Consider the following 278,026-nt stretch of genomic DNA (forward strand, 5'->3'; position numbering starts at 1 on the left):
TTCCTTTCTTGTGTGCACCACACAGACACACACCAAAAAAAAAGCACCAGAGATGAAGTCATTACAATTATAGACCATCTCAAAGTTCCTTTTTTTTTTTTTTGGCATATCTAACACTTTGAGATATGGATAAGAAGTGAAGAAAATAGATTCATTTGTGCGTAGGTGGATTGCAATCTTCAGAATTTTCCACTTATTGATAGCTACTTTCTTCATTATTAGGCCAGAACAAAAAAAATATCTGCACACTTGGTATTTTACAATTTATTAAAATTTATTATGAGGCAATGTGAAACACTACACTTATCTTCATCTTCAGAATCAAAGACATTGCCATTATTAATTTAATACTAGTTGCATAGTAATTAGGCAAGCTGTCAAACTATGTGATTAAGCAGAATGCATGTTTTAATATTAATGGGTTTTTCAAATCTGTCTGTCTGTATATATATATAAACAAAAACCAAAGCTCTAGCTCATTCATCATAAGTTCTCTCACTTTAGGGCGATACAAACATTTTTTCTATTCATTACGTAAATGCATGGGACAACTTTTCACATTCAAAATGGCCAGGAATCAATTACCGGGTATCCCAAATCAATATTATTGTTGTTATTTTGTTCTAATAATTTTTGCAAAAGCTAATGTAAATATTTAGAAGTCCAAATAATTTCTTCCTTTTCTTGTTTTTCATTAACACTTAAATGACTTTTATGTTAAATGAAATGTATTATCATATGTCTACTTAAGTCTTAATAAGACTAAAATGTAGCATTAATACATAAAACACTGAACCATAACTTACAATTACAAAAACGCAACCTAATAAAATACTCAAAAATGCACATCTTTAATTCCATATGCTTGGACCGATTCATACAAGTACTATTACAGCATGAAGCAGGAAAGCCAACAACTTTAACTCTCTAATTAACACACAGGACTAGAATAACACAAGGATGTGCATAGGACTTTTTAAGTCTGTACTTTATAAAACTATGACAGTCTCTGCTTTATTGATCTTTAGAGAAAATGTGTTGTGATTAATAAAAGATCTGAATGTTGATTTTCAGATCTTTTTAATGCAGAGCATATATGGCTCCTTCTGTCTCGGAAGACAATAGATGCACTCAGATGAGTCACTGGTTTTGGTTTCGTCTTGAGACAGTAGTGACTAATCAAGCCAATTCTGGAGTGGCTGAGTTTGCATGTATATGCACCTGTTTTAGGGCAAGCTTTCTTTTTCTTTCTCTTGACTAAGGCAGCTTTGTTTCTTTTTCTCCCGTTAAGATTTGTACCAGCATGCACAGTCTGTCTCCATGCTGTCTGGTCTTGGGCTATCTCCTCCCACATACTTTCGTTGATGCCCGCGGTTCTCACTTACAGACATCTCTGTAGGTTAGTCTTGGGTGTCCCTTGGGTCTGACTTGCTCTGCAAGCTCAGCATATAGGATGTCTTTAGGGATTCTTACATCTGGCAGGCGGGTGACATGTCAGAGCCAGGGTAGTCTTCTCTGTGTCAGAAGAGCATAGATGCTGTGCATATTAACCAGTTTCAAAAAGTCCAAAGGCATTGTAGACTAATATTTGAGCAGAGCATTTAATTAACTAATTATAAAAGCTAATGCAAATTTTTTTTCCTAACCCTGAATTAGCTGTGCATTCCTTCACACATTTGATGTGAATTAAATAAATGAAGCTTAAATAAGAGGATTTTATTAGGACTAACTCTACATTTAGTTTTAGAACTGAGTGGTTGAAACTTTGTTAGAGCACTTAAGCTGGTCTGTTTGTGTGTGTCTATGGTTTGGATTGGGGAAGGGGAGTTTGTATAGTTAGTAATTCATACAAGTGCTTCTTCTTCTTGTGCCATTATAGCATGGAAAAGGGTTGCCTGAATCAGAATAATTAAGGACTTAGAAGAGTCTATAATTAACAGGCAATGCTAGAATAAAACATGAATGAGATTAAAGCATAATTGTCTTTCCTTTAGAAGGAATGTCTTATAAGACTAATTCATATCATGTGGGGGAGGGGAACTAAGAAGACCTTTTTTTCTATTTTCTTCAACAGCTGAGGGAGCTAAAAATACATTTTTTTATGTGTAAGGGTTGACTCTATTCTAAGGGCTGGGTCTAAAGTCTAGATCAAGAAATGATAATGAATCACTACTGGACTGTTTCAAGGGAGAAGATGATTTTGTAATTCTTATCTTCAACAAAATTGATGTCATGTTCTATGAGAGAAACAAAGCAAAGGTATTCATTCATAACTAAAATTTACTGTCAAACGTGTGGGGTAGGTGTTACAGTCAAAATAACATACATAATTATTTATACTGGATCACGCACAATTGTAGTATGCAGTTAACGCTTCATCTCCATAATTATTTTCCATGTTCTGACAGAATTGTTCATTTTTCACATTCGTACATTCTACCCAGTTAGGATTTTCAATAGCATTTTTTTTTGTAATCACAAAACATTACTTTTGGTATAGAATTATAGGAGAATGCATGCTCTTTTTATATAACACAAATTATAGTTTATAGATCAAAAATTAATTTAATTTAATGGAGGCAATTCAATGATGGTATCCTTAATTAGAAGAGAGAGAGTTAAAAATGTTAACACCTTTTTTGTGTGTGTGTATTATGGGAGTAGTCTCCCTTGATAATGTTTGCATTTTGGTTCAGCTTTATAAAAGCAGCTGCAAAAAGCTTATGCAACATGTTTTCTTTCTCAGTTACAAAACAAAAACTTAGATAAACTTCAAAGAATCATGAAGAATATTGTATTTCTCAAATTTTTCTGTACTACTGTTCAATTTACTATGGACTCCAGTTTTTACTTAGTAGAAAAAAAAATTGTTCAACTTTTCACCATTTTATTACAAATGGTCTTCAAGTTAATTTAGTAACTCAGATGTATTCCAGTTCATTCCTAAATACTTTTTAAAAACTTTTTAACTGGTCAAGTAGACTGAGGATCATCAGGGTCTGGTTTCATCTGATCTGACATTGATTTGCTTTTCAAGAGTGCCTTGATGAGGTCAAAGTCATCCACATCATCTGTGCCCTGATTGAGCAGGTCGTCATAACCCAGCCAGTCACTCAGGCTCTGCTCCAGGTGGAAAGGCTCAACCTGCCCCAGTGGATTCCCACATACTTCAGGCAATTGGTCAAAGTTCACATGTGGCTGGAGATGCTGTCTGACCACATCAACAAGCATGACCTCAGAGATCCTCTCAGCAAACAAAATATCACTTACTCTTATCTGTAACCAATACAAACATACACATGTACAACCAAATAAAAGATGACAGTGACTCTTTGTTTCTAAAGTAATTGACTGACACTTAAAGTAGTGAGTAATTATTGTGAGCTTTGAAAGTCCAATGATAAGTACAATATATAATACAGTTCTACTTGTGAAAAGTAATGGTATATAAAAGTATTAATCAATGAAATAAAACTGTCAGTAGGCTCTATATATGTTCATCAAGAATCTGTTAAAAAATTTGTTTTTGGTGATATGGATGTCATCATGGGTGAATAAAATTTTTGAAAAGTAATTTTACAAAATTCAATTAATTATATTTGTGGCATAATTAATCTTTTTTTTTAATTGCTCATTTTTCATTTTATACCATAGGCTACAGTCTAATATATTTTGTGGGCCTGTAGGGCAAGGGGTTATATGGGAGAAGGTTTTAGGTGCTCAAAAACACAAGTCCGCTCAGCTAGAGCCAGGATTCAAACTCAACCTCCCTGTGAGGTATAGAAGTTGTTCATGCCCCTCAGCCCCACATCCCATAAATCACAGGCAATGTTTTAATAGTCAATGAAACATGTCCCAGAAATGTAATGTTTAGATTGAAGTGCCCTTGGAAAGCTAACTCAGTCACCTCACAAAGAATAGAGTGAGCAATAAATGATGTAAGGTCAAGATTTCATATTTGCTTTCTGTGTTTGACATCATGACAACTAGCAATGACTCACCTCTAAAGGGATGTAACCTAACTTCTTTAAGTGAGCTACTCTCTGTACTTGGACCCCCAGCAGTTGTTTTGTGTTGGTGATGAAATGATCAGCACTTCTCAGAAGTAAGGCAAGCCTGGAAGATAAAGAGAAGTAAGAACAAAGAGCATCTATGCATGTGGGTTTATTTTGGTGACATGGCTCAGTCATCAGGGGTGAATACAATGGTTGAATTGTCATTTTACAAAATTCAATTCATTATTTTTGTTCAAATAAATCTTTTTTTTTTAAATTGCTTTTGCTCATTTTTCATGCTGTACCATTATGCTATGGTCCTTTCTATTTTGTGGGCCTGTAGGGTGAGGGGGCATGAGGGAGAAGGTTTCCCTGCTATCTTTTGATGCTTGAAAAATAGCATATATATATGCATGTTTATTGTATTTACTGATGAGAAGTAATAACTCAACTTTCATTAGAATTGTAAACAAATTACTTTATTGAACACTTTTTCCTTGTTTAAAAAGTCGAGTTGCAAGTCATTTTACATTGCACACAAAAAACAAAAAAAGAAAATATTTGAAAATAAAAAACAATTGACCAATAAGCATGTTTGTTGCTGTGAGAAAGATCTTGGTTTTCATCCTTGATCTATCATGATATTTTGATAGTAAGTTTTGAAGTTCACTTTTACAAATATAATTATGAACAGGAATTACAAAACATTGTTTGGAACAACAACCTTGACTAGGTGGATACAAAAAACTTAAACTCACATTGATGCCTCTCTTTTAAGCTGATTTTCATAGCTAAACATTTTTTTATATCACTCAAATTATTACATTTCAAATTCTCATTCAATTTAAACTGGACATTAAAAGTTTGCATCAAGAATAATAGTAATGTTTACTTAAATAAATAAGGGCTAAGTGAATCATATTCATAAAAACAAACATTGAAAAGAAGAGTGCTACACCACATGAACTCTAACATTGTTTATTCATTTCCAAATTATTATAGATTATGTTTTAAATAAGGCAAACATAATCTATAATTTGGCAATTGGGTAAGTCTAAGTCTAAATGAAGTTGCATCTAGTAAGTTGCTTGATTTAAGCTAATTCCACCCTTCTTTTAAATTAATTTTATAAGCCTTAGTAAATATAATTATTCTAAAAACATTTAATGCATTACCAAAAAAATCTAGTTCCTTATATAGTTTATAAAGTAAGTATTACTTGGGATAAATCTGACAGCCATCTCAGTTTTTACTTTGGATGTTCTCAATGAACAAAACAGCATTAAATCTATGCAAATGAGAGACACTTTCCCCTTCCCCCCCTGACATTCAAACACTTCTAAGTTAACAACTAGTAGCTACAGTATTAAACAAATGGAATTTTCATTTTCTAAAAACTTTTCTTCAATGTTACTTTCACATTTGAAACAAACTGGGGATCCTTTTTTGTTTGACTTACTTTTTAACAATCTTTTCACTGTTTTGAAGACCATCTGCCTGAGAGTAAATAAATTCCACAGGTGCACCTCTGTTGTCTAGGTTAATGGTATGACCTGATGATTAAAGTGGCACTGTAATGTTATTATTTTATTTTAGTATAAGAACTGAATCCTAGTCAGTTCACTCCAAAGTCTTTTACTTGCAAGGAACATAATCCCCCCCAAGACACTTAACCCTTTAGTGTTCTAGACTAACAATGTCGTCATTCCTTGATGGTCTGTGTATGTTTTGTCACCTTCATAAGGCATTTGTTCTATAGTCCTCTGCAAGCATAGAGTCACATCCAAAGAGAAAGTCTGCAGCATAGTCAAGGAGAATGAAAAGATGTTACATTGATGTAATCTTGTCTTCTGTAGCAATGATCATTAACATACTTGATTACAATTGAAATATTACCAACATATTCAGATATTGAAAGAATCACTTTTTTAGGTTACAAATAAGAACATGATGGAGCCTAAAAATTAGGATTTTTTGTGTGCTGATTTTGGATTTCAATTTAAAACCTAGTAGCACTAATGCCATGATAAAAACAAAGACTAGAAATAGATATGAAATAAAAACACTTCATATGTTAGCGTGATTAGGAGACAGTCAAGTTTGGTTCAATGAGAAGATATTAAAAAGTAAAGTTTCCTTTTCAGACTCTGCGATCTATGGGGCAGTCATCTGTTTCTATGGCCAACGGTTAACAAGCAGGGTGTTATGTGACCAGCGCAACAATCAACCGCCTTTACTTTCCCCAACTTAAGTCAGGTACCCATTACAGTTGGGTGGACTCAGGGGTGCCCTAAAAATCCAGAAATTCAAAATCCCAGTCTTCACCGAGATTTGAACCCAGGCTTGGAAGCCGAGCGCTTAACCACTCAGCCACTGTGCCCCCCTATGAGAAGTTATTGGACTTAGGTATTTGTTTAGAAATGACAGAGACCCTTTCTTTGACGAATTGAATGTTCTGAATTGTGATCACTCTTGATTGTATTGTTTCATTGTTAGCCTTTACCTGTGTTCAATTGTTCATTGGAAGTTTAGTTGTTACCTCAGATTAAACATAGTTTACTCAAGAGACAGTGAAGAGGTTTACAACACTTATTGTCAAAATTAGAATAGGAAAATAATTCTTTCAATTTGATTTTAATTTCTGTCATTTGTCATTTTCCCTTTGTGTGTTTGTTGAATTACTCAAAAGATGCCTGTGTCATGTTTTGGCATATTACATATGCTTTGAGTCTGTTCCACACAAGAAAACATCACAAGGTAAGCATTGAAAAAAAGACTATGTTTACTCAACTTCAACAATTGAATAAACTTTAATACAAAGAAGGTAAGAAACTGAATACTTCAATTTTATTTTTTACAAGATTTCCCAGTACTGTTTGAGTTATAATAAAATTATTAATTTTGTACTCTTGTACATTAAAATAAAACAAAGCTAATCTAAATATTATAATCTGCACCTTATAAACAAAATAAAAAAGAACTTACATCCATAAAATGGTAATGAATGATGAAACTTTGGACCAAACATTTGGTTTAAAGCAAACTTGACACTTTTCGCTGCATTTTTATAACTGTCTGTTAATGAAAAAAGTAGATCATCATTAACAAACACTAAGAAATCTACAAATTTATGTTTTCTAGAAATTTAGTGTATGAATATTTTCAAACTTATTGTAAAAAATAATATAAAAGTTAAAGGTGATCAGGCTTTGTACATTGTGATGAATGAAATATCTCAAATGGAAAGAGACAAATAAGTATTCTTCAACACTCTCAGAGTAGTTACAGCATTGTTGTCTTACATGTGAATTAGAAATGTATAAAAGTAAGTAAGTTTCCCTTTCTGACCTTGTAGTCTATAGGGCAGATGATATAAAGGTCATCTGTTTCTTTGGCCTACGGTTAACAAGGGTGTTATGTGACCAGCACAATGACCAACCGCATTTACTTTTTCCTAATTAATGTCAGGTACCCATTTAGAGTTGGGTGGTCTCAGAGGTGCCCAAAGATCCCGAAATTAAAAATCCCAGTCTTCATCAGGATTCGAACCCGGGACCCTGGTTCGGAAGTCAAGAGCTTTACCACTCAGCCAACGCGCCTCCTCAATTAGAAATGCAGGCTTCCTACAAATATTTTAATTTTCAAATAATGTTATCTAAGTTTATTCATTCAAGTTATAAAAGTTGAGCAACTTCTGAAACTTAGCAATCCAGAGGGTAAAAGTATGTGAAAGAATCACATATATTTCATTAGGACACAGTTAATTGGTCCCCTTCAGTCGTAACAACTATGATTCATCTCCTAGAATACTTTTTCATGTGACTTTGGAGCCCTATTTTGGAGAGACACTCCCATCCACATATATTGCAGGCTTTCGGTTTGGTAATATATGAGCCAACCTTCCAGAGTTGAGGCCCATGTTTTTTCACAGTCCATAGCTTTATTAGTTACTGTCTCTCTCCAACGAGTGCGGTCTAGGGGTATGTTGTGTATTTATGTTTCCTGTTGTGTGTTGTGAACTGATCTGTTCTAGTGTGTCAAAATGTCATGGTGTCCAGGTCAGCTTGTGTGAGTGTGTGTACTGTGTTATGTGAACTGTTTTGTCATTCTTGTTCAATAAAGCCTAGCTTCAAGACATGTCTTCCTGTAGTGTTTTATTAGGTCACTACAGGGTATGTCTTCCCAATGTTCAGTATCAATATTCACTGTTTTGAGGTCTCGTTAGATTTCATCCATGTAACGGAGGTGACCAGTTTTTCTTGAGTCAAATGCGAGTTGCCCATAGAGAATGACTTTGGGGATGCGATTGTCCTCCATCAGGCAAACATGAACAAGCCAGCGCAGGTGGCGTTGCCTGAGGACTGTAAAGATGCTGGGAAGATCTGTTCGCACAAGGATCTCAGTAATGCACTCTCTCTTCCCATGTGATTTGCAAGATCTTATGGAGGCAGCGCAAGTGGAATGAGTTTAGTTTTCTCTCTTGCTTTGCATAGAGCACAGTGAGAACATATTGACATCATGTCCCCTGTATAATTATCTAGAACTCTTTAAACCCAATAGACCATACTGTAAGAGGATGCTGTGTTTACAGTAGAAGTACTAATGTGGTACTATGTGTTAGGAAGTTACCATCAATTTTTTACATTAATAATCAGAACATAAAAATTCATTTTATAAATTTCTGACTTTCCTTCAGAAATGAAGTATTATATCCTATCTGAGAACTATTGTAAGATGGCAGCTGGAATGATTCAAACTCATCAGTCCAGCATGTTGACAGTGTGGAGCACATAGCACACAATCAGGCAGATATACAAAAACGAAGCTACTCTCTTTTTTTTTTTTTTTTTTTTTTTTTTTTAGTGAAAACCAGATATGTATATAAGTTGTTTTTTTTAATCTAGAAATATTTGAAACAAAAGTATTGATACTACAATATCCAAGACCTACAAAGGATATTGAATATTAACTCATTGACTGCGGTGTTTTGTTTTAAAAAAAATGCTACTTTTTTTTTAAAAATAAGAAAATGTTCCAAACATGGCTAAAACAAAAATTTATTGTTTAACTACCAATGATGCTATAGTAACATATTTGGTATCAAAGTAAAGGTAAATGAATGGAGAATGTGAAAATGTAAACATCTTTCTATTTAAATATAAGATACAAATTATAATCTAAATAATATGACACTCAGAAAAAAAAATGGATGCCAACTTTAGAACTTTTGAGACCTAAATTTAGATTTTGTTCTTGTATTACTGTTGAAACAGCATATTTAGACTATTTACAGCATTTTCAAAAAGAAATGTGATAAAACAGTCAATAAAAGATGATGAATCATTGATTATATTATTATTTTTACCTTGTTTTTTAGTCAGAAAAAAAGTGAAAATTATTGCGCTTTTCATTACTACCAATAACAATAGATACCAGTACTAAATCTATCAACCAAATGCACTCAAATATTATGTACATTTGAATCAATGGGATATAGATCTAGATTTGTCTTTTTTTTATTTGCATAGAACATCTTTCATTCTAATACTAGACCAGTGCAAGACATAGGCTAGCGAGAGATCAAAGCCTAAATCTCTAACTAGATGAAGGACAATAAAAATCCTAATTCATTTTACCTAAGATTTAGACATCGAATAGATCATTATTACTGTTCCTTTGTGATATTTTCAAAAAGAAATGTGATAAAATAGTCAATAAAAGATGATGAATCATTGATTATATTATTATTTTTACCTGGTTTTTTAGTCAGAAAAAAAAGTGAAAATTATTGCGCTTTTCATTACTACCAATAACAATAGATACCAGTACTAAATCTATCAACCAAATGCACTCAAATATTATGTACATTTGAATCAATGGGATATAGATCTAGATTTGTCTTCTTTTTATTTGCATAGAACATCTTTCATTCTAATACTAGACCAGTGCAAGACATAGGCTAGCGAGAGATCAAAGCCTAAATCTCTAACTAGATGAAGGACAATAAAAATCCTAATTCATTTTACCTAAGATTTAGACATCGAATAGATCATTATTACTGTTCCTTTGTGATAAATTATGGATTTAGAATAGTTTTATATTTTACTTTTATTTAGTAGTAAACCTTTTGGAGTGCAACTTGAACCAGTATACTCAGGCGAGTATAGTGATGGTGATGATTTTTACCAAAAAAACAATACTAAAAAAAATTGCTAGAAAATATACCAAGAAAAGGCCCAGCATGGTGGATGAATATTGGATTTAGATCTGCCATTTCTGTTGTTTTCATTTATCTAAGGGTTAGATCTATAGGAATCTACAAAGGTGTAAAGATAAAAGCATAGATCTAGTCAACCTTGATCTACATTCAAGACCTAGCCCTAGTCTAAGGCTAAGGCCTAAGCCTAAGCGTATAAGGCAATACTAGATCTAGATCTAAATCTAAATGCTAATTATGTCCAAGTCTGCTTCATCCTATGCTAAATTTGATCAAGATCTTCATTATTACAATTCATAGAAGTATAAATAAAACAATAATAAAGCTTCTTCAGTAGTAAACATTGTGGGTGTGTCTTGGACAAGCATAGCCATGATGTTGTAGATTTTTACAGATAAACAATACTAAAAAAAAAGAAAGAAAATGGGGAAAAAATGCCCACAGTGGATGATTATTTGATATAGATCTACCATTTCCTTTCTTTTTATTTACCAGAAGCTTAGAACTAAAGATATATCTAGATCTAGAGTCCAAGTCTAGAGATAAAAGCTTAGATCTAGTCAATCTCGATCTACAGACTACACCTAGCCTACTGACAATAATAGATTTAGATCTAAATACTAATAATATAGATATAATCATTATGAATACGCTAAATTTAGACCTACCTGAATCTAATCTAGATCAAATTCTTCATTATTACTATTTATTTGTGATAATTTTTAGAATAATTATAAAGTTTCTTCAGTAGTCAACATTGTGGGTGTGTCTTGGACTAGCGTAGTCATGGCGACGTTTTTTTACATTGTAAAAAAGTAATAAATAAATGTCTAAATAAAGCCAAAAGCTTCTAATTTCTATGTAAACAAAGGATGAAGAACTCTTTTATAAATTAAAAATAGTTCCACTGTTGTTAGTTAAAATTTTTAATTTAAAAATGCAACGAAACAAAGGTAGGGTAAGAACGTCTATGGGATAAACGTTCCGTGCGTTTAGGGCAGACAGACCGTCTATGGGATAGACGCTCCACACTCATTGAGTTAATGAAGCTTTTTTTTTTTTGTACTAAAGGTAGTAAGAGAATATATTTGTGTAAAAACCAGGCATATAAATCTTTTTTTTTTTCTTTATACATAAATAATTGGAATTTTTGTTCAATACCTTTCTCTTACAAAGGAATGACAACTTCTTTTTAAAACAGGAAATAATAGCTTTTGGGTAAATTTCCAAATTGTCAAATGTCAGCATTTACTGTGTCTATTTACAGCTGCTTTTTGCCAATGTTTGAATTTGAGGAAACTCAGCACTTAACAAAGAAAGTGACATAGAAAAAAACTTTACAAGCTCTACTGAAGTTTTCAAAAGCAATATATCTAAGACTACTCACCATGGTACATGAAATAAGTCCCTCTACTGTTTCTATTCAACAGCCAAGTTAAACATTTCTGAGGGTCATTGCTCATCTCCATCACAATGGCATGCTTCATCACTTTTAACCAGGTGCTGGCTATGGTTTTGTCTGGAGACTTCAACTCTAAAATACAAATGTTAATAGGTTGATAAAATGAGACATGAAGCTTGTTGAATTATTGATGTTTACCCATTGTTTCTTTTGGCTACCTCTTTACTTGTTTCTACTACTTTATTTTGTAGGAAGGTCTTAGCTAATGTTGTTAGCCTGTCTTTTTTTAAAGCCAATTACTAAAAATGTGATATAGCTTATTCAACCATTGGTAAAACTCTTTCATGTGTCTTAAGCTGTCTTAGTTTTTCCAAAAGATTTCATAATAGGAATTTAAAAGAATGAAATTCATGTCTATTAATACTACATAGTTTGGAGATATTCTGCATTAGCCATTAGGCATTTAAAAAATAGCATTGAAGAGAAATAGAACTATCACAATATGTTCCATTTTAGATTTCCTCAAGCTTCTCTAAACTTTTTAAGTTTCATTGTTCCCAAAAACACAAGCGCACTACTTATTTCATCCTACAGGCAATAAAACTGACTCATATTTGTGTATTTGTTCAATAATTTAAAATCTTATAAATATTTTAAATTTATGTTAAATATTTTAAATACATTTTTTTCATTGCTTTCATATTATATGGCAAATCTTTCATGCTTACAGTATGCTCAGTGTGCTATGGTCCTATCTTTTTTGCAGACGAATGGGAGAAGGGGTACCTGGGAATAGGTTACCATGATACCTTTAGGCACTCAGCAAACACAACTCGGCTCAAGTCGGGGTTCAAACTCGAGCCCCCATGATAGGTAGCCAAGTGACCTCTCAGTCACACATCCCAAATATTATAATTTGTATACTTTAATACAAATTATCAGACATTAAACAGGTTAAGTTAAGCCATAGCTGTTTAATTTTGATGTTGTGTATCCTAACAACCAGAATGTATTGTATCCCCTAACAACCAGAATGTATTGTATCAATCCCATTGTGGTCATGTATCACTCAACATGTTCTGATAAATGATTGAAATATGCTTTTACCCAAACTTTAATGACTGTGATTTACTATAGTAAAAAAAAGATATATCTTCATACTTACTAGAAACCTTAGCAAAGTAGTAATCGCTTGCCACACGCTGTGAGAAGTTTTTGGGTAAAATGTTGATAAAGGTGAAGGAGGCTAGAATCTCCAGCAGATGCGCCTCATTCAGGTGATCAAATCTGTCCCACAGACAACTCTCCACCTAGAGACAAGAGAAACAGAGACATAAGCTTAAATTATTTTCAAAAGTGTGAGGCCCTCTAAGCAACTGATATGTAAAGTTCACAAAAAAGTGTGTGTGGTGGTCAGTGACTTTACCCCAACCCTTATTGACCAGTGGTTAGTACACTGACCTTTACCCCAACCTTTACTGTCCGGTGGTCAGCACATTGATCTTTAGCACATCCCATACTTTCTTCAAGAAATGTCTAGAACCCATTACATGAGTAGTATCATCAATTTCAAGTTGAATCCTAGTGTACACTTTTTTCATCAGAAGTGTATTACAAGGCCACTCAATTAACAAAATTCTTATACATTTCTGAATAGTCATAGTGATGGCTCAAACAAGATCATTTGTTATAGAAGGCCTCACCACTGAGCTGCGACATCACAACATGTGGGCTGTGGAGACAAATAGCTCATTGCCAAGTTGTACAGGCATGTGACATGGTCTAAACTGCCCGCAGGTTGCAACGCTGCAAGTCAGCGTTCAGGCTTCCTACAATTGGTCTCGGCTCAAAGCACCTAACCCTTGTCAACACGACTATGCTAGATTCATAGAAAGATTAAAGAAGCTCACTAAGAGTAAATACCATTTTTAAAAAGGCTTCTGGTTGAGAAGGGAGGTAATTCAACTGTCCAAATGCTCTCAATACTGCATAAAGTTGAAGTGGTTCATAGGAGTATCCATAATGGGTAAAGTGGTTGGCTGCAGCATCCATGATAAGGGGGGAAAGATATCGACAATATCGACTATACTCAACGCACATGGCAATGACACTGGTCTGAACCTGAGAACCAAACAGCATAACAAGTGAGCATAAAAATAAATATTTTTTTTTATAAGTTGAAAGCTTCCTAATTCTAAAGAAATTAAACTCCTCGCAACTAATGTGATTTTAACTTTCATATTTTATAAGCTGACGATATTGTATGTCAAGAGTATGAATTAATAGTTATATGTTTTTCTTTCATTACAATTCATATTTATTGCTAGTCTAAACAGTCATAATTTGATTTCCTTTATAAATATGAAAAAAAAAAATGGAAGGTTATAACTGAGTCAGGTTTTTTGTATGCGAATAACTAAAAGCCCTCTCACAACAAGTGTTTATAAATATATCCCTACCAAAGTGTTTATCTTCTCTTGGTATAAACCGCTTTCATTTCACTTGAAACAATTTTTTATACACTTTTAAAGTAGGAAATGCAAATACATGTCTACATAAAACAGTAAAAGTTTTTATCCATTTGGGTTAAACCAAGGGCTTTGATATTTCTGTAAAAAGTCAATGCCCATTAAAAATTGTATTTAAAACTACTGTTGTTTTTTTTCCAGATTGTAATGTTCTTTAATATTGTAAGGAATGGGCCAGCAAAGAATTAAAGTATTGCTTAGTCCTATTTGTATTTGTCATTAGTAGTAGCATTTCAGAAAATAAAAAAAAAAACAACCATTAGAAAAATTCTTTTTACTTAAATGCTAAATTATATTTAAATCAAAGATTATACCTCAAAGCCAATTATTAATTTTTTAAAAATCTTCAAAGAAAAAACATTTGCACATCTGTTCCACTGGGTGTAAACTATAAACTAAGACTGGTTCTCTCCCTCTTATTTTCTTACCTGCAATCCTTTTAATTGAAGACATCTTTCTATAACTTTGAATAAATTCTCATCCACAAAGTTAAACTGAAGAAAGGTGTTAAGAAATGACAACATTAAGGGAGGTGTCATCTTATGGATATGTACATATGCCCAGCGACCTGAAACAATAGGATAAACATTCAAAAGATTGTACAAGTGACTAAAACAATAAACCATAGAACCCAGAGAGAAAAAATGAGATGTACTAGATATAAATCTGTTGTTGAGCAATTTGTAGAACAAAGTAGAACAAAAATAGCAATGCAAAAAGGGAATCTGTTGTTTTTTTTCCTGTTATTAAATCTTATGACACTAGATACAACAGAGAGCAAGAAGACAGCAAAGAAAAGAATGAATTAAGGAAGTGAGAACAAACTACTATAAGAAGGTCAAACAATTCATCAGACCACATCCCTAGCAAGAGTCTACAATATCAACCAACAACAACTTCCAGGGAAAATTAGAAGAGCTAAAGAGGAGTAAACTTAACTGGATACTAGGCAGTTTTGAACGAAGGTTCTCAGTTCAAATATATATATATATATATATATATATATATATGGAAGAAGGGAATTTTTTAATCAGAATTTTAGAACAAACTGCCAATTTTTTGGGCATGTAAAAGGTGATCGTCAGTTTCTGGCTTTATAACACCCTCATTGACTGTTGACATTGAAACACGTTGATTAAAAAATCATGTCTATTTTGCAGCTTGGTCTGAAATACAACATCACAACAAAGACATGAAATAAGATGCCTCTGTCCTATCATTTAGAAGAGGGAGAAAAAAAAGGAATAATGATGCTACTAATCCAGCAATGTCCATAATGCTACTTCATTCTTTCAGTTTTGATTTACTCACTAAGATTGATCATTATTGATGAGTTGTTGGTTCTCAAACGTAAAAGGTTTTTGAGGCTGATGGCTACACTGTCAGGTGTCAACTTGACCCAAAAGTGATTCAAAGGTTTCTCCAGAAAAGTCACCATGCTTCTGTAGCTAAATGGAAGTGCCTGAAGAGTTGATGGAAATGTTTCTTCATTGAGTTCTTTGTACCTGCACACAAAATAATGTTTTTTTAATTAATTATTTACACAGCACTGTTAGCAAACATATTGTAACCATGAAGAATTTTTTTTTAAATATAACAGACATAAAACAATACTAATGTTATAGACATACATTCATTATTTTATGTTTTTATTTTAAAAATGCTAAAAAGAAGAGAAAAATAAAGATTGTAAAGAAATCTGGGGACTTCCATGACAGTCCACAAAACTATTAGCATGCATGACTAGATTGACAATAAATGCTTAGGTCATAATGATCTTCTCTTTTGAAGTAATGCCTGTAATTCACAAGATAACACAGTTAAGGTGAATTTTGCAACCTATATTCAATAGTCTGTCTTCACCAAAGACACTTGGTCACAAATAACTATCATTATATTTATTATATTATTTAAGTCTATCTTTGTAAACATGGCACATACAAGCAGCAGCAGAATACAATTGTAATGGAAAGAAAATGAAGAAAGAATGAAGAAATAAAGGAAAGCTTCAATTATGACTCTGACCATTAGATCTTGGTTCATGTGTCTGATTGTGCATTGCCATGGGATTGAGAATGAGATTTTACTGATTTGAAACTTTTTGGGAACTGTACACTCTACTGATTTGAAACTTTTTGGGAACTGTACACTCTACTGATTTGAAACTTTTTGGGAACTGTACACTCTACTGATTTGAAACATTTTGAGAACTGTAAACTCTACTGATTTGAAACATTTTGGGAACTGTACACTCTACTGATATGAAACATTTTGGGAACTGTACACTCTACTGATTTGAAACATTTTGGGAACTGTATACTCTACTGATTTGAAACATTTTGGGAACTGTACACTCTACTGATTTGAAACATTTTGGGAACTGTATACTCTACTGATTTGAAACATTTTGGGAACTGTATACTCTACTGATGTGAAACATTTTGGGAAATGTACACTCTACTGATCTGAAACATTTTGGGAACTGTATGTATGCTCTACTGATTTAAAACATTTTGGAATCTAGATAGTCCTGTCTGATCTTGATATGTGTGACAATATTAGCAATGTTGCCACATCCTATATATGTGGTTTGAAAAACAATCTTTCTCACTGAGTGTAATTATTTTTTTCCCATCACGTTTTGATAAGGGTTGATTTTTTTAAGCTAACAAGATATTCAATGATCATCTTATTATATAAACATTTGAAAAAGTAAAACTAAAATTGACAAATTTTCTTACCTGGAGAATAAATGCACCCAAACATTATTGGAAAGTTCTTCACACTTAGCTTTGATCTCTTCACGTGCTTCTGGCCCTGTTCTAGCACAATATTTGTCAAAGTGTTCTTGCCTGAGTGTATCTTGGTCATCATTGCTTAAAAACCTGGAAGCATTTTCTGAAACTATGCTCATTGGTGGCAGCTTGGACCTAACAGTTGGTAGATAATCTTTAGATATCTTTTCAGTACCAGATTTTAAAATGCAGGCCAGAGTAAGAAGCTCTTCAATGGAGAACTGACCTTCCCCAAGTCGAATCTGCACTTCTGTGTTGACAGCATTAAGACAAGAGGGACTAAAGCCTTCTGCTGCTATGTAACAATCAACAAGGGATATAAGTGCTGTGTTAGCAAGAAGTCCAATGTCTTGCTCAACAGTATCGTACAGTTCACGCATGACAGCTGAACGTATGAAAGAATGAATTTGATTCCAGTCTGTATTTAGATGCTTTAGAATGTGAAGCCTCTGCAGGGCAAATGCTGCTGAGTACCCCCTCACTTTATCAGATGGCACTTCTAAAAGTCTGAATATATCATTGACAGAGGTACAACTCTGCAAAACATAACGAAAAGTGTTGTCAAACTCAGTTTCTTGGCAGACTTTCTCGCCAGTGTAAGAGTGTGATGTGAAAGGGAAAGAGTTGCGAGTGGCTCTTCGAATTAATATAGGCAGCTCTTCAATGTTAATACCATCTTGCACCAACATGGTAGACTCAGTGAGTACCTTAAAGGAACTGCTGTCTGTACTATAACATCTGTATTCTTTTCTATGGGAAACATGTCCTTTAAGTAGCAATGGTTGAGTTTTATACTGATGATTATAGTCAGAGTTAGTTAGAGTCTGGCAGCACAAAGCATTTAATGAACTAATAGCCTTTAAAGTTTCTTTTGGTTTGCAAAGTAATCTATGTGGATTTAAGGAAGACATCCTCCTAATATGAATGCTGAAAAAAAAAATCATAATATTTAACAAATCAAAACATTTTAACTTTAAAAAAAAAAAACAAGAATACTTCATTCTATCATACAATGGAATAAACAAGAACTCAATGTCAATCAGAATATCTGAAACACTTTTTATTAATATTCTATACATTTCTTTCATGGAAGAAAAAGTTTGCAAAAGTAATAAATATAAACCATAAATACTAAATCACAACCTAATAAAACACTCAGACACAAAGATAAAGGCAGATTCTTATTCCATATGCAAGGATGAATTCATTAAAGTGCTATTTCTTCCCCAATGCTTTTAGAGCTATAGATATATAGAACAGGTTGCCCGAAACAGCCAGAAAAAAAAAAAAAGTCTTATTTGCATTTAACTCTCCAATTTATCTTGCACAAATAGATTGACACACATAATTGTCTTCTTCTTTAACAATTTATTAGATAAGATGACAATAAATATAAATGGTAAATTAAACAATATATATGCTAAGATTCTAAAAGTCACAAAACTTAAATGGTATGGACACATTAGAACTTTCAAGACCCTTCAAAAAAAGGTAATGGCTAAGTACCAGAAGGAAACAAGAGAGGACTACAAAAGAGGAATGTATGACATTTTAAACTAAACTGGACTCTGATTTGATTTGATTTTTGGATTTGAGGCACATCGGCACAATTTAGGCCATGTCGTGCCTGCAGTCCCTCAAGGACTACTCTCTCTCTAAACAACAAGGGCCAGATTCTATACAGTCATATAATTAAAATCAAGGTCTATTCACAGTTAAAATAGTAAAGGTAGTAAAAATTTAAATATTTGGTAAAAATCTAATGTAAATAGTGCATGTTCACAAATTCAGAAATCAGATCTTCGTAGATAGCCCCACTTCCCGAATAAAGCCCAGTACCTTCCCAGGGTCGACATTATTAAATAGTGTTTTTAGATTAGTGGCTCTAAAATATTTCGCCCTGACATCCTGGTATCTGGGGCAATCAACGAGGATATGTTCCACGGTGAGGCGAGAGTCACAGTACTCGCAAAGTGGGGGCTCCTCTCTCTTCAGTACAAAAGAGTGCGTGATGTAGGTGTGGCCAATCCTAAGTCTGGACATGGTTGTGCTACCACGCCTTGTCAGACCCTTAGATGTGGGCCGCCACCTGACATCCGCCACAATCTGCCTGAGTTTACTGTGAGTCTCAGCCTCCCATCGGTTCTGCCACTCTCGATAGGTGGCAGAGGCAATACTTTGTCTCAGGTCCGAGTAGGGAATTTGGGTTCCTGACACCGCATGATTTAGGGCTCTCTTTGCTTCTCTGTCTGCGGCTTCGTTTCCCTCAATGCCAACATGGGAGGGGACCCAGATGAAGGTGACATCCCTACGGTCGGCTGTTATTAGGTCCAACAGCTTCAGGCTCTTATGTACCAATGGGATGTCAGTCTTCATCCGCCCCAAAGCTTGCAATGCAGATTTGGAGTCGGAGCAGATTATAAATTTACTCCTTTCTGATGCTTTTACGGCCATAAGTGCAAGCAATATTGCGTGCAATTCGGCCGTAAAGATGGAGCAGCCATCGGGGAGTCTACGGGAGATTGTTTTGCTCCGAAAGGAGCAGGCACACGCGACCTTTCCCTCCATTTTGGATCCGTCTGTGTAGATGGTGCCACAATCTCCGTAGCTCTCCTGCAGTTCCCTAAAGTGGACTTGTAGTATGCTTGGGTCTGTATTTTCTTTTTTGAAATTAAGGAGGGATAAATTTAATTTGGGTTTATTCATTAGCCAAGGAGGATTCTGAGGGGTTTGTATTTTAGAGATTTGGTCAATGGGTGGGGTTAAATTTTGGATGGGTTCTCTCATTCGAAGGCCCAACGGCTGTATGACGTTAGGCCTTCGATTGTATAATTCTACCTCTGTGGGGTTAAATATGGAGTCAAAAGCAGGGTTCGTGGGGTTGGATTTTAGCTTGACTATATACTGCATTGCAAGCTTTTTCATTCTTATATCCATGGGGAGTACTCCAGCCTCCACATGGAGACTTGGGATAGGTGATGTACGAAACGCGCCGAGACAGAGACGCAGGGCAGCATTTTGTATTGGTTCCAGTATTTTTAGGTACGACTTCCTTGCTGCTCCATATATTATGGATCCGTAGTCTAGCTTGGATCGAATTAGACTCCGATAGAGCAGCAGCAAGGTATCTCTGTCAGCTCCCCAGTCCGTATGGCTGAGTACTCTTAGTATGTTTAATGACTTTTGGCATTTCTTCTTAAGTTCCTTAATGTGGGGGAGAAAATTAAATTTGGAATCTAAGGTGAGGCCTAAAAATTTTGTAGTTTTCACGACAGGGATCTTCTTTTTGTGTATAAATAGTTTAGGGTCTGGGTGGAGTCCCCTTAGATTACAAAAATGCATACTAACTGTTTTGGAGTCTGAGAATTTGAAACCATTATAGTTTGCCCAACCCTGAATTTTGTTTAAACATAACTGTAATTTCCTTTCTAAGGTGTTCATGTTTTTCCCAAAAGTAAGAATGACAAAGTCATCAACATACAAAGAGCACTCTATGCCAGGGGACAGCACATTTATGATGCTATTTATTTTAATGTTGAACAGGGTGACTGACAGAATGCTGCCCTGGGGTACACCCATTTCCTGGTCATGAGTGTCAGAAGCGGAGTTGCCCACTCGAACCTGAAATTTTCGATCTTTCAGGAATTCCTCCACAAAACGGGGGAGGTGTCCCTTAAGCCCCATAAGCGCCAGGTCACGTAGAATGCCATGTTTCCAGGTTGTGTCATAGGCCTTTTCTATATCGAAGAATACAGCTACTAGATGTTCTCTTCTGAGTAATGCATTTCTAATATAAGCTTCCAGCCTTACCAGGTGGTCAGTTGTTGTCCGCCCCTGCCGGAATCCGCACTGGTAGTTTGAGATCACTTTATTCCTTTCCAGGTACCAGACCAGCCTACTGTTAATCATTCTTTCCATGGTTTTGCAGATGCAGCTTGTTAGTGCTATTGGTCGATAGTTAGCTGGGTCAGAGCCGTCTCTTCCCGGTTTAGGTATTGGTATAACTGTGGCTTTCCTCCAGCTGTTTGGGAAAGCGCCTGTTTGCCACACACAGTTATAGACCCCTAGCAGGACTGCCAATGAGGGTTCGGGAAGGTGCTTGAGGAACTGGTAATGGATTTCGTCTTCTCCAGGCGCTGTGTCATGTGACTTGTCCAGCGATTCCCTCAGTTCCTCAAGCGAGAACGGTTTGTTGTAGTCTTCATTGTTCTCTGACCTGAAATCAATGGGGTGTCTTTCCTCCCTGGTTTTGACTTTTTGGAACTCTGGCGTGTAGTGTGCAGTGGATGATTTTTCTGCTATTGAGGATGCAAGGCAGTCAGCTATTTTTCTGGGGGACGTGACAGTTCGTCCTTGGTTTTTCAAATGCCCTATTGCATTTGATTCTTTCCCTTTGATTCGCCTTACTGCCTTCCAAACCGCTCTAGCAGAAGTTTTGGCATCCAGACTGCCGACAAAACTTCTCCAGGAATTCCTTTTGGCTGACCGTATGGTTTGTCTAGCCTTTGCTCTAGCTATCCTGAATAGCTTTAGGTTTTCCTGGGAAGGATTCTTTATAAATGCAGCCAGTCGTTTTTTCCTATCACCAATAGCACTTTTGCAAGCTGTATCAAACCATGGTTTGCTAGGCCGTTTTGGATTTGCAGAGGTTAGGGGTACAACTTTCCTGGCTATACTTAGTAGCTTGCTAGCAAAGGTATCAGCTGGGTTCTGTTCATGGAGGATATTTTCTGTGATATCCTCAGAGCATCTTTTTTGGAATTGTTCCCAATCGGCCTTATTCAGTTTCCACCGCTGAGGTCGTCCCAATGAAGGGAGATTGTTAGTAATGATGATTGGGAAGTGATCACTTCCCCGTAGATCATTGCTAACTGACCATTTAAAATCGTCCAGAAGTCCGGGGACGCATACGGTGAGGTCAATGCATGTGAATGATCCAGTTCCTGGGTGCAAGTAGGTCGGTGATGCATCATTAAGTATGCATAAATCATGTTGGAGGAAGATATCCTCCAGCATACGACCTCTTGTGTCGGTATTGTTGGATCCCCACATGGTGTTATGGGCATTGAAATCCCCAAGGATTAAATAAGGCCGGGGGAGTTGTTTCAATAGGTCCTCCATGTCTGTTCGATTTAATGGAGCGCCTGGTGGTAGATACAGGCTGCAGCAAGTGATAACCTTGTGAAGGGTTATCCTAGCTGCTACGGCCTGTAGTGTGGTCTGTAGTTCTACCCTCTCATGGGGGATGCTATCCTTCACAAGGATACAGACTCCACCTGATGCTCTCTCTGCATCCTCAACATTCTTGGTGTAAGCACGGTAGCTTCGGAAGCTGATGCAATCTTTCAGAAATGTTTCCTGTAAGCAGACAGCTACAGGAGTCTCAGAGTCCATCAGTAGCTGCATTTCCTCGTAATTGGCCTTGAGGCCTCTACAATTCCACTGTACAATTCTGGAATCCATGGCTTATTCTAGATGACCTACTTGGAGCTATTTGGCCTTGGGGGGCCCCCGGAGGGGTTTCCCTTTATTCCAGTGACCTTGGTATTTTTATTCTTGGGTTTGGATGGAGAGGAGGACAACCCCCTTTTGGGGGAAGTCTTTCTCTCTGGAGAGGGGAGATCCCTCTGGTTAGAGCGGAGGTTATTTCCTCCTCTCTCACCTCGGGCATCCTCTCCGCTTTGATTTCTCCCCTTAGGGAGTTGGTCAACCTCTAACTCGGTAGAGGTTGGGGTGTCTGGCTGGGTTCTCTGAGGAGAACCTGTGTCAGACATGATGTCTCCGGGTTCTCCCGGAGTATTGGTTTTGACATGCTGCTCAGTCTCCATGCTCTCATCAGCGAGCACAGAGAACCTGTTCTTTAGCATGACAACAGGGCTTTCTTGTTTCTTCAGAGGTGTGTTCTTTGGCGGTGTTTTCTTCTCAGTTGGGGGAGGAGGAGGGGGTGGTGGGGTCAATGTGTCCGTCTGTGTGGCTATGGATCTTCCTTTCTTAGCAACAGCCTGGGCGTAGGTCTTTGTCAAGCCGAATTGGCCCTTGGGTAGGGCCAGTACAGCCGATTTCGCCTGGCTAAAGGTACATCCGTTTCTTGCCTTGTACTCCTGCACGGCAACCTCCTGTTTCCACACAGGGCAGTCCTTGGAGTAGGCTGAGTGGCCAGCTTGACAGTTTGGGCATTTGAACTGGGCTGTGCAGCCCTTGTCCTCATGACCCTCTCCAGCACATCTGGCACACACAGTGTTCCTCTTGCAGACTGCCGCGCCGTGTCCATAACCCTGGCACTTGAAGCACCTCATGGGGTTAGGTATGTAGGGCCTCACTGGAACTCGTAGGTATCCTGCCTTCACATACTCTGGCGGTGTCCTAGTTCCGAATGTGAGGATAATAGTGGCGGTTTTGACCTCCTCACCCTCCCTGCGCCTGGTAATGCGCCGGGCATGGGTGACTCCTTCAATGCCCTCCACTATTTCCTTCTCGGAACATTCCAGTAGGTCCCTAGAGCTGATTACACCTCTGCTGGTGTTCAGACTCTTGTGTGGCATGACTTCCACTTGGAGATCACAGAGTCTTCTGCATCTTAAAAGCCCATCAGAGTGTGTCTTGCTGTCTACTTCTACAAGGAGTTCCATTGTTTTGTGTAGCTTAGACACACTCTTGGGCTCTCCCACTACTGACTTGAGTCCCTTATAGATAATAAAAGGGCTCAACTTTGTCAGGCTTTTTCCCTCCTCTGTGCATCTAACCACCAGAAATGATGGCCAGGTGGCACAGCTTTTTGGGACCTCCTCTTTTTTATCGTCAATTCGACGTTTCTTGCCCAGACATAGGTCTGGGGCAAGTAGTTTTGTGTGTGTTTTTTTTTCCATATATATTTTGGTTAATTCGGCACCTGTGCTCCCCACCCGCAATCGAGTCCAACAAGGGGACGGGCCATTCGGATGTCCAGAATGAGCCCGCCAGGGCTACACAGGTGCTATACTCAGTCAGCTGCTACATCGGACATGTGTCCGATACAGCAGCTCCCTGATTGACCCTCCAGCCACCGCCCTCCAGCATAGGTCGACGACCTATGCTGGTAGCTCGGCATGACCAGCCGGTTGACCCAGAGCGGGCCATCTGGGTCTCAGGTCTAGGGGAACTTGGAGCCAAAGTATTGTGTTGTTGTGGTTTATCCTCAGATAGCCACCACTCAAACACCAGGATCTCTTTATCCCCCCTTACCCGTCGCAGTCCACGGCAAACGGACTGGTCTAGGACGTAGTGAGAATTTAAAGTTAAGGAGACAGTGTGATGATCAATGAAGGCAGACTTAGGAGAAGAGGAGGCAGACACAATGATAGAAAAGAAGTAGGGCACTTTTGAGCTCCAAAAGTGCTAAGGAAAGAGGAGCGCAGTTTAACGTCATGTCTCGGGACGATAAACTGGACTCTATTATTATACTTAAAAATATCCTGCGGTACAAAACATGGTGGAGAAAAAAAAAGAATGAAAACACCTTGCCTTCTCTACGAAATAAAAAACTTAAGTAAATTTTGATTTTGTGCATGTGACTGCTACATCAAGTGACCAAGGTCTCTCTTCATACAAATCTTACACAACTCAAAACAGTACAAAAGCATCAGAAAGATTGGGCCCAATTTTCACAAGTGCACTCAGCTGATTTTGTTGTTGTTGTTTTTTTAAAGACTAAATTTTTTAACCTATAAAATCTATGTCAATATGTACTTGTCATAAAAGAAAAATTTGGTGGAAAGTTCTTTTAACAAATTACAATGAAGATGTTTAGATCTAGAACTTAATTTTAGATCTAGAAATGTGAATTAACATTGTCATTTTAAAGTGGGTTTTTTTTGTCATTGACTCCTACTGCCTAGTTTAGTGTCTTAAGAAAAATTTCATTTAGTCAACACTTCATTAGAATGATGGGATCTAGATATATCTAGATAAATAAATTTGGCAAGAGAACAAAACTTACAACCACTATGTAAAAGAAAAAAGAGCAATAATTAAGAAAAAAGGACATCATTTCTGAAAGGGCAAAAGCAGTGCCAGATAATCCAAAATTTCCAACAAATTTTTCAACACTAAAAAATTAATAATTAGATTTTAGATCTAGTATATTGATCTAATATCTGGAAACTTCCTCATTCAAGAATCAATGTAGATCTATAAAACAACTCTCATATTTACATGTTTGATGTAAAAAAAATTTTGACTTATTAAATGTTATAGGTTTTAAATGTTATAACATATATAGTTTAAATAAAGTAGATATTATTATTATTAATATTATATAAATGCTATTTTTTAAATTAATTCTGGATCGATATCTAAATTATATCACAGATGCCTCTACTCAACTCTACTACCTCTAGAATCTAGATGCAATAATTATTATAAAGCAATATAAATTAATAATTTAATATTCAAATATCATTCATTATATTGCACTTGTCACACATTTTTGAGTTTATTCTAAATCTAAAATATCTAGATCTAGACTACAGACTACAGTTAGAGCCGCTGTGACTAGAGGTAAGTAAGAGTCTAATAATAAATTTGTAAATATTTTGTTTATTGTTATCAATGAGAAGGCCTTCTTTTTTTTTTTTTTGTAGACTCATCACTAAAGTAAAGACAAGTCAAATACTAGAATAATTTATTAAACTCAATTTGTATCGCTGCTGAGGGTGCTGTTAGTGTTAATAATGTTATTGTTAAAATCAACTGCTATGCTTCACTCATCACTGCAGTTTTTTGCACTGAATTAAATTCTCAGTAGAGTCAGTAATTCTGAATTGCAGTAAAAGTAATCTTAGTAATGCAGTTCATTTACTTCATAAGTACTGTCATTAGTGTCATAAGTCACTAATCATAAGTAAAAAGATGATAAGTAATTGAATATGATTTAGACTATAATGATTGACAATTATTTTAAAGGGAAACTCCGATGGTTTTGACAATTTTTGATAGAATATGTGTTTTGATAATATGATTCTTTTTTTTTTCTTTGCAATAATAACTTATTATTTGATGTTTTTCCGACATAATTTTCCTGCGCATCCAAAACAGTCAGACTTTCACCGGGTTTCTATGTGACGTCACAAATGTGTTTTTTAATAATCTATTTCACTTATTGTATAACAGGAGACCATACAGCAAAGTTTACATTCTCGTAAAAGAAATATATCTTGGTCTATGCAGTTAGATCTAGGACCTTGTAAGCAAAGAAAAAATGAGTATTAAAATTAGATTTACATGCTTGACTAACCATGGCAGTCTGTATTTTCTCGCCAGACCACTCAACACACAATAAGCACTATCGCTTGGTTGTCTTTTCATGAACGACTACACGTAGTCTCAACTAGCCTTACACTGACCTGTTTGTTCAAATCAGTCAAACACACGATCTATTTACTTCTTGGGACAGGCTTAGATGAAAGTGTTACTCTTGTTCTCGAGTTGATTATCCTAATGCTTTTAGATCTATCTGTACATGTATATAATATATATATATATAACTGTATCATAGCTCTGGACTAGGCCGTCACTAAGCCTAACAGCTACTGTAAGGATGAAGCGATACGATTGGTCAAATCTAGTTTCTCTTTCAGTATTGTTGAGGGAAGTGATGTATGAATAGTATGAACTAGCTTAAAACAAAATCTCAAAGAACCCCGTTTTTTTTAGATGTCAAGAATTTACTGACTAATTTATTAAATATAAATGTTTCTAAGCATTTAAATAAAAAATGGTAAAATGTTTACTATTACAACTTTTTACACAGAATTTAAATATGTCAGTAATAACTTAAATAAGTAACTCAAATTTGAAAAACCATCGGAGTTTCCCTTTAAATTTGATTTGATAGATGTCTAAAGTGACCAAAGTCTTTAGTCACTTTAGAAAATTAAAGTTAAACTTTAAGTTAAAGTCTCACTCTGAGTAGTCTGAGTCACAGTGAGTCTAACACTCTAACTCTTTTTAGTCTTAACTAGACTAGTACTAGTACTCACTAGATCTAGTTAAATCTAGTTAAATTTTAAATCTAGTAGTTGTACTTGTAACTTGTAGTTGTAGTTGAGAAGTAGTCATTACTCAGTGACTCAGTCAGTAAGTAACTCACTGAGTTTACTGAGACGACTGTCACTGAGTGAGTACTCTTAAGTTTAAGTTCATTCGTCCGGAGAATCGTTAAATCTAGATTTATATAGATCTAGACTCTATTTATTTTCTCATAATAACCTTTCTGCCTATTGACACTATTGTCAGACCAGCGACCTCATAATTAGATAAATAAACAAGGATGTTAACTTTGTTCTTTCACTGAAGACTTTTGTAATCGTTAGTAGAAAAGAGGTTATATATTTGCACACATGCCTATATAATATACACATGCACTTTATGGTTAGGGTTAGGGCAGAGACGCCTTATATATACTTGCCAAAAATGAAATGCGTATTCCCAGACCTGGAAATGCGTATTTTGAGGGACAAATGCGTATTTTCTTAAATATCAAGAAATATACTCAGGAAAGACTAAAACTAAATCATTCAAGCACACAACTAAGATAACATTCACGAAAGGCAGCAATCCAAAAGTTAACACTGCATAAAGTTACATAAGACATTTTGTACAAATGTGTCAAAATATATAGGCCTACATTGTAGTCTTTGTCATAGACTTTTCTAGACCAAGTTAGAATAATAAATTAATATAATCTTGTTAATTGGCAATGATCTTATGATCATAATGCCTCTTGTGTGCTTCACATTCCATAATAGCGGCAACAGAAAATTCATTCAAAATAATGGGAATTTTTGTTACAAGTGAAATTAGACTTAAACCAGATGTAATGGTTTGCTTAGCTCGATCAGTGACATCTTGTTTTATAAAATTAGTTTTGTTTATAGGAAATTTCCTTACAAGGTATCCAAACGCTGAACATATTTTATATCACTCAGATTTTCTTCTTCCAGAGCCTTTTTATTTTTGCAGAGTTAGCAATGAAAGCTTTGGCATCCTCTACAGTGCCCCTGATTTCATTATTTGAATTTAGTCCTTCATAAGTAAAGGAACCTAGCTGAACCAATATTTCTTCTATGAAAACCTCTGCCCTTCTCTAGAATAAATCTAGATCTGTAGGCAGCTTCATTAACAGTTGATGTTTTTTTTTTAATGTGCATAGGGATATTTAAAGGTCTTTTAACAATTCCACAGAATTGTAGGCTCTATCGTGGATGTGAAATGGCCTACTAGATCTAGATCTGTACAAAGTTGGCCAATTAACCCCTTTTTAAATTTTAGATTCCATATATGATAAGAAATTGCTGCTTTTGATTAGATTTAGATCCAGATCTAGTGACAGATATCTTGAGCCTACCACTTCTACTAGATTCTAAAGTGACTAGACCTAGACTCTACATCTAGTCAGTCGTCTACATTAGTAAATCTAAGTCTATTACACACGTACAAGATCATATCTAAAATTAGAATGTAGACTAGAATTAGATCTATATCTAAATCTACAACAATCTAGATATTATATTTAAATTACACAATTAAATCTAGATCTAAATTGTCTTTGTAAAGTCCGGGGCACTGTAGAGCAGCGGTTCTCAACCTTTTATGCTCTGCGACCCCTTTTTACAATCCCCCATTCTGCCGCGACCCCCCCCCCCACACACACACACACACACATACAGCAAAAGAAGAATAGACAATAACTATCCATATTATCGATGGTCTTAGGCATTAACCCTTGGCAAATCGTCAATCGACTCCCAAGGGGGTCGCGACCCACAGGTTGAGAACCCCTGCTGTAGAGGATGCCTTTTGACATTTTCTCAATATAATATGAATATAAATAACTGAAGCTCCTCCTGTGTGATCCAAGATGAACACAGTTACATTTCCTTTGTTGATGATGGCTTTAGAGTCCACAATGAACCACAATGAGTCTTTCCACAAAGACTATATACAGTTGAATTGACTGCTCTGTGCATACCATTCAACAATGACTTGAAGTACCAGGTAACAGTTGAACACAATATTATATAGTACAGCCGTGTTACTTCAAAAAAGAAGATAATTACGTTAATTAATGTGTCAATCTAGTCTTATCTTATACATTACATCAAAAAAGAAGATAGGCCTAACATTTGACCAAACATGAACAATGGTCAAAGTGAAACAGTTAAAATAAAAGCGTAGGCCCTAAAGGGGAAGCAGAGAAATTGAGAAATAAATTTTTAAAACATTACTCAATGAGATCATCAGCCAGTAAAAATTATTGCTCTCATGACGACAATGTACACATCCAAGAGCAGGCACTACGCCAGTTTTTCTTCAAGATCAAGCCAGGAAACACCAAAATATGATCACAAAGTCGCTATCAAGGATGAAGCTATCGTTCAATTACCAGATCCGGCATTAACAGGAAATAATGTTTAACTTATTTGATCGACCGAAACCAAAACAAAATGACACTAAGAAAACTTCTAATGATCTTGTCCTTCAAAAGCTTGGAATACAAACCGTTTGTAGTTAACTTACACTAAAGAAACCAGAGCCTTATAATGCGCTGTTAGGCATTTGCATAGCACAATGAAAAAACAATGCATTTGTTGAAGGTATGAAAGATAGACGTCATGTTCATCAAAGTTAGGATGCGCGGTGGCTGAGTGGTAAAGCGCTCGGCTCGGGGTTACCGGGTTCGAAGACAGGGATTTTTAATTTCGGGATTTTTAGAGTCCATCCAGCTCTGATCATCTGATGGGTACCAGACATCAGTTGAGGAAAAGTAAACGTTGTTCTGACCACATGACACCCTCGTTAACCGTGGGCCACAGAAATAGACATTTACATCATCTGCCCTATAGATCGCAAGGTCTAAAAGGGGTACTTTTTTTTACTTTTAATTCATCAAAATGATAGAAGAGTATAAAAATTCAGATAGCTGACGTAAAAAATGTTGCTTTTTAAAATCAGATCCACACCCGATGAAGTCAGGAGAAATGTAACGGAACGCATTGTTCATGTTTTTAAAATTGTCGGGGAATATTCAATAGGGTTTGTTGCTGAACATAAAAATTATATATGTGTCAGACGCGAATTGCCCAATTTTCAGTAAAAGAAATTACAAAAGTCATTTCTCTATAGAAGAAGTTTCGAAGGCTATATAAAATACAACCACAGACCTACATATACTACAATAAATATAGGTTTTTGATTGCTAGTTACGATTTTTTTAGGTAGGTGCTGTTTTACTATTACATACCAAGTATTAGAGTTTAGAAAAACCCAGGTTTGTTTCTTGTGCAACGCTATTAGCTAACACCTCATATCATCTCTCCATTAGTATATTTAGATCTATAATCTAATTCTATGTACACACACACATATACGCACATCACACACAGAGACAGCGAAAAACTAAATCCCCCTCCCTTGAAAAAAAATCCTGGCTACGCCCATGGTTCACATGGAAGTTATTCAAGTTATTTCAAGTTTTATTCGTTAAGATATGATACGCCTTCAGCCGGTTTAGTTGTCTACCAGCAGTTTGGTGCTATAAGTCAATGACCATCAACAAGAGTAAGGTACTATTTATAATTGTTTAAATGTTCCACTTGATCCGAGAATGGGTGTGAGAGAATCTACGTGTTAAAGTATCTAAAAATACGGCTTTACATATTTATCCGTATATGTAAATTCTGAAGGATTAATTTCCCTTGTTCGTATCTTATCTTATGTTATCTTATCTTATCTTATATAATACAGACGTTACTTCAAAAAAAGAAGATGATTACGTCCTAAGCGTCATGCATTTAGTCATTCATATTAACCAATGACCTAAATTCTGCCAAGTCACTGGTTTTCCTGGCTAGCTCAGGCAACCCATTCCATGCTCTAATAGCACTAGGGAAGTAGGAGTATTTGTATAAATTTGTCCTAGCAATATGGACTAGGAATGTGCCTTTATCTTTGTGTCTTTCTGAGTATTTTATTAAATTTTGTTTTTGTATTTGAAGATTATGGTTCAGTGTTTTATGTATAATTGACTACTTTGTTATTATTTTTTATTGATTCAAGTCTTGTCTATGCGAATGAATAATTGTGGAAGTTTCAACTTGATCCGAGAAAGGGTGTGGGAGAAATAACGTGTACAAACTTTTACCAGACAAACAGAAAGATAAACTGAGTTAATATAAGCTTTTCAAAAATATAAATTAAATAAAAGAAAAAGTTCGACGTAAATCAATTATAATACCACAATAGGTTTCAAAGAAAGTGTGCAGTATTTTTTATTTAACTGTCTAAATGGAAAAACAATTAGCTAACGTAATTAGTGACGTCAATATGTTTTTCTTACATCGACATCTTGAAACGCAGAACTCATCAATAAGCATTACCTTTGAAAGAATACAAATGTAGCAAATTTAATAGGACTATATATGTTCGCCCCCTACTAGCCATGAGGGTTGCATCAGGACTTCATCTGGTTTCATTAACTGAGCCCAGACGTTCATCCCCCCAAATGGAGTCCATGTGTTTGACCATTTCAGGCCCCCTAATGTTTGCCACTTATTGGCCCGCACTAGGGCTTCATCTGGGCCTTCTGATTGCGCCCGCACCATAAGGGCCGTTAGAAGAGATCGAAATGAAACAAGACTAGAAGCTGTGATGTTGCTTGTTCAGGCTTGAGGTCAACTATAGATGACTGTTGATTTCAACCAATTACTCTGCAAGCGTTTGAGTTTTATTGTTCGGGTGTATTCAGTGTAGTTGATCAACAATACAGAATAAAGAAGACATCAGTTTTAACAAGTAAAGAGATGTAGTCAACGCTGATGAACAATTTATCCTATGTTTATTCTAAGAAAAGGCCACAGTAAAAGTCTCTGTCAACTAAACACGTCGTTACCCTAGAGGATTCTATCGCTAACTGATTTTCCGGTCTCTAGCCCCAAATATCCCAAACGTCACTAGTCCCGTTCAATATGCGTCTTCTATGGTGCGTCGCTAAATAATTAATCTATAAATCAGGTGTCTAACAATGCACTCATTATTTCATTTTTCACATGTATGGCATGCTTTTAGATTGATATGATGACAGGGGCGTAGCTAGGAATTTGCCATCATTTGGGGGCCCTGGGGACTTGATCTTTTTGGGGGCCCCTGCATTTTGCGTAATATTTACCTAGTATTTAATGTTAAAAAATCATTTGGGGGCCCGGGGGGATTTTTCACATTCTCCCCCCACCTCCCCACTCCAACTATGCCACTGTAAGACGAGTGCATTTTTTGTCAAGCTTCGAAGGATCGGCGGGACCTCCACAAAATCTCGCCAAGGGCCCGACGCTTACTTAACTCCGGTCGTGTGATAGGTTATATTTATTAGATATTTAGTAATTTATTTTAGGCTATATATTTTCCACATTACGTATATGATCCTCTAAAATAGTGATTCCCAAAGTGGTCTATATAGACCCCAGGGATCTACGAAGACTTCCAAGGGGTCAACGAAAGTGTAAAAAATAAATTTGGGGGTCTATGAGATGTCCACGGGGGTCTACGATAATAGAATTCATATAAGCAGGTCGTGACTTTTATTTTTCATATTCCATTAATGTAATTATTTCATACACTTATACATGATTTGTCTTTAGTCAATTCTTTAAATATTTATCCTGCTATTCAACAGAAAAAAATTGTTGTATTAAATTTCTATGTTTATATAAATAGCTTTATTTTGTCTACATGTCACTAATGTTTAACAAAATGAAATGTAGAATGTACACCTTGATTATTTAAAGTTGGGATTCATTTTTTCCTTGTCAAACAAGTGGTTGCCTAAGTGCCTTCTTATGACAATATGAAACCAATTATGCAGGAGTTTTATTTGATACGATGACACTCTGAGATAAAGTTCAGAATAGACCCACAAACACAAAATCTCTCTTCAACATCATATAGAGGAGATAATGGTTTGTGAGGGTCTTACAATATCTCTTTCATCATCATAATCTCTTTACTTACAGCCAAATACAGAAAGCACTATAGAAAAAAACATTGATCTTACCAGCCGTTAAAGTTATTTTGAAAACTGTTTTACACAAACCAACATCTAATATTACTAAAATAATTTCTTAAAGCAATAATACACTTCACAAGGCACATTTGTCGTATGGGTTATAAGATTAAAAACTTCTTTTGTAATTTTTTGCCAACGAGTTAAACAGTTTGGGATCAGCGGCGTCACAGGCTCTGACAGGGTGGAGCGCCCCGTGATGCAAATTGCCGGCTTATGATTTTTCCTCAGGGTTGACTCCCGAATCCTTTTCCGTGATTGGATATAGCTGCAAGGCAGCAGAGGTTTGAATTCAGAGTTTTGCTTCTCCTAGGTGGGTAGCCAACCATAACTAAGGAGCCCCTCCTGTCCGAAGCTTACTGGTTTAGGCGACAGTTACTCACCTTCGCCCCCTTCTCCTGTTAGTGAAAGCAGTTTCTTGGACCCAATATTAGAGCCACATGTGAAAGATCAAGAAATACTGCTCTTCGCGAAAACATTTTACAATGATACTTAAGGCTATTTAATTAATTAATTAGTATTTAATGTTTGAAGGACTACTTCATAGAACAACAAATTCCTATATGAAACATAAAATACGTAGCAACCTGCAAAAATAAAAGCATTTCCAGTGTCGTTGGTGATTCCAGTAATAAATATTCATTGTTATTTTAATTGGTTTTAATTTGAATTTTATCTATAGTTTATATCTATAGTTCTATGTTTATCTATAGTCTAATTTATAGATCTCTATAACATACAATGTAGCTTTAAATTATTTTGTTCATTCCTTGACTCACTATAGTTAGAAATTAGTTTTTACAAAATTGGAGTTGTTGAATTTACACACAAAAAAAATAAATAAAATGCAAGCTATGAAAGGGGGTCCACCGAAAACCAGAAAACATGGCAAGGTGTCTACGAGACAAAAAAGTTTGGGAACCACTGCTCTAAAAGCAGGATAAGCAAATTATCCTTCTGCTTGAGTCGTCAGTTTGTACATGATTTGCATCAGGAGAAAAATTATTAAATAAGAGAGTGACGACCCTTCCCTTAAAAAAAAAAGTTATTTCCCTTAACTAGAACTGTTGAACTGATAATAAATACAATAGCGCCCAGAAACAAAGAGCTTAGCATGTAATCACTCTAACACGATTTGTGCATTGGTTCTAGTCATCAGGGTTATCTAACTTGTAATTATTGTCACATTGCTGTTTGCTCAGTTTGGGCACGGCGACAACAAAAAAGAAGCGAGTCTCGGTAGGCTACCAGGAACTTGCAAGTACATGTCAGTAGTTGTATTGAATTCGTTAAATGATGAACTAGAGCTCTGACCAAGTAAGCCTTTCACATTTGTGTCTTTACTTATTGCATTGTATATCGTTTAAAAAAAAAATAAAAAAATATTAGACTTAGAGATTTTCATCCTAATATTTTATTGGTGTATCCGTTCTTCTTATAATAGGATTATTATTTCGGGAATAAAATGATAACGCCAAAGTCTGACGAAGGAGAAATAAAACTTAAATCGCTTACCATCAGTCAACGGTTTTTCTGCGTTCCAAAGCTACTGTTGAAAACAGGATAAAGTCTGCGAAAGAGATCTCAAATCATACTCCGGCATTTTCTGTGTTGATGAGAAAAATATTTAGGTCAAAGCTGGGTTTGTGTAGCCAAATGAAATTCTGCTTTCTTCTTTAATCCACGAACTTATTTTGCAAAAAAAAAAAAAAAAGAAAAGAAAAAAGAAACTTTTGACATAAGAAATAAATCTGTACTGTGTAGCAATCTCCCTTAGCTTAACTGTCAATAAATTTAGACAACAGTGACTACAGAAAAGGGACTAGATAATCTTCGACCAACTAAAATAATTGGTCGAATAGTGGCTTTGGCTGCTTGGCATTACATAAGAAGTTTTCAACTCCATTAACAGACTCTCTAATTATGCATTTCAATTATAAGTGCTTATAAAATGTGCTTTTCAATCGATTAATTGACATTCAGTAATAACACAGTTGAGTGACGTCGAAAATCAAATTGTAAATAATGCATCGCTAACTGTTTTGTTGAAGTTGTTTAGAATAGAAACACTTGACTGTCACTGGCCAGCTTGGGAGTGCCTAGTAGGTATAAAAGGTACAATTGTACTCCAGCAGAGACGTCAACAGAGAGCGTTTGTGTCAGATGTGAGTAGAATTCATGAACATGACAAGACTTTCTGTTTAGATGTCACTATATTTCACTTTCATTGTTACTAAACGTGTTCTGATATAGTTTTGTCTGCTATCGGTTTTAGCCAACTTAATATAATTTTTAACAGTACCTTGCTGGCATGACCTATGAGGCTGATGGTGCGGTAGTTTTGACAGAGTTGTAAGTTGCCTTTCTTTGGAAGGGTGATGATGAGCGATTGTGTCCAGGTTTTGGGTCATTCTCCCGATTGTCATGTCATGTTGCAAATCATAAAAAGTGCATTTATCATGATTTTACCTACCGCCGGAGGCAGATTTTCCCTTTTTCAGGGTTTTACTGCTGATGCTACTTCCGAGCGAAGAACCGGATAGTCATCTATGTTTGATACTGCCGGGATATTTAATATCTCTGTATCTCCTAAGATTTCAAAGTTATATAACTCTGAACAGTATTCTGTCCATCTTTTATCACACCTTTTTCCTCAGTTAAGCATCTATTGTTTTTGTTTTGTATTGTGTTAGTTCTTTCATACTTTGAGGTAGTGAGGTCCTTTACTAGTTGGTACGCTTTTTACTGTCATTCCTGTTAAGTCTTTGTTGAATTTCTGGACACGTATTCTCTATCCATTATGGAGAGCGATGGGCGCCTCCATGCAAGTATCTAGCCCTCGTTACACCAAATGAGATCATGACCGTAAATAAATCTATACCGGCTCGGCCGTCGCCCGGGTCTTAGGACTCTCTGAAATGCGCTGGAAAAACATAGGTGAAACAACCACAGAAGAGGGCCATAAACTGGACTACAGTGGACTGCAAGATGTTCACGAACAAGGAGTAGGATTTCTTGTACACAGGAACTACAGCAAATGTGTTGTGAACTGTTATTCCTTATGAAGCCGACTCAATCTCCATACGTTTAAAGGCATCACCCTTCAAAACCACCATCATTCAAGCATACGCTCCTACATCAACATACGACGACGAGGCAGTAGAAGAGTTTTATGTGCAATTACAGGAAGTGGTTAATAAGGCCCCGAAAAAGGGCATCCTTGATGTACGAGGAGACTCAAATGCCAATTAGGAATCGACTCTTACAAACCTGGAATTTTCTAATACAAAATCTAAATTTCGAAATTATTCTTATCCCTACCCCGCAATAGTTAGGTCCGGCCCTGCTTCCAAGCTACTACAGTATGCTCAGTGCGCTCTGATCCGATCTATTTTGTGGACATGAGAAGAAGTGGTGTCTAGAACACAGGATAATGCATATAGGTTTATATTTGTGGACATGTGAAGAAGTGGTGTCTAGAACACAGGATAATGCATATAGGTTTATACTTGTGGACATGTGAAGAAGTGGTGTCTAGAACACAGGATAATGCATATAGGTTTATAGTTGTGGACTTGTGTTTCCAATTGTCATTACGGTATGCTATGGCCGAGTGATTGTAAAAGGATCACAAGTAGTAATTAATTTAATTTTCAATAAATTTACGGCGATATAATTTTGAATAATGTTGATGATTTGAAAGCTACCTAATCCTATTTATACAAAAAAAAAAATCAGTAATATCCAAGTATAATTTATTATCCTGGTATTTTATATTTAGTAAATGTGGGGCTTATAAGTTTAAATTGTAGGCTAGATATGGTAGGCCTTTGATTATTACATTATTCTTATGGTTTGGTAATTAAAGTTAAATATTGATTTAAAAAAAAAGGCTATCGCATACTCTACTTTTAGAGAAACATTGGTTATTTGCACGATAAATCTTCCATTCTAAACATTATAAAGGACACTATGGTTAAAGTACATTGTTGTAAACTAAAGAAAATAACATGCAAAATATAACAAAGTCCTTTTTTAAAGAAACAAAGGGAAGTACTTCGCTCTAAATATATATATATATATATATATATATCAATAATATACAAGTTATTTCCCTTATTCAATATTAAACAAAATAATTAATTACCAATATTTAATTGACTAATTGAGTATTTTTGTTTATTGATTCAAGTTTTGTTGGTGCAATAAGTATATATATATATATATATATATATATACATATATATATATATATATATATATATCAATAATATACAAGTTATTTCCCTTATTCGATATTAAACAAAATAATTAATTACCAATATTTAATTGACTAATTGAGTATTTTTGTTTATTGATTCAAGTTTTGTTGGTGCAATAAGTATTTGTTTAAAGTATCAAGCTGATCGGAAAATGCGTGAGGGAGAAATAGCGTTGACAATTATTTAAGGGGACTAAACCCAACAAATATAAGGCAAAAACAAAAAAAAATGAATTGCCAATAAGTAGTTTCCCTTTCAGACCTTGCAATCTATAGGGCAGATGATGTGAATGTCATCTGTCTCTGTGGCCCAGAATTTTAACGAGGGTCTCTTTCTCTAACTAATGTTAGGTACCCATTAGAGATTGATAGACTCAGAGGTGCCCTAAAGATCCTGAAATTCAAAATCTTAGCCTTTGCCGAGATTCAAACCCAGTACCTTGGTTCTGAAGCCTAGCGCTTTACCAATCAGCCACCGCGCCTTCTGTCTATAGGTAGGCGTAAAATGAGAAAATGAGAGAAAATATGTCTTAATTTCCAATGAAAGAGATTGAAAATGAAACCTTAGCGTTATAAATACACCATCATCACATCTGTCGCTTGACTTTCCTCGTTGGGATGTTGTGACAGTTCGAGTTACCAAATCCTTCCACTTGAGCTTGAGCCCACGAGTTCAAATCCGTGTCGTTGACCTTTTTTTTAAATAAAAGTGATCACCCAGATACCCCCTTCTTTCTCCCCCCCCCCCCCCCGCCCTTTCACCCCGTTCCTACTGGTACAGACAAGGGATCATAGCGTATTGAGATCATTTGGTAACAATATTTGTTATTTGTAACCGCACACATTTATTATTAGTTTATATCTATTACATATTTAATCAGATGACTGATCCAAACTAATTGATACAACTACGCTTAATATAAGCTTTGTTTTTAAAATGTTTTTCTTGTTTTCTCTTTTGTTGCTCGTCCATCTTCCGTATGTTTGACCCTAGGTATTTAAATAATTCAACTTCTAATATTTGGCCATTCAACTGTATGCAACATCTCCTACTATCTCCACCACAAACTAGTTTTTTTTTTTTTTTGTATACTGCCAAATAAAATGATAAATAGTGTTAAGTTTGCTAGAGGATAATTATTTAAAAGAACAAAGTCGTGTAAGAAATTCTTTGAAAAAATCCTAACAGTTACATAAAGTGCTAAACATCATTAAGTTAACACAAAGCGCAAGCATGTCTCATGTAAACTCTACTTTTATGTATACTTTCCAATTTCTATTTTTCGCTTCCACTCTCCCCCAAAGCTGTATACTTTATCAAGAGGCAAGACTCTGGCCCAAAAACCCTCCTAGAGAAGAAAAACTATACGGAGAACTGCCTGATCTGGAAACCATTGCGCGGTTCATCTCAGAAAAAGATTTACTAATTTGAACTCTCGAAGATGTAAAATAAAATAAAAAAAAAACAAGAAAGAGTTAAAAGCTGCTTATTGGGTTCTGGAAAAAGTAGGGTGGTCTTGATTTTCGCGAAACTGTCAGCGAGGTTAATGAAGGGTCGAGTTAATAAAGCGACGGGTTGAAGTTCAATCCTCACTCTGGCCTTTGTTTTTTCAATTCAATCTGATCAGATCCGAGACTTCAATAAGTTTTCCGAAATACCTGTTAAATTAATGAATATTTAATTGTTTTAGTTCTTACAAATTAAACTTCATTAAAGCTGAGTTAATCCTTGTGTATTTTGTTTGTTGTACGTCACAGATTGATAAAGGTGAACATTGAGAGGCTGTGGACATAGAGTCAAAGAGATTCAACTGCAAACTTCCTCATCGATATCAATGCTATTCGTGCCAAATCTTGACAAACTATTCACATCAATGTCACGATTAGATCTCAATGTTGAAAGCGTCTGTGATGTTTGGGAAAAAAATATTAGAGGTTACAGCAACAACAAGATTAGTCGTTCTTTGTATCATCGTTGGAGTATTTGTAGAGATTTCCTTGTTTCCTGTTTAGTGAGCACAAAAAACACGTAAATATAAAAAAAAAACACATCAAAAGTAGATTTTAAACATGGAAAAACAATCATTGAAAGTGATTCAGGAAGTCCTCTCAAAAAGACTCACTATCTACATCAGTGAGAAGGAACGACGACTCGCTGAAATTTGCGTGGACTTAACACTTTCTTTTATTACCGCCCTTCTCGGTACTGTCAACAACCTGGTGGTTATGGTGGTCCTGGCCAAGCAAGGGTTCAAGGACAGTGTGAGCATTTCTATGACTACGGTGGCGTTCTGGGATTTCATCAAATGCTTTGGCGGGACACTGCAAAGGATGTCCGGGCTGCTGGCCCTTATCGACCCCGCCATGGCCCAAAGCTGGGCCAACATCGGCGTTGTGGTGTTTAATTACCTCGTCTCATTTACCAGCTACGTCACAAGCGTCCTGGCCGCTTACGTGGCCATTGAGCGATGTTTGTGCGTCACAATTCCTTTTAGGGTGAAGAAGCTGCTGACTCCAAAAGTAGCCAGCGCTTTGTGCTTGGCCATCTCAGTGGTCGTCTTCGGCTGCTTCGCCGTCATGTACGGAGTCTACGACATCTACTGGGACTTCGACCCCGAGTTTAACGAGACCGTGGCCCACTACGACTTCAAAGACTTCTCCGTGAACAACACGTCTCTCTGGGAGTACTACAACATTTCTGGAGTCACCTGGCCTACGGTCAGCTTGATCATCATTATCATATGCACTGTGCTCATATCGCAGAGGCTGCAGCAAGCATCCATGTTCAGAAACAACCTTCGCAACAGCACCACCTCATCCTCTCTGGATCTGTCCAGCAACCCAGGCAAGAGGATCTCTCGAAGAGACGGTCAAGTGATTAAGATGCTCCTCGTTGTCATCGCCTTGTTCATCGTGACCCTGTCCCCCCGCGTGGCAGTGTACACCGCCAAGTACTTTGTCTACGACTTTTACTTTCTGCGGAGGTATCACAACCTTTTTTGCTTGGTGGCCTACATAGTCTACTTCTTCGATCTGCTGAATGGCGCCAGCAATTTCTTCATTTTTATGGTCATGAGTACGTCCTTCAGAAATACGATCAAGAGAATGTGCAATATAAGAATTGAAACAGAAGTGCGTCATCATACCGAGCTGAAGAGATTGCAGAGGAGACAAGAAAACTGTTACTAAATCTTGGTGCACTTTATCTTTCACTAAATAGTTCAATTATTCAATAGCGTAGAAAACCTTAGATGGCTAAAATGTTCAATGTTTATAATGTTTGTAAGACTAAGAGTAAGACTAAAATTAAGACAGAGACTGAGACTTAGGCTAAGACTGCTTTATTGATCCTTCTGGAAATTTGTTGTGATTACAAGGACTCTTTTCTCATATAAAAACAGCACAACAGAAACATTCACATAAATAGAACAGACACAACATAAAGAGTTCATTCAGTGACTACAAACAGACATTTTGATCCTTTTCATATTTCTTGATCAACGAGACGCATTTATAGAGTCTGACCGAGTGAGAAACGAAAGCGTTTTTTTGTACCGCTCGGTCTAGTCTTGATAGACAGAAGTCGTCCACTTCCACTTGACTTAATTATGATGGAAGGGGGGCTGTTCTCACTTTTAATAAATAGCTGGTCACCGCTGGAACATGTTTTGTTAAAGGCATGTACTACATTTTACCAAAACACTTTACATAATTTTAAGATCGGAGTAACTTTGAAACGTAAAGGATTCCGTACCGCTACATTTTCCTCTTCCGCAGCGTCCTGAAACTAAACATATTTATATGTATTCAATGTTGTCAATTTTAAAATATAATATTTAAAAAAAAAACTAAATTTATTTTTTTTTCTCTTCTCGTTAACCCTATACCATTGACTATATATGGTCACTAATATGGTGATCTAACAGAATGCAGGAGAGTCGCTGGCCGTCCACTTTTACGGTATACTGATGTATGCAAGTGCAACATGAAGCTCTTCAAAAATCGATTCTAACAACTGGGAAAAAGTGACACTGGATAGATCCACATGGAGAGCGAGCATAAAGGAAGGGTCACGGTTTGCAGATGCCATACACAACAGTAGTAGAAAGAAAGGTGAAAATGCAACGGCGCCTGGGGATTACAGATGGCAACCTTTTACCGCAGCTGTGTATCAAGGATTGGCCTCTTAAGTCACACAAGAAGTTGCAAAGGGAAAACATTCTCTCTCGAGACGTACAATTCCACACAGTTGGCAGAGAAAGCAAAAATAGAAAACATTTTTATAACCAGTTCAATATAATAACAAAACAATTTCATTTAAAATGTATTTGTATTTGTTGATTTTTTGTCTATGTAAATTGCAGTTGTAAATATATAATGGGTCGATACTTTTAAGACCACAAGTCTATTGTTTCTGAGATATGCTTGATATCGTCTCTTCAAACAACAGCACCCAAACATACATAAATAATACTTAAGCCTACAAAAGAAATGTATATCAACATAAACTACTGATAAAAGGTTAATTACTATATCAAGAATGTAGTATAATAATACATTTTAATAACTTTAATATTTTTTATTAGTACACTAAAAAGCAACAGAAAAGTTAACCTTTCACTGCAAGGTTGTGTCTTAGCCATATATTTATATTTCTATGTCCCTATGGATATAGGTCTGAGTGACTTTTTCACGGTAGTCTGTAACTAATCCTTTCTTAGGATGATGTTCTGTGGTTATCACACCATTAGAACCGTTCCAAGTTGCAGATTTAATGTTATCAAAACATAAAACCACTTTCTCCACCAGGATCTGTTTAACTTAGGACATCACTTTTTTTTTTTTTTAATTTGGTTACCCAGTGTCAATGCTAAGGGCATAAGTGGGGGCGAAGTAAAGCAACTTTCTCTATTTCCGCTCCATACTTATGATATATATGAAGGTCTGTGCCCCACGACCACGACTTGCTTGAAACTATACATTTCTATTGGCCCCACAATTCTTAGCTTTCCGAAGGCCTCCCCTGGAAGCAGGACTGGACACAATCCAGAAAGGTAATATACTTCATTATTAATTGATATTTTAAACAAATACTGTCAGTATGTGCTAAAGGATCCTTAAGAGTGCTATAGAGTTGCAGAGTTAGATTCTATCCTATAATGGGCTTTCGAAAAAAAAATTTTTGTGATCTCGTTAAAAAATTATTTGTGTGAATAGATACAAAGATTGATTTGTGTATGGAAAACGAAGACTCATTTTGTAGTAGAAATAAAGAATAATTTTGTTTGGGTAGAAATAAAGAGTCCTAAAAATGTCAACATTGCTATTTGTTTTCTATGACTCAAACTTTCCTTTAGAAAGCAATATACGTTTTTTTTTTTCAATAAAGCAGTAAAGGAAATTTAAATAACCCAGGAGACCAGGAAATGTTAATCATAAACACTTAGTATTATTAATTGTGTCATAGAACTAATTATACTATAGTGTCTAGATAATGCACAATCTTGTTACGAAACCATGGGTATTAATGGATAGTCTGATAATGTAGAAAATTAGTGTATATTTTTACAAAGCTTTTATTAACTCACTCTGTCATTCTGGTAAAAAAGTTTGTACACATCATTTCTCTCACACACATTCTTGGATAAAGTTGAAATTTTGCGCAAATATTTATTTTACCAGACAAAGCAAGAATCAATCAAAAAGAAATTAGTTTATTAACTATTGGTAATTAATTATTTTGCGTTTTATCAAACAAGGGAATGAAATTGTACTTAATAGATGTGGAGGTATAAGTTAAATTAGTCCTCGTTATTCTTTGTATAGAGAATAAGGTAACAATATCAATAGGTAACAATAAAACCTTTCAATCTTCATAAGCACCTCAGTGGCATAGTGGTTAGTGTATTGGTCTGAGCCTGAGGAGGCTTTAGCTCGAGTTCATATTCAAGTCGTGCAATTTGTAAAAAAAATGCATTTAAAAAGAGATCAGGGTAACATTGAGCAGTGACCCAGATACCCAATTCTTTTTCTCCCCCCTCCCACCCTTTCCCAACTGGTCCAGGCAAGTGATAGGATCACGAGAAAGCTAAAGCATGAAATTGCGTTGAACAAAAACTATTGGTAAAGATATGTTTAATCACACACATTTCTTATTGTAAGTCTCAATTCAGTACACATTTAATTTTACTACTGATCCAAACTAATCGATACAATTACACTTTGGTTTAAGCTTTATTTTTTTTAAGCATTATTACAATACCATTATTCAGATCACTACTTTATGTAACCCTGAAACTAAGTTGAGGGTGGGTGAAGGGTCTATCGAATGTTTCGAATAAGAAATGACAAGCAGAAGACTTGTCTAATAGTGTCAATAAGACTAGCACCTATGTGTTGTGTTTGCACGTGGGGAGGAGGAGGAGGAATGATACTCGAATGTTCGGGCTGGTACAATTCAATAGATACTAGCTGTCCATAGGAATGTATGGGGGAGAGTTAAAATTGATATTATTATATTGTTGTTAGTAAGAAAAGAATGGGAAGGGTCCATGGCAAAAGAAACAATTTATGGCCTGGTAACTAATCTACGGGCGTACCGGTGGGTAATAACACAAAAATAAAAAAGACATATCGTAGGTTTAATGGTGTCTTATTGACGCAGATGTAGCAAAATGTCCAGAAATAGATGTAAATAATGTTACCTTAAATGTGTTCATCTAATAAGAATTAAGTTAAAATGAAATACTTAGCATACCAACGCTAAAACAAAAACAATAAGGCGGACGTGACGTTATCTTTATATTCGTTTTATTTGAATGAATAAAGCATTTAAAATAAATTTCGACAATGCATTTTTTAGGGAAATTATCTAGATTTGAAATGAGTAAAAATTAATGTTCTATTTTTAAAAAAAACGTGTACATATTAATTATGAAGTATTAACGAAAATTAAATTTAAATTATTAAATCTATTAACTAGCAAAGTTCTTTCATTTGAATCATAGTGTCCAACTTAAGTGATAGCAATACGCAAAGCTAAATAATTAATTATGAAAACATGTTATAGATGGTGTTAAGCTAAATCTATGTCATAAGAGATTAGATCCCATTAACATGTAAGCTGGTTCAAATATCTATTGAAGTTTGTTTGTGAATCGAACTGGTACGCAGGAGAACTGGCTACAGCCTTCAGTTCGCTAACATTCAGGTTGTTTCCAATACCAATGGTGATAATGGCTGTCTTGTTGGTGTTCTTAAGGACGTTGGCTGCCGCAATAGCTGTATGAACAAGAACAAAGAAATCAAATCACTTAGCAAATGGTTACATTAGAAGCCGCGAGATAAATATAGTTCTTGTTATTGTTACATTGGCTACCGTAGCTAGGAATTTTTCACCATTTGGGGCCCGGGAGGCTTGACCTTTTTTACGGGCCCCTGCATTTTGACATTCGACATCATGACATGAGATAATGGAGTCATATTTAACATTTAATGTAAAAAAAAATTCTACCACTTTGAGGGACCTCCTCAAGTGGGTACAACTTAACACACTTACTTCTGGTCGTGTTGCGAGAAATACCATCAGTCATTAAAATAATGATATCAGGAGCGTCATCACGACCCCCAGCTGCAGTGCCAAACATGTTGAAACCATTAACGGCGCTGAGCGCTTTATCTGTGAAAGTACCTGGGGTATTTGGGTACTGGATACCAAGTAAGGTCTGTAAAAAAAAAACTACAATATTTAAGCAAATATTATTGATTATAGTGATTAAAAGAATAGTAACATTTTTATGTCTATTGGTAAGGTGACATTTGATTGCCGAGCCTCGATTTTTAAAAATTGAGCTTAAATTGAAGCTCCATAATATTTAAGACAGTCTGCACCCGGTGACACCCATACAGACACATAAAAAAATCTCTAAATATATACCCAAAGCTGCACACGCACATCCGCTGTGGTAATTTAGATCTATATATTTTATTTTAGGCTTTATAGTATTTTGTTATTTGTCGGTACAAATGTCTAAAAAGTTACCATGCGTGCTTACAAAGGGGGATGCAAAAGTGGTCTTTCAATTAAAATTTAAAAAATCAATTGTATTTGCATTGTGGTTATTTTATATTTTAGTATTAATCAGTTAAAAACGCTAATATTACCAAATTGGAAGAAATTAAATCATTAATTTAAGGGACATTGCTTCATCTTAACCTTTCTACCTTAGAAACAAGATCGATTCAAAAGGTTCTTTTAAAGAAAACATTTAAATGCCTCTTCTCTAACTTGATTCTATAATCTTTCTCCTTTCTACGGCAGAACGGACACATTTCTCCCGAATAACAAACCATCGTACTAGTGACCTATTTTTTTGCGTGAACAGAACAGGCCCACGTCTTGCTAAACACGAGGATGATCTTAGGGCAACACGAAGCGTTAGCAACAACTACGATTTAAAACGTTTGGAAGAAAAAAATTCGAAAGTTCTCCGCTAACGTGATTCTTATGGAATGATTGGCATCGGTCCAAATTCTCTCAATTGCTTAACATCGTTACGTTTACGACCTTTTGTGTAACAAAAACTAAAATGTTCACGGCAAGGCTTCTTGCTTAATGTGAAGATGATCTTCACTTCACTTCAAAACATACATGCAACATAAGTACCTCAAACATCCCTTGCATAATAGTATTGGCTAATGCTGACTCTTTCTTTATTACTCTTAATTCTGGCGACGTTTTTTTTTACTCGGATGAATATATTGCGCTCAGATTCCAAGAAAATAGTTCATTATCGGAAAGTCTACCTCCGTCATACCTTGACATTGACATGAGCTCTTCTTACTACGGGAAGAAAAAAAAAGGGCAGTACACGACAAAGAAATAATTTATGACGCTCAGAACGCAGACAAATGCTTGGCGGAGGGAACGGCTTGAATACTATTTCGTGCAGTGACATTACAATGTACCCATAGTTTGGGTTCAAGAATATGATAGTGCGTTCTTAAAATCCATAAATATGTGACAAAATTGAGTCGCGCTAAATATTCAGTACTTTTACCAAATGGTATACACATGTAATTATTTGTGCCAATAATGTCATTACATCTAGTGTCATTATATTTAATTCAGGAAAAACTTAGCCCCGGGTTGAAGATTATGATGGTGCCGTTCTGTAGTGTACTGAACTCAAGTCCTTTACATTCTACATTAGTAGTATAAATAGCCCCCCCCCCCCCGGAGCGTTTCGGAAAACAATCCAATCGCCTCCAGTCCTTTCTAGACGATAACATGTTTATGCAAAGGCTGACTTCTACCCGGACTGTTCACACCAGTACATACCGCAAAGGCTGACCGTTGCCCACCCCAACACTTTTCGGCCAGTTAATTCCTCTCCCCACCCCAATTAAAGGAAAAAAAAACACTTTGTCCTTCGTGAGCTACAAATAAAACTAAAGCATTGGTTTTTTTTCAATCCGTATATTATTCGAACATTGTCTTAAAAAACAAAACAAACTCACCTCTCTCATCAACGCTTTGTCTGTAAAATCCTTCAAATCAAATATTTTCTTTGGGGCTAGGTTGAAGATCAATGCTCCGAACCTGACATTGTAATGTCGATTGGTCAAAAAGTCGATTAAGTTGGCAGCTAAAGTAGTTTCGTTTAGCAATTTCTTGGGGCCAATGCTGGTGGAGGTATCGAGGACGAAGACAATGTCATTTTTACCTTTACATAGGTCAGGCGGTGGAGGGTACACTAAAGAGAACACAGAAAGTGCATGTTACCTAGCAACAAGAGTAGACAATTAGATTGAACTAGTGTAGAGCCAAAAAATCATATTGTTATTGTCACTCAATAAAATGTATCTTGTTCAACATAGAAAAGAAAATATTTCCATTATTGTATTTAAAAAAAACAATACCTCCTTTATAAAACTTATAGAGTGATTATTTATCTCTAACTAGCTAATGAATGTTAGATTGAAAAACGATGGAACATTTTTTTACTCGCCCCATTCCCTTCCTATTCCCCACTAGAAAGAATCCTTGTTAAGCGAATGTATAGATATACTAGACTTTATAATATTCCAATGATATGCCATTAGAGGTTGTACCGTTGTAACAATAACAATTTATTTTTTTCTTTTTACACTATTTCTATTCTAGTCAGAATTTAGGGGAACCTAGAACCAGAAAACAAAAACCTGGAACCAGTATGGACGCTGATATCAAAAACGGCTATTTTTTTTTTGGGGGGGGGGGGGGGTTCTATTCTATTTTAAGTTGTATAATGAAGGTATTGTTTTTGTGTTATGAATTTTTTTTTAATGTTTTTTTTTTTTACCCTTGGGAAAAGATAATCACGTTAATTCTAAGTAGGCCTATCTATCAGTGAGACAAACGAAGAATTCGGTGTCCTTTAATTATGTGCTTCACTTCCATTATATTTCTGTGAAAATATAACTGTATTATTGAACACATTCAAATAAATTTATATTGTCTTTACATTTAAAGCATCGTGTGTACTTTTGTGGCTGCAGTTTGTTGTGCTGAAGCATTTGATTTCATAAAGTGGATTTCTGTAGATTTATCTCGATTTCATGAAACTTGGAGTACTTTTGAAATATTGATTTCTATTGACCAGCAGTGCCAGCATCACAAATATAATAAATATACGTTTTGGACAATATACATTTTAAAGCTAAGTATCAATTTTCTAACACTCTTTAGTCACTAGTTACAATTAGCGAGACTGAAACTGCATTATACAGACAACTATAGCAAGTTAGTGGAATACTTAGCTTCAATATAGAATCTTTTAAACCATACACATTTCACATTGTACAAAAAATATCGAATATGATCTGTCAATATTAAAAAGACCGATTCATAAGTTTCTGTCTCTAAAACCTCTACAAAACAACACTAACAACAAACTAAATGTATCGAGTTACTTTAATGTACAACAACACAATGTAAGAAAAAAAAGGTAAATAATAAGTTACTGTTGCAACTGTTCACCATCTTGCTCCAAACAAAGATTGCATCATTTCCTGAAGCTTGAATAACATTTGCGGGGGACTTCTTGATTCATGCTTATTAATTCATAAGAAGTTGTTTCTTCAAGTTCATTGAGTGTTGTGTAATTGTTATGGATTGCATTAACTCAATCTTTGATATAGCTGAATAGCCAAAAGTCCAGTATCGTGAGGGCTGGAGATATGACCATTCCTTTGGTTCTCTATAACCAATCCACCGCTGTGGAAAATGTTGTTCAAGTCATTGTCGTGTTGAAATACTGAAATGAGGCGGGGCATCATCGTGTTGATACCAATGTTGATTCAATGTTAATTGTCATTTCGAATGATGGAGAAAAGACTTAAATTAAAACAATGACTTACTGCACTTTGTTCATTGTTTCACGACTGACACCGAAGGTTTGTTCTTACTGATGTTTTATGTTAGAGAGACGGAGACTTAGGAACACTAGCGTATCCAGAACTTTGGAGTGGGGGGGGGCGATTTTTTTTCCAAACCCTAACCCTAACGCCCAGTAAACCCTAACCCTATGCATAAACCTGTGTACAGAACACACACACACACACACACACACATATATATATATATATATATATATATATATATATATATATATATATATATATATATATATATATATATATATATATATATATGAGAATTTTAAAAAGCAGCATTTCTCAACCTTCGGCGAAAATCTGGGGCAACGCTATAAGGTTCCCTAGTGGGGTTCGGGGCAAAGCCCCGACGACAAAAGCGTTTTCTTGCATTCTTCACTGCAGAAACGCATTCTCCTGACATCTACAGCTCATCATTCATCAATAAAGTTCGGGGCGAAGCCCCGACGCCAAAAGCGTTTTCTTGCATTCTTCACTGCAGAAACGCATTCTCCTGACATCTACAGCTCATCATTCATCAATAAAGTTCGGGGCGAAGCCCCGACGCCAAAAGCGTTTTCTCGCATTCTTCACTGAAGAAAAGCATTCTCCTGACATCTACAGCTAATCATTCATCAATGAAGTTCGGGGCGAAGCCCCGACGACAAAAGCATTTCTTGTATTCTACACTGCAGAAACGCATTCTCCTGACATTTAAGGCTTATTATTCATCAATGAAGTTCGGGGCGAAGCCCCGACGACAAAAGCGTTTTCTTGCATTCTTCACTGCAGAAACGCATTCTCCTAGAATCTACAGCTCATCATTCATTAATGACGTTCGGGGCGAAGCCCCGACGACAAAAGCATTTTCTTCTATTCTTCATTACAGAAACGCATTCTCCTGACATCTACAGCTCATTATTCATCAATGGAGTTCGGGGCAAACGACAAAAAGGTTTTCTTGCATTCTTCACTGCAGAAACGCATTTTCCTGACATCTACAGCTCATCATTCATTAATGAAGTTCGGGGCGAAGCCCCGACGACAAAAGCGTTTTCTTGCATTCTTCACTGCAGAAACGCATTCTCCTGGCATCTACAGCTCATCATTCATTAATGAAGTTCGGGGCGAAGCCCCGACGACAAAAGCATTTTCTTCTATTCTTCACTACAGAAACGCATTTTCCTGACATCCACAGCTCATTATTCATCAATGGAGTTCGGGGCCGACGACAAAAAGGTTTTCTTGCATTCTTCACTGCAGAAACGCATTTTCCTGACATCTACAGCTCATCATTCATTAATGAAGTTCGGGGCGAAGCCCCGACGACAAAAGCGTTTTCTTGCATTCTTCACTGCAGAAACGCATTCTCCTGGCATCTACAGCTCATCATTCATTAATGAATTTCGGGGCGAAGCCCCGACGACAAAAGCATTTTCTTCTATTCTTCACTACAGAAACGCATTTTCCTGACATCCACAGCTCATTATTCATCAATGGAGTTCGGGGCGAAGCCCGAAAGGACAAAAGCGGTTTCTTGCATTCTTCACTGCAGAAACGCATTTTCCTGACATCTACAGCTCATTATTCATCAATGTAGTTCGGGGCGAAGCTCCGACGCCAAAAGCATTTTCTTGTATTCTACACTGCAGAAACGCATTCTCCTGACATTTAAGGCTTATTATTCATCAATGAAGTTCGGGGCGAAGCCCCGACGACAAAAGCGTTTTCTTGCATTCTTCACTGCAGAAACGCATTCTCCTGGAATCTACAGCTCATCATTCATTAATGACGTTCGGGGCGAAGCCCCGACGACAAAAGCATTTTCTTCTATTCTTCATTACAGAAACGCATTCTCCTGACATCTACAGCTCATTATTCATCAATGGAGTTCGGGGCAAACGACAAAAAGGTTTTCTTGCATTCTTCACTGCAGAAACGCATTTTCCTGACATCTACAGCTCATCATTCATTAATGAAGTTCGGGGCGAAGCCCCGACGACAAAAGCGTTTTCTTGCATTCTTCACTGCAGAAACGCATTCTCCTGGCATCTACAGCTCATCATTCATTAATGAAGTTCGGGGCGAAGCCCCGACGACAAAAGCATTTTCTTCTATTCTTCACTACAGAAACGCATTTTCCTGACATCCACAGCTCATTATTCATCAATGGAGTTCGGGGCCGACGACAAAAAGGTTTTCTTGCATTCTTCACTGCAGAAACGCATTTTCCTGACATCTACAGCTCATCATTCATTAATGAAGTTCGGGGCGAAGCCCCGACGACAAAAGCGTTTTCTTGCATTCTTCACTGCAGAAACGCATTCTCCTGGCATCTACAGCTCATCATTCATTAATGAATTTCGGGGCGAAGCCCCGACGACAAAAGCATTTTCTTCTATTCTTCACTACAGAAACGCATTTTCCTGACATCCACAGCTCATTATTCATCAATGGAGTTCGGGGCGAAGCCCGAAAGGACAAAAGCGGTTTCTTGCATTCTTCACTGCAGAAACGCATTTTCCTGACATCTACAGCTCATTATTCATCAATGTAGTTCGGGGCGAAGCTCCGACGCCAAAAGCGTTTTCTGGCATTTTTCACTGCAGAAACGCATTCTCCCGACCTAAAGCTCATTATTCATACTATTAAAAAAAAGGACCTTTTGAATAATATTGTACTTGATAGATATTCTAATATGAATTTATAGGCCCTTAATACATTGCAAATAAAACCGATTTGTTCCTTGAAAAGATAAGATACCCCACATATTTAGATTTTGGCTTTGAGGATCGACGCCGAAAAAAAATTATTCGATAAATAATATTCAATAACATTGTAGTATAAGTTGTGAGTTATAGTCCCAAATTTATTTAACTAGAAAAATATCCGATTGAGTAAAGGTTGGGAAAAGGCGACTATAAATGCATTTTTTTCGGTTTAGAACTCACCTCAATCATGATTCTTATACTGAAAAATTTCGTTTGAATTCTAGCTTTTCCAATGCAAAGTCTTTCTTAAAATAATTATGATAAATTCATGGGAAATTACATAAACTCTGGAAATGGGAGGGGCGGTAGAATGAAAACGATTAATCCTCGCTCCTTTAATAATTTCTGCTAAAGATTGCATTTGGCATTAAAAATATTAAAAAAAAAAGTAGGGCGACTCGATATAAGAATTTAATTTATAGTATATATAAATTATATTAGTGGCAGATTTTTTACATTTTGTAATTTCTAAGCTATAATACTAAAAGAAAAGTATTGGTTTGTCTGATGGGGGAAATGCAATTGCATATATCGCCCTTCCCACCTGGTGCAACCTTTTTTCATTTAAATTTACTAATGATAAAATTTGAGATTGGAGTATGGTACGACATAATATACAATGGGTTCACATATCAATACGTAGTTTATATTATATAGATATTCAACTAATTTTGTTCACAAACTATGATTCTCCATAAAAATAGGACCGCCCCCCCCCCACTCAGAGGGCTAGAGTGGGAAGGGCAATACATGCAATCGCCCTCCCCCCAACCCCACCGAATCGACCAAGATACCAGAAAGGGAGCGACATAATATAAAATTTATAGATTAATTCAACTAATTTTGTTCACAAACTATGATTTCTCCATAAAAGTAGGACCGCCCCCCCCCACTCAAATGGTTTAGGTGGGAAGGGCAGTAGAGGTATTCACCCCCAAACGGTAAACAGGGAACGACATAATATAAAGATCGGTTAAAATATCAATAACAAGTTTTAATCAAATAGATATTTAATTGATTCTGTTAGCAAGCTGTGATTTCTACAAATAAATTGGACCGCCCCCCCCACTCGAAAGTGTATGGGGGGGGCGGGATTGATACCATTGCCCCCTCCCTACCCCACCAAATCGGTCAACATACTAGAGGAGGGGGCGAAAAAATAAAAAAATTAGGTTGAAATATAAATAATTAGTATATATTATTAACATAAGTAATAAATTTGTATACCAATTGTGTGAATTCTATACTAAAATTCGTCCGCCCCCCCCCCCGAAGGGGGGGGGTCGGCCGAGTGGGGGGGGGCGATAGCCCCTACCGCCCCCCCCCCCCCTGGATCCGCCAGTGCTTAGGAATCGCAGCACATATTGATCCCAATATGTGATTGAGTGTAAATACAGAGGCTTTGGGTGGGTGATGCAACCACGTGACCATGGGTAGTGAATACACGTGCAGATAACTCTAACTACTTTAAATGCTCTTTTTGGGGGGAAATTGGTGGTGAGCTGGATGCTAGATCTTAGCTTGGGCCATGTGTGCTACTGGGCAGTTCTGCCAGGTCAGAGGTCTACGTTGAGTCGATGTCTATGTTTTCATGTTTCATTATATTTTCTCTCAACTTCTGCTCTCAATAACTTTTGGCCTCTGTGCTGGTATCTCATGTCTTGAATATTTATCATTGGAGCAGAAAATTAAACGCTTAGTGTTTTGTTGCTGCTTTTGATTTGAACATTTATTTTAAACGTGAATACAAGGTTACGAACTATTTTCCTTTAACGTCCATAATTTTATACGGACTGCTCAACGAAATGCAATGTAGGCGAAAGATCTTTATATAATTGTTGGATGGCTATTTTTTACCCGAGAAAGAAATATTTACCTGATTTAGGTGTAGAAGTAATTAACGGTGCTCTTGTTGTGGTTGTGGTTACTACCACTTCGCCTAAATTAAAGAAAATAGGAATGTTATATAACATTATGACTTTGAACAAATAATACGTACAAAAGCATACAAATACATCAAAATCAATACTCAATCAAACAATATGTTATGAAAATTATATTCTGTATCGATTGTCGTTTTTATGTTTACATGTGCTTTTAACTCGTGTGTAAGAATGTGTTCACGAAATGTGTGTTGTGCAGTCATTCAGTGTATTAAAGTCAAACTTAGCAGAAATGGTTTTCGACTGTGTTACCGTTATGTTCCTAACACAATGCTCAATAAATCTCAATTCAAAGTCTCTTTAGGTAAGGGAGGAAAACATTCGCTGCAACAATTTGTTTATGATTTGTGGTAATAGTAATAATAATAATAGTAAGGCTTGTCTTCGAGTCCTAAGAGTAATGAGGAATGCAGTATTTCCCGTGGCTACGCAGCCCCAGCTATGACCTACATATTTTTGCCACCACCAGGACAAGCATAACCATTGATGTGTGGTAATTCAATGAATAATTGCGCGCAGAGCCGGATTTAAGTAACTGGAGGCCCCAAGCAGGATTCTTGTGGAGTCCACTACCCTTTTTCGAAAAGTTTAAAAAAAAATACCTATTAATAATAATAATACTTACATCTAAAGGCAAGCCGTATTTTAGAAAAAAAAAAGATAGAGTATATATAATTGTAATCTTATTTTTTTCTTCTTTTTATATGCATATCTTAATTAATCTTTCAACAGATTGGCACAACACATGGTCAGTACCAGGTACCTATAAGAGCTAGGCGCCTTAAGGATCCCGAATGTAAAAATCCTAGTCTTCACCAGGATTCAATACCGGGAACTCAAGTTCGGAAGCCAAGTGCTTTATCACTCAGCCATCCTGTCTTCATTGTCTCTTTTACTCAGACATTAAAACTCTTGTGTACTTCAAGAAAAAAGTGTAACGATACAATCACTGAACACAGACATAATCACTGAACACCAATACAGCCATTAAACACAGAATAAATAACTGAACACAGATACAACCATTGAATTATATATACGATTATTGAAGAAATGTGCACTAACTGAACACTGATAAATACACTTAACATAAATACATTAGATTAAAGATACAATCACTAAGCAAAGATAAAATCACTGCACACAAATACACAAACATAATCACTAAAAAATACAATCATTTAACACAAATAAAATCATTGAACACATTCAATCGCTGATCACATAAACAATCAATGAAAACAGATACAATTACTGCACACATATTCGATCACTGAACACAGATACAATCATTAAACACATATGCAATCACTGAACACAGATACAATCACTAAACATATATTCAATAACTGATCACATATACAATCACTAAAAAGATACAATCATTTAACACAGATACAGTCACTGAACACAGATTCAATCATCGAACACAGATACAATCACTAAAAAGATACAATCATTTAACACAAATACAATTACTGAACACAGATACAATCATTAAACAAAGATACAATTACTAAACATAAGTAAACTGAACATCGATTAAAAATTCTTTATCCGAGCAAAATGATGGTCTTTTATTCTGATGTAATACTGTATGTTCCTAACCAAAACTGTTCTTACATGCTTTAAGAAACAGCTCCTGCTCAATGTTAGCTAGTCGACTGAAGTCTGTAACAGAGAAGACCATGGAATCTGCGCTGGCTATGTCTTGAAGCTCCTTATTTGACTGTTTCAGGCCAATACCCACAACCATCACTTTGATGTTCTTATCTTTTAGTTCTTTGGCAGCTTTTTTTGCTAAAATAAATGTTGGATTTGGCCAGAAAAAAGAAATTAAATGTAATATAAATACTCTGATTTATTACTAAAATATGAGTTGAAAATCATTTATTAAAAAAAATCACAGAGTTGTGTAATCACAAGTAATATAGGCCAGATACGCCCAAAAATTGGGCAGTAAATATTCAAGCCAGAGAGTCGCTTTGATTATCTAATTCTAAGGTAACAAAATAAAATGATGTAATACTGTTTAAAAAGATCATTTGGTGCTGTAATACTTAAAAAACAAAAAAAAAATAGCTTACATTAAGCGTAGTTGTATCAATCAGTTTGGATCAGTCAATATTTAAATGTGTAATAAATAGATCTAACTCGAGGGCTCAAACCAATACACTAAACACTGTGCCGACTGTGCCAGCCAAGTGTTTATGAAAATAGAAGGTTTTATATGTACCTATTGTTAGTTTCAAACTTTAAAACAGAAACCTATTTCTCTGTATAAAAGGGACTAATTCAGCGTATACTACCACATCAATAAGTACATTTTCTTTCCCTTGTTCAATGCAAAAGAAAGTAATTAATTACCAGATGCTTATTAACTAATTGATTTTTTAAATTGATTTTTTATTTGGTCATGTAAAATAATTGTGCAAAATTTAGACTTTATCCGACAATGGGTGTGTGTACAAACTTTTTACCAGTATACAATCAGAGTGAATTGATATATACCTTGTACAAATAAGCAACCTATTATCAATAATAAGATATCACAGGTGTCTTGAGGTGTCAGAATGTCGCAGTGATCTTAATTTTTAATATGTAAAGATGACTGAGGGCTACTATAGTGTTGTGTTGATAAGACAATGTTCTTTTAGTACTTGGTTTATTAAAGACTTTTATATCTGATCTTTATTAAACACTCAACGAACATCATGTGATGCCGAGGATTAATATAAATACTCTAAATATCTTTAGAAATACAAATGATGAAGATCCTTTAATTAAAAATACACAAACTTAAATTCAGGAACTAGGAATCACTCACAATATTCATAATGCACAGAGTTTCTAAAGAATTTCTGTCCAAGGCTTTTGCAAGAGAGGATTTGATTCTCTCAAGCCCTCACCCAAATGGAGTTTGATGATAATGATGACGATGATATTTCTGATACGCTTTCCAATTAGAGAGTTTCCAAAAGTTTCTGTTAAAATCAAAACGACCTCAAACTAAATTCTAACATCGCAGTCAAATAAAATACGACGAGATCCATTTCATTTTGTAAATTTTTGTTTTGGACCGTCCTTTATGCAAGTGGTGCTTACTTATGCTTAGGCTACAAAAGTAAGAAACCTTTCACCTAAGAAAAGGTTGTCAATGTATTGCATAAAAAAAGAATTAAAATACCCATTAGATTGCAACAAATAAATAAAAAATTGTGTCCCCTAATATGAACCACGAATATTGTGTCCCCAGGGGCGTAATTAGGGATTTGGGAACCCGGGGGGATTGACCTCATTGGGGGTCCCTTGCATTTTGACATTCGACATATGACATGAGATAATGTACGCAAAAATATATAAGCCCAAAATCAAATTGGTTCAGTATATCAGTAAACTTAACAAAAAAATAATCATTAAGACTCTTTTAATGAATAATACCGTAGTTTATTAGTTAAATAATGCACAAGTGACAAATCTCAATTGATATCGCTTCACGTCGTGCATTATGTGCAGCAAAGACATCTATAACATCATCTACATCGATACTTTCTAGTATTTGTAACTTCACTGACATTAAAGCCATAATAAGCCTTTGTGCTCCTGAGATAGTTTTTGATGAACTTGAGCTTTGAGAATGATCTCTCACATGACGTAATGGAAGTAGTCTGAGTTAGCGGTATTCGGAGGAGGTTGCAAGGTTTGAGCACACGTAATTACCATATAAAGCCTGTTTCCTCAATATGTCTATTGGTGATTATATTACTGGTTTGTTGATGAAAAGTGCTCGTGCTTCAATAACATCATTGAAATAGCGATTTGCCATTTATTTCATCATACAAACAGGAAAAGTAGCACAGTTTGTCATAAGCGTGTCTTCATCTAACAGGTGTCTTGATTAAAGAAGAAACCCAAAGGTATCCATTTTCTTTCCAGCCTTTGTAATCTGTCCTTCATCTCCATATGAAATCTGTCCAGCACTTTTGTCGCAACACATTTGAATTGCAGTTCTATTGACAGTCCTACATTAGAACTCAACTTCCCATCAAGTCTTTTCTTTCTTCTGGTTGTTTTGATTACAGGGAATCCATAGTATTCTCTACCTTCTTTTGCTTTTTCGATGGATTGGGTTTTTGTCAGTTTCTCATCATTTTGCAGAAAGCATGAAAGGGCAGCAGCTTCTTGCATGTGCAGTCCAGACTTTTGTAGTTTCTTCTAAACTATATTAATTGGGCGCAGAAGCTTTGACCAGAATTCCAGATAGGCAAAAAATTCTCAATTTTCCACTGCATGAAGAAGATTCTGTGCTAATATTATATGATATTAAGACATTGTTGATTGTTTATGTTTTGTGCGAAAACAAAAGGATTCAAAGCATACAAAAGTGGGAAAGATCCATATCTCGTTATGCTCGAGTATAGAAATACTCCGATAAGCGGACTGCCTCATTCACCATCACAACTGCTGATGAGTAGAAGACTCAGGGAATCATTCCAACTGATCACAAACTATTGAAACCATCGGTAGCTGAAAATGCAGAGACATTACTCAACGAACGACAGATGAAAAGCAAAGTGAAATACGATGCAAAAGCAAGACTACCTAAGATTACTCTGTCGGAGAGAAAGTGAGAGTTCGTCTAGGACAAACATGGTAGAAAGCATTTGTCATAAGAAAAAAAAAACATTCATCACCCAGATAATACATCATAAAGACAAACGATGGAAAAACCTATAGAAGAAATCAACGCTTTTTGAACAAGAGTTTCGATGAAGATATCTCTGGGTACTATGATACCGATGAAGACAATGAACAGCAAACTGTTGGAACAAACGAAACTGACAGTTATAGACCGACATCTAGAGAACTTGTGCCAGTGAAGACAACCAAAAGTGGACGAATTGTTAAAGTTCCTAGTAGATTTCACTCTTAAGAACTTAAAAAGGAAGGGTGTGCTAATATTATATGATATAACGTCATTGTTTGTTGTTTATGTTTTGTGCGAAAGCAAAAGGATTAGATGTAAATAAAAAGAGAGTTTCCATTGATTTGAGGAAAGATGAATAGAGGGGTAATAACTTGAGAGTGAAGTTTAATTCTGAAATTATAGACGCCAAACCCGAATAATGGACTATTCTAGCATTATTAAGAATAACTGTTCGATCTGTTATACTCGATTCTGTAAATTTTGCTTCAAAGTTAATTAGTGTAACCATAAAATACTCGCCATTTAGATCTATTATTAGTAAAGGTAACAAGATACATGGAATTCGCTGTATATCATGCAGTTTTATTCGTGGCAACATATTTTAAAATTGTAAAACTAACTTTAAAAAAAAAACTTTGATCTCTGTGTGAAAAAATTTTTTTTAAATGTCAACAAAGTCAACGTACTTGATAGACCTAGATCTAGGTTTAGTCTTTGTTATAAATTAAATCCATAAATGTTGAAAAAAAAAGACACCCGTTGACACAAATTTGTCAATCAAATATATTAATTTAAGTATTTACTAATAAATTTTGGACACCCATTTGGCCCCCCCCTCCCTAGGTGGGGGAACAGGGGGATCTTAAATTTCTCCTCCCTCCCCCGTTAGGTACGCCACTGTGTGTCCCCCAATATGAACCACATATGCCTATTTGAATTTGAGTTTCTCGTACACCTACGTGTGACATAAGTAACCACCATTGATGAAATCTTTGGAAATTCATGATTTTGACAGGCAAATAAATGGTATTAAAAAGACGTCATCGAGTATCGTATATGAATTCATTTAGAAATTTAATTTGAAAAATGCTTCAAAGAGAAGTCTTACGCAACTAAATTAAAACAAATTATGATTTTAAGAAAATGGAGAGCGAGAGAGCGATTCTAAACGAAATTATTTCTCAGTTATTTTTACAATTTTATAATTTCATGTCATTGCACTTGAAGCAACTATTATTTTTGGATTGTACATTATGATCTACTTTAGAAAATTAACATTCAAGTTATCCTTCATTTGCCTCAGCTTTCTTCTAAACACACTGACACATGTCTATCTATCTATCTATCTATCTATCTATCTATCTATCTATCTATCTATCTATCTATATATATATATATATATATATATATATATATATATATATTTATCTTCTATCTCTCTCTCTCTCTATATATATATATATGTATATGTATATATATATATATATATATATAGAGAGAGAGAGAGAGACAGATAGAAGATAAATATATATATATATATATATATATATATATATATATATATATATATATATATATATATATCTGTTTGTCTGTCTGTCTGTTTATCTATCTATCTATCTATCTATCTATCTATCTATCTATCTATCTATCTAACTATCTATCTATCTATCTATCTATATATATATATATATATATATATATATATATATATGTGGCATCTTTTCCCTTTGCAACTTCTTGTGTGACTATAAAGAGGCCAATCCTTGATACACAGCTGCGATTGCAGGTTGGGCACATGTGATTACCAGGCGCCGTTGCATTATCACCCTTCTTTCTGCTTTTGTAGTGTATGGCATCAGCAATCCGAGACTCTTCATTTATGCTCTCTCTCCATGTAGATCTATCCAGTGCTACTTTTTCCCAGCTGCTAGTGTCGATTTTGAAGAGCTTCATGTCGAGTTTGCATACATCCGTATAACGTAAAAGTGGGTGACCAGCGGCTCTCCTGCCTTCTATTAGATCGCCATGCAGAATGTCTTGTGGAAGTCGACCTACTGGCATTCTACGAACGTGGCCACGTCAGCCAAGGCGTCTGCTGCTGATAACACTTCTGCTCTTTGTAGCACTTCCTCATTGCCACCTCATTTTAAGGTCCGCCATAGGCATCGGAGGTGGAAGTCATTCAGCTTTTTTTCCTGCCATGAGTAAGTTGACCAAGTTTCACTTCCGTATAGCTGGTGCTCAAAACACAGGTCCGGTAGACTAGGGCTTTAGTATTGTTAGTCAGCAATATGTTGTCCCACTCTTTTCTGCAACCGTGACATGGTGGCCATTGCTTTGGCTATTCTGTTGTTAATGTCTTTATCCAGTAGAGTGTTGTTGGATATGATGGAGCCGAGATAGCAAAAGTGACCCACAATTTCTAGTGGTTGGCCATTAATGTTTACTTGAGGTGCAGTATTTGTGTTCTGAACTAGTATCTTAGTCTTGCTTTGACTAATGTTTAAGCCGAACTTCTGGCAAGCAGCAGATAGTTTGTCAACCAGGAGCTGAAGCTGAATATCAGAATAAGCCACAATAGTTGCATCATCAGCATACAGGAGTTCCCTGATAAGTATCTTCCTAACCTTGGTTTTAGCCCTCAGCCTTGATATATTAAATAGTTTTTCAGAGGATCTTGTATGGAGAAACACACCTTCGTTTATGTCGCTGTACGCATAATGTAGTATACAGGAGAAGAATATGCCAAACAGACTAGGTGCGAGCACACATCCCTGCTTGACACCACTGCAAACCTCAAAAGGTGCTGATTGGGCTCCATTGAATTTGACAGTACATTTCGTTTCCTCATGAAAGCACTCAATGAACTTCAGTAGTTTGGGAGGGCAACCTATTTTCCTTAGGAGTTTGAAAATGCCTCTTCTGCTGACCATGTCAAAGGCCTAAGTATGATCAACAAAAACGATTTAAAGGGGTCTGTCTCTCTCTCTCTCTCTGAATTTCTCCTGCAGTAGTCGTAGAGAGGATATTGTCAGGTGGGTTTAGTCGCTTAAGTAGGGTATGATATGATGGTCCCGTATCCCCAGCCTGAACAGAGTAACACAAGAACCTAAAGATAATGGCATGTAAAATACGAACATCGGATAACAGTTATTCAACTGAACAGTTAGTGAATAACAACAGTTATCAACATGAACAATATTTAATAATAATTAATTATAAGTTACCAACATATTTACATATACATCACTATCATTGAAGTCATCATTGAATTAATAATTAGTCTAATATCACGCCAATAAGTTTCCATAACACACCTTCACGCTCACACTCCATCTCGGCGCCCAACGTAACCTCAACTCCCTATACCTCAACAACAAGAGTTACTGCAAAACTCCAAGGGCGGAAAGGCGACACACTTTCCCATAGCCCAAAGCCTAACACCCCTTATACAAGGGGGAAACAAACAACCAGACCAGCTACCTAGCTCACAAAAGAAGCTCTCTCTCTTGCGGGAACTAAGGATGACGTAAACACACATACACACAATATTCTAGACAACAAACGCACTAAAAAGAAACTACTTCCTATACGCTAAAACACCAATATTAAATGTAAAGAAAACTTCAAGCGCGCACGACAGATATCATGTCTATAGTGGATCTACCACTCCTGAATCCACACTGAGACTGGGTAGACTCTAGAAGCTATCACTTGCAGCCTGGATAGTGCCACTCTAGCAAGGATTTTGCCAAATATACAGAGGAGAGATTGTTGCAGTCACTCCGATCCCCTTTGTTCTTGTATATTGTGACTATAGTTGCGTCACGCATGTCCTGTGGGACATGACCTGTTTCCCAAAAGCGACAGCAAGAGAATATAGAGTTCAGGGAGCAGGAGTGATTCGTTGACTTTAACTACTTCCGCTGGGATACCATCACTCCCTGGAGATTTTCTTTTTCCATGCAGTTAATTGCTTTTTTGAGGTCGCTAAGGCTCGGAAGCTCATCTAGGCATTCCAATACTGGAACATCTGGTAGAGAAGCCAGGGCGACATCGTCTACTGTATTCTGTGTGGCATAGACTTCAAGGTAGTGTTCTGTCCATCGTTCTAGCTGCTTGGTTTGATCTGTTATTTTTTCTCCAGATTTGGATAGAAGGGGGGCATGCTTAGACACTGTTGGACCCAGGGCCGCTTTAATGCCATCAAACAGAGCTTTACTACTTCCTGAGTAGAGTTCTGTTGCAGTTATCCCTCCAAAAGTTGTTAGCACATTGTCTAGCCATTTGTTTCGCCTCTTTATTAGCACTTTTGAAGGCTTGCAAAGATTTTGGACTAGGCTTTGTCTTGTGTGCGAGGTGTGCAGATCGCTTTTCCTCGAATCAAGGTTCCATATGTGCTAGATTTGTCTCAAACCAGTCTACATTTTTGTGTTTTTGAGTCCCAAAGGCGGTGATTGCTGACTGTAGATTACATCTCTTAGTTTCTCCCATCTGATAGAGATGTCTTCTTCATCACTCCACGAAAGGGATTGAACTGTTTAGGAGCTCGCCAAAGAGTGCAGACTTCTTTGGGTCACCTACATGGTTGACGTTGATTCGCCTAGTTCTAGGTTGAGTGAAAGTCTAAGCCTTCTAGAGAACCAGTTTGATCTTGCTTAGCACTAGTGAATAGTCTGAGTTGCAGTCCGCACTATGGTACGAAAAAAAGTACCAAAAGTACCAAAAAGTAAAGCAATAAGAGGTAATCATGTTTTCACGGAAAGTTGGCAATGGTCTTTGAGTTTGAACTGTGCATCTAGTGTCTGTATTTTCAAAACGTTGGCAAAGAGCTTCACTCGCCGTCACACATTCATCAAATCGCTCTTTCACGGCTCTAATACTAGTATAATGAGCACTCCAGTGAGTTGTTTATAGACCTTTTAATAATACTCCAGTATAATTAATTAGAAGTACCTCATCGAATGGTAAAAGCGGCGAAGAAAGAAAACATTTTTAAAAGAGTACATAAAATGTCATGCAAGAAGATGTTTCTGAATTTTGACCACATAGCTTAACTGAACAATGTACACATCCATTAAAATTGTGTTGCAATCCTTCGTGAATTCCAAATACTGTAGCTGCATTATCATATCCCTGAGCGCAACACTTTAATGTCAGGCCGATCTCTTTCCATGCATCGGTACCATCAGCTTTGGTTATATTGGAAGAGAAAATCCTGAAACATTTCTGTCATATGAACGATACCATTGCTAACATGGGCGTAGGCAGGATTTTTTTTCGGGGAGGGTTTTGGGGGGGATTCCCCCCCCCCCCGCGAAATATATATATATATATATATATATGTCTGTTGGAATGTGTGTACATAATTAATCTTTATTACATTCTGACCCTTTCGGATGACGTTTATTATTTATTGTAGACTCCCCGCCCTTGCTAGCAAGGGGGTCTGGGGGAGTTCGCAGCGCCCCCCCAGCGCGGGGCGAAGCCCCGCCGCCGAGCACTATTTCTGGTATTGAAAGCCAACAAAATGCATATTCTGAGGTATCTACAGTGCATTATCTTGCTATTAAAAAATTTTATTTCAAAAACCTAATGTGCTATTCTTACTGACTTAGACCCTCTCGGCGCATTTTCCGGCAAGCTGTTTCCGCAACTCTTATTTTGCGTAATTCATTTTGTCGGAAAACATGTCCCGCAAAACCTCATGCGACGCTCTGTCACAACCTTACTAAGGATTCGACTCCCAGTTCGGCATATGATTTCTTTGCTTTAGACCCGATCTCTATGACTGACTCCTAAAATCTGTCTTAGCCATCTTTGTTGAGACACATTTAATAATTTTCAATTTCGGCAGAAGACTATTCACACTTAATTAATGGAGCCCAAGCCACTGGTAGAAATTTGTAACCTTTCTTGACTACGCTCTTGGAATTACATGCCTGTATTTCGCTTTAGATTTTATATCGAAAAGGAAAGTTTTTTCGTCAAATCATCTGTTGAGGGGTTTTAAACTAAAAAATCTCTGGGTTTTTTTTTGTTTTGTTTTTAATTCAAAACCCCATTTAGCTACGATCATAGAATTTGGTGACTGTAGTTTGCTTTAAAATAATATTGAAGAGAGAGGTTTTCAACTCTAAACGCTCTGTAGGGGAATTTTAAACTCAAAACCATCTGGAGGGTTTTTCAACTTTAAAGAACAAGCCATCTGGAGGAGGGGGATTTAAGCTCAAAACCCCTTTGGCTACGCTCATAGATTTTATAGTGTGTAATTTGCTTTTTTTTTATATTGAAGAGGTCCTTTTTACCTCTAAACCCCAACTGGAAGGGGGAGGGGGGTTAAACTCAAAACCCCTTTGGCTACGCTCATAGAAGTTTGAGTGTGTAATTTGCTTTTTTGATATTGAAGATGGGGTTATCGTAAATTTTGGATGGGGTTTTAAAATCAAAATCTTCCTCAACTGTGCTGTTGGAATTTGGGATTGTTGTTTGCATTTTTTTTTTTGTTTTATAGAAGAGGGGGATTTAACTGCAAAAACCTCTGGTAGGGGGTTTAAAATTCAAAACCCCCTGTAGGGGGTTTTAAACTCAAAGCCCCCTGGTAGAGAGATTTGTATCTCAAAACCCCCTGATAGGGGTTTTTTAAATCTCAAAACCCCCTGATAGGAGTTTTTAAAATCTCAAAACCCCCTGGTAGGGGGATTTAATCTCAAAACCCCCTGGTAGAGGGTTTTTAACTCAAAACTGCCTCGGCTGTGCTGTGGTAAGTGATGATTTAGTATTAAAATCTCACCTAAAATAAACAAAATGAAAGCAAAAATCAGTCACTTAATTCCGTCCCCTGCGGGGGGGGGGGGGGGATTTCATTTCGGGGGGGGGGGGGTTTGAACCCCAAGAACCCCCCCCCCCCCCTGGCTACGCCCATGATTGCTAATGTTAAAATATCTTATAACTTGAGAGATCTATGTTAGGTGTGGTATGATACAAGATGCTACAGTATTTTGGATAACATGTCCTCAATTTCAATACAATTTTCTTTATTCAATAAAGAGTCATTTAAATTGTCTACGAAATGCCACATTTTCATTGCAATGAACATTGTGATGTCAAGCAGTCTGTGCAAGATGTTCCTCATTTTTTTCCTTTTTTACGTTGATGATAGCAATCACTTCCCTGTCAATTGTTTTTTTTTTTTTTGTAGTCCGGTTGTTAAAGATATCCAGATCTTTAAGCCTGATAAAGGTTCTTCAGTCGTCTTGTGGTTTTCTAATTTTTAACATGTCAAAACAACTAAAGCTATAAAATATATTGCTTTTGAATTTTTACCCATTATGCATACTTTTAGACAAAAAAATTCGTATAATTTTGAATCTATGACTGTCACATTTATTAAAGTGGTCTGTTATTTTTTGCTGTTGTTATTTTTCTTTTTGCAGAAGTGCATTTTTAACACGTGGGTGTCACCCCCTATTGGGTGTCATCCGCTGCGGCGCGCACCCTCCTGGTGACGCCACTGCCTAGAGGTTATACTTAATAACTTAGGAAACATACGTATGGCCAAATTTACCACTGGACGAACGTACCAGCTCACCTTTAACACTGATCAGTTGATCTTAACAACCTATTTCTAAGCTTTAGGTCACATGGGAACTCGTTATTGTGAGACTGTTATTGATGATATATCCTTGACTTTGTTAAGCTACACTCGCTACTGGGTGACATTAAAAGAGCACCCATAATGTACAAATGAAAAAAAAAAAGCTAGCTAGTCCTAATGCATTTTAATTAAGCATAAATTAAACTGTATGCCATTTTTAGCTTCAAATTTATAATCTTTTTCACTTGTAGCTTACAATAAATGTTTATTATTTCGTTGGTACCAGTGATCGTTCCTTCATTTTAACTCTACTTCTTTATTCCTAGCAAAGAGGAAATCTTACTTTTGTTTTTGTCGTTTGATTCTCCATCTGTAATGACGATGATGATGTCAGGGGCGTTCACTCTACCTCCGGCAGCTGGACTGAACATATCTTCTTTTAAAACATACTCAAGTGCCTTGTAAGTATAAGTACCATTGCTATTAGGATATTCGATGCTCGTGATTGCCTGGCATTGCAAAATGACAAACGATTTAATGTGAAATCAAAGGACTGAAAAGTGTTTTATTAAGTGAAATGATAAAGAAGAATGATCTGGTTGTTTTAAAATGATATTGAACAAACTCATAGGCGATCCTCACCTACTGGCGAATCAAGGGGGGGGGGCGGACGAATTTTAATAAAGGAATCACAAAATTTGTTTACGAATTTATTAGTTTTGTTAATAATATATACTAATTATTTATATTTCAACATATTTTTAGATTATTTCACCCCCGTCTAGAATGTTGACCGATTTCTTGGGATAGGGAGGTGGCGATGACATCAATCCCGCCCCCCCCCAAACAATAACTTTCGCGTGGGGGGGGGGGGCTGCAGTCCAATTTATTTGTAAAAATCACAGCTTGTAAACAGAATCAATTAAATATTTATATAATTAAATTTTTTATTGATATTTTAACCGACCTTTATATTATGTCGCTCCCCTGTTCGCTAATCGGGTGGGAGGGGGGGGGCGAATACATCTACTACCCTTCCCACCTAAACCCTATGAGTGGGGGGGTGCGGTCCTACTTTTGATTAGAAATCATAGTTTGTGAACAAAATTAGTTGAATATCCAGACTCCTAGCTGTCAAGAGAAAGGCTAGGTTAGTTTTTTTCGCCAAAGGTTGAGAAACACTGCTTTTTTTTAATCGTAATATATATATATATATATATATATATATATGTATATGTATATGCTGTGCGCGCGTTTATGCTTAGGGTTAGGATTTACTGGGCGTTAGGGTTAAGGTTTGGAAAAAAATTGCCCCCCCCCTCCAAAGTTCAGGATCCGCTAGTGCCCCACCTGATCGTCTATGGACAAGAAATATCCAAACCATTGTTTTGTTTTGAATGCCTAAATTAATAAAATTTCAAAAAATCATTTAGCGGTTCTTTTCACTCGAAAACAAATTAAACAACTTGTTATCGAAAATGCATTACACACCGGCTTCGCCCGCAATATATTGTTTATTTTTGCAATTTCATTAAAAGACCCACATTTTTAGCCCGTGATTCTAGTATCTGTTAAGACTCTTTTTTCTATACAAACTCAATAGCTTTAAACTAAACAAGAAGATCCTTGAGACTTTTTACGTCATTAAAAAAGCATAAAAAATTACACTCACAACATTACCACATTTAAAGGAACTTTTTGAACAAAAGTGCCTAAGAAAAATCGAAAAAATCTAAGAAGACAACGGCCACCAGCTCCATCAGAACTACCTCAGGTCGTCGCGAAGTGGGCGACTGCTGTCAATCAAAAAAGAACGGAGCGGTACAAAAACTCGTTCGTACCTCACTCGGTCAGACTCTATCACCGCCACTCATTGATCAGGGAACATGAAATGCACCAAGATACCTGTGTGTTGTCGCTGAATGAACTCTTTATGTTGTCTGCTGTATTTTAGTGTATTTTTCTGTTGTGTTGTCTTTATATGAAAAAAGAGTCCTTGTAATCACAACAAATTTCCGTAAGGATCAATAAAGCAGTCTTAGTCTTTGTCTTAGTTTAATTGGAACAGTCTTTCTCTCTCCTTCTTTCTTGCTCTCATTCTTTTTGTATCCTCCTCCTCTCTCTCTCTCTATTTTTCACGCTCTTGACTTTAATTGGAACTACTCTTACTTACTTTTCTTCCCCGAGAATTCTAGTCTAGTAGGCTACAACTTTTCTTCCTACCTCCCTCCCGGAACAATCAATTATTTCTATATGGGATCACTAACTTTCTTTGGCTACTTAATTTGATATCAAAATATTTATCATACTCTATATTTCAGCCGAACCCTCCTCCTCCTCCTGCTTTTTTTTTTTTGCACCTAACAGATCGTAACGCTCTCCTGCATAGTCGTGAGCCTTAAGTTTTCATTAATATTGAAATTAGTATATTCCTTATGACTTTAGTACGAAAGATCAAGTGATGCAAAATCTCTACGTTATTGGGTAAAACATGCATTTTGTAATAAAGTAAAATGGCGCAGTTTTTCTTAAGAGACATAACAAAAATTTCGTTAGTATTCTAAAGAAGCGTTTCCGTCTGGCATATCTTCTACGCCGACCACCTTTCAACTCACTCAGATTGCCTTTGCATACGTTCGTCCTCCATACGGGAAACGTACCATGACCAGCGTAACTGTCGGACTATCAGAAGTCCCTCTATACTGTCCATATCGGCGTTCGCAACAACATCGCTGTTTGTATTGCAGACTTCTGGTTTTTTTTTGTTTACAGTAAAACCAAACAAGCGGCAGCGTACGCAAATTTGTTGACCGCCAGTTGGAGATCATGTTTACTGTGAGCAAGTAAGGCGTAGAGAAGCTGTGTTATGACCATTTCCTTTGTTTTGGTATGGGACAGTAGACTTCGAAGATTGAACCCATTGTAATAATTCGCCAGCAAAATAAAATATTACCCTGCATAATAATGTTAATTATTCTAAGCTATCTAAACTGGGAATAGTTAGTCATTGGCTTTAAAAAAGAATTCATGGCCTGCCAGATTTTTAAATGACATCTATTTGTTTAACAAGTCACAATAGCTTTTAACAAGGGGTCAAACTTATTTCTTAATAGAAACTCTTATCGACTGTATTGGGAGGTTTGTGCATAAAGGTGAAGGGATTCGAGTCACCGATCAGCACATTGTAAGACCATCAAACATAAGAATACTCACAACTTCTGTCTAAACGTATAGGTTTTTATTTGAAAGAAAATACTTCTCTGTAACATTTTATGTATCATTCTTGACATAAGGTCAATATATATATATATATGCTGGGAAGACCCGTTCGTGCAAGGATCTCAGTTTGCACACTCTCTCTTGCCATTTGATTTTCAAGATCCCTCGAATGCAACGAAAGTGGAATAAGTTTAGTTTTCTCCCTTGCTTTGCGTAGGTAGTCCAAGACTCACTGTTGTACAGTAGCGAACTCAAAACGCATGCCTTGTAGACTTCAATTTTGGTCGCTGTAGTTAGCTTCTGGTTTTCCCAAACTCTTGGCCTGAGTCTAGCGAAGGTCGAAGCAGCCTTCCCTGTGCTTTTTTTTTATCTCCTCTTCCAGCTTTGCAGATTCAAGATAGTAGAACTCATTTACGGCATCTAGCTTGTTATCTTCAATGACGATGGAGGTTGTTGCTGTATCAGGTGGTCCCATAACATTTTTTTCGTGCTAATTGTTAGGTCATATTCTTTACAGGCCTGAGAGAAGCGGGACATTAGTGAATGAAGCTCTTGTTGTGAGTATGTCACTACCGCTGCATCATCAGCGAATAACACATTTCTTAGGAGGGTGGTTCTGATTTTAGTTTTAGCACTCAGTCTGGCAATATTTAGAATGTTTTCAGATTGATGCCTTCTGTGGATTTGTCAAACGCGTGGTGGATTAGCAGAAAAAAATTGTATTCTAAGAAGGTTAGGGCCAGGACACATCCTTGTTTAACTACTCTGTTTATACTGAAACTTTCGGAGCAAGCGCCATTGAACTGCACATCACCCATCCTATTTTGTTGAAAGGAGACAATTGCATTTAGCAGCTTGGGTGGACAGCCTATTATCTGTAAAACTAGACTAGATCGAAGACCTTAGTCTGGTCAATGAACACAACAATGAACACAACGTTTACAGGCATCCTTTGTTCTCTGCACTTTTCCTGAAGTTGGCGGATGAAGAAATTCATGTCAATTGTGGATCTCCCTGAGCGAAAGCCGCATTGTGATTCTGGATAGACCCGATCAACAAGCTTTTGTAGCCTGGGAAGTATCACTGGAGCTAAGACTTTGCCTACAATACTTAGGAGGGAAATTCCCCTCCAATTGTTGCAGTCGCTTCTGTCACCTTTTTTCTTGTACAGGGTGACAATCTTAGCATTCCACAAATCCTGTGGCACAGCATCTTCTTGTCAACATTTGCAGAGCAGTTCGTGTAGAGGTTGGCTAAATGTTGCGTTACACTGTTTCAGAAGATCTGGGGGGATACCATTGCATCCAGGGGCTTTGCCGGCAGCCATGTTGTCTATGGATTTGTTGAGTTCTGTTAGGGTGTGTACTTTGTCTAGTTCATTCATTGTGGGTAATTGGTTGATAGAGTTAAAGGTTGAGGCAGAGACTGAGCTTGTTGTGGTATAAAGTTTGGAGTAATGTTTGACCTATCTGTGCATTTGTTTGCTCTTGTCTGTGACGTGTGATAATTTCCCCAGTGGTTGATTTAAGAGGTGTTGACTTATTTTGGGAGGGTCCGAGAGCCTTTTTGATTCCTTCATAAATCTCTTTTGTATTGCCTACTTGAGCTGAATATTCCCAATGAGCTCTACCCAGTATTCATTGGCACAGATCCTTGCTGTCCTCTGCACAGCGGCTGTAGCTTCTTTCAGAGTTACCAGGTTGCATTGGGTAGGTTTCGCTTTGTATGTAGCAAGTACATCTCTCTTTGCACTGATGACAGGGGCTAGTATAGCTGACTTAAAGTCGAACCAATCATTTCATTTTGTAATTTGTCTTCCAAAGTTGTCCAGGGAAGCTTTTTTGTATAGTGTTCCCATTTTTCTGTTTCTGTATTTGCAGAAGCATTTTTGTAGTCGCGTTCAAAAGATTTTGCAAACTTTATCTGGAGATCAGGGTGGCACATCTTGCTAACATACAATAGAATATGTAACCACTAAACTAATTCTACCCGATTCAGACGCGTTAAACTGGTCTAATTTCCCTCCCCCCTGGAACTATTATTGAGGTCTTCTGGTGATCACAACACGCCTATTACAAGAGGTTTCGTTTAACATGAATATAACCCCACACTCAAGGTGCAAAACAAAGTTATTACACCAAATGTGCTTTGATAGTCACGCTTCAGTGTCACCCCTTTTCCCCAACTTGCTTTTTTTCACTTAACTTGACATGTCCTTTTTAATAGGATGGATAATGAACTGCAGATGTCAGGAGAATGCGTTTCAGCATTTAAGAATGCAAGAAAACGCTTGGCTTCTGGGGTCTGTACCAAACCCCGCTTAGGAGATTGCATCGTGTATATATATAGTGAGTATATTTAATTAGGGTTTACATGGGGTTAGGGTTTGTAAAATCGCCCCCCCCCCTTTTTTTTTTTTGTTCAAAGGTTCTGAATCCTCTAGTAGACTAAATGAAAGTATCAATATTCAGTGAGACTGAGGGAAAGTATCAATAATCATTGTAGAAAAAACCAAGGAATAGTATCGATATTTAATGCAATAGACCGAGCGAAACAGTATCAATATTCAGTACAGAGAGACCTTGGGAAAGAGTATAGATAATTGATTTTTCAGTATTGAGACTGAGGGAAAGATTATCAATATTCAATATAGACTAGAGAGAGTCCGGTGAAAAGAGTATCGATATTGAGTATAGAGAGACTGAGGTAAAAAGTGTAGATATTCGTTTTTATAGTGTTACAAAGGGTACCCCTCTAGTGTGACAAACTTGTCATCACAGTACAGCTAAATTTCCAAAATACTAGTTTAATTTCTGATGAAACTTTACGATACGTACATTATATTGTTTTTGAAAAATATATTTACCTTTTTCAATGAGTCTTTGTCCAAATGATCTTTCAAATCGAAGTTTTTCCTGACTATTTTGTCAAAATTCAAAAGACCCATGCGGACCTCAGTTGCGCTGATATTGTAGTTTGTGGTCAAATTGGCCACGAAATTCTTTTCATTTTCAAAATTATCAAATCCGACAGAGGAAGAGACGTCCAAGATGAAAATAATGTCTCCCATTTTAACATTGCAAGTCTCAGCCTGTGCTTTAATGGAGAATACGTTAAAACACAAAAATAACCTTTTCATTAAAGGGAAGGGACTAGTAACTTTATAAGTTTATGCTGGTCTTCAACATAAATTAGAATAAAGGAAAATGCTAGTATAAAATGTTTAGTGCCATTTTCAATGTCAAGAAAAAATAATTTGCTTGATGCATTGTATAATTTTTTACATTGATATAGAGCTAAAGAAATATACAATATTGCTTGTAGATACAACAAAACTATATCACTAAACTAGAATTTTCTATAATCTATGTGAGTAACAGACTCTTTTTATTTTAATTGGGGCCGCATTTAAATCTAGCACTCATTAGTTGTAAAGAGGAAGTCATCAGCATCATCAAGTAAGAGAATTATCTTTTTTTTAAACAAACCTTTTCATTTTACTCGCGCATTGCAATGTTTCCATTAAATCCCAACAATTCAAGTTCCACTCAGTATTGCCGAGTCACACCTCTTCTTCATTCAAACATGAAATAAAACTTTGTAGACACAAACTTGCAAGTTGCAATTTCTTGATAAAGCTTGCGACCTTCTACCAGATTCCTAGCACTGAATTTTTTTTGTTTTGAGGTGCCATTTTAAAACATTTAAGAAACACTGCTTTAGTACATGGCGCACTTTTTCTTATTCCCAAAAAAATTTATCACTGTGTCATATCCCGTTTTCCTGCGGGAGGTTTGGACTAGGAAGTAAATTATTTTCAACCTCGAAAGAACATCCGAAACATTTAAAACATAACGTTCAAAATTCTAAAAAAATCGTTAGAGCTTTTTTCTAAATACCCATCCACCTAGTATCCAGCTTCAAATTTTTAATACTTTTTAGACCCATGAGTTTGCAGATAATAAAAGGAACTTTTTAAAAACCTGTAAATATTAATAGAAATAACCTTTAAAGCTAAAATACGGGCGAATCGAGTGTAATATTTGAATGAATAACGGGGTAAACATGTTTGATTCTTATTGTTAAATATCAAAAGCTGTTACAAAAATGCATCTCACGCGTTAATGGGTTAAAAATATATTCTAAATATTATTTTACAATGTTTACCTTTTGTGGTAGTCGGTGCCTTTGTTGTAGTGGTCGATGCCTTTGTTGTAGTCGTCAGTTTCTGTTTTGTGGTAGTCGATGCCTTTGTTGTAGTAGTCAGTTTTTGTTTTGTGGTAGTTGGTGCCTTTGTTGTAGTCGTCAGTTTTTCTTTTGTGGTAGTCGGTGCTTTGCTTTTACTGCCTTTGGAGGATTTCGATCCTTTTTTAGACATTTGTCCTTGATAAAAATATTGAAACCCTTATTTATTATCATAGTAACTTATTCTTTATCGTAGTTACTTATTCTTTATCATAATAATTTTTACATTATCAGAATATCAACGAATCATACATACACTGTTGCTTCTTTCGGTTTATCTATAAACCTCGGGAAAATAAAAGTCATGTTCCAGAAGTCACCCAATAAAACCTACTTAGCCCAGAAGATCATCGTAAACGGACAGCCCCTTTACGTGGTAGACCACTCACATATCTAGGAAGTATAGAATCAAATGACTCCTCGCTTTCAAAGGAGGTTGATTACCGTCTGACCAGAGCCAATAGCGCTTTTGGACGCCTTCAGGCTAGAGTTTGGTGGAATAAATCGCTCCGCTTGCCTACAAAAATCAATGTATACCAAGCGGTGGTTCCCTCAACCCTTCTATATAGATCTGAGACATGGGTACTATACAGAAAGCAACCAAGACTACTTGAGAGCTTTCACCAAAGATGTTTGCGCTCCATCATGGACATACGGTGGCAAGACCGCACTACAAACAGCGATGTTCTTGCGAACGCCGGTATGGACAGTATAAGGGGAATACTTATGGTACGACAGTTACGCTGGGCAGGGCACGTATCCCGTATTTTGGTGCCTTTTGGTGAGCTTAAAAGTGGTCGACGCAACAGAGGTGTCCCACGGAAATGCTTTAAAGACCAGCTTAGGCGTCAACTTGCCTTAGGTGACATGGAAGAGAGCACCTGGTTGCATGCGGCCTCAGAACGAGACAGCTGGAGGTAACTAACAAAGGTCGCGCGATACACATTTGAGACCAAAAGAAAATCCGCTTCCGATGACAGAGGCAGACGGCAATAAGAAAATCTTTATCAACCTACGGCGGACAATAGTTATGCTTGCCCTGCATGTGGCAAAATATGTAGGTCACAGCTGCGGATGCGTAGTCACGGGAAATACTGCATTCCTCATTAATCTTCGGACTCGAAGACAAACTTTATTATTATTATTATAATTATTATCATAGTAACTTATCCTTTATCATAGTTACTTATTCATTATCATAGTAACTTATTCATTACAATAGTAACTTATTCTTTAGCATAGTAATTATTTCTTTATCAATGTAACTTATTCTTTATCATAATAACGCATACATATCATAGTATTTTATTCATTATCATAGTAACATAAATACTGCATTCCTCGTTAATCTTCGGACTCGAAGATAATCCTTATTTTTATCATAGTAGCTTATTCTTTAACATAGTGAGTTATTCTTTATCATCATATAAATTATTCATTTTCATAGTAACATATTCATTATCATAGTGCTGTATACTTTATCATATAACAAACGAAAATATTTTTAAAAATGATATGTCTTAAACTACGTTTTTAACTACCATACTATGTCACAGATGGCGAAGCAGGACGTTTTGGCGCCGCCGTTTTGGCGCCGCCGTTTTGGCGCGAAGGTCGTTTTGGCGCGAGCCGTTTTGGCGACGGGACGTTTTGGCGCGAAATACATTATGTACGTTTATTGTATTATTTCTTTTAAAAGAATTATTCATATCTATGTTTTGCATGAGTGTTTGTGTTAAGACATATTTTTCACGTACTAAATGTAAGTGTGTGTTTGTTTTTTACATCATTTTCTTTAATAAACATTTTGGCTTGTGTTTGTGTGTTTATTAAGAGGCACACTTTTATTTTCAAAAAAGTTTTTTAAGATATTACTTTAAAATTAAAAACAAAATGCAACGATGATAGACTAAAAATTGGTGCAATTATTTGTTTACATTAACATTGGTTTATTTAATGACTTTATGGTATCTCCAGCTATACATACCAAACACTTGCTAATAATAAGTAAAAATATAATACATGTACCATGTTTCTCAAAATACTTTAAGTTAAGTATACATAGACAGCATGGTTATTTGCCTAAGTCGCTGGAATTCAAGGGTTCATTAAAAAAAGCTACGTGCTTATTAAATTATCGTCAAATGATATCTCGCGCCAAAACGTCCCGTCGCCAAAACGGCTCGCGCCAAAACGTCCCGTCGCCAAAACGTCCCGGCGCCAAAACGGCGACGCCAAAACGGCGGCGCCAAAACGTCACGTACCGTGATTGGATCACCCTTGATAGTTATAATAAAATACCTTATATCTCTAACAGATTCAAAGTCAAAGTGTGTTTTGACTATCATTTCTTTATACCATTTATTAAAAGTAAAGATAACGTATTATCTAATTACCAAGAATTCGGGTTAATTATATATGTTTGGCACATTTTCCCCCTAATGACTGGTGTTTATTCAATGTAGCCTACACCCCTTTTATTGTTATTCAAAATAACTTCTTAATAATAATAAAAAAAAAAAAAACATTTAAAGCAAAATAGCAACAGGCACTAGTAGCGTTTCAATCTGTACATGATGGTCAACGATGCTCTTATAATTGTGCCTTTAGACTGCGGTATTCACGAGTTGGTTTTCTCAATTCAGGAGGAGATGGGAGATTTTTTTATTTCACAAATCTTAAGTCAGCACACTCTGTGTCTGAATTCCCTTATACGTTTTCTTTTCTCCCACTTCCCATTCTCGGATCAAGTTGACATTTTACACAATTATTCATAGTCGAAGACAATACATGAATCAATCAAAAGGTTAATCAATAGGGTTTGTTGGACTAGTCCGTTTTTTTCTTTGATTAAAAAGTATTGGACCGGAAGGCGCTTTTTCCCTATATATCTTTGTATTTTTCAGTTCTATTTTTAAATCAAACTGACATTATTATGCTATAATTTTAAGTGTACCTGATAGAGAAAAAAATTCTGCACAAAAATACGGGTAGTTGGGATATAACCCGATAGAGGCTATAAAAAGAAAAGACCTGAAACTAGCGCGTGAAACTACACATTTACAGTACTTTATTTGATGAGTATTTTACCCAAAATCTGTGTTGTTTTTTTAGGACTAGCTTATTTCATGTACCCGGCATTTTGCGATACACAATTTCATACACAAAATAATTGTTGAAAAAAATTGTAGTGATTTTAAACTTTAAATGATTACTTAAAAAGGTGTTACTCTAATCAATTTTGAATATTCTTTTGTTATGAATGTCACTGTTTATTTTGTGTCTGTTCTAGTTTCTTAAATTTTTCTTCAGTAAAGGGGTCGTTTTTCTCCTAATAGGTATACCTGATTTCTCCAAGCAGCCTTTGTAAAATATTGGTCCTAAATAATGCTATGTTTATAAACGAAAAATCACATGGCTGCATTATGTTAGTTCAATATATTTTATATTACTAGGTAACTATAAATAACCGCATAAATAGACGTAAGTTTAATTTTTTTTTTTCTGATAGATAAAGTCATATGGCAAATTTTGGTTTATATCCTAATTCTAAAAAGGAATAATAATAGAATTATACAGTAAAAATAATCACTAAGTTTTTCTTTTAATAGTTTTGAAAGTCTGAGTTTGTGTTTTTGCAGATGTACACAAGCTACACTATGAGTCAGTCCATCTCTTCTAATTGTTTAGAAATGAGTGTAAAAATGTAGGCTTCGATATTTTTAGCTTGAATTTAAGAAGTTACAAACTTCAAACAATTAATATATTGTCTCTTCTATAAAACTTTGTACTTAAAAAATAAATTTATCCAATGCTTGAAATCCTGCTTGTATACTTAGGCCCTATTTAAATCGATCCGGTATCAATGTATTAAGTAGCAATAACCCCGTAAAAAAAAAAATGAAAGAAGATTGAGATATACATATATTTTTGTGACGGTACGCACCGGTACGGGGTACCGGCACCTTTTTTCAATGTCGGGAAAAATGATTTCTTTTCTTGTAATTCAACGTTAATTGTTAATTTATTATTAGTTGAAAGTTAGGCAATCTATCACTGAGTACCGGAGCCTCTTTTTTATTTTTACAAAAAAAAAGCACTTTATATACTTTCAGCCGACATGCCGTATTATTAAAAACACCTCTATGTGAACTTCTCAATCATCTAGAGTCTTAGACAGTCATTATTTTAGACTAGATTTAAGTAGAGTCTAGACCTAGATTTAGTAGGCCTATTATTATAAAAAAAATAATCAGTCATTATAGACATCATTCGTAATTTTATTATTTGGTCTAGGCCTTGAAAAGTAAATCTATTAATAAACTGTAATAGATCTAAGTCTAAGTACTAACTTATTAAATAAGTCATTATAAGTAGAAGTATTATAATGAATATTGTATAGATCTAGATTGACTAGATTATAGATAGATCTCTAGTTTAGTAGATTAAGTATAGAGTATGCCTATATTAAACGTATTACAGTATTATTAGATCTATGATAATCTATGTCTTATGTCTATATCTAATAATCTAATAATTTAAAAACTTTAGTCTTTATTAATATCTAGACTTTTTTCTAATAAAAACTGACTATAGGCATAGCATAGGCTAGACTCGGCAATCTAGTCTCAAGATAGAATCTATACTATTACTAGATCTATTCGATTTATATATATAGATCTAGACTAGAATTAGATTATAGATCTAAATATACTAATGGAGAGATGATATGAGGTGTTAGCTAATAGCGTTGCACAAGAAACAAACCTGGGTTTATCTAAACTCTAATACTTGGTATGTAATAGTAAAACAGCACCTACCTAAATAAATCGTAACTAGCAATCATAAACCTATATTTATTGTAGTATATATAGGTCTGTGGTTGTATTTTATATAGCCTTCGTAACTTCTTCTATAGAGAAATGACTTTTGTAATTTCTTTTACTGAAAATTGGGCTATTCCTATTCGCGTCTGAAAAATATATAATTTTTATGTTCAGCAATAAACCCTATTAGTGGTAATTAAGAGATCTTGTTTTGTGTAGAAAATGCAGAGATAAACATTGAATTATTGAGAAATATAGCATATAGCAGTGATTAGCGTGTTTTGCAGTATATTAGCATTGTTTTTTAAAAAGTAATTTTGTATTTTACTTGTTTTGTTTTGTGCAACTGTGACCATTTCTGTTTATTTCTTTCTTGATAATGTTTCTTATTTTATTGTTGATCAAACAGAATCAACACACGCCGGAGATTATATGAATAATATGATAATACATTAAAGAAACATCTGTGTAGATTATATGAATAATATGATAATACATTAAAGAAACATCTGTGTAGATTATATGAATAATATGATAATACATTAAAGAAACATCTGTGTAGATTATATGAATAATATGATAATACATTAAAGAAACATCTGTGGAGATTATATTAATAATATGATAATACACTAAAGAAACATATGTGGAGATTATATTAATAATATGATAATACACTAAAGAAACATCTGTGTTCTCTTATAACTTCTGTAACTGACTTCTTCAAATTACACATATAAGTAGATTCTCAATTCAATAACACTTGGCTTCAATATTTTCATAAAATAAAAACTTAAAGATACAACAACAACTTAAACTAGTATAACTTCAACTAATGGACACGCAAGTGCTTAAACTTAAGACCGTTACTATAAAAAATTGTTACAATGTGAGGACCCCGACTAACTTTCCCCCAAGTTATGCTTTTCTCAATCGTACTTTCCAGAATAAATAGAAACTTCTCCACTAATTATTTTATTACCTGTGACCTTCTAGAAACTAACGTATGCTATTTTTTCCCCTTAACCTCTTTCTCTGATTGGATGACTATAATTAACTTGTTTACTCTGGTCATCTCTGACTTGACCTGGGCTTCTAGAAACTGATCGAAATAGGTCACAGTCTCGACTCGTGACAGCAACTCAAACTGGAACTTTAACTTTGTTATTTGATAATTATGATTGTATCAATTTCTGTTGACTTGTATTAATAGCAGCGGCGCAGCAAAGGTGGTATGGGAGGTGTAGGCTGCATCAAGCATCAACTTTGGAGAGGAATCTAATTTTTTCTCAGTATTAAAATCAGTTTTAGTTATACGGAGTCAATCTAAAAACCTTAAAATACTCACCTTGCTGTGTAAACAACTGCATAACTGACTGTAAGATTGGCTGTGGGACCAACTGCATAACTGACTGTAAGAATGGCTGTGGGACCAACTGAATAACTGACTATATGACTTACCTTATATGAATTAATGTAAGATTGGCTGTGGGACAACTGAATAACTTACTATATAACTGACTGTAAGATTGGCTGTGGGACCAACTGAATAACTGATTATATATCTGACTGTAAGATTGGCTGTGGGACCAACTGAATAACTGATTATATATCTGACTGTAAGATTGGCTGTGGGACCAACTGAATAACTGATTATATATCTGACTGTAAGATTGGCTGTGGGACCAACTGAATAACTGATTATATATCTGATTGTAAGATTGGCTGTGGGACCAACTGAATAACTGATTATATATCTGACTGTAAGATTGGCTGTGGGACAATTGAATAACCGACTATATGACGGACTGTATGACAGACTGTATGACCTACTTACCTTCAACCGCCGTTACTGCGAGGAACAAAAGAAACAAGAACATCAGCAGAGACTTGTCCATCTTGAAGATCTGCATTGAAAGCCCATTAAATAGTGTAAACCAATGTAAACACAATACATGCACTTATATTATTCATCAAATAGTTCAGTCTGAAAATGTTTTTAAAAAATGTAATCGCTAAGGTTAGTTAGAATTTATGATTGCTACAATATGTTATCATTCATGACTTGATCTTGCAATTAGTAAAGATTGGTTCATTTAGTAGTCTCAAAATTTAAGACATAATTTAAAACATAAGAATGTCTACATCCCAGATGCAACCAAAAGTAAAACAAATAATTCTGCAGAATGACTGGAGAAAGTGGAGAATAATTTTCAGGCATCGCCATCCTGTCTCCAGTCTTCTTATCTATTTCTTCTTGAAAAACTATTTTAGTGCTCCATTCAACTTGTGATTTTTTTTGTTACTCCCAACTAACATCTTTCACTATGTTGACTCTTCTCCTTCATCAAAGCACATTTTCTATTCCATATGCTAGGATAAATCGTACAAGTGCTCATTCTTTCTCATTACCATTTGAGCAAGAAATGAGTTGCCTGAATCAGCCAAGAAAGCCAATAACTTAGAAGAGTTTATGTCTCTAATTAACAAATTAACATGCACCATTGGATTAAGAAGTATACGTTTAGAACGTGATTCATTATCTGTTCCATTGAAAGAAAGGCTGTAATTATAAGATAGGATGAACTGTCCAAAATGTTAATAAAAATTGCAATGGTAAGCCTACTCTTTATAGCTAAGTTCTGATTGATAGGAACAAAATCTTCTCAGACCTGTTGATTAAAACAAACAGTCGTTTAAAAAAAAAAAGTTACTCACCCTCCTGAACCAAGACTTTGAATGGAACTTACATTAACCTCTGGCCTTGAAATTTATATAATAAGAGTTGACCATCTGGCGGGAATCAAGTGTAGACATTTATACCATGGCTCAAATGTCTCATTAACTTTCAGTGTAATTAATTGATTTTTGTTTTTAATGGCTAAAATATACAAAGAGTTACAATAGTTTGATATTAAACACAATCTATTAAAGTATTACTTATATCGGTAATCAAATGTTCAAACTAAAGGAAGGCTTAATTTTTTTACCTCGTCTTTTCGATTGAAAATTCATTTAGTTCTGTGCAATGCAAATTTATACTGTAAAATATTAAACAACTTGTATGTATTAATATCAGGGCTGGTAATACAGTGTATATTTTACAATTCCACAATTCAGGCTGCATATTCATAGAAACAAGTGGATCCTGGAAACTGATCTCGTAAATGGCTATAACGGTTTTCCGAGAAATTTGATAGTTGATGTAGATTCTATATCCTTGGGTAAAAAATCACTAAATAGTTGGCCACACAGGAGTAACTCTAGTTTGACCGTTATAATTTTAAAAAATTTAAATTTGACCAGAGTTTATTCTTGATCTTGAACAAACTATATATTTGGATATTTCCACGTGTAACCACAATTCTTTAAAGAGTTTAATAAATTAATGTTTAGGAACCTAATGCGCATCGTCTTCTAAGTCTAAATAAATATGCCTATTATTAAAATATTATAACGTCTAGGATATTTTATACATTCGCTTAACCAGTTTTTTTTTTCTGGGGGAGGGGAGGAGGAGTGGTGTAAAATTCTAAATTTATTTTAAAATCTAAAGTTCATTAGTTATTACAAACAAAGTAATCGCTCTGTTACCATCTGACGGGAATCACGTGTATGTATCAAGGTAGGAGCAAAGCTTCAACGATTTATTCATCAGTAACTCTGCTATTTACTGGTTAAAACAAATGTGTGTAGTGCCGCAGTAGTGCGGTGCTATTTGAATATGCTAGGATGCTGGTTCAAAGGAGAGAAGTCTTTGTTGAAAACTTTGCTTTACAGTCCGCTACTGAGTTTCATATGCAGGAAAACGTTCGTGCTGGGAATGGGAGTTTTCTATTGGAGAAAGCCAAAACAAAGTATGCAATGTCATTGTACTGAATACACAAGGGTCAAATTGGGTTGGGGGAGAGGCATTTTATTTAAACATATACAAGCAGTGTGTGTTGTGTCACAGTTGTGTGTGTGTTGTGTATATGTGTGTAAGGGGGGGGGCAGGCAGATGAGAAAACTACAAAAGATGAGCTTATGAAGTGTGTCCTTTCTCTATGTTAGGGGATTTCAACAGTAGTGCAGCACGGGTATCTGCTCGTATGCTACAAGATTTTTTGAACTTTTTCACATTAAATATTTTTGTTTGCTAATTTCGTTTCACTTTTCTCGCGCACCCCCCCCCCCCTTTGTGTTATGATATACCACCACGTTTTATGATATACCACCACGTTTTATGATATACCACCACGTTTTATGATATACCACCATGTTTTATGATATACCACCACGTTTTATGATATACCACCACGTTTTATGATATAGGGGAAGGTGGGTCTAGTTTTCACAATTTTCAAATTTTGATGTCTTAAACATATTTAGAATTCATTGATTCTCACCAAACTTAGCATGTTGTAACTTAAACATTCAGACAACAACTTGAGTAAATGAAATAAACTTTATCTCTTTATTTATCAGAGTTATACAACAGAAATGTGGATGTGTTGAGGTTGTGACATCTTGCCCCACGCCTGGTTAAGTTGACACAGGGCATGGGGTAAAATGTCACACATTAAAAAAATCGCCATATCTTGCTTTGTCTAAAAGAAATAACATATTTAGTCAATACTTTGTTCTTGTAGTAGTTTCCTTGACTTGTCGTCGTGAAAGAATTATATGTATGTGGAGATTCTTAAATGTTTTGGAGCTATCAAGGAAAGCTGTAGGTTTTTCTTCAAAATAATGTTGTTGTTTTTTTTCTATATAATATTTGTGAACTATCTGTTCACTTCTCCCTGCAATGCACCTCCAACCTTTCTAAATAGTAGGACTAGAGAACTTTTTTTCTAAACTAATCGTTGTGCTCAGAGGACAGATATTGTCTGTATTTTGATGCTGGCATAACCTTTGTAAACAACATTTTCTACGGAGAAAGTCGCAGAACACTATTTAGGTAGCATCCATAAAAAGGATCAATAAAACAAATAATTATTAATAAACAAATATTAATATTAAAATTTGTTTCAAAATACTTCATCTTCATTGGGGCAAATTGTCACAACTGTGACAAATTACCCCAACCTGACAACTTGCCCCACAACATGATAAGTTTTGTGCTAGTTGTCCGTCACGTTTATTTTTTTTTTTTAAATAGAGCGTTGTTGAAAATCAGATTTCATGTTGTTTCTTTTTAATAAATTGTTGCAAGAGATGACATTGCTTGCGAATAATTTGAATGTTTTGTCTGTTTGTCTGTTCAGTGAAAAAAAACAACAACTACAGAAAGCATCACGTCAACAAACTCACAACAAACTTCTGTGCGATCGGATTTTCAGAACGAAATAGTGGAGATTGGACTTGGTATAATCATCTTTGTAGGTTGTAGTATATATGTGCTTATCTTCGACCACGAAGAATTTAGAACGAAGCCAAAATCCAATTAACATTAATTATCCGGATCTCAGTGTAGAGAGAGGAAGAGTGTAACGTCCTGTTTCAAGTTCTTTGATTTCTTGAAAATCCAACGATATAAAGATGGTGTCATGCATTTAATATTCTTAAAGTCTGTTGACTATCTATCTACATGCATTGAATATTCAATAAGTCTGTTAATCATCTATCTACATGCATTAAATATCCGTACAGTCTGTTGATTATCTATCTACATGCATTGAAAATTCTCTAAGTCTGTTAACTATCTATCTATATGCATTAAATTTACTTTAAGTCTGTTATCTATCTATCTACTTACTATGACTTTAAAATGTGCATATTTTGTCAATGTCAACATATTTTATTTCGTCAGAATTAATTAACAATCAATATCTAGTTATTTGTTTCAACGACATGGAGTAACTTCAGGTGAAATGAAGCCAGGCGTGGACAGAAACGTTTAGTCGTCAGATGTTAAGATTTTTTTTACAACCTTATCTTTAAAACCACTAAACTTAATGTTGTTTTGATTTATTATATAGCAGTAACATCATTAAATTTTCTACTACAATAAAGGATGTTGAATATGATGATAAAGCTTGCTCTATAAGAAAGCATAACTGTAATTAGCTCTAGATCGAGTAGACCTATAAAATATATTTAGTCCAGTTGTATATTGAGGCCTATGGACAGACATCTCGAAGACACAGAAAGAGAAATGATCCATTGAGCCACTTGATAAAGACTCTGAAGTTGTTTTAGAAAATCAAATCAAATACTTGACAAATACAAAGACTTCCCTTTAAAGCACCTTTATCAGTTTAAAAAAAACATGAAACTACGGTTAATCTGTAACACTAAATGGGGAGAACAAACAAGTACGGTAAAAGTAAAATCGATAAAGTTGATCAAATAAATACTTCACAGTACAACATCTACTAGCTCTGAAGAACTTTATTAGTCAAATACCAAAACCTATTTAGTCTTTTCAATTATTCTCTGTGCACCTCTTATCCATTCCAACCAAAGAACTGAAGGAATGCTAAGTTTGCTCAGCAGGCAAGTGATCCTAGTTGGTCAATGTATTCCTAAGTAATCAAACATGATTGGCAGCAGATTTGTCATGGCTTAGCGCACAAAATGTTGTACCAACTTGTGTACTTCCTTGTAGCCACCCACAAACACAAGTTCTGTAACACGAGACTTGATCCTACTAAGTTCAGACTAGGTTATGTAATTTGAAGTTTTCATTTTAAACATTACCGGTACACAGCGATTCTCAAACTGTGGGGCACTCAAGAAGCGTCTGTAACAAGATCGATTCAATAGGCCTACGTTCTTCGCCAATGCGATTCTAGAGTCTACCCATTTTTTGTTACCTCAAAACGGTCAAATTTCATTTAGTAAAGTGCAGTGAATAGCAGATTGGATATTCTGATGATGTTTTTGTGAAAACAAAAGAGGCCCGTTACAAAACATCTGGTCAAAAGTTTGCAGCATTTTAAATTAGATTTAAAATTAAAACTCTAAATATTCTTTCTGGAAGTAAATTACTTATAGATTTTTACAGTACGCAAGATGAATTGTAGCCAGCACAACGACCAACAAGTATTTATTTTAGCCCCATAGAGGGATGATCCAATCAGAATGACAAGGTGACAAAATCCAGGCCATCTTTTTTTTTTACTCCGACCACTAATCCAGAGACTTAGCTAGCACTAGCCATACGATAACGTAATGGTCTCAATTACACCAGAGTTGATCAAACTACGGCCCGCGAGCCCTAAACGGCCATTGGCGTCGCTCTATCCGGCTCTCGATACTTCTGTTCGCATTGCATACTGAGGCTGTAGCAGTTCTGTTCTGTTAGAATCGAAGATCGATGGCCGTGATGTGGCCTGAGACAGGTTTCGGTATGCTTGCACCGTGACCTCCGTGACCCCAGGCCGTAAGACTGGTTCGTGACGTAGTAGGTCAGCGACCATTGTTTTTTATCGTAACCAGAGCCTGACTCCGTGTTAGCATTAGCGCTTAGGCGAAGTGTTGTAAAATGTAACACAACCAACGTGTAGTTGTTGTCCTCATTACTATAAACAGACGTATTATTAAACTAGACTAATTACTAGATCTAGACTTAGATCCTCATAACTATATGCAAGCTTGCGCTCCCAGAGCTATATTTTTATGTATTCTATTTTTTATAGGCTATTGCCAAATTTATTTTTTGTACTTCCGCTTTTTGTGTAGGTTAGAGTGGGGTGTATAAAAAAGTGATGCGCTGTTTTAAAACAGTTGAGTGGACAGTTGACCAGTGTACGGTCAGTACCGCATCTTTGTCTGTGTGACGAGAGGTCTTGGTGATCTTAAATGCTAGTAATTGTTTTCATTATTTTTGTTTCTGTACCTGGGACGGCCTGTAAGTGTATAACTATTTTATATTTTCTTTTACTAGATCTATTTCACACTGTGTGTAAATATGCTAGATATATTTTAATTTAGTTTTATTTTCTAGTTGACAGTTTATGTTTTGAGCATCTTAATTTAAAGATGACGGCGTCCATCAGTCCTGCTTTGAGTTTTCTAGATCTAATAGAATATATGATTTTATGTATTGCAGGCTATTATTACTGCTGTGTTACTGCTGCAATTACACTGCTGTTTTAAGCTGCTGCTGTAGATTTATTTTGTTTCTGTAGTGACTAGTGTAGTGTTGCCTTAGCCTTAGACTAGAGTTCTATTAGTTAGTTATAATTATAGTCTTTCTGTTCTTAGTGAATACTAATAGTAAAGTACTAAGGCTAAGAAATTCTTGTTTTAGTTTAGTTATGGGTTGTTTGTAGTAGTAGGATATTGTAGATCTAGACTAGTTTATTGTAGTGTGTTAAGTTAGTGTAGAATAGTGTAGATCTAGGTCTAGTGTAGTAGTTGTAGTGATTTAGTTAGATAGTTCATTTAGTTGGTTTGGTTAGTTTGTTAGTGTTTGTAGTGGTGTAAATTTAGAGGGTTTAGTTAGTTGCTGAGTTCAGTTGTAGTGTTTAGTGTATATATTATTTTATTATTGATTTATTTTTGTATATGTAAATAAAGTTTCGTTTTGTTTATTTATCCTAAACTAAAGTTTCGTTATCTTGTTTTCATTTAGTTTAGGTTAATATGTCTGGTTACTTAGGTGACTCTAGCCCTTTGGTCACCATACCGAGGTGCACAGATTGAGCCCACCCAGTAGCGCAAACATCTGCCTACTGTTAAATAATTTAATGTTGAGCAGAAGAGAAAAGGTCTTCACCCACTCGCGCCTGCCTGACCGGCTCACATTTTTGGTGTCAGAAGTGGGATCTGTGCTTGAATGACCAGACTTATATTTTTTTGGGGGGGATAGATTAGGTTTTCGTACGAATTTAGGCGGTGATAGGAAGTAGTGATAGTGATAGTTTAGTTTTCCTTTAGCGTTTGTTAGAGAGGTTAGTAGGCTTTATTTTGTTGAGTAGTTACGTAGATAAACAGCGAGGCAGCAGCAGCAGCAAGAATGCAGCCGTCTCAGACAGTAATTGTGGTGCCAAGAACAGAGTGGAACATTCGACGCTTCGATGGCGATGGCCCAGCCAGGGAAGTCGAAGGGTTCCTTCAAGGCATAGAGAGAGCCTGGAAGTCCCAGCACATACAGCAGCCAGATGAGAGGTGTGAGTTCCTGATTTCACATCTAGGTGAGGCAGTGAAGGCCAAACTTAGGTGTCACCCTCAGACGACAAGGGCATGTCCAGCCTGGTACAAGTTCTACGCTCCACTTATGGAGAAAGGCGGAGCATCAACTGCCTCATTGGGCAGCTGTTCAGAATAAGCCAGCACCCGAATGAGTCTGTCCGCAACAAGTGGAGGAGCTGATGATAACAAGCATCACAACAGAAATAACACAACATGAAAACAAATGTGTGGTGTTATAAAGCAATTTTATTTGCAGACAAAAGATACCACTTTAATGAGTTAAGTTTTTATTGCAATTGCTTAATGAACATATGGAGATTGTTTTGATAGTTTTGATGTAGTCGTAGACGGATTAGTGCTGTCGCATCACCGGCTAATTAATTAGCCATTGTTGTCTATGATGGAACCGGAAATTTCATAGACCTGGGTAGCGCCCCCCTCCCCGCCATCCTTAGTAATCCCCTTATTAGTTTTGTTGTATACTGTTTATATGTGTAAATATTTTATATTCTTAAGTTTCTTAAGTATTTTTATTAATTGTTGGAATAACTGCTTAATAATTTGGCAGTTTGTTTCAAATTTTATTGTACAAGAAGTCTGCGCCCTACCCAGCGCTGTCATGGCGCTTTGTCAAGCCTAAATCTAGATCTAGTTCGTTATTATTTTAGTTTTTCTTATGTTTGTTTATTTTTTTTTAATTGCAGACTATAATTCTTGCTGTGTAGTATAGTAGCCTCTAAATTGCTGCTGTCGCAGAAATGGACCTCATGATTCACCATTCGTAAACGTGATAATATTTATAAAACAACGAAAAAACCTGTCATGTGATAGCCATTATGTATTAAGTAATTTGTATAGACGAGATAGAGCACCACGTGGCTAAATGTTGTTTGCTTACGACTGGTGAATGAGGTCCATTGCTATCCGGTTTAGTAATAGCATAGTATGATGTAATTTAGTAAAGATAGATAGTTCAGTTGGTTTGGTTGGTAAAGATAGATAGTACAGATGGTTTGGTTGGTAAAGATAGATAGTACAGATGGTTTGGTTAGTAAAGATAGATAGTTCAGTTGGTTTGGTTGGTTAGTCACGTTAGTGCTTTGGCGTGTAGTAGTATAGATATAATATAGATATGGTAGTGTTTTTTAGTTATTTGGTTTATTTTTGTGTACACATATTTTTATTGATTCATTTTTTCTCATGTAAATAAAGTGTGTATATATATATAGGCCTATATGTTTGCTATATAAATTTAGTTGGTTGTTTTCTTTTAGTTAGCTAGATTAGTTAGTTTAGAGTTTAGTTAAGTCGTGCTGTCTGGTTGCTTAGGCGACTCTAGCACCCTTGGTTTCAGACTGAGGTGCACAGATTGGACCCACCAAGTAGTGCTACCATCTGCCTACTGTCTGAGATAAAAATTCTGTTTAGCAGAAAAAGCCCAGTGCCTCCTGACCTGCTAACATTACCAAAAAAAAACATTTATGTGTTGTTGCAGGCAAGAACAATGTCAGCATTAGAGTGTTTGGGCAGGGTTGGCCTTCGGCATAGGCGAGCTAGGCAGCCGACTAGAGCCTCCGATTATCTAAGGCCGGCCCTGGACATTCAGGGAAAGCAGACAAAACATTATCTTACAATGCATGAAGGCTACAGTCCTTTTTAAGTTTTTTTTTTGTTACTTTTAATAACTGGCATTTTTTTGTGTGGAAAGACAAGCTCCAATTTGATTCCCATTTCTGTAATTCTTCTAATTCTTTTTGTAAAATTTCAGAATCTTGTGTGTTTTTTTAGCGGCCCCCGAAAGGGCAAAAGACGTTATTAGTTTTGTGTGAAATGTGTGTCCGTCCCGTTTAGATCTCGTAAACTAGAAAAGGTAGTGAAAATCCGACATCATAACATTTTAGTCCATTCAAAGTTCTGATGCAATGCAAATCTAGTTTTTAAATCATTTATGCAAGCAGTTTTTTCATAAAAATACACCACTTTTACAACTATTCACTATTAATAGTAACAAACAATGGTGGCTCTTTAGTATGGGAGATGACTATTTGCCATATCTTTAACACATTTATGCAAACGGTTTTTGATTTTTTGTCAAAAAATTATTATTTGTTTTGCTAAGTTTTAAGTAAGTTCTGTCATGCTAACTACTGCATTTACACGAAAAAAAAAGTTTTCTTTTTTTAAAGAGAAAAAATCTATTTAGTATGCATGTAAGTTGGACAAACTATAAAACAACAATTTTTCATATTATCACGTGAACTGCAGCCACAAGTCCTGCATTGATTACCCTGAACTATAGGAATTTTTTTACGAAATGTTTTTTTTTTGTTTAAGAATTAGAAATAGACCATTTACAAAGCAATTAGATATTCATTATAAGACATCAGTTTGGCCACATTTAGGTTAGGTTCACAGTTAACTTCACATTCACCTATCCTTTGGGATGCTGGACCGCTGAGAACCACATAAGATCTGTCAACCCTCTTTCTCCATTCTTCTCTGTCATTTGTCTTTGATCAAATTTAATTCTGGTGTTCTTTCTGAAAATACTGATACCTGCCTTTTTACCTCCCTGGGTGGACCATTTCGGTTGCCGATTTTGAGTTTGTGTGGAATGTAACCTTGTTTATTATCATTATTGGTGTTGATTTGGAGCCATTTGTTATTAGAATTTGTTCTATTCCTATAAGAAATTTCTGAATCCATTTATGTAATGAACCATTAATGCCAAAGTATTTTAGTTTTTTTAAGCATGCTATGGTCGTGAACTTTGTCGAATGCCTCAGAAAAGTCAAAATTGCATTTATTTACTCACTATTAACTAATCCCTATAAAAATCAGCAATTAATTGAGTTTCACATGACCTATATTTCCTAAACCCTTGTTGGTATGGAGTGAGGGCTTATGTTTATCCAAGTAATTTATGATGCTGCTACATATTAGGTGTTCTATTATTTTACAAATGATACTGGAAAGTGATACTGTCTGTAGTTTCCCGGATCAGATGTTTATCCTTTTTTAAATAGGGGAGTGACATACGCTTCTTTCCAGTACCCTGACATGATTTAGTGATGCCAAGGAAAAGTATTTTGAACCATGGTGCTAGCTCGGGACATAGTTCTTTGCTCAATCTACCTGGAATACCATCAGGTCCAGTAGCTTTATTTGGTTTTATGCTAGCTAATAGTTTTTGGATCATTTTTCTTGTACATTATAATTCCCATGTTTTCTACTTGATTTAAATTTATTAATATGTCTTCTTTTGGGCTGAGAATGTTGATTGAAAACATTTATTAAGAATGTTAGCTTTCATTTTATTACCGTTATGTTTTAAGTTATCTTCGCCTTTTAATGGTACTACGTCCTCCTGTTGTTTCCATTTTCTTAAAATTTAATGTATGACCATACATTTGTTTTGTTATCTTCAGATATTTCTTTATTTATATATTCGCTCTGTAGCTGTCTGCTAACGTTTTGGGTTAGGTGTTTTATTTTAATGTAGGCTACTTTTATAGACTCTTTCTGCCTTAGTTTCTTTAAATTTTTTAAATAAGCTTTCTTTCTGTTTGCAAAGTTTCTTATTAAACCAGCATTTATTTACTTGTTGGATGAGTATTTAGTTGGTATTTGATTTTCTATAATGTTTATATATCTAATGTTCGTGTGCGGATCCCAATTTGGGCTTCAGCAAGTTATCCATGCCCGCTGCATCTTAGCATAGGTAGTAGGCTACTAAGAAAAATATATTCGCCAGAGTTTTTTGGACATATTTGTGTCAAGTTAGAACTACAGCGCTGACCTCCATATGAAAGAGATCTGTTATTTCTACATATGATAAAATTGTTACCAGCACACATTGGAAGCCTCTGAGACATTTTTGGCACTAGTCTTAAGGTTTTTACTGTTATTGATAGATATCAAAATACATGTGTCAGATGGCCAAAGGTAGATGTCATGTAACAGATGGCTAATGAGAGATGTCCTAAACTTAAGAAGACACTCAACAGAATGCTAAAGATAAGTGTCCTGAAATTCAGATGACGTGACTAAACGCTAAAACGAGAATAAATCCTAGTACAAACAACCCAATAAGGTTAGATAGAGAGAGAGGTGAGCACATCTCATTTCCCATCAACTTCAAATGGTTGTAAGGAGCCTCTTCGCCTCCTAGCCTGAAATACAGATATTAACGACTTCATGCCACAAGGATCGGTCAATGACAAGCATTTCACAGTCGTGGATGTCGATTTTAAAAGTAAAAGTTCCCCTTTTTGAACCTTGCTATCTATAGAGCAGATGATATAAAGGTCATCTGTTTCTGTGGCGCACGGCTGAGGGTGTCATATGAGCAGCACAACAATTAACTGCCTTTACTTTTTTTGCAATTAGCGTGTCAGGTGCTCATACATCAGATCACTACCCCCCACCCACCCCCCCACACCCCCCCCACCCCCCCACACACACACTCTTCATTTCTTCTGGGTGGACTCGTGCCATAAAGATCCGGAAATTAAAAATTAGTCTCAAAGCAATTCGAACTCAAAAGCCCTCGGTTCGGAAACCAAGCGTTTTACCACTCAGCCACCGCGCTTCCTACGCTGTTGATTTTAATTATTTTTAATCTTTATTAGTAAAATGTTTGTCAAATGTTTTACATGTTTCGGATGTTCCTTCAGAGTTGAAGATAATTTACTTCCTAGTCTATACCTGCCGGGGAATAGGAATGGGCAAGGTTTGAACCCGGGACCATCGACAAGTCCGAAGAACAGTCCAGCGCGCAAACCGCACGAACACACTAGAAGACAGACATATACCAAAAGACAGATTTATTATATACACAGATAAACACAAGAACAGATTCAGTAAGTAAGTAAGTAATTCTCAATGGGTCATATTTATAATAGATTTTTTGGCATGACTTTATAAAAGAAATTGTTAAAGTGATGAATATAGCGACATATTTAACATTATGCACAAAAAACATTTATATCATCTAAATACTAAATTGCAAGAATTAAATCAAGTTAAAACTAAATCAGTATAGATCCTGTCTCGTTTGATAGAGAAAGTAATATACAAGAATGGCTCCATTTTATGGACAGAAAGTGTACACATTTTTTTTCCACAGAAAGTGTACACATTTTATTGACAGAAAGTGTACACATTTTATTAGCCATCAAATTATGGGACACTAGAATAAAACAAAGCAAAAGATAGTCTACCCAACATATGTCTAGTATATAAACCTGTAAAAAAATTATAGTGAAAAATAAATTGGGTAAATAAGATTTTCATCAATCATCTGATATGGCATGTAAGCTTTACTATAAAATGTAATTTTTTCATATAATACTAATATTAATATTTTTGTGTAAAAGTCATTGTTTAACTACACAGCAAACACAAAAAAATACGAACTGTTTATGTATATTAAATTTAAAAAAAAAAAGGCAAGCATGGTATAATACATAGAAACTTATTTGTAAATCACACAATTACAGAAATTACTAAATTGTATCACAGTTCAAAAGCTCTCATCTAATCTGCTAAGCTAATGACATAATCTGATCTTGCATGTCTCCTCTGTAAATATGTGGATTCCCACCAAGACAATAACAGAAAAGGAAACCAAAAAACTTAATGAGACCAACAACATAATGTGCACAGCTAAATACAAAGCCTTTTCATTTTCTTTTAAGCCTTTAAAATAGTTTGGATTTGTCGCTTGTTGCACTTGCACTATACAGAAAGAAGAAGACAAATAAAAAACATTTTATATGTTTTGTTTAAAGACTGAAAATAGGTACAACTGTGCCAAGAGTAATAAATTGTACAGAGAAACATCTTCACATAAAATGAGTTAGAGATTGTAACAGGTTTTTTGTGATGTATAAGATTTATACAAAATAAAAATGACCTTAGTGACCTGTAGGGGTTGACATACTACCTGGCTGGACTATGAGTGTTATTAAGCAAGGTTTGTGAGAATCTGGTTGCTTATATTTGAATGAGTTAAATGTTATGAACCTCTAGACATAGAATCTATAAAAAAGGATGTAGTTATAATTTTAAAAAGTTTCTTGCTGTAGCTTAATGAGTGGGCAAACAAACAAGAAAATATGCAAAACATTTCTAGACAAAGACACTTGCCTCTTGCCGCTTTGTATGCCAGCCCAACCCTTCATTTCGACGATTTATCCCTAATCTTAAACACCAATAGATTTATAGAATTTTATCCAGTGCATGCTCTGATAGATAGGTATATAAGCTAATGTGTGTGTGTGTATTCTTTGTAACTTACAAATACATTTGTTAAAAAAAAAACAGTCCAGTTTTCTCTATTCATGCTTATAGAGTATTCGTTAAGTTGAGATATATCTTCTGAAAGATATATTGTACTTACAAGTCAGGAGTCTGTAAACTTTGCCGAGAGATGTCCTTAACTTTATTAGCGTTCGTTTTTTTAATGCAATACATGGAGACCAGCACAAGTAGACAGCAGACAACAGACAAGGGAATACCAATGGTCAGTCCCAGGGTTAGGCTTGTTTTGTCTGTTTCACTTGCGTCTAAAAATATATTTTAATTTAGAGTAAATTAAAAAAGGATTTCTAATTTACAATGCCAGTATCTTACTAGAGAAGTACATAACAAAGGCATTTTTAAAAACATTAGTTTCTTTGTAATCATATTTTATGCATATAAATTGAATTATAAAATTTTAAGCAAGAAATTTGATTATTGTTAATATTTCTACATTTGATTAGAATTTCTCTTAGTTAGGTGTGTGTGTGCATGTGTCGGATTGTACTGTTTCTAAATCTGAATGTTTAACCATTTTACTACAAACTATGATGCATACATATTTCAAAGATATAAAGGCAACACTAGGGACCACATTTTTAATGAGAAATAAAATTAAATTGAGAGTTTGCGTTATCACACAAGCTCAGAGGCAGCCCCTATCAAATTCCCCAATGGATTAGGAATATTTTAGCCATAGTCTTGTTTTCATCATTTAAAGTTGCCTAATAAAATCCTTTGCCATCATTTTTCACTTAAAAGCAAACAAGACAACACATCGTAAATGATTAGACTCTTATAATTCTAGAAAAAGAATTTGAAATAGAGCTCCCTTAACAGTATAGCTGCGTTAGCTGATCACCTAAGAACAGCATGGAACCTCCTAGATAGGTACCTCTCCCCAGCAGACAGACAGACCACAAAAACTAATAATGGCTTGTCCCCTCTCAGGGGCCGCTAAAAAAGATTAAATAGAATGAAGAAAAAAAAAAGGAATTGCACTGACTGATTGCAGTGATCCTCTGATACATATCGCTAAAGGGAACTAACTTCTAGTCTAGACCATACAGATGTCAAAAAGGACATCTTTCTGACCTTTAGAATTTGTTAGCAAGCTATTGCTTCACTGTTCTTTACCAAAAAATTTAACAGACCTGACAGCATATATTAAACAAAGAATAGCTCTAAGTAACTGTATATCTATCTATCAATAGAACAAGAAGACACACTACATTCAGAAGCTTCAGTTAGTAGGTAGCTATTAAGCTGTTAGTGTGGTCCCTTTTTTTATTATATTTAATTCATCATCTTCTCTCATAAAAAATCTGGCCCCTTATGCTGCCTTTAAATATGTCATACATTTGCATCGTGTAATTGTTTCAGCATCTAGTTTGATATTTGTGTTGATTGCAGGCTAGCAAATGAACTTACCTGTAAGAACCTTTTGACTGTAATAGAAATGTTGAAAAATAGTTTTTTAGTTTACTATGTGCAGAAATAAAAATGGAAGAGTTAACACTAATGATGATGGAATTCAAAATGTTTTTCTGGTCAAATATCATTTGCATCTTTATATTTATTAGGGCAGCATAAAAACATAACATAAATACAACACACCAATTTTAATTAAATTAGTAAAAAGCAAACAATTACATTTGATGCGCATAGTCTTATTTTTTTCAAATTTTGAACAACTATGCTTGTAGAACTTTAATCAAGAAATAAATTACTGCCTACATAGGCCTACATTAATGGTATCACAGGGATAAGTCTTCATGCATTTTTTTTTTCATAGATGAGATCATCTCATTTTTTTAGCATTGATCTAATTTTTCAAATAATTCTTTAAAATGTTGTTATTTCGCTCTCAGAATTGTTATGTTATTCAATTGAAAAGTGAAAAAAAAATTCCTATACATGTCTAAAGCAAATGAATACATTGTTTATTTGTAGTTGTTATTGGGTTATTCCAAAGGAAATAATGTCTTGCTTTTATTGGTTCCCAATGATCCTAAAATGTAAAGAGACATTGATATATAACACAAGGGTTTTGTAGTTATAACTCTATTAATTAAGACCATCTAGTGGTTAAGTGTAAAAAAAATTTAAATGCTTAACTTTACCGACAGATTGCAGTATTATTCTCAAGTATACATTCTTCTGTGTCGAGACATGGACTCATTAGTTTCTTGGCCTCACAAGTTGGAGCATTAACTGAAGAAATAGATCATTTAACATTTAAGCTTGTGTAGTAGAAGTAGGTAGTATTTTCTGATGAAATAGAGTTTGTTTGTTTGTAATTACAATTGATCAAGTTCTGCATATTTTGAGTGTCTGTCACCCAAGTTAAATAAACAATAATTAATTACTATTTCGTCAAAAACTTCATGTTCAAATTGTGGCTTAATAAGTAGAAGCAAGGACTTGTATGTAAAATTCCTTGTTCAGAATATAGGAATTTGGGTTTATATTTGAGTTTATATGATAGTTTAAGTTCAATTACTTAATTAGCTTGTTATTCTTTTAGTAACAAATTTTTGTGGAAAATTATTTTTTTCAATATACATCTTTTCTCTCAACATGATTTTAAGATACTTAATGACTTTCTGGATGAATGTGTGTATTCCACTACAAGAGACAAGACTGAAGGTAACAGAGTGAAAGATCACAATTATAAAAGTTAAAGCATGAGCAGAATCATATGAGCTCAAAGATAGCTGTGAAGTGCAAGCAACAATTTGAAAAGCTGATTACACTAAAGGTAAAGGTTGGTTGGGTCAGTCTTGTCTGGCTGTCCTCTCTGCTTTGTGGCCCAAAACACAGACACTGAAGACTTGACATAATAAGAGGCTTTTTTTTTTTCAACTCATAGTTGTCTTTTCAGCATTCCTTGAAGGAGTCTTTTGAGAATACCTTTATATCTCTTGTTTTGATTCCCTAAAGAATGCCTTCGATTTCACAGCCCACCCCCATAAAAGGTTGTATAGGAAGTTGACTGTCAGTTTATATGACCAGCAATTCATTGTTGGGGTCAATTTTGCTAAGGCATTGATAATGTTTAGCTGTTGGCATTGTGGATTGTAGTTTGGTGTGTGGTCAAACCAAACATTGCATTTTTCTAAGACAGTGATATAATTCAGTTGTGAGAATTTTACATGCTACAAATAATAATACATTTTTAAAAATTAGTTAGTTGAAAAATGTTTAGACCACAATGTTTGCTAATGTCATGATATTACTTTAGTTGAAGAAGATACTAACAATGACAATAAAATGATTATCTTTTGTCCTGTTTTCTTACCTATAGCTCCATCGACAGACAGTTTGGTAATGAAAACAACTGTGTTGTCCAAAATAAAAGTTTGTGTTACAATTGTTTTCAAAACAGTTGTAAAAATTGAATCTACTTCAGCACTGATCTGAATAATTACATCTGTTATCAAACTGCCTGTCCTAAAGACAAAAAAAACATTAACAACATTTTAGCAATCAACTAGCTATGAAAGAAAAACATCTACTGAGTTGCTATTCAATTTCTTAGTTTTAGTTTCTGTTGTCAGGAAAATATCTCTTGTTTGTTAGTTCATTAAAAATCAAAAAGAACTTTTTTTTAAAGGCTTAAGAATGAATCTATGAAACAAACTAAAACTATTGGCTCCACCTCAAATTGGTTGCATTGACATGCAGAGCTGACACCTTCTCCTCTTTCAGTTTCAGAGTCACCTGTTAGCAATGATGAAACAATCATAGCAATATTACGGTTTTAAACAATGCGATATGTATGTTGGTAAACTGATTGCACATTGGTCACTATATAATGAAAGCATAGATAAAACAAGCAAATTTGAAAGTTTGATTTTTTTAAAAAAAAAGGCAACTAAATAATTAATTTAGGAAAGTTACCCAGCACAAGGACTATTTAAAGTTCCCTCTGTTCCATCCAACATTAAATGAATGTAATAAAAAAAAAATTCCCCTTTATGTTTACTGATTTTTTTTAAGATTAGGCCTTTTAAAAGTAAAAGACTTTTAGGATATTTTAGCAGCCTATATAAATGAAAAAAGAATAGTTCACATTGGACTCTTACCTGTGTCTCTATATCTGACTTAAGACTCTGGTGATACCTACTAGTCTTATCCTCAACATTCTTCCCAGTAACATCCAAATTGAAGGTCATGCTGACATTGTATTGAGAAACTTCTGCAGATCATTGTATACAATTTTATTTAACTCTATTTTTGGTTTTGAAAGAATTAAAACATACACAAGTCACAAGTTGAGTACACTATTAAAAGTTTATGTCCAAACTTGCTTCTTACGAGAACAATGAGCTGTGTTTGTAGAGCTGATAGTAAATCCCTCTCTACAGGTACAATTAAAACTTCCTTCTAGGTTCAAACAGGTCTGTTCACATGGAGAGATCATGTCATTACATTCATTAATATCTGAAACATGTTCCAAAGTTAAAGTATTGGTAAATAAAACATAACAAAATATATTAGACTAAAAAAGTATTATATATAAATAAAGTAAAATATAAAATCAAAGGAAACATTATCAGTACAAAATATGAACAAAGAAAAACAAGTTGTTTATTGTACGGCATGACAGTTAAGTCACAAAATTTCACATGGTAAAAAATTATTTACATTTTGAGCTAATGTAAACAAAATTTTTTTTCATTTTGTTAAATAAAACTTCATAACAGAAGTATCAAATTATAATAACTCTTCTCTTGCGCCAATGATTATGGCATGCTGTTAAACACCTATGAAGGGGGATCGAGGTTCAACACCCGACTCAAGCAGAGTTGTGTTTACTGAGTGCCTAAAGACAGTATGGAAAACCTTCTTCCAGATACCCCCTCCCCCCACTGGTCCACAAATGACATTGGACCATAGCGCTCTAGCATGCTATAAGCACGAGAGTAGCACTATATAAAAGCTATGATTATTATTATTATCAACAGACTGTTTTGATGAAGAAAGAAAAAGCATTTGAGATCCAGCTGGTGACTTATTAGAGATTAGAGATTATCGATTAGAGTCTGAGCTGTGTGTAAATAAAAACCCTAATGGCTGAGAACTGGATTAGGGATCTGGAGTTACACAGGGAACGGTGTCAATGGTCTGTATTAAAGTTTGGCAGGAAAGGACTGGTGGAACTAAGAACAAGACTCCTTGTGTATTGAAGGCTGAAGTCACTGTCTGTGTTTTGTCATGATTAATAAACACACATGATGTTTAAGGGTTAACTCTCATTCAATTTTGTTCATTTAATATTCATTGAAATGTGATATTTATCAAAAACAAACAAAATATAATTGGGTATTTTTTGTATTGATCCAAGCTTTGTTAGGTACAATAATAATTGAATAATTGTTTAAATTATCAACTTGTTCGGAGAATGATTGATGGAGAAATAGCATAAAAAATAGCATTAACAATTATTTAAGTGGACTTAACCAAAAAAATTTAGCCACATTAGTTTCCCTTGTTGGTATCAAACAAAATAATTACCACATAATTACCAGTAATTAATTGACCAAGTTTTTTTATTGATTCATGTCTTGTCTATGCCAATGAAAAATTGTGCAAAATTTCAGCTTGATCCGAGAATGGGTGTGGGAGAAATAACGTGCACACAATTTCTACTAGACAAACTTGCAGATAGAATGAGTAGATATAAGCTTTGTAAAAAGGCTTTGCTGTATTTGTGTGAACATGCACATCTATAATAGTTTCAATGTTGATATGAAAATATAAAGTAATTAGTTAACATAAAAAAAGTTAATATATCACTTTGTATTTTAAGTACCTTCACAATTACAAGATGAGCACGTTCTCATAAATCCTTTGTTACATAAACACTGATAGCTTCCCTGTGTATTGAGACATATTTCATGCTTAGTAGTGTTACAGATGTTTGCAGCAAGATGGCATTCGTCAATGTCACTATCACATTTGGCTCCTTCCCATCCAATCTTACAGTAACATGCTCCTGTAGTTTTGTTACAGCTGACAGTGTTGACACTACATGGACACTTCTGACTGCAAGAGGAGCCAAAGAAACCTTCATCACATTCTGAAGGGACAGAGACATGAGACATGGTCATCCTTTGGAATAAATGAAATATAAGTGGTCTTAAAGATTTAAGAACTCTTATCTGAGCTCAATATTTGATAAACCTAAGTGAATCATCATCAAAATGTGGTCTCAAATCCTCTCTTGCAAATCCCTAAAAGGAAAACTAGTTGATCTGAGTAATGCATGCATGTAACCATGCAGATCAAGAACATGTGGCTTCCCAGATCTGTCAAGACAGAAATCAGCAAATCCGGGACTGTAAAAAAAAATATATATATATAATCTATAACAATGTTTGAGACAGAGGAGGAGACTGCATAGAATGTTCCTTCCAAGGTCCAACCTTGTACTGATCATCAGCTTTCTTTTTATATTTACAAATGATTGAATTTGCGATTCGAGTGTGTGTGACATAATTTACAAATGGGTAGAATGTCATAAATATTCTATAGATATTTGACTAATTTTTCTCTCAAACTATGATTTCTCCCCAAAAATTAAACTGCCTCCCCCACCCCAACTGATTCATGGAGGGAAGATATAATAAACAAGGTAAGTATATTTAAAAAAAAACAACTTATCTAACGGAAAGAACTTCTCACTTACAACTATATCTCTCAATAATGTAGAAGTTATTTCCCCTTTTTATTTATAAAAAAAAAAAAGCTTAAGTAAATTTTTTGATTCATGTTTTCTTAGAGACAATATATAGTTATTTAAAATTTCAACTTGATCCAAGAAATAATGTGTACAATTATCTAAGGGGAGAAAATTCTACATATTTAACTATATCTGTCAATACCAAAGGATTCATTTCCCTAGTAAAAAAAAATGTATTACCAGTGATTAATTGGCTGATTGTTTTTTTTTTTGTTCATGTATTGTCCTCACCAATGAATAATTGTGTAAAGTTTCAACTTGATGCAAGAATGGGTGTAGGAGAAATAACATGCTCAAACTTTTACCACAGACAGACATTATGTTGATATAAGCTTTGTACCAAATTAGTTTTAAAATAACTAGCATATATTATTAAGAAAAGCAAAATAATTGTACACACAAATTATCTAATTATTTGGTTGAGAAAGGGGGGATCGCCCCCTCCCATGAATCCGCCTGTATGAGGAAGTGTGATCAAGGCCCCTAATGTGCTAAGCTGATAGAAAAATGAACATGTTTACTCTCAATAGAATGCACCAAACTAGCCTGTATTTTTATTCTTTGAAAGGTTTGTCATTTATTTAGTTCTGAACTGTTGTATGAGACAAGCATAAACATATCCAGAAAATGAACGAAATATATAAGTGCAAAACACAAACTAATCAAATACTCAGAAAGACATAAAAATAAAGGTAAATTTCTTATTCCTTATGCTAGGATGAATTCTAAGTGCTCTTTTCTCACTAATGTCATTAGAGTATCAAAAGTGTTGAATGAATCAGCCAGTGACTCAGTAGCGTTTTGGTCTCTAATTAAAATGTACAACTAGATTTATACATGGATATTTGTAGGATAAAATTATCCTCTTATTTAAAGGAATATCTGAAAGACAAGTGATTTAAGGTCTTCTTTACCATTTGAGCTATTTAAAAAACAAAATTATGGCTAGTAATGAATATCATATTTAAAAATACCTTCACAAATGACGCTTGTGGAATTTCTATTGACATAACCATCATCACATACACATGTAAACCCTCCATCAGTGTTCCTGCAGTGTGAGTGTGTAGGACAAAGGGTCAAGTTTTGGCATTCATCCACATCTTGGTCACAAAGCTGACCAGTCCATCCAGCTTTACATTGACATTGACCAGAGACTTGATTACAATGTTTTGTGTTGATAGTTAGACAGTTACACACATTGTTACAGGACAAACCCCATCTACCTTCAACACAGTCTGAAAAATCATATAAGCAGTAAACAACAAATGTTTAGGTTAAAAAATATTTTGGATTGTTTTTTCCAATAAAAAAATGTCAATGAAAATAGCAATAAGAACTTTAAAATGTAACAAAAGGTACTAAGGAAAAAATATTTTAGAGTAGATATAACACTGAAACAATATGCATGTCATTAAATCTGAGACCTACCAGCACAAGTAATGCCATCCGATGCTAGTGATTGCCCAGATGAACAAACACACTCATAACTGGTGTTCTGTTTGATCTCAACACAACCAAAAGTACATGGACTTGACTTACAGAGGTCAATATCTAACAAAAGAAATTGACAATATTAATCTAAGAATAATTTCTTAGCATGTACCGGTACAACGCAAAGTACTTTGTGCTCAGTTTTATTGTAAAGAATATCAAATAAACCATACCATCACAATGTATGCCATCTAAATTTAAAACTGATCCCTTTGGACAGAAACATGTCTCTGTATTGTTGATGGTGGCACACAGAGAACTGCAGTTTAGGCTGACACAAGGCGTTGATGCTAAGGACATAGGTTGAAAAGGTAAACTTATTTGATTTTCTGCTATAATACCTGTATTATTTTCAGAATGGTTTTAAAAAAAAAAGAATGTACAAAAATAATCACCTTCACATGTGGTTCCATCTGAAAGTAGATGAAGGCCTTCTGGACAGGAGCACCTAAAGCTACCTTCAGTGTTGATACAAATTTGTTGACAGGTAGCTATTCCTAATGAACACTCATTAATATCTGAGGTTTAAAAATTCACACAGATAAGATTTAAAAAAAAACTGATGCTCATTTTTTTTGCCAGCAATAAAAAAACAAAAGTAGAAAAGAAAAAATTTTTTTATCATTAAGTCAAATAAAAAACCTATTTTAATCTTTAAAATTTTATTCTTGATGCTAAAAAGAAGATTTAACTTCCATCTTATAGCATAATTTTCTCACAAGGGTTACTGCCAATGAGACATGAAGATTTAACTTTTGTAATGATTTAAAGTGAAAACAGCAGAGAAACAGAAAGTCACTAACCAAACACTTTTGTTGAACATTGTATTAGCCAGTTTTTGACCTTTCACAGCACAATGTCTATGTTTTTGACCCCTCTAAACACCATCTTTTGCAAATTAAGAAACTTCTCCTTAGGTCACATACACTACCACAACAGTTGCAGTTGAGACAACCAATGTGTTACACAGTACCTGCTATTCTTCTTCTTGCATTGAGAAAGTTTTGAACAATCATGAATTTTCTTTTTTGGGTATTAACTACAGTTCACAATATTTGGTAAACTATCTCAGTGGAACTATTCTTTCTCACATAAACAACTAAGCAATATTGTCATTAGATTTTACCTGTACACATTTTACTTGAAGTATTATAAAAGTATCCAGAGTAACAAGAACATGTGTAGCTTCCTTCTAAGTTTGTACAAACTTGGGAGCAATCATTGGTGCTGGAGCTACTGCATTCATTGAAATCTACAAAGTGTTAAGTTTATGGGTGTTTTTAGCCTCTTGGAAAACAAACAATGCATTACATGGTTATAATTACAAAATATAGGAATGTGGAAATCTTTTTTAAAAATCTATAAGTTTTAGTGAAAAAAAAACAAATAAGTAATTTTTTTACAAATGTAATTTACAATTGCATGGGAGGAGAATAATATTGCAAAATAAAAAACAACAACAAATTAATTACAAAATAAAATAAAATGTGATATTAACCTTGACATGTATTGCTGACATTTTTATAACCATCCTGGCATACACACATTGCAGTGCCAGGTAGGTTGACACACTTCTCTTTAGCTGCACATCTTTTGCTGCCATCCTGACATTCATCAACATCTTGATTACACAAAGTTCCTGAAGGGATGTGATGGAGAGAGATGAATGCTTTATGTTTAAAATAATACCAAGAAGTTGTGGTCTAGATTATAATGTATCATGTGAATATTTTAGATCAAACATTTTTTTTTTCAATAAAACAAAAAACAAGAAGCAGAGACTGAAGAGATGATGAGATTACATATAGAAATAAAGTTTAGGTCTGTCATTGAAAGTGGCTCTAATTCTGGCCAAAAGTCAGAGATGAGAAGAGAGATTATATTTTCTAATCTTATATATTACAAATGTTACTTCAAAAAAGAAGATGGTTAAATCCTAAGCATTTCATGTGTCAATGTAGTCATGCATGTTATCAATGACTTAAACTCTGCCAAGTCATATTCCAAATAGTCCCAACCAAAGACTAAGGGAAGGTGAGGTGAAGCAAAAAAAAAAAAGTTAATTTTAAATAATATGAACATCTACTCTAACCTGTAAATCCACTTTTGCAGATGCAACCAGTTTTAGGATCACAGTGATCTGTACCTGTTCCACAAGAGCAGCTTTTAGAACATTCTACACCCCAAGTTCCTCCAGTGCAATCTGATATTGCAATAATAATTGGTAATATGTATAAAAAAAAAAAATAATTCTTTGTTGATTAGTCATTGAAATCAAATAAGAATAGAAGTCTATTTGGTTGCTGTTGTTAATTCCTATTAAATTAAGCTAATTACTTGTGCAAGTTCTCTTATTGTTGTCTAGTTTCGATCCAAGAGGACAGGTACAAGTATAGCTGCCATTGGTATTCATGCATCCATCTTTATAGGCGCATAGATTGAGGTTTTCTGAGTTGCATTCATTAATATCTGTGAATAGTGAACACAGAATAATTATAACCACAAATATAGTCAGAGAGAGACACAGTGGTTGAGTGGTAAAGCCCTTGGCTTCCAAACATAGGTGACACAGATGACCTTTATATCATCTTCCCCATAGATTGCAAGGTCTGAAAGGGTAACTATACTATTCACTTTCTATATAGTCAGACATTTATACATTGAAATCTTTCATATAAAAAGGCATAAAATAAATAGTGCATGTGATGAAAAGTGTTATGAGTTTGGAAAGGAATATACAATTATGGTCCATGCAATAATACTGATGTTTGAAAATACAATGTACAGTGAAGTTCAAATATAAATATATAAAAACATATACAAATATATACATATGTATTTTTGTTACTATTTTATTTGATCTTCAATACAATGGAAAAATCGAAATTGATTATTGATTTGGTAGGTACACATTTGTATAATTTTAGATTAAATAAACAATTTATATCAGTAGTATTGATCATGTTGAGGGAGGATGTTTTCCCTTTGCAACTTCTCATGTGCCAATTCTTGATACACAGCTGCAGTCACAGGTTGGGCAGATAGTTTAACAGCAGCATTGTGCAAGTTTGGGTATATCAATGTGCTTTCAGGTGTAACATGGTGTGTGTTGGGATGACTTATAATTGTTTCTCTACTACTTTCCAAATTATAAATATTTTTAACATATTTTTGGTAGTGGATACCATATCTTCTAACTACAGAATTCTAAATTGTTTAAAGTTGAAAATTAATTGATAACAAAGAATCTGATAAATACAAGCTGAGTAAAAAATATAAAATTAAAAGGAGAAACATTTAAATACAATACAACCTTCACATTGTCCTAGTCTGTTTACATTGAAACCTTGAGGACAGAAGCAGACAGTTGCGTTGCTAGAATCTATTCTACATCCATAGGAGCAGTTGATATTGTTTACATTGCAGTCTTCTTTGACTGTATGAACAGAGTGGGATAAATTAATTAGTTACCTTTCATCTTTATAAAAAGAACTTGTACCATACAAATAGGGTACAGCATTTGAAAAAAATAAATTTAGGTGCTAATGAGGTGATCTGTAATAGATAAAATAATATGCTTTTAAAGCATACTATAGTCTAAAAATTCCTTTTCCTGAGATATTTTGGCCGTGTGTACCTTTAAGGCAGTTCTTTCTGTTGTCAGCCAAGATGAACCCTGGATAACATTGACAATTGTAAGTTCCAGGTTTATTGTCACATATCTGTTCACAATTATTTACTGTCATAAGACACTCATCAATGTCTGAAAGGTTTAAATTTTTAAATAAAAGGTGAAAGTAGACAATACATAGGGAAGTATTGAAAATAAATGGCTGATACAAAAATTAAAAAACAAAACTTGTACCTTGGCAAATAGATTCTTTATTTCTTGCAAAGCCTGATTTACACTGGCAGCTGTAGCTACCAATATTATTAACACAATCTTCAAGACTGGGGTCACAGGTTATATTCCTAACATCTGTACATTCATTAATATCTGCATGCAGAAATTTTTTTATCATAAATGAAAGAAGTTATTTAGCAGAAGTTGAGATTTTTTAACCTGACTACTTTTGTAATGTCACATTTAAAAATTTTAAATATTCAAAGGCATCTTTACCTTTACATTGTCCATTCTCCAGCTTGTATCCACTAGGACATATACACTTGTAAGAACCAATGGTGTTTTCACAGAGATAGCCAGTGGGGCATGTGTCGGGTTGATCACACTCATTGACATCAATCTCACAGTTGACTCCTGTCCACTGTTTGTTACAGACACAACCTCTGACTGAGTCACATGATCCACGATTGTTACATTGGCAAATATTAGCACAGTTTTCTCCATAGTAAGGACTGGTGCAGGCTATAATAATAGGTGTAAAGTTAAAATAGTTTTCTACAGAGTAAGGATTGGTGAAGGGTATATTAACATTTTTATCATTGTCTAAAACTCACTTATAAGTGCTATTTAAATTGAAATATTGCACAAAAATAACCCTCCATTTTTTCAAAGATTTAAAGATGACTGTTTTCAAATATTTAGTAATTTAAAATTTAATAATTCTTTTTTCTAAACTTCAAGAATTTTAATTTAGGGTTAATTTTAAAATTAGAGCTAGAGAGGAGGTTCCTAGCAATGGAATTGAGATGCTACAGAAGAATCTTAGGTATCACATTAAAAGTCTGCATCACAAACCAAGAGATTAGAGACAGGGTTACTGCAGCGATTGGACCTCATGATGAACTGCTAATTATCGTAAAAAAATCTATGGCCATATTACAAGGTCTTCGGAGCTTGCAAGACCTTCCTTTAGGGAATAGTACCAGGAAAAAGAAGAAGAGGCAGACATAAAAGAATGGACGAGCCTGCCATTGAAAGAGGTTCTAACTAAGGCAAAAGAGAGAGAGGAATGGAGAAAGAAAATCTTGCTTGGTGCCCCAATGGTCTAACAGAATAAGGGATAGATAAAAGTAAGTTAAAGGCAATTTTAAAATAAAAACAAATTATGTTGAATTCAAAATGATTGAATGCCATATTATCAAAAGATGAAAATGAAAAATTCTACATCCTAATTTTAAATATTCCTATATTTAACTTCCTTTTGAACACTAAAGCTTCTTATAAATTTTATCATCATAATTATTATTAGATTAAAACTTAACATTATGAAATGGTAAGAGAGGAGACAAATGTGCCAAGCAAAAAGCTATAAAGACTTTTTATGAAACTTTTACTATAAGACACCAACACTATCAACTTACAGTCACAGGAAGTTTGATCCACAGCCAATTTATATCCAGCATAACATGAACATTGATAAGATCCATTTGTATTAACACAATTGTGGCTACATGGTTTAGTGCCATATTGACATTCATCTATATCTGATTAAAGATGCATTCAAAGAATGTACCAGACTTTAAGTTATAGATTAGCTTTAGGTCTAAATATTCATATTTTCTGTTAATAATAATTTAATAATACAGTGCTGTAAAAAAAAGGAATAATGTATGCTCAAGTCAATATGAGAACTTCACAGAAAAAAAAAGTTATAACTGCTAAGTATCTAAATAAGTTTTAAACAGATAGACCTTGGTGCTGTTCTTGGATGTGTTAAAGTATGTGATATACCTGAAGCAAGTTCACACCTTTGGTCTGTTGATATGTGATGTTGTGGGAGAGTTAGCTAGCTTAGTGGATTAGGAAGTGTGTGTTGCTGTTGGTTATCTAATATGGTTGAATAATACCTGTGTATGTTTTGTAAATTGGCCTTGTCGTTTATCTATTTCTTCTTGTATTTAAGAGTTTATCAACAGATCTATGTAATAAAATGGCGTACAAACCTTTTTTAAGTTTTGAGTTCAAAATGCTTCTCAACTATTACATTGAGTGCATGAAGTACAAGCTTTTAGAGAGATATATAGAGTGATTAGTTTTTCCCTTATACAAGTTCTTTCTAAACCTTTCTAGTAGAATAAAAATACAACTTTAAAAAAAATTTTTAGGTACCTTTACAGTTAGTTGAATCTTTAGGGTCTACTTCATACCCTATCCTACAGTTACAGTCAACTTGATCACCAATGGTCACTTGACAAACTTGTTGACATTTGTAACACAAATTTTTTTTATCCTCATCTGTAACCGATAAGTAAACAAAAAAAAAACATTAACTGTTGAATATTTTACTTTAAAAGTGAAAATCATAAAAACAAAAATCAGCTGTCCCATTACCTAGACTACAGGTGAGTCACATTACCTAAACTACAGGTGAGTCACATTACCTAGACTACAGGTGAGTCACATTACCTAGACTACAGGTGAGTCACATTACCTAGACTACAGGTCAGTCCATTGTCATCTAGAGTGTATCCTGAATAGCAAGAGCAAGTGTAATTCCCATTTTGATTGTTACATTTGTGTTGACATTTAGATGTCCTCTCTTCACATTCATTGATATCTACAGGTGGAAATTGAACAACAATAGTATTCAAAGTTTGAGATTCAACAAAATAGAACTAAAAAATTATTTTGAAGAATAATGTTGAATGTCTGAAAAACTATGAACCTTTGCATGAATGTCTGTCCACTTTGTCCAGTCTATAACCATCTGGACAGCTGCAAACATAAGATCCTTCAGTGTTGGTGCATTGGTTTTGACATGTGTGTGTATCATTACATTCATCTAGGTCTAAACATAAACAAAGTGATTATGAAAAGAAAAAAATTTTTAGATTTAAAATAAAGCATTCAAAATGCATTACTTTACCATATTTTTTTAAAAATTATTAAAGAGTAGATAAGCAAAAGCAAAAAAAAATAAAAAATTTGGCCATTTTCATCTGTTAACATACCAGCACAAGTTCCCATCCATTCAGTATAACCAGTTGGACATGGACCACACTGATATCCCACAGAATTGTTTCCTTGCTGTAGAGCTGTCAGGTCTGTGCATGTTTGTCCTTTAAAACATGGATTTAGTTGACAACCATCTAATTCAGAATCACAATATTTTCCTGGTAGAAATGTTAAAATGTCAGTCTTCAGTAGGTAAATGGGCTACATCTTAGGGAAAAATGCTGATAAGTTTAACAGAATAAACAAACTGTAGAAATAAATTAAGCAATTGTGTTTGTTGTTTTTTTAATAAAAGGCACTGTTGTTTAGTTGTTGTTAGTTTTTTGTTGATTTTTTTTAGATATTGTTATAAACCTGGTGGTGACACAGATGGAGGAAGTACTGTGTGTATGTTTTTAGCCAATGCAGATTGCTCCAGGTCAGCACTAGACAAGCGGTCCATTGTGACTAGTGACAGTAAACACCAGTTCAAGAAGGATCTGTGTTGTAAATAGTAGGCATGCAAGTCATGTTGAATGTAGTCATGTGATCAACCAAAATGGTCAAGCGATGTTCCATCCGGTTCTAGAAGGCCTGTAGGGACCCTATATAAGAGTGAATGTGTTAGATTCAGGTGACTTTATGTTACCTTGCAATGTCACCAGTACGAGGCAAAGTTGGTCCAAAACAGAGGCAAGGTTTTTGTAGTCAGTATTATGTTGTTGCCAATTGTGATGTATTTGATATTAAACTGTTATGTTACTTTGGAGCCCTGAGTTGTCAAGTTCTTTGAGTTGGTTGTATTGTGTGGTGCAGTTTGCAGAGAGCCTGGATAGTGAGAAACTTTACAATATTAATGAGGGAAACATTGGTTAGGCTCCTGTGTCTCAAAAGTTAGCAAACTGCTGAATTAGAAATTACCTGTGTATGATGGAAGACAGTGACATGCTTTTATTTGAAACCAGCCGTTCTCAAACTCTTCCGAGATAGAACTCTCATAATTACAAGCACCATTGCCATTGCATGATGGACAGATTGTGATGGGAATGTATACAAACTGAGAATAACTTCCCTTGGAATCCTTAGCCCTTATTCTAAATATTCAAAAAATAATAATTAAATATTAAATCTAGATTTTAAAAAATGTCTAGCAATTGGAGAACTTAATGCAACTATGCACTCTGTTTATACATACATTAAAATATATACCATAAATTACACATGATTAATAATTGAAATAGCATATTAACAATAATAGATGGTATGTTAGCAAAATAGATCTAGAAAGAAAACTTCTGGAACAATTTAAATAATAAAAATGAGTTAATTAAGACAAACTTTATATTGTCGAAAATTTTCTTAATCATTGTTTATTGAAAATTGCAAGTAATCATTATTAGAAAATTCTCAAACAAATACTTTTATGTATTATTGTTAGTTTAATTTTTTTTTCTTTCCTTAAGTGTTTCTAAATTTATAAATTTTAGTAATTGTGTTATTCTTATCAAATATGAATATACATTTGTTATAAATCTCACTGCTCTAATTTGTATTTGTTCTAGATTCTTTATGTTTTCTTGAATAAAGGGATTCCAAAAAGAAGATGTATATTCTAATATTGGCCTAACTAAGGTTAAATAGCATTTTAGTATTAAGTTCCTATTTGATTTGTAAAAATTTCTTTTAATAAACCCTTATGTATGTTTTAATTTTTTAATACTTTCATCAACATGGGGATTTCATTATAACGTTTAATTTAACACCTAGATAATTTGAGGTTTTAGTTTATTTTTTATCAGAATAAAAAACATGCTTATGTGTTAATTAACCTGGCTAAAAAACAAAACAATAAAAAGATATCAAAACATACTCTCATTTACAGTGCAATACAAAAATAAATGACTAAAAAAATTATATTAGATTATTATATTAGATTTCCAGTCAGAAATAGTGTACTGAAATTTAGAATCTAACTTGACATTGTTTAGGTCAGTTGAAAGAAGAGAATGACAGGAAGTATTAAGAATTAAAAAGCAGTGATGCATTTTTAGTTTGATGAATATTAAGTTCATTTATCTAAAAGTAAAGCATTTTTTTCATTCTTTTCCTTAATAATAGTTACAGCAGTACCAAATCTTTTGGTGAGAAAGCTTCTAAAAATCTAGTAAAATATACTGAGAGTTTTAATATTAATAATATAGCCTAAGAAAGAGCAGTTTTGCAGGGCTTAGTATCTAAGCCACACGAGCAGGCCAGGTGCTAGACTTAGTTGTCAGAGGCTATCTGAGACACATGCCTTTACGAGTATTTTATAGACAATGGGAACCTATGACCATAGACACCCGCTGGCCATGGCAACCTTTGAAACCTGGCAACCCCGACGAGACAGGTGAAAGGGTGAAGGCGGACACCTGGCGCCACAAAACCAGGAACTTCGGGCAGATGGAGCTCGTAAACCTAGTAAGGCAATTCATCTAGGAGAGGGGTAATCTGACTTTAAACCACTGCTGCCCTGCGGTAATAGGGCTTTAGGAAACAACCTTTTGGAAAAATCAGGAGTGAAGCCCCTTAGGCGTTGGGAGTATCAACTATGAAATTCCCTCCGGCAGCTTCTGCAACTGAGTTGGTGCCAAATATAATGCAAAGCATTCCTTTAGATCACATCAGCAAGGTCGAGAGAGGGATCATGACGCATGGGTCACCCATGACCTCTTTATCTAAGGCCCAGGAATGCACCGCAGAGAGGAAACTCTAGTGTTGCTGTGAAGTGGTTAAAAGCAAAGCCAGTGACTCATCTAGGCGCATGAATTGTCTTCCGAGACAGAAGGAGCCATAATATAGCCTACATATTTTTTATTGATTAATACCTGTAAGTAAACACGTATAAAAATCAAAGTAATAATAAGAGCTCTGCCTTAAAAATATCATTGAGATGGTGTTATCTACTCAGGAAATAGCAAAGCTCTGTTTGATGGCATTAAAGCGGCCCTGGGTCCAACAGTGTCTAAGCCTAAGCCCCCTTCTATCCAAATCTGGAGAAAAAATTACAGATCAAACCAAGCAGCTAGAATGATGGACAGAACACTACCTCGATGTCTATGCCACACAGAATACAGTAGACGATGTCGCCCTGGCTTCTCTACCAGATCTTCCAGTACTGGAATGCCTAGATGAGCTTCCGAGCCTTAGTGACCACAAAAAAGCAATTAACTGCATGAAAAATAGAAAATCTCCAGGGAGTGATGGTATCCCAGTGGAAGTAGTTAAAGTCAACGAATCACTTCTGCTCCCTGAACTCTATATTCTCTTCTGTCGCTGTTGGGAAACAGGTCATGTCCCACAGGACATGTGTGACGCAACTATAGTCACAATATACAAGAACAAAGGGATCGGAGTGACTGCAACAATTATAGGGGTATCTCTGTCCTCAGTATAGTGGGCAAAATCTTTGCTAGAGTGGCACTATCCAGACTGCAAGTGATAGCTTCTAGAGTCTACCCAGAGTCTCAGTGTGGATTCAGGAGTGGTAGATCGACTATAGACATGATATCTTCTCTACGACTACTGCAGGAAAAATTCAGAGAGAGAAATAGACCCCTTTACATCATTTTTTGTTGATCTGACTAAAGCCTTTGACATGGTCAGCAGAAGTGGCCTTTTCAAACTCCTGAGGAAAATAGGTTGCCCTCCCAAACTACTGAAGTTCATTGAGTGCTTTCAAGAGGAGACTAAACGTACTATCAAATTCAATTCAATTCAAATTCACCTTTTGAGGTTTGCAGTGGTGTCAAGCAGGGATGTGTGCCAGCACCTACTCTGTTTGGCATATTCTTCTCCTGTCTACTGCATTATGCGTACAACAACATAAACGAAGGTGTGTTTCTCCATACAAGATCCTCTGGAAAACTATTTAATGTATCAAGGCTGCGGGCAAAAACCAAGGTTAGGAAGCTACTCATCAGGGAACTCCTGTATGCTGATATTCAGCTACAGTCCCTGGTTGACAAACTATCTGCTTCTTGCCAGAAGTTCGGCTTAAACATCAGTCAAAGTAAGACTAAGATACTTGTCCAAAACACAAACACTGCACCTCAAGTAAGCATTAATGGCCAACCACTAGAAATTGTTGATCAATTTTGTTACCTTCGCTCCATCATATCCAACAACACTCTACTGGATAAAGACATAAACAACAGGATAGCCAAGGCAATGGCCACCATGTCACGGTTACAGAAAAGAGTCTGGGACAACATATTGCCTACTAACAGTACTAAAGCCCTAGTCTACCGGACCTGTGTGTTGAGCACCTTGCTATACGGAAGTGAAACATGGTCAACCTACTCATGGCAGGAAAAAAAGCTGAATATCTTCCACCTCCAATGCCTGTGACAGGTGGGGAAATGTGACGTGTGTTTGGCACGTTTTATGTCTAGGGGATGATTATTTTTGAAAGCAATCACACCCCCACTTATCAGCATATGAATCGGGAGCAGACACGCAACGAGACAAAGCAATGAAAGATAGATACAAAAGTTAAAATAAAGAATATTTATTTACATAAATATACATATAAGAATAAAAAGGGGGAGGGTTTGCATCTATCTCTAGTATATTCTATGTTTAATCATCACTCTTGCACATAATAAGAGAGTATGTCACTTTGTCCTCTGACTTAGCTGGTTGTCCTGTTGATGTCGCAGCTGGCTGGGTCCTGGCTTGAGGTTCTGCAGCTGGAGGTGGCGCTCTAGCGGATAGAGGGACGCCGGCGATATAGCTCTTGTGGAGTCTCAGTCCCAAGTTCTAGTATCTGTAGTGGGCACAGTATGGCGGGTGGCCGGATACCGTGGGCACAAGGTTACTGCGGGCAGAGCTGATCTGCCGTGGGCAGTGTGAGTAACAGGATATGTCCAGTGAGTTGCAGAGGGTTGGCGTAGCTATGACGTCTCGCACAGATCTGACTCTATAGGGACGTCGCGCCTAATAGCTTGACAGGTGGGCTGTCGAATAGGCGGGCAATGCCGATAGCGCCAAGTGGTAGAGTTGAGTAGATCTCAGTGGGTAAGTGCGGTGCTGAATAGCACTAAGCACATATGCAGGTAAATAGATCGTTGATACAATAGCTAGGCAATAGGTGATTCTCGATGGCAAATACAGTGCTGAATAGCACTAAGCATCTAAATAGGCAATAGGCAAATAGGCAATAGGCAGACACCTGAGGGAGGCTGCGGATAAATAAAGACAAGTTAGGACATGTCTCTCATACATCTTATCGATGCCCTCGACTGAGGTGCATTCGTCAGATTGGTAAAATTGCTTTTGAGCACAAAAGGGGAGATGATGACAAATGGGATTTGGAATACCAGATGGCTGATAGTAGCAATATAAAAATGTACATAAGAGGGAAAGTAATAATATAAAAATGTACATAGAAGGGGAAATAATAGTCTCAAATAAACAACACAGGTGGATAGAGAAAGAAAAAGGGGGGGGGGTTGAATTGGGCGGTGGTCAGCGACCCAGATGATTGTTTACATATGACCGTGGGTCGAGAACAATGGAGCGTGCTTGAATGTCCCTTCAAGCGGCGCAACTCTCCTTAGAGTAAAATGAGTAAAGGGGAGATAATTCATATATCTTCTCTAAACGCAGTATCAGTGCGCTAGTAAAATTATCACGGTTGTCAGCCGAGATAAAGAAAATAAAATAAGATGTACAAGTATATACATGGTTGCATCAACTATCAATCGAGCAACATAGCATTAATAGATTAATGCAATACTAAAATACATACATAGCACATGTTTATGTTTTCTACTTACGCCAGTGAGAAGTACACAATGCACTAATTAAATATAAATGAACTAAGCAAAATACACATGATAAAATCCAATGGAAATATACACAGCGTAATTAAGATGGAACTTGTGATTAAGTTCGGCTTACCACCAGGTATTCCTCAAGGATAAAGAATAAGTGATATAGTCCAGACTCGATAGCTCAGCTCGAATGAGAAAGAGAGGGTCTGACTTTATTTAATCTACTTATATATGCCTGGGAAATGTGGGCGGACACAGGAAACGTCCTAGGCTAAGAATTAGCTTACACGTGGGTGAAGTCCGACAAGCGACGCACCTTGGTGTATCACGCGGTATGTTGACCAGGGTCATCTCTTAGATCAAAGAGAGACGTGAGAGAAGGGGGGGGGGGAGAAGGATTAGCTAGCATTCAAACCAAGGTGGTGTCAACCGCGACCGTCCTTCAGACATCCGGCGGCCAAGACAAAAGAGATTGTGTGTTTACCTTTCCCCGATCAAGGGCAGATAAATGGAAGGACGCGCTTAAGCTATCTTCAATGTGGTCAACTAAGTCTAGCCTGGAGCGGAAAAGGTGGCGCGGGTGAAGAAATCAGGGGTAGGATGGGGAAATAATTAAAATAAATTAAATAAATAAGGAAAAATAATAATTAATGCTGTGATAAATTTGAGTGACTCTGACAGCAAGTTTTTGACTTGTCACATACGCCGCCGCCAAGATGGATCTATCGCAGAAAGATCCATAAAGTGCGAGCAGACTGATGTCACTCTAACTTTAAGATCAGTTGTTATCACAGCATTAGAAAAAAATTCTGGAGAAATAAGGGGTAGCCATGCCAGGAGGAGAGTCTGTCCAAGTCTGTCCGTGGTCTACTTTCCGTCCCTGAATATGTAGTCACCTGGGTGAAACCTTTGGGGTTGCTTGGGAGAGTAGATTGGGCGATTGGGTGAGTAATCATTCCTTCCTGGGGCGGATTGGGGAGTGTGATTGGGGCTTAGGCGGGGTGCCCAAGGCACGTGTGCACGTTGGGGGCTTACCTCCGAAGCCGCTGTGAGGCGCTTCTTCACGAGAGTAAGTGGTCAGCTTACCTCGGTATCGTCTGACACGATCAATGTCAGGGAAGAGTGGCCTGATAAAGAATGTGGAGTTCTGCCGGAGAACGTCCCCACGAGTGCGATAATTCGGCTTACACCGTGGCTTCCTGACACAGTCAATGCCAGGGGAGGGTTGATTTCGCATGGTGGCTGAGGAGCCATAGTGAGAAGTGTTTTCACGAGCGCGATGGTTCGGCTTACCTCGTGACTTCCTGACACTATCAATGCCAGGGTGAGGTTGATTCGGAATGGTGGCTGAGAAGCCATGAAGAGGAGTGAGTCCACGAGAGCAAGGGTTCATCTTACCTCGGGGCATTCTGACACTGTCAATGTCAGAGGAATGTTGCTTAATTTTGGCTGAGTAGCCTGGGTCAAGTAGACCCTCACGAGCGCGGGTATACGACTTAACTCGTGACTTCCTAGCAGTGTCAATGCCAGGGCAGTGTGGTTTGAGCTTCGCTGATGAGTCGGGACTAGGCGTGTCAGTGTGGCGACCAGGGCTTCCAACCAGCTGGTTGCGGCCACGTTTCTGCTTCGTCGATCTACCGACGGGCAGAGAGAAGTATGGCTTATGGACTACTCCAAGAGGGACATATTTGGAGCCTAGAATGAAGTCATACACTGGCGTGTCCATGACGGCTGCGTCAATGGTGCCATGTACGTACTTGCATTCCACGTGGACCCTAGCAATAGGAAGAACCTTTGGAGGAATCTCACGGTCAAGGGACTGAATCGTCACAGTTCTATCTGTGAGATCAGCTGGATCAACCAGTGTTTTGCAGATAACTGAGCTTACCGCACAGCCTGTGTCTAATAGTGACCGGACGTACCGCCCGTTAACCAGAATGGTCTCTATCCCGGGGGAAGACGAGACAGGGTGAGGGAGTGCCGGTAGGACTTCCGTTTTCGTAGGGCCAAGGGCAGTGTGTTCAGGGGCCACAGTCAGTGTTGATATGACGTATGGGTCGCCCGCTGTTCTATCAGTGCGTGTTTGCTGATTAGACACAGAGGGTTTGGGGACCGCGGTCATTACTGAAATGCGCTGTGAGGCCTGCTGCTTTTGGCGGTTGGGTTGGTGGTTACGCATGCTGTCGTTGCAGTCACGGTAAGCACGGTTAGTTTTGTTGCCACGCGTGCTGTTGTTGCAGTCACGGTGGGCTTGATTGTTCTGGTTATGACGAGGCTTACGTGCTGGGTAGTTGCAGTTTTTGTGCAAGGCTGGTTGTTGGGTTGGTGCCTTTTTAGGTTGGGGTTGGCTTGGGGGCATGAGCTGAATTGGGGCGCCGCAGTTTGCAGGACTATTAAACTGAGCAGGAGGGTTAGGCTGGGTGGACAATGTGGAATCATCGAGAGGAGGGATATCAGGTATGAAAGCTTCATCCTTGGCAGCAACTTCTGTGTCCGTTTGGGCAGTGTACTCGATTTGGACATGAGTTGTGGTTTTACTCTCTTCTGGTTCCTGGTCTTGTCTAACCGGTGTGATGCTCAGCTCCAAACTCTGCGGCCTATAGCTCTGTCTGATTTCTAGGATTTCCTGTTTAAGAGCATTCATTGCTAACTCATGCTCCCTTGCTAGTCTTCTTTCTTCCTTTTCGTCTTCCTTTCTTTTTTCTTCCTTTCTTTTCAGCGCCTCAACTTGTGCTCTCACATATTCTCTCCGCTCTGCATCATCATCATATAGGAAGGCCGCGATGTATTTAAATTCATCTATCTTCTGTTCCCTGTCAAAGTCCTCTTCGGAGCGTGTGTCGTTGGCCATGGTGATGAGGGGTGGATAATGAGAGGTACTAGGATGGTGGAGGGGGCAGATAGAATGGATAATAGGATTGAGCTAGAATTAAAGAAAGTGGGTTAGTGAAAGTGAGTCGCTGGTTATAGGAAAGAGTGCAAAAGGAATGTGGTGTCTGCCTACGTTAATCACAAAGTTCCTGCAAGAAAATATTACACATGAAATGCAATAATAATAATAAATAAAATGTGACAGAAGTGACACTCTTGATAATGCGAAGTGATGATACTTATAAATATTTTAAGAAAAAAAAATATTGATATGGAGTTTAGTTATTGCTGCCTGTTCGTGCCTGCTGTACTAATGGGTTAAATCCCGGACAGGCCCCCAAAATGTGACAGGTGGGGAAATGTGACGTGTGTTTGGCACGTTTTATGTCTAGGGGATGATTATTTTTGAAAGCAATCACACCCCCACTTATCAGCATATGAATCGGGAGCAGACACGCAACGAGACAAAGCAATGAAAGATAGATACAAAAGTTAAAATAAAGAATATTTATTTACATAAATATACATATAAGAATAAAAAGGGGGAGGGTTTGCATCTATCTCTAGTATATTCTATGTTTAATCATCACTCTTGCACATAATAAGAGAGTATGTCACTTTGTCCTCTGACTTAGCTGGTTGTCCTGTTGATGTCGCAGCTGGCTGGGTCCTGGCTTGAGGTTCTGCAGCTGGAGGTGGCGCTCTAGCGGATAGAGGGACGCCGGCGATATAGCTCTTGTGGAGTCTCAGTCCCAAGTTCTAGTATCTGTAGTGGGCACAGTATGGCGGGTGGCCGGATACCGTGGGCACAAGGTTACTGCGGGCAGAGCTGATCTGCCGTGGGCAGTGTGAGTAACAGGATATGTCCAGTGAGTTGCAGAGGGTTGGCGTAGCTATGACGTCTCGCACAGATCTGACTCTATAGGGACGTCGCGCCTAATAGCTTGACAGGTGGGCTGTCGAATAGGCGGGCAATGCCGATAGCGCCAAGTGGTAGAGTTGAGTAGATCTCAGTGGGTAAGTGCGGTGCTGAATAGCACTAAGCACATATGCAGGTAAATAGATCGTTGATACAATAGCTAGGCAATAGGTGATTCTCGATGGCAAATACAGTGCTGAATAGCACTAAGCATCTAAATAGGCAATAGGCAAATAGGCAATAGGCAGACACCTGAGGGAGGCTGCGGATAAATAAAGACAAGTTAGGACATGTCTCTCATACATCTTATCGATGCCCTCGACTGAGGTGCATTCGTCAGATTGGTAAAATTGCTTTTGAGCACAAAAGGGGAGATGATGACAAATGGGATTTGGAATACCAGATGGCTGATAGTAGCAATATAAAAATGTACATAAGAGGGAAAGTAATAATATAAAAATGTACATAGAAGGGGAAATAATAGTCTCAAATAAACAACACAGGTGGATAGAGAAAGAAAAAGGGGGGGGGTTGAATTGGGCGGTGGTCAGCGACCCAGATGATTGTTTACATATGACCGTGGGTCGAGAACAATGGAGCGTGCTTGAATGTCCCTTCAAGCGGCGCAACTCTCCTTAGAGTAAAATGAGTAAAGGGGAGATAATTCATATATCTTCTCTAAACGCAGTATCAGTGCGCTAGTAAAATTATCACGGTTGTCAGCCGAGATAAAGAAAATAAAATAAGATGTACAAGTATATACATGGTTGCATCTATCAATCGAGCAACATAGCATTAATAGATTAATGCAATACTAAAATACATACATAGCACATGTTTATGTTTTCTACTTACGCCAGTGAGAAGTACACAATGCACTAATTAAATATAAATGAACTAAGCAAAATACACATGATAAAATCAAATGGAAATATACACAGCGTAATTAAGATGGAACTTGTGATTAAGTTCGGCTTACCACCAGGTATTCCTCTAGGAGAAAGAATAAGTGATATAGTCCAGACTCGATAGCTCAGCTCGAATGAGAAAGAGAGGGTCTGACTTTATTTAATCTACTTATATATGCCTGGGAAATGTGGGCGGACACAGGAAACGTCCTAGGCTAAGAATTAGCTTACACGTGGGTGAAGTCCGACAAGCGACGCACCTTGGTGTATCACGCGGTATGTTGACCAGGGTCATCTCTTAGATCAAAGAGAGACGTGAGAGAAGGGGGGGGGGGAGAAGGATTAGCTAGCATTCAAACCAAGGTGGTGTCAACCGCGACCGTCCTTCAGACATCCGGCGGCCAAGACAAAAGAGATTGTGTGTTTACCTTTCCCCGATCAAGGGCAGATAAATGGAAGGACGCGCTTAAGCTATCTTCAATGTGGTCAACTAAGTCTAGCCTGGAGCGGAAAAGGTGGCGCGGGTGAAGAAATCAGGGGTAGGATGGGGAAATAATTAAAATAAATTAAATAAATAAGGAAAAATAATAATTAATGCTGTGATAAATTTGAGTGACTCTGACAGCGAGTTTTTGACTTGTCACAATGCCTAAGGCGGATTTTCAAAATAAGGAGGCAAGATAAGATAACCAATGAGGAAGTGCTACAAAGAGCAGGATACCAGGACATCCGCTCTGTTATCAGCAGCAGACGCCCTGGCTGGCTTGGCCACATTCGTAGAATGCCAGTAGGTCGACTTCCACAGGACATCCTGTATGGCTATCTAATAGAAGGCAGGAGTGCCGCTGGTCGCCTACTTATACGTTATACGGATGTATGCTAACGCGACATGAAGCTCTTTAAAATCGACACTGGCAGCTGGGAAGAGGTGGCACTGGATAGATCCACATGGAGAGAGAGCATAAAGGAAGGGTCACGGATTGCAGATGTCATACACATCCGAAGCAGAAAGAAGGGTGAAAATGCAACGGCGCCTGGTGATTATATATGCCCAACCTGCGATCGCAGCTGTGTATCAAGGATTGGCCTCTTTAGTCTCACAAGAAGTTGCAAAGGGAAAAGATCATCTATCGAGACGTAAAATGCCACAGGAATTTAAATTTTCTGAATAACTTTCAATGCTATAAATTAAAATTAATTATTGAATAACATTTCTTTTGAAAAAATGAAATCCTAGCAAAAGCAATATAAATATGAAAAAAAAACAACTTGTTACAAAATTGGTTAATAAAACAAACTGACCTAAGTAATATTGGGTTTGTCAGGTTTGGCATAATGTGAACATAACCACTTTGATTAATACTGACTCCTGTAGCATTGTCCGCTAGTTCAAGTGTGACAGAGTCATTGTCTTTATCATTAGCTATTATAGCCAAAAACGAAGGTACTCCTTCCATTACCAACCATCTGCCACTTGCATCTAAACTATCATTGGCTATTTCAATAGTTGGAGGATTATTTTCTGAAAATTAGAGTTTGAAAAACATAAATCATTAATCAAAGAGCTGTGTAATACATAGGGTTCTTGTTATAGTTAAGTGTATTACAACATTTGTTAAACATTTTATTATATAAAAAATGATCATAAAAATAATTGAATTGGTCTATTCAAAGTATTTCTTAAAATTTAATGACATTAAATGAAAGAAAATCTCACAAAATAACTGTAGCACAATAATGTTATATTATTTTATTATATACAGACGCTACTTCAAAAAAGAAGATGATTACGTCCCACACAAGTGTTCCTAGGTCACTTTGATTTGTAAGTTACAGATGATCCTTCACAAACAAAGATTATTATTTCAAAGCCCAATATTTCTCCTCGATTGGATGACAGAGGTTAAGGGAGGGCACAGTTTGAACTTCCAACCATCCTGATGACAAATAGGTCAGCCAAACTGCTTTACAGCATATAAAATCTTTTTTTTCCTTGGTCAGTGCTCCCTAACCAACAGTTGACTATTACATTGATAGTGCACATTTAATTTGTACTTTTTAGGGGATAGCAAAATTCCATTACATAAAAGAAAGAAATTCAAAATAAAAGCCTAATTGAATCAAGTTCAATATATAGAAATGTAATAGCAGCTGATACAAGAGTATTTAAATAACATAATCCTAAAATCATCCAAAAGTAGGTGGAAGCTAAAGGCCATGACATCTCTTAAGTCTAGTCAAGATAGTCTAGTTCATTTCTGTACTGTTCATGCTGGAAGTCATTTACAACCAGGATCCACTGTGCACAGCAACGAGAATGCACAAATTTCAAAGAAAGTAATAACATGATGAAAACAACTAATAAATATTATTTTTTTAAAATATGATTATATTATCATTTCTTTGAAAAATATACTATATACCAGTGTTATCTAAACTCTGGCCCTTGTGTCACATCCAGCCCATGACAAGAGGCTATACTTTCTCTTGATACAAGCTCACAGTTGCCACATAAGCTTAGTTCCATTGGACAAAATAATTTTTGTGGCAATGCGGCACATAACATGCATGTCAAAAATTCATTTAGCCTTCAGGCTATTTAAGGTTGGGCATCATTCTTTTGGCTAATATACAAATAAGAGATATAATTCCTAGATGTAGCTCATATCATATTTACCAAGATATACTATTATTATTTCCATTTCTTCTTTTGTGTCTTTGGTGACCTGAGCAAATGCTGCATCACCAGTGGCCAGATAGTCAAATATGCATGCATCATTTGCATCACCACATATTTCAACAGCCTTGGCCAACTGAGTTGGATTTGCTTCATCCCTAAACATTGGTGTGAAGTCTGGATGTTGATAAGTGTCTGTTGTCTCCCCTGGTTTATATGTGAAGACTGAGCTGATTGATGTAACAGTCCCTGTAGAAATATATTTTTGTATACTCCCTCAAATATACCAACTTTTAAATAGAATAGAATAAATTACAAGTAAACGTACATGTAAATGACATTTTTTTAAAAAGCAAACAGTCTATTAGTGCAACAAAACTAAACTATTTATTTTTAGCTTCTTTAGTAGGAAAAAACAACATTTTTTGTTTGTTTTTGTTTTATATGTTTTCGATGTTCTTTCAAATTTAAAGGTTACTACATAGTTATGTGGATGGTTTAGGGAAAATAACTTCCATTAATCGAGTCTGGGACATTTTGGATAGGCAACTGAGTATGCTTATTCTGTTGTGATGTATAATTTTAATAAATGCATGTCCCAATCATGTCAACCAAATACATACATTTTATATTAAGTACATTTTGTGCTGTTGATTAAGAACCCATAGAGAATTATCAGTTTAAACATATAACCTTTTTAGATACCATCAGGATAAAAACTTGAAACAATAGTCTTGTGAGTCAATATTTAAACACCAAACTATCTATTTTCTTCTGGAGGCCAGTGTGGACAGAAGAAAAAACAACTAATTACCAATTAACAGATGTCCTGGGTTGGACACTTATCCATGGGGTGTCTTGGGTTGGACACTTATCTACATGGGGTGTCCTGGGTTGGACACTTATCCTACATGGGGTGTCATCAAATGCTAAAAATGATTTTGGTGAGCTTAAAGGAGGACAGTGTAACAGAGGTATCCCTCATAATGTTATAAAGATCAGTTCAGGTGCCATTTTGCCCTCACTGGCATAGAGGAAAGTAGCAGACAGCAGATGGCCTCTGAAAGAAACAGCTGGAAAGCTCTCACAGTACAAACATTTAAGACCCAAAGTAAAAACCCTTGCTGAAGACAGGTGCAAAGACAAAAAGAGAACAGAACCCAGTGGACAACAGCTTTGTATACATCAGATGTGGACAATGTGCAGGTCACAACTGGGTTTGCAAGGTCATGTGAAACACTGCATTCTTAATCTTCATAATTGAAGACATTGCCATTATATATATCTTGTTCAATAAACTGTTTGTCCCTATACAAATATCTAAAAGTTAGACCAATTCTTGGAGATGAAAAACAGAATACTATTACATTTTTTGGCAAACTCTTGATATATTTGTCTTTCACTTAAATTGGCAGGCAATAGTTGTCCATCAGGAAGAATAAATTCATCAGTTTTATTTCCATTAAAGTTTCCAAGGAGTCCTCTAGTTTTATTTTCCATAGTTTTAGGAACATTCACTTCTATTAATAGACTTTTGACAGCAACATAGACTGTGATTGACACACCTGAAAGCAGTTTAATACATTCATTCATTTAATGAATTATATGTTTTTGTGTGTCAACTATGTTAGTTTGTAATTTTCAAAGTTTTATCAGTTCCTTTACAAGAAAACTTTTATAATGTAATATTTGTGAAAATGTTAAAAGCTTACCACAGGGGAAAGTGGCTATTGCCAAAGTTTTATTATTTTTATATTCTCTGATCACATTAATAGATGTTGTAGACATAATTATATCTGAACCATTTTCTTTGTAAAAGTCATTTGTAATGTCAACATCATTAGCAAATACAATTAGTGCTGAAATAAAAATAAATAACTATTGATTCCAGGAAGTTATTCAAATAACACATTTTTTAAAAAGAATTATAGCCTAGCATTTGTATCACAAATGTCAATTTGATGATAATTTGTAGTATATTCAGAAAAAAACATATTGGGTCTATATTATAATAATTACAAATAATGATGAGAACATTGTAGTTATGTTGACATCATTTGATAAACAATTATTAAAGAAAAATAAAAAAGGGTCTTAATTTTTTTAATCAAATTCCATAAATTTTTTTATCTAAGTCTTTATGATAAGTAAGCAATTAATTTTTGTTATCATTATTTTCTTTTTTTTTTTTTAATTATCAAATGTAGGTTAACAAACAGAAATATAACAAACAAAACCAAACGAACATGATTTAGAGGGAGATAACTCCACTTGGAAACTAGAATCATTGGACTCCTTTGCTGCAAAGGCAATAAACACAGTGGCTTTGGATAATGTTCCATTAAGTGTTTCTGCTTTCCCTGTTCTTGCCTGGAATTTAAATGTTGAATTAGTAAGAGTGAAATCATTGAAAAGTCTTTGGACTGAGAAAAATCTATTTCTAGGCAATATATTTTTTAAAATCTTTACCTGCAGTCTGAAATTATCACTTGGAGCTTCCATCAGAATGTATTCTCCCCATCCATTCATTGTGTATGTAACACCATCCAATGTTTTGATGTGGGGGTCACCCAAAGCAGAAGCTGTGATAGTAGAAATTCAATTTTAGATTTTTAAATAAAGTATTTCATAACATGCATTTTAAATAAACTCATTTGAAACCACTTTTTATTATGGGAGAAAGGCCAAAAAGTATCTGAACCAAAGTGTTAAAACTTAGGAATTTTAAAATGACTACATCCTGCCCTATGAGAGATCACTTTTTGCATACACAGAGTTGCCAGGCTGGGTTCAGTGTCCAATTTTATTTACAGTTTTATGCAAATAATTCAGTTATTTAATAAAGTGTTACGGATTGTGGACGCTTATGTTGGAACTAAGTTTACTGGTACCCATTTCTTCTGCCTTTCTAAAACAAAGAAGCTGTTTATTATATTTTTCTATTTCAAAAACTACTATTGCTTTTCAGCTCCATGTTGATGTAGCTTATTATAAAAGTTCCCTTTTCAGACCTTGTGGTCTATAGGGCAGATGATGCATGTGGCATAGGGTTAACGAGGGTATCGTGTGGCCAGCACAATGACCAACCGCCTTTACTTTTCCCCAACTAATGTCAGGTACCCATTAGAGCTGAGTGGACTCAGAGGCGCCCAAAGATCCTGAAATTAAAATTCTCAGTCTTCACCAGGATTCAAACCAGGGACCCCCGGTTCGGAAGCAAAGTGCTTTACCACTCAGCCACTGCATCTCCTTTATTACATAAAATGCTTAAATAAAACTAATAATATTTTTAGCATTGAAAATAGCATATCCTACCTGGTACAAACTCTACAAAATTGGAGCATCCCATGTCTGGGAAAATCTGGTAAAATTGTTGACACAGGTCTGCACTTTTAGCATCTTTGCAGCACAAAGTATGCGCTCTGATGTTCTCCAGACCTTGGTAGTTGTCCACATACAAGTTATTATAATAGAATGTTAGAAACCAGGGGTCATTGAGCAACACATGACCAGACTCAGATGACTGAGGCAAATAAGTGGCCTCTATCCAGGACTGTAGCCACTCTCTCCAATCATCATTGGCTGGCTTGGTCCATTTGTAGCAACACAGCTAGAGTAAAAAAAAAAGATATATTATTACTGAATTTCTCAAAATTTCTTAATTAGAATAATAATCCCTCTTATTCATAAATACATTTTTAAAACAAAGTGTTATTGAGTGCTCAATTCCACTTTTTCAGCTCATTCAAAGTAGTAATTTTTTGTTCTTATAACTTGTTTCTCCAGCCTATTTGTTACCTCTCTGAATTGTACAACTGCCTTTACATACTTCTGTTTCTTACCTTTCAGCTCAAACATATCTGTACTATCAGAAATAATTCTATTATGAGAAAATTTGTTTTGATTTCTATAAGTGATTACAGCTAGTGGTGAATGTTGGTGAAATTTATCAAAATAGTTATCGCTACACCATAGATTCCTATGCAACCAGAAACAGGCTATATTTTATCATTTGTAATCAACTCTGGCTTTTTTTTTACATAGGCCTAAATAGACATTTTTAAATAAAACTCTATTGTATTCATAGGAAATGATTTAGTTGTAATAATATTTTTAATACATAATTTACAACAGGTTTGTTATCTTGCTCTATTTATTTATTTAATAGGAAATTATTTGTAATTAATTTTGTCTAATTACAGCTTGCTCTAAAATCAGTGTTAGTAATAGCATTAAACAGAACAAAAAGCTCTTTTGAATAATAGTCTTGCTTTTTGCTAAGCTTTGTAAGTAAACCTACCTTATTTCTTTTGTTTCTTTTTAGAAGTCTTTGTTTGGCTACCATACTGATGGCATAGCAATAAATATCTAAATTTGAGCCTCGTCTTTCAAACAGTTGCCACTGAGCTCCAAGTCTTTCTAATGTACATGGACATTTGTAGAGTTCTTGCTTTTCATACTGATATACTGGGTCAGTCAAAAGATCAGCATGGTCACATAAGTATTTTTTACAGCTTTGTTGTGGTCCAGTCACATGACCTACTTTGTAGCTCATCACACCTTTATAACCTTCAGAAACATAAATTAAAAAAGATATACATGTCATTCTTTTAATTTTTTTTAAATCATAAATTTAAATTAATTAATATTCTGAATTGTATTTACCAGTATTTCCTGGCACATTGCCTAAAACGCTAACTAAAACAGTATTTAAATCTTGGAGTTCATTTTTAAAGTCTCCTGTTGTACCAATGAATACAGTTCGGCCGGGTAAATATGGCCAGTTCATAAGGCCATATTGATATAAGAAAATAACATAGGCTGTTTCTGCTGCTGTTGAAAAAGAAAAATTGAATGTTTTAAATATCTGATCAAATCTAAAAATAACAACAGGTAGACTATATGAGGCAAAATATGCAAAGGGTTAGCGTTAGGGTTATCTTTAACGTTAGCAAACATATTTCAAGTTGGCTAGTTTTCATCATGTTCATAGCTTTGCTCTGAACAGGATGAAAGACATTTATTTCTAACTTTTTAGAAATATCATCCCACAAAATATGTTTTTTTTCCTGATCTAAGTTCATAAAGTAGAACTCTTAAGATTAGTTATGTCACTTTTTATAGACATGAAGTATAAATGCTAGCCTAACTATTGAGAAATCTCCAATAACATAAAGAATCACTTAACAAATTAATAAGATTGCATTAGCCAAATAACACCATATACATTTAGCATCATATTTTTAATATTTCCTAAGTAAACAAGGGCATTGCATATTGAAACCTAACAAATAATTTGTAACCATCTATATTTTTACAAGTTTAAAATGGTTTAATTATAGAAATTTTTCTGTTTTTTTATCTGAAGACATGTTATTTAGATCTCAAACATTTTCTACTCATAAATACTTTACCACTGCCATCTTCAGTTTCAAAACCACTTATGTAGACTGCTTGAAATGTATTTTGCTCTATATTCTGTTTTAAAACATATAATGATATAATCATAATGCAACAAATTAGTTTTCTTTGATTTAACAGATATATGTACAATTCACTGGATAGTAAAAAAAATCAAAACAAAAGTAATAAATATGGTATATATTAGGCTATTAACTTAAACTGTTTTTTGTAATAGATATTACCAGAAAGACCAATTTAGACTTAGATGTTTAAATAATATTTCACCTTTTTATAGTTTCAAAACCTATTGAAGTAAGCTAATATTTATGTTAGTGGCTCTTTAAGGTCATTGAAAAGCAATCTAGTAGCATCTATAAAAACACTCTCATGAAAAAAATCTGTTTCAAAACTAAAAAGATGGTGAGGATAAAATGTTCTTATAAAGACTCTGGGCATGTCTTAACAAAAAGTAGTAAGCAAAATAAATGTTCAGTTCATCTAAAATTTAAATACCTTTTTATTTGCACCAAGTGGTTGCATTTCAGCCCATGTTACAATTAGAACAGAACTAACTTTAAAGTTGTCTAGATGATGATATTCTTTGATGTTATTTTCAGCTCTGGTATAAATCTCTTTTATAAAAGATGCTTGTTGGGGGTTCCCACTGACAGACAACTCTTGTGCACATTTTTCATAAAGATTGTAGTACACTTCCCCTGAAATACCATAGTACCTTTGATTTGACAATTATGAGCATAAATAAATATATATATTAGAACATTACTATAATAAAAACCATACTTGGAAATTTGTTAAATATGAACTCTTTCCTATGGCTTTTAATGTTCAAAAATGGATTTGTGGCAAGTTATCTATTTAATTATAAGAAATAGTCTTTAAATCTTAAGAGATTAAATAAAGTGCAGTGTTTATGATAGCTACCTTTCAGTGGGTTTATGTTTGTCATAAAAGGTGCCAGTAGATTTAATTTTTTATTATTAACCTTGACTTGAATATCGTTCCCAACAAAAGATGTTGCACTATTACCAAACCCAATCGCTCCATTGGATAGAACCTGTAAGAAGTTAAAATATGAAGATTCATCATTACTTTAAGAAAATTGGAACCAATCAAGTCTAGGAACTTTAAATTATCACAAAGATCTAGCTGTTTGATTATTTACAAATAAGTTAAGATTAAAGTGAGCTTAGCTGTTTCAGAATAGCTCCAGCCTTTGTCCTATTAATTTAAAGTTCTGTATATCACTAGGTCATATTTTTTCCATAACCTTACCAGTATATTTTTAATTTCTACCTCTGTTTTTCTTAATTTTCAGAAAGAATTAGACTTAAGATCTAATCCAGAAGATTAAAATGAAGGATTTTATTGACAGCCAGGAGTAGCTCTTCTTTCCTAAAGTAGTCATCTAACTAGATGTAAATATATCACATCAATAAGCAGTGTTGACCTCAGCCTCATTGTTGTATTGTTGGGGGGTGGGGGGAAATTGGATGGTAACTAGTTAGTGAATCATTCATCAATATCTTCAACTGTTTACCACTATAATTCTAGCTAATTACTCGTAGTTCTAGCTTTCTAATTTTCAAATATGCCTCATTATACTTACATAAGCTGAAGTTTGAAGATTGTATCCATATGGTGCCCCTGAGTTAAAGTATATAGAGCTGCTTACAAACAAACTATTGTAAGAAGTGTAGCTGTTATTTAGCAGCAAGTCTGTAGTATTTTGTCCAAATGGGTAATAAGGAACTGTATAGAGAGAAACAAATAAAAAATCCAAAACCTCTACTTTTGAGTGTGAAAGATTTTAGCAAAAATCAAATATTAAAAACAAACCATAGCCTCAGAAGTTACAGTGAACTTAAAGAAAAAGAAAATTATTTTGTCATAAGTGTAGCATTGTATAAACTAAGTCATTTACATTAGGGGAAATTTAAAATATATCATTGGTTTTCTTTCCTAATTTAGGCAACTCATGAAAAAAAAATTATCTTTGCTTTCAAGTTTAAATTGATTTCATTTTTTCTTTATAGGCCCTATTTTAGTGATTGAAACAATAATGTTAATCTGAATATTCATTAGTAATTTAATGTATTTTTTGTATTTTGGACTTGTTATTTGTATTTTTTATTTATTTATTTATTTATTTTTTGGCTTTTTGTGCAATTCCAAACAGAAGATGCATATTCTAGTATTGGTCTGAATAGGGTTAAATAGTTTTTTTGCTATTATGTTCTGGTTTGACTAATACAAATTTCTAACATCTTACTATATTTCTTCATTATTTCATGAAAATGGGGATTCAATAATAATGTTTGTTCCACAACTATATATAAAAAAAGCTATGAAGTTTTTATATGGGTTTTTTTTTTAAATCACTTTTAATAGTTGATTTTTTGAATGAAAATAAATATAGATATTATTCAATTCGATTACCAACAATGCAACTATAATTCACCTTATTAAATTTTGGCACATAGTATCATTTTGCTTATATTGAAATTCTGTCCAGAGTCTATACCCAGCCCACTGCCATTCCCCGTCATTCTGCAGAAGGTTTGGACTAAGAAGTAGATTATCTTCAACTCTGAAGGAATATCCGAAACATGTAAAACATTAAATATTTCCTGAATCAGATTTTTCTCCTTTTTAAAAGAGAGAAGTACTATAACCTTTGTTCAGTTCCTGAGTACTCTCTCCATTTAAGAGTTTAAAACTCCCTCCCTTGTATATCTAATTATAATTTATGCTCCAATATTTTCTTCATGGTTTAATTAAGCAGAGTGAATTTGTCTCTTATTCTATTTTAAGATTTCTTAGTTGGTTTTCAAAGTTAATGCTTCCTGTTGTAGTGTTATCAGAGCAAAAATATGTTCTTTTAAGATCAATTACAAAATCTTATTCAAAGTAGGTCAATCTCCTCCAAATGTTTTTAATTTATATATTGCATATGTTGTCTTGATTTAGGCAACTGAATGGTTGTGTGATATGTTATCTTTTTTGATGTCTCTCAGAAATGAAGATTATTACATCTTCCCAAACCTCTCACAGATATTCGTCTCAATGGTCTTGAGTTTAAAACCTGACATCCCTCAGCCCTCAACCTTCCTGTGAGAGGTTTGGGCAAGGATGTAATAATATTCATTTCTGAAGGACATCAAAAACATATCAAAGAAACGCTACTTGTTTATGTAGCACTAATCTGTCCTTGTTAGACTTATATTAGCTTTAGTTTTACTAAAAGATTATATTAATATTGTGTAGAATATTTGTCACTATATTTATAATGACTAACCACACACACACAAACCAAAATACATTTTTAAATTGAAATTTCTATTTTAGAAAATAGACAAAACAAATTAACATACCTACACAAGTCTGTTGTGTAACTGTGTCTAAAACCAAACCTTCAGGACAAACACATTTTTCATTACCAGGACTGACAATGTAGCAGACATGGGAGCACTTTTTATGAATACAATTATGATTTTCTGAAGAAAAAAAAGTATTAAAAAAGTCATTATTTGTAACTATTTGAGAAAGTAATTATTTACAAAAGTGCACATATAGCTATAGTGAACATCCATTTTTCTTTTACAAAACATTTATATACATTAAAATTATGTGTGCCATGTTTAAAAAAAAAGACTAATAGTAAATTTTCATATAATTTTTATTTCATCAAAACTGCAACATATGCTATGTACCTAAGTTGTTCAATATGTTTTTATTCAGATCTAATGGGTTTATCTCAAGAAACGTTATGTTTTGGGGAATATTATCTAAGCATTGTTATGTATTCTCATTGTAAAATCCAGATTTAGCAAGTGCAAAAGAGACATTGCCTATATTCCCTATAACAAAGGAAGTTATAGAACATATGACAAGACTATTCATGAATTCTTTCTAGTAAAGCTAAAAATATCTCACAAAATTCCAGATCACTAAATAGATATTTATTTATTTCCTCTTCATTCTTTCCATTTGAAAATTGATCAGCCCTTTAAAAAGAAAGAGAAAAAAGATCAGGCAGTCAGTTGTAATGAGCATTTTAAATCAAACGATTGTCATGTGGATATTAGAAATAACTGTATAATACAGTTGAGTCTCGTTAATTGAGCCCCCACTTAATCAGACCAACCTTTAAGGACCAATAGAAATTCTATAATACACTTGAATCCAGTTTATTGAACTAACAGGTTATTAGGACCAAAATGATTGTGTCCTCCAAGTGAGCTGTTTTGAGTTTTAAAACTAAGTTTTCTAGTGTCTGTGTTGCTGTAATTATTGATGAATTAGTATTATTCTTTTGTGGGAACAAAGTATCAGTTAGTTCCAGTCATTCTAAAAGTGAAATCTAAACAACACAAGCATAACACATACCATCGCATAATCCATTTGTTGTATTAAGTATATAACCCAGATGACACTGACATGTATAGCTTCCTCTTGTGTTGATACAATCAGAGTTTGTAGGACAGACTTTATTGTTAGTACCTAGACACTCATTGACATCTTGAGAACAATCTCCTAAAGTCCAACCTGGCTTACAGATACACTCTCCATTGACATTGTCACAAAACTCAGTGTTTTCCTTGACACAGCGACATAAGTTGTTACAGGAGTCAGTTCCATATGTGAAGGTATGACAAGCTGGAAATAAATTTATTAACATTATTAAAGTTGAGTTTGGTAAATGCAGTATTTATTTCAACTTTTTCAATTATTCATTTTATGCTTAACTGCTAAGAGAAATACTTCTCAGTGGTCATAGAGTTCAATGGATGCAATGTTCTGCTATCCTAAATGACTTTTTCTAAAAGTTTGCCCTTCAGATTAACACAGACTTACCAAGAATTTCCCCAACTATCCCGTCCACAATAAGGTAATAGTATTTGATGTAATAAATGTCTAAGTAAAAAAACAGAGAATAATTACTTTTAAAGAATACCATGTAATCAATAAATTTATTGGAAGCTTACGATGTGATATATATGATCCATTAAATTTTCCATAATTATATTTCCAGTCAGATTTGAAGATGATGTACAGTTTATTCCCAGTAGTTCTTATCACTTTAGGTACACCTGATCCACAGTAACGGCCAATCAGTGTTGCACTGGCACTATCACCATTATATAATTCCATATAATCATTTAGGCAGTTGTAGTCATCTATATAATTGGTTTCAAACCTAAAGCATAAAAAAATGTAATTTCTTTTCAATATCTTTCATGTAATGGAATGATTAGACAAAGTACAGAGATAACTGCTTTTACAACTACTAAAATGTCATCCACATATTTACTACATCTTTGAACTACTAATTATTAAGTGTTACCTACTGGACAGTAATAATATTATCCTCCTTGGCTCTAATAGTCCAAGAACAGAATGCATTGTTCATATAGTTGCTTGGATAGAGAGGGCTTGTAATTAGACCAGTACTATTAGTAAGTACATAGGTACAGTCTATAAAGAGAGAGTGAGAAATCTTTTGAAAAAAAAAACATTAAGATATTTCAAATTATTTAAAATTGTCAATTTAAAATCATAATAATATTTTTTTTTTATTTTTATAAAAAAAGAAATAATCAAGATAATAGCTTACTAATAGGAATGCAGGAAGTATTTGCTGACTCAGTATAGCCATTGTTTTGACTACATCTGCATCTATAGCCCCTATCACTTGTGTCTGTACAATTAGCATACTTCTGGCATTGATTAATTGAGTATTTTGTGCACACATCATATTCAATTGAGCAATTGAATCCTTTCCATAAACTTAAACATGTACATTCACCAGTTCTAGGATCACATGCTAAACTATGGTTTTGAACACATCCACATGTTCTGTTGCAGTCAGGTCCATAGGTGTAATTCGTACAGGCTGAAAAGAGAACAAAGAGAAAGTGAATATTGATTTGGGCCCATTTTAATACTTCAGGATTGTGAAGATTAGAAAGCCATAATAATATGAGAGTTCAAATAAAAAAATAAAAAACAACTAATATAAATAGCTAATTGGCATGTAAAAAAAAGTAAAGTATAAAAAATAGTTGTTTTTAAAGTTTATCTAAGGGGAAAGACTTAATAATGTAAAAGTTTTTTTGTTTTTTTTTTATTTCAAACAAAATAATTAATTATCAATAATTAATTGACTAAGTAATTATTTTTAAAAATTAATTTATGTTTTGATAAGTACAATAAATAATGGTTTAAAATTTCAACGAGAATCAGTGTGGGATAAATAATTTTAACAATTATCTAAGGGTACATAACACCAAATATTTAGCCATATCTCTGAATACTAAAGAATTAATTTCCTTTGACTGCAAAATACATAATTACTAGTAATTAATTGACTTATTGGTTAATTATTTTATTGATTCATGTATCTTCTTCGCCCATGAATAATTGTGCGAAGTTTCCAAGAATGGGTGTGGGAGAAATAACATGTTCAAACTTTTTACCTGACAGAGTTGATATATGCTTTGTAAAAAAAGAACATAAAAGAGAGTATGAATGATAAGATAAGTACTTTTGCCTTTTTTTAAAACAAAGTTCTATCTTTTAATACATCTTTAAATTGTTACCCAGGCATTGATTTCCTTCCAAGTACATGCCAAAAGGGCAATAACATTGTTCAAAGTTTTCTCCATTTTGAAGTAATTTTACACAAACATGTGAACACTTCTTTGTTATACAGTTGACACCGCTACTGGCTAAAGTACACATAAACAATAAAAGAATTTAAAATATATGAATTAGAATATTTTTACTGCAAAATAGTCCTTATACTTTATATAAATGCTTAATATGAAGCAAATTTTTTATATTAATAAAATAATTTTAAAAAATGTATTTACATACCAGCACATTTCCCTGCAGTCAAAGTTAAACCTTCTTTACAAGTACATTGAAAACTTCCAGCAGTGTTTGTACAGGTTGAATAGTCAGGACATGATAGAGGATTCTCAATACATTCATCAATGTCCACAGAACAGTCAGAAGATGTCCAACCAGGTTTACAGACACACTGGCCAGTGGTACTGTTACAGTACTGAGTCTTACTTTGTATACAAGTACAGGACTGGGTACAGTTTGGACCATAAGTAAAAGGCTGGCATTCTGATAAAGAAAAATTAAAGAAATAAAATTTTGACCAGTGTGATGGTGAAGACGCACTACAAATAGCGATGTTCTTGTGAATGCTGGTAATGACTGTATTGAGGGACTGCTTATAGTTCGACAGCTACACTGAGTAGAGCACATATTCTGTTCCCATACAGGCGATGACCATATACCTATGGCAAACTTTTTTTTTGGTGAGCTGAAAGGTGGTGCAGTGTAACAGAGGTTCCCCATGGAAACACTTTAAAGACCAGCTTAGGCACAAAGTTCCTTTAATTGAGAGTGCCTGATAGCAGGGTGCTTTCCAGCGAGACAGCTGGAAATTTCTTACAATGGCTGCAGGATACATATTTGAGACCAAAAGATAACAAACCACTGCCAAGGACAGACAAAGACGCGAAAAAAGAAACAAGCTTATAAATATATAGATGTTTATATATAAATTATTATTTACCATGTGACCAATAGGAAGCACTGAAACCATTGCTGCTGTACCCATACCATCCATCCCACAAACCAGTGTACTGTATAATAAACATTTCATTGTTTGTTGATCTTATAATACCATCTGGTACTGCGTTGTCTGGCTGTCCATAAAAATATGCCAGCAAATTTGAGCTTTTGTTTATACCATCATAGATTTCTATATACGCTGAATGGTCCCCGGTAAACTCGTAAGTTGTCCACAACTGAAGAGACTGAAATCTGTGTTATAAAGAAGATTGAGGAAATGTTGAGAGTGTACATATACTTATAATAATATTTAGTATATTTAAAAAATATACTCACAGATTATTACATAAACAAGGTTACAAAGACAGTTTGTGTGGAAACATAAACTCAAAATCGGTCCCCAAAGTGGTCCACCTATAGTCTTCACCTGGATTCGAACACAGGACTTCCGGTTCCATGTGCTCTACCCCTTAGCCACAGCATCTCCATATATTCATTTAGCATAACTTATATTTTTAGCGTGACTTATATTTTTAAAATAATAATTATTAACCATAGACGTATATATACTATAGACCAGTGATGCCCAAAATACGGCCCGCGGGCCAGATCCGGCCGGCGATGTGGTTTTATCTGGCCCGCCAAAATGTCTGCACAAAGTGTAGAATAGGTTGAAAAATTTTTCTTTACCCACGTTAGGGTCCTAACTTTTTCTCTGATGAATTGGTTCCATGCCATTTAAAATGTGTAGGTTTATGAAATGAGAGAGCCGAAAAAACTACAAGTTGACTCTGAATTTAGAATCATACCAGGAAAATTGAACGGATTTTTAATATTTTTTGTTTGGAACATGATATAAATTATTTGTTTTGTAAATTGTAGCTGTATTAAAAACAATAACATATATACGGCTTTTTAAAACAAATATGATGGCATTCTTGGTTTGAGCCGCGAATAAAAGGTTGTTAAACTAAGCCTAGAAATTGGAGGATCGATGGGAATATTTACCAAAAAGAGACAAGAAAATGAGTCGTTTGGTAAAGCTAGCTACTATGTTGCTCATATTTTAAGGGAGAAACGAAGCCAGTTAATATCCTATAAATTAATGCAAGTATTAGAAACACTGGTTTCTAATAAAATTCTTTTAAGTCAATTTCATTTCGTTTATGTACATTTTCAGTCATGTGGCCCGCGACACGAGTGTCGGAAATAAAAATGGCCCGCAGGTCGAATTAGGCTGAGCATCACTGCTATAGACTCTATCTATACTGGCCATGGAGACTTTTTAAACCTACAAAAAATGTCAAAAAGTTTTAGAAAGTTGGATCAAGGCGTTGTTTTGTAAAGTAGTTAAAAGAAGTAGTCTTTTTTTTTTTCAATCCTAACCTATGTAACATATAATTTAATTTTTAGATCTAGATCTAGATATTGAATATAAAAAATAAGAGTACTCTCGTCTCATAATTATTATTTTGCTATTTTTAGAAACATAATCTAGAAAGATATAGGTAAAAAATATATTTTAATATACATAAGATGATTTAAATCAACATGAATTATTTCGATCTAAGATATTTGAAACATTATCTCAATGGAAACAAACAGGAAATGGCTTTGTTTCATATATTTGCGTGAATATCCGAGAAATGATTTTGCATTATTTCTAAACTTTGAAAACTAAAGATCACAACATTTCTAAGATTTATTGGGGCGACTCCCCTTAGCGCTTAAAAAAGAGTCTTTGAATCGATCAGACGCGGATAAGGATTTATTTCCGGTTTCCAGTCTAGATATAATATATAAGTCTATGTTATTAACCTTATTTATACATTCAAAATTAATATGTTACATGTAATAAATAATAAAGAGAAACTAAAAAAGCTTTATTCTTCGAACTAGATTAAATAAATCGGCAACACAAAAAAAAAATTCTTGAGCAACTTTAAGCTACATTCATAGACATTTATAATGTATTTTTATGGCTATGTCTACAATTGTGTACAAATGACTCAAGACTTTCCCCTCGAAAATAAAAATTTATATTTCCATTGTCATTTGTTATACAAACTAGACATAGATCTAGACCTAGTTTTAGATCTAAATCTAGATTCAAGATCTAAGTCTAGGTCTAGAACTAGATCTAAGTCTAGATCTAGAGTTAGATCTATATAAGTCTATATCTAGATGTAGGCCTAAGTCTAAATCTAGATGTAAGTCTAGATGGCTGCCTGGTCGTGCGGTTTGTGCGCTGGACTGTCGTTCGGATTTATCGACGGTCGAGGGTTCAAACCCTACCCGCTCCCATCCCCCGTCGTCCTGCGGGAGGTTTGGACTAGGAAGTAAACTATCTTCAACTCTGAAGGAACATCCGAAACATGCAAAACATTTTACAAAACAAACATTTACATCTAGAACTAGATATAGAATCTACTATATCGAGACTCTGTGGCATTTTACGAGAGATAATCTTTTATCTTTGCAACTTCTTTGTGTGACTATAGAGGCCAATCCTTGATACACAGCTGCGATCACAGGTTAGGCATATGTAGGCCTAAATGTAATCAGCAGGTGCCGTTGCATTTTCACCCTTCTTTCTGCTTCTGTTGTGTATGGCATCTGCAATCCGAAGACTTAAAAGTAAAGTAGCAATTATATATAAGACACTGAACCATAATCTTCAAATACAAAAACAAAATTTAATAAAATACTCTGAAAGACACCAAGATAAAGGTGCATTCCTCGTCCCATATGCTAGGACAAATTTGTACAAATACTCCTTCTTCCCTAGTGCTATTAGAGCATGGAATGGGTTGCCTGAGCTAGCCAGGAAAACCAGTGACTTGGCAGAATTTAGGTCATTGGTTAATATGCATGACTAAATGCATGACGCGTAGGACCTAATCATCTTCTTTGTGAACTTAGATGCAATTTTTTTAGTACCAATGCGCGAATCTATGAATGAAGCTTGAGTTATTAATGAAGAAGTCCATGACCTTTTAGCCTTTTTAAAAAAAGCTAGCTCCCCTGAAATTTTTCATTGAAAAGTGGTGTAATTTTTTGAAAAATCTGATTGCATATGTAATTTTAAAAATTAAATGGTTAATTTTACGGAAAATAAAAAAGTAGCCGTTGCATCAGAACTTTGAATGATCTAAAATATCATGATGTCCAATTTTCATTTTCTCTTCTAGTTTCTGAGTTCTAAACGGGACGGACTGACAGACAGGCCACACAAAACTAATAGTGTTTTTTCCCCTTTCAGAGTCGCTAAAAATAATGTCTTTTAAAGCCATTTTGGCATTTAAGAAATAAGATCAGAAAATTGAAATTACAAATTCAAGTTGTTTTTATCCATCATTTATTTATAGGCAATACAAAGATCTAGTTCTAGATCAAGACTAGAACCTAGATGATAGATCAAATATTATTATATATAATTCTCCAATAGCGGCTTATGGCGTGTCATTGAGATGATCAGTTCCAAGTGCTTTCAAACTATTATTATGTTACCTCAAAGATATTACATGGCCTGCTGTTACTCTGATAATCCAAAAACAGTCGACAATCATACTGGTACTTCTGCCCCAAGACGATCTATCCTTTGCTTCAATCACTCCAGAGGGTGAGGTGTGAATTGAGCCGCATTCTATGACGGAATAAATAAAAGAGTTCGACATTTCATTTCTGACATTAACATTCACATTGTCGTTTCTGGACAGAGACCAGAAGCCGTTAAGAAAAAGTTTTATTGAGTACAATATAGACTGTGTCAAATGGGCATGGATCTAGATTGTAAAGTGCATACGTGTTAAAACTCTACTATCAGGTAATTAGGCATAGCATGGGCGTAACTAGGAGTTTTTTCGGAGGGGGGGGGGCGAAGGATTTTTTGCTGGTTGGTGCAAGTTTTCACCTATGGCTCAAAGTCGTTGCTTCAACTTTTTTACTACAAAGAATATTAAAGAAAAGAACTGATGCCCCTTCGTCCCTACCCCCCCCCCACCCCATACCAATGCGATATTAAGTTAACTGTAAATACTTGTTTCATGAAATAATAATAATAATATTTAAAAAAACTAATATGTGAGCAAACTATTTACTGTTTACGTTGGTAAGTTTATCCGTGAGGCCCGTGCATCCCAACGGTTGATCAAACAAAAATTTGTAAACGCTGTCAAAACTTTTACTATTACTGCATAGCTTCTCGTGGCGATGGACAAGCCGGCAATGAACGCTTATCTGGCAGTTCTGATATTCTTTTTTACGTTGCAGCTCTGGCATCGTTGTAGGATGTAGACAAAACAGGTTGAACTAAGCATTATTATGGCTTGAAAAGCGAGACTTTAATGAGTGTTCTGTAATAATCCCAAAATCCAATCATGTGTTTTTTTTGCTCGACTCAAATTCTCGGCAGCACCAACTCAATACCCGGTATCAAAAGTGTCTTCCAGCAGTCTCGCCTTTCCGAAGATGCCATCCCTGAAGTGTTTCTCAGCATGGTCAAGTTAGTTTTTGATTGTGTCATTAACGTGACTGCTGGTGTGCTGTTGAGCTGCCACGTATGCTAAGATTGACGGACTGCAACATCACGGAAACTAGTTAAAGAACAGATGAAGTTTTGAATACTACCCGTCACGGGGCAAGCGTCGTAGCCTTGACCGAGTATTTGTCCATGTCAAAATGTACATAATGTATTCACTAATAATGACATAAGACACAGACAATGCGTCTCTCTTAACAACAAAGAGTAAACCAATGAATTCTTCTCGAGCACAATCGCCATCAACAAATCTATCGCTAAAAACATCTATTCAGTACCAGAGATATCTGCAGTTTCATCACCGAAATAACAACAACAAAAAAAAAAAACGCAGTTACTACATGTCGACAAATCAACGTTTTGACTCAAATGGGATGGGAAGAACTTTTATTTTATATCTCTTCTATCGTAAACTGGTGGACGTGTTTAACCTGCTATTTTATTAAGCGCTAAGAATGACCGCAACTCCGCAAGACTTAAATACAAGATAACTGCACTCCTCAATCTTGTTCAAAGAAACTTTCTCATATATGAAATTGAAAGATAGCTGGTAATCATTTGTCCTCCAAGACAAAAAAAAACTTTTACCATAATCAAGGCTTTACTATATAAATAATGATAACTATAATAGTGTTCAAGAGATAATAAATCGTCACGACTAACATGCTATAGAATATTGAATTTTGCAAGCCTACAATAAAGCGCACATGGTCGGATATGAACTACAGATTAGCCTATTCTAGTTTATTACAATAATAGCTTATCTTTATTAACTTTATTTCAGTGGGAGCACTACACGTTAAGTTGTTTTATAGCAGAAGTTAATTGATTTGCAGGTGTAAAAAAGTGGCTAAAATTTGGTTAATCAGAATTCAAAGGGTTGAATGTACATGGTCAGCCAACAATTCCTGATAAGCGTAGGCTAGTCTACTACAACTGAACTTTAGTCACCAGTGGAAGCACTACTTGTTCAACTGCCTAGGCTAGTCTACTACAACTGAACTTTAGTCACCAGTGGAAGCACTACTTGTTCAGTTATTAATTACATTTTGATTGATCTGATGGTGCACCCTCTTGCACCCACCTGCGAGCGCCCATGCCAGATAGACGTTGCACTATGTATAATTGTCCCTTTGTACGAAGGAACGTTTGTAATGTATAAAATTTGGATCTAGAAATGTAAACATCAAAACTAAGTCTAAAAAAAAAAAGAAAAGAAAAGCCAAAACGAGAACAAATATCTAGATCTGGATCTTCATCTTAATCTATTTAGAGACACAGTCATGTAGCAGGGTACCCGTGGGCCCGGGTTCAGAAATGCGAAGTTGGGTCCCCTCCTATAAGCTGAGTGTGACTGAACCCAAACTGGGCTCTACTCAACTCTACTGTATCTATTGAGAGAGTGCATGTCAATGAAAACAAACTACTACGCCAGACTGTACACAAGGTATACCTGATAATAGTGAACAAATAGATGCTATCTTACTAGATTTTTCCAAGGCTTTTGACAAAGTTCACCACCATAGCTTGCTTAAAAAAATTAAAATATTTCGGCATTAGTGGTCCATTGCATCAGTGGATTAGAGATTTTCTGGTAGGGTGAGAACAAACTGTAATAATAAATGGCTCTAAATCAACATCGATAACAGTAAACTCAGGTGTACCTCAAGGAACAGTCTTAGGTCCACTACTATTTTTAATTTACATAAATGATTTACCAAATTGCATTACTTCAGGAACAAAAGTCAGATTATTTACAGACGATTGTATAATATATAGAACAATAAAAACAACACAAGACACAGATATTTTACAAAGAGAATTAGATGAATTACAGAAATGGGAATCAAATTGGAGCATGTCTTTCCACCCAGAAAAATGTCAGTTGTTAAAAGTAACAAAAAAACTATAACAAATTAATTCCACTTATCTTATTCATGGCAAACCAGTAACACAGACTAAAAACGCAAAATACCTAGGAGTTAAAAAAAATGAAAAACTGTCATGGAATCCACATATTGATGAAACTATAAAAAAATCAAAGCATAAGGGCTTATTAAAAGAAATTTCTATAAATCAAATAAGAACATAAAACTAAAATGTTATTTAACCTTGGTTAAGCCAATAATAGAATATGCATCCTCCGTTTGGGACCCCTCAACTCAAGAAAACATCAAGAAACTGGAACAGACACAAAATAGAGCAGTGAGATTCATAACAAATGAATATTCACATTTGACTACTGTAACACCCTTAGTAAAATCACTAAATTTAGAAAGCTTTCAGGACAGAAGACTCAAAAGTAAAGTAGCAATTATACATTAAACAATGAACCATAATCTTCAAATACAAAAACAAAATTTAATAAAATACTCAGAAAGACACAAAGATAAAGGCACATTCCTCGTCCCATATGCTAGGACAAATTTGTACAAATACTCCTTCTTCCCTAGTGCTATTAGAGCATGGAATGGGTTGCCTGAGCTAACCAGGAAAACCAGTGACTTGGCAGAATTTAAGTCATTGGTTAATATGCATGACTAAATGCATGACGCGCAGGACGTAATCATCTTCTTTTTTTTGAAGTAACGTCTGTATTATATAAGATAAGATAAGATAAGATCCTAACGGGGTAAAGGAGAACAATGGACCTCATTCACCAAGCGTAAACAAACATTTAGCCAGGTGATAATATTGATAAAACTGTCACGTGATAGTCAATGTATATTACGTAATTTGTATGGAAGATATAGAGAATCACGTGGCTAAATGTTTGTTTGTCGATTAGTGAATGAGTTCCAGTTACTCAAGCCGTCAAGCGTTGGATCTGTCCTGTCTTGGATTGTGTGTGTTGTCTTACACTAATTCACTTATTCTAATGCGAGTCCGAACACATCCAAGGGACACAACAAATATCTATAACATAATACAAAGTTGTGAATTCTTCAACTGATGTTTATTTACAGATGGAGATGATCCATCGTTTTAATTAGCAGTCTATTCACTATACATCTTTCTACCAGCCCGAGCCACATTCTTCTCCTATCATGTAGCCGTGTCCTGCAACGTCATGCGTCTGTCTGACTACGTTATTGCTTTTACAGCCGCTAAAGACAATGCACAATATATTTATTTACAAAACTAACATTATCTCTAAATTAAACTAGGTCACTACAGATCATTGGAAGGGCCAATGTCACTGGTCAACCATGTAACATTTCAGGACTCCGAGTGACATGCTGAATCTTCAGATTTTCTGAATGTGTATTGGTTGTTACCGGTATGGGAACGAAATGACTTCCCACAGCGCAAGAGTCCTGTTTTACACCGGCTTCATCTAGTTAGCAGACGATGGTTTTTAAAGCACCTTGGTAAAGAAATTAATGTTCAAACTACTGAGTAGAAAGTCGATTGTGATCTCAGGGTCGCTTTCCATGCACAAATGTTTGATACTTCAAATAATTGGAAGACATATTGCCTGTATATATGGGTGATTCGTGTATTACTATATTTAAATAAGATTTGATATAATCTCTCCTACGAGATTTGTATGAATAGCTATCAAGGCTATCGACAACTAGAGTAAATTACAGCTACTGTTTACTGATACAATTAATTCAAGTAATTCGATTAGTCAATAAGCATTGTAATATTAAAGAAATAAATAACACTTGAACTTTAATAGATTACATTGTTATTTTGCTCGGTCACAAGAAATAAAATTTAAGATAAAAAATACATGATTTAATTAAAATAATGTAATAATGTGATGCATTTAAACTCTTATAGCCTACACATTCCCTTACTTAACCCCGTTTGGGCCCCTAATGGTCGTGGGCCCGGGCGCAATGAACCCCTTAGCGCCATGGTTGCTACGCCACTGTAGAGACAGTGAGTAGGCCTACCATGACCATATGTGTATTATATAGATCTAGAATTAGATCTATTTCATTAATATTATTTTATATTTAGTATAGATCCACTAGCTAAAATACCGATCTGTCTATTAATTTATAAAAAAAATTCAGCTACTTGATGCTTTTAAAATATGTGTGTTGTCCATAACGTATCACACTAGGAACAGGGCCGGTCTTAGGTAATTACAAAGGGCCTAGGCGAAGTTAGTTAATTAAGTGACCCCCAAATGAAATAGAAAAATTAAAAATAAACATAGTAGAAATAGATCCAAATGTATTTAAAACATATCTGTAGTTAAACTTAAATCAACAAAGAACTGAAAATTAGAGCGAAGTATTAACTAACGTTCCATAAGCTTCTTCAAAGAATAGCATTAACGTAGAATAAAAAATGAGTTGTCTGCGCTTTGATGGCTGTAAAGTCTCTTATTGTATTCTGAATAAGCTCGAGACTGGACGATATAGGCCTATCGTTAGATAGATATCATTGCCAGACTGTTCAGGCGTGTTTGTGCCAAACATTCATTATATAAGGCCTCAACATTGACCTACTACTTAACCTGTGGACAGTTTAGAGTTAGACCAATAGCTCGTTGCCACGTCGTACAGACCTGTGCCTTTGGGTCCACCCAACTCTAATGGGTTATTGGAAAGTAAACGTAAGTTTGTCGTTAATCGTGGACCAAGAAACAGACGAGTTTACATCATCTGTCCTATAGATCGCAATATGTGTAAAGGGTAATTTTACCTTTTTTTTACTTGACCCATTTAAGATATAAATTAAAATATCCATTTTAGTCCAGAAGAATGAAAACAGAACAATGAGTCAGTCCAATTGTAAGTGTGCTGCTTTATCTCTGCACGTACCAGTAACACACTATTTATAAATAAAAATCATCAAAGTTGTAAGTATTTATCTTCCAAAAACAAAATGGACCTTTCAGTTTTATTACAAGGCAGGACTCGAGTGCGAGAGCAAAGGGAAGGTTGTCTAATGAATGGTTCTCTAAGAAAATGTCTAAAACGGTTTGTTCTTTGATGATTTTATTTACTAATAAATGGAAGATATCACGACTGAAAAATGTAGTCGTTGCATCAGAACTATAATAATTAAAATATCATGATGTTGGATTTTTAATATCCTTTTTTTAGTTTACGAGATCTAAACTGACGGACGGACAGACAGTCCACTCAAAACTAATAGCGTCTATTCCCTTTTCGGGGGCCGCTAAAAATAACTAATTAAATTAATTGGATAAAAAAATTTAGGCCTATTAAAATCGTTTTTTACTTGATTGTGTGGATTAATAACTACACGCTAAAATCAACAGATTTTGTCCTTAAAAAAAAATAGACCGATTTCGCCCCCCTCCCCTTTTTTGTAAGAAAGAATTTCAATTCAAACTCTTAAAAAGTGAGTTGTATATTTTACCTGTACAATATGTTGCATTTATTGCCTCGTATCCCATATCACAATAGCATCTATAAGACCCGTAGTAGTTGGAACAAAAGGCATGGGTTTTTTGTTGGCTACATGGCGAATTTTCTAACCAACATTCGTCAACATCATCTTGACAGTTATTCGAGGTGAAGTTTAAATAGCAGTGACACTGGCCAGTAAGTTTGTCATAAGACTCTGTGTTGGATGGCACACACTGACTTTTAAATGCACAGTCATCTCCATACGTCCAGTCGCTGCATTCTGTTGATAAATAAAAGCAATAACAAGCAAAATAGTAAAAAATTATTTTTTTCTAAAGCAAACCTATCTAGAGGGAAAGAACTCCGTCTTTAAAACTATATCAATCAATAATGTACATGCTATTTCCCTTAATTGATATTTAAGTTGAAGTATCAACTTAATTGGAGAAATAGCGGTAACAATTATTTAAGGGACTAAAATGAACAAATTTAGCCATGAATGTGAATACTGAAAGATTAGTTTTTCTTGTTGGTATCAAACAAAATAATTACCAGTAATTAAATTATTAATTGGTTGCTTTTTATCGGCCCCGAAAGGGGAATAAATACATACATATAAACATACATACAAACAAACAAACATAAATACATATATATATATATATATATATATATATATATTTCCATACGGATGTATGCAAATGCGACATGAAGCTCTTCAAAATCAGCACTAGCAGCTGGGAAAAAGTGGTACTGGATAGATTTACATGGAGAGAGAGCATAAAGGAATGGTCCTGGATTGCAGAAGTAGAAAGAAGGGTGATAAATAGGGAAAATGCAACGGCGCCTGGTGATCACATATGCCCAACCGGAGATGGCAGATGTGTATCAACACAAGAAGTGGCAAAGGGAAAAGATCGTCACTCGAGACGTAATATGCCACAGATATATATATATATATATATATATATGTATATATATATCCTAACTTTTTCGTAGATGAAGATGAGCTTATCATTTCCTATGAGCTTAAGGATGACTAGGGAGTCCAATCCTCGCTTTAAAAAGTTGCATGGTTAGATTTGATCTGCTTCTTTTCTCAGCTTTTTTTTTTTTTTTTTTAGATCTGGTTGCTTGCCTCATATCTTGAAACCCCAGCAATTTCGTCTTCACGCCATGAGGAGCGATCGAGAGCTAGCGTTTACAATTCGTAGATGTCAATCTCACACTCCTTGAATGAGCTCTTAAGGGTGTCATTAAAATGCTTGTGTTGTCCCCCCCCCCCCCGAGCCATTTCCGGCATACAGCTTAACATAAAAACGTGGTTAGAAAAGGTGATTTACAGATATATATGTTCCGCTCCTCGCAATTGGGACCTCTTTTTGCAGTGGCGTGGATACTGTTCATCTTTGCAAGCTGTTCAGATTTCAACACCTATTATGTAATCAAACCACTTCACCTGATGAATTTTTCTTAGACAGCTTATGTGGAAGTAGTTTAGCTTTTTGATGTGATTGGAATCTAAGGTCCAGGACTCTGAAGCCTAGAAGATTGAAGAGAGGACTACAGCAGGACTTTCAGATTTGTAGATATTTTCAGTCTCTCCGTGACCAACAGACCATACTTATTGAAGTCTGCGGAAGTGTCTGCCAATGGTGTTACTGACAAGTGCAAGAATGACAAGTTGTTTTGAGGATCCTCTTCATTAGATGCATTTAGGGCAAGGGTCGGCAAACTGCGGATCGCGAGCCACATGCGGCTCTTTGGTTAAGCTAGGGCTCTATTGTTTCATGCGCAAATATTATTTATTTTATCGAAAAAAAAATATTTAAAAATCGTTCTGATTCGAATAACGAGTATAAGCCACTTGTACTCGCTTTTTAGCGCCCCCCGCCCTCATGTATTGAAATGTAACAAATTTTGTAGGTGGAAGATATTCAACTTTCGTCTGTCTTATCATTTGCTATAGATTATTCTTGTGACATAAAAGACACGACACAAGTTGCCCTTTTGTCAGGTATATGTCTTCAAAAAAGAACTTCCAGGATTGCTACCGCTCTCATGACAAAGTAGAGAAAATACATCTAATGTAGTGCAAAAATACCTTGAAGAAAATATAATAAATATAAATAAAATCGTTTCAATAGCAATTGATGGAGCCAGAAGTATGACACGAAAAAATAAATAGCAACTACGATTCTTTGGAGCAAATTAAACCCCCAAAGTCTTACGTTTCGCTGCATAATACGCCATGAAGCGCTTTGTGTTCAAACATTTCCGGCCGAAATAGTTTGAGGTCATGAATTTGGTAATCAAGATTTTTAACAGCATCTTGCCAAAAGCTCTCAACCATTGTCAGTTTAAAGGATTCTTAACGAAATGGAGACTCAGTATTCCGACCTCCTTCTTGACACTAAAGTGCGATGGCTTTCCAAAGGTAAGGTGATGAAACGTTTTGCTTAGTTTATGAATGAATTAAATACATTCCAAAATGATAAAGTCTTAAACACCACGAATTAGAGAACGACAAATGGTTGCAAGCATTTTATTTTATGGTGTATATAACAGTGAAATTAAATGATCTGAATCTAAAACTGCAAGAAAATGGATACCCTGTCCATGTTTTGGTAACAGAATTCGTTTGATTTGATTTTAAAAAAATGCTTTTTGCCGAAATCATTCAGAGCTGTCCATTACTTCATTTTCAATTTGTAAAGCAAATTTGCGATAAAACTAGTGCAACTGTTGACACAAGTTACTTTGGCACAGTTATAAAGAAAAATAAAATTAATCATAAATTTACTGACATATTTGAACAATTCAAAACAAACAAAACTATTGTAGCATTTATAAAAATATTTTTCTCAACTTTAATTGTACAGAAATCTACATCGAACCATTTGGAATTGATACCGGATCTCTAGACATGCCATTGATCGATTTAAAAAGTAAAGCTTTGTGTAGTGGAGAATTTACAGAGTTGAAAATCAACTTGAAAGAATTGGAGGTCCTGAAATGTACGTAACGCAACAAAAGTGGACAGCTTTAAAAGAAATGCCGCGAGATTAGGCACTTATATTTGACGCTTGGAATAGTATTCCAGATGAAGTCAGGTGAAAAAGTTGGCATTTAGAAGACTACTGTTGTCGGATCGACATATTTGTGATACTAAATGTTATTGTTTTGTCAGGCCCCCTCTGGTTATTGGCTTAGGCCTAGTATATGGTTTAGGCCTAGATATATATATAGACGATCTAACATGAATAAAGTTAGCATTTACACAGACAAGAAAGTGTTTGTTAGTCTCTACTAGCCTACTATTACAATATACGTGCGATAAAGCATCTTATGCATAAATATAATTATATTAAAATAGATTGAAAATTATTCTTATGAATAAATAGATTCGTTTTTTTAAATCAAAAACTTTATTAATGTGAGTACTATTTATTGTTTGTAAGGAAAGTCTACTATGGTTCTTTCGAAATGTTGAAATTTTGTAAATTGTAATTTTTGGCTTTTCCGGCTCAATTAAGTTAATAGCCTACCTAGACACGTGTTATTGTTTGCTGGATCAAGTTTCATTCCTTTAGGACAGTAACACGTTTCTGTGTGAGGATTTTCTGAAGTCACTCCACAAGCATGAGAACATAGACTCTGTGTACAATTATCTGTGGATCAATTTGTAGACCTCCAGTACATGTTAATATAACACTTCTAGTACAACCTAACAGATTGATTGTAAAGACAACTTTGAAATACACCCTGATGACAGGTTTATTGTTAAGTTAATGATTTTGCTATTATAAACAAGTAGTATATGTATATATATATATATATATATATATATATATATATATATATATATATATATATATATAAAGATTTTACTAGCTTACAAAATTTCCATTAGCCAGGACACGCCAGGCAGAAGAAACATTTTGCAAGTCACAGAAGTGTTGGAGCTGACAGTGTGATATAAACGAGAGACACGCCAGGCAGAAGAAACATTTTGCAAGTCACAGAAGTGTTGGAGCTGACAGTGTGATATAAACGAGGGACACGCCAGGCAGAAGAAACATTTTGCAAGTCACAGAAGTGTTGGAGCTGACAGTGTGATATAAACGAGGGACACGCCAGGCAGAAGAAACATTTTGCAAGTCACAGAAGTGTTGGAGCTGACAGTGTGATATAAACGAGGGACACGCCAGGCAGAAGAAACATTTTGCAAGTCACAGAAGTGTTGGAGCTGACAGTGTGATATAAACGAGGGACACGCCAGGCAGAAGAAACATTTTGCAAGTCACAGAAGTGTTGGAGCTGACAGTGTGATATAAACGAGGGACACGCCAGGCAGAAGAAACATTTTGCAAGTCACAGAAGTGTTGGAGCTGACAGTGTGATATAAACGAGGGACACGCCAGGCAGAAGAAACATTTTGCAAGTCACAGAAGTGTTGGAGCTGACGGTGTGATATAAACGAGGGATACGCCAGGCAGAAGAAACATTTTGCAAGTCACAGAAGTGTTGGAGCTGACAGTGTGATATAAACGAGGGACACGCCAGGCAGAAGAAACATTTTGCAAGTCACAGAAGTGTTGGAGCTGACGGTGTGATATAAACGAGGGACACGCCAGGCAGAAGAAACATTTTGCAAGTCACAGAAGTGTTGGAGCTGACAGTGTGATATAAACGAGGGACACGCCAGGCAGAAGAAACATTTTGCAAGTCACAGAAGTGTTGGAGCTGACGGTGTGATATAAACGAGGGAGACACGCCAGGCAGAAGAAACATTTTGCAAGTCACAGAAGTGTTGGAGCTGACAGTGTGATATAAACGAGGGACACGCCAGGCAGAAGAAACATTTTGCAAGTCACAGAAGTGTTGGAGCTGACAGTGTGATATAAACGAGGGACACGCCAGGCAGAAGAAACATTTTGCAAGTCACAGAAGTGTTGGAGCTGACAGTGTGATATAAACGAGGGACACGCCAGGCAGAAGAAACATTTTGCAAGTCACAGAAGTGTTGGAGCTGACGGTGTGATATAAACGAGGGAGACACGCCAGGCAGAAGAAACATTTTGCAAGTCACAGAAGTGTTGGAGCTGACAGTGTGATATAAACGAGGGACACGCCAGGCAGAAGAAACATTTTGCAAGTCACAGAAGTGTTGGAGCTGACGGTGTGATATAAACGAGGGAGACACGCCAGGCAGAAGAAACATTTTGCAAGTCACAGAAGTGTTGGAGCTGACAGTGTGATATAAACGAGAGACACGCCAGGCAGAAGAAACATTTTGCAAGTCACAGAAGTGTTGGAGCTGACAGTGTGATATAAACGAGGGACACTCCAGGCAGAAGAAACATTTTGCAAGTCACAGAAGTGTTGGAGCTGACGGTGTGATATAAACGAGGGACACTCCAGCAAGTTGCCCTTGTGGAAACATCTGTCAGGCGAGACATGGAGTAACAACATTTCCTCCACTATCAGGCGAGACATGGAGTAACAACATTTCCTCCACTGCGTTTTCAATTCACGGTCTAGAGAACAAACTTTGCTGAGAACAAACTAGGCCCCCTTACTACTATTGGTGGTACATTATAGGAATATGGAGGAATCTTTCGTGGGCTCTGCCATTGCCTCGCCGGGTAATATGATCCCCAATGTGGCTCAAGAAGCCTTGTCCCACAGTAGTGGATGTGGCTTAAGAAGCCGTGTCCCACAGTAGTGGATGTGGCTTAAGAAGCCTTGTCCCACAGTAGTGGATGTGGCTTAAGAAGCCTTGTCCCACAGTAGTGGATGTGGCTTAAGAAGCCGTGTCCCACAGTAGTGGATGTGATTAAATGATCATTTAGAAATTCTACGTCATCCCGACAGATGGGTCGATGATAATCAAATCTTCCTTGCCCTCTGGAGAAAGTCTTTCCTTTTGTCAAGGGTCATCATTGGGTGCAAGCGTTCCTTAATGTGACATAGTTAAATAGTTGCCAGACGCTAGGACCAATACAACAGTGACATTCAGGGTAGGAGTAGGAATGGAGAAGTATCGATGGATGAAAATGAAAGAAATATAAATGTACGTTCCATCCAAGAGAAGTTTCACCTCGAGACAAAGTCAAATGGCATTCACTTATTAACGTTTCGTGTGTCTTAAGTTTAATTGTAAATCAGAGACAAGAGAACCTGAATAGTAATCATAATAATACAAATTTTAAAGAAATCTGTGACCTTGAGTACATAAGTTGGGCTTACCTTCACACTCGCCGGTGGCATTAAGAACCATTCCTTTCTTACACTGACACACGTAACTGCCAACAGTGTTGACACACCTGGCATACGGGTCTTGACATCTGTTAGGGTCCTGGCACTCATCAATATCTACTGTACATTCCTTCGATGTCCAGCCTGTTTTACAAATACACGTGCCGTCCGAATTAAGGCAGTACTGAGTGTTGGTCTGATTACAACTACAGGACGTGTCGCAACCATCTTTACCATATGTAAAGGGAAGACATTCTGGTGGGAAAATATGTGCACGAATACTGAAGGTTCTTATAAGATGGAAACAAATTCAATAATGAGTAACTTTTTAGTGTGTCCTATGTATAGAATACGGAAACATTGATCAAGTGACATTTTTAAAACTATAGTATTATTTTAAGCACTTTTTAGTAAACCTGCATCTCATAACACAGAATAAACCTAGTGTCTAAAGAAACATGTACAATGTGAACACATGTTAGGAGATGGAAAAACCACCCTACGCGTGACTGGGTCATACTTTGGACATCGCTTCCCTATACCATAATTGTACATTTGCGACCCCCCCCCTTCTTTTTTTTCAGCACAATTTCTCAAAGTAAGAAGGCCTAATAAAATGTAATTAACTTGTTGATACTGCAGTGTAATAGAGCCTAGAACGTGTAATTTTGTAAAGGGCTTGATCGTTGTAACTTGATTCTTGTTTTTTGCAGGACGTCTCAGTTCCCGCCACAAACGTCCATTGAATGATGGTGCCTTACTCGGCAGACCTTACTCGGCAGAGCTTATTTGGCAGAAATGTTACCACTCTGATTCTATAAGACTCTGAAAGCACGTTGGCGAAGAAAATTTGAAAATATTTTTAGAACATCGATCTTCTCGAGAACATTTTCAAGAAAATAAAAAAATGAAAGGGCATTACTTACTTTAATGACAGAGGCTATTAAAACAACACAACACAAACAACAATAGCCGCCCTGGTCTTTTTGGATGAAAGAAGAGAAAAAAAACCTGTCCCGATTCACCAAAATAGAATCCTTAGACGGACACCCACTCAAATCCAAAACCCACAAGACTGGGACCCAAAGTCGACTAAAAAGAACTCATTTTGTTCAGGAATCACAGAATACCACTTACGAAATATAACTATTGAATCAACGAAGCTGCATAACGCTTTTCTTCCGTAGTACTAGAGTCCCCTCCCTCCTATAAGAGACTGCATCGAAAGCGTATCAAAAAAATATCCGATCACAACCAACCAGAGCTCAAGGAATTAGTGAACTCTTTCCTAAAAACCCATGACCCCAACAACCAATGGGTCAGAGTTTACACTGATGGATCTTCCCAAAAATACAACACAAATTGAGGAGTTGGTATACTAATTGAATGGCCCAATGGAGTAAAACTGGAAAAGTCAATAGCAACTTGCAATCTCTCAGACAGCCACAGAGCAGAAAGGCAAGCACTTGAACTAGCAGCTACAACACTAATAAATTACCCTTGTACACCAAACAGCCAAATTGTCTTACTGACCGATGCCAAAAATGCCCTTCAAAGCCTGAAAACTAGGATACTTCCTATATAAAGCAACTCAAGACATCTTTTGTAAACCTTTACATCAACAGTAAGGAAACTGTTCTTCAATGGGTTCCAGCACACATTGAATTAGAAGGCAATGAAAAAGCAGACATACTGGCCGAAGATGGAAGAATGAACAAATAACTGAAAATCTCTCTCTACCCAGAGGAAATGATGAAAATAATAGAATAATAAATAAGAACAGGACCAGCTCTCACCACAACTACAAGAAAAAGGACGCCTATTTTAAGCTATCTTGACTTGACCAGCGCTTAATTTTTTGACTCAGAACCGGTGTGACCTAGTATTAGGATAGGTCATAAGACCAGTGACCTGTACTGTACTGGCACGCAAGTTAGTCTAGTGGTACTTTGTAGTCCCAATTATATTATCTAGGCTAATAACTATAGCCTCTAGATGTACAAAACTACTGAGACAGACAAGTAATAATTCTGAGATTTCAGTTGCAACAAAAAGATCATGAAAAATATAAATGGCAATAAAGGCTCACCAAAGAAAATGACATAATGTCTCGTATCTAAACAAAAGACAAGATGTCTTAAAAAAAAACATACAGGAGAGGATAAGAGACTAAGTAGACCTACGCCATTTACATAAACCAACGTACTAACAAATAAATAAAGACTACTTAGCTCATTATCGAAATACTCTTCCCACAACAGTGGCACACTCCTCTTGAGTAACACAGCAATAGTACAACAACACAAGTATTAGTTAAACATTTTAGAGATTTAGTTCAAACTACACTGGTCAGTTGAAAGACTCAAGAGAGAGTGGCAATTGTAAACAGTTAACAGGGACCTAAATCAAGTAATAAAGGGGACTAACTCTAAAAAAAAAATAAAGGTAGCCACCCTTATTGTCCTTCTTGTCACAACCGGACACAACAGAATGAGACACTTAAAGTAGGGACGAGCGAAACCTGCCCTTGTGGAGCGTCATCAGAGAATGCTGACCATGCCCTTCACTGCAGCATACTACATCAAGAGGCCCGAACAAGAATCTGACCCCAAAACCCTCCTACAGAGAAACTATACGGAAGCTGCCTGATCTGGAAACCACTGCGCGATTCATCTCCTATATAGGATATAGGATTACTGATCTGAACCCCCGACATGTAAAATGAGAACGAAGAAGAAGAAGAAGTAGACTTAACTTAGTAATAAAATTCCTTTAACATTGGTAATGGTTAATATTGCTTCTTGCCTAACTTCTCATATTACCAAATTATTTGTGACCGAAAAATAGTTTTTTACTTATTTATTCTATGCTTTTAGCAGATCTACTAGCAAAAAAAAACACCATTAAACTGTAAATTTCAATTTAGCGAATACAGAAATAAATGATCTACACAAATTCGAACAGTTATTATTCCAGAAGACCTGAAACACTGCAAGAGGATACAACAATTAGTAGTACTTTCTCTGTCATGTATTTTACCCAGATGTGTGTAACTTTAAGGCTCTGAACTTGTAGTAGCTTATGTATCCGGCTTTACCCGTACGTAGTTGCATAAGTCAAAGTAGTTACATAAGTCAAAGTAAGCCTATCTATTTAAAATGAACTATTTTGATCTGTTTAGGCCACAGCGTGCCGTTTAGATCTCAGAAACTAGAAGAGAAAATGAAAATCGGACATCATGATATTTTAGATCATTCAAAATTCTGATGCAACTTTTTTCTTTTCCATTTAATTTTAAAAATTATCTATGCAAGCAGATTTGTTTTAAATACACCACTTTTAAATGAAAAACTCCAGGGGAGGTAAGTTATTTTAAAAGATCAGAGAGCTTCATTCATAGATTCGCGCATTGGTACAAAAGTTAATCTAAGGTCACACTGGGAAAGTATCAATGTATTATTAAAAAAGTATATTTCCCATTTATTAACTAACTCATGGAATGAAATACAGGTTGAAATGTTCTTTTTTTTTAATTTGATACGAACTTTGCTTTTGTTGTAAGTTTAAAAAAAAACGAACTACTTTTATAGTGTGCAGTTTTGACATCTCCTCGTGATACACTTGACAGTCTAAATAAGACTGATTACTTTCTGATAGGGAGAGAACAAATAGTAATAATAAATAGCTCTAAATCAACACCTACAACAGTAAACTCAGGTGTACCTCAAGAAACAGTGTTAAGTCCACTACTATTTTTAATTTACATAAATGATTTACCTAGTTGCATTAGTTCAGGAACAAAAGTCAGATTATTCGCAGACGATTGCATAATTAATAGAACAATAAAAACAACACAAGATACAGAAATTTTACAAAGAGAATTAGATGAATTACAGAAATGGGAATCGAATTGGAGCCTGTCTTTCCACCCAGAAAGATGTCAATTATTAAGAGTTTCAAAAAAAAAATTAAAACAAACTAAAAACGCAAAATACTTAGGTGAAAAACTGTCACGGGATCCCCATATTGATGAAACTATCAAACAATCAAACAAATCATTAGGATTGATTACAAGAAATTTCTATAAATCAAATAAGAACATAAAATTAAAATGTTATTTAACCTTGGATAGGCCAATAATAGAATATGCATCCTCTGTTTGGACCCTTTAACTCAAGAAAACATTAAGAAACTGGAACAGACACAAAATAGAACATTAAGATTCATAACAAACGAATATTCACATTTGTCTAGAGTAACACCTTTAGTAAAATCACTAAATTTAGAATTTATGTAAGTTCTGTTCTACTAAGTGCTTCATTTACCCAAAAATAATGTTTACTTTTTTTAAGAGAAAAAATCTATTTAGTATGCATATAAGTTGGACATAATTTAAAACAACAATTATTAAGTAGTTTTTCATATTATCGCGTGACCCGCAGGGTCACATAAATATACTATAGAACACTTAACTAATTTGACATCTTTTTATCTTTATTATTATAAGGAAATACCTTATTTTGCATATATGTAAATTATAAATACAAAGACATTTTTAGAGCCTAAAGGAGATAAGAGTAAAGATTTTTAAAAATAAAAGTGCCCCTCAAGCAATCTTGAGCAACCCGTAGGTCGACACTCCCCAAAATGATGTGTCTCTATTTCCTGTAGTTGTCACATACATTTTGTGAACTTCAGACAAAATTGGCAGTGAAGAGCTCCAGATTCAATGAGAGGATTATTTCAGTGAATGGTCAGCTGCTTCAAATTTTAATGGACATCAGAGGATCCACCCTTGGATTACACAAAGTTCTTACCGTATGCTGCCTAAACAAAGCTTTTACCATATGCTGCCTAAACAAAGCTCTTACCATTTGCTACCTAAACAAAGCTCTTACCATTTGCTACCTAAACAAAGCTCTTACCAATTGCTACCTAAACGAAGCTCTTACCATTTGCTATCTAAACATAGCTCTCACCATTTGCTATCTAAACAAAGCTCTTACCATTTGCTATCTAAACAAAGCTCTTACCATTTGCTATCTAAACATAGCTCTCACCATTTGCTATCTAAACAAAGCTCTTACCGTTTGCTGTCTAAACAAATCTCTTTCCATTTGATATCTAAACAAAGCACATGCCATTTCTACCTAAACGAAGCTCTTACCGTGTGCCCAGTACGATGCACTAAAACCAATCCTAGAGCTCTGGCTATTTGATTGAAACACTATGTACATCTTGTTGCTGGTTGACCTTAGAATCAGATTCAGAATGACAGAATCATCACTAAAACCACAGTAATAATAATAATCGTTTCTGATTCTGCTGCTTTGTGAATTGGGTCCATCATATATAGCGACATAGTCATTGCAGCCTTGGTCCCATGACCTGTCCAGGTCTAGTCTTTTGAACCTGGAAGAAAGAAAATCAAAGGCCCCTGTTAAAACATACAGCTCTTAATACAGCTCTTAAGAAACATTATTATCGGATTTGGAATTTTTGTATCCACACACACACACACAAACACTTATTTTTTTTTGCTTTCTTTTAAACATTAACCGTATATGAATTATTGATGTCCTAACTTTCTATTGTGCAAACGTCCTTCGCTGAGACATTGAGTGAAAACATAAACGTTTTGTTGGAGCACACTTCGTCTAGTTAATGTAGGCAATCAGAATTAAGAGCAGCTGTTCACCCCCATACCCAGAGCTTACTCCCAACTTCAGATGGCAATGACTTAATAAAAAAAATTAAATAATGAACACTCAGAACAGAAGAATAATATAGCTATAATCAAGGCGGCTTATTCATTGCGTGGCCCTATGCAAAACGGATTTGCGCGGGGCCCATTTTGGCTACGGATACGGATGAGTAATCTGGTCAGGCGAGTGTTGACGTGTGGGCAGCCCAGCACTCGCAAATTTACCACCCAGGCTTTCCCCCAGCAATGGAGAGGTCACTCCACTCCATCTCAAGTTACAAAGGGAAAAGTTCGTCTCTAGAGAAGTGCTACAGACATGGTCGGCCATCAACTCCTAATGAGCTTATTCTAGTTTATTACAATAATAACTTCTTGCAACAATACTTAGGTAGAAGCATTGTAGCATTGCTACTTCGAAGTTAATGGACCTGAAGGTGCAAAATTGGCTAGTCAGGGCGCCCAAGACTCTCACTTTTTGTTATTCACATTTTACCGGTTCCCATTAAATCTCAACATTTCTTCATATTTCTTCATATTTTTTGTCTTCTGTTTATCTTAGTGAAGTTTGTTGTAATAATAAATGAAAAGTTATCATAAAATCCCCATTTTGTTGAAATTAATTTTAAAAAATCAAACAAAGCATTAAGACTTTAAAAGACTTTTGTTTTACAAATCAAACAAAAACATAAAATTAAAATGTTATTTAACCTTGGATAGGCCAATATTAGAATATACATCCTCTGTCTGGGATCCCTCAACTCAAGAAAACAAAAAGAAACTAGAACAAATACAAAATAGAGCAGTTAGATTTATTACAAACAAATATTCCTATTCGATGTATGAATGAATTAATGTATGACCATAGATTTTTGTTTCCACTAAGGTGAGAGTTAAATAGATGCATTGTAAAAAGAAATCGAGTTATTGTTCATTGAATTTCCCTTATTTCCTTATTTTCTGCCTATTCTGTAACAGCTGGTGAAATGTGGAAGCCTTCTTGAAAAGAGAGACTTGTATTGTCGTACATCTTGTCCTGTACACATTAGAAACACAGGAAGACTAATGTAGTACGTTACCTAAAGTCAATGATTTGATTAGTCGCAACGGTTATAGTCCACGTACAGTATGCGTCGTTTGGGTAGTTGTCAGGATAGTTTGGCGAGAGAATAGAGCCAGCCTGAGCTGTCAGCGCTCCTCCACAATCTGGAACAAGAAAACATAAACCAGCATTCAGGGAAGTATGCCAATGTGTTACAAAAATGTGCGATCTGTTACATTACGACACGTTTTGTTTTTTTGTGTGTGTTTTGATATCATTAGTAAAGTTCCCCTTTTCAGACCTTGTGATCTATAGGGCAGATGATGTAAGGGTCATCTGTTTCTGTGGCCAGCACAACGACCAACCGCCTTTACCTTTCCCCAACTAATGTCAGGTACCCATTAGAGCTGGGTGGACTCAGAGGCGCCCAAAGTTGCCCGTAATTAAAAAATGCCAGTCCTCACCAGGATTCGAACCCGGTACCCCCGGTTCAGAAGCCAAGCGCTTTACCGCTCTGCCACCGCAAGTGAAAATATAAATTACCTGTAAAGTAAGCAAGACACCATTCTATATTACAAGATGTACTTATCAAAGCAACCAAAGTCCAGTAACACCATTTCAATGATTGCGTTTTTTGACGTAATGGCACTGAAATAAATATGATATAGTTAAATATTGTTATCCTTTTTTAAAATTATTTATAGCTTGAAAATGTATTTAATATTTAGTCGTTACGAAATTACGTTAAGTTATCAAATGAACTGCATATATTTCATAAATAGCCTACCCATCATGCTTCAAAACTAGATCTCGTCTTTGCCTATGTAAGTTCCAAATAGTTAAAGCCCATACAGTCTAGACAGCATGGTTAGAGAAGGTCACAGACATTGTATAACTGTGACAGTGACAAAGTCTTTTTATTCGCTTACACAACAACGCGGTATCTTATATTTCATCTATTGTTTTCAATAACGTTACGGATCATTGGTTCTCTAGGAGAAATAATTCACAGGAGCGGAAAACCAACCCATTTTATTTTACGTCATTCATACAAACCAAATATTAATCAAAGTATTCGATCAGCGAAGCGTTCTGTTCGGAAATAGATCTAAAAATGAGTATATCCGACTTAGAAACGATTTGTTTAAAACGTGTCTGTTTTGGTCGTGGGCAATCACTGACAAACTTAATAGAATATCACATTTTAGAAGTGATGGACTTGGCTCTATGTTCGTTGTTCTCCCTCTTGTTAATATGTTCTCTAATGTTCAATGTTAATTGAAAGTGTGACCCATTTACGTTCAACTTAGCCCCGCCCTCACCAGTGTTAATAGAAGGAATCGGTTCAAAGACCCTCCCATTAATATCTTTACATTACTGCATAGGCTCGCTTGGAGCGTCACATTTATGTTAGATATTTACATGGGACACAGGTCGATACAATTTTTTGTAAGACTGAACTGTTGTATGACTCTTGACTTATTTTTTGATTGCTGAGTTATTGTATGGCTCTGGAATTATTGTATGACTCTTAACAGGGACGGACTGGGTATCAAAATCGGCCCAGGCATTACCATATAGACCGGCCCACAAAAGGCATGCCATATTATATGTGTAAGACTAATTCTATTCAAAATATATAAGGTTTGATAATTCATCGAAAACTGGATATATGCTTGCATAGAATTACGTAATGTGTTTCATTGATACATGTCTGTAGTCTCAAAACTATTAACAGTCCTATTGCAGACTTTAGAAGTTTGAAATAAATATTTAATTAAATGTTTTGGAGACTTTTTGGAATTACTTACTTATAGATTACAGACGTTTCTTCAAAAAGAATATAATTACGCCCTACGCATTTCATGTTGTGTCAATCTAGTCATGCTTGTTATTCAATAACTTAAACTCTGCTAAGTTGTTGATTTACCTGGCTGGCTCAGGCAACCCATTCCATATAAAGATTAAAGAAAGCAGAACGGTTCGAGGGACACTTATATAATGTGAAAAGCTCTTGCTTCGTCCTCGTACATTCTCAAAAACTAGAATTTCTTTATGAATATACCATGGCTCATTATTTAAAATATACATAAAAATCTCCTTTCACTATATTTCGTCATTTGTGACATCATATTAAATATACATGTCACCATTCATTACAATTGCAAAAACCAAAAAAAAGTTTTGGATTTAAATCTAGATTTTATAGAGCCCATTGTAGTACTCTTAGATCATATGCTGTAGGTTAAACAAAAAGAAAGCTTACTATTTCTTCACAACTCACAGAAAGAAAAACTCTATACCCATAATAATAGTAAGAGTCCAAGATAAATGAGGAATGCAGTATTTCCCATGGCTACGCAGCCCCAGCTGTGACCTCCATATTTTGCCACATCGAGGGCATACATAAACATTGTCCGCCATACTGAGATGTGAATAAGTTGGGTAGTTTGCAATTTCGTGGCTGCGTGCGTTAAAGTTCATTTCTATTGTTGTCAACACTATTTATTTTTTTGCTGCATAACATCAATGTTTTCTAACTTAACCTCTCTCATCCTTCTTTTAACTGTAACACAGACAATAGAACCATCAAAAGACGGGGGAGGGAAGGAGCAAAAACAAATGTCAGTGCCATCAAACGTACTTGCCGACCAGCAAATGATTAGGCCAAACACAACATCGAAGATATCAAATCAAAGCAGTGTTAAAGCCCATGCCGTTTGTACATAGCAGTATAGTCTAATGTTGTGCCAATGATAATGAGTACAGTGTCAAGTTTTTGATATTCTTGTTGAATTTTAAAATAATAATAATATGAAATAAAACGTGTTCGGGCATCTGTATCTTGATGCCCTAACTTTTTTAAAAAGTTGTATGCATTGAATTCCTTTGGTGGCGACCAGACAGGCCATTTGGTTTTGGCCCACAGGACATTTGCCCGTTCGCCCATATAGCTAGTCCGCCACTGACTCTTAACTTATTGTGTAACTGTTGACTTTGACTCCTAACTTATTGCACTTATTGTATGACAATAATAATTATTATTTATTCAAATTGTATAGTCGCTAAATGGTGTTTGGAAAACTAATCCTAGACATTAGACGACTATGGACATTAACAAGAAAAACATGTTGAAAATGTATATTTTTTTAAAAGGCAATACCTCCATTATTTAACTTCAAATATAATAAAATAATTTTAACAAAAATATATATTTTTGGATAAATTCGGATATCAAACCCGTAACACCGGCAGCTGCTAGAACTAAAGCATATTTACATTTCGTTTTAATTTGAAAAATTATAACGGTCAAACCAGAGTTTTCCTAGTGTGGCCGACAAGCTAGTAATTCTTGTCTCAGAGATAGACATCAGATGTTTTAATTCTCTAGGAAAATCGTTACAGCCGTTTTTTAGATCATGTTGAAATTCATGTTTTAACAAAAATATATATTTTTGGATAAATTCGGATATCAAACCCGTATCGTCGTATTACTTGGCGACACACCTTCATGGAGGACCTCAGAATAGTGGACACCAGATGGGAGGAGGCTTCAGACATTGCCAATGACAGATCTTTATGGAGACAGCTTGCCGCCCAATGCGCCGAACGGAGCGGGAAGACCTAAACCTAAGTAAGTAAGTCCAGCAACACCAAAATGACAAAAAAATCCGATTTACGATAAATCCAAAATTACACATTTCCAAAATGACAAAAACTCCAAAATGAAAATAACTAAAAAAAATAGCAATGTATGCGAAATTACAAAACTCCAAAATGACAAAAACACCAAAATAACATTAACACCAAAATGATAATAATTTACGATAACTTCAAGATTAGAAAACTCCAAAATACCAAAAACTCCAAAATGAAAATAACTAAAAAAATAACAATAAATCCAAATTAAAATAATTCCAAAACTACGCAGCTCCATGATAACAAAAATTTTAAAAGAAACAACAACAAACAAACAATAACCCAAAATTACATACTCCAAAATTACAATAACTGTAAAAATACAATAACTACAAAATAACAATAACTCCAAAATGACAATAACTCCAAAATAAAAATAATTCCAAAATTACAATAGCTGCAAAATGACAATAACTGCAAAATGACAATAACTCCTAAATAACAATAGCTATAAAAAAAAACGCTAGTAACCCTAAATCTAAAATTGTAATAAACCTTAAAAGACACTATAAATGCCACAGTTGGCATCGAATGTATCAGGAAGGGATAGGAGCAAAATTGAGCCGTAGCCGATGATCCGAGTCCACATTTACATTTACTGAAGTTACATTTTGTGGCTCAGCACACACACACACACACACACATACGAATACACTGCAACTATATCCGTGTCGTGCCCCATTTAATCCCCTCAACATTGTGTATCAATGCTCTGATCTACTTTATATCCTGTACTTTTTAATGTATTTTAATGTATTATTCATTAACACCGAACTTGATATTATAATTAGTTTGCATTAACCTTCCCTTCAGGCCAAAAGTCTCTTTAAAAATCAATAAAACCTTCAGCTCTACAGTTTTTAGATAATTAATTATCTTTTAAAATATGTTCTAGAATAATTGATCTAGAAACCAAGAACAACAAAAAAGAAGACATCCTGTATGCGTCTACGTCATTGGATTTCAGAAATAGACAACAAGGAAGTCCAAGACAAGTTCACAGAATTCCGTGGTCAATAACAGACAAGGACAATGGGTGGCCAGAACAAATGGGGCGACTACGTGAGAGGTCACAGATTAGGTCGCGTTCACATTTTGGAAATTAAGTTGGTTTAAGTTGAAGGTCGACAGTCTAGTTAGAGGTCTAAACTACAGGATACTAACAGAGAGTTGTATATGTGCAGGTTTTATTGTATTTGTGTGAAGAACAAAAAAAATGTGTCAATTATTTTCCATTCAATGATACAAATAATTCCATTGATTTTGTACTCCGTCCATAATGTTTCCCTTTTTAAGTCGCTCTTATTATTTTTCTAGAGATAACTTTTAATACAGAAAGAAAAGAAGAGAAAAGGATAGGGAGAAAGACAAGGGAATATAATGTTGTCAAAGGGGAAAAGAAAGTGGTGAAATGAAAAGAGGACAATGCTATAGGATCATAGTGTTTATATAGAGAGTCTAGGATAGGATTTAGGAAAAAAAAAAAAAAAAAAAATGAAAAAAAAAAATATGCATGCAAACTGAATAATTAAAATTGCTTTTAGGTTACCATTTTACACAGTTTCACTCACTCTGTAAGTCTGTCTGTACGGGAGTGTGTACACGTTATTCCTCCCACATACACTCTTGGATCAAACTGAAACTACGCACAATTATTCACTGGTATAGAAGAGAAATGAATAAATAAATGAGTAACTGATTAGTAAATTAATTACTGGTAATTAATCATTTTGTTATGGCTAATGTATTGAGGTTTAGTCCCCTTTAATAATAGTTAAAAAATAATAGACTAAAAGTGAAAAAAAATGAAAACCTAAGCTTAAAGGCTTAGCGACTATGGAATTTTACTAAAATAATAATTTTACCCTATGACAATTGACCTGGCGGACACCCTCGAGGCCCTAAAATGTGCCCATCAGAGGGCGATACTGCTGAATACGAACCTCACCACCAGAAAATTCTTCAACGAACACTTTTAAGGAGACTAGTATGAATTTTGTTTTTCGACCCTGAAAGTACCAGAGAATAATAATATAAATAACAATAATCTTGTTCATGTGTCCGGTGCAACTGTTCAACATTTTAGAATCATTTTTAAGCTCTTTCTCTAGTAGAACAAAGAAGTGTTTTATTTATCTTGCAGCAGTGATCTCTCAGTCCTTGACATTGTTTCTTTTGTTTAGTTATTTTCAAAATCTTTCTTATTTTACTTTTTTTTTTTAAATCATTTTCTTCATAATGCATTCTCCTTTTTATATCGGTTACTGGATTTATTTTAAAGGAGCGTGGAACGGATCTTCAAAATCAAAGTAAAAAGAGTAGATTACTTTGATTTGCTTTTAGTGTAAAAATCCAACATTTATCAAATATTTTTTGGGCGCAAGAGGGCACACTTAGTTTTTAACATTTCGGGTATTCTGTACACTAGGATACACCAGAAGTATTTAGTTATTTATAGATTGCACCAAAAGTGCGACCAATAAAAGCTCCACGTTTTCATCGCGGAAAGTCATTTCCTGTCATTGACCTAAATAGTAATGGCGCCATTCAATTTATCATATAATTAGATTGAGATCTAGAATCTTTTTTTTTTAAATCAGTCCATCAACTGAGAACGAATAATCATGGCTACATTCTTTGATCCTGTCTCTGTCGCAATTGAAACCTTGAAGACTATCGAAGGAGTCAGCTTGGACAAAAAAGTTGGTATAGATCTAGAGCTCTAGAATTTAGTCTTAATAATTGAAATTAATCTAGGATCTAAAACTAATACAGATCTTGATTAATTTAGCTGATATATAGATTCTACTAGATCTAGTCTTTGTCTATAGTCTAGATCTAGATGATCTTTTTTTTTGTTTTATAAATAACAGACTTTCCTTCAAAACAGAAGATAGGCCTAAGTACGTCCTAGGACATACGATGATACGCGTATTGATGTGTTAATTAAGTTGTACATTCGTAACATTGTAATTAGAAACTTAAGCTCTGTTAAGTCATGGGTTTTCCTTGCCGATTCACTCAACTCGTAGCATACTCACAGGGAACTAAGGAACAAGAAGCACTTCTGCACTTGTATGACTTTGTCCTAGCATACGGAGTAAGAAATGCGCCTTTATCTTTGAGTCATTTGAGTTTTAGGTTTTGTTTTTTTTATTTGCAAACTTTGGGTCAGTGTTGTATATAGTATTGCTACTTTACTTTCTGCCCTCAGGTGTCTCTTCTTCTTCTTCTTTGTAATTGTCTTAAGAGTTGAGTCTAAGACTCTTGAAGCTCTTGGAACACGGACGTTAGCCTCCATCTGCCTGTCTGGACAAACTTCTGTCTGGAAAAGATCCAAGCAGATGTACATTTTTTATATCCCTGTTTCCGTTGGATCGTATCCCTAGACGCTCAGGCTAAAGGCAAGGCCAAAGGACGAGCACACCGAGGCAATGCTCCCTTGTTCCTTGACTGTACAACATCAGCCGTGCAGCTGTGCCCACCATACTAAATGTCCCTTGAGAAGTGGTGACGTTTTGGTTAACGGTTTCTTCCATCCCCGCCAGTGCAATGAGCTCGGTCCTTCGACCTTCCCTACTCGCCTGATTATCTCCTCTATCGGCCGTTTCTGTTTTCCTTACACTGTGAGAAGCATTGTCCGGGGAAGTGTTTCTAAGATTAATGTTTTACTGCTCGCCACATGATATCCTCGTTAACTGTCGGTCATAAAAACAGATGACCTGTTAATTATCCCTATAGGCCGTAAGGTCTGAAAGGGAAACTTTGCTTACGTCATTATTTCAAATGTTCAGAAAATGAAGTTCTTGAACAGAATAAAGAAACCTCAATCTGAGTGGAAAAACACATTCCAAATCAAAGAAATTAAACTCCGACCCCCCCCCCCCTCCCCCAAATGTACCATTATTTATTTTTAAAAATGACGATTCTGCATTTCGTTATTTCTTTATCTAAAAGGACCCAGTACGTTTCAAGATCATGTTACCTACAGACCCAGGGACATGGGCCAAGGAGTCTTGTTACAAGCTGCGACATAACATTCTGAAATGGAGCAATCTCTACCAGAAAAAAGTCGTTCGGGCGTAAGTAGACTCTATGGGCGGTAAAGCGATAGGATTCAGAAGACGCCCCTGAATCCACCAAACTAAGAGCTGCCGGACATTATTCGTGAAAAGTAAAGTCGGTTAGTCTTTGTGCTGGTCACATGATACCATCGTTAACCGTCAGCCATATAAACAAATGGCCTATATAGTGTAAGGTCTGGAAAGGGTACTTTACTTGAAGTAGACATTATATTGATATCACCGTAAAGAGGTACAGATTTGGTGGCAAGAGATAGCTTCATTGTACTCTCTACATAAGCCGTGTGCTTCTTCAAGTGTATTTCAAATACTGTCAAGCTCGACTGCACGTAGAGGAACTGACTAGGTTAAAGGTCAAGCTGTGTACGTGAATGTGTAGAGCTTTGATCAAAGCGATACGTTCTTGAAGAGCTAGTTAAGTAGTAAAATTTGCTGGCCATGTAGAAAGCTGGTGAATGAAACGCGTCTTTCTGTGAGATTGTCGTTTGTCGTTATTTTGATGAGTAATCATTAATTAATCATTGTGTTTTATTGAACATTCAAAGCGTTTTGTCAGCCAAGTTTTTTTAGACTGCTTTTATGATTTGTGGCTGACTGCAGAGCTAGAGAGGAGGAAGCTAGCAATGGAATTGACATGCTTCTGAAGGATCATAGGTAGCACATTTAAAAACCCAATCACAAACAAAGAGATTAGAGACAGGGTTACAAAAGTGACAAGACCTCTCGACGACCTGCTAACTATTGTAAAAAAAAAAAGAAACTAAAACTCTATGGCCACATTACAAGGTGTTTGGGGCTTGCAAAGACCTTCCTTCAGGGAACAGGGAAAAGACGATGAGGCTGAGAAAGCGATGGGAAGACAACATAAAAGAATGGACGGGCCTACCATTGAAAGGTTCTAACTAAGGCAAAAGACAGAGAGGAATGGAGAAGGAAGGTAAATAAATCTTATATGGTGCCCCAACGGTCCAACAGACTACGGTATAGTATAGGGAAAGGTGATAATAATGAGACTTGTCTTCGAGTCCGAAGAATAATGAGGAATACAGTATTTTCCGTGGCTACGCAGCCTCAGCTGTGACCAGGAGGTTTTGTCGTTTTTTACAGAATTTTAATGTTTTTCTTTTTTTACTCTACCATTAATCATTTTTTGTTGTAATGGAAGGTCAACAAATTTAGAAAATTGAAATGACTGTTTTATAGTTGTTACTTGTTGAAACTCTACAAGCACTACTTTTTAAAAATTCTATCTGGTTACCAATTACTATTAAACAAAGGTTAAGTGATTGGACTAACATACACTTTCAACAAGAAATACATTTAAAAAAACTATTTAAAAAAACACAATACTCACTTAGATACAACTCATAATAAGGCTTGTCTTCGAGTCAGACGATTAATGGCTTAAATATTCATTGTTTCATTGAGCGATTTTTTTGCATAGATTTTGAAAAAGAGATTTATTGCTTCTATTCTTAAATATATTTAAACCAATTAACCAATAATACCTTACATTCGGATATTAACGAAAACGATGCTGTATCTAGACCTAGACCTAGTTTAAAAAAAAACTAATTGAAATTTATAGATTTGCATACTTAAAATTAATAAAGTCAAAAATAGAGTTTTCTCGTTATAGCCAACGAGCAGGTAATTTTGTTCTTAACAAATACATTAACAATAAATTTATTGGAAAATCATAGAGCCATTGTTGATTTCCGTGTTCACCCAGGCTCCATCCACCCAGCCAAGTTCCACTAACCCACCCAGGTTCCACCCAACCAGCCAGGTTCCACTAACCCACCCAGGCTCCACCCAACCAGCCAGGTTCCACTAACCCACCCAGGTTCCACCCAACCAGCCAGGTTCCACTAACCCACCCAGGCTCCACCCAACCAGCCAGGTTCCACTAACCCACCCAGGCTCCAGCCACCCACGCAGGTTCCACTAACCCACCCAGGCTCCAGCCACCCACCCAGGCTCCACCCACCCAGGCTCCACCCACCCAGGCAGGTTCCACTAACCCACCCAGGCTCCAGACACCCAGCCAGGTTCCACTAACCCACCCAGGCTCCAGCCACCCACCCAGGTTCCACTAACCCACCCAGGCTCCAGCCACCCACCCAGGCTCCACCCACCCAGGCTCCACCCACCCAGGCAGGTTCCACTAACCCACCCAGGCTCCAGACACCCAGCCAGGTTCCACTAACCCACCCAGGCTCCACCCACCCAGCCAGGTTCCACTAACCCACCCAGGCTCCACCCACCCAGTTCAATAGTGATAATATTTTAAAAAATATATCATTAAAAAATGTTTTTTTCAGCCAGCGGCAGATACGAAAATTAAGAATGGTCGCCTCGTAAGTTTTTATTTTATTTTTGAAAATAATGATGTAAAAATAAAAGATGAATTCATTGTTTTACATTTCCTTGTGACTTCATCTTTCTGTCTTCACTTTCCTATGTCTTCACTTCTCTATTTCTATATGTCTTCACTTCACTTTTTCTCTGTCTTCACTTCTCTATTTCTCTATGTCTTCACTTCTCTATGTCTTCACTTCTCTATGTCTTCATTTCTCTATGTCTTCACTTCTCTATGTCTTCACTTCTCTATGTCTTCACTTCTCCTTGTCTTCACTTCTCTATGTCTTCACTTCTCCATGTCTTCACTTCTCCATGTCTTCACTTCCAGATTTCCCTATGTCTTAACTTCTCCGTCTTCACTTCTCCATGTCTTCACTTCTCCATGTCTTCACTTCCCTATTTCCCTATGTCTTCACTTCTCCATGTCTTCATTTCTCCATGTCTTCACTTCTCCATGTCTTCACTTCTCCATGTCTTCACTTCTCTATGTCTTCATTTCTCTATGTCTTCACTTCTCTATGTCTTCACTTCTCTATGTCTCCACTTCTCTATGTCTTCACTTCTCTATGTCTTCACTTCTCCTTGTCTTCACTTCTCTATGTCTTCACTTCTCCATGTCTTCACTTCTCCATGTCTTCACTTCCAGATTTCCCTATTTCTTAACTTCTCCGTCTTCACTTCTCCATGTCTTCATTTCTCCATGTCTTCACTTCTCCATGTCTTCACTTCTCCATGTCTTCACTTCTCTATGTCTTCACTTCTCTATGTCTTCACTTCTCCATGTCTTCAGTTCTCCATGTCTTCACTTCTCTATGTCTTCATTTCTTTATGTCTTCACTTCTTTATGTCTTCACTTCTCCATGTCTTCACTTCTCTATGTCTTCATTTCTTTTTGTCTTCATTTCTTTATTTCTTTATGTCTTCATTTCTTTATGTCTTCATTTCGTTATGTCTTCACTTCTTTATGTTTTCATTTCTTTATGTTTTCACTTCTTTATGTCTTCACTTCTTTATGTCTTCACTTCTTTGTGTCTTCATTTCTTTATGTCTTCATTTCTTTATGTCTTCACTTCTTTATGTTTTCATTTCTTTATGTTTTCACTTCTTTATGTTTTCATTTCTTTATGTTTTCATTTCTTTATGTTTTCAATTCTTTATGTGTTTATTTCTTTATGTTTTCATTTCTTTATGTTTTCAATTCTTTATGTGTTCATTTCTTTATGTCTTCATTTCTTTATGTTTTCAATTCTTTATGTTTTCATTTCTTTATGTTTTCATTTCTTTATGTTTTCATTTCATTATGTTTTCATTTCTTTATGTCTTCATTTCTTTATGTCTTCATTTCTTTATGTCTTCATTTCTTTATGTCTTCATTTCTTTATGTTTTCACTTCTTTATGTCTTCATTTCTCTATGTCTTCATTTCTTTATGTCTTAATTTCTTTATGTTTTCATTTCTTTATTATGTCTTCATTTCTTTATGTTTTCAATTCTTTATGTTTTCATTTCTTTATGTTTTCATTTCTTTATGTTTTCATTTCATTATGTTTTCATTTCTTTATGTCTTCATTTCTTTATGTGTTCATTTCTTTATGTCTTCATTTCTTTATGTTTTCATTTCTTTATGTCTTCATTTCTTTATGTTTTCATTTCTTTATGTTTTCATTTCTTTATGTTTTCAATTCTTTATGTTTTCATTTCTTTATGTCTTCATTTCTTTATGTTTTCATTTCTTTATGTTTTCAATTCTTTATGTTTTCACTTCTTTATGTTTTCATTTCTTTATGTCTTCATTTCTTTATGTCTTCATTTCTTTATGTTTTCATTTCTTTATGTTTTCAATTCTTTATGTTTTCATTTCTTTATGTTTTCATTTCTTTATGTTTTCATTTCTTTATGTTTTCATTTCTTTATGTCTTCATTTCTTTATGTTTTCAATTCTTTATGTTTTCATTTCTTTATGTCTTCATTTCTTTATGTCTTAATTTCTTTATGTTTTCATTTCTTTATGTCTTCATTTCTTTATGTTTTCATTTCTTTATATTTTCATTTCTTTATGTTTTCATTTCTTTATGTTTTCAATTCTTTATGTCTTCATTTCTTTATGTCTTAATTTCTTTATGTCTTAATTTCTTTATGTTTTCATTTCTTTATGTCTTCATTTCTTTATGTTTTCATTTCTTTATGTTTTCATTTCTTTATGTCTTCATTTCTTTATGTTTTCAATTCTTTATGTCTTCATTTCTTTATGTCTTAATTTCTTTATGTCTTAATTTCTTTATGTTTTCATTTCTTTATGTCTTCATTTCTTTATGTCTTCATTTCTTTATGTCTTCATTTCTTTATGTTTTCATTTCTTTATGTTTTCAATTCTTTATGTTTTCATTTCTTTATGTTTTCTTTTCTTTATGTTTTCATTTCTTTATGTCTTCATTTCTTTATGTTTTCAATTCTTTATGTTTTCATTTCTTTATGTTTTCAATTCTTTTTGTTTTCACTTCTTTATGTTTTCATTTCTTTATGTCTTCATTTCTTTAGGTCTTTATTTCTTTATGTTTTCATTTCTTTATGTTTTCAATTCTTTATGTTTTTATTTCTTTATGTTTTCATTTCTTTATGTTTTCATTTCTTTATGTCTTCATTTCTTTATGTTTTCAATTCTTTATGTTTTCATTTCTTTATGTCTTCATTTCTTTATGTCTTCATTTCTTTATGTTTTCATTTCTTTATGTTTTCAATTCTTTATGTTTTCATTTCTTTATGTTTTCACTTCTCTACCTTTTGAACTTCCCTTTGTCTTCACTTCCAGCATCTCACTGCCCACCATCCATCCTAAGACTTCCTCCTTACACAGAGTCCACTCCAGCAAAATGTTCTCTCACAGGACTTCGAAAGCTGTTGAGGAACAGACTGAAGAGTTGGTTGTTGAACTGAACGCTGATCCATCTGTCTCAGATTTGTACTTCGATGAGGGTAAGCACAGACACACGGGAACACATACACATACACTCTCTAGCACATCCATGACCACATACACATACACTCTCTAGCACATCCATGAACACGTACACATACACTCTCTAGCACATCCATGAACACGTACACATACACTCTCTAGCACATCCATGAACACATACACATACACTCTCTAGCACATCCATGAACACGTACACATACACTCTCTAGCACATCCATGAACACGTACACATACACTCTCTAGCACATCCATGAACACATACACATATACTCTCTAGCACATCCATGAACACGTACACATACACTCTCTAGCACATCCATGAACACGTACATTGGCTTATGATAGGAAAGAAATGTTTCATTGTACAGTTTTAAATTTAGGGCTTCGAATCATAATCCTCCTTTATGTAGATAATACCCGGGACATAAAGGCCTTTTTCAATAATGGCTCACATTTATGTGAATTCTCGGAGGCTATTAGTTTTGTGTACTCTGTCTGCCTGTCCGTCCGTTTGTCTTACTTCGATCTCAAAAACAAGAAAAACTATTAAAAATCTGATTGCAGATTATTTCGTTGCTTGCAGAGCTTAGTTTACTATCTAGTTCATTACCCATTATTGTTTGGCATTTTAAAATTAATAATTCTAAGCCATTATACGAGAACCTGCTTGTCTAGAGCTCAGTGATGGATAAACTACAACCCGCAGGCCAAGTGCGGCCCAGTAAAAGGTTAAGTGTGGCACACATTTGTAAATAATTTTAAAAAATAATAATTAAATCAAACACAAAAAAGTTTTTACTGTGAGTTTAAAAAACGTGAAGTAATATTTTGAAATTTGATTTAATTTAAATGAGACCTGTTTTTCTGCGTTACCTCCCTTGGAAGTAGGCACCAAAGTTTTGATTAGACAACGTACATGAGAACAAATGTTTAATTACTGTATTTTTGTTTACTTTGAAAGTAATGGCCTATCAGATTTTGTCATTCCTACTTATAGATCCCCTTTTTCTTGACTGGAAGGGAAAAAATGGACAAAAAGCTGGACATATGGAATTTCCCGAAACAGGCTGCGAAGTTGATATGACTTGAGAATGCCAATTTTATAATCTCCTTACTGTTTTGTTTTTCAATGACATCCTATCCTAACGGATCTTACCAGATTCAATCCGATTGGGCCGACCAAGTCGTCAGTAAACGTATAATTTCACTTTAGGTGAACATGAGTTTTGAAAACCTGCCATGAACATTCCTGAAACCCGTGATGTGGTGTCTTTAGATCCTCATTGTTCACCATGTCACTACATTCTCTACAACAGCTCTATATCTTGCAGAGAACCAGTGGCGGCCTTAGCTGTACGCGGGGCCTCGGGCACGTGTCATACGCCGGCCATGAGACGTAAGCGTAGACTATATATCATCATGCTAAAGGACTCATCCGCCTCTAATACTGCAGGCCTTTTTAGGGTTCCAAAACATAGTACCTTACATAGGTACTGGCAATATTTGGAAACCAAAATGTTATGTTAACAGCTTTCATTATAATTGCTATCATATAGATCATTGATGCCCAACCTAATTCGTCCAGCGGGCCATTTTAATTTCCGACACTCGAGTCGCGGGCCACATGACCGAAATGTTACAAAAAGGAAACGAACTCGACCTCAACCTAATTTTATGAGAAACCCGTGGATCTAGTACTTACATTACTTAATGGGATATTTTAAGTTCCTATTTTTTTTATTACGCGTCGAAAAATGGCTTCGATTCTTTTTAAAACGTGAGTAACATTGGAGCTAGCTTGACCACCGCTATATTGGTTTCATAATTATGTCTATTTATTGATGTTTTTTTTTAACCATACTTCCTGCTTATAATAAATATGTTGGCTTATTACATTATTCCATAAAAAAAAGTAAAAATCCGTTTACTTTTCCTGGTAGATTTTACATCTGTGTTTAAGGTCTTGATGCCAATTCATCAGAGAAAATTTGAGGGCCCTAACATAGGTAAAGATACATTTTTCTACCTTTTTTGGAGGGGTGGGGGGAGAGGGGGATATTATACACTATGTGCCGACATTTGAGCGAGCCAGATAGACCGTCTTCGCGGGCCGGATCTGGCCCGCGGACCGTATTTTGGACATCACTGAATAGATCAAGATGCTGGGAAAAGCTTCCAAAATATTGTGTTAAAAGTACTCATTTATAAGAACTGTTCTGGTTTTCGAAGCAGACCGTGACAAGAAAATCTCCACTCGCACCCACATCGGTTGCCCCACTCGTCACACCTCAAGCCAACTTTGTGGCAACATTGTGTCGTAATTCTATTTATCTTTGAGCTCATTGCTGTTTACATCATCTATTTCTAGATCATCGAGATGACGAGGAAGAGGATGAACTGAAAAAAGTTTCCCTTCTCGAAAGGAACCAGCTGAGATATTACAAGGCTTGCCATCTCCTGAAAGTAAGATTTGAACCTTAGTTCTTTCACAACATGCTGCTGACTGAGAGTTGAAATGTAACCTTAATGAAGACGTTATCTCATGTAGCACAAATTGGATCATTAACAGAGTTCTTCTCTCCATCGATTTGATTTCTCTTCTATTTTTGTTCTTTTCTATTTCTCTAGAGATTGTTTTATCACTTTCTTTGGCACCTACACACACCCCGCCCCCCCTAACAGACTACTTTTCATCTCTTTGTGTTTTTTTGTGTAAGTTATATTGAAAAATATAAATAGCAGGGCCGTCCCTATCAATCGCGGGAGCTCTATGCGAAACGGATTGAGCGCGGAATAGTCTGGATAGGGATAAATGAAATCTGGCAATGCCGTTTTTTTAATCACGCAAAGAATTGACGTTTTTCATATTGATTAACACTCCAAAATGACAAGTTTCATGTGATTTTAATAACTTTAGGGGATTTCTAGGAGCTCCTGCAAAATCAGGAATCTACGAGGACCCTGTTATAAGTTATAATGTTTTAATATGATTATCTACTCCTAGAATTAGTGCGGAGCCTATGAAAGTGCGGAGCCCACTGCAGCCGCATAGGTTACAGTGGCCTAAGACCTGCCCTAACAAAGTTTGAAGCGCAACAAAATATGTTGAGATTGGATTTTCAATCGTTTTTCTGATTTTCGAGAGCGCATTTAGACAGACGGACTGCAAAATAGAAGTGGCTTATCTCCCGGTAATAAAAACAAAACCCACTTTCTTTTAATAACTATTACTTGATAGAAGCCTAGAGACATAGATACATTTTTATTTTTAAAAAAACAAATGAAATACAAAATAGGTCTTGACGAGTGATGTTCGAACTACATCCCGCGGGACATATTCAACCCGTGATGCGATGTGGTCCACAAAAAACTTCTGCCGGCATTGCTTAAAGGAAGTCGCAATGTTTTCACTGTACTCCCAAGGAAATCGATGTTTTGTTTTTGTGCGGGGATGCTGCCTGTGTCAGTTTTTTATACCCCTATCCTCCCGACCGAAAAAAGACTGGGCAACCCCAGTTCTAGACACTGGACACAATGTGTGTGTTTCACACTTTTCTGTTCTAACCCTCGTTGTTTGCCAGATTACTGTCTTCTACCATACTCGGAATGTTAGACTGTAGAATGGTATGTTTGTGTTTCTTCTAGTGCATCCCCTACCGACGTGTCATGAGAACCATCAACTCGTTTGAAGTAAACCTAAACACATTGAAGATGACCAACGCAGAATACAAAGCTGTTATGGTGTGTCTGATGGTAAGGTCAGGACATTTCAGGGGAACAATCGAAGTAATTTTTTTTCTTGAGTAATCAAATATTGATTGTTCCCCTTCCATTTTTAGAGGTCCCCGAAAGGGGAATAGACGCCATTAGTTTTGAGGTGTGACTGTCCGTCCGTCCGTCCCGTTTACATTTCGTAAACTAAAAAAGATATTGAAAATCCGACATCATGATATTTTATATTTTTCAAAGTTCCGATGCAACGGCAACTTTTTCCTTTGCTGAAAGTAAAAAATTTAATTTTTAACATCAACTATGCAAGCCGTTTTTTCATTTTAAAAAATACACCATTTTACAACTAGGCCTATTCATTAGTAATAGTAACAAACACGTGAGGCTATTTAGTAGGGGAGATGACCATTTTCCATATTTTAAACAAATTTATGCAAACGGTTAGATTTTTTGTCCAAAAAAAAATATTTTGTTTTACAAATGTATTGCTAAGTTTTGTAAGTTCTGTCATACTAACAACTATATTTGAAAAAAAAATTAATTAATTTCTTTTAAAGAGAAAAAATCTATTTAATATGTATATAGAGAAAAAAGTTCCCCTTTCAGACCTTGTGGTCTATAGGGCAGATGATGTAAAGTCATCTGATTCTGCGGCCTACGGTTAACGAGGGTGTCATGTGGCCAGCACAACGACCAACCCCCTTTACTTTTCCCCAACTAATGTCAGGTACCCATTAGAGCTGGGTGGACTCAGAGGCGCCCATGGATCCCGAAATAAAAATCCCAGCCTTCACCAGGATTCGCACCCAGAACCCCCAGTTCAGAAGTCAAGCGCTTTACCGCTCAGCCACCGCCGAGTGAAACATAATTTAAGTGAAACATAATTTAAAACAACAATTAATAAATAGTTCTTCATATTATCGGGTGAATGGCCACATAGATACACTAATCATGACATCAGCTAAATGAATCATTATATGACATTCGTTAGGCCAGGTTCACATCTGACTATACCTTCTATTTCACCAATCCCTTTGTCTGCTGGACCGTTGGGGCACCATACAAGATCGGCCAACCTTCTTTCTTTCAGGCTGTGAAAGCCCTTTGATAGAATTTCATTCTGATATTCTTTCTGAAATTTTTTAAACCTGCCTTTTTTTACCTGCCTGTGTAGACCACTTCGGGTCCGATTTTAAGCTTGTGTTTCCACACAAACTGTCTTTGTAACCTTGTTGTATCTTGTTTTAATTACAGCGTTAGGGATTTATGATTCTTAATTTTTAACAATGATGTTGTTATGATGGTTAATCAAAGCAACAACGTTTAGCTTATCATTTTGACTTTTGAAAGAATGTACTAGAATAATGTTAAAGAATCTATTAATTTAATCTTGAAGATTCTATGAGTATAACCTTCACCTTTACCTTTGTCAGTTGAACTGTTGGGGCACCGCACAATATTCGTTGACCGTCTTTCTCCATTCATCTGTGGTTTTTACTTTTGGATAGAATTTCTTTCAATGACATTTCAATGTCCATCCTTTTTGTCTCCCCATCGCTTTTCTGTCTGCCTCGTCTGCTTTTCCTGGTACTGTTCCCTGAAGGAAGGACTTTGCGAGCCCTAAGGACCTTGGGATGTGGCCATGGAATTTAACTTTGTGATTTTATATAGTACTACAGCAGGTCATCGTGGTTCTAATTGATGTATTAATCCTGTTTCTTATTTCTTCATGAAGAGATTAGAAATGAAGAGTACAATATAGAATAATCTCTTAATACGTACAATGTAAAAGAATCGATTAGTCTAGTGTTAAAGAATTATTTAGAATAGATTTGAAAAATCTATTCCTAAAATTAAGGAAACATATCTAATTAATCAAATGATTTAACCTCAACAAAATTATTAAGAAATCATAATTTGTAAGAACCCTTAGTCAAAACGTTTGTTGTTGAGATATTAAACAGAAAGAATTACTTTGACAATAACTTTGTTTGAAACAAATCTTCTTGTTTGTTTACCTCCGTGTTTTTGTCTTCTCCTGTTTCTGTCTTACCGTCAGGCCAATGATGAGGTCCAAAGGTTGCTGCTGTCGGAGGCCATCCAGAACGATGTGCAGATGAGTTATCTGACAGATATCTTCATGGAGGAAACACAGATCACTGACTTGGTGAGATCTGTAGGACATGTGTCCCTTCTTGAATTCATTTCGAATAAAGTCTTGAATTAGTTGCTTCCGTTGTTTATTTCCTGACGTGCCACATACTCGACAAAATAGTGAACGACAAAATAGTGCCGACAAATATATCGCCGACAAAGTCACATGGAAGACAAAAAAAAATCAAAAGTTATTATTTTATTTTTTTAAATTCATTTTACTGCAATTGTTTTATATATTATAAAATGTAATACGCTAAACAGAATACATAGAATACAATTCACAAAATGAATAAGTTCAATTTAAGCACCTTATCTTTTAAAATGCACGCGAGAAAAACGCCTGCATAGTGCCACAGAGCACAATAGTTCCATAAAATATTTGCTTGTCGCCTGTGTTGTCGGAGTAAAAAATGGACTGTCATGAACTCTCATTAGGTCAAATTTTATGCCATGCCACGTAGAAACTTCATCAGTGTCAACATAGCCTCCAGACGTCTGATGCTCTTTGGTTTTCTTGCAGCTTTACTTCCATCTTTAGCATTGCGTCGAATTCTCCTGTTTTCAATGTACTGCTGTTTTCAATGTACTCCTGTTTTCAATGTACTCCTGTTTTCAATGTACTCCTGTTTTCAATGTACTCCTGTTTTCAATGTACTCCTGTTTTCAGTGTACTCCTGTTTTCAATGTACTCCTGTTTTCAATGTACTTCTGTTTTCAATGTACTCCTGTTTTCAATGTACTCCTGTTTTCAATGTACTCCTGTTTTCACTGTACTCCTGTTTTCTGAGGAAGTGATTGATCATCTTGTAGACATTAGGCTGGTGACAGTCATTAGATGCCATGTGTCATCCCTCCAATGAAATGTTAGTTTTTAGCAGATTGTCTTGCAACAGTGGTCATTCGCGTATTGGGGGATAACGGAGAGTGTGGTCAGCGTGCCTTCAGTTGGTCAATGTTCTGGCCATCTCCCAATAGTGTATGCCTAGTTTCACCAACGGATCACTTGGCACAGTCTCTGAGTATTTAGCGAAACACTTTGTTTATTTTGTAAAGAGATCTATTCACTTTGTGGCCTACTAGTTAATTATGCCAATAGTTCGTGGAACACCTATTTAGGCCTGGCCGAACACAAGGGTTCCGCGGAAAAGAGTTTGGAAAACACTGGTGTACATAATTCAAATCTGAACAAGAAAAAATTCAACAGTAAGCACATATAGGCTTGCAACTCATGTAGACAAGGCTAACCATTGCAGCGACAGAAATATAAAATATTGTTTCAAGTTTTGTGCTACCCATTTTGGCGCCCCTTATGCTATGGCGGCCGGAGTTGCTGCCCACCCTTCCTTACGCCACTTCTGCCGCCAGATATTCTAGATTTTAGATCTAGACTTCTGAGTACATTGTAACACACTTGCATAACATCTATTATTATATATCATGCATGATGTCCGCGCTATTTACTGTCACACTACTTGTATGAAATTTTTCTCTAATTTGTCGGCGTTCTTTTGCGGTTAGCCATTATGTCGGGTAACTGGCCTACTAAAGCAGTGTTTTAATTCTGTATCTTTAAGCAAAGCAAAAATGTTCATGTGATAATAGTCGTAACCTAAACTCTAAAAAAAAAAGTCTATATTGGTGTAACTGTGTTATGGTAAATTGGTGCTGTTGAGTATTTCTCGAAACAGACGTGATTTTATTAATATCAGGAACAAAAGTGTCTTTGATTTGAAGCACGTTAAATTATTAAAGTACTTTTTTTTTTACTAAATACCTCGCTAATATTGAGTGATATTGTATCGATTATTTAGAATCAATCAATCATATCAACTGCCTAAGTTACTCTCCCTACTTTTAATTTTTTTTAATTCGTGATTTAACAAATGTAGATATTTGTGATACTCTGTATTGACCAACAGAGGTGAGGATATCGAAGTATGGAATACAAATCTAGACCACATATGGTTATGTCTTCGGAATACAAATCTTGTCCACATGTGGTTATGTCTTCGGAATACAAATCTTGTCCACATGTGGTTATGTCTTCGGAATACAAATCTTGTCCACATGTGGTTATGTCTTCGGAATACAAATCTTGTCCACATGTGGTTATGTCTTCGGTTATTTTCATGTCAAATGTGGATCTTGTAGTCGTACAAGTTGTATTGTGTTAAATTCTCTTCAACTTTCAGGTTATATCGAATAACAATCTTCAAGGGAAAATTTTGGATCGATTCTTTGATCTGATGATACAGACGGACAATCTGGTGTTTCTGGATATATCAGGTAATCTAATAGAATGACATGTTGGTAGGGGATCAATAAGTGAGTGGTTACTAACAATTGAAATGAGTTACATCTGACATTCGTTTCTGATACCATTGTTTCTGATACCTTTGTTTCTGATGCCATTGTTTGCGATGCCATTGTTGTCGACGCCTTTCTTTGTCTTTTTTTTTTTTTGCATTGGCTTTGAAGAGCCCATCTCTCATGCTTTTGGCGAGCCCAGTGCTCTATGATCCAATCTATTTTGTCGGTTGAGGGGTATCTGGGAGAAGGTTTCCGTGCTGCCTCTTAGTAAACACAACACTCGAGTCAGGTTTCGAACTCGAATCTCTTTATAGTAGCCGAGCGGTTTGTGTCTCTCAGCTACACGTTTTTACCTTTCCCTTAGTCTGTTGGAACGTTGCAAGATTTGTTGACCATCTTTCTCCATTCCTCTTTGTCTTTTGCTGATGTTCTTTCTGAAAATATTGAAACCTGCCTTTTTACCTGCCTTAGGTAGACCACTTCTGGGGCCGATTTTGAGTTTGTGTTTCCACACAAACTGTCTTTGTAACCTTGTTTTTTTTTTTAAATAATGTTCATATTTTGCTTGTTTTGTTTTGCGTATATGAAAGGCACCAGGGAAATATTCTCCTCCTCCATCTTTCCGAAACAAAACATTTCCAAAACTCGGAGGATTCTTTCAGTTTTCGTGTCACTAGTCACTATGTATGGCATTAGCAATATAACGAAACATTGGTAGCGTAGTCTAAGCACCTCATGTCTCATCACTGCCTGCACTCCCTTCTTGAGCACAGGCAACCAACCAGCTTCCTTTGGGCGTCCCGGTTCTGGGCAAGTCTCTCTGTCTCCAAGTCGTGCCCGTCTGCTTGGTATCTGCTTTGCAATCACTGCGCCATGTATTCCTGGGCCGTGCCCTCTATTCCCCTTTCCTTGGGGGTGTGACAAGAGGGACAATAAGGGTGGCTACCTTTATTTTTTTTATTAGAGTTAGCCCCCTTTATTACTTAATTTAAGTCCCTGTCAATTGTTTACGATTGCCACTCTCTCTTGAGCCTTTCAACTGACCAGTGTAGTTTGAATATTTTGAATCTATATACTGTTTAACTCATACTTGTGTTGTACTATTGTTGTGTCACTCAAGAGGAGTGTGCCACTGTTGTGGGAAGAGTATTTCGATAATGAGCTAAGTAGATTTTATCAATTTGTTAGTACTAAATTGATTTATGTAAATGGTATAGGTCTACTTAGTCTCTTATCCTCTTCTGTATGTTTTTTTTTTTGAAAGACATATATTGTTTAGATACGAGACAGTAGTGTGTCTCATGAATGACGTCATTTCATTGTTAATGTATGTATGATATTATTGTAAACTAATGTAAACCCTCGCTTTGGTTTTTGACATAAAATGTCTCATGAATGACGTCATTTCATTGTTAATGCATGTATGGTATTATTGTAAACCATCTTTTTGTTTTTTCGGCATAAGACATTATTGTGCCTCTATGATGGTGGTCCTTCATTATATTAACCGGAAACTGTCTTGCTACATTGCTTAGTTTCATTATGTCATTTTCTTTTGGTGAGCCTTTATTGCCATTTATATTTTTCATGATCTTTTCCTTTTGTTTGTAAATAAACTTTTTTTTGTTGCAACTGAAATCTCAGAATTATTATTTGTTTGTCTCGGTAGTATTATACATCTAGAGGCTATAGTTATTAGCCTAGATAATATAATTGGGACCACAAAGTACCACTGGACTAACTTGCTAGTACAGTACAGGTCACTGGTCTTATGACCTATCCTATTTCTAGGTCACATGGGGGATCGTCCGGGATGAAATAGTTTGTTTGTTTTTGTAAAGACCAGTGCATCTACCCTTGAACCCTACTGAGATATTACAAGGACAGTATAGTTTTTTTTTTTTTCATTGTAGTAATTTTTGATTGTATACTGTCAAATTCTGAATTGTGATTTCATTATTTTTTGTACTTTTTACATTTGTTTTCTTCGGTACTAGTATTATTTTCAGGTTTCTAAATCATGAAAATGTCTGTAAAACAAAGTGAACTTCTGGACTTGTACGAGACAGGAAAGAAATTAGGTTACCAGAAAGAAGAACTTGAAGAATGGGTTGCCAGAGCTATCCGGCAAAACGAAGAAAGGGACGCAAGAGCAGAGGAGAGAAGAGAAAAACTCAGAATGCAGGAACTGCAGGTGACAGCAAAAATCAAGATGGAGGAAGAAGAATCTAAAGCACGAATTGCAAAGCAGTCCAAAACAGCTGAAGCCAACGACGAACCCAACAGACACACGAGGCGAACCAAAATGCAGAAGTTTGTTGAAGGGACAGACAGAATGGATTCCTTCATCCACAGGTTCGAAATGTTGATGAGGCTGGAAGGCGAATCCCAGAAAGAATGGGCCAGAGAACTCCTCAGCCTAGTGGGTGGAAGAGCACTAGATGCGGTGCAGGTGCTGAATGACAAGGACGTTGGAGACTACACCTTGCTGAAAAAGACTCTACTAGATTTCTATCAATGCAGTGAGGACGACTATAGAAATAAATTTCACGATCTGAAACCTCCGACCGACGGCAACATGAAACAATTTGTCGGCGAGGTGAAAACTACTTTCGAGAAATGGTTTCAGTCCTCAGGCATTAACGAGTCTTTTGAGAACTTGAAACAGTTCATCATTGTAGACAAGATAATTTCGTCGGCTGGGAAAAATCTCTTTGCATTCCTCCAAGAAAGAAAGCCCAGACATGTGGACGAAGTTTTGTACCTATGCCAAAGATACGTTGCTGCTCATCCTGGCGAAAGTTTGCAAAAAGCTCCTGAGGATCAAGCAAGTGCATTTCTTGCCACAACGGAATCCAAATTTACAGAATCTACTACAACAGATTCAAGACAGAGTACTAGATGTTATACATGTGGTAGATTTGGACACGTGGCGAAACAATGTAGAGACACAGGCAGAAGAATTTATAAGAAAAAGGAAGTAGTGGCTTATGTAGGCGGGCTAGATAACAACCTGTCACCATATGTCAGCCCTGCAATTGTGAACGGCCATTACATCCAGGCAGCCCTAAGGGATACAGGGGCCACAAAATGTGTAGTGTTGGCAAAGTTGGTGAATCCTAATCAATATTGTAGGAAACGTTGCAGAGTTCAAGGTTTTGGTGGCCACATTAAGGAGTATCCGACGGCCAAGGTACTTATCAACTCCCCATACTTCAACGAAATGGTGGAAGTAATAGTGGTGGATGAAGGACCATTTGAACTGCTGATAGTAAATGTTCCTAACATTGGTTTTCCAACAGAGTCTCAAATCACCAAATGGAAAGAAACGTATAACTGGTGGCCGAGACAAGTAGAAGTAGAGGATATGGAACAACTAAACCGATGTCATGAAAATACAAATGTAGTACAAGAAACGATACAACAAGTAGAAACCAGGCAACAAAAACTAATCCGAGAACAAAGAAATGAAAAGAAAGATACTGACCAGATAGATGAGAAACACAAACTTGGGTTCCAGGTTTGGGCTTGCTTTTTAATTATGATTACAAACTTGCGAAGGGTGTGATCTAAACATCTCCAGCGTCCCTGAAGGATATCTACATTGCGCTGCTGCTTTGTTCTTTGTCACAGTTCCTCATTCGAGATCTTGTCTGGCCATTGAATCCTAAGAATCTCCCTGAGGCAGGCACTGGTGAATACCTTGGGTTTTTTTTTCATGGTTGTGACGGTGGTTCTTCAGGTCTCTCCTCTAAAAAGTAGCATTGGCTTAACAAGGTTGTTGAAGAGCCTGATCTTGGTAGTGGTGTTTATTTCCCTAGGAAGAAGTAAAATAAAAATGGCATAACCATTAAATAGCTAAGTAATATAGTCATTAACTACACTGTAGATGTGTTTGGAGTGACTTAAGGGAAGATGTTGATGTTTTGCCTAACTGTACATAGGACACTGTTTTTAGACTTTAAGACAGGACAGACTTTGGTCATTCTTTTCCAGGCAATAACTTAACAGACCGTGACGCAGCTCTGTTAACTGATTATGTTAGGGTAAGTGTTAGTATAAGGTATATCTGTGAGGATGATTGCGCCAGGGTAAGTATTCAAATACTAATATTATGATGAAAGTGTGTGATTACGTCAGATGAAAGTGCCATCGTCATTATTCGTCTTTCCTTACCTTAGTATTTGTGCTACTTTAAGGTGTTTGTGGCTACCTCTAGTTAAGTAAATATGTGTGTGATTATTTCAAGGTGCGTGCTATCTGTGTGTGTCTAAATAAAGATGCCTGGCGACCCAACAAAATGTCTATCCTATTTCAGGAGAGTTCGAGTCTAGCCTATCTGTACATGAGCAGAAACAAGTTCACCCCAGCTGTAGGTGACGTCTTTGGTAAAATGATTGGTAAGTGAGAGTGGATCAAGCTCTTGGTACTATCTGGAAAGAAAACAAAGACATGTGCAGGTACAAGAAATCCATCAGATGAATGTGATTACAGAAACTGTTTAACTATGCCCACACACACACACACACGTATACACGAGCTTTTCTTGTAGTAATACCTTCTCATCTAATGTAGTCCTAAACTAAAGCCATTTTGTATGACATGGTGAGACACGGAGTAAGAAAGAGACAATTCGCTAATTTTTAGTGATTCTATTACAATGTATAAGTACTTCTATATTCTCATACTAACAAAACATTTAGTTCAATGAAGATGCAAAGCCAGAACAACCCACACATAGTGACAGCTTATGGATGTACAGCCCTTGTAGGCACAACCTATGAATGCAATGCCCACATAGGTACAATCCATTTGTACCTAATTAGGTACAGCCGGTGTAAAAAAAAAAAAAGAAAACTACCCCTTTTAGACCTAGCGATCTTCAGGGCAGTCGATGTAAATGTCATGTGGCCAGCACAAAGTCCAACCGCCTTTACTTTCCCAAACTAATGTCAAAATCCCAGTCTGAGTTTAGCTCCAGATTATTTCAAATCTATTTGATCCTAGAGGAGTTTAGTCTCAGACTATTTCAAAACGGAACACCAGGTGTTCCCAATAAGTTGTCACGTTCCCACGAGCTAATTAAGTTTTGCACATACTTTCTCTGACGTCAATTTCTTGTTCATTTATTGGCAGCTGGAAACGCTTCGCTGGTTGATCTGGACATCAGCAGAAACTGTATCCGACTCGAAGGTGCCGAGAAATTTTTTAGAGGATTAGCGGTAACTGTTACCTCTGTGTGTTTGTTTAATAACTTTGAGACTTTCATTTTGAAAAGAAATAGAAGTCCAAGTCCGAACCTCTTGCAGGACACTGGGGAGAGGGGGTGGCTGTGTACTATTTCTAGACCGTCTTGACGACGATCTGAAGCGCATACCCCTAAACCAGGTAGCCATCCTTGGATTTAATAACTTTTGCAATCTCAAGAAGCACTAAATAGGGAGCGATTTATAATCATCAGAAATCAGAACAAGTTTCAGAAAGTACTTTCAACTTACAAAACACTTCTAGCTATCTCTTTGTCTTTCATTTAGACCATGTAACAATCATGTTTATGGCAATGAAATTTAAAATTTACATTTCATTTAGTGTACATTGGAATGATATGTGTGTGTGTGAAATCAAAAATTTAAATTTAAGTTATAGACATCAGTAAAATAATTGAGAACTTTTATTGCCATTCCACTTACTCTGCATGCATCTTCAAAACCTTAGAGAAAATGTTTCAAATCCACAAGGATGTTTCCTTGATGTACTTTCCCGTGTCCCCATTATATAGCTTTAGATCTAATTTTGTAACTTAAAAATCTTTGAACAATCTAGCATCGGGAAGTAATATTAAACTTTTGGTTTTTAATTATCTCCCCTGAGCTATTTAGCTTGGCTGGGTCATTCTTTCGTTTTCTCGGGTGGTCATGTTACGAAAAAAAGTCCGTTGTTAATTTGTTGTTAGCAGCAAGTGTAGTCTAGATTCGTGACAACTTTAGTTGTTATTAGCAGCAAGTGTAGTCTAGATTCGTGACAACTTTAGTTGTTATTAGCAGCAAGTGTAGGCTAGATTCGTGACAACCTCAGTTCTTATTAGCAGCAAGTGTAGGCTAGATTCGTGACAACTTCAGTTTTTATTAGCAGCAAGTGCTGTCTAGATTCGTGACAACTTCAGTTCTTATTAGCAGCAAGTGCTGTCTAGATTCGTGACAACTTCAGTTCTTATTAGCAGCAAGTGTAGGCTAGATTCGTGACAACTTCAGTTCTTATTAGCAGCAAGTGTAGTCTAGATTCGTGACAACTTCAGTTCTTATTAGCAGCAAGTGTAGGCTAGATTCGTGACAACTTCAGTTCTTATTGGCAGCAAGTGTAGGCTAGATTCGTGACAACTTCAGTTGTTATTATCAGCAAGTGTAGGCTAGATTCGTGACAACTTCAGTTCTTATTAGCAGCAAGTGTAGTCTAGGTTCGTGACAACTTCAGTTCTTATTAGCAGCAAGTGTAGGCTAGATTCGTGACAACTTCAGTTCTTATTAGCAGCAAGTGTAGGCTAGATTCGTGACAACTTCAGTTCTTATTAGCAGCAAGTGTAGGCTAGATTCGTGACAACTTCAGTTCTTATTAGCAGCAAGTGTAGGCTAGATTCGTGACAACTTCAGTTCTTATTAGCAGCAAGTGTAGGCTAGATTCGTGACAACTTCAGTTCTTATTGGCAGCAAGTGTAGGCTAGATTCGTGACAGATGAACATATGGACTTCATGAAACTTAAACCGGAAATAGAATGTCTTGGTTCATTCAAATCTATTGGCGTGTTGACACGGTGTTTAATCTCTTTACATCGGACAACTTCTTAGAAGCAAGTAGGGCCAACACATCAGTGTACACAGATTCCCCACTAACCTAAAGTCAAATTATCGTGTACCGCTGAAGACTTTGGTTAAAACTTTACTACATACTTTGATCCTTCTGACTTTGAAAGTTGTTTGAAGTGTTTCGTTTGGCCCCAGGCCAAGGATAAGTGTTTAAACAAATGTTACATTTGTATGTTCAATGCATCCTGGGTACCACACAGTAGAAGTGAACGGTCCAACGAAGACTATTGATAATGATTACTGAAGATGATTTAAAAAGATGAAGATTACTTAGATGACTATGATAATAACGATGGTAAAATGACAAGAGAGATAATTTTAAAAGAGTGTCCGTGCCTCTTATTTAAGCCATTTTATGTTATGTTGCGTGAATTATGTTCTGATAAGTGATGGATAAGTCCTTGATAGATCATTGATAAATCATTTTCTTGTGTTATGTTTTAGTAACTTTTTTTTTCTCATTTCCATTAGAAAAACACAAATCTTGAAAGATTAGACTTCTCTTGGAACGGTTTGGGTCACACCGGTTTTAAAGTTTTCACCAATATGTTAAAGAAAAATAAAACTTTGGAATTTGTCAATCTGTCTGGAACTCGGTAAGCTGACCTTGACACACATCTGTCATTAGTTGTTGTTTTTTCTTTCAGTGAGCGATAAGTCGGACAGATCCATGTCCTGATCCCCTGTGTAGTAAAAGTAAGGGTACTGCAGTACGACCGTGTCAGTAGGGCAACGTCATGAGGTTACTGTTAAGTGATGTCGACATTGGGTTTATTCTAGGTTTATTCTAGGTGCAACTATTCGGTTGTAGTATTTTCTTTCAACGTATGTTTTCCTTCGGGTTATTTTAGTGTCAAAGAAATGTTGTTTTGGGGAAATAGAGGGTTGTTGTTGTTTTTTTACAAGAAACTCAGGTGAAAATTAAACAGAACTCCAACTCGATTACTTGCTGCCCCGAAATTTTCCTGACGAGAAATGTGACTTGGAACTGAAGAAATTCTTGAGCATCAATAGTGTTTCCCCGCAAGTCTTGTCCCCTATAAGGGGTAGTAGAGATAAACAAGGGCTCTTCCTTTTACTGCCTCTTCATTCTCTCTCTCTCTCTCTCAATCTCTCTCACTCTCCCTCTCTCACTTTCTTTCTATTACACTCTGTCACTCTCTCTCTCTCTCCTCGTTTTATTCCTCATGCTTTCTCTGTCTGTCACTCTGTCTCTCTCCTTCTCTGTCTCTCTGCTTCTCTCTCTCTCTCTCTCTCTCTCTCTCTCTCTCATATTGTCTAAATGTCTCAAAGTAAGAAACAGTCCAATGGAAACGTGTACAGGTAATGGTGCGGACACGTCACATAGACATGCCAAGATTTAATTTAGAATATACTTCTTGTCTTACCTATATTACATTTTTACTTCTATTTTATTTCATCAACTTGTGACGTCTGCTTCCAGGCTAAATGGAAAAGATTTAGAAAAATTCCCTCCAATTCTGAAGAAGAACACAAGCCTAGCGAGAATAGTGGTCAGTGACTCTATGTGCACTAGTCATTCATAACCTATTTGTATATTGCATTTAAATCAGTAAATAAAGTCCAAATGTCTGATGCAAATTACCAATGCGATGTTGAAGAGAAACTGTGGTAGGGACGTAACTCTTGTGTGTTCTCTGACAATTGGTTTGCTCTTAAATGTGTTGGCAATGCCCAAGAGACTAAGGTCACTTTCACACGTAGAAGTAAAACAAAGAGGAATGCTCTCCCCTTTTTAGACCTTGTGATGTCAAGGTCATCTTTTTCTGTGGCCTTCTGTAAACGAGGGTGTCATGTGATCAGCACAACGACCAACTGCCTTTACGTTTTCACAACTAACGTCATGTATCCATTGGATGTGGGTGGACTCAGAGGCGCACGAAGATCCCGAAATTAAAAATCCCAGTCTTCACCATGACTCAAATCCCGGCCACCGCGCCTCGCACGTTACAATAAAGATTATTATTTATTCAAGTCTTTTCTGACTTCAAAGAAAAATTCCAATGTGGGACATCATGGGCGTAGCCAGGGGAGGGGGGGGGGGTTCTTGGGGTTCAAACCCCCCCCCCCCCCCGAAATGAAATCCCCCCCCCCTTATGGGGGGGGGGGGAGTCGGAATTTAGTGACTGATTTTTTGCTTTGATTTTGTTTATTTTAGGTGAGATTTTAATACTAAACCATCACTTGCCCTAGCACAACAAAGGGGTTTTGAGTTTAAAACCTCCTACCAGGGGGGTTCGAGTTTAAAAACCCTACCAGGGGGGTTCGAGTTTAAAAACCCCTACCAGGGGGGTTCGAGTTTAAAACGCCTACCAGAGCGGTTCGAGTTTAAAAACCCCTACTAGGGGTTTTGAGTTTTAAACCCCCTACCAGGGGTTTTGAGTTTTAAACCCCCTACCTGGGTTTTTTGCAGTTAACTCCCACTCTTCTATAAAACAAAACAAAAAAAAATGCAAACGAAAATCCCCTAATTCCAAGAGCACAATTAAGGAAGATTTTGATTTTAAAACCCCGTCTAAAATTTACGATAAACCCCCTCTTTAATATAAAAAAAAGCTAATTACGCACTCAAAATGTTATGAGCGTAGCTAAATGGGTTTTGACTCAGTTTTGAGTTTAAACCCCACTTCAGTGGGGTTTGAAGGTAAAAAATACATCTTTTTAATAATAATAAAAAAGCAAATTATACACTAAAAATGTTATGAGTGTAGTCTATGGGGTTTTGAGTTCAAACTCCCTTCCAGTAGAGTTTGAAGCTAAAAAGTACCTCTTCAATATAAATAAAAGAAAATTACTCACTCTAAAATCTATGAGCGTAGTCAAAGGGGTTTTGAGTTTAAACCCCCCGCCATCTTCAGTGTAAGAAAAAAAGCAAATTACGCACTCAAAATGCTATGAGCGTTGCCGAAAGGGGTTTTGAGTTTAAACCCCCATTCAGAGGGGTTTGGTGCTAAAAATACATCTTCAATATAAAAAAAAAGCAAATTACACACTAAAATTATTTGAGCGTAGCCAAGCCAATCGGGGGTTTTGAGTTTCTTCTATAGATGGCTTTTTTTTTAAAGTTTAAAACCCCTCCAGATGGTTTTGAGTCTAAGATCCCCTACAGTGCATTTTGAGGTGGAAAACCCCCAACAGAAGATTTTGACGATAAAACTTCTCTTTTCGATATAAAATCTAAAGCAAACTACAGTCACTTAATTCCAAGAGCGTATTCAAGAGAGGTTACACATTTTTACCAGTGGCAGGGCTCCATTAATAAACTGCAGTGAATAGTCATGTACCGAAATCGAAAAACACTAAATGTAGCTCAACAAAGATGGCTAAGACAGATTTCAGGAGTCAGTTATAGAGATCGGATCTACATCAAGGAAATCCTATGCTGAACTGGGAGTCGACCCCTTAGTAAGATTGTGAGAGAACGACGCATGAGGTTTGCGGGACATGTTCTCCGTCAAAATGAATTACGCATAGGAAGAGTTGCAACGATATCCTAGTACAACTTGATGCCACTCATTCATGGAGGTCCTCATGGTAGGTGGGAAGAGGCTTCAGACATTACCAGTGACAGATTTTTATGGAAACTGCTTGACGTCAAATGCTCCGAACGGCGTGGGAGGGTCTAAGTCAGTAAGAATAGCACATTAGGTTTTTGAAATAAAACTTTTTAATAGCATTAAAATGCACTGTAGATACCTCAGAATATGCATTTTATTGGTTTTCAATATCAGAAATAGTGTTTGGCGGCGGGGCTTCGCTAGTAATGTCGGGGAATCTACAATTTTTTCATTAACTCATGGAAGAACCTATTCTAGGGCACAATAAACGTCTTCCGAAAGAATGAAGGGTCAGAATGTAATAAAGATTATGTACACACACACACACACACATAAATACATATAATTTTTTTTCTCGGGGGGGGGGAGAAAAAAATTCACCCCCCCAAACCCCCCCCCCCCGAAAAAAATCCTGGCTACGCCCATGTGGGACATAAAAAACAACAACATGTAAGGCACATGCATGTAGACACACCGAACGCTTTCATGATAGATAACTTAATATTAAGATGATTTTTTGGTTGTCAGTATCTTAAAATTCTGATATTTGTGTTGAGAATATTAAAAAAAACCCTGTCTTTCTACTTGCATTGCTTACCAAACAGCAAGCCTATATGGCGCCTCCTCCGAGTTTGAATATAAACACAAACTCTCTTTGTAATCTTGTTTCTTTTTGCCTTCGCCAATTCATCTCTTTGATTATGGTCTTGAAATTTAAATGTTTGACCTTTACAGTTGGAACACAATAACATCCAGATGTCGGACATCACCACATTTTTAACTGATGTGTACAAACTCAAGTCTACTGGACTGCGCAGAGTGGACTTCGGTGTGAGTGCACATGAATCATTAGACTTACTTACAATACGTTAAGTTCACCTTAGTCATAGACTTTCACTATTACGTTACTGTGTAGAATAAAATCTGATGAATATTTGTGTTGAAGTGTAGTGTTATGTTACACTAGGGTTTAAATACATTTTTTTTTTGGAATTTTAACAAAATGCGTTACGATAAAAGTAAAAAGAGTTTTGAAGCATTCCAAGAATATAATACGGAAATAAAAATGTGTATGAACACAGATAGTAATGGCCAGTCGTTGCACTGACAACCAAAACCAATATTACGGGCTAGGACCATCAAATACCCTATTGAATGAAGTAAAGTTTCGTTCAACACCTTTATCCGTGTCTGTCGTTTAAAGAGGTTCTTATGTGGCCTCCTAACTTTCTGATCTTTGAAGATATCTAGACCCCTTGATTTTCACATTTTAAAACAAACTTTCATATTAAAAAAAAAACAATTGACAATTATAAATGCAGACGAATCACATAGTTCCCTTTTCAGTTGCCACATCCAACAGTACAAAGGTGGTTAGTGGTCAAAAGTAGTTGAAGGTCACATGTGATTGGTGGTCAAACGTCGTTGGTGGTCAAAATTAGTTGGTGGTCAAAAGTAGTTGGTGGTCAAATGTAGTTGTGGTCAAATGTAGTTGTAGTCAAATGTAGTTGTGGTCAAATGTAGTTGGTGGTGCAGAATGTGCCGGTTACGATGCCTATGTATTTAATTTGTTTGTGTCCACTTACAGCATTCACCTCTTAAAACAAATCATTACTAACCTAAAAGCTGCATCACTGCCCGTAGTGTACTACTTATTGTGAGTTATCTTTCTTTTCTTTTTGTTTTCTTCCAGCGGTATCAAACAATTGAAAAGAATGCTGCCCCTTTGGTGGACCTTCTGTTTTGGGAGAAGAACATAGAGATTCGCTATGGCTGCGTCATGAGTCACTCAGATGATAAGTACAACAAGTCTGAGGTCCTCACTAAGTACAGGTATATGTCTTCGTATAGTGTCACTCTGTGCGGCATTTTACGTTGCGGGAAGTCATCTTTTCCCTTGCAACTTAACTGACCAAAGAGGCCAATCGTTGATACACAGCTGAGGTCAGAGGTTGGGCATCTGTAATCACCAGTAACTATTGTACTTTCCCCCTTCATTCTATTTGAGGTGTGTAAGCTATCTTCAATCCAGGACCCTTCCTTTATGCTTGTTCTCCATGTGGATCTATCCAGTACAGATGCGTATTGAGCAAATCGTGCGCCCGGGGCAACATACATTATTGAATACATAGAAATATAGGTTGCGTGTGGCGGCCCCTTGAGTGTGGCGCCTAGGGCATCGTGCACCCTCTCACTACGCTTCTGAGCCAGTGCCTCTTCTTCCCAAATGTAAAAAAAGTCTCAATATTGTGGCATAAAGTGAAGATTTATTTCTTTGTACTGTATCACTTAAAAACAGTTACATATATTTTCGTATTTTGTCGTTAGATATATGTATATGTCTTTGTACTTTCGTACTATGACACTAAATGCAGCTATATGTCTCCTTAGTGTGCCACAAAATAAAGGTAGATATGTTCGAGAATGTCCCCCTGATACAAAATATTGTAGAATAGAGTTTAGTGTGTACCTGAGATAGAAAGTAATGTCTCTACTCAACAATGCACTAAAACACTAAGCTAGAATAGAATATTTTTGTATTAGAAACAAAGTATTCAGAATGAACAAATCCACATTGCAAGCTGAAAAATAGTTTTGGCAGCCTTTCTTTGGTCTTGATTGGGACCTAACAATTAAAGAAATGAAGAATAATGCAAATTTAAGCATAGTAATAAAATATCAGAAACAACATTTATCATTTAAATTAGTACAACAGAAATAGTAACATTAGTAACTAAGTAACACTCTTTTTTTAGCTCCTGTAGCTTTAAAGGTGACATAATAAAACACTTACATTGATGGGACGGTCAACATTGGATAAGTGTCGCTGTATTTTAAGTAGGGGTGCACCGGATAGTAAAATTTTATATTCGGCCAGGGCCGGAGCCGGAGCCGGATACCTAAGTATCTTGTTAATAGCTTGTGTTGCTGAACATTTTAACTGTTAAATAACAAACCTATATTGGTTGGTTTTATTAATTTTTTTCCTTTTATATACGTTATTGTTTTAAACTCTGTTACTGATTGATTTATTCAAGCTTAACAGTATTTCTAAAAATCTGTATAGCATGAGTGTGTCTGTGTGTATGTACGATGCCACCAACTGTAAAGGATGTGTGTAGGAAGGTCAATGTAAATAATGTTAGTATATATTTAACTAGCTAATAATGTAAATCTCACAAGTGCAATCTGCCTTGTATAGTGGTCGGATGTATGTGTTCATGAATTTCAGACCAACAACCTGGTCAGATATACCTAGTGAGCCTACACATGAAGTCCTAGTGTAGTGTGTATAGTTGTTTGTGTTAATCATCACGCATTGTTTTTTCCTTGAGCATACGCACGCAATAGAGTTGGGTGTCAGTCAAAAAAGATAACAGTCAGTCAAGCATGTAGATAAATTATACCCGTCCACTAGTTAGAGGTCAAGGGGTTTTTTTGTTGTTTTTTTTTTACACTCCACTTTTCACTTTACACTTTCTTTGTTTGCTAGATCTAACTGCGGTACTATTATTCAATTTATTTTATGCGATTTTAAAATTTACTGTAAGGTTTTCCGTTATTTATGTGTAAAAGTCGTCCTAGTCTGATACACAGTGGCTAAGTACGCATCTTAAGCTAAAAAAATAGTAATAACAAGGAGTTAATTGACTGTCACAAATTATTAAGAATATTATTATCAAATCAAGACACATATTTGCAGGAATAATATTCAAGTTAACACGTTAGAAAAATTATTTAAACTTAATATACGTTGTGTTTTTTCATTCTGGCTTAAAAATGGTCAATGTCTATCAATAAATTGGGTGTCAAGAACCAAAGAAATAAAATAAAGAGTAGTGGGTGTTTAGCTCTCCGTTGAAAGATAGCCCTGGTCGTGTCTTCTACTAAATAATTAGTTACTGGCTTACTGGGCTATATAATCTCGCGGTTTGTGTTCTGTGTAGCTAAAGGTCACTCGTTTAGGTGTGTGCGATCTTTAGTCCAGCTTACTAATTGAGATTTATGTTCAAGTAACTCGGCACACTTGAAAAGGTGTGGCCTCTAGCCCAACCACGTGATTAAGATTTTTCTCCAAATAAGCAAACTCTTTGTCCGGATACCCGTGTAGATGTTTGGCTTGAAGTCCAGTCCACCCCCCCCCCCCAATTAAGATTAACTACTAAGTAAACAAACATAGTTCCCTCGTGTGACCTCTAGAGAGTGCTTACGTCCATCGTATCTGACTTGTGGTCACCTGTCAATCAATGAACTCAATGGGGTGGTCTAAACAAATAAAAGGGGGAGGGAGTTGTTCATCTGGAATTATACCTGGTTACCTTAGAGGTGTGGCTATGGTAATCCAGCCTCCGTAATAAAGATAAACTACTAAATAAACAAACTCAGTTCCCTCGAAAGGTGTGACCTCTAGAGAGTGTCAATACGCTGACATGAAACCTACGTCCATCGCATTTAACTTGTTGTCACCTGCCTATAAAAAAACTCAATGTGATGGACTAAACAAATAAAAGGGGTGGGAGTTGTTCATCTCTACCTCTGGAGATATACCCGCACAGCTAGACAGACGTCTGGTCAGCATGACGTAGTCAAGGAATGTAGCATTTTAACATGTTAACTAACCTACTCAAAGGTCAAGACAAATTGAAAAAAAGTGTCAGCCATTGCTGCTCTGTATGTAAAGCGCATTTATGATGTAAAGTTTCATTTCTATTTATATTAAGTTATTAACACGCCTTGTCTTTATAATAAACAATGTTAGGTGCATATTCATAATGGCTCTATTTTTAAGCACATTATTTTGTTTGAATATAAACATTAATACATTCTACAACAGACATTAATGGAACGAGGTCCACTTTATGCATATTAAATAGGTGTATTTTTTACTATCCGGTTTACTATCCGGTAGTGATATCCGACCGGAGCCGAATAGTACCGGATAGTAAAAAATGCCGGATATTCGGCAGAAGCCGGAGCCGGAGCGACTATCAGGTGCACCCCTAATTTTAAGTTAAATCTGTCAGCTTTTTACTGAGAGGGAAAATAACTATTTATTTGGCTTTGTGGGCGGATTTTTCTGAGTGTTTATTGTCATTTTGAATTATTTTCAATGCTTTTGTTCATCCTTTAGAGAAGATCCTTTAGCTCTTGTGACCAAACTCAAACCTGAAGAACGAATGCGATTGGTCAAATACTTTGGAGGGATTGATCTCGAAGCTGCCATTGATACTGTAAATATTCTAATGATTGTGTTTGACTATACCTTTGTTACTGTAAATATTCTAATGATTGTGTTTGACTATACCTGTGATACTGTAAATATTCTAATGATTGTGTTTGACTATACCTGTGATACTGTAAATATTCTAATGATTGTGTGTGACTATACCAGTGATACTGTAAATATTCTAATGATTGTGTTTGACTATACCTGTGTTGAATTTTGATGCCAACTTTTTCTTTTACTTAACATTCCTATTTTGTACAAAGCTTCTATCAACTCACTCTGAGTGTCTGATACACACTGGTACACAATAGTCATTGGACCGTAGCGCACTGAGTATGCTATTAGCATGTAAAGTGCGCTACACAAAAACAATTATGAACACCGATAGGTGAAGGACGAAACCGTGACACCAAAAACACGCACAGTCGCACGGCGACAAACATATGATCTCTCAACACATCATAACTTGATAACAAACATAAACTTCAACACCCATTTTACAACGAGGTTTCTGTCCTCATCTCGACTAAGACGGAACAACACACACACGATACAGTGGACACTGAAAAGCACACAAGTTGTTATCCAAACTATTTCAATCACGACGAATGGAACTATAAAATACAATGCAATTTTCAATAGAGCTCAAGTATTTCTTCTGAAACGCAAGATGTGTATGAATGATGAAACGCAGTCCGCCGGTTACTGTCACGTGAGGTTCGTGTTATTGATCAATTTAGAGGCCAGCTGCTTGTTTAGTTTTCTGAATTCCAATTTATTTAGCGGGCCATTTGAGAAAGAGAAGAACTCGATAGACATAGTTTTTGCAAATGCCCCAGGACAAATTCTGACCAGGACTCGAACCTCGAACAAAGGAAACAAAATAGCTAAGATCATATTGTACAGTTGTGTTGTACTGGAGGCAATCCGCTTTATCACTTTAATACTAACTTTCATATATTTTAAACTCTTCTGCAAAAACTGTTTAATCTCTTGTTTAGCTAAATAACATACACTTACACTAGTATAAGGAGCGCGGTGGCTTAATCGTTAAGCGCTTGGCGGTCCTGGATTCGAATCTCGGTAAAGACAGAGTCCACCTGAGTCCACCCAACTCTAATAGGTACCTGACTTTAGTTGGGGAACGTGATTGCGGTTGGTCGTTGTGCTGGCCAAATGACACCCTGAACTACACTAGTTTAACACAGACTATAGTCTACATACAATGTTAAGTAAACATTTTTTTTTCTTTTCTCTACATTTTAATGCAAAGTTAATATCCATTATTATATTCTCTAACACACCAATGTCCTTCAATCAACTTTTTTACATTTTTTATGTATCTCCCCTGCCATTGCTTCGGATGTGTTTTATTACTGAATACTTCCATTGTTTTGGGTGTAATCTACTGACCACTTCCATTGTTTTGGATGTAATCTACTGACCACTTCCATTGTTTTGGATGTAATCTACTGACCACTTCCATTGTTTTGGGTGTAATCTACTGACCACTTCCATTGTTTTGGATGTAATCTACTGACCACTTCCATTGTTTTGGGTGTAATCTACTGACCACTTCCATTGTTTTGGATGTAATCTACTGACCACTTCCATTGTTTTGGATGTAATCTACTGACCACTTCCATTGTTTTGGATGTAATCTACTGACCACTTCCATTGTTTTGGATGTAATCTACTGACCACTTCCATTGTTTTGGATGTAATCTACTGACCACTTCCATTGTTTTGGATGTAATCTACTGACCACTTCCATTGTTTTGGATGTAATCTACTGACCACTTCCATTGTTTTGGATGTAATCTACTGACCACTTCCATTGTTTTGGGTGTAATCTACTGACCACTTCCATTGTTTTGGATGTAATCTACTGACCACTTCCATTGTTTTGGATGTAATCTACTGACCACTTCCATTGTTTTGGATGTAATCTACTGACCACTTCCATTGTTTTGGATGTAATCTACTGACCACTTCCATTGTTTTGGATGTAATCTACTGACCACTTCCATTGTTTTGGGTGTAATCTACTGACCACTTCCATTGTTTTGGATGACATCTACTGACCACTTCCATTATTTTGGACGTAATCTACTGACCACTTCCATTGTTTTGGATGTAATCTACTGACCACTTCCATTGTTTTGGACATAATCTACTGACCACTTCCATTGTTTTGGATGTCATCTACTGACCACTTCCATTGTTTTGGACATAATCTACTGACCACTTCCATTGTTTTGGACGTAATCTACTGACCACTTCCATTGTTTTGGGTGTAATCCACTGACCACTGACACTTTCAGGGCGAAGACATTCATCACGAGAGTTTCCTTCATAAGATGAGAAACAATAAAGTGACATTCAAGTAAGTCTTGAGATAGACATGAAATCTAATGAGTAATGACTAACTTAACAAGTAAAAATTGTACAGCTGACCAACCTTTGTAAAAAAGATTATTTTCTCTTAATAACTAATGAATGATAGATTTTTTAAAAAATTGAATTTTCCCCGACCCTATTCCCCCCCCCCCCCGAAAAATAATTCTGCTAAAGCTAATGTATACATCCACTCAAAGTATGTAAAATTCAAATGATAGGCTTATAGAATATATATCAGGGACTTAGAAGACGTGGGCATCTATTTATTTATCAAACTCTTTATTTTCAAGACCAAATCTAATTTTGGAACATAATATTTGGAAAAATTTTAACGGTGTCAAACTAGAGTTTTCTCCCAGCGTGGCCAATTATCTAGTAATTCTTTTCCCAATGATATGCATCAACTGTCAAATTGTTAGAGCCGTTTTCAAGAACCGTGCCGATCAAATTCCAAGATCCACCCATAAATTTGCAAGGTGAATAGAGGATCGTAAACAAATAAAATATTGAAAAAATACTTCAGAAATTATTTTTTTTTAAATATTGAACGAAAAAAACAAAAAACAACTCCTTTCAACAGAAAAGAACAATTTTTCCCGCCCCAATCCCGCCAGACAGAAAAAAAAATCCTGGGTAAGCGAATGATTAAATCGACTCAAGTATATACAATTCTAATGATAGGCCTTTAGATCCAGATTTAGAAGTCGGTGCGTAGAATGTCTATTTATGTACCAAACAAGTTAATGAACAAGACTTACTAGTGGGAAATCCCGCTGACCTTTTGCCTGCTCAGGAGACAGATTCTCTACTCCTTTAACCAAGTTCAAGGGAATGTTTTATTTGACTTTGAAAAATGAAAATGGTCAAACTAAAGTTTTCCTGGTCAGGCCAATTGGCTAGTTATTCTTTGACCAAAAATATACTTCAGCTGTTAATATTCTAGGGAAACTCTTTGATCTGTTTTTTAAGAACCGAGTCTACCAACCCACCCAGGTTTTTGTTTTTTCTTTATTTGACCGAATGAAGAGTTTGCGAGCTGAAAAGAGGGATTGTAAAAGAACCTTTGCCTTCACCATTTTTGAGAGTTACATAGGTGAACAGATCTGTTTATTTCCCGAGTGATCTACCATTTTCAATCCTCACACCCTAGAATCGATTTATATTTACACAGTTGACAATTTCGTGTTACAGAAATGACCACTCTCCTATACACCACTCTTGTGCTCATGTAAACTCATGGGAAACTGTATATTCTAAAGTCAGCAATCACACAATTAAGTTACCATTTGTCAATAAACTTATTTACAGACAAGCAAACCAACTACTTGTTGATTAATATGGAGTGCAGTATTTCCCGTGGCAACGCAGCCCCATCTGTGACCTATATATTTTGCCACATCTAGCTCAGGCACAACCATTGTCCGCTGATGGTTGATTTAGATTTTCTTTTCACCGTCTACGTCTACTCGAAAGCGGATTTTTTTTTGGTTTCAAATATTTATCCCACGGCCTTTGTAAGTGACCTCCAGCTGTCTTGTTCTGAAGCCGCATGAAACCAGGTGCTCTCTACCTTATACCTTCGGAGATATATCATATTAAGAATTTATTTGAAACAAATTCTTTAGACACGAAAAATAAATTATTTATAGAATACGTAATTTGTAATATGTATACATGACGATAGTTCTTAAATTAGTGTAGAAAGGTCACGACTGTTCTGGTTACCTGAAGCCTAAACACTTCCCAACATTCTATTTAAACTTTGCTGAAGAATTATTAACAATTTGTAACTACCTGGATGTTTTTATTTTCTAGGGACCTGGCCAATAGAATAATGGAGGTCGGCGGAGATCCCAACGATGTTATTAGGACCAGTCTGGAGATGTCTCAGGTGGCCGACCCTGATGCCCGCGTGGTGGCTCGCTACAGCATATCGGCCAATCTTGCCAGGTCAGAAATACGTGTAGAGCCTGTCCCGATATATGACCAATTAAACTATACCACAGGTCATCCCAAATATAAATCCACTTAATCATCCGATTTGCCATCAAATTTAAACATTTTAGATACAAATCTGGAGCATTCGGAGGTTATAGAATGAGTTAGGACACAAGGACATGTTGTGCTTCAACCAAGACTTAGGGCACAAGGACATGTTGTGCTTCAACCAAGACTTAGGACACAAGGACATGTTGTGTTTCAACCAAGACTTAGGACACAAGGACATGTTGTGCTTCAACCAAGACTTAGGACACAAGGACATGTTGTGTTTCAACCAAGACTCAGGACACAAGGACATGTTGTGCTTCAACCAAGACTTAGGACACAAAGTCATGTTGTGCTTCAACCAAGACTTAGGACACAAGGACATGTTGTGTTTCAACCAAGACTTAGGACACAAGGACATGTTGTGCTTCAACCAAGACTTAGGACACAAGGACATATTGTGCTTCAACAAAGACTTAGGACACAAGGACATGTTGTGTTTCAACCAAGACTTAGGACACAATGACATGTTGTGATTCAACCAAGACCTGTAAGTTTTTCAAACGTGCATTCGGAAAGATTATTACGTCCTAGACCAAGTATCTTGCAAGACGGCAGGGGGGATTGCGGTGGGCAGGTTTCGAACCAGGGACAACCGAGTTGGCAGCACGGAGCACATAACTCACCATGAGTCACTTATTCAAGTGTAGGGCGCCTATTTGCACTCCAAACATAATCCAAGTTCCGTCAATTGTATTTAGAATAGTTTCTCCTTTTCTTCATGTCAGTGGGAAGCGTGGTCGAGAGGCTAAGTGCGCTTGAACTGGGCTCGTCTTGGCTACCTAGAAGGGGGCTCGAGGTTCGACACCCGACTCGGGCAGAGTTGCGTTTACTGAGCGCCTAGAGGCAGCACGGAAAACCAACTCCTTGATACCCCCTCCCCCCCCACTGGTCCACAAGTGAGATTGGACCAAAGCGCTCTGAGCATGCTATAAGCATGAAAGTAGCGCTATATAAAAGCTTTTATAAAAGCTATAATAATAATAATAATAGTAAGTAAAGTCCTCCTTTTCAGACCTTGTGGTCTATAGGGCTGATGATGTAAACGTCATCTGTTCCTGTGGCCTACGGTTAACGAGGGTGTCATGGGGCCAGAACAATGTATGCTTCTAACTCAGGGGTGTGCAAATTACGGTCCGCGGGCCACATGCGGCTCGCCGAAATGTTTTATGCGGCCCGCCGACACCTATAGAAATCAGGTGTGCCCATGGTATATACATTTAAAATATCTATATAAATTATTGAAACTGTCTCATTATAAAAGTGTTAAGTAAACGAAGATTATGCTTTTTGGCTATACATCAATACACTCAATTCAAGACACAATCTCTGAGTGTTGGGTAGGCTTGGAAAAAGATGGCAAGTGTAACAACTGATGGAACTCGATCTTCGACTGAGAAAAATAATATTTTTTTTTTACATATCCCAAACATAAACTCTAAACAAGAAAGTTTGCACAAAGCTGCATAAAATTTCTTCATAACATTGCGAATACAATCATAGTAATCGAACTTGTTAGAGCTAGGGGTAGTTCCGATGTATGAACAAAATAATCCAATGTATCGGCTAGCTTAGCATGGGAAAGTCAAATGAGAAGAATATAAAATCTCAATGAATAAATCATTATGTTACTTGAATGACATTGACTGTGACTTTGTTACCAATATTTCTTATGAAGAGTGGAAGACAGATTTCATGTCTTTTATAACTATCATTGCAAATTGTTGTTTATATATGAAATATAAATGCATGTTAAATCTTTTCAAACAAGGCTTTTTCATTTCTACAGACAAGTTAAAGAAAATAGTTTTTGTCATTTTCTTTTGCTGAAAGGTGAAACTATTTTTAGTGAAATAATTAAAAGTACAACACTTATTAAGATTCCTTAATTGTGCAATTTATAAAAGCAAATTTTAAGACGTAAAGAACCAGTCTTCAATACCATCAGCTCACCATTTATCGCAGAAGCTGATTCAGCTCCATAGGACATAACTCCAAGCAAAGAGAAGTTCCAGTCAGTACTACCACGGGAGTCTTATGGGTGCCAGAAGCTGTATTTTTAAAATTAAAAAACCTTTGCTGCTGTTCATACTATTTGGGTACACATACATCTGTTCTTCTTCTTCGTTCTAATTTTACATGTTGGAGAGTTCAGATCAGTAATTCTATATCTGAGATGAACCGTGCAGTGGTTTCCAGATCATTCAGTTCTCTGAATAGTCTTTGGAGAGTCTCTTGATTTAGTATGCAACATTGAAGGACATGGTCAGCATTCTCTAGTGATGCTCCACAAGGGCAGGTTTCCCTCGTCCCGACAATTAACTTCCGGAACATATATTATTGTCTCATTCAGTGAGCAAACATTTTTTTGTGGAAACTAAACAAGTATAATCACTGGTCAATGTTGACTGACTTTGATTTGACAGCAGTCACAGGGGTAACAACTAGTAAGATAGTTTCACAGTTCCAGAACATTATGCATGAGTGTAAAAAGTAAAATACTGCACCATAAGTACAAATGTATAATTGTGGGGATATTGTGATATATAAAGACAACAGCAATTTTAAAAAATCGTAAAATTGGTTTCAAAAACTGCAAACTCTTGTTGTAATTTTCAACGCGGAGAGTGAAATAAAAGAAAGAAACGTAAATATAATACAGTGTAAATATGAATTAAAAGACATTCTACACAGTTAGCCTGCGTATTTTTCTAAGATATATACATATATGCGGCCCGCCATTTCCAAACTTTTTTTAAATGCGGCCCTCGATACAAAAAGGTTGCCCACCGCTGTTCTAACTTAAAATTTCTAGGGGAGGTGTAGATGACGTTAGGAGACTCTAAATGTTAAGTAACCATAGAGATGGCTGGAATCAGGGGTGCCCAAAGATCCCGAAATTAAAAAGCCCAGTCTTCACCACGATTCGAACCCGGTACCCCGGTACGGAAGCCAAGCGCTTCACCGCTCAGCCACCGCGCCTCCTTTTATAATAGTGTGTTATCTTGAAATATTCGAGTGTACATCTTTCTGGTGAGATGTTTCATTGCCGTAACGTTTCATGTTCCCAGACGTCTGTACCTGAAATCTCGTATAGCAGCTGAAGATTGAAATCTTGCACAGCCCGTGTCTCGTCCAGCACACGTCAGCAGCCAGAGGGCAAGGCAGACAGTGGAGGGGCTTGTGTGGTGACAAGAGATACCAGACCCAAGGCTGCAGAGTGGAGAGACTTCTTCAGGCCTTGAAATGAGCATTGTGTCTCCTTCTTATTATGATCTCATGTTGTAGATTCTAAATCTGGATGTATTGTGTGTGTGCGGATGTTTGTGTGTGTGTGTTTTATGATAAATATTTTTTTTTATTTTTAATGTGCACTCTTTTCAAACTCCCACTTAAAATAATTAAAATATTGGCTCGCTCGTACGTTTGTTGTTTGTTGTTGTTGTTGTTTTTGCATTATAACAATAGCCAAGAAAAAACGTGTTTGTTATTATTTAAGTTTAAGAAAAGAAAACAATTAACATTATTTATTGTTATATCAGACAGTTTTAATTAATAATTTTTGAAAGTGAAAATAATTTTGTTTTGTTTTTTAAACATAGATCATATGACCTTCCTAACTTCTCTAGCCTTTATAGTAGGCTTCTAGACGTTCTGAAGAGAGGTAAGCAATCCATTGAAAAGTGAGATCTTCTTGTTTACTTGTTTTGACTCTCCAAGACTTGCTCTTGCTGTCTGAGTAACTCGTGATGTTGGCTCTCAGACCTGGAACAATAGTCGTCAGGATGGAACAAATTGTCCATTTTCTATGAAGGGGCATACATTTGTTGATTATTGATAATTGTTAGTTTCCGATGTATGTGCTGAACATAATGAAACTTTGTTTCTGTAATACTTACCAAACAGTGGAACCATTGGAGGACCCTATGTGGCCGCCATTGATTTTGTGGTTTACACAAACTCTAATTATATATATATATATATTATATATTTGCTATTGTATTGCAAATCATTGACACCAATGAATGCAAATATCTGGGTCGAGAATATTTTAACTCGAGCTCAACTATAGGGCTGTCCCAGAACTTAATTTACTAAACTAAGGGTCTTAAGCGGCTTCTCTTTCCCTCTTGCTAACACCTTTCATTTCTCTGTTATGAAACATGACATCTTCTGCAAGCATAGACTCCAATCTGGCGTCCAACAATTGTATAGCTTTAAGTAACGGAAAGTTTACATACAACCATACAATAATATCCCCAAGGCAAACAGCTCTACTCTATTTCTAGACTAGCATTTACACACCGGTTACGCCCGTTTATTTGTTCCCACGCGCCAGTCTTTCACAAGGGGCTTTTCTTTGGGTCTCATTTGTGTGTCCCACGGGAGTTTTGATAGCTCTCCAACTTCTATTGCATACTTCAGCTTCTAAAGTATCTATACTCTCCACACCGGCCTCCAGCAGAACATGGTTATTTGTAATGTAGTCTTGCCAGCGTATGCCTGTTATGGAGCGAAGGCGCCTTTAATGGCAGCGTCGGAGGAGTCTGTGGAGTAGTTCCTTACCTAAGCGCCATGTCTAGATCCCTAGGACACCTGTTGGCATGAACTCCTTGCGTGTCACGTGTGTGGTGTCACGTGTGTTGTGGTGGTGTTACTTTACGTCTTGCACAACATCCAACACACACACACGCACATACACTCACACATCCATGCTGCAAGTTATTCCCGAGGTAAACTATTTATTGTGGCGCCCTGACATATGTTTTACATGTTGGGTGCTCATCAGATCTAGTCCTTTTATTAACGGGGAGCTCCCTACTTCATATTGCACTACATAATACCTCGCCAGTGCTTGCTTTAGTGTTCTACGCTCGTATTTTTCTCTTCCCTTTTTATCACTCGGCCTTTCCTTACTATCCCTTCTTGCTTCCCTTGAGTGCTGTTCATCAATCTATTTATAGCTGCACTCATGGATAGCTCCCAGACATGAGATGCTACTATTTTTAACACTGGCACGCAATGCAAATTTTACTTTTTACTCTCTCTCTCTCCCTCTTACTTTCTGTTTCTATTTTTCTCACTCTCTTTCTCTTAGCTAACCTTTCTCTTTTTCGTTCTCTATTTCTATCGCTGTATCTCTTCTCTCTCTCTCTTATTGATTTCTCGTTCAAGTACTTAAACTTCCCCCAGTTTCTCTAATCAATGAGGTAACGGAGTAGATCACATCTCCGTTCCTCAAATCAAAGCCCATCGCTCTGTCGAAAAAAAAATACTAAAAAGATACTTGAAATTACTCGGCATCGCTTCCTTTCTGTTTCTTCCCCTCGACACGGGAATCTATTTATTTTATCTTTGTCACAGACGTCTGTTCCAAGCGGTGGGGTATTTTTTTTTTCTATTCCCTCTGAAAGAATGAAGGTTGCATAAGGTGCCAGCAGCCAAGGGAAAGAGAGAGTGAGAGCTCTCGTACGTGGAATTGAGGCGGACGTTTTCAAGTTGTGAGCGAGGGATTGCGAAGTGAGCAGTCCACTACTCACACACACACACACGCGCGCGCGAGTGTTGCCTGTGTGTAACGAGAGGCTAACGTTGAAATTGTTGTTGTTGTTGTTGATTCAGGAGAGTATTTCGCTGTGTTTGTAGGAAACTTTATTCTGTGGTGTTTTGGACTTAAGAACTCCTTATCTCTCTTTGTAGTGACCGTAATCACGCCAGGTATGTATTTAATAGCTAGATATTAGAGGCTTGTTTCGTGTTCTTAATATTGCACTTTAGTTGGAGTACGTTTATTTGGCTAGCAACCGTTTCTATAAACTCAGCTTGCTTCGTTGCTAGCATCGAATGAACCTACCTTCAAGGTTTAAAGATTCCTCAAGTTAAGGTGAATACAATGTTAAGTGTAAGTTTTTGTATGAGTTATTTGTCACTGATTAGAGGATTCCATAAGCTCTATGACTAGATCCTTACATAAGTGCTATGACTAGATTCTTTCATAAGCACTATAACTAGATCCTTACATGATTGATTATTTGATTGATTATATGTTTGACTATATAATTTATTATGGGACTTTAGCACCTCCGCGGTAACATTATTCAAGTCTCTCTTGTAAAATAAGTTTTTGAAGTAACTGTGTGGTAAATACAATCGAAAGTCTATTAATATTTAACCTGACTCCGTATTATTCGAGTGGACTGCAACGTAGGATTTACCACATGAACATACTATCAACAAACTTGATAAGATTTCCAATGAATTCTGAATATTTTAGTATATTACAAAATAAGAGAAAGGAGCGACAGTTCTGTCACTAGTCAAAGATACATCTTGATGTTGTCACTTTGAAGAACTAGTGTATTCTGATTTCTTGACCTATTCTTCAGGTGACTAGGCACTAGGCAAGTCCCTAGGTCACATCATGTTAAGTTTAGTAGGTGTGCAATAATCTATCTAGAATTTTCTTAGTCTAACTATTATAAGTTTATCAAACCTATTAGTGGATATATTGGCATACTCAAACATTTTGTATACAACTTTGTTAATCGGTTCAACCAAGTTTAAACTGTGACCATTGGTTCAACAATCGAATGAACTCCCTCTCAAATATCTTGCTCAGACTTCAACGCTAAACATTCATCAAAAACATTGACAGGTGGCAGTGTTAAAAGGCCGATTTCTTTTGTTTTCTAATCACAAAGAAATTTTAAAAATATATTTCTTCAATATTAATAAATTAAATAATCAGTCATAATATTAGCGATGTCATGAACATGGTTCTATTATTACAGTAAAGATGTGTGACAATGTTGCCTCTGTACAGCTGATCTGTCGTGCTCTAGTAGTGGCAGTTCATTTGGATCCAAATTTAGTTAGGGAAGGGGGCATCTGGGAGAGTGTTTTTTTTTCTTGCTGTCTTCGGGCGCTCAGCATCAGTTCGAGTTGGGATTCGAACCCCCTAATAGAAGGAGAGCCTATAATGTTTTCTTTTTGCTCTACTTATCGGAAACAAAATACATGTTTGTTTTTAACTGTTTTGTCGTTTGTAAGAAGTTGATATATTATTATGTATATTTCACATTGTACTCTAGTGCACTGAGTACTCTGAAGTGCATTCTTTTGAGGAGAAAGTTTCGAGTCTACAGTCTTCAGTGTTTCATTGCTTGACATTAAAACCATGGGATTTTTCTCTAAGAGATTTTTTTCAATGTTGAACATGACTCTAGCCTTCAATACTTGTAGAAGACTCTCTTAGTTTTGGGCTTTCAGACTAAGTGCTGCTAAAAACTGATTTAAACAAAACTTCTAGATCTATTTTGCAACACAACAATGCCAGTTCCGCTGTCATGGTCAAGGAATAGTGAGTGACTTAAAGTATCGATTAGGACTTATCTTAGACAAAACCTCGATCTATTGAGCAGTAGCCCTATATCTCTTTGAGAATCAGATAATTTGGAGATGAAAATAAAGACATATTTTCTAAATTCATTGGCATTTTCCTTCAACTAGCAAGGAAAATCTAGTTATACAGCAGTGGTTCTCACTACACTTTTGTATGGCTCTGAGACCAAGGTGCTCTATCGAAGTCATATTATGCTCCTCGAACGCTAACATCAAAGGTGCCTTCGCTTCATAATGGGCATACGCTAGCACGACAACATTTCAAAGAAGTGTTATTCTGGAAGCCGGTGTGGAAAGTATAAATATAGAAAAACTCATTCCCATTCGACAGCTGCGCTAGGTCCACTATTTATTCCGCATAAAGGACGACCGCATCTCAAAGGCGATCTTCTTCGGCGATCTTAAAGGAGGACGGCGTTACAGAGGTGTCCCGCCCGTAAACACTATAAAGTTAAACCTAGGCGCCATTTAGTCCTTGCTGGCATAGAAAAAAGTAGCTGGCAGCGAATGACCTCTGAGAGAGACAGTTGGAGTGCTCTCACAAAGGCCACGGGACACACTTTTGAGACCCAAAGAAAAGCACTTATTGAAGACAGGTGCAGAAGACGAAAACTTAAACAGACCGTCGGAAGACAACGGTTTTGTCAACATGAGATGCGGAAAAATATGCAGGTTGTAACTGGGTTTGAGAAGTCACGTGAAACACTGCACTCATCTTTATCTTCGGAATCAAAAACATAGCCATTGTTATTAGTGGCAGTAGCCAATGGCTCCCTAGAATTGAAGTCTCTTATTAACATATTGTTACCCTCCTTCATTCGTAGAAACACGTGTAAAGTTCCCTTTTAGACCTTGCGATCTAAGAGGCAGAATATGTAAAGGCCATCTGATTCTGTGGCACACGCTTAACGATTCAAGGTTAAAGAGGGTTTCATGTGGCAAGTACAACGACCAACCGTCTTTACTTTCCCGCAACTAATGTCAGGTACCCATTAGAGCTGGGTGAATCAGAGGCGCCCGAAGATTCCGAAGTTAAAAATCCCAGTCTTCATGAGGATTCGAACCAGGGACCTTTAGAAGCCAAGTGCTTTACGGCTCAGCCACCGCACTCCCTATAAACATGTGTGACTATATTTAAACAGGGATACTTGTAGGACGTAATTATTATTATTTCTTTTGTTTTTAAGGGAAGTTTTTGATTTATAAAATAACTTCAATTTTACAATTCTTCTTATCACATTGGAAAAACGCTGTTGTAACCAGGGCAACGATCTATATGTTTCTGTACACTCTACAAAACAACACGCTGATAATGTTATCAACACATTATTTCAGTCTACCTTCATCCCCCCCCCCACCCCCCAAATGTTGCCTGCTGAACACGAAGACATCAAGATAATTAGAAGTAGATTTGTACTGTAAACAACTTCACAGATACAGCGCCAGGAAATTAGCCTTGCCTGGATGACAATTAGTATATTATGTTGCTCTACGGATGGGAGCTTTACAAAGAAATGTAAATTTTTTTTTTCGCCTTTTTAAAGTCTTAATTAAAAGATGCGTTGGAATATTTTGTAAATGTAAGTTATGTAGCGAGGAGTCGTGGAAGTTAATTAGATCACCAACAAAGATCTGTCTCTCTTAAAAGCTTTCTACCTACAGTCATCTTGTAGTCGTGTTTCTCTGCCGCTCTAGTATTTCCATTGCCGTATCTGTTGTGCAGCTTAATACGTTTTCATTCTTTTTCTCTTACTCTTGATTTTCTGCTTTTTCTCTGTCTGTCAGTCAGTCTGTCTGTCTGTCTCTCTCTTTGTGTGCGTATATTTTTCTCTTTCTATTTCCTCCTTACACAAATTTAAATTGACAATTGACTCTCTCTCTCTCTCTTACTTTCCTTTTACAGTGTTACCTTACTTATGAAACCAAACCTCCATTTGATTGACCAACATAAACAACCCAATGCTTACCCGATAGCTTTGAGCTATACATAATTCATTAGCCAGATGACATAGTGACATCCACAGAAATCTGGTCTCCTGATGTGGAGGTGCTCTGGTCTCCTGATGTGGAGGCGCTATGGTCGCACGTTAGAGAAGGAGGAAGCCTGGAAGAGAGCTATACCTGGCTGCCTGGTCGTGCGGTTTGCGCGCTGGACTGTCGTTCGGATTTATCGACGGTCGAGGGTTCAAACCCTGCCAACTCCCATCCCCCGTCGTCCTACGGGAGGTTTGGACTAGGAAGTAAACTATCTTCAACTCTGAAGGAACATCCGAAACATGTAAAACATTTTACAAACATTTTACAAAAACTGTCTTCCCCTGTAAACTTGGAATGGGGGAAAGTGAATACAATATAATTAAGGAAACTATTTTTAACAAATGCTAACACATTTTCCTATTTCTATTTTACTAACTAATTTTAAAGGGTGATGTTGTATTATTTCAACTGTAATACCAACATCTCTTGCGTTATCTTAACACATTTACACATCTACTTAGGTAAATAGACAAAATAGCAATCTATAACTGAGAGCCTTCTTGAGGAGTTATGTATACACTTTACTGCCCTTGTAGAGCCGGCACTGCGCAATCTCTTACTTGACACATTTACATTATCCGGCCCTCTAGAATGTACATGTTATTTATCCAGTGTAGCAGCACAGAAAGGGGGGGGGGGGAGAATAGCTGAGTGATGCTGCCAGGTAGTGTTGTGAACCACACTTAGCATAGCAGGGACGAATTATAAATATGGGCTCCTGGATTGGTATCCGATAGGTAGTGACCCCCTGACCCCAGTTAGTGACGAATTATAACTATGGGCTCCTGGATTGGTATCTGATATGTCTACTACACGCGGACACGTATGAGCTGCTTCAAGTTTGTGTTCAAACATGAACTCCCTAGTACGTTATCGTCTAAATTTCCTAAGTTAAAAAAAAAGACTATTATGAGTGTGTGTGTGTGAGAGAGAGAGAGACAGAGAGAGAGACAGTGAGAGAGAGAGAGAAAGAGAGAGAGAGTTTCATTGTTTCAAATGTTGAAGTTGCTGTATCGATATCAATTAGCTGAGTCATCAGTTTCACTTGCAGCAACTAGTTCTCAGCCTTCAGTTCCCCTACATCTAAATTAGACTTGAGGAGGATGGGAACTTCCCTAATCCCTCTTCCCTGCTCCACACACCACACACACACACACACTCAATTATCTGCCCATACTTTTTGTAAGTACTCAAAAGAAAAACGTTTCCAGTGTGTTCACGCAGGGAGAGGGAGGGGCATGTGTCTTACATGTTGTAGCTACTTAAAGTTTGTTTATTTCTAATGACATGACATTTTAGTAGGAAGATTTCAATCAAAGTTCAACCATATTGAGCAGGTCAAAGTCATTTCAACTACCTATATCCACCAGGTCAAAGTCATTTCAGATCTATATTGACCAGTCTGAATAAAATTGGATTGATTCCCAGCATACAGCCTACAAGCCACATCCGGTCTTCGACTAGGTGCTCTCAGGCCCCTCTGTCCACGGTGACGCAGAGGTTCCGGTGGACTGGACAGTGGAACATTGTGCTTTTAATTTTATATGGCCCTCGAGTGAAAATAACGAGATTGGTCATTGTGAATGACACTTTAGTAATAATATAATAATAATAATAGAATGAATATTAGTTCTTTTCGAGCATGATAATAATAACAATATACCGTTTTATATTAACCGAAGAAATAAATACAAATACCCTAAAAATCCTATGAAGATCCTCTACTTGTGAGAGGGCAGTACAACTACAACCTGCGACATCATCAGAAAATTTCTCAGTGGATACTGGTGAGGGGAATTGTATTTATCTCTAACGAAGCTCAATAATGAAAATTAGTTCAAAAGATGGATAGATAGATAGATAGATAGATAGATAGATAGATAGAGAGATAGATAGATAGATAGATAGATAGATAGATAGATAGATGAATTGACCGCCAGACAGAGGTAACTCTGTAATACACATCAAAAACCAATAAATGAAAAGTCAAATAACTCACAGATAGACAGACGGAATGAAAGAGCATGTACACCCTTCTCTCCATCCGCCCATCACACGTTCAGTGCGCGGAACTCTTGTGGAGAGTAAATATTTACGCTTGGCCAAGGGAGAGTATAAATAAACGTCTGAGAGAATATGACGGCCCTTGTCTTTCAGATTAATCAAAGGACCCGCCAGGAGCCGCTGTGATGGAGATACGATATATAAACACCAGTCACCCTAGCAACTGATCTCATGGAGTCATGGTGTGTACCCTTCATGATTGCGAATCAGCGCTGGATCTAAGTGTGCTGGCGAGAAAGGTTAACTCTTTCCCTGCAGCTTGGAGGCCGGAAACACAGTGATGCCATAACGTCACTGAAAGTTGTTTGTTTATTAGGTCTACGTGTTATAGTGTATGTGCATGAAAGAATACACCAGCATTTTTAGGCGGGTCAAAATGTAGTCTCCTTATTTCCCAATTAATTGCAGACATTCCTTCAAAAAAAGATTTTTACTTCCTTTGCGTATAAGTGTGTGAGTCTTAGTAATTTAGTTTTCCTGGCTACCCGAGCAGAGTTGTGTTTGCTGGGCGACTAAAGGCAGCACGGAAACCTTCTCTCAAATCTCCCCCACCCATCTGGTCTAAAGAAGTGGTTGAACCAGAGCTCACTGAGCATGCTATAAGAATATGAAGTTGCCCAATACAAAAGCGATTTAGAAAAAAAAAAGTGAAAACACTTTAGACTGTACAAACAATTGGAAAGACTTTAGAAAAAACAAGAACTTTAGACTTAACAAAATTTTACAGAATTTTAGACTTACCCCGATGAAAAAAAAATCTCGTTTTGTAACTGGAACAATTCCAAAAATGCAACTAAGTTCATTAGTGAAGAAACATTTTTCGTTTCGTTTAGAATTCTAAGAGGTTTTTTGAAATGATTGTAAATAAGAAACTGAATGTTTCTGTTTTCTTCCCTCCAAACCACTCGAGTTGTATGAAATACGAGTCCACCCTTCAAAGTGCTACTCAAAATAGTAAAAGAGCATAAGCGAATCACTTCTTGCACCAAGCGAATCACTTCTTGCACCAAGCGAATCACTTCTTGCACCAAGCGAATCACTTCTTGCACCAAGCGAATCACTTCTTGCACTAAGCGAATCACTTCTTGCACCAAGCGAATCACTTCTTGCACCAAGCGAATCACTTCTTGCACCAAGCGAATCACTTCTTGCACTAAGCGAATCACTTCTTGCACCAAGCGAATCACTTCTTGCACCAAGCGAATCACTTCTTGCACCAAGCGAATCACTTCTTGCACCAAGCGAATCACTTCTTGCACCAAGCGAATCACTTCTTGCACCAAGCGAATCACTTCTTGCACCAAGCGAATCACTTCTTGCACCAAGCGAATCACTTCTTGCACCAAGCGTGACTTTCAAACTCAGTAAAAACTTTATAGTAGAGATTGAAATCATTAAAATAATTATTTGTGACGTAATAATCTCCATCTTAGAAAATGACAAAATGAAGCTTAACAAGATAATACCTGGATTTTGTTTTCTTGACTAATTTGAACTATTAGAAAAAATCACGGTGAAAGTTTTTTTTTTTTTTTTTGGATTCCCTTTACCGCCAAGAAATACTTACACAAGAAGCCCTCCCCCCAAAAAGCCCTCCCCCAAAAGCCCTGCCTCTACCCCCCCCCCCCCCCCAAAAAAAAACAAAACAAACTTGAACTTTCGATAAATGTCAGTGCCTAGATTTTCCCCCTTTCTTCCAATTCGCTAGAATCGATGGTCTGGCTGGACAGCAACCTCGCGAGGTGGGGTAGTGGGGTGGGGAGGGGGAGGTCAGTGATCGATTGAGGAAAGTATTGGCTCTAGTTGGTGTCCCCTTAGAATCTGTCTTATCTAAACGGCCATCGGTCAGTGAGGCTTTAAGATTGAGGAAACTTAAGGAGACTTGAAGTATGGTCGTGATCTCTGGAAGGCAGCAGCAGGTGCGTCAGCGGGAGGGAGATAAGCGGGTAAGGAGTCTTAAGATGTTTCTTGTGACATACATTCCCTGATGGAAGAGTAAAGGATAGGCACCAACAGTCAACATGAACTAATAGTCAGTCTCTAGCAGGGCCGTACTTAGGCCACTGCAACCTATGCGACCGCAGTGGGCCCCGCACTTTCATAGGCCCCGCGCTAATTCTAGGTGTCAATTATTAAATTAAACCACTTTATAACTTATAACATATTTCCCGCGGCCTCCTGATTTACCAGTAGCTCCTGGAAATTTCCTAAAATTGCAAAATATACGAAAAAGTCCTGGAAATCTACGGAAATTATTAAAATCTTTTTAAAACTCATAAAAATCTCATGAAATGTAGACGAAATTGTCATTTTGGTGTGTCATATAATATGGAAAACGCCAATCGTACATGCGATTAAAAAAAAACAATTTCCATAACTGTGGAATCTGGTGAAAGAAGCTTCTCGCGCCTCAAACTAATGAAGAATTACTTGAGGTCAATAATTCTCCAAAGATAGATTGAGACATTTGGTAATTCTTGCTATTGAGCGTGATCTATGTTGGAAACAGAATTTTTATGATATCCTATATGACTTTACCTCACGCAAGGCTCGTGTAGTAATTCTGTACGTAGTAAGAATGAATAAATGCAAAGACGAATTTATTTTTCTAATACAAACACTTAATTTTCAATTTTTATCATTATCCCTACCCAAACTGTGCCACGCACAGTCAGTTTCGCATTGGTTAGGGCCGGCCCTAGTCTCTAGCACTTAAAAAATCGAGCATTCTCATTTGACTTGTGTCCTCTGGGTAGTCTAATAATGTGTTAACACTGCACAGCAACGTCCTCTGGGTAGTCTAATCATGTGTCAACTCTGCACAGTAACGTCCTCTGGGTAGTCTAATCATGTGTCAACTCTGCACAGTAACGTCCTCTGGGTAGTCTAATCATGTGTCAACTCTGCACACTAACGTCCTCTGGGTAGTCTAATCATGTGTTAACACTGCACAATAACGTCCTCTGGGTAGTCTAATAATGTGTTAACTCTGCACAGCAACGTCCTCTGGGTAGTCTAATCATGTGTTAACACTGCACAATAACGTCCTCTGGGTAGTCTAATCATGTGTCAACTCTGCGCAGTAACGTCCTCTGGGTAGTCAAATAATGTGTTAACACTGCACAATAACGTCCTTTGACATATAATTAGATTCAGATTAGGAATGTTCAAGACCGACAAATACAACGTCATCTATCACCTTACCTTCAGCTTATAGCGAAATAGGAAATATTGAATTTTACTGAACTATTATAGTCGCCTAATATTTCACCTTGTATTTATTGTTTTCATTAGTGAACGTGACAAGATAGCAGTGCTGAGATGCCAAGAGTTAGTGTGCATTGATCGAATGAACCAATACAATGCAGATATGGGCGATTGTATTGGTAGCAAGGAAGAGTGTATTTGTCAGGTCATGGTTTAACGCAAGATGTTGTTGAATTAGTTCCGTGTCCTGACTTCAGCTATCTAATTTTAGTACATTAAAGCACAAGTTGTGTCATTGTGATTTGTCTTCAATCCTTACGTATTGATCTATTCACAGAGTCTAGTGCAATAGTCCACTTCATGTTAGTCGTTTTCTTGCAACCATTAAATGAACAGTCGGTTCAACTGGATGTGGGATTAGTCGAAAATATTTAGACTATTTTACTGTTAGACTATTGAATAAGGTAACGACTAATGTAATATATGTATGCTTATATTATCAGTAATTATGACATATCATAAGCCACTCATAAAATAATTGTTTAACTAAGAAAATCTATTTCCAAAAGTGACCATACAAAATTTGACAAATCTTATGAACCAACGTGGACAATTACATTACATTTTTTTTCACTGAAGATTTCAGTAACTGATACTCAAACTTCTAAATCTAATTTACTTTGGTCAAACCAAATATGGAGAGATCACTTCCGCTAACTCCTTGCAGATCAATACATGAACTCAACTTCCTGCAGGCTCACTTCAGCTGAGACACACACGCGCGCGCTTGCACTTTCACCCTACACAAGGTAACTTCCGGTCCAATCTACTTTCTACTTCCTGTTTTCTCAAAGCAAAGACCTGTCCTATTCTAATTATCTAAGGTCTTTAATTATGATCTTTCATGAGAGAAATGTTTTATATTACTTCCCACACAAGCGCCATTTTTACAAAGCTTATATCAAATCACTTTGTCTGTCTGTCTGTCTGGTAAAACTTTTGAACATGCTGTTTCTCCCACACCATTCTCGGATTAAGTTGAAACTTTAAACCATTATTTGTTGTACCTAAAAAAAACATGAATCAATAAAAACAAATTAACAGATTAGTTAAATTCATTGGTATTAATAATGTTGCATGATATCAAAAGGGAAATAAATTGTACATTCTTGAGTGATATAGTTGTAAATGCGGAGTTCTTTTCCTTTTCTTTTTAAACAAAGATTGTGTTTATTTTGTTTGATGTTAGATAATCTGTCACGTCATTAGCAGATGACTGACTTTTTTGTTTCTTGCGTTAACTTAAGCCCATTCGAGTACCTAGCTTTGTAGTGCGAACCTTTTTTTGGGGGGGAATAAATAGTGTACTAGAAAATAAATTAACGTTTGCATTAATTAGGCGGGAAAACCCGAACAGGTGTCACCTTACGTACGATGTATGTGCGTGCTCGTGTGAGTTAGTGTTTGAGTGTGTGTGTAATTGTGTTTAAAGGACTAAGGCTAAAAGCAACTTTAAGAGGTCACAGGTTTAGAGGTCACATGTTGAATGTTAAAGTGAGAAACTAATGACTGGCGGCTGACTTTATTGACTTTTTGCTGTATGACCAACATAGGTGTCGATGTGTATGTACGTGTGTAGAGAGATTTCAGAGGCAAAGACAGAGTGAACAAGAAAGAAAGACTGAGACAGGAAGAAATGAGAGAGACTGAGAGAAAGAAATGAGAGAGACAGAGAGAGGAAGAAATGAGAGAGACTGAGAGAGGAAGAAATGAGAGAGACTGTTACAGGAAGAAATGAGAGAGACTGAGAGAGGAAGAAATGAGAGAGACTGAGACAAGAAGAAATGAGAGAGACTGAGACAAGAAGAAATGAGAGAGACTGAGACAAGAAGAAATGAGAGAGACTGAGACAAGAAGAAATGAGAGAGACTGAGAGGAAGAAATGAGAGAGACTGAGAGGAAGAAATGAGAGAGACTGAGACAAGAAGAAATGAGAGAGACTGAGAGAAAGAAATGAGAGAGACTGAGAGGAAGAAATGAGAGAGACTGAGACAAGAAGAAATGAGAGAGACTGAGACAAGAAGAAATGAGAGAGACTGAGACAAGAAGAAATGAGAGAGACTGAGACAAGAAGAAATGAGAGAGACTGAGAGAAAGAAATGAGAGAGACAGAGAGAGAAAGAAATGAGAGAGACAGAGAGAAAGAAATGAGAGAGACAGAGACAGGAAGAAATGAGAGAGACAGAGAGAGGAAAAAATGAGAGAGACTGAGAGAAAGAAATGAGAGAGACTGAGAGAAAGAAATGAGAGAGACAGAGAGAAAGAAATGAGAGAGACAGAGAGAGGAAAAAATGAGAGAGACTGAGAGAAAGAAATGAGAGAGACTGAGAGAAAGAAATGAGAGAGACTGAGAGAAAGAAATGAGAGAGACTGTGACAGGAAGAAATGAGAGAGACTGAGAGAAAGAAATGAGAGAGACTGAGAGAAAGAAATGAGAGAGACAGAGAGAGGAAAAAATGAGAGAGACTGAGAGAAAGAAATGAGAGAGACTGAGAGAAAGAAATGAGAGAGACAGAGAGAGGAAAAAATGAGAGAGACTGAGACAAGAAGAAATGAGAGAGACTGAGAGAAAGAAATGAGAGAGACAGAGAGAGGAAAAAATGAGAGAGACTGAGAGAAAGAAATGAGAGAGACTGAGAGAAAGAAATGAGAGAGACAGAGAGAGGAAAAAATGAGAGAGACTGAGAGAAAGAAATTAGAGAGACTGAGAGAAAGAAATGAGAGAGACAGAGAGAGGAAGAAATGAGAGAGACTGAGAGAGGAAGAAATGAGAGAGGCTGAGACAAGAAGAAATGAGAGAGACTGAGACAAGAAGAAATGAGAGAGACTGAGACAAGAAGAAATGAGAGAGACTGAGACAAGAAGAAATGAGAGAGACTGAGACAAGAAGAAATGAGAGAGACTGAGATAAGAAGAAATGAGAGAGACTGAGACAAGAAGAAATGAGAGAGACTGAGATAAGAAGAAATGAGAGAGACTGAGAGAGGAAGAAATGAGAGAGACTGAGACAAGAAGAAATGAGAGAGACTGAGACAAGAAGAAATGAGAGAGACTGAGACAGGAAGAAATGAGAGAGACTGAGACAAGAAGAAATGAGAGAGACTGAGAGAGGAAGAAATGAGAGAGACTGAGAGAGGAAGAAATGAGAGAGACAGAGAGAGGAAGAAATGAGAGAGACTGAGACAAGAAGAAATGAGAGAGACTGAGACAAGAAGAAATGAGAGAGACTGAGACAAGAAGAAATGAGAGAGACTGAGAGAGGAAGAAATGAGAGAGACAGAGAAAGAAATGAGAGAGACTGAGACAAGAAGAAATGAGAAAGACTGAGACAAGAAGAAATGAGAGAGACTGAGACAAGAAGAAATGAGAGAGACTGAGACAAGAAGAAATGAGAGAGACTGAGAGAAAGAAATGAGAGAGACTGAGAGAAAGAAATGAGAGAGACTGAGACAAGAAGAAATGAGAGAGACTGAGAGAAAGAAATGAGAGAGACTGAGAGAAAGAAATGAGAGAGACTGTGACAGGAAGAAATGAGAGAGACTGAGACAAGAAGAAATGAGAAAGACTGAGACAAGAAGAAATGAGAGAGACTGAGACAAGAAGAAATGAGAGAGACTGAGACAAGAAGAAATGAGAGAGACTGAGAGAAAGAAATGAGAGAGACTGAGAGAAAGAAATGAGAGAGACTGAGAGAAAGAAATGAGAGAGACTGAGACAAGAAGAAATGAGAGAGACTGAGACAAGAAGAAATGAGAGAGACTGAGACAAGAAGAAATGAGAGAGACTGAGAGAGGAAGAAATGAGAGAGACTGAGACGAGAAGAAATGAGAGAGACTGAGAGAAAGAAATGAGAGAGACTGAGACAAGAAGAAATGAGAGAGACTGAGAGAGGAAGAAATGAGAGAGACTGAGAGAAAGAAATGAGAGAGACTGAGACAAGAAGAAATGAGAGAGACTGAGACAAGAAGAAATGAGAGAGACTGAGACAAGAAGAAATGAGAGAGACTGAGACAAGAAGAAATGAGAGAGACTGAGACAAGAAGAAATGAGAGAGACTGAGACAAGAAGAAATGAGAAAGACTGAGACAAGAAGAAATGAGAGAGACTGAGACAAGAAGAAATGAGAGAGACTGAGAGAGGAAGAAATGAGAGAGACTGAGAGAGAAAGAAATGAGAGAGACTGAGACAAGAAGAAATGAGAGAGACTGAGAGAGAAAGAAATGAGAGAGACTGAGACAAGAAGAAATGAGAGAGACTGAGACAAGAAGAAATGAGAGAGACTGAGACAGGAAGAAATGAGAGAGACTGAGACAAGAAGAAATGAGAGACTGAGAGAGAAAGAAATGAGAGAGACTGAGACAAGAAGAAATGAGAGAGACTGAGACAAGAAGAAATGAGAGAGACTGTGACAGGAAGAAATGAGAGAGACTGAGACAAGAAGAAATGAGAGAGACTGTGACAGGAAGAAATGAGAGAGACTGAGAGAGGAAGAAATGAGAGAGACTGAGACAAGAAGAAATGAGAGAGACTGAGACAGGAAGAAATGAGAGAGACTGAGACAAGAAGAAATGAGAGAGACTGAGAGAGAAAGAAATGAGAGAGACTGAGACAGGAAGAAATGAGAGAGACTGAGACAAGAAGAAATGAGAGAGACTGTGACAGGAAGAAATGAGAGAGACTGAGAGAAGAAGAAATGAGAGAGACTGTGACAGGAAGAAATGAGAGAGACTGAGAGAGGAAGAAATGAGAGAGACTGAGACAAGAAGAAATGAGAGAGACTGAGACAGGAAGAAATGAGAGAGACTGAGACAAGAAGAAATGAGAGAGACTGAGAGAGAAAGAAATGAGAGAGACTGAGACAGGAAGAAATGAGAGAGACTGAGACAAGAAGAAATGAGAGAGACTGTGACAGGAAGAAATGAGAGAGACTGAGAGAAGAAGAAATGAGAGAGACTGAGACAAGAAGAAATGAGAGAGACTGTGACAGGAAGAAATGAGAGAGACTGAGAGAGAAAGAAATGAGAGAGACTGAGTTGGAACCCCCGCCTTCTATTGGAGGAAACAAAGTAGTCAAAACCCAAAAACGGTTGTGACGTCCCTGGTGACGGTCATTTCGACAGTTTCTCGAGGATTATCCTCTTTTTTTCTGAGAAGAAAGTGTTTCCATTGGACAAAAGCGTCTCAAGGGGGCGTTATCACAGACATAGCTCTTTGTGAGTCACTTCCCTTACAGTAACGTTTGATATATGTATGTGTGTGTTTTAATATAAAATATAAATCATTCATTAGGTCATTGATGTTCTCTCTGGAGGCTGGGAAAGAAATTGTACTTGGCTGATGTGGTGGAATAAATTGAATTAGTTCCCTTTATACTTTGCTTTGAAGTTTGAAACTAACAATAAATAACTATAAAACGGTATATTTTCAAAAACGCGTCTCGTATACAATGGTGAGTACATTGCTGTATTTCCTGAGAAGGCTTAAAGAGGCTAGAGCCCTCAAGTTTGAATCTAGGTCGTTCAACTTTTTTGGCTTTTGTTTTTTGAAAAGTATTTTTTAGTACAATTTTTTTTTATTAGTGCAATTTTTTTTTATTAGTGCAATTTCATGTGGGTTTTTTTTTTTTTTTTTTTTTAGCTTTCTCAATTTCCTTTGATTTTTTCACTTGTCTGAACCAGCTGTGGAAAAAGGAGCGAGAAGATGGGGGTATGTGTGTTAATGTTACCGTGATTGCCTTTTAAACGCATTTAAAAAACCATTTACAACTTGAATTCGAACTTAGGGCTGAAGCTTCCTCAGGGGCACTAATTCAGCTTATTCTACAACATTAGACAAGAACAATTTTTTTTCTCTTGTTAGATACCAAACAAAATAATTAATTACTAGTAGCTAGTTAACTAATTGGTCAATTCCTTAATTGATTCTTGTTTTGTCGGGTACAAAAGATAATAGCGCAAAATTTCAACTTAATCCGAGATTGGGTGTGGGAGAAATAATATGTACAAACTTTTTACCAGACAGATTGTGGATTGTGGATGTAGTAAGGGTAGATGTGATTGGGCGACCTTTTAGGATGCTATCTGGAGGACGTCTAACTGCTTCATGACTTAAAACAAGTAAAACATTTTTAAATTTTTTTTTTAAAGACAATACCCCCACCATTAAACTTCAAATATAATGAAATAATTTAAAAAATAATTAATAAACTTTTTGGTTCCATTCGGAACACCGTCAGCTGCTAGAAAATACGCATCATTTTCTGATTCGGTCAGCGAGGAAGGTATATTTGTGGGATTATTTATTGGTATGTTTTTTCTATGGACATCTAGATCTATATTAGATTTACGTCAAAATCTAAGCAAAGCTTATAAACATCCACCAAATGGAAGCAACTTTAAATCGACTCAGTTTATCGCTTAATTACACTAATACGGCTAACTATTTCATTTGAACATTTTTAACAGTCAAACCAGAGTTTTCCGCATGTGGCCAACGAGCTAGTAATTCTTTTCTGAGTGATATACATCAACTGTTAAATTTCTAGGAAACTTGTTATAGTCGAGGAGTCACTTGAATAGAGGTATTGTTTTTAAAATTAAAAAAGTAAAAAAAAAAATAGAAATAGGTCAATGAAGTTTTTTAAATCTTGAAAAAATTGACTGGCTGACTTGTTAGTAAAAAATCATTAACTTTAATTCCGCCCTCCTCCAGCAGTGTTTATTCTAACCACCATGTCGGCACACACGCATACACACACAGACACACACACAAACACATAATATTTACTCAAACCCTCAAGTTTAGTCGCTACAAAATAGCGAGCCATTCACTAAGCGCCATTAATCCCCGAAGTGAAAGAAATAAACCAGCATATCGATGTGATTGATTCCCTGTGTGTCTGTATGTCACTCACTATCGATCTCTCTTACCTCGAGTGTGGCGCTGCTAGATCTATCGGTTTCTTGAGGCGTCGACCACAGCACTGCACGCTCCGCTGATCACATGTGTAAACAAAAGTCGCTATTTACAAAATCTGACTCGAGCTGCAACATTTGCATGGTTTAAATCACTCAGTTTCAGAAGTAGAATCCATAGACCTCCCAGAGAGAAATTAACATAGCGGGGAATATATCAGCATGATGTGTATATTAAAATGTGTATACAGTGTTCTACTTTGGTTCTAGGTGCAGAGAAATGTTTGTAGACTTTATAAGCTTGTCCGACTGCTATGGTGTTTGTTATATATTGCTAGGTCAAAGCTGGGGCGGTGAGTAGTTTCAAATAGAATTTTGATGTAGCTGTATATTAGCTTAATGGAATGTAGAGAGATCATCAGAGAAAACACAGAACACAATAGATGACATCCCTACAAAATAATAATCTTGTAGAAATAATATTACCTAATTGTCTTCTTAGTTTTTCCAAAATTGCTGTCTAGTCTTGTGATATGCTCTCTAAAATGTTGTCCAGATGTCCTGTGTTTGAACACTACCCACTGCCTTCCCCCCATCGATTTTGCCTAGGATGTAATAATCTTGAAATCAGAAGGAACGTCTTGAAACACGCAAAACAAAAATTTAAACAGATGATTACATATTATATCCCCTTTATCTAACAAGGCAACTTCAAATCTGGATCTTTAAATTAAATATCTAGTTTGTAGAATCGGTGTTGAATGCTGATATTAAACCGAAGCTCCAAACCACTTGAAGGTGTTTATTAAATTCCCCCCCCCCCCCCCCCGCGTTAGAAATATTTTTCTTTTCTGTCTGTGCCTTATATTGCGAGACAGAGACAAAACCAATCTACTTATGTTTCGGAAATATAAGAGTAATATTCACACTGCATGACACGTGACATTGGTTTCAGTACCAGGACATGCAACACCATGCTGATTCGTACGTCTGTAAAGACAAGACATTAAGGTCACAGCAACCTTGAGTTCGCGCGAACCTGTCTCTGGAACTAACGATGTTTTTAATTATTTACTAGTGAATGAATTGACAAGCAGTTGTCCCACTTGACAGCACATTGTCAAGTCAACTGTTTCAGTATGTCAGCAAACCTTTGGGACAAGCCAAATATACAAAGAAAGGCTTTAAAAAAAAGCTTATCTAAGGGAATCTTACATGTACAGCCAAATATCTCAATACCGTAAGATTAATTTTCCTTTTTCGATATCAAATAAAAATAATTAATTACCACTATTTAATTAACTAATTAGTATTTTTTTTTGTTATTGATTCAGTATTGTGTTTGTTTGTCAGTAGCTATTAATAATTGTGCTAAGTTTCGACTTCAGTCGAGAATGGGAATGGGAGAAAGACGTGTAAAGAGTCCTCCCAGAGACAGATAGACAGACAGACAGACAGAGTGATTTCATATAACCTTTATAAAAAACAAATACGGCGATGCTTAAGAGTAAGACTTGGATCAGTTGTGACTTATGTAAACATGCCCGCTGGTCAGCTTAAAATATATTCCAAATTATTCTGAACAGAAAGGGTTAAGAATCTTTGCACTGTCTAACAATAACTAATACTTTCTATCGGTATGATAACACACGCACAAGAAGAGTCCTTTATTTCAATATCTACCTCTTAACAAAACAGTGCTATGTTTTACTTTGTCTGGTCAAACCTTGGCACACGTTATTTCCCCCACACTCAACCTCGGATCAAGATGAAATTCTTCACCATTATGTCGTGTACCTGGCAAAACAAGAATCAATTTTAAAAAATATTAAACGATGATTAATTAACTATTAGTAATTATTTATTTTGTTTGGTATCTCGAACAAGGGAAAGACATTGTACTTGATTGATAAGATGGTATAAATTTAAATAAGTCCTCTCAATACTTTGCATAGAGAAAAATTTGAAACTAACAATAGATAACTATCAAACCTTCTATTTCTTAAGCATTTCAACAGTGGATAATGTTCGCATGCCGAAAGTCCGAAGAGGCTTCAGATATTTTAACAAAAAAAAAACATTTAAATAGCGATCACCCAGATACCCCGTTCTTTCTTTCCCTCCACTTCCCAACTCGACCAGACAAGTGATAAGATCATAGCGTAGTGAGAAAGCTAAAAGCATGGAATTGCGCTAAACAAAAAAATTACTTTCATGAATGATCAAGATTAATTAATGTAACTACAATTAATAAAAGCTTTTTTTAAAGTGATTTTTATGTTTACCTTGTTTTAGCTTGAGAACCTCATTATGTAGTTTACAGTGATGAGAACCTCATTATGTAGTTTACAGTGATGAGAACCTCATTATGTAGTTTACAGTGATGAGAACCTCATTATGTAGTTTACAGTGATGAGAACCTCATTATGTAGTTTACAGTGATGAGAACCTCATTATGTAGTTTACAGTGATGAGAACCTCATTATGTAGTTTACAGTGATGAGAACCTCATTATGTAGTTTACAGTGATGAGAACCTCATTATGTAGTTTACAGTGATGAGAACCTCATTATGTAGTTTACAGTGATGAGAACCTCATTATGTAGTTTACAGTGATGAGAACCTCATTATGTAGTTTACAGTGATGAGAACCTCATTATGTAGTTTACAGTGATGAGAACCTCATTATGTAGTTTACAGTGATGAGAACCTCATTATGTAGTTTACAGTGATGAGAACCTCATTATGTAGTTTACAGTGATGAGAACCTCATTTTGTAGTTTACAGTGATGAGAACCTCATTATGTAGTTTACAGTGATGAGAACCTCATTATGTAGTTTACAGTGATGAGAACCTCATTATGTAGTTTACAGTGATGAGAACATCATTATGTAGTTTACAGTGATGAGAACCTCATTATGTAGTTTACAGTGATGAGAACATCATTATGTAGTTTACAGTGATGAGAACCTCATTATGTAGTTTACAGTGATGAGAACCTCATTATGTAGTTTACAGTGATGAGAACCTCATTATGTAGTTTACAGTGATGAGAACCTCATTATGTAGTTTACAGTGATGAGAACCTCATTATGTAGTTTACAGTGATGAGAACCTCATTATGTAGTTTACAGTGAACTTTTGACCTGCTCTACAAAGAATGTCTGGTTGTTCCGTACACACTCCTCCTATCACGTTGTCAACTCTAGTACTCTGCAACCTCGCTTCTGATCTTACGAGTCATTGGGCTTATATTGTTTCAAGCACTTGTCTTTGAAGAGTTCCAGTTCATTTCCTGGACTACCGCCGGCAGACGATCAAGACGCTAAGTTTGTTATGGAAATCCCTGGCATCGATTGACGCGACAGCCGAGTGGTCTGGGGCAAGATCTTGGAAGTATCTGTCTACTGACCTCGCGCTCTTAGCAAAATTGTCCAAGCATAAATTATATGCATTTAAAGGGGAGGGGGTGATACCAATGCCACACATTAAACACACACATAATTCAACAAACATTTAACACTCATAAAAAAAAATTTTGTCACACATATTCAAAACACTAATTTAAAACACCCATTGAATTCAATGCAGACACAAATTCAACATACAAATGTAGCACACATACACACATTCAAAACACACTTACATTAAATTCACACACATTCAACACACACAGTTAGCACACAAACGATTCAACGCGCACACAATTCAACCCAATTTAACACTTACTTTAACACACACTTATTCAACACAGACACACCCAACATACATCCAATGCATTACACATTTAGAAATCATACACTTTTAACTCACATATATTCAATACAAAAACACATTCAACACACACACACACATTCAATTCAAGATGCACACATTCAACAAATACATACTCAACACACCCACATTCAACAAACACGCATTGAACACACACATTCAATTCAAGATGCAGACATTCAACACATACATACATTCAGCACACACACACACATTCAATTCCCACCACACACGTATTAAATTAACACACATTTATCTCACACACATACATCAGACATACATTCAACACACACATTCCTCACTGACTACTTTGACACAAATTCGACTCAAACTAATTCAGCTCACACGCGCTCAACCCAAACACATACACATTTATTTTATAAGTTTTGCTTCAAAGGGAAACTTTTTTTGGTAAGATTTTGTTGATGTTGTTACAGTTCTTATCAAAGCAACAACCATAAGATAGAACAAAGTAGTTCCTGATACACCTGTAGGTAACACTTGCGTCTGTCACTTAATATTGTCTGACAATGAATGACGTTGGATGCACTCTTACTGAATACAGGATTAAACAGGTTCCGGTGCGTTTTTTAAGTTTTACTTTGATAGAAGTCAGCCGCGCTAAATGGATTCAACCTATTAGCTGAGTGAAGGCTCAATTAACGAAGTGTTCTGAGTTAGCGTATTCTTGTGACTAAGCGTATTCTTGTGACTTAGCTTATCGTTTTGAATTAGCGTATTCTTGTGACTAAGCGTACTCTTCTGATTTAGCTTATTGTTTTGAATTAGCGTATTCTTGTGACTAAGCGTATTCTTGTGTCTCTACAAAATCTACATCTACTTTTGACCCAAGAAATCCATCTTGTGTTTTCTAGTTGACCCCTATCGTAAGGACATTTTAACGCAGCTTCCGCCCGAGTTTGCGCTTTCTATGAGTCCTGATAGTCCACTCTTTTAAGCATTTATCTTTTTATCTTTTTTGTCCTTGCTCAAGTGACTACTTCAGTCTGAATCACTGAGAGATAAATAACAAACAAATCTGCTCATAAATATCATGCATGGTGAATAAATGAAGCTTTATGTAGTCCATTAGGAATCAGACTCTATTTCAGTTCCACCCTTCCTCTCTCTCTCACTCTCAGTCTCTCTGTCTCTCTCAGCCTCTCTCTCTCTCTATCTCTCTCAGCCTCTCTCTCTCAGCCTCTATCTCTCTCAGCCTCTCTCTCTCTCAGCCTCTCTCAGCCTCTATCTCTCTCAGCCTCTCTCTCTCAGCCTCTATCTCTCTCAGCCTCTCTCTCTCAGCCTCTATCTCTCTCAGCCTCTCTCTCTCTCAGCCTCTATCTCTCAGCCTCTCTCTCTCAGCCTCTCTCTCTCAGCCTCTATCTCTCATCCTCTATCTCTCAGCCTCTCTCTCTCTCAGCCTCTCTGTTCTTCTCGCACAATCCATCTCTTTCTCAGCCTTTTATCTCCTCCTTTTTATGTACTCTCTCACCCAACTCTCTCTAGTTCCTCTTTCTCTCTCCTTCCTCTCTTCCCTTCGCACTCCCCAATCTCCCTCAACCTCTCTCTGTCTCTCTCTCTCTCTCTCCTTTATCTCTCTGTAAAATTAGATCTTTCAAATGTATACAATGACTTGCATCATACAAGGCTTAGCTTGTATTATTTTTATTTTTGTTTTCAGGATTAAATCAAAGAGGGAGTTAATCCTAGTTGGACACTAACCAAGAATTATATAACAACGTCAAATTAATATCTCAACAACACACTCACCCACAGACATCTTGTAAAATAGCCTGTGTCACCACGACCTTTGATTTTCAACACTCGTGTATAGCCCAGGGGCTGATTCCCAGTGTTGTAATGTGACTCCATGTTTTGGTCACCGCGCCCTGTTGTCCGGCATCGAGTCAATGTCCGACATGAGACCTGGAGTATAAGGATGAGTTGCTGTAGAGAGGACAGGTGAAGACATGGGCTCAAGCGCGTATCTACCTGTAGTCTTCCTGGTCCTCTTCTTCGCTGGTCAAGGATCGACCATAGAGGACGTGTCCGGTAAGTAGATCTAAGTGATTACAGTTAACAAATATCTTTTTCCGCCAAGAAGTGACCACAACTTTTACATATCCACTTGATTGTTTAAAATATTTTATTTGTGAATGGTTACAGAATTCAAGATTTTGTAGAAAACGCTATTCACATTTGTAATTTATTTAGAAGTGTCTCGTATCTAGACAAAACCACGTCACTTGTTGCTAATAACAACGGAAGTTGTTTAGTGACATCATTATTTTAGCTCGCCTTATTAAAGGTATATATTTTATATATCTTATATCTTATCTTATCTTATATATATGGTTTTGTCCTGTAGTCGTTGTTTGTTCAAATATGTTTTACCTGTTCGATGACGTCATGCTTTATTTATTGTTCTATTAATGAATGTGTTGTTGATACAAACGTTGAATGTCTCGACTAAGTTGTGTGTATTACAAACATCAACAATGAAAAGTTTGTAAGGCCGCTCAGTTTCTTACGTTTGGAGGTAAGAGTCAAGTCTGACTAGTAGGTTTGGTAAACCTTTTCGCATTCCCCATCGCACAGCGCACTCACGCACACACACACACACACAGAGGTGGGCACCTGCGCACGGCAGCACTCACACACACACACACACACACAGAGGTGGGCACCTGCGCACGGCAGCACTCACACACACACACACACACAGAGGTGGGCACCTGCGCACGGCAGCACTCACACACACACACACACACAGAGGTGGGCACCTGCGCACGGCAGCACTCACACACACACACACACACACAGAGGTGGGCACCTGCGCACGGCAGCACTCACACACACACACACACACAGAGGTGGGCACCTGCGCACGGCAGCACTCACACACACACACACACACAGAGGTGGGCACCTGCGCACGGCAGCACTCACACACACACACACACACAGAGGTGGGCACCTGCGCACGGCAGCACTCACACACACACACACACACAGAGGTGGGCACCTGCGCACGGCAGCACTCACACACACACACACACACAGAGGTGGGCACCTGCGCACGGCAGCACTCACACACACACACACACACAGAGGTGGGCACCTGCGCACGGCAGCACTCACACACACACACACACACAGAGGTGGGCACCTGCGCACGGCAGCACTCACACACACACACACACACAGAGGTGGGCACCTGCGCACGGCAGCACTCCCCTGGCGTGACATTTCTTCAGTTATTGCAGAGGTACTCGTGGGAAAGTCTCGGTCGATAAATTGATGAGCCCTAAACATGCTCGGAATGAAGGAGTCGCTAAGCAAAGATCTTATTGCACCTTCTGTGATCGAGAACCATGAATAAGGTTTCATCATTAGAAAACTGTTCATAAACTACAGATTTATTTGTGTTTCATAAAACTGAAGGAGCATTGCCCTCACTCTTCCATCATTACAAATCATGAGGATAAATTCCCGAATTCGGCTTTCAACATGTTTTGATCAATGCGTGAAGTTAGAAATCTTGAGAACACAACAAAAGGACAAAATGTTACACTTTTATGCTCGCACGGAAACACCAAGTAAATATTTCCTAAACTTACTCACTTGATCGTGTAAACTTTTGTGATTTTTTTAGCACGTATGAAATCAAAATTAATCTCAGCGTTTGTCAAACACTTTTTGGTTAGAAAATGTGGTATGTTAAAAAAAAAAAAAAATGTTTTTATTCTTTAAAATTTTGCTCCATGTTTTGTCAAATTTCTTGTGTCCACGAAATTGTTTTCTTTGACTCATTTTTAACGGTGTTTTTTTGTTCTTTTTTTTTTCTATTCCAATTTAAAGCTAATTTTGTTGTTGTTCATTTGACTAAATAGTTGATACTGAGACCTTGTGCTGTCGATAGTCAATGTCTGAACTCAATCCCATTGTTAGCATATCTATCTAGAATAAAGACTCGTTGCACTAAGCTGAAAGCCCAAAGGAGTTTTATGATTGCGAAACTGTCGAATGGCCGTCAATATTAATATGAAGAGACGAGAGCTGACCTTGACCTTGTTCTCAGGAAGTTGGTGCTCTTATTTCAAACTCAAACAGACCAGTTCTTGACACGCTCTCTCTCCTTCTCTCTTCCTCTTTTACTCTCTCTCTCTCTCGATCTCTCTTTTTCTCACTTCTGCTCTCATGTTCATATACTTTCTGAATAAAAGAAATAAAAACACATCCTGCCTTTGTTTAGTCCAATGTAAAAACACATACCTTGATTTCTCACGTTTGTTTTTCTTAGTCACTAAAGTATATTTTTAGTCCATTTCTCCTCCTTCGTTCTTTGATTTTTCTCTGTCTGACTCCCTGGAACTCTCTCAGATTTTCTCTGTCTGACTCCCTGGAACTCTCTCAGATTTTCTTTGTCTGACTCCCTGGAACTCTCTCAGATTTTCTGTCTGACTCCCTGGAACTCTCTCAGATTTTCTCTGTCTGACTCCCTGGAACTCTCTCAGATTTTCTCTGTGTGACTCCCTGGAACTCTCTCAGATTTTCTTTGTCTGACTCCCTGGAACTCTCTCAGATTTTCTTTGTCTGACTCCCTGGAACTCTCTCAGATTTTCTTTGTGTGACTCCCTGGAACTCTCTCAGATTTTCTTTGTGTGACTCCCTGGAACTCTCTCAGATTTTTTTTGTCTGACTCCCTGGAACTCTCTCAGATTTTCTTTGTCTGACTCCCTGGAACTCTCTCAGATTTTCTTTGTGTGACTCCCTGGAACTCTCTCAGATTTTCTTTGTCTGACTCCCTGGAACTCTCTCAGATTTTCTTTGTGTGACTCCCTGGAACTCTCTCAGATTTTCTCTGTCTGACTCCCTGGAACTCTCTCAGATTTTCTTTGTGTGACTCCCTGGAACTCTCTCAGATTTTCTTTGTGTGACTCCCTGGAACTCTCTCAGATTTTCTTTGTCTGACTCCCTGGAACTCTCTCAGATTTTCTTTGTGTGACTCCCTGGAACTCTCTCAGATTTTCTTTGTGTGACTCCCTGGAACTCTCTCAGATTTTCTTTGTGTGACTCCCTGGAACTCTCTCAGATTTTCTTTGTGTGACTCCCTGGAACTCTCTCAGATTTTCTTTGTGTGACTCCCTGGAACTCTCTCAGATTTTCTTTATGTGACTCCCTGGAACTCTCTCAGATTTTCTTTGTGTGACTCCCTAGAACCCACTCAGATTTTTCTTTGTCTGACTCCCTGGAACCCTCTCAGATTTTCTTTGTGTGACTCCCTGGAACCCGCTCAGATTTTCTTTCTCCCATTCATTCTTTCTTTCTCTTTCTCACAATCTCCATCAATATCTTCTAAACTTTTCACTTTCTTATTTTCCCATCTCTCTTGTTACACCATCTCACCTCTTTGTTTTCTCTCTCTCTTTGCTCTCGTTCTCTTTCCTCGTTCTGTTTTTCTCTGTTTCTCCTGTGGCACTGTCAATTTGTTTCTACCTCACTTCCACCTCTCTTGCACTCAATCAAGACTTCTGCCTCCCAAGAAATAAATCACTCCCTCACTTCTCATTAATCACAGCCTCCACCAGTAAATGGATTGTTCTGGGCTCCCAGGAAGATGCTGACGTAGAAGACTGGAGAAAGAAAGGAGGGGGGGGGGGCATGTTTGTGTGAAAAAAAAAGGGGGGAAACAGGAGATTGGAGTCATTCATTGGAGGAAATCAATAACAAAATCTTGGAAAATTAATCGACTGGAACTAACTCGTTTTCTGGTTGTAAAGATGAAGATCTCCGCGAGGAGCACGATTTGATCAACACAAGGCTTGGTGTTTCTAGTGGGTTTTGTGTGCGCAGGAGAGAAAACAAAAACTAGAAGTGAAACCTAGAACTATGTATTTATACTTAGTCAAATTTCATTTGAGACGTCGAGTTGTTTTTTTTTAATAAATCTTATATTAACTTACTCTGTCTGTCTGTCTGTCTGTCTGTCCGGCTGGTTGACAGAATTCTTTTACGTTTTTCTCCCACTCCGATCTCGGATCAAGTTGAAACTTTTTCCAATTATTTGTTGATGACATTGTTGATGATATTGTTGATGACATTGTTGATGACAACACTTGAATCAATTGGGAAAAAAAACGAATTATTTAATTAATTAGTGGTAATTAATTAATTTTGTTCTATACTGAAAAGGAAATAAATATTGCAGTATTGAGAGTCATAACACTTATTTAGCTATTTTTTCCCTTACATAAGATTATTATTTTTTATATATTTGATTTTTTTCCTGTCTCATTTTTTTAAACTCCTAGTTGTCGAGCGTGCTAATTCGACAGACACAATGGCCAACTTCCTTAGTTTATTCTAAGCCAGTGTTTCCCAAACTGTGTTCCAACTTCCTGTATAGGTGTTCCACGAGCTACTGGAATAATTAACTAGTAGGCCACAACGTGAAATTATCTCTCTAAAAAAATAAGCAAAGTGTTCCGCTAAGTACTCAAAATGTGTAAAGTGTTCCATTAAAGAAAAAGTTTGTTCTAAACCAGGGGTGGGCAAATTACGGCCCGCGGGCCACATGCGGCCCACCGAAATGTTTTATGCGGCCCGCGAAACACTAAATAAATCAAGCGTGCCCACACATTACATATATAAAAACGCAAATATATTAAAATAAATAATTGTAAATATCTATAAAAATTATTGAAACTCTTGATTCTGATCTGTGGCATTTTACGTCTCGTGAGACGATCTTTTCCCTTTGCAACTTCTTGTGTGACTAAAGAGGCCAATCCTTGATACACAGCTGCGATCACAGGTTGGGCATATAAAATCACCAGGCGCCATTGCATTTTCACCCTTCTTTCTGCTTCTGTTGTGTATGACATCTGCAATCTGTGACCCTTCCTTTATGCTCTCTCTCCATGTGGATCTGTCCAGTGCCACCTCTTCCCAGTTGCCAGTGTCGATTTTGAAGAGCTTCATGTCGCGTTTGCATACATCCGTATAACGTAAAAGTGGGCGACCAGCGGCTCTCCTGCCTTCAATTAGATCGCCATACAGGATCACTTATAATGAAAAGGCTAGGGTTAGGGTTAGGGTTTTTGCAGTTTTTGCCCACCCCTGTTCTAAACAAACGTTTGGTGGCCAGGATTTTTCTGAAATCCTGAGCAAACAAATCTTAAGACTAATTCTTTAATTGGAAAAATCCAACTCTGTATTTTTTTTCTTGTATTTGTTTACAATTCTTCCTCTTCAAACTTCACATCGGAGGAAAAATTATTTCGAAAACATCTCTATCAGATTTATTTCTAAAGAAATGTAACAGTTTATTTGTTAATGTATATCTTACGGTACGGAAAACTAAAGAGCCTATTTTGCCACACGGTGAAGAACTCGGATGACAACTCTAGTTTTCAAAATATAATCGTTTTAAAATAAAATTTGGCTTACGTCTTTTGATTTAGAACAAGCTTGCAACATTTATCTGGCCTCCAATCTTTCTTTAGCTTCAGTCATGAGTTGAATATATAACTAGACGTAGAGGAACATTTGGTGCAGCGTCTCTTGTAGAAATCATTGGCTGGACTGTTGGACCTGATTGTGTAGAGCTCACCGGGGAGTGACTCCTTGCAAAGATAAAACATGGCAAGAAATACATTGAATGAGAAATTCTAGGCCAGCATTAGCTTCATAACGCAAAAAGTATTTCACTTGGTCTTGGTAATTTTGACATGAAGAATCCGCCAAATAAAATTGTGAAGACCAAGTCAGATCATTTAAATATGACAACATTATTTGCTTTCAATATTTCGCTTTGACAGAAAACAAAAGTAATATAAAGTAAATGAAAACACTGGATGTGCTATTTAAAAAAAAAAAGTGATGTCAAAATTTTAAAAAATGTTAACAAAACCAGAGGAATGATTTTGAGAAAAAAGGGAGATAAATAAAAGGGAGATAAACAAAGTAGAAAGAAAGGAAGAACATGTTTGCTGGTCAATGTTCTTGCAGTGTCTGTTATCTCAAGGAGGAAAAAAACTTTGATCTATAAATAACTTCACCCAAATATTGTGCCTAATAAGTAATAACGTAAGCCATTGTGTCTAGCTGAATGACGTCATCAAATAAGAGTCTTAGGGGACTTTTTTTTTTTTTTTTTGCTTGTCAGTGCGGCTGTAAGCAGCTCAGAATGAAAATAGAAGGTGCATTTAAGTTGAAAAGTAATAGAATGGCTATCATCAACATCCGATAGAATATTTAGTTTGTAGGCTAACGAAAGAATGGTGATGATAATAGATTAATTAACCTGGCCCAGCAGAGCAAACAACAAATTAACAGCAGGTGGAAGAAAGGGATTTAACCCACTCATGTTTGACCTGGAGTTACCTGATGCTGGGCAAAAAAAGAGGAATTATTGTTGTTGTTCTTGGTTGTTGTTTTGTTTTGTTTTTGTGAAAGAAAAAGGCGGAGATGGGTGTGCAGTGGGGATTAAGTTTAATTAGGAATTAATTAATGCTAATTTGGATTTGCCTAGGGTTGAAAGTTATTGACTTAGAACAGTGTGCAGTCCATATGTTCTTGTTTTGATTCCCCTTCACCTATTCGTTAATCTGTTGGACCGTTGGGGGCACCACACAAGATTTGTTGACAGTCTTTCTCCATTCCTCTCTGTCTTTTCCCTTGGATAGAACCTCTTTCAATGGCAGGACCGTCCATACTTTTATGTTGTCTTTCATCGCTTTCTATGCCTCTTCTTCTTTTTTCTGGTGCTGTTCCTTGAAGGAAGGTCTTTACAAGCCCCAAAGACCTTGTAATATTTTCATAGAGTTTTAGCTAGCGTTTTTTAGCAATAGTTTAGCAGGTCATCATGGGGTCCGATCGCTGTAGTACTTCATTTGTGATGCAGTCTTTAAATGTGATACCTAGGATCTTTCTGTAGCATCTCAATACCATTGCTAGGATCTGCCTCTCTAGCTCTGCAGTCAGTGTCCAAGACTCGCAAGCATATAAGAATCTGGCCATGACCAGGGAGCACATCAGTCTGATTTCGGTGTCGAGGGTTAAGCCTTTCTCTTTTCTTTTGATTACAACTAATTACATCTGAATGTTCCTTTTGCGAGTATATTCTTAAGTGTACAGCTATCCATACATTATCAAACTTAACATAATGATTTTGAGAACAGGTAGACCTAGAATTGGATGTCCATCATATAATATACAATTTATTGGCCGGATGAAGTAGAAATACCAGGGCCGATTTCGACACACAGACCGCCCATGCCTGTAGTGAAAGATTGCTACTAGTCTTATGCTGTCACTCTGTTCGTCTATCATGATTAAATTTCAAAACTACCGTATCTTCGCACATATACCCTGCACACGCGTATACCCCGCACAAATGAGAAATTAATGATATTTTTAAAAATCATACAACCCGCACCTTTATATACCCAGCATGTGAAGATTCGATCTATGACTCAACTGCTGCTGTCAACATGCTTTGATTATTGGAAGAAGACTGAAAATGATACAAGTTTCACTAGTTCTAGCGAGGACAGTGACATTAATGTGATTGGGGATTCACTGCGGATGTATTACATGCGTTGTGGTCTACACGTTCCAACATAATGATCTCGACCAATTGGTTTAGCTGCGGAGTTACTTGTTACAACTAATAAGAGTCAAGATTCTCTGCCGCATCGGTTCTATTTGTTTCTCTAGAGGCTTCTAATGACACGTTCATAACGCTTTCCAATGTACATTTCACAAGCACACAGTGAACTAGAGGAAGTATAAAGACACGCCGGTATGTCCATAGTTTCCGGTATGCTATGTTTAAGAGTATAACAACTTTTGTAAACCCCGCACCTTTGTATACCCCGCACATTCGTTTGTAAAATCTTGTATAACCGCGGGTTATATGCGCGTAAATACGGTAAAAGTCCTTTTAAGAACCCAACTGTACAATGGACAGCCTCGTGCTAGAAATAGACGCAACGAGACGGCTTCTTTAGGTCTTCTGATGGGAAACTTTTTAGTTTGTCAAATAAACAATTAAAATTTTGTTTTTCATAAATATAGATCTAAATAAAGATTAGGAATGAGGGGCCGCATATATATTGTGATATCCCTGCCTTCACGCCGTCATTCAAGATAGTGCAGATTGTGCGCACTGCCAGATACCAGACTGAGAAGGATGTCCGCCCAAGTCTAGAGCCGATATGAAGAGACTGTTCTAAAGACAGGTGTTGTTATATTGTATTTGTGATGTCCCTGTGTAAATAAACATCGCTGCCTCCTAAAAAAAAATCTTTCTCCTTTTACAAAAGATTTCCGTGTAGAGGAGCATTTTAATGAGTCTAACTCAAATTTTCCAGGCCCTACTAAGTAGGGTAATTTTAAGAAAGAAAGAAAAAAAGAAAGAGAATTACTTCATTCACTATATACCAGAGGCTTGAAGAGAATTACTTCATTCACTATATACCAGAGGCTTGAAGAGAATTACTTCATTCACTATATACCAGAGGCTTGAAGAGAATTACTTCATTCACTATATACCAGAGGCTTGAAGAGAATTACTTCATTCACTATATACCAGAGGCTTGAAGAGAATTACTTCATTCACTATATACCAGAGGCTTGAAGAGAATTACTTCATTCACTATATACCAGAGGCTTGAAGAGAATTACTTCATTCACTATATACCAGAGGCTTGAAGAGAATTACTTCATTCACTATATACCAGAGGCTTGAAGAGAATTACTTCATTCACTATATACCAGAGGCTTGAAGAGAATTCTGTTTTTTTGAATTATGATGCATCTGAATGTTTGGTTATATAACTGTATAGATAAACAGTTTAAGTAAATAGTTTGACATTTGGAGTAGCACACATTAAATGATAATTTCAAGCCTTTACTTGAGAACTGATCCAAATATTGACACTATCAAATATCAGCACTAACATCCTCTCAGCTTGTAGTGACAACAGATTTGTTTATACAAAAGAGCTCTGAGTGTTTGATAGAACTAGGAGTTATCTTTTCTTACCACGTTTAGTTGAGCAGGAAACCTGCACGTCTTAACACTGGCATGCATATATTACCTCGGATACATTCATAGTGATGACAAGCATTGAACAACAAAATCACTTCAAAGTAAAACGCTTTATGATTGGCTGCTTAAGACCAGCACGTGACACTAGCCTATGTTTTAAAGTTTTAATTAGTTGACTTCAGGGGCGGACTGGCTATATGGGCAAACGGGCAAATGCCCGGTGGGCCGGTACCAAATGGGCCGGTCTGGTCGCGACTAAAGAAAATTAAATTCAAAAGTGACAACAGCAAGACACAAAGGCCCAAACACGTTTTCTTGTGTTTTTTTTTTTTTTTTTTTTGTAAATTACTATTACAATTAATTTTGTTTGAAATTCTACAAGAATGTAATTTTAAGAATTACGCTATACACTGTACGTATTATCATTTGTAAAACGTTAGACCGTACTTTCTGCTATGCACTAGCGGCATGCCTTCAACACTACTTTGATGTCTTCGAGACTGTGTTTGGCCTGATCAATTTGCTGGTCGGCATGGGCCTTTGATGGCACTCCTATTTTGGTTTTGCTCCTTCCCTCACCCGTTTTTTAATGGTTCCATTGAAAGTTAACGAAAAGAGGGATGGGAGAGGTTGAGCTAGAAAACATTGATATAACGCGGCAAAAGGGGAGACAATTAGCTCTTCAACAAAACGTAATAGAAGTTAACAAACACATACACACAGCCGCGAAATCGCAAACCACCCAATTTATTCACAGCTCAATATGGGTATAAAGTTCTACTTTCTGCGATTTGAAAAGAAAAAGTAAGTTTCTTGTTGTTTATTTGTAATAGCATATATCTAAAAATACTACATTTAAGACTTACAAAAAAACAAATTATTTAATTAAAACATAAATCTAGATCTAAATCAATTATATACCATTATGATTAATGGCAAACTTATGCTTAGTATGAAGTCATTAATAATGAAAATTATTACAATAATTAAAATAATTTATATAGCGCTGTCACATCCGATATTTAATGAATAGAGATTTAGAATCATTTATTTTTTTAAATAATATATTCATATACAAATCGCTATTTTGAGAATGTACTCGGAGGAAGCAAGAGTTTTTCACATTTAGAAGTACATCTCTAACCATTCTACTTTCTCTTATCTTTTAAAGGAATATATATATATTCCACTTCTGACACCAGTTGTTACTAATCTCGCTATCCAGGCTCTCTGCAAACTGTACCACACGACACCACCAACTGAAAGAACTTGACAACTCAGGGCTCCAAATAACGTAATAGTTTAATGTCAATAAATAACAGCCAATACTGTACAATTGGCAGCACGTAACACAAGACTGTACAAATATCTCTCCGTTAATCGCCGTATCAACTCTTGCACTGGTCTCTCTGTCTCTTCTCGGACTTGTACTGAGCCGTCGTAATGAACCGTAGCTCGAGAAGTTGTGTCTCCCCCGTCTTTGATACCTTCGCTCTTTATATAGGGTCCCTGCTGGCCTTCTAGAACCGGGCAGAACGTCGCTCGACCATTCTGGGTGGTCATATGACTACATCCCTCGTGACGCTCATGAGCTCTGTTCACAACGACGATCCTACTCGAACCTTCATGTTGATACTCGTCTCGGCTGACCGTCGTAACTCGTCACGGTTCACCGCTCGTCTAGCGCTGGCCTGGGGCGATTTGCGTCGGCTGACTACACACACACCACTACCCCATCTGTGCCACCACCAGGTTTATAACAATATATATATATATATAGTTCGTCCATCGTAGTTCGATTATGACCACTTTGTCATCCAGGGGGCTGAGGGCTTTGCACTGGGGTTTTATGTCTCCTCGTGTGGCTGGTGAGACCTATGTGAGCCCGGAATGTTCGGCCGCACACTAGGCAGGTTATTACAGCTGGAGCTAGTGTCATTGGCCTTGCTTTTCTTCTCTGGCGTTTTTCTTCTACGAGCAATGTTCTCTTTTCCTCAGCAACCTGTGCGCCGGTTCTCACAGCGCGACGCCATGATGCTCTGTCATGTGCCTCTGTCTCCCAGGTGGCTGTGTCTATGCTGAACGCCTTCAAAGATTCTTTGAGGGTGTCCCTGAAGCGCTTTCTTTGACCACCTTGCGAGCTCTTTCCTTCGCTTAGTTGGCCATACAAGAGTCGTTTAGAGATGCGGTGGTCTTTCATTCTGCATACGTGTCCTACCCATCGCAGCTGGAACTGCATCAGGATTGTGTTGATGCTTTGCAGACCCGCTCTTTGAAGTACTTCAGTATCTGGTATTTTGTCTTGCCATTTGACATTCAGTATTTTCACAGACATGTCATGTGGAAGTGGTTCAGTTTCTTTGCATGTTAACTGTACACTATCCATGTTTCTGAGGCATAGAGCAATGTAGGGAGGATGACGGCTCGTTAGACCCCTAGTTTTGTATTTGTGGTGATACCACTTTAAATGAATGGGTTGCCTGAGTCAGCCAGGAAAACCAATGATTTAGCATATTTTAAGTCACAGATCAACATGCATGATTAGATTGACACGAGAAATGCGTAGGACCTGATTATTTTATTCTTTTGAAGAAACATCTGTAATCTATAAGTAATACCAAAAAGTTTGAAACTCATTAAGACTGCTATTGTAGTGTTTATAGTTTTCAGACTACATACATGTATAAATAGAATACATTATATAAGCCTACGAAAGCATACATTCAGTTTCCGATGCGTTATAAAAGTTTATATATTTTGAATAAAACTAGGCTTACAACTATGATAAAACACATGGGCGTAGACGAGAGGGGAGGATTTCAAACCATCACTGGCCTCAAATCTCATTGTCTGAAAGGGAAACTTTACTAACTTTCTCAGTGCAGTCAACTTAAGCAAACTAGTCACCAAATTTCATGAGCGTAGCCAAAAAGGGTTTTGTGGTTTCCCTCCCCCCCCCCCTCCAATACAAAACTAAAACATTTTACCATTTTCTACCAATCGCTGGACTCCAGTGAATAGAAGATTAGGTTTTTGATTTTTTAAGCGGAAGAGTAGCAGGCTATTTGCACTGTAGATACCTCGAAATATGCATTTTTTTAAAGCTTAAAATAACGGAAATAATGCTTGGATCCGGGGCTTCGCCCCGGACCCCACCGGGGGAGCTTACAGCGCTCCCCCAGACTCCCTAGCTGTCCCTTGGCGGTGTGCACTGCCTTTCACTAATTATAGGAAGAGAGTATTCTAGGGTAGAAAAAACTTTAAAAGAATGAAAGATAAGAATGTAATGAAGATTAATTACATATACACACACTAATACATATGTATATAAAAATTGCGGAAATATATGACATGCCATTTGTGGGCCGGTTTAAATTGAAATGCCCGGGCCGATTTTGATACCCAGTCCGCCCCTGGTTGACTTCTAAAGGAACCAAATGTAACTAAAAACCTATATTTACAAAAGAAAATGAATTTCTTTTCCTGCAGCGCCAATCAAAGTTTCCCTTCCACAAATGGTCTTCGGATCCTGGGTTTCCGTTGTTTGTTTCTTTGTTTGCTAGCATTTCTTGGTGTATATGTCTAGCCAATGATAGAAGAACTTTTTTTTTTTTTGGTGTTAACTATTGTATAGAAATAAACATTAACGGGTTAAATATATAAATAATAAATCAGCTGATCAGAAAAAATAGTTTCTAATTTGGTTTTAAATAAATACATTTCGCGAAATACGAAAATCTGTTATCCTGGACTGAACAGAAAGCAAATGAATTGATTTTTATCATTTATAAATGCTTAGAATGCTAATTAGCAAATTCAATTCATTTTTTCACCAATAGGACCAGTGGCGTAGCTAAGGTGGGGGAGAGGGGTGTCCAAATTCGAAAGTGAACTGGGGAACCTTTTGGGAAATTGAAAAGTGATCAGAGTACATTTTGAAGGCGTCCCTAATTGGATGTTCTGATTTTTTTTCCCATTAAATATTAAATATTACGCCACTGCCATGTAATTTTTCTATTTCGTGGAGTCAAAACTACTAGACAGCATTGATCTAGATTCTAGAATGATGTTGATGAAACCTTTGCTGCACAGAAAGCGAGACATGAATCGATAAGAATTAAGAGTTACACTTGTGCATTGTCTGACCAATAAACAACAGTAGTATTCATTTAGAGTCTGAATAATTATCTTTTGTTAATTTTTTTTTAATATTGTAACAGTTTGAATTTAGACATATATATTTATTAAGTACATGTCCACGATGTCGAATATGAAAATGCAGGGGCTTCGAAATAGGTCAAGCCTGCCGGGCCCCAAAATCCAAAGCTACGCCACTGAATAAGACGCGAGATACAGAAACAGTTTTATTATTTATTTTTTTTTAAAGGAGATTATGGTAGAAATGAATAGATTATAGGAAGTAGAGAAAATTTAATCTTCTTGGAGGATCTGTCACGAAGGCATCTGGTAGAGATGGGGATTTAGACAATTCTTCGGAGAAAAATGGAGGTCTACAAAGAGCACTAGATAGAGATAGAGAAGCTTTAGAAATATCGTTAGAGGCATGTAGAAATTCTAAAAAAGGGACGCTGTCAGAAATAAATAAAGACCTCTAAAGACCAAGAATAATGGATAACTTTTTTTTTTAAATGCCTTGTAGAAGCTGGTTGAAATGAAGAAGGTTTTAGAGTGCTTCTAGAGACTGGCTTGGCTGAGAATTCCTATTGGAAATAGAAGAGATATAAGAGGATGGAGTAGATTGGTTTCTCTACTATCTTTCGAACTTGCATATTACATAAATAAATGCACTATTAGGGACCACATTTTTAACTAGAGAAAATGGTGGATTAAATAGAGCGATATAAGGGACGGCACTGACCAGTGCACAGACCAGTGCCTCACTGAAGCTTCTACATGTAGTCTATTTATGTTGTCTGATTGTAAAAAATCTCGATTTAGCTTTCATAATCAAAAGTATCTGCCACTTTACCTACCCATCTTCCACCCAGATCTGGTAACAATCCAACACCCAACTAAAACCTAGTTACCTGTAGTTATTGACACTTCCCAAGAACAGCTTCAGTCTGTTTTAAAAATAGTGTTAGTGACTAAAATAGAAGGGAACAAATTGCACTTGTAACGCTCACCTTGGACTTTTCTGTGTTCACATGTGTGTGTGTGTAGTGTGTGTGTGTGTAGTGTGTGTGTGTGTGTAGTGTGTTGTCTCCCTCCTCCCCGCTCCCCCACCACCATCACATGTGGCGGGTTTCACCTTTATATCCTGACTTGTGATTAGATCTGACCTTTGACACCCCAGGGTCCCTACTAGAAATCACATACTTTTCATTTGTTGGTATATTTGTGTTTGGTAAGTCAAATGTTTGTATTCAGTTGTGCAGATCAAGAAGTGAAATAAGTGCACTAGTTGTATAGGTTAGTCAGGTCAAGGAGGGAACATGACCCTTGCCTCACACACTTAAACATAGCATTATATTGACAAACAAATTATACCAGTTTTATACCTTTACTAACAGCCTGGGAGGTGTCTCGGAAAGATGTAGCAGATGGTCTGTTCGCAAGATGTTGGACCTGATGAAGTGTAGGACACTACTGAGACTTGCTTTCGACATTGATAAGTTGTTACTGCAGCTTTCTCTTGACCTTTAGCCTTGAGTTTTTGTGGATACAGTGCTTATCATGATTATCTCTTGGTTTACTATTCTTATCTCTTTGCGTACTGTGGTTATCTCGTGGTGTATCATGCTTATCTCTTGGTGTATCATTCTTGTTTTGTGGCGTAGTATGCTTATCTCGTGGTATAATATTTTTATCTCTTGGTTTACCATGCTTATCTGGTGGTGTACTATGCTTATCTCGTGTTGTAGCATGATAATATTGGGGTATATAATCATGATTCTATTGTAATATTTCATAATTATGAGGTGGGAATTATGATAGTTATTTAGTGGTGAACTTTGGTGTTTTATGATAATCATTTTGTGTATTTCTACTTATTATTCGGAGGTTATCGTGATTAAATAGTACTGTGTCCTGATTAATTGTTGGCGTACCATGATTAACTGGTGGTGTATCATGATTAATTGGTGGTGTATCGTGATTATTGGTTGTGTATAGTGATTAATTGTTGCTGTATCATGATTAATTGTTGATCAAACATGATCATCAAGTGATGTATGCTAAGTTTCTGTGTATGCATGTTGAGTGTATGGTGGTTTATGCGGGTCTCTCGTCAAGTATCTGGCATACATGAACAAAGAACCCCCCCCCACACACACACTATTTCTAATTTACCTCGTTGCACTCATGGCTACATGGATGTGTATGCCTTTACATTAAGACTTCCTGGCATTCACTTCTGTGCATTTCATAAATGTATGTACGAAAGGCATCTTTATACTCTTGTTGTTTCTCCCCCTGCGCCTTTGTGTCCATGCCTTAGATACAAAGTCAACAATTCACATTCTCACATTCCAAAGCTTGGAGGGAGGGGAGGGGGAGGGCTTCAAGTTCAAAGAAAGAGAACATCAAACGCACATCCTCGCGTTATTTATACAAACCAACAAACAAACAAACTGATCTAGATCTTCCCCTCCCCCCACGGACGTCTCCATGTCGCTTCAGTGCACCAGTGTTCAAGAAAAACCCAGGGGCGTATATTTATTGATATTCGTGCAAGACTTTTTTTAACGCGAGATCTCGGCTTCCTTCCAGAAATACTTGTGACTCGAGACTTTTGTGCGAGAGTTTACAGCGATGTTCAGAAGGTCTTCCAACAAATTGGCAATAAGTGTAAAACGTGGCCTATATTATATTGGATCATTCGACCTTTTAGTTTCAAACAACGTCTTGGGTTTTAAAACTGAAATGCATAAAAGTGATATAAAGTGTTCGTTTACTTCATTGCCTAGGCTTGGTTCCACGATGTTGTTTGGGTTTTGAATCTGGGTTTATTCAAATATATGTCTCTAGGGCATGTTATTGTAATGTTCTGTATGGACCTAACAATTCAACTAGATGAGCACCCAAATATTCACTCCCCCACCCCATGTGAGAATCATACGTACGTCCTGGTAGACCTATCTCTGGACACAACAGTAACATACCACCTGAACTGATTTGTCTCCCTTTAAGTAAAAGTCACATTTTACAAATCAGTTGTTCTGTTTCACGCTCCATATCACTGAATGTAAAATTAACAATGGAAACAATGTAATGTAGTGCAATATTCCAATGGTTCCCAACCATTGGAGAAGATTTTTTTCAGACCTTGCGATCTATAGAGCAGAAGATGCTCAAGTATCGGTTTCTTTGGACAAAGGTTAACAAGCAGGATGTCATGTGGCCAGCACAACGACAAACCGCCTTTACTTTCCTCAACTAAAGTCAGGTACCCTTTAGAGTTGGGGGGACACAAGGGCTCCCTAAAGATCCAAAATTCAAAATCCCATATTTACTTAGATTCGAACCCATGACCCCAGGTTCGGAATCCAAGCTCTTAACTACCTGGCCACCGATCCCCCCTCCCCCCCCCCCCAATTTGGGGCGGGCCATATTTCAGTAAATTTACGCCACGTGTGTCAAGGACATCATCACTGCATAAAAAAATATCGAGTTTAATAAAAACGTTGTTCCTGTCGCTAGCATAATGTACTGTGGGCAGGAATTTCTAAGGACATAAAATGTCCCGCAGGTCTTAGTTTGAACACTGTCATATAGATTCTAACATCCTTACATCAAAATTTGAAATTGACTTCTCAATTGTATATAACAAAACAAATAACATTAACTTCGGAGCTTGCCTCGATAGTTTCTACTGTGTTACAGTTCACTGCCTCTGTCTCAGGGATAATCCCGCATTACATTTCAGATTATGTCGATATTAACCACATTCAATTTTTCTCAGTCCGTAACGCGTTCTGCTTCAATGATTTTCCACGTGACCAATATAAAAAAAATTAAGGGAATTAAAGGGAAAGACTTCCAGTTTAATTGTTTTGATGGTAACATTTGGCGGGAAAGATGGCCTTGCAGCGCAGTGTAAAGCAGGCGTTTAATAACATTTACATAAAGATATAGGCTAGTGAATAGGCATATGTGCACATTAGATTGAATACTTTAAAACGTTTTAATTGTGATCTAAATAGTCCCTTTACTCAACAGTCTTCCAAGCTTCTAAATAGATGTTTTTAGTACTTGAAATATATATCTAAAATTCTAAATGACACTGACACAGTACCTATGTAAATAAGAGCAACACATGCAGTACCTATGTAAATAAGAGCAACACATGCAGTACCTATGTAAATAAGAGCAACACATGCAGTACCTATGTAAATAAGAGCAACACATGCAGTACCTATGTAAATAAGAGCAACACATGCAGTACCTATGTAAATAAGAGCAACACATGCAGTACCTATGTAAATAAGAGCAACACATGCAGTACCTATGTAAATAAGAGCAACACATGCAGTACCTATGTAAATAAGAGCAACACATGCAGTACCTATGTAAATACCATTGTCACTTTCAGGACTTGTGTAAATACCATTGTCACTTTCAGGACTTGTGTAAATGCCAGTGTTACTTTCAGGACTTGTGTAAATGCCAGTGTCACTTTCAGGACTTGTGTAAATGCCAGTGTCACTTTCAGGACTTGTGTAAATGCCAGTGTCACTTGCAGTCAGTCCTGATTTAAAGGAGGGCAGGCAGAGGGCTCTACAAGAAAGACACATCCACAAATGAAGCTCATCTGTTTGAAACAAAAAACAAAGAGGTTTTATTTTTTTAAACCCTTTCTTGTGGTTCTTCCATGATTCTTTAGGGCGTTTTGTAAAAAGTTGTAACATATGCAGACATCCCAGTTGTATGTAGTAATAAGTCATTCCAACTCCCAAGATATTTTGTCACTAGATTTCTTCCTCCTGGGGTAGGCTATTTTTAGAGGCTCAATTGGAGAAAACTCAAGTCGCACTATAAGTGTAGTTCTAACAGCTTTATATGTCTCCTTCCTGTATCTCTCTCTCTCACACACACACGCCCTTTCTCTTTCTGTCTCTCTGCCCGTTTTTCTATTTTTTCCTTTATATTTCTTTCAATCTGTCGCTCTACTTTTCTCTCTTTTGTTTTCCCCTTGGCTTTCGCTCTCTCTCTCTCTCTCTCTCTCTCTCTCTCTCTCTCTCTCTCTCTCTCTCTCTCTCTCTCTCTCTCTCTCGCTATCTCTCAGCCACTTTAAATGTGTGAACATATACTCTTATTTCTATTGTCTCTTTCAAAAAACAACTACAACAAAACTCTTTCTCCACTGCTCTACACTTATCTAGACACTAATAATATCCTCAGTAATCAGTCACACGAACATTGGTATAGAATGGCCGCCCACCAGGCCTAACTATATCAGAGGTCACCTGATACGAATTTCTGACATTTGAGAACCGCCAAGAAGGAGTTCATGTATATCACATCTCAACTTTTGTATCGATATTAATAAAGATGAATGGTGACCAAGGCGTTGATGCAGTGGCGTAGCTAAAGTATATGATGCCTGGTGCGGTACCTCATCATGATGCCCCCCCTCCCCCCCCCCCAAAAAAAAAAAAAACAACTAAGTAATTAATAACATTGCAAAACCTTACTTTTTTTGTTCAAAATAATATGTATTCATTAATCAAATATTGTTAATTCACTTTTACATAAACATACTACAAATTAATTTTTCTTTCTTTCTTGCTGGCAAAAGTATCAATAATTTTATCGAAATCAATTTTTTCCACCAGCTCTTGTTCAAAGGACAGAATGGCCAAATTAGTGAGTCGTAAATTTGTCATCGTTGATCGTAAGTAATTCTTGATCAGTTCAAGTTTGGAAAAAACTCCTCTCGCATGTAGTGACGCTTACCGCAATAGTCAAAAATATGCGAATCATGATGACGATATTTGGGACTGAATCATCTAGCTCAGCGGTTCTCAACCTATTATGCTCGGCGACCCTTTTTACAAGCCCCCACTCTGCCGCGACCCCTCCCCCCCCCACACACACACACGCACATACAGCAATAGAAGAATAGACAATAACAATCCATATTTTCGATGGCAAATCGTCAATCGACCCCCAAGGGGGTCGCGACCCACAGGTTGAGAACCCCTGATCCAGTCATATTTTTTTTTTTAAATTTCAAGAGCTCAACAGGTCCTTGTTTTGGAAGTTCGGAGGCTTGTGATGAAACTGTGACAAACCGTTAAGCCTCTTTCGCTCCAGCATAAATTCGTTTTTATCAATGTCGCTAGGAGTACTATCGAGATTGATTTTGACCTCACGATTTAATATCTGGGAAGGCGGCTAAAATTCATATCTATCGGCTTCATCATGAAGTTGCTCGAATCGGGTGATTATTTCTTGAACAATCCTGTCCAAGGTAGAATACATTTCCCTTCGTAGCTCTTCTTTGTGTGTAAGTACAGAGTAGTCACTTTTCTCACCAGACATCTTTTTCTTATGGTCAATACGTTTTTGAGGTTCTGTACTGATTCTCAGATCTGAACACACGCTTTCGGCAAAGGTTATGCTGGCTTCAGCGATGTCCTACTTAAAAATGTACTACTTAAAAATGTCTCTAATGTTTTTAGTTTGAGTGAGCAGTCTTGAATAGACAATCCTTGTATTCGAAGGTAGAATTGAGCATCATTTATTTCAGTTAATACAGGAGCCCAAAATCCAAGATAGGTGAGAAAATTAAAAGACTGAATAGCAACACCTGCTTCAGATTTAGTCGATGAATGTTCATCTCTGCTAGTTAATGTCTCCAGAGTTTCTATAATTTTAGAAAATGTATCCCTAACCATCTTGACGGCTTCTCCTCTGGCGCTCCAGCGGGTCTTAACTAAACGTTTAAGGCTAGTTCCGTTTTTTTTTTATGAGGATATCCCAGCGGTGTATTGAAGTTGAGAAAAAGGCGTGTAAACGGTCCAGTGTACCAACAAATGTTACCGAATTGACTTCAGCTTCAGCAGCTCGAATTTCTGCTAAATTAAGAGAAAGGTTTGAGCAGGCATTGAATAGTGGCTTCTATAATACGTTTTTGGACACCGTAGTTTTGACCTTTCATAACCGTAGCATTATCATAGCCTTGACCCCTGCAGTCCATTATGTGTAAGCCATCCGAACGCAGTTTCTCTAGAATCATCTCAGTGATTCCAGCAGCATGCTTGTCCTTTGTGTCGATGAAATCAACAAAAGACTCACGAACCAGCACCCCGTCATTATCCATGACAAAGTACCGTAAAATTTGGGAAGTTGGATCCAGCTTTAAGATGTCAGGTGTACTGTCAAAAATAATTGAGAAATATTTGGCTTGTTTTACTTGCTGTATGATTTGTTTTTTTTTTAGCGTGATCCCCCAATATTGTAATAAATTCATTTTGTATTTGTGGAGACATGTATGTATTCGGTCTGGAACAAAGCTTAGTTCGAAGCACAAGCTCCCTCAAGAGTAGATCGTACTTTGATAGTAATTTTACTAACTCTCCAGGTTTTCGTCTCTTGTATAATCAAATCTTGGGCCTTGTTGTCAATATTGTTCCCTACTATCAGGTGAACTTCAAGTTCCCTCCAAGCAAGCGATGACTGAATGTGAGCTCTGCTGGTCTCATGTTTTTCTGTTTTCGGGGATAACCTCCACCACTCATTGAATCCATCTTTGGATTTAAATGAAGATTTGGTACTTGATCTTGTTGAGAAGAGTATGCAGAGGAAGCAAAATAAGGATTCTTTTTTTTTTTTTTTTGGCGAATAACACTTTCTCTTGACATTTGCCGGAAAAACCAAGCCTTTGAAAGCTTTCTAGCCTTTTCTCTTGCTGATTCTTGATGTCTATACGCCTCTCTGAATTGACTGTCCTTACGCTGAACTGTTTCAGAACATTGAGTGACAAGGTGTATGCGAATATTATCTGTGATGATATCAGGACAATCTCCAATGTCGTTCAGTCTATAGTTTATTATCCTGCTTTCTGTATTGTTTACACTGTCTGATGGTTCAGCTTCTTCAGTAGGAATGTTTAAGGGGTGTACTAAAGACATGCTTGTGTGTGTGTGTGCTGTCCTTTAGTCTCTAGAACCTGCGGTATTGAAGTAGTTTCTTCTTTTTCATCATTCAGGATGTCGGCCTAATCATTTTTTTCTGGATTCAATGATAGCCGTCTCATCTTGCTTTGTTACTTTTAATTGTTCAGTTAATTTATACCCAATAACAGCTCGCCTATAGTCGGTGGACTCTGGCAATGATGTGACTTGAAATTGTCTCGATGCTTCTTTAGACTTAAGAAATTTAAGAAACGCACCTCACTGCGGTCAAAGAAACTGCTTTATGCGGATGACATTGTCCTCCGGTCAACCGGGAAGAAAGCCGACCAAATACAGGCGGCATTACAAGCAGACCTCCAAACCATCTCCTCGTATTGCGACAAATGACAGATTCAGATAAACGTTGCCAAAACGACCTGGTCCCTGTTCAGCCTAGGGATCGACATTCTTAAGGCTCTGTGGGCTGCGACTCCAACGTGAAAACACGCCAAAATATCTAGGGGTAACTCTGGATAGAAAGTTGTCAATGTTCCAGCACGTCCAGGAAGTTGAAAGAAAAGCCTCGGAGAAGTTAGCGTTACTAAGAAAGCTGGCCAGCACAAAGTGGAGTGACAAAGCTGACATGCTACGCACATTGTACTTAGGGGCAGTCAGATCACAAATTGAGTACAGCTATACAGTTCAAGTATATGCTAGTAAAACTTAGTGCAACAGTGGAGAGAGAGGAACCGCATAAAAGTGCGATCGTTCCTCCACATTGCGGCCAATTTGTCAAAATCAGCTGGGCTCTCCACTGATAGAATTCCTATTAGAAGAATTAGTACTTGCCCTCTGTGGAGGAGAAAGCCGGCCCCACAAATAAACATGTCCCTTATAGGGCAAGAGGGAGCCACCAAGAGGCGATTAACGCCTGCCATACTCCAAAACTTGGCATCAGCTACACTAAAGTCCTACCCATCAAATGCCATTTTCTGTTATACCGATAAATCGGTAATGAGGGACCCCGATAGATCTAAGTATGGGGCCCTTATAGTCTACCCAGACCGGACAGAACCAGAGATGCCGATTTCTTCGTCTGAGCTTAAAATGGTTTTGAGGCGCCAGCCAGACTAGTCAGTCTTGAGCACTGTTCATCATTTGTTTACGTTACAGTATTACAATTAATTAGTTAGTTAAAAAAAACTCGTAGAAAACAAAGGTACTTATTTAAAAATATAGACATTACAATAGAATTATTTCTAAAATTAAACTATAAAGAACCATAAAGAAATGAATAAACTAAGACAATTGTTTAGAGCTAGAGTTTAGTAATATATTTGTAAACTCTATATCTAGATTACACCAACGGACTAAACAATGAAGTAAAAAAAGGTTGGCCTATCTTCTTCTTTATATTACAGAGCATTGATCAGTGTAGTAACAACATGTACCGTGTGTTCGAAATAAATCTAGTAAATTAGATTCAAACTGTTCTATAGCTTACATTGTATTAAAGAAATAGTCAAGGAGATGAAACAAAATAGCGACATGACTAGTTTATAAATCGTTAGTTCATGTTTAAAATACAGTAGTTTATGTTTGCTCGTTTCCATACAATTAGTCGTTTTTACTGAAAAGCTCACGGAAATTGGACATTAATACACACATGGGGAATTTTGGTGCCCCTCTCCACTTGGTGCCCTGTGCGGCCCGCACCACCCGCACATTGGTAGCTACGCCACTGCGTTGATGGTCACTTTGTATCACGATGGTACAGATGTTTTGGTGAAAAAAAACAACTAAAGGTGATGAGGTTTCAAACGAAACACTTGAATTGTGCTACAATCTAACTAGTTGAGAAAAATAAATTTAACAACAACAAAAAAAAACCCACTCTATTTCCTACTTGTGTCTCGTCAAAATGAAAATGTATGTATACTTTAAAGACTGCATCACAAACGAAGAGATTATAGAGACAGTGTTACTAGAGCGATTGGACCCCACGACTAGTGTAAAAAAAAAAACGCAAACTAAAACTCTTATAGCCATTTTACAAGCTCGCCAAGTTTGTGTTCTGTCGTAAGAATGAAGTGCTTTAATAATGTGTAATGCACAAAAGTAATCACATTTCCTCAGGGATAATAAAGATTATTATTATTATTTATTATTATTATTATGTTAGAAATGAACGAGTAGTCATTCTCTGGCGCTGCCAGGGTCGAGTTTCGCTAAAGAGAAACAAAATTCATCGTAGTCCCTTTAACAGTTTCCACTGAGGAATTTTCTGGTGATGTGGCAGGTCTGCAGCAGTACCGCCCTCTGACAGGCAACGAAGATGTTCCTAGGAATGTTAAGGGCCTTGAAGGTGTCTGTGAGGTCAGTTGTTATTATCCCCTCGGTTGATATAACAATGGGGTATATTGTTATTTTGGACAATTTCCATAGACGCTTAATCTCCAAGCCTAGGTTCCCATATTTTCTTTGTTTTTCTATCTCAGTTTTTCTTAAATTATGAGACAGTGGTACAGCGATATCGATAATGGTAGCGGTTTTTTCTTTTTTATCGATGAACAGCAGATCCGGGCGATTGAAATCTACCGTTTTGTCGGTCAGAATAGGCCTATCCCAGTACAGCAGATAATCAGTAGACTCAAGAACCTCTTGCGGAGAGTATTTATAATAAGGGGGAGTGTCCTTACCGATCAATTTGTACGTCAAAGCCAAGTGTTGGTGTATTAACTTTGCAACTTGGTTATGGCGACCTAGGTAGGCTGATTCTGATAGGGCTGGACATCCTGCCATAATGTGTTCAATCGACTCGCCCACATTTCCACATTTTCGGCATTTGTCGACAACATTGAGTTTCAGGATATGCTTCTCGTAATTTTTTGTCCTGATTACTCTGTCCTGTATTGCTGTAACAAAGCCTTCTGTTTCAGGGTAGAGATGACCTGCTTTGAGCCATGTTAAGGAAGCAGCCTTGTCGATGTTGTCCCCATGTAATGAAGCCGGAAATTTTCCGTGGAGTGTTTTTTCTTCCCATTGGCGAATCTCATGCCCTACGTCGTCCAAACCTATATTGACATCAGCATTGTGTAGGTTCAGGGGGGTTGCATCGGAGTCGTATTTCCGTAGGAAGGAAACTAATTTGTTGCTGGAGGCGAGCAGTTTTGATCGTATTTTTAAAACTTGCATCTTACACAATTTGAAGATGTTCTGCAATCCACGACCCCCATCTTTCCTGGGCAGGTATAACCTTATGGTGGAGGACTTGGGGTGTAGGCATCGAAACTTGGTTAGTAATTTTCTAGTGAGTCTGTCAATGTCATGTAGGTCGGTGTCAGTCCATTTGATCACACCGAACGTGTAAAGGAGCACAGGGACGGCCCAGCTGTTTATTGCAGTGATGAGATTACTGCCAGACAGTTTGGTGTTGAGGATTTTATTAACTCTTTGCCTATATTTGCCAAGAAAGTCCTCTTTTAATTTCTTATGGTTTATCTTGGCATTCTGGTTTATTCCAAGATATTTATAAATAGAGGCGGAGTTCAATTCCTCGATGCCTTCAAATTCAATGTTGGTGTTCGTTGCCTTGCCCTTTTTAATGCTTATGATGCCACACTTATCCAGGCCAAAAGACATACAGATATCGTCACTAAAGCATTTTACCGTTTTGATTAAGGTGTGTAATTTTTGCTCGGTTTCTGCGTATAGCTTTAGATCATCCATGTATAATAAGTGGGACACACATTTTGTACATTTAGTGTCAACCCTAAAACCGTTTGTAGAGTCTTGGAGTAATGTAGATAGAGGATTAATCGCTAGGCAGAACCAGAGTGGAGATAGTGAGTCACCCTGGTATATACCTCTTCTTATGTGCACAGAACCTAGTTTATCACGATTTAGGTGCAGGTTTATCTTCCAATTATTCATACAGACTTTCAATAGTTGTTTTATTCTTGGGTTGATTCTATGGATGTCCAGGGCTTTTAATAGCCAATCATGCGGAACTGAATCGAAAGCTTTTTTGTAGTCGATGTAACACATGTGTAAATTTCTCTTTCTTCTATTAGCTTGATGCAATATAATACCATCTATAGTTAGCTGTACTTTACAGCCCATCGACTCTTCAATGCAACCTTGTTGTTCATCTGCTAGTAGCTTATGGGCAGAACAAAATTTATACATTTTACTTTTTAAAAGTGAAGTTAATAGTTTATACACCACGGACAGACAAGTGATAGGGCGATAGTTTGATGGTTGGTTCGGATCCCCTTATTATTATTATTATTATTATTATTATTAGGCCGACTAAAGACATGATACTACAGGTTTCGGAGATATATGGATGTTATTTTTATTATTATTATTATTATAGCATTGTCAATATTTATATGTATTCACTGAACTGTTTTTTTAAAGATATTGTTTAGTGTGAGCCTGGCCTAGGTTGTTACTGAATGAACATCTAATTGGTTGTTTTCTGAAGGGCCAATCTTTCATTTAATGCCTCATTGAAGAAGCCTTTCCCTTTAGTTAAGTGTCTCGCGATGCTTACCTGTAAATAGTTTGTAATGCACTAGAAATATATATATAAAAAAATGAATACTGCTTATTAAACTATATTTGACTTACAGACAGACTAAATGCGTTCTCTCTTTTTGAAAACACAAGTAAACTCGTTCCATAAAGTATTTGTTTGTATAACAGAAAACACTCAATGTAGTCAAACAAATATTTCTACAAAATTTATTACATAATAATAAAACCATTTGCTTATGTGGTTAGTATATATACATAACAACTATTGCCCTTATTAATAGAGTATTCTCTGTTTTGTTACTATCTAATAGTGAATAGCTGTAATAAATGGTGTATTTTCATGACACAAAAACTTACATATTTAATTTTAAACATTTAGTGATTCAATTTCAGAAAACCAAAAAGTAGCCGTTACACCAGACAGACAGACAGACGGAAGGACATACAACTGCTCAAAATATTCCATTTAGTTTAAGTTTCTGTATAATTTAAGTCATCATTTAATACTGGTAAGATAGATAGATAGATAGATAGATAGATAGATAGATAGATAGATAGATAGATAGATAGATAGATAGATAGATAGGCAGTTTATTTACATTAATGCCTTCCTGTTATGTATCATATGAATATTAAACGATATATGGCTTATCTTTATTGCAAATATTTGCGTGGGAGAAGGCCAGCATCATATTTAGACATTCAAGATTTTTTTTTTCGTTTTAAATTTACAACGGTTTGAATTTCTGGTAATGAGATAACTCCTGTCTCAAAGGAGAGTAATCGATGCGGATTATTGATCCCTTGTGTATCAAAGGGAAATAATATTAATGTCATTTTTTATTATGGGAATTTCCAACACTTTTTTTAACAAAGCTTATATCATTTCTGTCTGTCTGTCTGATAAAATGTTTGTACTCGTCATTTCTCCCACACCCTATCTCGAGTCCAGCAGAAATTTTGCACACATAATTCTTTTACCTGACAACACAAGAACCAATTTAAACATTTTATCAATTAGTTAATTAACTATTGATAATTTTTTTTTTTTATTATTATTTGGTATCGAAGAAGGGAAATAAATTGTACTTGACTGATGTGGTGGTGTAAGTTGATTTAGTCCTCTTTATATTTTGCTTAAAATTTTGAAACAAACAATAGATAACTATACTATACCATATTCGATTTTTAAAAGGAACTCTGTTACAGTGGTTAGTATGTTCAATTCAGGAGGCGAGAGCCCTTGAGTTTAATTCCAGGTGAAATATAATAATATATATAAATATATTTTTAATAAATGAATTAATTCAAAAAGCGATCACGGTAATATTTACACCGATACCCCTTTCTTTCTCCACCGCCCCTATCCCTTTCTTTCTCCACCGCCCCTACCCCTTTCCTTCTCCACCGCCCCTACCCCTTTCCTTCTCCACCGCCCCTACCCCTTTCCTTCTCCACCGCCCCTACCCCTTTCCTTCTCCACCGCCCCTACCCCTTTCCTTCTCCACCGCCCCTACCCCTTTCTTTCTCCACCGCCCCTACCCCTTTCTTTCTCCACCGCCCCTACCCCTTTCTTTCTCCACCGCCCCTACCCCTTTCCTTCTCCACCGCCCCTACCCCTTTCTTTCTCCACCGCCCCTACCCCTTTCCTTCTCCACCGCCCCTACCCCTTTCCTTCTCCACCGCCCCTACCCCTTTCCTTCTCCACCGCCCCTACCCCTTTCCTTCTCCACCGCCCCTACCCCTTTCCTTCTCCACCGCCCCTACCCCTTTCCTTCTCCACCGCCCCTACCCCTTTCCTTCTCCACCGCCCCTACCCCTTTCTTTCTCCACCGCCCCTACCCCTTTCTTTCTCCACCGCCCCTACCCCTTTCTTTCTCCACCGCCCCTACCCCTTTCCTTCTCCACCGCCCCTACCCCTTTCTTTCTCCACCGCCCCTACCCCTTTCTTTCTCCACCGCCCCTACCCCTTTCCTTCTCCACCGCCCCTACCCCTTTCTTTCTCCACCGCCCCTACCCCTTTCTTTCTCCACCGCCCCTACCCCTTTCCTTCTCCACCGCCCCTACCCCTTTCTTTCTCCACCGCCCCTACCCCTTTCTTTCTCCACCGCCCCTACCCCTTTCCTTCTCCACCGCCCCTACCCCTTTCTTTCTCCACCGCCCCTACCCCTTTCTTTCTCCAAAGCCCCTACCCCTTTCTTTCTCCACCGCCCCTACCCCTTTCTTTCTCCACCGCCCCTACCCCTTTCTTTCTCCACCGCCCCTACCCCTTTCTTTCTCCACCGCCCCTACCCCTTTCTTTCTCCACCGCCCCTACCCCTTTCTTTCTCCACCGCCCCTACCCCTTTCTTTCTCCACCGCCCCTACCCCTTTCTTTCTCCACCGCCCCTACCCTTTTCTTTCTCCACCGCCCCTACCCCTTTCCTTCTCCACCGCCCCTACCCCTTTCTTTCTCCACCGCCCCTACCCCTTTCTTTCTCCACCGCCCCTACCCCTTTCTTTCTCCACCGCCCCTATCCCTTTCTTTCTCCACCGCCCCTACCCCTTTCCTTCTCCACCGCCCCTACCCCTTTCCTTCTCCACCGCCCCTACCCCTTTCCTTCTCCACCGCCCCTACCCCTTTCCTTCTCCACCGCCCCTACCCCTTTCCTTCTCCACCGCCCCTACCCCTTTCCTTCTCCACCGCCCCTACCCCTTTCCTTCTCCACCGCCCCTACCCCTTTCTTTCTCCACCGCCCCTACCCCTTTCTTTCTCCACCGCCCCTACCCCTTTCTTTCTCCACCGCCCCTACCCCTTTCTTTCTCCACCGCCCCTATCCCTTTCTTTCTCCACCGCCCCTACCCCTTTCCTTCTCCACCGCCCCTACCCCTTTCCTTCTCCACCGCCCCTACCCCTTTCCTTCTCCACCGCCCCTACCCCTTTCCTTCTCCACCGCCCCTACCCCTTTCCTTCTCCACCGCCCCTACCCCTTTCCTTCTCCACCGCCCCTACCCCTTTCCTTCTCCACCGCCCCTACCCCTTTCTTTCTCCATCGCCCCTACCCCTTTCTTTCTCCACCGCCCCTACCCCTTTCTTTCTCCACCGCCCCTACCCCTTTCTTTCTCCACCGCCCCTATCCCTTTCTTTCTCCACCGCCCCTACCCCTTTCTTTCTCCACCGCCCCTATCCCTTTCTTTCTCCACCGCCCCTACCCCTTTCTTTCTCCATCGCCCCTACCCCTTTTTTTCTCCACCGCCCCTACCCCTTTCTTTCTCCACCGCCCCTACCCCTTTCTTTCTCCACCGCCCCTACCCCTTTTTTTCTCCACCGCCCCTACCCCTTTCTTTCTCCACCGCCCCTACCCCTTTCTTTCTCCATCGCCCCTACCCCTTTCTTTCTCCACCGCCCCTACCCCTTTCTTTCTCCATCGCCCCTACCCCTTTCTTTCTCCACCGCCCCTATCCCTTTCTTTCTCCACCGCCCCTACCCCTTTTTTCCCAACTGGTCCAGACAAATGACAGGATCATAGCGTATTTAGAAAGCTAAAAGCAAGAAATTGGCTCCATAAAAACAATTGGTACAAATATTTGTAATCGCACAGATCTATTATTACTGGTCTAAACTCTATATCAACTACAAATTTAATTCTATATTCTATATATATATATATTATATTTATTTATTTATTTGTTACTCCTTACATTTTGTTTTTGAGAAAAAAAAATTGCTTTGATTTTGATATGTAAGTGTAGTCCTACCTATTGAACCAATCAAACGTACCTCATGTAGCAGACGAGTTCTACAACAATTGAACATCAAACGATCCAAATAACTTCATTGGACCATTCTGGAGTAACTTTGGCATATACATTTAGTATGAATTAACAATTATATATATCATAGACCAGAGGTCAAAATTAAAAACAAAAATTATAACATAAAAATTGTAACATATGAAATGTAGTTTATAAACTGAAACATGTAGATTAACTTAACCTGGTCTAGATTGTTTTTAGTACTTTTTTCAAACACTTTTCTTATCTATAATATTATTTGTACAATATATGTACCGCTTTGTATTTTGTCTGTCTGTCTGTCTGGTGGTATCTTCTCCAACTCCTGTTTGGAAATGCAAAAGTTCTACTTTTTGGTTTATTCCCAACAGAATCGTTCAACTTACACTCGCTTTCAATTTCCTTCTCGTGTAATCATACTATCTCTTCAAAAGTAAATGTCATTTTCAATTAAAAAGTTCTTTAAATCAAGCAAGTGTGGAGCCATCGTCAGAACAATACGTAGGGCTCTGGAAGTGGAAATCATCTGATGAATACAACTGTCTGTTTACTTTGTTCTCAAGTTTCTACGGAGATTAGTAATGGCACATAAAGCTGAGTAGTAAAATAGACTACAACTCCATAGCCTCATCACAAGATTGGACTTAAGACTTGAGTCATGGCTTGGAAGACATTAAAATACATTCTTTATTCTTTCCAGTCAGGTGTGGTCCACAGACAACTATGTCCTATTTTGTATATCATATTGATATTTATGTCTACTTGTATACATTATATAGAAAATTATAGAGAAATGTAAAGAGCAAAATTCAAATCTCTATACTGCATTCATAGATTTGACTAAAGCTTTTGATAATGTCAGTCTTGAAGGCCTCTGGCAAATCATGTCCAAAGTCGGCTGCCCGGATCACTTCACAACAATGGTGCGCCAATACCATGATGACATGCAAGCAAGAGTCCAAGACAACGGAGACTACTCCAAGCCTTTTCCTGTCTCAAATGGCGTGAAGCAGGGCTGTGTGCTGGCTCCAACGTTTTTAAGCATAATGTTCACCGCCATGCCTTTCGCACAGAAAGCACTGGAGTTGACATACGATATCGCACCGATGCAAGTTTATTTAATGCTCAGAGACTCAAAGCAAGGACCAAGGTAAATTACGACTGCATCAGAGACCTGCCATTCGCAGATGACTGTGCTCTTAATGCCGTAAATGAAGACCTTTAAAAGAGCCTATCCTTCTTAGCTAATGCCTGCAAAAATTTGGCCTCGCCAAAAATGTTAAAAAGACAGAAGTGCTGCATCAACCTCCTCCAAATAAATCTGTCACAGAACCAGACATTCTTATAGTTAGCCAGAAAATAGCAAACGTCAAAAAGTTTGTCTATCTGGAAAGCACCAAATCAACAAACACCAACCTAGATGATGAGGTGGACTTCCGTGTTGCTCGTGCCAGGGCTGCTTAGCAGACTTCAAGAACAAGTGTGGCATCGGAGAGGACTCAGCATATCCACAAAACTGAAAGTCTACAGTGCTGTAGTTCTCCCGTCACTCCTATATGCATCAGAGTCCTGGACCCTATATTTCCATCACACCAAAAAACTAATCTCCTTCCACCTACTCAATTATGTCCACTTGTGTATATTATATAAACAATTATGGCCACTTCTCCAAATTATACAAACCATCTCTATGTTATACAGATAAATATGTCCACTTCTATAGCTTATATAGGCATGTCCACTTCTCCAGACTATATAATCAGAATGCTCTGGAATATATTTTATGTATCTGTCTGTTGATCAGGCTTATATTGGAAAAAGACCTGAGCAGTCAACATAGACATACTTGCTTACATGTTAAACTCCATCATATCAGACTTCTCTATTTAATTTCTTTCGACCGACGCTAATGGTTGTTGTTGTTGTTTTTTATCGCTGTCTCTTGTCAAAGGCATTTTATTAAAGTTTCTGTGTATTGTTAGAATTAATTTTAATAATTAAAAGTTGTAATGGCCCAATAAAATTCAAAAGATACGTGGCACTAGAATACCTCAATTCTCCTTTATTATCTGTAATATGTACTAGTCGCCCCGCGGCGTAGCATACGCCGCTATTTACTATTTAGTGACGGGTGAATGCAGAGAAGATTACTTGTTCTCCCCCTCCCCCCGGCCCCTCTTTTTTTTAGCCGCGAAAGTGACGTGGAGTAACTCTATTCCGACTAACAGAAAAAAAAAAGAGTTATCTTTGCATGATGCGTGTCTCCCATGGTCGGTAGACGTAGAGAATGATATATAAATAGTAGAGAATGATATATAAATAGACTATGTACAGATGTAGTGTAGAGACAATTAGTTCCTTGAATTTGCTCAAGTTATGTATGATATTTGCAGTACACCTAGTACAGCTATGCATCTGACTCGTGTGCATGTAATATTGATTAGGAAGCTTAAGTGTTCCAAATGCTTTACCTCCAATACGTTTGCTACAGAGATATTGATTTTCGATCTAGATCTATAATGAATAAATAAAGCCGTCTGAAAACATTGAAAGAAATGAATGTCTTTTTTAAATCTTAGACTTTCAGGTCTACATAGCTATAAATTATCTCCCTTTCAGGGCAACTGAATAGCTCAATAATTTCGTGTTAGAAATAAACTATATAACACCTAGACTGCAAAAGAAGCATTTCTCAAACTATAGTCATCGATATAAATGTGGTTCGTGGCATTTTATCAATTATCTGTTGCTACATGCATGCCAACCGTCTCGACTGATGGGTCAAACTATATGGCGCTCAAGTTATACTTAGGACTACCAGGGCCATCAGGCGTCACCTAGCAAACGTCGTGGAACGTCCGGAGCACTGTGGAACATGTAGCGCCAACTGGTCATCCACTGCACCCATGCACTGCTGTCTGGACTCTGTTCTGCCACTCGAATTCAGCTGGCAAGGGGCGAGTAAGTACGTGAAGCTGATGCAACGCAAATCTCCCGCATTTTGATAAATTTTCATCGCGCAAGCCACATTCTCAGCTCCCATATTTATTTTTAAAGCGAGTATTGGACTTTACAGTCATCTTCGAGTTCATATGTAATGAGAGATGTGCTAATCTCCGACTACGAAATCATCTATTAGCGGAAAACATTGCGCCTTAGATTTAATTTTTTTATGCTTGTTTACAACAGAGACAGGATGTGGACCTGGTGTGGTGTGGTTGGTATGAATCCGTATTGTCAGACGTAAAGTCTCATGATACAAGTACTTAACGTAGCCGGGACTATTTCACATGAAGTACCGACAGTATAATGAAATCATTCAATGAATAAACACAGTACTATTCCAATAGGGTTTGTTGGACTAGTCCGTTTCGTTTCTTTGATTAAAAAGTATTGGGCCGGAAGTCGCTTTTTTCCCTATATATCTTTGTATTTTTCAGTTCTCTTTTTAAATTAAACTGACATTATTATGCTATGATTTTAAGTGTACCTGATAGAGAAAAAAATTCTGCACAAAAATACGGGTAGTTGGGATATAACCCGATAGAGGCTATAAAAAGAAAAGACCTGAAACTAGCGCGTGAAACTACACATTTACAGTACTTTATTTGATGAGTATTTTACCCAAGTTCTGTGTTGTTTTTTTAGGACTAGCTTATTTCATGTACCCGGCATTTTCCGATACACAATTTCATACACAAAATAATTGTTGAAAAAAATTGTAGTGATTTTAAACTTTAAACGATTACTTAAAAAGGTGTTACTCTAATCAATTTTGAATATTCTTTTGTTATGAATGTCACTGTTTATTTTGTGTCTGTTCTAGTTTCTTAAATTTTTCTTGAGTAAAGGGGTCGTTTTTCTCCTAATAGGTATACCTGATTTCTCCAAGCAGCCTTTGTAAAATATTGGTCCTAAATAATACTATGTTTATAAACGAAAAATCGCATGGCTGCATTATGTTAGTTCAATATATTTTATATTTATAATACTAGGTAACTATAAATAACCGCATAAATAGACGTAAGTTTAATTTTATTTTCTGTTAGATAAAGTCATATGGCAAATTTTTGTTTATATCCTAATTCTAAAAAAGGAGTAATAATAGAATTATACAGTAAAAATAATCACTAAGTTTTTCTTTTAATAGTTTTGAAAGTCTGAGTTTGTGTTTTTGCAGATGTACACAAGCTACACTATGACTCAGTCCATCTCTTCAAATTGTTTAGAAATGAGTGTCAAAAAGTAGGCTTCGATATTTTTAGCCTGAATTTAAGAAGTTACAAACTTCAAACAACTAATATATTGCCTCTTCCATAAAACTTTGTATTTAAAAAATAAATTTATCCAATGCTCGAAATCCTGCTTGTATACTTAGGCCCTATATAAATCGATCCGGTATCAATGTATTAAGTAGCGATAACCCCGCAAAAAAAATTATATGAAAGAAGATTGAGATATACATATATTTTTGTGACGGTACGCACCGGTACGGGGTATCGGCACCTTTTTTTAATGTCGGGAAAAATGATTACTTTTCTTGTAATTCAACGTTAATTGTTAATTTATTATTAGTTGAAAGTTAGGCAATCTATCACTGAGTACCGGAGCCTCTTTTTTATTTTTACAAAATTCAGCGACCTTGACACAGTTTATTAAGTGATACCGAAAATAAGTTTTTGTCCACTATCAAAACTGTTCTAGAACCATCGAGCTCGAGTACTCTTATTTATCTGACCTCTTGTAACCTCTTTATGAGCTCACTTCACGTTGTACAACATTATCTTCGATTACAATTTAGCACACACACACACACGTACACACATACACACACAATACTTGCAATCTATAACTGTTCTTTTTCTACGGCTTAACAAATGACATCGATCCCACCTCGTCTGGCTGCTTTGAATCAGATGTAGATCTAGCCCTTAAGAAATCAATTGTTTTACTGGCCCTGAAAACTTGATTTTATATTTCGACTAGCCTTTAGCAAATGTGTGACCAGGGGGCGCGCCACTCTCCTCAATCAAGCTTTGCTCACATAACATTTCCCGAGTCAGACCTAGCTCCAAGCTCACCATTCAATCACAGGCTTTGATGGTCAGTGCGTAGCAGGGTGAGCACCTTTTTTTTAGCGTTTCATTGGTAGTATTGATTTTTTGTCAACATAGTAGCCCCCACTGCTGCGCCTCCCCTTTACCACGTGGTAGAGCCAGATGCCCTAAGTCACCAGATATTTATGTTAAAGCAAGATGCCCTAAGCCATTAGGTATTTATGTTAAAGCCAGATGCCCTAAGCCATTAGGTATTTATGTTAAATCCAGATGCCCTAAGTCACCAGATATTTATGTTAAAGAAAGATGCCATGAGCCACCAGATATTTATGTTAAAGCAAGATGCCCTAAGCCACCAGATATTTATGTTAAAGCAAGATGCCCTCAGTCACAAGGTATTTATGTTAAAGCAAGATGCCCTAAGTCACAAGATATTTATGTTAAAGCAAGATGCCCTAGCCACTAAATATTTGTGTTCAAGCCATATGCCCTAAGTCACCAGATATTTGTGTTAAAGCCAGATGCCCTAGAGTTGCCAATTGAAGTGTAGACTCAAACAGAAGTGTTCCTTCCTTGTCTCTCTACTTCAAGCTGCAGGACAGATTCATGAAACCAGAAAGAAATGTACCTCGTGCCAACTATTATATTCAAAAGAGATACTTAACTATATATTCGAGATAAGTGTCTCATTGTGTCCACATAGAATGTGTTCTTCAAGTAATACAATACATTCCAATTAATATCAATATTTAATTTGGCTAATTGGTTTAAAGTGCAATTGCGTATATAGTTTAGTAGAAACATGTTTGAGCTACAAAGTCAATAGATTTTTGTGATTTCTCCTGAGTGATGACATACTTTTCTGAGCTGCAGAGGTGGTAAAGGAACCAGGCTCATAATGTTTTTTAGGGAGGACTGGGAGGTTGGCCGCTGAAAAAATAACAAACACAAACATGAAACACTCCAATACAAACATGAAACACTCCAACACAAACATGAAACACTCCAATACAAACATGAAACACTCCAACACAAACATGAAACACTCCAACACAAACATGAAACACTCCAATACAAACATGAAACACTCCAATACAAACATGAAACACTCCAACACAAACATGAAACACTCCAACACAAACATGAAACACTCCAACACAAACATGAAACACTCCAACACAAACATGAAACACTCCAATACAAACATGAAACACTCCAATACAAACATGAAACACTCCAACACAAACATGAAACACTCCAACACAAACATGAAACACTCCAACACAAACATGAAACACTCCAATACAAACATGAAACACTCCAACACAAACATGAAACACTCCTATACAAACATGAAACACTCCAACACAAACATGAAACACTCCCACACAAACATGAAACACTCCAACACAAACACAGCGCCTGGTTTCTGTCGTTGGTAACGGGGGACCGAGTACAGACCGAATTTTACAAGCTTATTATCAACTCACTCTGTCTTTTTATACAAAATTGTACACTTTATCTCTTCCAGACCCATTCTTGGATCAAGCTGAAGGTTTAAACAATTGCATCTGACAAAGTAAATCAATAAAAAAAATTAACCAAGTACTCAATTCTTTATTGGTTATTAATTTTTTTTGTTGGTTTCGAATAAGGGAAATAACTTCTACACTATTGAGAGATAGAGTTGTACGTGCGAGTTCTCTTAAAGTTAACTTTATTTTAAAAAAGGATTTATATATTTTTTGTACCGTTACAATAGCTCTCTCTCTCTCTCTCTCTCTCTTTCTACCTAAGTCTTCTCTTTCGATCACTTTAGAAGTACTTCTACCTGAGTGCTCTCCTTCTATCACTTGAGTAAACAAATGTTCCAACATGCACGCAGACGTATAACAAACACAAACACAACATTTTGCACGATCCACTAAAGTAGTCTAAGTATAGTAGCAGAAGTCATGACAACTTCACATGTAATGTTTTGATTGACACTGTGGTATCAGCGTAGATTTCGTTTGCTAACGTTTTAATGTTTTCCTATGTGTAATGCAAATTTCCTCGCGGATAATAAACATCATTATTATTTTTATTCTTCTTCTTATTGTTATTATTTAATATTCACTTTTATTTTCCAAAGGAGATTTAAAGACTAATCAGACGTACCAACCTAAAACACGATCGATTCTCTGACAAAGAAGACTGTAATGTTAATCCAAACTAAAAGTAATCTCCGCACACTGAAGATCTAGTTAAATTACTTAGTCGGGTCGAATTTCAACAGAAACAACATTCAAACATTGTATACGTCGGCTGTGTCACCTACGTGTTGTTCAAAGCGGCTATCCTAGTTCTTCCTATAGATCCTGTACATAAGGTTGAAATGATAGTGAGCAAATAAATGCTATCTTACTATATTTTTCCAATGCTTTGGACAAAGTTCACCACCATAGTTTGCTTTAAAAAATTAAACATTTTGGCATTGATGGTCCATTGCATTAATGGATTAAAGATTTTCTGATAGGGAGAAAACAAACTAAAACAAATTAGTTCCACTTGTCGTATTCATGGTAAACTAGTAACAGACTAAAAACGCAAAATACCTAGGTATTATACCTCTTGCAGAGAAACTGTATCTCTGAATATTCAATGTTAATTCTGAAAACCTTTATCTAATAGCTCATTAATGATTATTTTTTCTACCCATGCCATTATATCTAGTTTATAGATGGATGGAGTAATTATTTGCAGTGTAATGTTTACTTACGTTTAAAATGTTTGCTGTAAATGTTTCTATGTTTTGTAACTCCATCTATATTGTATTATAAATCGTATTTAAAAAAAAAACGACCTATCTATATAACCTGTAACTTTCATATATTTGAGATAAAACCAAATAATTTTTTTTTTCATTTCTTAGGGGAGAATTTGTTTTTCGGATACTGAACATTTCGGGTATCGACCAATGAATTGTTGCCCTTAATCGAGGCTCCACTTTATTTGATATCGATAGAATTTGCTAATTCCACATTCTTAGGTTGATCACTTATCTCTAAGGATAACTAAATCTCACATTTCAAAGTATTTATCAGTGGGAAAAGAAATAAAAGTTTTATCTTATAAGTTACAGACGTGACTTCACAAGAGAAGAGAATTACATTCTACTCGTATCCGTGTGTTCATCTAGTCGTGTTTGTTAATCGAGGATCAGTCAAGTCGTTTGTTTTCCTGGCTGATTCAGGCAACCCATTCCATTCTCTAATACCACTAGGGAAGAAAGGGCACTTGTACAAGTTTGTCCTGGCATACTGAATAAGAAATATGCCTTTTTTGTTTCTTTCTGAGTATTTTAAATTTTACCCTTACAAAGGAAGCTAATAAACAAAAGAATGTTGATAACAAATTAACAATAACTTGCACACGAATGAAACAAAGAGTATTGATTATAACTTGAATAAGAGAGAACTAAACGCAAGTAGGTCTGGAAGATTGAATTCCTTCACTTTATTTGACTTCTCCCTACTAAAATATAGATCTAAATTTTTTATGCACATGAATGTATTTGTGCGCTCGTCGTCTGACCACTCAATATGTCTTCCCGCCTTGCCCTGTACACCAGGGACCCAACAGGTTCAGATGAATACTAACTCCCCAAGCAGCAAACTGTATTAGGTCAGGAGTTTGGCTAGAGGGGGGCAACTGTGAATATTCTGTAATGCCCTAATTGTAGAATCGATTATTCTCTTCTCTTTTCTCCAGGGATATTTCCTTTAGCATGTGATGGGCTTTTTTTTTCTATCTTAGAGCAAAGTTAGAGAAAGAAATTAATGACACCCTAAATCAATGACAGTGATGCAAACCAGAATGGAACTATTTGGGGCTAGACACAAGTTTCTGAGAGAATGTCAAATCTTTGGAGAAATTAGTCATCAAGTTCTATGAGGTCAAGGATTGGGGTGAAAGTTCACACGTGTGTCTAGTCAACAAAATCTTTAACCTTTAAGCATTTCCAAGTATGCCTGAATTTATCTCCCTTGGATCAATGGTGGCCAACAATTTACATTTTAACAAGGTTACAAAAGACAGTTTGTGTGGAAACACAAACTCAAAATCGCCCCCGAAGTGGTCCACCCAGGCAGGCTTCAATATTTTCAGAAAGAACATCAGAATGAAATTATATCAATGACAAATGAGAGATAAGAATGGAGAAAGAAGGTTAACATATCTTGTGTAGTGCCCCAACGGTCCCGCAGATCAAAGAATAGGTGAAAGTGAATCCAAAGTTAGATGTGATCCTGGCCTAACTAGTTCCCCTTTCAGACCTTGTGGTCTATAGGGCAGATGATGTAAAGTTCATCTGTTTTTGTGGCCTACTGTTAACGAGGGTGTCATGTAGCCAGCACAACGACCAACCGCCTTTACTTTTCCCCAACTAATGTCAGGTACCCATTAGAGCTGAATGGACTCAGAGGCGCCTAAAGATTCCAAAGTTGAAAATCCCAATCTTCACCAGGGATTCGAACCCTGGACCCCCCGGTTCGGAAGCCAACGCTTTACCGCTCAGCCACCGCGCCTTCCCTGGCCTTACTGATGTCTAATAATTGATCTAATTGTTTTGAAAAGGCTCATACTCTTATTCGAATCCTCAATAAAAAAAAATAAATAAATAATTCCGCAATTAAAAAAAGTTCAGGAAAATGAGGTTTACAAGATTACTATTCGTTTTAAATTAAGTCTAACTTATAATGCATACTAATTAGCTTTTTCTCTTTAAAAAACTGCGTGCATAACTGATTTTAAAAATTAGATTTTTCGCTTTCAGAAAAAAAAAAGTAGCCGTTGCATCAGAACTTTGAATGGTCTAAAATATTGTGATGTTGGATTTTCAATATCTTTTCTTGTTTACGAGATCTAAACGGGAAGGACGGACAGACGGACAGACATTTCGCACAAAACTAATAGCGTCTTTTCCCCTTTCGGGGGCCGCTAATAATGAGAGGACAATGTGATACATGCAAGATTTGCATCCTGAGTAGTGCTTTCTGAGAACTTCTAGCCCACTCTGAGAAAACGCGATATGGACCAGGGTCTCTAAGATACTAACCTACAATGCTTGTGTATTAATTATCTCGCATTATCAGTAGCAAATATGTTGCTAAAGTTTCAACGGAATAGCGTTCATAGCTGTGAGGAATGCATTATGAAAACACCTGGCAATATTGCATCAGATCAAGCAGTTTTAGAATAAGCAATGCGCTATGTTGTAAGCTTCTTCTTCTTCTTGAAACTGTCAGGTAGAGTTGAGCCTTCGGCTCTTGGAACTCTAGGCCAGCAAAAGTGAACAAGAGCTCTCTCTCACCCGCCATTTTCCTTTTCTATGTAACGGCCCCTTGAGGAACAGTGCCTGGATGTGACAAGGTTGTGGGAGCTTTTTTACAACTCCGCACAGTGCAATGAGGATGCTCTCGTACCCCCTTAGGCACCCCCACGGGAGTCTTGTTTTGCTACCCTTTAGCCTAAACGTTTCCTCCTACGATCGTTTCCACCCGGGTGCCACTATGAGGCAGGGTAGCATGCCCGGGTAAAGCTTAACTGGCAAGAGAAGAATGCATTGGCTTGCCCATGGAACGATCCCAAAACAAAATATCCTCTTAGCAGATCTTATTAGATAATCAGCCCCCCCCCCCCAAATAAAGCCTCATAAACTAAGCGATGGATGTCTTTCAGCATACCTTTAAATCTGAACGAAACTACGTTACATGGTGAGGGGGCTAACATGGGTCGGCAGGATGTAAGTCTGAGAATGCTGGTTTGACCATTGACCCTTGACATTGTTGCGGCCTTGCATTCGAAATGGGGGGGGGGAGAAAGCTGACATATCATAGAACCATAAGAAAAAAAGTTTACGTACAGAATCTGTCTGCCTCGTCACAAGTGATTTTGTCCCAGCTCAAGTAGAGGAAACAAAAACTTGTGAATGGTTTGAGCACAATTATTGTTTTTCCAAACAGGAAGAAACATTTGTCACAACTAATATGGAAGTACTCATTAGTAACGCCAAAACATCATGGCTCCCTGCTGGGGTGATGATCTGACTCCTTTCTTAATTACTTTATGACTTTTCTTCTTTTTTTTTTTTGGGGGGGGGGGGAAGGGGGATCCTGGTGATAAAATCGCTGTAGAGGTCTCCTCCTCCCACCCTCTTAAGGTCGATCCAGCCAATAGTCGACTTTGTCTTTTAACGTAACTGACCATTTTATGCTGCTGCCATGTTTTAAGAAAGTTATATGTTGTTAAGTCAAGTATTTATTTTGGAGTAAGGTCAACTTAGTTGAGTGGGAATGCTAATGTCTCAAGCTAATGTCTCAAGCTAATGTCTCAAGCTAATGTCTCCCCTGATCAAATCGAGCTTACCCTTTGCTTGCATAGCGTAGCGGTTGAAATCAAAATGCTTTCAATGTTCAATGAAGAGACCATTCATTTATGATACTAAAAATTTATTAAAATTTTGGAAAGCGTTTAACGAACGAAGCTATATGCGCTAAGAGAACATACAAATAGAATTTAAAAGGGACAATGTCAACATAGGAAAAAGTGTCACATAAATTAATCTTGATATTCTTCTAGAATAAAATAAAACTTTTCATTAGTCTGAACTCAATAATGAAACAAGCAAAATTAAAAAAATTAAAAAAAAAAAAGCTTATATTGAGTGAAGGGAGAATGCCGTTCAATTACTACCATATCTCTCAGTAATGCAACGTTTATCCCCCCTAGCTTTGTACTTATAAAAAAAATTAATTAGTTACGACTAATTGGTTAACTAATTATTTAATTTTTTGATTGATGGATGTGTTCTCATCGCCAATAAATAATTGCGCAAAGTTTAAAACTTGATCCGAGAATGAGAAGTGGGAAAAAATGATGAAAAAGATTTCACCCAGACAGACAGACGGACAGAATGAGTTGATATGAGCTTTGTAATTAAATCTATATATATCTAGTTCTAACCACATTTAGCCCAAATGAAGCAAAGCGGCTACCGTGACTTTAACATGTCTGTGTAGGGGGAGAGAGAGAAAGCTCATTTGTGATGACCATTGACCAAAATGAATGCTAGCCCAGGTTTGCATTAGTACAAACAACAATCACCACGTGATCATAATGTACAGTTCGTGTTGATAGGACAATCTAAATATCGAACTCCCTTCTGTTCTGACTTCCCCATCTATCAATTGAGCAGTACGCTTGCCAAGTGGAAATCTCCCAGCTCGGCGAGTCTCAGATTAAGTTTCGAGCTCCTTTGAGAATGATAAATAACAAGAAAAACACCAAATATACTTTTTTTTTTGTTAAAAGACACTATCTCCTTTATTCAACTTATAGAGCCATTGTTTTTTCTCTTAAAAATACATGAATGTTAGATTAAAAAAAACATTCCCCCATTCTCCCCGAGAAAGAATCCTGGTTAAGCGAATGTATAAATCTAGTTCATTTTATAATATTCCAATGATTAACATTTAAATTTAAACTTAGAAGACGAAGGGCTAAAAATTCATGAACATTACTTTATTAAACTCTTGAATCAATAAAGCCTTACATTCAGAAATTCCCGAACAAGATAGTTCTTTCAAGAACGCTATTGTCCTTTCAAAACCGATATTGGATCTAGATCTAGAATGCTAGATATAGATCTCTAGCCAAATTTAAATTTATTTCATTTTTTTTTACTTGAAAAATGATAACAGTCAGACTAGAGTTTTCTCCGTGTGGCCAAGGGGCTAGTAATTCTTTTCTCAGCGATATACATTAACTGTTAAATTTCCAGAAAATTCGTTAAAGTCGTTTTTGAGATCAGTGTTCAGGTTCCTCCACCCTCCACGAAGTTCTGACTTGAATAGAGGTATTGATATTAAAAGATGCTACGATACTTTAAATAAAGGCAACAATAGTGCTGGAAGGGAAACTGAAAACCGCTGATGCTGTGTGGCACTTCCGAAGTGCTGATCTAGTTGTAGATCTGGTGACCCTAACCTTGGGCTGCGCTACTCAGCCTCAACGTAGCGCTGGGTGGAAAAGAATTGCAAGAGGACAAGTTTAGGTTCACAAAACCAGACTCTAGTGGTGACTAAGAAGTTCGAGAGCAAAGATCAGAATTGGAAAGAAAGCCCTTACAATAATCCACACGCCGTTCCTCAATAGACCGTTTCAGAAATGGCGAATTCCTCACGGTTAGCGTGGTAAAGGGAGGGAAAATTGTGGGTGTCCAAGGTGTACTCAGCCTCCGGCCACGTCTCTACCCGTGCGTCAGGAGCTTCCGAGCCACTGAAAATAGTGGTGTGATACACAGACAACAACTTAGAAAAGTGTTGTTTTTTTTACTAACTCACATTTGCATTGCTGAATAAATAGAAACAAGTAATTCCTCACATATACACAGATCTAAAAATTAACCTCTCAAAAAGCCAGGAATGAATAAGAATCTGTGAACCAAAACTTCTTATGAGCTACTTTCGTCCATACTCCAGTAGTTCCGTGGATCTGAGTAAAGTGCGAAGTTCGAGCGCATTAAGCCCGCTGGCAGCAATTTTCAAGTTTGGATTTTTATAGCACCGTAACGGTCTGACCTATGAAAAAAACTGATGGTATCTCTGAATTCCTCGTCCTTTTTTTCTATAAAAAAAGATTGGATTTAATGTATCGCTAGGATTAAAATTAAATACGAAGTCAAAGAGGTGTAGGGTAAGTATCGCCAAACGTACTTTTCCTCGAGCGGACTTTTCCCCAGTTAGTAAGCTCGATCGGGTTGATGGTAGGTTCGAGCGGATCAAAGAAAATATATCTAAAAACATGTTTTAATATTTAATTTTTACTATAAAGTCATTTTCTTTTTACTCCAGCGCAAGAACACCATCCATTGCACCATTTCCCACCCTCCACAACTTCAAATAGTCTCTTTGAGCTGATGAGCCATCAGACTTAAAAATAGCCTTAATCCCATTACCCATTTCCTTCACTACCGGGTAGTAAAAAAGAATAATTCCACACCTCCTAAGTTTGATCTCACCATGATCTCACCATGAACTTAGCCTTTACACGGAAAAGGAAATAGTATGTGTCGGAAGTAAAGTAAAAAGGTGCATGCGCAGTAGCAATATAGTAGTAATTTGGTAAACATTCAAATAAAAAAAATTATAGCAATAAAAAGTGAACTGTTCGAACCTCTTGTCAAATCGGGACTGCTCGAACTTCGCACTTTACTCAATAATTGTGTCACAAAACAACTTTTAGCGACAAGTAATGCATCTTATTGTGCAACAGTGGCCGATCGAAATAATTGAACTGTACACTATCTTAAACTTAACACAAGTACCTGCAGAATCACTTTTCTTGAGAATCCTTGTTACGCAAAGCTGCAAGCAAGCAGCAGAAACGTCAGGGCAAGTCTTTTATTTGGTAAAGGAATAGATTGGCAGGGAGCAGTACTAGTGATGAGGTAGAGATGAGATAATGATGAGGTAGAGATGAGATAGTGATGAGGTAGAGATGAGATAATGATGAGGTAGAGATGAGATAATGATGAGGTAGAGATGAGATAGTGATGAGGTAGAGATGAGATAGTGATGAGGTAGAGATGAGATAGTGATGAGGTAGAGATGAGATAATGATGAGGTAGAGATGAGATAATGATGAGGTAGAGATGAGATAGTGATGAGGTAGAGTTGAGATAATGATGAGGTAGAGATGAGATAGTGATGTGGTAGACATCAGATAGTGATGAGGTAGAGATGAGATAGTGATGAGGTAGAGTTGAGATAATGATGAGGTAGAGATGAGATAGTGATGTGGTAGACATCAGATAGTGATGAGGTAGAGATGAGATAGTGATGAGGTAGAAGTGAGATAATGATGAGGTAGAGATGAGATAGTGATGTGGTAGACATCAGATAGTGATGAGGTAGAGATGAGATAGTGATGAGGTAGAGATGAGATAATGATGAGGAAGAAACTATTTCTGTATATTATTTGAAGCGAGAAATTATTGCTCATAGTTTGTATTGATACTCGATATTTCTCTTTGTTTCGTGTGCACATGAGAGAGAGAGAGAGAGAGAGAGAGAGCGGAGTGTAAACAAAGATGGTAAACAGGAATCATGATGAATGCTCTACACTGTACAGCAGTGAGAATTGATTTTATAATAAAGTGCAGGGAAAAAAACGACCTAAAACAAAGTGAGGTGAACTGATGACTTGGCGGCAAGATAGATATTTCTACTGACAGAGGACTAGTTGGCAAGTATAGAACTAGTCGGTATCAATATATCTGTTTGCACCACTCATTGACCTCTTTCAGTCATTGAACTTTGGCTCGTCTTGTGGAGGGCGACTTGACATTAATTCTGGTCGGGACCTTGTCACCCACATAGCAGTTGCCACCTCTCTACACAGATGTTGGGTTCACAGCAACATCCGCTACACTTTGGGGATAGCAGCGTCGCAAGGTCACCACCTCCTGATCTTTTCTCAGGGTTGACTCCCGAAGCCTATCCCGTGTTTCAGTTAGCCGTGAGTCGGCCGAGGCTTGGATTTTAAGTTCTCCTATGACCTAGGTGGGACCTAAGGCTAACGAGACCCACCTGCCCGAAATTTACTAGTTTAGGGCGTCTTCTGTCAGTTTTAACAGTTCTGCCGGACTCAGCCGTGACCCATATGTCGAAGGTGTCGACTCAGCCAATGAGCAAATGGACTTGTTGTCAGAAGCTATTTGAGTCGCATTCCTTTAGAAGCAGTTGATAGGTAGTGGAGGGCTTACATCCATTACCATTATATGGACTATTTCCATTACCTACTCCGGCAATAACAACCCCACGTGACCACAATTAAATCTAATTGGTCTACTTAAAAAAATTAAAACTTTCAAGATTCCTGTCGAATTCCCCGGGAGGTTTGTGGACTGTAATTTGAGAACTGTTATAAAGCTGTATTTAATTAAGTGTGATTTATGCTAGTAATCACTTCTAACACATAACAAATCTCAGCTGATAAATCCTTAACGTTTTTGAAAATGTCCAAAAATACAAAAGTGTAAGGTTTTATATTTCTGTAATATTTATTTCTATTCCTTTTCAATCTATTTATTTTCCTTTTACGATGATTTAAAAAGATATCAAATTTCTTTAAAAAATAAGAGCTTAAACTGATAAAAATAATTAGTTAAGACACAAGAGTGATTATAGTTATGTCAAAACAATAATATATAGTCTGGAAATCATGAGGGTTTTGCTAAGTAAATTGACTGGCTAGCTTCCTTTTTTTAAATGAAGAAACGTCTGTAATTTATAAGAATAAGATTAAATAAACTGCCGATGCTTTTTGAAACAAATTTGTTCTGTTCCGAATTGCTGTACTTGATTTTTCATCAGAACTTTGCTTGATTTTAAAGCAGGCTTGTAAAACTTTAACACTGAGGATTATCACACTAAACGTTAATCTCAGTAATCTACTGTTGTTGTTGATGTTTTTTTTTGGCACCTTTTGATTGCACCCAAAATCAACTGCGCCTTAGGGAAAGATAATTCTCGTTACTCTCGCATCTCGCGTGTGTTTTAATAATGTCCCTTTGTTGGTTGTCTCTACTGTTCTTCTCACACACCTCGTGCTTTGTGATCGCTTGGCGCCAAGCATGCTCGATGCAATCAGCCCTGAGTGATTGCCCTTTGTTTGTTTGAAGCGCTGCGTTATCTCATGACGTTGTTGTCGAAGCAGACGCCATGATTGCTGAGGCGGCAAACTGCCTGCTGATAGCGCACACAGGTTAGACTCGGAGGCGTAGCCACCTGGGAGCAAAAAGAGTTCATTTGCTTGACCGGGGGCCTTGAACAGAAATTAACATGAAGCATTTTTTTTAGGCCCATCATTGTAGAACTGAACCGAGGCCCACGGGTCGCCTTCCATAATGCGGCTCTGGTTAGACCACAGACTTCTGCTGACCTTGCATTGGTTTCGTAATTTTTCGTTCTTGGCATCATTGCATGTTATTGACACTATGTTAATATGTCGGTCCTTTGATTATCGATTCTTGTTATGCCATTAGAGAAGAAGACAATAAAGGCGGCCCCTGCGGCTCAGTTGTAATCACAAATTACGCTATACACCTTCAATTCATAGCTAAATTACAATTAAATTGTAGATTAACACTCAATCATATTAAATCTTGTGTTTGAAAATGTTTCTGATAAGAGACAAAATATTGAGTTTTCTCCTTTAATGACACGTTTCTCTAAACAGTGGGGCGCCCCCCATTCCACACCAGCGAGGCGCTACGTGCGGGGCGCGAAGGTGAGACGAAAAGGTAGTTTGCTGTATTTACAATGCAATTAAAATATTTTAGTTAAAAAGGATTTAATTACCAACGTTTTAAGAATTCTGAAACATTGAATAAAATTATATCGGCACTGCCGTTCCTTTGGATACATCAGCTGCGTGGAGAGGAGGGAGCTGATGTGTGGGCGACATTGTTCCGACCACAGCTAATGCCCAGGCATTCATCTCATTTCCATGAGATGATCTATAGGAGGCCATAGAATAGAATAATATTAATAAAACGACTTTTCACCTTTTCAACGCTTTTTTTGTTTTTGTGAGCGCCATCTGCAACAAGATCCACTGAAAATGTTTGATGACATTTCAAAGTGATTCAAACTACAGTTATTACCTAGAAAGGGTCAATTCTTTAGTCGTATTATCGTTATGTTGAGGTCGTTTGGGTTCAAACTGGCCTGCAACAAGGGGCCTTGTTTAACTCTTTCTCACTGTATTTATTTCTCCATGTTTCGGCGGAATTCTTCGATTTTGCTCACGACTATTTGACTCCCCTGTTAGGGTTAATCTTCAATAACTTTGTCGTTTGCCATCAGAAACTATTTAATTTGGTCTCGAGTTAAAGGGGACTGCATGCTCTTTTTATAGAACACAAAGTCAAGTTTATAAAATCAGACATTAATTTAATTTGATGAGGTCAAATCAACGATGGTATCTTAGGAGAGAAAGAGTTAATACGATGTTGATGTTACGACGTAAAAAAAGCAGTTTGATTATGTAATATTAAAACCACACAATGATTTACTGAAATGAACCTTTTTTTTTTTGAGAAAAATAAACAGATGAATAAACAGGAAGCGGCTACATTAATGATAATAATACTAATACTTTACTTTATATAGCGCTGTTAACAAACAAAATGTAGGCTCAAGGCGCTGTGATAACATTACAAACACAGACACGACAGCTAAAATGACAAACTAATCTAAAACAGTTTTGAACAGATAGGTCTTAATGTGCTTCTTAAATGTAGTGTAGGGGGAATGTAGTCCTATATTGGACTCAGCAATTCTATCCAGTGATGCCCACATGTCGAGCGGGTCCAAAATGACACGAACTCCAGGTCTAAAAAGGTTGGACACCCCTGTAATACATCATTAGTCTGATTGTTATTTGTCTCTATAGTCAACCTGCACAGTGTTTGAGAATGGAATGATCATTCAGCAAGTCGATGTAGGTCAGTGAACATAGCTTCATGCCACGAAATGCATGCGAATAACAAAGTAAATATACCGCGTTCTTTGAATACACCTGTTACATTGCGCTAACTTCTATATTTTTCAACTTGAGAATATTAATGCCCTACTGATGCACCTGTGCTGAGACGCAAGATGGGTGTCCTTTGCACTAGTTGTCTGTGTCGGAGTTAATTTCCTACTCTCTAGAGTGACTTCCCTTCTCCTCGAGCCATGTTGGTTGATTGGTTCTAATTGAGTATGGTGAGATAGCCCCCTTGAATTAATGTATCAATAGATCACATCAGCCCCCAGCGTTTCTCACATTTAGATTAGATCCACCACACACATTCACACACACCTACGTTTTATGGCTTAGGGGGTCTGGGGGATGCGCTGCGTTATTTTATTTATTCAGTTAAAAATAAATTTAAATCTTTCTCACCTCCCCCCTTGACAGAACGTTGTGCCCTCCTGGGAGGGAGGGGGGTGCGCCTCACAGTTTGAGAAACTCGGTTTTTGTCCTAACCTTGTCTGGCTCAGAGGGTCACTTGAGACACAATATTTGCAGATTTATAAGGGTTAAAATACCTTATTGGATTTTAGTTCTCAGTACGTTGAATGTCTATAAATAGCTTTGGAGATGGAGGGGTGGTGGGAGACAGGAAACAGATATAAATCTTTAACAAGATTCTTACAAGCAGAAGTAAACATTGGGTTACCCAAACGGAGAACGCAACTTAAGAAGATTGATTTGTAAAACAAAAAGTTTTTTTTTTCATTTGTTTAACACCTAACTGGGGCAGGGGAAATTACTTTGGATATGCACTCAAAAGTTTGCTTAAGGAAATCTGAGTGTGATCTTTGACGTTTGCAGCTCATCTGTTAATAAAACTTTGACTTTTTCTTTGCCTTGTAACGCCATGTCTTATGTCTAAACACAAAGCTAGAGAACTAAATGTCTCCTAGCTCCTATTCTTGTTAAAAGGCTGTCTTTGGGTCTCTCGCATTATGTCGACTTTACTATGGTTTGGATCACTTCCTAAAATGGCCGCTGCTCTTCGCGTGATTTTTTGCATTTGGCAGACGTGAAGATGCCGAAAGTTTTTCGCTGTTTGACATTGACCAGATTGTGCAATATTTTGATACCCAAAAATATCCCAAATTTTAATTCTTTCATGTTTTTTTTTTCTTCATATTTTAAAATTCTATCGGGATATTGCTAATAATATTTTATTGCTTTTCGAGTTTTGTCTGAGGTTTATCTTTGTGTTTGTCTGGCCTCACTTTCATTGTTCAGTTTATGGCGTACGCTTTTATTGAATAGTTTCCTAAAATACAAAATCTTTTAATTAGCAAATCTTTTGGTGTGTTCGGTGTACAAAAGAGACTACAATTTGGAAATCATCATCTTCGTGCTTTGTTGGGCACCTTCAAATCAGTGGGAATCAAAATGTAAACAAAATGGCGGGATTATTTTGAAAAACGTTTAATGTCTCTTCTTAACTATCACAGTCTATGAGAGACAAGCATGTTAGTTGATTGCAAAAAATGAATCTCTAAATATATACTGACTACAGACTTTTGACTTAATCCTCCACACCTGCCTATCTCAGTACACAGTTCCTGTGGGCGATCAACTCGACCTACATCTGTTGATAGTTGATGTTGTGTTCAGTCAATGAGATACATGGCTTGTACTTTCCTGCATTTAAATCACGTAACCGTCTGCTTCGAATGTTGAAGGCTGTCGTATGAGTACGATGTGAGTTGACGATTACTTAGCTCTTAGCAGCTCAATCTCCTACACTCTATTCAGCCCGTACCGCGGCACTATCCGTCTGCTGTCCACATCTGCCAACTGTAAAACCGCAGAAGTTTCATTGGACTGTATTATTAGCTGTTATGCGGCACGTGACATGCGTTTGGACATTTTGTACACTCCACGGGCCGAAAAAAAGGGTGAGTGTCTTGTTGGTCGGTCGTTGGTTTATAGTCAAAGTATGCTGTGGGTGTATTAAATCGTGAATGTAGAACTTTAAATAACTTGAAATAAACTTGAACCAGAGTTCTTGAATTTGAATATATTATGTATTTATAAATGTACATAGAATCAACTTGATGTGAGATCTAGATGTGATGTTTCAACAGAATCCAACTCACTACAAATACATGTGTTCCACTCTCTTGCGTCTCATCCTTTACACCGTTTTCTCTCAGAGTCTCACCCTTTGCACTGCTTTCTCTCAGAGTCTCACCCTTTGCACTGCTTTCTCTCAGAGTCTCATCCTTTACACCGTTTTCTCTCAGAGTCTCATCCTTTACACTGTTTTCTCTCAGAGTCTCATCCTTTACACTGTTTTCTCTCAGAGTCTCATTCTTTACACTGCTTTCTCTCAGAGTCTCATCCTTTACTCTGCTTTCTCTCAGAGTCTCATCCTTTACACTGTTTTCTCTCAGAGTCTCAACCTTTACACTGTTTTCTCTCAGAGTCTCACCCTTTGCACTGTTTTCTCTCAGTCTCACCCTTTACACAGCTTTCTCTCAGATCGGGCAGACGATATAAGCATTATTCACATGATGAAGTTTATTTTTGTTTATCGGAAGAGATTCGAGCAGATTGAAGTTTGTATGAAGTCATTGGACAAGGAAAAGACTTATGCCCTCACTTTTCTCACCAATCCTCTGCTATGAAGGCGAAATGTTGTTTCAAGTTTTTACCCAATTCCGAAAACCTGTTAGAACAGAAGTGGATATAATGGGATAAGAAAAAAAATGCCCTAGATATTGGTGCCAACTATATGACTTTGCGCTCTACATTCTTGGCTGAGGCCGCTAAGTGCTGTGTATTTTTAATCTTTAGCATTCCACATCTCGGAGAACGATCTTTTAAAAAAATATATTTTTTAATTATGTTAAGGCAATTGCATTATATTTACTGATTTATACTCTCTTGACTTGATGTATTGAGTTTGGTTCGACTGGGTGACACTGTCTATTTTCTTTCTTTGTAATTTTGAATTTTATCTCACATAGAGTCAGTCAAGTTTCGAAAATAAAGTCAATAAATGTTTTGTATTTCATGTCAGTTTAGAGTGTGTCTTCAACTTGTTCATGAACATGTGTTTCTACAATTGTCTTTGTATCTCAAGAGAAGGATGCTCTCTTATTAGGATTGTCATTTGGAGAGAATGAGTGAAGAAGACAGAAAGTGGAAACAGAAATACAAGAGTGAGAGAGTGCGTAAATAAGAGAAAGACAAAAAGTTAGAGAGAGGGAGGGAGTGAGCCAGGCGGAAGAATAAATAGAAAGAAATATAAGAGACAGAGAGAAACGTGATGAAAAGAGAAACGAAGGAGAGAGAAAAAATAAAAGAGAATGACAGAAAGAGAAAAATATGGAAAGAGATGTATGCTGCACCCACTTTTATTAATTGTGAGCGATTCAGTGCTACACGGAATATCAA

At 36.6% G+C, this 278,026-nt stretch overlaps 5 protein-coding genes and 1 non-coding gene across 13 annotated transcripts; 3 read left to right on the forward strand and 3 right to left on the reverse strand.

The window, feature by feature from the left end:
• Window positions 1-2,778: 2,778 nt before the first annotated feature.
• On the reverse strand, window positions 2,779-27,261 carry LOC106058968 (uncharacterized). Of its 6 annotated transcripts, none has more exons than XM_056004036.1 (11): window positions 27,183-27,261; window positions 16,884-17,864; window positions 15,454-15,647; window positions 14,571-14,710; window positions 13,538-13,735; window positions 12,780-12,924; window positions 11,600-11,746; window positions 6,981-7,070; window positions 5,455-5,548; window positions 4,002-4,116; window positions 2,779-3,276 (listed from the first exon to the last, which is right to left on the reverse strand). In XM_056004036.1, the coding sequence occupies exons 2-11, from the start codon at window positions 17,846-17,848 to the stop codon at window positions 2,974-2,976; spliced, it is 2,391 nt and encodes a 796-aa protein (XP_055860011.1). In that variant the 5' UTR covers window positions 17,849-17,864; window positions 27,183-27,261; the 3' UTR covers window positions 2,779-2,973. The 6 variants fall into 6 exon arrangements, with proteins under 6 accessions (XP_055860011.1, XP_055860009.1, XP_055860008.1 ...); XM_056004034.1 differs by having other exon boundaries at window positions 26,999-27,228; XM_056004033.1 differs by having other exon boundaries at window positions 26,954-27,228.
• An 11,794-nt stretch (window positions 27,262-39,055) lies between these two features.
• On the forward strand, window positions 39,056-42,586 carry LOC106058963 (uncharacterized). Its single transcript, XM_056003866.1, has one exon. It carries the CDS (start codon window positions 39,362-39,364, stop codon window positions 40,478-40,480), a length of 1,119 nt encoding a protein of 372 aa, XP_055859841.1. The 5' UTR covers window positions 39,056-39,361; the 3' UTR covers window positions 40,481-42,586.
• A 1,493-nt stretch (window positions 42,587-44,079) lies between these two features.
• Window positions 44,080-80,515, reverse strand: LOC106058969 (collagen alpha-5(VI) chain-like). The gene is made up of 10 exons (XM_056003865.1): window positions 80,431-80,515; window positions 79,856-79,925; window positions 73,115-73,330; window positions 71,814-72,043; window positions 66,072-66,237; window positions 55,044-55,220; window positions 53,354-53,416; window positions 46,811-47,046; window positions 44,850-45,015; window positions 44,080-44,572 (listed from the first exon to the last, which is right to left on the reverse strand). Exons 1-10 carry the CDS (start codon window positions 80,431-80,433, stop codon window positions 44,403-44,405), a joined length of 1,497 nt encoding a protein of 498 aa, XP_055859840.1. The 5' UTR covers window positions 80,434-80,515; the 3' UTR covers window positions 44,080-44,402.
• Window positions 80,516-92,016: 11,501 nt separating this feature from the next.
• On the reverse strand, window positions 92,017-158,767 carry LOC106058970 (uncharacterized). 3 transcript variants are annotated; one of them, XM_056003863.1, is made up of 56 exons: window positions 158,400-158,760; window positions 158,156-158,260; window positions 157,650-157,776; window positions 156,037-156,281; window positions 150,861-151,124; window positions 148,157-148,279; window positions 144,619-144,888; window positions 138,240-138,375; window positions 134,731-134,981; window positions 134,016-134,273; window positions 133,739-133,867; window positions 132,754-133,032; window positions 132,488-132,614; window positions 132,125-132,336; window positions 131,526-131,795; window positions 130,511-130,633; window positions 128,746-128,888; window positions 128,061-128,193; window positions 127,632-127,834; window positions 127,130-127,193; window positions 126,381-126,548; window positions 126,016-126,284; window positions 125,031-125,325; window positions 124,185-124,297; window positions 123,962-124,085; window positions 123,428-123,574; window positions 123,083-123,280; window positions 121,716-121,964; window positions 120,341-120,560; window positions 109,446-109,618; window positions 108,542-108,703; window positions 108,256-108,378; window positions 108,022-108,147; window positions 107,700-107,825; window positions 106,952-107,074; window positions 105,807-106,052; window positions 105,552-105,683; window positions 105,324-105,449; window positions 105,000-105,122; window positions 104,024-104,155; window positions 103,779-103,889; window positions 103,185-103,325; window positions 102,813-102,938; window positions 102,082-102,204; window positions 101,860-101,976; window positions 101,624-101,746; window positions 101,167-101,430; window positions 99,263-99,529; window positions 97,765-97,890; window positions 97,533-97,645; window positions 97,106-97,167; window positions 96,746-96,897; window positions 95,568-95,658; window positions 94,876-94,892; window positions 93,545-93,710; window positions 92,017-92,880 (listed from the first exon to the last, which is right to left on the reverse strand). In XM_056003863.1, exons 1-56 carry the CDS (start codon window positions 158,404-158,406, stop codon window positions 92,844-92,846), a joined length of 8,880 nt encoding a protein of 2,959 aa, XP_055859838.1. In that variant the 5' UTR covers window positions 158,407-158,760; the 3' UTR covers window positions 92,017-92,843. The 3 variants fall into 3 exon arrangements, 2 of the variants coding, with proteins under 2 accessions (XP_055859838.1, XP_055859839.1); XM_056003864.1 differs by lacking the exons at window positions 102,813-102,938; window positions 103,185-103,325; window positions 103,779-103,889 and having other exon boundaries at window positions 158,400-158,763; XR_008773618.1 differs by lacking the exons at window positions 92,017-92,880; window positions 93,545-93,710; window positions 94,876-94,892; window positions 95,568-95,658; window positions 96,746-96,897 and having other exon boundaries at window positions 97,118-97,167; window positions 97,533-97,623; window positions 158,400-158,767.
• Window positions 158,768-163,820: 5,053 nt separating this feature from the next.
• LOC106058971 (uncharacterized) lies at window positions 163,821-202,463 on the forward strand. The gene is made up of 19 exons (XM_056004920.1): window positions 163,821-164,013; window positions 165,269-165,393; window positions 167,718-167,753; window positions 170,566-170,729; window positions 173,102-173,196; window positions 174,379-174,486; window positions 176,522-176,629; window positions 178,812-178,905; window positions 182,926-182,975; window positions 183,248-183,329; window positions 184,066-184,151; window positions 186,261-186,385; window positions 187,234-187,303; window positions 190,103-190,198; window positions 191,061-191,200; window positions 194,499-194,598; window positions 196,919-196,980; window positions 198,810-198,944; window positions 202,112-202,463. Exons 1-19 carry the CDS (start codon window positions 163,936-163,938, stop codon window positions 202,149-202,151), a joined length of 1,794 nt encoding a protein of 597 aa, XP_055860895.1. The 5' UTR covers window positions 163,821-163,935; the 3' UTR covers window positions 202,152-202,463.
• A 32,320-nt stretch (window positions 202,464-234,783) lies between these two features.
• LOC129921863 (U5 spliceosomal RNA) lies at window positions 234,784-234,894 on the forward strand. Its single transcript, XR_008773849.1, has one exon. It is a non-coding gene; the product is annotated as a U5 spliceosomal RNA (small nuclear RNA).
• The last annotated feature ends 43,132 nt before the right edge of the window (window positions 234,895-278,026 follow it).

This window comes from Biomphalaria glabrata, chromosome 11 (assembly GCF_947242115.1).
Source record: "Biomphalaria glabrata chromosome 11, xgBioGlab47.1, whole genome shotgun sequence".
Classification (NCBI taxonomy): domain Eukaryota; kingdom Metazoa; phylum Mollusca; class Gastropoda; family Planorbidae; genus Biomphalaria; species Biomphalaria glabrata.

Coding starts and splice junctions, on each gene's coding strand:
- LOC106058968 (XM_056004032.1), bottom strand. CDS start 26,279: ATGAAAAGACAACCAAGCGATAGTGCTTATTGTGTGTTGAGTGGTCTG. Junction 12,925..13,537: donor CAGAAGCCTTTTTAAAAATG/GTATTTACTCTT, acceptor TCTTGTCTCTAG/GTGGAGAGTTGTCTGTGGGA. Junction 11,747..12,779: donor CTACTTTGCTAAGGTTTCTA/GTAAGTATGAAG, acceptor TTTGTATTTTAG/AGTTGAAGTCTCCAGACAAA.
- LOC106058963 (XM_056003866.1), top strand. CDS start 39,362: ATGGAAAAACAATCATTGAAAGTGATTCAGGAAGTCCTCTCAAAAAGA.
- LOC106058969 (XM_056003865.1), bottom strand. Junction 73,331..79,855: donor CGCAGTAACGGCGGTTGAAG/GTAAGTAGGTCA, acceptor ATTTTTATCAAG/GACAAATGTCTAAAAAAGGA. Junction 53,417..55,043: donor GGAGCTGTTTCTTAAAGCAT/GTAAGAACAGTT, acceptor TCTTTAATTTAG/GCGAAGTGGTAGTAACCACA.
- LOC106058970 (XM_056003863.1), bottom strand. Junction 157,777..158,155: donor GTGTCTTGCTTACTTTACAG/GTAATTTATATT, acceptor TTCTTGTTCCAG/ATTGTGGAGGAGCGCTGACA. Junction 108,148..108,255: donor GGACAGACATTCATGCAAAG/GTTCATAGTTTT, acceptor TTCCACCTGTAG/ATATCAATGAATGTGAAGAG.
- LOC106058971 (XM_056004920.1), top strand. CDS start 163,936: ATGGCTACATTCTTTGATCCTGTCTCTGTCGCAATTGAAACCTTGAAG. Junction 191,201..194,498: donor GAGGTCCTCACTAAGTACAG/GTATATGTCTTC, acceptor TTCATCCTTTAG/AGAAGATCCTTTAGCTCTTG. Junction 194,599..196,918: donor TCGAAGCTGCCATTGATACT/GTAAATATTCTA, acceptor TGACACTTTCAG/GGCGAAGACATTCATCACGA.